This window comes from Lytechinus pictus, chromosome 3 (assembly GCF_037042905.1).
Source record: "Lytechinus pictus isolate F3 Inbred chromosome 3, Lp3.0, whole genome shotgun sequence".
NCBI classification, from domain to species: domain Eukaryota; kingdom Metazoa; phylum Echinodermata; class Echinoidea; order Temnopleuroida; family Toxopneustidae; genus Lytechinus; species Lytechinus pictus.
Window position 1 is genome coordinate 43,285,008 of NC_087247.1, and position 256,465 is coordinate 43,541,472.

At 35.0% G+C, this 256,465-nt stretch overlaps 9 protein-coding genes across 14 annotated transcripts; 5 read left to right on the forward strand and 4 right to left on the reverse strand.

The window, feature by feature from the left end:
- Positions 1 to 765: 765 nt before the first annotated feature.
- LOC129257184 (cysteine-rich protein 2-binding protein-like) lies at positions 766 to 17,754 on the forward strand. Its single transcript, XM_054895458.2, has 15 exons — positions 766 to 1,158; positions 2,985 to 3,276; positions 3,467 to 3,581; positions 4,081 to 4,209; positions 5,417 to 5,577; positions 7,142 to 7,275; positions 7,911 to 8,024; positions 9,359 to 9,479; positions 9,936 to 10,251; positions 10,750 to 10,870; positions 12,463 to 12,675; positions 13,257 to 13,372; positions 13,996 to 14,201; positions 14,963 to 15,144; positions 15,637 to 17,754. Exons 1-15 carry the CDS (start codon positions 1,126 to 1,128, stop codon positions 15,808 to 15,810), a joined length of 2,427 nt encoding a protein of 808 aa, XP_054751433.2. The 5' UTR covers positions 766 to 1,125; the 3' UTR covers positions 15,811 to 17,754.
- Positions 17,755 to 24,153: 6,399 nt separating this feature from the next.
- Positions 24,154 to 48,277, forward strand: LOC129255588 (eukaryotic translation initiation factor 4B-like). Of its 2 annotated transcripts, none has more exons than XM_054893933.2 (14): positions 24,154 to 24,260; positions 33,373 to 33,522; positions 34,293 to 34,498; positions 35,135 to 35,248; positions 35,534 to 35,585; positions 36,522 to 36,611; positions 38,078 to 38,593; positions 39,530 to 39,604; positions 40,170 to 40,395; positions 41,419 to 41,528; positions 42,512 to 42,672; positions 43,038 to 43,203; positions 43,882 to 44,003; positions 44,906 to 48,277. In XM_054893933.2, exons 1-14 carry the CDS (start codon positions 24,248 to 24,250, stop codon positions 44,969 to 44,971), a joined length of 2,067 nt encoding a protein of 688 aa, XP_054749908.2. In that variant the 5' UTR covers positions 24,154 to 24,247; the 3' UTR covers positions 44,972 to 48,277. The 2 variants fall into 2 exon arrangements, with proteins under 2 accessions (XP_054749908.2, XP_063953195.1); XM_064097125.1 differs by having other exon boundaries at positions 24,170 to 24,260; positions 43,885 to 44,003.
- A 5,781-nt stretch (positions 48,278 to 54,058) lies between these two features.
- On the forward strand, positions 54,059 to 54,764 carry LOC129257183 (protein BTG1-like). The gene has a single exon (XM_064097126.1). It carries the CDS (start codon positions 54,142 to 54,144, stop codon positions 54,670 to 54,672), a length of 531 nt encoding a protein of 176 aa, XP_063953196.1. The 5' UTR covers positions 54,059 to 54,141; the 3' UTR covers positions 54,673 to 54,764.
- An 8,522-nt stretch (positions 54,765 to 63,286) lies between these two features.
- LOC129257182 (non-structural maintenance of chromosomes element 3 homolog) lies at positions 63,287 to 106,286 on the reverse strand. Of its 4 annotated transcripts, none has more exons than XM_064097128.1 (11): positions 105,978 to 106,285; positions 105,782 to 105,886; positions 98,240 to 98,423; positions 97,764 to 97,827; positions 93,654 to 93,733; positions 85,226 to 85,332; positions 84,338 to 84,417; positions 83,786 to 83,831; positions 79,438 to 79,497; positions 71,512 to 71,626; positions 63,287 to 67,524 (listed from the first exon to the last, which is right to left on the reverse strand). In XM_064097128.1, exons 3-11 carry the CDS (start codon positions 98,393 to 98,395, stop codon positions 67,387 to 67,389), a joined length of 846 nt encoding a protein of 281 aa, XP_063953198.1. In that variant the 5' UTR covers positions 98,396 to 98,423; positions 105,782 to 105,886; positions 105,978 to 106,285; the 3' UTR covers positions 63,287 to 67,386. The 4 variants fall into 4 exon arrangements, with proteins under 4 accessions (XP_063953198.1, XP_063953199.1, XP_063953197.1 ...); XM_064097129.1 differs by having other exon boundaries at positions 106,211 to 106,281; XM_064097127.1 differs by lacking the exon at positions 105,782 to 105,886 and having other exon boundaries at positions 105,914 to 106,286.
- Positions 106,287 to 108,401: 2,115 nt separating this feature from the next.
- On the forward strand, positions 108,402 to 121,150 carry LOC129257181 (NADH dehydrogenase [ubiquinone] 1 alpha subcomplex assembly factor 3-like). Its single transcript, XM_054895454.2, has 5 exons — positions 108,402 to 108,616; positions 117,038 to 117,242; positions 117,471 to 117,537; positions 118,191 to 118,291; positions 119,164 to 121,150. The coding sequence occupies exons 1-5, from the start codon at positions 108,525 to 108,527 to the stop codon at positions 119,251 to 119,253; spliced, it is 555 nt and encodes a 184-aa protein (XP_054751429.1). The 5' UTR covers positions 108,402 to 108,524; the 3' UTR covers positions 119,254 to 121,150.
- A 3,076-nt stretch (positions 121,151 to 124,226) lies between these two features.
- Positions 124,227 to 138,707, reverse strand: LOC129257180 (store-operated calcium entry regulator STIMATE-like). Its single transcript, XM_054895453.2, has 5 exons — positions 138,655 to 138,707; positions 130,656 to 130,754; positions 129,661 to 129,895; positions 128,969 to 129,052; positions 124,227 to 128,229 (listed from the first exon to the last, which is right to left on the reverse strand). The coding sequence occupies exons 2-5, from the start codon at positions 130,685 to 130,687 to the stop codon at positions 127,954 to 127,956; spliced, it is 627 nt and encodes a 208-aa protein (XP_054751428.2). The 5' UTR covers positions 130,688 to 130,754; positions 138,655 to 138,707; the 3' UTR covers positions 124,227 to 127,953.
- Positions 138,708 to 157,871: 19,164 nt separating this feature from the next.
- On the forward strand, positions 157,872 to 173,272 carry LOC129257179 (dnaJ homolog subfamily C member 2-like). The gene is made up of 17 exons (XM_064097133.1): positions 157,872 to 158,058; positions 158,815 to 159,011; positions 159,628 to 159,703; positions 160,387 to 160,488; positions 161,380 to 161,524; positions 161,890 to 161,970; positions 163,101 to 163,258; positions 163,674 to 163,795; positions 164,184 to 164,252; positions 164,923 to 165,003; positions 165,364 to 165,449; positions 165,890 to 165,959; positions 166,902 to 167,086; positions 168,155 to 168,255; positions 168,699 to 168,809; positions 169,223 to 169,395; positions 170,796 to 173,272. Exons 1-17 carry the CDS (start codon positions 157,989 to 157,991, stop codon positions 170,862 to 170,864), a joined length of 1,896 nt encoding a protein of 631 aa, XP_063953203.1. The 5' UTR covers positions 157,872 to 157,988; the 3' UTR covers positions 170,865 to 173,272.
- Positions 170,946 to 188,896, reverse strand: LOC129256296 (uncharacterized). Of its 2 annotated transcripts, none has more exons than XM_054894540.2 (8): positions 188,763 to 188,896; positions 179,054 to 179,141; positions 177,855 to 178,492; positions 177,168 to 177,357; positions 176,416 to 176,631; positions 175,669 to 175,841; positions 175,106 to 175,305; positions 170,946 to 174,691 (listed from the first exon to the last, which is right to left on the reverse strand). In XM_054894540.2, exons 1-8 carry the CDS (start codon positions 188,890 to 188,892, stop codon positions 173,876 to 173,878), a joined length of 2,451 nt encoding a protein of 816 aa, XP_054750515.2. In that variant the 5' UTR covers positions 188,893 to 188,896; the 3' UTR covers positions 170,946 to 173,875. The 2 variants fall into 2 exon arrangements, with proteins under 2 accessions (XP_054750515.2, XP_063953202.1); XM_064097132.1 differs by lacking the exon at positions 188,763 to 188,896 and adding an exon at positions 181,049 to 181,127.
- Positions 188,897 to 211,908: 23,012 nt separating this feature from the next.
- LOC129257178 (protein RFT1 homolog) lies at positions 211,909 to 236,001 on the reverse strand. The gene is made up of 14 exons (XM_054895450.2): positions 235,930 to 236,001; positions 232,129 to 232,256; positions 228,626 to 228,717; positions 227,954 to 228,070; positions 227,254 to 227,443; positions 220,982 to 221,083; positions 220,082 to 220,216; positions 219,580 to 219,658; positions 219,004 to 219,185; positions 218,079 to 218,223; positions 217,500 to 217,605; positions 216,993 to 217,121; positions 215,830 to 215,950; positions 211,909 to 215,373 (listed from the first exon to the last, which is right to left on the reverse strand). The coding sequence occupies exons 2-14, from the start codon at positions 232,198 to 232,200 to the stop codon at positions 215,128 to 215,130; spliced, it is 1,716 nt and encodes a 571-aa protein (XP_054751425.2). The 5' UTR covers positions 232,201 to 232,256; positions 235,930 to 236,001; the 3' UTR covers positions 211,909 to 215,127.
- Between the last annotated feature and the right edge of the window lie 20,464 nt (positions 236,002 to 256,465).

Sequence of the window (256,465 nt, forward strand, 5' to 3'; positions counted from 1 at the left end):
GGGGCATTGAAGGTCTTAAAGCTCGCCGGGGGGGGGGGGCAAAAAAGGTTTTTCAAGCCCGTCAGGGGGGGCAAAGATACGTTTTTGCATGGGTTGTGACTCGTCAGGGGGGGCAGAGTGCCCCCCCTGCCCCCCCCCCCGTAGGTACGCTAGTGCTTCGGCCTATCTAAGTTCATGCCCGACGCATAAGCCCTTTTATATACTTGCTGGCAATAAATACACACTATACTCTAATAGTAGAGGCAGGGAAATCGGGGGGGGGGGGGGAGACTACCGGGTTAGCGCAAGGGCATCGGACGCGATTTCCCCGGCCCGGCCCGCTAAAAGGGAAGAAAATTTACATATGAAAGAGAGAGACGACGTCTCGTTTTGGTTTTGATTCTTCTCAGAAAAATATAAACCGGAAACCCACAAAGCTACCCTTTTCCCCTTTTCTTCTCTTTTCCTTTTTTTTATTTTATTTAAGCCCTTTTATATACTTGCTGGCAATAAATACACACTATACTCTAATAGTAGAGGCAGGGAAATCGGGGGGGGGGGGGGGGAGACTACCGGGTTAGCGCAAGGGCATCGGACGCGATTTCCCCGGCCCGGCCCGCTAAAAGGGAAGAAAATTTACATATGAAAGAGAGAGACGACGTCTCGTTTTGGTTTTGATTCTTCTCAGAAAAATATAAACCGGAAACCCACAAAGCTACCCTTTTCCCCTTTTCTTCTCTTTTCCTTTTTTTTATTTTGGGGCGCCTCCCCCCCCCCCCCTCCCCCCATACACCCCTGCATGCAGATATGCATTCAAGAGTCTTTTGTTAAAATTTAGGTCTTGCTGTCTGACATGTCCAACACGGGGTCCAACCACTAACAATAATAATATTGATGAAAATCTATACTAGCCAACATTTTTCTAAATCTTACTTGTATTAAACTTCCAATTTTATTTGGGATTTTTTTTTCTTATATAGGAATTACTAATTAGGATCTAACTTTACAGCTGGCCGAACGGCGGCAGCGCATACCGCGGCGGCGCGGGCGGGCAGCGCAGCGGTCCAATCTGCCACCAGTACAGTACAGTAGTTACCACTGATCTGACAGCTGACCGATCGACCTGAAATAAAATTTGAACAAGCGATGTCAGGTGTAACTTCAAGTGAAGCTGATCAGGTAGTAATGATATTCATGAAGTTGTTAGGAGTGGGGGCTACGGGTCAGGAAATCAAAATTTAAATGAATGTAGACTAGTCTGATCGTATTTTATCATGCTTATAATTTTCAACACCAAGCAACAGCCAACAGGAACATGAATTGCAATATGTGGGACTGGACTTGGCATTGACTCTTAGTCTTAAGTTGAGCCTGAGGACTCCATGATGATATTTTTTAATATTTTGACATAGATCTAAACTTCTTCATCATTCATGGAGCCCTGAACCGTCTCCCATATATGCATATATGCATAAGTGAGACCTGGATAGATTTCCCTACTGCCCTATATTTTAGCCTATAAATAATGCTATATTTTAATATAATACACTATACAGGGTGAAATCGGTTTATAATTAATAAGTGAATTTTATTGAAACCTTCAAACGCCTAAAATTTAGATTTTTTATGAAGGTATAAAAATTATTTCACTATGAATGGCAAAAATGAGAGGTTTCTTACCAGAATGATCTCGTGTAGATCCCTCAATCCATTTGCCAACAAAGCAAATACAATAGGTCTGACCCTTGAACCGCTTCGTTATGCCATACCTTCGATTAGCGATGTTCCAAAATGCTGTTTTGAAGAACAATTTATAGATAAAAATTATTATTTAACAAATACTAAAATTTATTACGTGATTATGAATTTTTTTTCTTTAATTCCCTTCTTTTTCTATCTTGGTTGTAGAACATTCGGGGGCCACTGGGCCTAACCCTTCCATCCTGTACCCCAGTGCTAAACTGCTATATCAGCAGGTGGGTCTCGATACCTCTGGATATTTAGCCATTTTAAACCTCATAGATGGCTGCTATTGTTAATCAAATTGTGAGTGTAGACCTAATTATAGAAGAACATTTCGTTAAGGTTTTTATTCTTTTGACAAAAAAAACCAAGAAGGAAAAACAAATCAGTTCTACACCCTCCCTTTTTTCATTTTCCTTTTTCTCTTTTCGCCCCCCTACTTTTTTTTTTGGGGGGGGGGGCACCACCCCCTGGCTAGTACGCGCCTGCCAGATGAAGAGGCGAGCGAGCAAAAATTTTGTCATTACAAATATAAATTTTTTGATAGATTTTGACATAACATTCGGGATGATTGTCGCAATGGTCATTTTGTCTCGCTTAAAATTTGACAAGTAAAAAAAAAGATTGTCACTCAAAATGAAAGCCATTTTGTCTGCGTAATATTTGGCAACCCCCCCCCCCAAAGGTTATTAAAAAAAAGGAAGGTCATTTTGTCCTGCGTGAAATTTTATTTGGCCAGCCCCCCCCCCCAACGGTTTTAACTAAAAATGATCGAAGGGCATTTTGTTTCTAGTAAAATTCGTCATATAAAAGTTAACTATATTCTTCATCATCAATCTCTTCTTCAAAATCATAAATTTTGAAATTTAAATCTAGATGAACTTCTGGGTTTCTTCCATTTCGTGATCGATGTTTTCAGTAACTTTGTGGAGAAAACATACCCTCCCTACAGGTTTTGGATGCAAGTGGAGCTTGATGTGGGATAACCAATCGTGTTTCGCACCAGCATACACGTCATTAAAAATCACCAATTTTGAGGCCGTTATTTACGTGTTCGAAGCACTCAGAGAGGGAACTTTAAAACTATCAATTAACTGAATTTCATCTGTCTCCATGATAAATGAGGGACACCACTATGTTCTTTGATTTTCTGCTTTGATTTGATATATAATTCTCCATTTTGGGGATTGGCAATATATTTCTACTTTATAAAGATTTCAAAATTGAAGTGAATAAACATATTTTCTATCATCCTTGTGCAGGGGGAAAATGATGAAATTGATGTGGTTTCCATGGATACGAAATCCCCAGGAGTTAATAGGGAGGAAGCTAAGTCACAGGATGAAGACATTATCATGGAGACAGTGGATGACCATGATGCAGAAGATGAAGAAGAAGAGTCCTCTAATGTGACCATCATCCACGAGGAGGAAGAAATGAGGGAAAATGTAGATGTAACAGAGGACGAGTCCTTGGGGGATCAGTGTTACTGTGAAGGCAAAGGGGATGGTCCGATGATCTCCTGTGAAAAATGCAAGAAGTCTTTTCATTTAGGTAGGTCAATGAGGAAGTTTTAAATTCTAATTGTTTGATTATTTGTATTTTCATGACACAGACATACTGAACAACATCTTCAATTTTATTTTATTATGGAAAGGAACACAATTTTGTGTCTGGCCTTTTGAAGAGCATAATACATAATACTGAGATTTATTTCTGTCATGTGTGTTATTGTTTTTCATAGCTTGCTTCAAAACTGGCAATCCTACAACTCTAGAAGGGGACATTTTCTTCAAACTGAATTGCAGTACATGTAAGGCGCCTGAAGATGAGACAGTGGAAAGAATGAGATTGACTTGGTAATTTTAATAAGAGTGCTAACAGGATAATAATATGATTTTCTAGTTTTATTGATGATATTTCATTTTCTTGAATTCCATATCTGATGCTAACATGAATACTGTACTTGCAATCTGAGATATAGGCCTAATGCGTGTACTTGTTATCAAGTGGAAATGAGACTAGATAAAGATCAAATCTAAAACAATCAACATGAAATTGAAACTATTCTGGTTTGTCTTCCTAATTTTTGTTCTAGTAGGTTTTGCTAATTATCTGATGTAGTCAGAAAATGGAAAATATGACACTTCTCTTTTATGTTGTAATTTCAAGCATCATTTATTGTTTATTAATAATAATTGTTTATTAATACTTCAATGAAATGAGGATGGGAATCCTTAGTGTATATTTTTTTTTGTGTGTTTAGTATAGAAAATGTATACCGTAATTAATGGTATAACTTGCATTCTATAACTACTGTCTATACAATCAAATACATTTGCTTGTCCTTGTTCCCAGGCAACAAGTTGTGATGCTGTCTCTGTACAATTTAGCTCTAAGAAGGAGTGGGAGGAGAGGATTTTTTCGCTGGAAGGAAGACATCTGTGAGTTTATCTCTCTACACTGGAACCTCATCTTTGGAGCACAGTAAGATGGATTTTTGTCCTCCTTTATTGTTCAAGAGGCTGTTATATTTAACATTTCTTTTCACATATTCTAGTTTATATGTTATATATGCTTTTAATGCTGGTTAATATTTGATTTTAATGTTAAAGGAGAATGAAACTCTTGGAGCAAGTTAGCTTTTGTGAAAGCAGAAAAATCAAAGAATAAGATCAACAAACGTTTGAGTAAAATAGGACTAGCAATAGAAGAGTTATGAGCATTTGAATGTCGAGATCACTAATGCTATGGAGATCCTCCCATTGGCAATGCGACCAAGATCTATGATGTCACAGATGAACAACTCTCCCCTTTTGGACACTGAAAATATACCCCAAAACATCTCTTTTTGCTCATTCTAATCATATGACAAACGATTCATCAATGATATAATGTTGTGAAACCTCTGTACTTGTCCTCTCATAAAGAGAACACCTCACCTTGTGATAGACTCTATAAAAGTGAGAATATAAGTGAAATAAGTACTAAAGTAATGAGGGAGTTGTACGTGTGTGACATCACAAATCTTGGTTGCATTGCCAATGGGAGGATCTACATGGCATTAGTGATCTTAATATTCAAATGCTCATAACTTTTTTATTATTCATTCAATCTTCCTCAAACTTTCAACAATATGTTTCTTTGATTTTTCTCTTTGATATGGATTCAGCTGGTTTCAAGGGTTTCATTCTCCTTTAATTGATTATTGCCTGGAAAATATATTTGATAACACAATATATCGCCAAGCCTGAAAATTCGTTATATACGTTCATTGTGAACTGAATTCTGTGAAAAGAGGGAAGGGGTTAATGAAAGTAAGGCGTTCATCGGTGCCTGTTCATGAAAAGTGGGCATTTTAGTACGAACTTACCAAGTTCTGAGTTGGTTTCAAACAATACAGAGAACCATTTAAAGTCAATAAACAGTGATTAAAATTTCATTATTGACAGTATTTTGGTTCTATCATGTTTTTGTGATATATCAATATAATCATAAACCACTATCAAATATTCAATATTTTTTCAATATCGCATAATTTCAATAAAATCAAAGTATCCTCAGCAGTATTTGGCTTTCTTCAGGATCAGTATGTGTGATTCAATGAATTTAATTTATAAATACTTAATTTTACCCAAGATGAATATTGTACATAATCACTTTGTCTTTATTCCCCCCCCCCCCCCCCATGAAGTAAAATCAAGACAACCACTTGGCATGGTACAGTTGCTGGTGTATTATCCGTAGGTAACAAACAGCTTTTCAGATCTGGCGCTGCAGAGTTCAATGAGACAGGATGGTGGACATTGATTGAAAACAAACCTCCAACCCTTAAACAAGAACCTTCATTAAAAGGTAAGATTACTCACACAAATTCCCTAATTTTTTTAATGTCCTTCCCCAGTGGGAAAATTCAGGGAATTTGATATAAAAAATACCTCAAATCAGAAAAAACTGCTTCCAAGGAGGGAAAAATCAGGGAATTTTGATCGGCCTAAATGTTGAAAGCGCACATGGTAGTCAGTCAGACTGTTATTGTTGCATTTCAAAACAACATCCATTAAATGACGGGTTATGGTGGTTATGGGGTATGGTGGATGGCTGTATGGGGAGAAGGGAGGCCATTACATGCGTGTGTAATAGTTTTGCATTATTGTTTTTATACTGAAAAGACATGTTATTCACTGCAACAACTTAGAAAACATGCAAAACTTGAGTGGATTTGAATAATTATCGGGGAATTTTCAAACTTAATCAGGGAAAAATCTGGGAATTTTGTTTTCTTGAAAAGCTTGGAACCCTGTTCCTGCGAAATGAACACCTTTTGTGGAAAATTGAAAACAATAATTGTGTTTTCAAGTTCTTTTTGTGTTATTGAGAAGAATAACATGTTATATACAGTGCATCCCACAAAAAAGGAAACCTGTTTCAAATATAAATTTAAGAATTATATGAATTATGTTTTTACTATGAATTTTATACTTATGGTAAGAAGGGATCTTATCTTTAATTTGAGACCAACAGCTTAGCAAATCGTTCATGGCAGATTACAAACAATGCATATTGAGGCATATCAGAAATGATTTGCGCAGAATTTCTCATGCGAATCTGAATCCACTCTCATTTCAGGGATCAGTGAGAAAAAGTTAACAAAGAATACAAAGAAATGCTAATGAGCCAATCGTTAAATAAGCGTGGTCTTCGTATCATGAACCAATCTTGTCCAGGTTTTCTGCGTATTAAAAACCTGATTTTGACAAACTCGTCTTGCTTATTAATTCATGAAGTGTTTGTCTCATATTAGGTATCAAAATATAGAGGAATATATGAATTATATGATGATGTAAATGCAATACCATAATTTGCCTTTAAAGGAAAAAAGACATGGGAATTTTTTTTCCTCAGATGTACTAAGAGTCTTTAGATGCCCTATCATTCGAAGTATGAAAAAAAATACTGAAATAATCAGGCCAAACAATTGTGTGTAGTCCTATACATGCATTTCTATGTCCAATGCATATAGACTCACAACAAACGCATCTAATTTCTGATTACTATGGTGAATTCAAAATTTTACAGCATTCACTCATTCTTTGGTCCATTATAATGAACATTCCCAACTACGCAGTTTCCTCTACAATTCAATCTAGGGTCCAGTAACGACTTGGGTCCGATATTTTTGCTTTATTAAATGATCATTACTTGCAATCAAGAGTAGTAATCAATCATACAAATCAATTGTTAAATCGCTAATGCTACATGTACAGTACAGTATAAAAGTTCTGAGGAAGATTTTGTTCACAATAGCTACTCTCTGTTACCTTTTATTGGCCTTTATGTACAAGTTCTCGATATGTTTGGTAATTCAAAAAAAATTCAAAAGGATAACCAGCCAATCTCATTGTCAATTCTTTTCTAGCAAAACAAATTGGTGGGAGAAAAGTGCGAACGGTGTTCGAGCCTACCATCAAAGTCGAAGGTTTACGGAATCGAAAGAGGGGCACTTCAGCTGAGTCAGCAATAGAACTCAAGGAAAAGCGATCAAGAACACAGGTTTGTTTGTGTGAAAATCCTATTTGTATTTGATAAATGGAATTAGAATGATAATTCCCATGCATGTTTAGTTTAAAGAGATGTACTGCATTGCTCAGGGTTGGGCTCAATTATAAGGTAACTGATCAATTACGTAATAAAGTACATTTTTTGAGTAATTGTAATTGTATTTCTTCTTTCTTTATCTATTGATTTAATGCTTTGCAATTTCTACTCCTCTTTAGATTTAATTTCTAATTTCTCTTCATCCCACAATCAAAACCATCCTGTTCAGGATGATCCACATAATGAACCATAAACCTCTATGCTTAAATTTTCACAACAAGAATGCTTATTTCATTTGTCTATTTCTGTTCTGTTTATGGTAACTCCCATAGGAACAGCGTTTTGCTGGTAAACGCCAAGCTGGTATATAGCCAATTACCTAGGAAACAGGTTACATCTAGGTTAATCAGTCATAGTGGCTGACCTTATAGACGACAGATATTACTCTCGGGCCTTTTTATCAAAGTGGATACAATGGCAGAGTGGAGATTCGAACTCACAACCTTGCGATTATGAGTCCAATGCTCTAACCACTGTACCGCACGACCATTGTCTTATAAGTATTAAAAATATATTCTTTTTTATAATAGGAAGCTAAGGATATACGACGAGCAAAGCAAGCTTCAGAAGAGGAATATAAGAAGAAACATCAGAAAGACAGCAAGGACGATGAGAGTAGTCTAGATAGCTTTACTGGGAGTGAGGTAAATTGTTGTAAATTTATTTTTATTTTTATTTTATTTTATTTCATTTCCAGGTACACATACTCATAACAATAGTCAAATTCATTACAATGAAAATAATCATCATACAACATCCAATATACAATATCAATCAAAAAAAAAAAAAAAACTAAAAAAAGAGAGGAAAGAACACCAGCTAATGCCTGGGGATTATCAAAAGAAATCAAGTTTCTGTTAAAAGACTCTCCTCATTAGCTGGTGCTAAAAAAAGAACACTAACATTAAAATACAGTTAAACAAATAACAAATAAAAATGACATTTGAAGACATAATTTGCTAATGCAAAATTTGTTTTTATTCAATCATGTTTTCAATTCAATCATGATTTATTTTGTATAAAAACAATACATGATACACAGCCAAAAGGCTGGAATTAGCATGTTTAAAATAAAATGTTGACAAGTCATACATGGGTAAAAACAACATTACAATTTGAACAGGTACATGTAAGGATTTGTGATGTACATAGATAATAAATATTTTTTAAAGAGGAAGTGTACATAAAAATTCATTAAATATATTATAAAACAGAATGGAAAAACTATGTAAATATAATATTAATCAATGATGAATATTAGACAATTAAAAATTCAAATAGTAATTGGATTGAAATGGAGACTAAAACAATGGCAAAATTTGAGTTGATTTCAAGGCTATGAAAGTAAAATTTATTCAGAATTTAGTAAATCAATGAAATATGGTATTGCATTTTTTCTGCAAAGATCTGTTTTGCAATTTATCTGAGCAAAGTTTGGAACACTTCTTAATTACATAGAATAGACTAAAGACAAAGTATTTTTACCCCACCGAAATCTCTTTTTAATTGATATTCTAATGTAAAATTGCTTTTCATTCACTGTGAATGATTAATTGATACAGCCATTTTCTTAACATTATTTGAAGTATAATGGGAGTACTTGAAAAATAATACACACGAATGCCTTTTCAGGCTTTAAAAGATAGTTTCTGCAATAAAAGTGCTCCTTCTAGATGATTTTCAGGTCTTTGATAATGCACCATATTCAGACATTCACTGTGCTGGATAAAGAAATGCTACATCAATGACAATCATGAAATAGACATTTGTTATCTGAACATCTAGTTTGAACAGTTTCTGACAGGATCTATAATCTGATAGTTATATGCCTGCAAATAGTTTATATTGACAAGTTATCATAATTGCAGTGATGTTTGTTTTGCTGATCAAACTCATTACAAAGAAATTGTGATAATAAAATAGCATTGCCGTTGTTTAAAATTAAACTTGATATAATTTGTTTTGTTCTGATGTGTAGAATCTGGGTCAGCCGACTGCGGTACCTGATTCCCCATCAATTCTCAGCCTTCTTGGAGGAGATAATAGTTCAGATTCATTCACATCTAACCTGCTCAACGAGAGTGATCTTACACCAGAAGGTAACAACATTATGCATTTCCAGTTCTGCAGACTTTCCAATCCTGACAGGATGCACTCAATATTTATTTAAAGGGTATATTCACCCTGATGTCAACTTGATTTTGATAACAGGAGAAAAATAAAAGAAACATATTGTTTGGATTGGCAAAATTCTATCAATAAATGATAATATATTGGATATCTTAACTCTATTTTAGTTTGTGGCAACACACATGAGGAGCTATGAAATTTCACAAGCTCACAGAGTTCATTATTTGAAAATTTTAGAAGAAAGTTGTAATTTATTTATGATCTTGCGATAACAGAGATATTATAATGCATATTTATATGGACTTTCCCCCTGTGAGGGGAAGAAATGCCTTTTTTTAAGTTTAAGACTGAAAAAAAAAATACTGTTACAAAATTTACAATGAAACTTACCAATTCAGCCTTAACACCTTTTCTTTTTACAACAGTTAACCTTCCCATCATGCTGATGGCTGGTGATGAGGAAGATGCACTATGTCATGGTGGGAGCAAAGGCCTATCTGACTTATCAACACCACCCCCACCCATCATTGTGAGTCGGCAAATTAGCAACGAGTCCTCTCAAGATTCTCTGATGGAAGGTTTTAGTGAAGCCCCATCTTTTGCAGGATCTCTCAGATCTCTGGATAGTTCGGCAAACAGTGGCAAGGAGAACAAGTCAAGAAAACATAGGGTCAAAGGTCAAACTGAGATTAAGGGCAAGGATGCAGCAGAGGAGGGGGAAGAAGACTCATTTAAACCAAAGTAAGCATGAAATTGAGACATTGTGCAAAATATTTCATCATTGCTCGACAGGTTAACATTATGGAGACTTAGTATTCAATTTAATATGGATCCAGTAATTTGTTCTTCTATTTTCTACTTCATTTGATATTTGTTATGGAGAAACAATTTTGCTTTTGAAAATACCACATGATTATAAACAACCACACTCACTGTCTTGCAATTGAATTATTAGATTATTATTTAGGAGCCTAAGTTTTGCTCAATCAAATATATTAACTCCTTCAATCCAAGACATATCATCTGCATGGTTGTGTTGAAACATTGTTCTTACTAGTAATCTTGATTTCCTGTATAACCCGTACAGATATTATTGGTAAACAAAAAGTAAATATCATTTCTGCCTTAAATACCTTCTTAAGTTATTATACACACAGTGTTGTCCATCTTAAAATTGCTTATTAAGTGATCAAAGAGTGTTGAGTATGAAGATATTAATGTATACATCTTCTTTGTCAGGTTTCTTCCAATGAGTGTGTATGAGGAAAGACAGCTTCTGAAACTCTTAGAATCATGTTCTGATGCAGTAGATGCAGATCCAGTTGCTAGGAGACTGAGGAGAAAGCTTCTTATTAGACAGGTAAGTCATCAATGTCACCTGTGCTTTCATCTGCTTGTCTAATCCAGGAGCTAACTGCTTCAATACTATTATAATGATGAATTTACCATAATAAATTATACCATTAAGTTATTTAATTACTACTGGCTGCTGATCCATGTCACCATGGAGGTAACCATGATGACAAAGTTGGTTTTATGCATTTGGACCCTGGTAAAAGCATTGAATATTGTAACTTTATCTTCCTGTGGCTCGTTTTTATCAGCTTTTTTTTACGGACAAATTTTCTATAAGGGATTTTAGCTTGCACTTTGACTTGCTGTAGATTTTAGGTAAAACATGGTTTAATGTCAACTTTGGAAATATGCATGATCATTTGACTTTGGACAAGTTTCTTTGATGAAGGATGCATTTATTACTTAAAACTTTTATTGGTATTTTATTTTAGCTTAAAATTCTGGATCAAGCCTGTACTGATTAAAGGACAAGTCCACCCCAACAAAAAGTTGATTTGAAAAAAAGGAGAAAAATCCAACAAGCAAAACACTTAAAATTTTATCAAAATCAGATGTAAAATAAGAAAGTTATGACATTTTAAAGTTTGGCTTAATTTTACAAAACAGTTATATGCACATTCTGGTCAGTATGCAAATTGGCAGACTGATGACGTCACCCACTCACTATTTCTTTTGTATTTTATGATATGAAATATTCTAATTTCCTCCTTGTCAAGTGAAACAAAGTTTTATTTCTCCCTGAACATGTGGAATTACCATAAGTTGGTCCTTATTGTCAAATTTGTAAAAATTGAAATATTGTATTATTCAAACAATAAAAAACAAAAGAAATAGTGAGTGATGGACATCATCGACTCATTTGCATATCGCTGAGTTGTGCATTTAACTGTTTTGTGAAAAATAAGCAAAACTTTAAAATGTCATAACTTTCTTATTTTACATCCAATTTCGATGAAATTTGCAGCGTTATGTTTGTTTGATTTTTCTCTATCGATTCGATTCAACAATTTTCTGGGTTGGACTTGACCTTTAAGTTATCAATTTTTTTTTTTAGTCTGTTATACACTGTATGTGTTAAAGGGACTGTCCTTCAAGGAGATAAATTACACAGTGGGGTCATCTAATAGGCTCATGTACTGTAGATAAGTCTTGATATATATCTATGATGTATACATCTATGTTGAATTTTTTAAAAATCCTTCTCAAAACTTTTCTTTTTAGCTCATTACTCTGTATGTGCCTTGAGCAATCTACAGAGTGGATTTAGCGCTTTATAAGTTGCATTATTCTTATTATTATTTTCATAAATCAATTGAAAATTTATTGTGAAGTATGGTATCACTTTTCAGCCATTTCAAAATGGGAATATGTGGACATTGAACATTGATCACTTTGTGAAGGAGTGAAGGTGAAAAATTTGTTATCATTCTAGTGGGTAAATTATAATACTATGTGAACAAATTGTTGCATTCTGGGTAATATCGATGAACTTCATGAGCAGTAATCAAGGTGATAATACTGAATGTGGCTGTGACACTAAAGCTTTGAGTTTATATCCTCTATAGCATGTACATCTTGTTCAACTTTTTTTTCCAGGAGAAACGAGCAAGGGGTCAGCCACTTTTTGACCTTGATGCCTCCTTGCAGCAGATGTTACAACATCGGTGTCACATGACACCGTCCAAGATGGCACGGTCCGTCTTTACCCAGAGTCCTCGTAGGGGAGGGGTCAATCCCCAGGGTGTGGGGATGCAGTATGTGTCATCGGGTCAACAAGAAGGAGATTACAGGATTCTAGATCGCTTTCAAGTAGGAAACTAAACTTTGTCTTCTGAATTTGTATATTTAGTATTGCTTTCAGTTTCTATTCTGTGAGCTTCTAGTTAATATGAGTAATGTATACTAACCAGTATCTCAAAAGGAATGGTTGTGACTCAAACTTGTCTTTTTATTCTATAAAGTATGATTACATAAATGACATTGTTCAGAACAGTGATAGGTCCCTCTATAACAAAGGTTGTGATCAATTGCAAATCGGAAAAGACAATTGTGTGTCACTAGTCAGTGTTTTGAATAAAAAAGTTTATACAACAAGCATCTTGGTCAGTCTCTGTCATTTTGTTTTTGATTGCAAATAATTATGTCATGATGCCAATACTTTCACCTGCAGATATGCAGTTATCAGGGTTCACTGCATGGAGGTTAGACAACCTGAAACCAAACGTCAACAGATTTAAGTAATTGTATCATGCGGTTGCAGGATTAAACTTTTCTTTGGTGATTGATTTTAAAATCTTAGGATATGGACAAAAATGGGTTTTTTTCAACTACCTTTGGCATTTTTAGCTCTTTTTTCATTTGGCAAATTTGTCTTTTTATGATTTCTTTAGATGTCTCACTACTCTGCTCCAACTGTCCATCAGCCTCAGACTTCATTCAAAGCTCGTCTTGTTGGTTGCAATGAGTCTGCTATGATGCAGAGTATCGTCAGTCCATATACAGCTAGGTAAGATAACAATCCAACTAATATTCTCATGAGTATGTCTGTTATTCAATCCCAATATGTAATTCATCTGTCAATGAACAAACATTCACTTATCTCATTTCTTGCAGCTTAAAGAGTGGATATGATTTTGTTATCATATTTCAACATAGTGGGAGTGAATATCATATAATCGTGATCATATATTGACAAATTATAAACTTGGCATTCAGGTGCGTCTTAAAACAAGGATGTTCATCTACAAAGATTGCATTTCATCTTGAGTTTATTGGAATGATAATTACTGAGAATCTGATTTGGCACTGATAATGCAGTCATTTATAAACTCATGCATGATAACAAGCAGTTAGATAAAATACCACCTTGCTAAGGCACAGTATTTTTTATGGTCCAAACTCTACACACCTTTTTTCTTTTAAACCCGATGAGTGTCCCATGTCCATGAAACTGTAAAGTTACTCAGGACTTCCTGTGCTTTTTTTTAATCGTTCTTCAGTTATTTTTAACTTGAAAAATTATTATTTGTGATATAACCTCAAGGTACTTAGGACAGTTTTGAGGCTTTTAATTGTACCTTTAAGAATGTGTGATATGTGATATAACAATGGAGTGATTACAATTGACAGGGTTCTGAAGCCTTTCATACGGCGTGATGCAGAGTCCAAACCTCTCAAGCTTTGTCTACTCCAGGAGATTGTGGAGCACCATCGCAGAGTAGATCCATCATTTCAGGCACCTCCTGTTGCACCGATCGACTACTGCTATGTTCGCCCTCAGCACATCCCCTCCATCAATGCTCTCTGCCGAGAGTTCTTCTGGCCAGGCATTGACTGTAAGTCTACACAGCTTAATAAGGGGCAACTTCACAACAACAAAAAGTTGATTTCAACAGAAAATCAATCATTTTGTGAAAAAGAAATGAAATGAGATAATTTGTGAACTTTCTTATATCATATTTGATTTGGAAGAAAATTTATCATTTTGGCTGGTTAGGTTTTTCTATTTGATTTAAATAAACTTTTTTTTGCATGGACTTCCCATTTAATATAGAATAATCTTTATGAAAAAGTCAAGAGAATATGGCCTTAATTCACCCTCTTCATGCATGCTTCTTGTACAGAATGATGATTGTTTTAGCAAATTTGACTGTGTAGGAAAGTTGAGGTTTGTAATAATGATCTTTTCAAGATATTTACAATTTAATGTCCATTGATTTATTAATACATTAGAAATGTAAAAAAGATAGCAAAATGCAAGTTGAATGTGATATTAACCAATTTCAAGCATTTGGAAGTGGAAATGATATTATCATCATAACTGCTAGCTAAATTTTGTTTTTCAGTTTCACCATAATAACCTTTCATTTGTTTATCACATGTCTGTATCTAGCTACCACTTCTTAATATATTCCACATTTTTATCTTTACAGTCAATTTTTATGTATATCTGAAAAACACAAAAAATGATTGGAGGTTATGAAGTTATTAACAACATCAATGAGAAGGTTTTTAGCTTATGAAAAATTTGAATTACAACTGAGTAAATTCATTCATCCATGTACATTTATGTTAATTTTGTTAATTGATTTTCCAGTATCGGAATGCCTTCATTATCCGGACTTCAGTGTGGTAGTTCTCTATCGTAAGGTTGTGATTGGTTTTGGATTCATGGTTCCTGATGTCAAATACAACGAAGCCTATATATCATTTCTCTTTGTCCATCCGGAATGGAGAAATGCAGGCATTGGTACTTTCATGGTCTACCATCTTATTCAAGTAAGTGTTGTTGGAGGGGAGGCTGATTTTATGAAGCTTTTTATCAGACGTTTTTCCTTACAAACTCCATAAGTTAATGTAGTCCTTGAATCCTATTGGCAAAGATCAAATTTTCAATGACAATACACTACAATCTATCCTTAGGTCTGTTGTCAGGTAATTGCTTTTACAATGACTTTATCACCAGTAAATGTAATACCACATAATAGAGGAAATATTCCTTCCTCAAAAGCAATGCTTATTCAAGGTATCCTCCACAATTCAGCAGTTAAGATACTTGTTTGTTGGTTTGTTTGTTTTTTAATCTACATTCTCTTAATATTTGTGCTGAAATGATTCGTTTGGAAGAGGTAAATTTTATTGTTTGTTGTAATGTATGATTTTGAAATGTCAAACCCAATTGTTGCTGTTATTGTGGAAATAAATCAAAACTTAAAAATTATTCTCTGTATTGACACCATTTTTTTTCTTTATACTAATTCTGTTGTATAGACGTGTATGGGCAAAGATGTGACACTGCATGTATCGGCCAGTAACCACGCCATGTTGCTCTATCAGAAGTTTGGATTCAAGCAGGAAGAACTCTTTTTGGACTTTTATGATAAATATTACCCTGAGGATAGTCAGGAATGTAGACATGCTTTCTTCTTAAGGCTGAGGAGATAGCACCAAGGTGAATCATGGAGCCGGTTAACCCATTGGATTTTTTTGATAAGGACTACATGTGTATTCTGTGAAGTGTTGCAAATGGAGAGGTTCAAAAAAAGAGACAACAGACAGACAGTAAACAACTCTGACTTTGGTATATAAAAGCCAAGTTCACCCCAACAAGAAATAGAGTGGATTGAGTTTACCCATCTACGTGCAGCCTAGACAAGCCAATTTGTTTGTAGATTGTGAATGCCCAGATTATCACATGAATGAATCATTATGTTTTGGCTGAAATAGAAGCAGATTCCATCATGGCATTCCTATCACGGTAATAAAAATGCTTTATAGTCTGAGAGTGCCAGCGCATGAATTTATGATTGAGTAAATTATCATGTAATCTATGTATAATTTAGAGAGGTACTCCAAGCTGATTTGAAAACAAACCTGTGGTTAATTTAATTCAGGCCAAAAAATTAAAGATTTCATTAAATATGATGAAAATAACTTAGCAAGGTTATGCATTACTTTGATGAAACATTTATTTATGTCTATTACTAATGTGCAATGAGTGAGCTGACAGTGTCTCATCCCACCTTTCCTTTTTCTTTTGTTTCCCCTCATTTTCATCAGTTGATGCGCATTTCTCCTCTGATATCACTTTCATGTAATGAAATACTAAACAAAAGGTAGATATATACCATCATTGGCTCTCTCATTACATATGGTAATTGTGTTGAAAGTCACATGTAACTTACAAACAGTTTATGAAATATCAACCTGTTCTTGGGTGTTAAATCAGATTCTCAATCATCTTGATTTTTCTCAGTTAAAGTTGGAATCCCAGTTTTGAAGTATAACACCCTGATATTTATATATTTTTCCTTTAATCATGGTGGCCTACTTGTTATTTTGACTACCAACTTTAACTGATTGTGTATTTTTTTTTCTTGTCAATTTGTTCAATTTTTGTGTATTTATTAATTTTATTTCTGTTTTATATAAGTAGTTAATTGTGCGCCTTGAGTGTCATCGACAGATATGTGCGCTATACAAATCTTTAAGTATTAGTTTATTATTATTATTATTATGGTCTCTTCAGCACAGGAAAGCTGTTTTTCAAGAGAGCCCTGTAAAGCATATGAATGGAAAGTTCATATTTTGTCAATATTTGATAAGGGTTATATGAAATTAATTCCCACTATACATTTGGCAAAAACTGGTCTACCCCATTTAGCAAAAGAATATGTATCAGTCATGTATTAATTTGGGTATAACTTTTCACCCAGAAGGAAAACGAAAAAGGGATAGACCTAAAAGAACATGGCAGAGAACTGTAGAGAAGGAGAGAGATACCAATGGATTGAAGAGTTGGAATGAGGCCAGGGGTTGTGCTATAGACCGCCAAAAATGGAAAAAAAAATCTTTTGTATTTCATTATATGAAATTAGGTTTATTCAAAAAATTTCTACCAAGAACTATAACAGGTGGATTGACAACTGATTAAGTGCACCAACGAACGTAGAGGGCAGCAACACACACTGCCCTCTACGTTCGTTAGTGCATAAGTTATGCATTGCTGCAACTTATTTCATCATAAAGGAGACACATCATTTGCACATGTATGAAAAAATAAAACAATCAAGGTTTCATGTAATAACATAAGAAAAGGGAAAGTGGAGATGTGACACCATCAGCTCATCTAATGAATATTCATGACGACGTGCATAACTGTTTTCACAAAATGTTGCTTAACTTTGAAATTCAATAACTTCGTTATTTGTTATCTGGTTTTGATGAAATATTCAGAATTTTGCTGTGTGAATTTTACTTTATTTATTTAGATATTTAAATATCTTCAGCCCGGAGCATCCCTTTAGGCCTTATTTTTTCACTATTTAGGAAATTTTGAGCTAAGTTTTGAGCAGTCTGATAAAAATGCTAATAAAGATGTAAAGGCTATATTTCCTGATTTTTTCATCATCATTTTTCCCCCTTATCCTACTTCTTTTTTTTATTCATTATAATTGTATTATTACTAATATTTTTATAACGATTATGATTATAATCTACATTTATCATCATTTTACTATTATTAGTAGTACAGCATATAGCTTCCCTGTTACATATGTACATATCCTACTTCTACATGTACATCGACTACTGATATGCAATCAGTAGTAGATGTAGAAGTAAGATATGTATGTAGCAGGGAAGCTAGATGCTGTACTAATAATTTTTTTTTTTGCCTGATAAAAAAAATCTTTAAATTTATCTTCCCTCCAAAAGAGATTATATCTTGTTTACTAAATTGTTCATATATGTACAATTTAGTGAACAAAAAATTATCTTGTTTTGGAGAACAATTTAGTGAAAACAAATTTAACTTGATGTGGAAGAGGTTCATCGTGGTAAAGGATTGAGTAGAAGAAACAACCAGTTGTCACATGATGTATCAAACGCAGTAGGAGAGCAACTCCTACTGCGTTTGATACATTGTGAGACAACTGGTTATTTCTTCTACTCAAATTTAACTTGTTTTGGAGGTCATAATTTCTATGAACAATTGACTGAACACAAAATAATCTGGTTTTGGGGATGTTAATTTCATGTTTCATTAGCTAGGGTGTAGCTACAAATGATTTGCTGTACACTCAGTCAGCAAGTCCCCATGTTAATGAGCAAATGAGCAAGATTTATCCAAGTCCTCACATGGCTGAATTCATGTCCCTGCAAAATCTCGTGAATTGTGAGACTTTCTTTAAAGAATTTAACCACTTCTTGATTAATATTGATTATTTTGTACCATAGGAAAGAGTAAATGTTATTCTTTTATATTGGTTATTTCTTTTGAATAAAACATTTTGATGAATAAGTGATTTTTTTTTACCTGAAAAGATGCCTCAAACAGAATTTTCTTCCTCTGTTTTCACACAAACATTCTTTATATCATCAGAAAACTAAAACTTTGTACTTTTTTACAATGTCACTCTTGATATGTGGCATCTTTTATATGGGTCATTAGCCAGCTTTTTCCGTCAAGATGCAAGATGAGATTTCTGAAATATCTGAGAAACATAAAATCCAGAGTTCTGATTGGCTGAATAAGGTTTTCAAAACAACAGGCATGGGTAATTTGAAGAGATTACCACATGGTGAATGTGACCTTGCAGAGGCCCAGTGTGGGGAACATTGGAATTTGCGTGGGTGTGTGGTCTCTATGACCAATCAGAGTGCAGTATTTCTGTTTTTGAGGTGATAAAGGTACTTGGCCTATGCAGAGCTGGCTGCTGACCCATCTAAAATATCTCCTGTTATAAGAATTATATCATATTAAAGCTTAGATCTTCAGCTTTATCATAATCTAAAAATCATTTGGGCTCAAACAGAAATTAAGTATAAAAACAACAACTTTTGTTGCATGAAAATAATTATTTTGTTTCATGTTTTAGATAAAAAATTTCCCCTATTATTACAACATTTAAAAAAAATCTAAACACATGACCAGAAAGAATGATTTTTCTTCTTTATAAAGATACCCAAAACATAGAAATTTGGTCAATATTTTGAGCAGCAATGGCAGAATAAAAAGAGGTGTTTTTGGTCCGCACCAAGCTCATTAACAATGCAAAAACACTAGTCATGAATATCACTTGGATAAAAGAAGCTACTTTTTCAGGGCTTGCCGACTGACTGATGAAAAGCTGGCTGCTGACCCATCTAAAATACCTCTTATAAAATTATATCATATTAAAGCTTAGATCTTCAGCTTAATTTTATACCAATCTAAAAATCATTTGGGCTCAAACCGAAATTAAGTGGAAAAATAACTTTTGTTGCATGAAAATAATTATTTTCTTTTATGTTTTTGATCAAAAAATTTACCTATATTACACAATCTTTTTAAAATCCAAACACATGACCTGAAAGAATGACTCTTCTTCTTTATTAAGTTATCAAAAACATTAAATTTGGTCAATATTTAGAGCAGCAATGGCCGAATAAAAAATGTTTTAGACTGCACCAAGCTCATTAACAATGCAAAAACCCTCTAGTCACGAATATCACTTGGATAAAAGAAGCTACTTTTTCAGGGCTTGCCGACTGCCTGTGTAGTTAGTATGAGGAAGAGATGACCCTTTTCCTGATCCTTATGATCTTACCTTCCTTACATCTGAGGATCATCTGTAACTTGGAAAAACTGAAATTTAAGATCCGTTCCGACGTGAAACTTTTACATGCTGAATCTTTATTTATTGAAATTGAAAACACAGAATTTAAAATGTCGTCATATAGGTTTAATTTATAGACCACCAGGTTTTAATTTTGATTCATTTTATGAGGAAACAGAGCAATATCTCCATATAATAAGTAATGAAAATAGAAACTGTTTTATTATTGGTGATTTTAATATCAATTTCTTACCCTCAATCGACAATAATAAATCAAACAATTACATGAAACTAATGTACTCATTCGGCTTCAATTCATTCATAAATAATCCCACTAGAATCAACCAAAATTCATCAACTCAAATCGACAACATTTTTTCCAACGTACATAACATGAACAACAAAATGATAGGAGGAATTCTATATGCTCTGAAGTTTCAGACCACTGACCAATATTTCTAACTTGTGATTTAAAACTACCACACCTCAAAACATTTAACCAACATACATATAGAAGAGAATCTAAACGTAATATTGAATTATTGAAACAAGACTTAGCAATTGAGGAATGGGAGGATGTCTATAATGAAGTTGGAGCAAACACATCTTATAATCGCTTTAATGATAAATTACAACATTATTACGATAAGAATATCCCCATAGATAGAATGAAAAATAATCGAAAAAAGACCCCCAAACATACCTGGATAACAAAAGGTATATTGAAATCAATACATACACGTAATCGCCTTTACAAGTCACATTTACACAAACCGTCCGAAGCTAACTTAAAAACATATAAAGTATATCGAAACAAATTGACAAAATTAATTCGTATATCACGCAAAATGTATTACGCTAATAGAATAAAGAATGCCAGTTCAAACACTAATGCAACTTGGAAAATCATTAAAGAGGTAATGGGAACAAAGACAGATTCCCCTCTTACTGATGATATGACTCTTAACGGTTTTAAAATTGACTCTTCCCTTCATGCAAATTCATTTAATTCATTTTTCACAAATATCGGACCCGAACTTTCAAGCAAAATTAATAGCCCTATAGGCGCGTTTTACCTACTATCTCCCCGAACCTAATCCACACTCTATATTTTTTAACCCTACGGACCCAACTGAAATTATCAATATTACACGGTCTCTTAACAGTTCAAAATCGCATGGACATGATAGAATTAGTATGTCTCTTTTAAAAGAAATAATTCACCCACTTGCTAATCCTCTTATAGTAACATTTTTAATAAATCATTATCACAAGGAGTTTTTCCTGACTTATTCAAAATCGCCAAAGTCAATCCAATTTTCGAAAAAGACAATCCTCATGAAATTAATAATTATCGCCCCATTTCTCTTCTCCCAATTAACTATATCAAAAATCTTCGAAAAAATAGTATATAACAGACTTTATAAATTCATCAGCAAACACAATCTGCTAAATTCTAATCAATATGGCTTTAGGAAAAATTACTCAACAAACTTGGCTTTAATCCAAATCTATGATAAAATTACAAACGCCATTGCTAACAAAGAACATGTCATAACTTCTGAAGGTTTCCATGGCGAAGAAGAATAGTGTAGTAGGTTACACGGTACACCATTTATCTTTCTTGGGCAGATGTTGGTCCTGAAAAGGACCACCCAATCTCGACGTTTCGACAAGAGTGTTCTTGTCGTCCTCAGGAGAATGAGCAAGAACATGTCATTGGCATATTTTGTGACCTTAGTAAGGCATTTGATACACTTAATCACGATATTCTACTCTCAAAACTTAATTATTATGGCGTACGAGGTCAATCCCTCCTTTGGTTTAAAGATTACTTAAGAAATCGAAAACAATACGTCGCATTTAATGGTTATGACTCTGACTCACTTTTAGTTCGTTGTGGTGTCCCTCAAGGCTCCATATTAGGCCCACTTTTATTTTTACTATATATCAATGACATTATTAATACATCATCCATTTTATCTTTTGTATTATTCGCTGACGACACAAATTTTTTTTTTCTCATAAAAATCCCACTTCCTTATACAATATTTTAAATCATGAAATAAACAAAGTATCAGGGTGGTTCAAAGCTAACAAATTATCTTTGAACACACAAAAAACTCATTACATATATTTTAAACATCACTCTCATATTTCTAACACTCAATTTCACCTACAGATTGATGGCAAGTCATTAGAACGGAAAACTCACTCTAAATTTTTAGGGGTTATCATAGATGAAGCTTTATCTTGGAATGAGCATCTGCACCATATTACAATGTGTATTTCGAGAAGCATTGGAATTATTTCTAAGTTAAAATTTATTTTACCTCTTAAAACTTTATTCCTATTGTACAATTCCTTAGTACTCCCGTATATTACTTATTGTACGGTTGTTTGGGCTATTTGTGGCTCAACAAAGCTGACTTCTATTTTCAAATTACAAAAGAGAGTTATTCGCATTTGTACAGGATCTCATTACTTGGCTCACACTGATCCATTATTTTTCAAGCAGAAAACACTAAAAGTTGCCGACTTGTATACTCTTCAAGTAGCTATCATTATGTTTAAGTATATTAATAACCTACTCCCTTCGTATTTTGATGATATTTTTAAGTTCAATAGTTCTGTCCATACCTACCCAACTCGTACATCTGGAAACTTTCATCTCACAAACCCCAGACTGTTAATTACCTCTAAATCAATTCGACATCATGGTCCAGACATTTGGAATAATCTTGCAGAAAATATTAAATCTTGTTCCACTTTATACTCTTTAAAATCAACTGTAAAAGAAATATCATTCGATCTTATTCATCCCAACCTTCAAATTAATCCTCATTTACCACTATAAATTAAAGGACAAGTCCATCCCAACAAAAAATTGATTTGAATAAAAAGAGAAAAATCCAACAAGCGTAACACTGAAAATTTCATCAAAATCGGATGTAAAATAAGAAAGTTATGACATTTTAAAGTTTCGCTTAATTTCTCAAAACAATATGCACATCCTGGTCGGTATGCAAATGAGGACACTGATGACGTCATCCACTCACTATTTCTTTTGTATTTCATTATATGAAATATGAAATATTCTAATTTTCTCCTCATTGTCAAGTGAAACGGTGATCAATTCCTCTCTGAACATGTGGAATTAGCATTGGTTAATACTATATGATTCAGTCAATTCGGTCCCTATGGTCAATTAATCTCTAAAAAATGAAATATTGTATAATTCAAACAATAAAAAATAAAAGAAATAGTGAGTGATGGACATCATCGACTGAATCATTTTCATGTCACGGAATTGTGCATATCACTGTTTTGTGAAAAATAAGCGAAACTTTAAAATGCCATAACTTTCTTATTTTACATCCGATTTTGATGAAATTTTTAGTGTTATGCTAGTTAGATTTTTCTCTATTTATTCAAATCAATAGTTAACTGGGGTGGACTTGACCTTTAAATAAAAAATATAAAATCTACAGCTATCTTCTGCACCCGCACCTGCACCTGCATTGCACCCATTTGTTTAGTAATTACCAATCATAGTCACGAACCCTTTTTATGAGGCCGCCACCAATTACAAGCTTAACCGCTCACGATGGCGGTCTCCTGCGTTCATTAAATTTTGTTAATGTTCCTTTTTTATTATCAAAATGTGAAGTATATGCCCACACCATTTTTTCCTTCAAATTATGTATAATGTTTATATTGTATGCATTATGTTTATATTGTATGCATTATGAATCATTTTGTATATTACAAACAATGTAAATATTTGTGATAATGTATTGTGAACGCAGAAATAAAATAAAACAAACAAACAAACAAACTCTAATTTCTCTCCTTGATTCTAAGGAGACTAGTAGCATGGAGATATAGTTAGAAGAATATTACTATATTTGGTGTATCATGTCAGAGGATGCATTTAATAAAGAAGAATATGGTACTAGTATTCAAAATGATAATAATTACATCAATAAATACCAAAAAAAATGTATGAATAAATGTTTTTCTACAGTATATTGCAATTATTGCTTATAGGGAAAATCTTTAATGACACTCATTTCTGTCATAGCGGATATGATTTTGATAACTTGGGAGGGTGAGTAAATGCTCACTGCTATTAAAAGAAAATACTAGTATCCCGATTCCATTTCATCAAATAAAAATACTGAAGCTAGACATAAAATTCACCAACGTCGACCGTACCGTCATCAAATTGGCAATATAAATTCTAGGCTTCTAACTTCTTTTTCCTGCGCACTTCTATCAACATGGCGGCCTCTGGTAAGCGATTGAAGTACTTCTTACAAGCTTCTATTTGTGAATTTATGAATCTGCATCGTTGATATAATGTTAGAAGTATATTGTGGTGTTTGAATCATTTATTCAATTAATACCTGTTTATATGAATGCTACTCTGTGGCTGTAGGTAGAGTAAATTTGTGTGAAGTTGTGTCGGAATTCCTAGCGCGCGCTTGATTTCTGTGGTGGCCAAAGGAAGAAACGTGGGCATGTGATGTGTACATTTCCGTATGCGTGTGAAGCCTTGAAGGGCGGCATATCGCGATTTCGTCTGAGCTAGCTAGCTGGAGCCTCGCGATCGTACTTGACCATATGGAATTTGAGACTTGAGTGTGTGCAAACAGACCATGCATGACAAGTGGATTAATTTGCTGTTTTCTGCAATCAGTATTGCCACACCAGATGTTATGTTCAGCTCTGCCTCTCTGGCCGAGCTGTAAGTGTAACTAAAATGAGGCTGGACTCTTATTTACAACTTTACAAGAAAAAGAAAGTAAAACAAAGCCAGTTCCATCGTATAACTTTACAATTACATGTAATGTTTGAGAAGCACGGCCAATGGTAATATGGGAGACTTTCTCCAATATGGGAAACAATCTCCCATATCGGAGACTTGCTTTGCAAATAAGGACAAAAGAAACAACAGGGGCGGATCCAGCCTTCGCCAATGGGGGAGGGGCCAGAACAGGGTGACCAAATTTCACAAAATGAAATAGGGACAATCCACAAAGTACGCTGCATGAGCGAATCGACTGAGTCAGGTCTTAATAAAAAAAGAAGGCTACATAGTGTTAGACTTGTGAAAAAAATAAAGAATTGGAAGGGAGGGTGAACGAAAGAAAGAATGAAAAGAAAAGAAAAGAGATGAATTGAGAAGAAAGAAAGAAAAAATGAAGGAAAAATAGAAAAAAATTAGAATGTAAGAATAAAAAGAGGATAAAAGAAAGAATAAAGGTTTCCGTCATTCTTTGAAATGAATAAAGAAGGAAAGAAAAAGAAAGGAAGGGGGGAAAAAGGTGAAAAAAGATGAATAAATGTGTGAAAGAAAAAATAAGGGAGAGGAAGGAAGAAAAAAGAAGAGGAAAGAAAGAAAGAAACGGACGAAATCAGGAAGGAAGGGAAAAAATATAAGAACAAAAAAAATAAAATATAGAATTAAAGAAAGGATGGAAGAGAGGGAGGAAAGAATGAAGGGAGGAGAGAATGAAAAAAAATGATGGAAGGAGAGAAAGAACAAAAAGAAAAAGGAGAGGAAGGGAGAAGGAAGCAAAGAAAAGTTTAAGGAAAGAAAGAATGAAGGAAATAAAAAAGAAATTAAAAAAAGAAGGAAAGAAAGAAAAATGAACAGAGAGAGAGAGAAAGGATCAGGAAAGAAAGATAGGAAAAATAGATGGAACAATAAAGGGGCAAACAGGAAGGATATACAGATGAAAAATGAAGGATAGAAAAGAAAGTAAGAAGAAAAAAATTCAAACAAAAAAATCCAATCAGCTAACAAAATCATAATGATATTTGGTGTTTTTTAATACATTTATAAATAAATATTGATTTTTTTAAATGAATAAAATTTAACAGTGAAACATTGTCAAACTTAAAAATTGGCAAAAAGAAGCTGCTGAAAACTGCTTATCTAATAAAAGAGAGCCAATGGAGTAAATTATAAAGTCAAAAAGGGGCCTAAGCTTTCGATCCTAACAGAATCTTCGTCGGAGGCAAAACTTAAAAATTAGAAGAAACATCGCGGCATAATACACGCATCTCTCCCATCCCATTACAAGTTCGCACCGATCACAACAATACTCTAAAGGAAAGCTGCAACAACTAGATCTAGTTATGAAAACAAACTTGTTCCTCCAATTACATCACCAAATCAGTTATCTGAGAATCCATAATATAATTATAAAAATTTCCTGCTGATTTTCTGATTATTTTGGTGGAAAAACTGTTTATCATGTGAGATTGTTTGCACCACTGAGAATCTGCTCCGAACCTACATGCCTAGCTAGTAGCCTGCCACACACAGGAAGGAGGCCAGTTCATTTGCATTGTATTGGGCTAGCAAGAAAATCACTGCAGAACTTGCAAAAGTTTACAGATGTCGATTTCATTGTTGTCTCTGCTTCATCATCTGTTGGTTATTTGATGAAAATTCATCACTTTCTAGGTCTATATTTTTTTCAATCATCTGAAATACGAGACAAATAGGCGTCCCGGGAAGGGTTTGTCGGGACACCGGGATAAAGGAGCAAAATACGAGACGATTCTGGGAAATACGGGACGTCTGGTAACCCTGGGCCAGATTTTTTTTTCAACCACATTTTCCCCAATCGGTGACTCAAAGTTGATTTTCGTTTGTTTGAAGGGTTAGACCTCGTCCTAATAGTCACTTCTTGGCTTTATTCTTATAAATCAATATGAATATATAATAATCTCATGAGCCTCATTAACATAGTGCGAGCGCGAGCTTTTTTTTTCATGTGTTTTGTCATAAAATTTTAACATTCTGGGTAATGTTTGTGATCCTAAACAAGATGTGTAGCCAACTAAATAATTACTGCAATTCGCGCGTGCAGAAATTTTTAATATACGTTTTGATCTGATAAAAAAAGATCTGTTAACGACTGCTTGCAGTTAGCAATGAAGACGTTACATATTTCAACAATCAAATAATGCGAGCGCGAAACGCGAGCTGACATTTCTACCTGAAGAATGGAAAGCACTTTTTGTAATCATGAAAAAGATAAGGATATAAATAAACAATTTTCGCTCGCAGAAAAATTCGAGATTTACACCTAAAAATTGGATACTGTTCATGTTTTGTATGATGGGGTGACCATATTTTGCACACATTTTGGTTTTCTTGACAATTCCAAGACACCTAAATTATTACGCATATACGTCCAATACCTCAAAAGAACGAGAATATCTTACATAATCACATTTCATGGCTTGGAATATAAATTTCAGATTAAAATTAATGTAATTTCAAGAAATTTGTAACCCTTACCGACTCTGTCGTCTGCTCACATGTGTGACCTAATTTTGCACAGTAAGTTTGCTGCCCCCTTGTGGTCGACAACTATTGTCATGAAACAGTCGAAACCAGCCATTTGAGTAAATACTTCAAAATTGGTAATATTTATTGATTTTTTTTAGGTTAAGAATAGTCTTTTGCAATATAATGGATTTTCCCATCTATATACACATCAATGACTGTCTTATCAATACTCGTAATACATTGCTGAAACTTTAAGGAATTCTGGCATGATTGGGAGGAGGTAGGTGCCTGGTGGGGGCCAAATTATTGATTTTAAAATTTGAGAAATTTTTCTCAAAATTATGCCAAAAATTTACTTATCATTTTCATCATTATATTCAATTTCACCATACAAATCATTTCATTATTATTTTTTTACTTGCTTCTAAGATTATATATTTAGGCCTCTATAAGTAAAAGCTATTTTTTTTCACAAAAGGCGTGCCCCCACAATTATCACCACTATCACTAGATTTATCATCATAACCACGATTTCCATTGTATAATATGTCTACAGGATCTATTCATTATATCATTATCAACATTTCTCACAAAAATTAACATCATTTTTACCATCTTTCAGGGCAAAATCATTAGACCCCCATTCTTATTGTTTTGTTTATTGGGGAATGAAATTTAAGGGAAAATGAAAATTTTCTCTCATCAGCACACTTAATTCATCGCCACATGAACACAGTTTTAGCAAAAGGAGAATGAAGAAAAGATACTAATTTATGATTTGTATATTCAACTAAATTTCTTGTTTTCATTTTCCATTTACAAATCTCATATTTTTCAGAAATAAAAATTGTTTACATATTCATATATTCACATATTTACATATCTACATATTTATACATTCATATATTTACATAGTTACATATTCACATAATTACTTATTCATATATGTATACATATTAACATATCAACATATACTCACTGTTCCTTCTCACAGCAAGGGTACTTGAAAAAATCATTGTCGCCAACTTGAACTTGTCCGGCGCAACCAAGATGGACCCAGTGTTTGCAGGAGTCACATGCCACCCAGTTAATGACTGCCCATGTCAGAGGCTGATGGTGGTTCGTCCAAATGGTACTGGCAACAACGTTCTTCATCATCTGATCTATCCTTAGAAATATGAGTCTGGGTCGTCTGCTCTGTGGTAGAAGAACGGTAGATCTTCAGGAAGATTCCGTTTTCTGTGATGGCTACCCCTCCTGCTCTAAATGCCTTCACAGAGCTTGTTAATGGGGGATGAACCAGATGAGGGGTTTTGGCATTGGTGACTGTACTTGGTCTTGTCGTCCTCTCGATCTCTACTGCTTCGGGGTCAAATGGGCAGATTCCAGACTTCCTAAATGCCGCCTTGAGGTTGTCCTCTCTCATCGCCTGTAGGTATGCCTGACTGATTAGGCTTGTCATGTCAAATCTGGAGATTGACCTCCCAGAATGCTTGGAGAGGAAATCTGTTCACTGCCTGTTGATATGTGCCTTCATCGGAACGAAGCAGCCGACGTCGAGAGGCTGGAGAATGTGGCTTGTGTGAGGGATAAGGAGGAAGAGTATCACGTTGTGCTGCCGTTCTTCTTCTATGAGGGGAACAGTTATGTGGCTTTTGTGTCCATCATACAGTAGGAGAACTCGTTGCTCAGCTTCCCGGTCTGGCAAGGATGGGATGAAATTCTTGCTCAGGAACTGTCTGAAGACATCACCATTACTCCACCCACTGTCCGTCATCTCGAGCCTGCTGCCTGGTAATGATCCCAGAGTCAGCTCTGCCATCCAATTCTTGCCTTTAAATACAATATAGGGTGGCAATGAGGATCTCTCAGCTTATCCGCAGGCAAGGAGTGTTGTGGTTGCTGAGCGGTAGGAAACAATCGACAGCGATCTACTACCACTCGCCACCCTCAATGGTGAATGCTCCTGGTTAAAACCTGTTTCATCAACATTGTATATGAACCTAGGTTTGTTCTTAAGATCATACTTTATCAAGATCTTGTCCAGTTCTTGGTAGTATCGGGCAATCCTCTGACAGTGTTCCTCAAGGTAGCCTCTGGAACCCCACATCTGACCGCAGCCTTTCGGATGGAGCATCTCTTTGTCACCAACCGCATCACTTCTTCAATGCTTTCTGGTCCATAATTCACATAGCTAGAAAGGTGTTTTTTTAGGATTTTTCTGTAAGAGTAATATATATATATATATATTCAAAATAACAATATCTGATATTTTCGTCAATTTGTTTGTGATCGCACTATCTATCACAGCAAAGCCTATCAATTGACATCCATTTTCCTCTATAACTCTCTTTTTTACATCATCAAAAATATATTAAAACATTTATTTCGTTCTTCAAATATGCTATCTCAATTCCATGGATCCACCCTTCAAAGCTGTCAAAATCTCATGCCTCCCCCCCATGCCCTGCCCCTTTCTTTCACATGATATTGTGATCTGAAACTGGATAATGATAGAATAATTTGCATATTTGAATAAACATGCGCGTGCGTTTTTCAGATTTCGACCTAGAATCTCGGCATTATAAATGCCCTTTTTTATCATGAAAAACGATAAAGCAAGCGAAGTGCGAGCTTAAAATATTTAATATTCCGATCTGAAAAGGGTCAATCTAAGCTCTGTATTCAAGCAGCACTTCGTAGGAAAATTGTGAGGTGGATATGGATCACCGTTAAAAAGAGCTTATATGTTTCATTATTATTACTTTGAGTTTTGACATGGGACCAGGACATTCTAAGAACATTATGTCATATGAAAATGATGACTATCTTCTTTTTCTAAGTGCGAGATGAAACTTGTCGATATTCCATTCTAAAAAAGGGACAATTTTAAATTAATTTATTAATCTAATAAGCCTAATGAGAGCACGAAATCTGTTAATATTATGGCCTGAAAACTAGGCCCGTTTTGAGTACACGCACGGATCCCATACGCTGTGCAAATTTTAATCACTAAAATTTGACTGTCATACCCACCCTTGAAGTTATGTTTTTGTCAGAGCGAGACTATAGGCGCCGCTTTTCCGACGGCGGCGGCGTCAACATCAAATCTTAACCTAAGGTTAAGTTTTTGAAATTACATCATAACTTAGAAAGTATATGGACCTAGTTCATGAAACTTTATCATAAGGTTAATCAAGTAGTACTGAACATCCTGCCTGAGTTTCAGGTCACATGACTAAGGTCAAAGGTCATTTAGGGTCAATGAACTTAGACCATGTTGGGGGAATTATTTTCAAAATCTTAACCGAAGGTTAAGTTTTTGAAATGACATCTTAACTTAGAAAGTATATGGACCTAGTTCATGAAACTTTAGGCATAAGGTTAATCAAGTATTAGTGAACATGCTGCCCGAGTTTCAGGTCACATGACCAAGGTCAAAGGTCATTTAGGGTCAATGAACTTTGGTCAAGTTGGGGGTATTTGTTGAATTACTATCATAACTCTGAAGGGTTATGGATCTAGTTCATAAAACTTGGACATAAGAGTAATCGAGTATCACTGAACATCCTGTACGAGTTTCAGGTCACATGACCATGGTCAAAGGTCATTTAAGGTCAATAATAATAATAGGCATTTATATAGCGCCATCTATCTAGAAATATTCTATTCCGAGGTGCACAAGAAAAGAAAGAAAGAAAGTTTGGATGAGTGTCAAAGTGCCAATAACCAATACTGTTAGAAAAGATAAGACTTCAGTTTAGATTTGAAGGTCTCCAGTGATGGTATCATTCTTAAATATATGGGCAAATTATTCCAGAGAGAAGGTGCTGAGGCAGAGAAAGCTCGCGCACCATATGCAACTTTGGCCATGTTGGGGTAATTGTTAAATTGCCATCATAACTTTGAAAGTTTATGGATAGAGTGAATGAAATGTGGACATGGGTGTAGTTGACAAGTTTTAAGTCACCGTTCAAATGTCATCTATGGTCAATGAACGTGGTGTTATGTCATTATATGAATGATGTTTTTGTAAATGATTATTTTATAGTAGTTTTCAAAGTTAGCACTGCTGCTATATTAAATCGCGTAATGCAGGCGAGACTGCCAGAGGCATTCCACTTGTTGTTTAAGAAGCCACAGTGATGGTTGAGCGTGTAAGAAAGGTTCACCAGTGGTTCTTAAAGTCGCTCTTATCTTTCGAACAGCTTTATGAAACGGCCCCCAAGTTGTTTTTCTTTCCACCCTCTGACTGTGTCTCTATATATTGTCTGTCAGTACCCCCTCTCTCTCCCCATTTCTCTTTCACTCTCTCACCCTCCTGATGAACTGGCCCAGAAAGCACAAGGTACGGTCTGTAGAACCGCATTTTGTTCGGAGTGGGTTTAGTAAGAGGTCAACTCCTGTGGATTGTGCAATCAAAGACATGCATGTTTCCTATGTTATAACTCGAAGCATAGAGGTAGAAAGAAAAGTGGCTGTTGGTTTACTATCCCATATGCGTAGTTACTGCAAAATAATGTGGGCAAATAATGCAGTATGGATGATTAAAATGAAATTATTCTGGTTGTGAACATATACATTACATGAATGAATATAAATGAAAGAATAAAATGAAAGGATTGAAATAATTGAGTTGGCCTGATTTTCTCGAACTCTTTCAATCTAGCCCACCCCCCTCCCCTATACTTGTCTCTTTCCGTCTCTCCCGTTTCTCGATCAACTGTCTTCCCTCTCTCTCTCCATTGTTGCCCCCCTCCCTTTATTATCAACATTCCAGAAAACGGTTCAATTAGGGGCCAATGATCGAAGTGCATGTCATTCAACTCCAGTTGTGGATTGCGCAATAAATTCATGGTACAATCAAATTGAGCTTCTGTAATAGGAGTGTACACTGTTTGCAGTGTCCATGCCTTGAAAGCGATCGAGTGGCGGTAATGTCAATGTCAACGATCTCCTGCACAAACTTTCGAGTGAGATTGTCGATTTTATAAAAACAAAGCAATCTACAGTCATTTTTCAACACTTTATATTTGCTTATAAGAAAGAAAAATCAATGGAAAAAAAATATGAGTATTGTAATCATCAGTTCATGAAGTATTGGTGTAAATTTAGACAATGCAAGTTATCATACCTAACATAGCTGGCTGTTTGCACACTGAACATTAATAAATCATCCAACATAAATAAGTAGACAAAAATATTGGGAAGTAATTTTTTCGGTAGGTGTTGTGTTAACATTTCCATTTTTAAATTTCCATCCTTGATGAAAAAAAATATGAAAAGTTTTTTTTTGTTCTTTATCAGAATAGAAATAAAAAAATAAAACTGTAGAGGTATCTCACTAGACACTGTACATCATTTTATTTGAACATAGTTTAAATCCATACATTTTATCCATATCATAAACTCAATCAAAAATGATCACGGACGGACAAGTGAGCAATGTAGCAAGATGATACCCCCTGCTAATACCGTGGAATGATCCAAATATGAAAATGAGAAACTTTGCTGGGCAGACATTTACAGTGAGGCATCATTGAGGATCATTTCAACTCAATTATAGTCACTAAATAGGAGCCAGAATACACAAGAAAATGTACAGGTTAAAGGCCTGACCAGAGCTAAAAGTGAACAAATGGGAATGTGCATAGGACAACATAGTATGTACATGTAAAGCTAAAATATGCATACAAACCGCTTGACAACAGATTTTTTATTTCAAAGAAAAACTTAAGGTAATGGTTTTTTATAGAAAGCTGATTTAGTCTGTCCAGGATACAAATTCATAGCAGAGGTCACTAATCTTACATGTATATGCACAATTTTTTTTCTTTTTGACAAATATGCATGTATGCCTTCAGGTTTGACAATTATTTAAATTGATCTTGGAGGGCCAATGCTAGGTTTACTACAGCCCAATTATTTCCCATTGCAATATTATTTGCTTAATAGTAACTCCCTCCTCTCCAACAACAAAATGCAAGGTATTGTATGTAATCATCAAATGAATTATTTATGGATTACATAGTGGAAAATTCTTGTGCCTCCTCCATAGCTGTTTCACTAAACATTGATTTTTGTTTGTTATTGCAGGACAGAAGAAAGGCAAGAAGAAGAAAGGGAAGACTCTGAATCTAAATGAGTTCCTGTCAACAGGTGATAATACTCCTGCTCCTGGTACCAGCTTTGTTTATTCTTCAAAATCATCATGGGCAGATGAAGCAGCAGATGCAGATGGGGATTGTAAGTATCTTATGCATCCTTTACAAAAGGATTTCATAGTTTACAAAAAGTGGTTCTAAAAAGGAGGAATTAAGTAAATGATATCACTCAAATAGAATTACTGTAGTGTTCCTGCTGGAAATAATGAGCTATGCCAACAGCTTGTTAGAATGTATACATCAATTGCACATCAAAGGAGACTGAGTAAAATGTTTAATAATTTATTTCACCATTTTCTGTATCAGTCTCCTGCTTTTTTTTAGATATTAAATCGCATTCCTTGAAATAATTAATGCAACAAGTGGCATGAAAAAGCTACCAATATTACCCATAAAGACTTATTATTACATGGTGCAATAAAGTTCAACATTTTTGCTCACACAAGACAGTAATTTCCATCAGCAATGAATTGATGCAAATTGTGCTGCACTGAACCCAGGTGAGGTGAATGGGTATCTGTCAGGAATTTATCCCTTGAAATGCATCCATGCTGTAAAAAGGCTGCTGGGCTAAAGCCAGGGTAATAATATCCAAGGCCTTTGGAAGCGCATAGGGGCGTTATGTCATAATGTGATATGCGCTATACAAGAACTGTGTTATTGTTATTATTAACATAACATAGTGGGTTTCATTAATGATGTATCCTTGAACAGGATTAATTTACTATGCTGAAATAAATGTGCTGAATTGAGTCTAATTGATTTAAACAGATTCAAAATTACCTTTGTGGATTTAAACCGTACTTCAGTATTAGACATTGTTTTACTAAGAATGGTTTGACTTTTTGACAGATTCCTCTTCAACACCATGGGGAAATTCCAGCGCATCTCTCCCTGAGCGTATATCCCTGCCCACTGCACCGAAGAGTGCCCAGCAAGTGGAGATAGACAAGAGCAAGCTTCCACCAAATCCTCCTTACACTATCTACCTTGGCAACCTACCTTTTGACTGTGCAACAGAAGATATCATGAAGTTTCTCAATGGAGCTAACTGTAATGTAAGTCTTAATTATCAATATTAGTCATCAATAAAATGCAAAGCAACTTTTCCCCATCAATAGCACCTTCATAGAATATAGAATGATAAGTAGCCTATAGTATGTTTGAAAAATATTACATGGGCTGAGTATTGTCATTCAAATGACCTTTAAAAGCATGAACAATTTGCCAATCTTTAACCATATACTGTAGATCTAGGGCGGGGGGGGGGGTTCCCAAAAAGTTGCTGAAATTTCACAATTTCTTTTTATATTCATGAAATGGCCCTCTATTTTCTAATTTTTCCTGGAAATTCTTCTGATTTAGTTTGAAACTACAAAAAAAAAGGAATAATATTTGCCTCTGAAAGATTGTTTATGATGTTACACTTGGTAAATATTAAAGTCCCACACGTAGACTTTCATGGTGTTGCAACATTAAATGAAACAATTGTTTGATCCTCGATTTGTGGGTAGTTCTAGGGGTCTTGCTGGTAATTTGCCTTTATTGTTCATGCTCGGGCTGCTTGAGTAAAATCTCAGGTAATATATGACATAATGATATTCCTATCTTATGTAAAAAAGAATGACTGACTGTTGTACACTTTCAAAAAATGAGCTGTTATAATTTTTTTATTGTTTGTCTTTTTGCTGTAGGTGAGTGATGTTAGGTTACCAACAGAGGGGGACACCCAGCGGCTTAAAGGCTTTGGATATGCAGAGGTTGATGATATGGAATCATTGTACAAGGCACTATCCCTCAACAATGCAGTGAGTAATTTTTGCATCTAATTTCATCATCAATATTTCAACATTTACATAGATCAAAAGAGTTCCTTTCAAAACTAGTGGAAGTAAAAGGCTGAGCACCTAAAATACATAATACTGAATTGTAATTCCCGCATCATCAGGTTAGATCTGAATATTGTTTCTGTTGAGTTGATAGATGAATTTTTGAATATTTATTTTCCAGAGTTCCGCAAAAATGTTTTCTTGCACTCCTGCTTTTCTATTTTTTTGAGGATTTCAGAGAATTTATCTCTATTTCCCTTGCAGCAATTAAAAAGCAGACGGATTCGTGTTGATCTGGCGAGTCAGGCTCAAACAGGTTAGTATGATGACTGGTAATCCTAAGAGGAGATAAATTGAATAAGATTGACAGGTCTGTATCTCTAGTTCTTTGGGTGGGTATAGTAAAGATGGAAAAAAATATTGAGCAACAATGACAATATTAAAAGGGGGGGGGGGGGGGTCTGAACCCCCATTGGTGAAATGCAGGCAAAACAATACCTATATTCCTTAATATGCATAATTTGAAAATGTATTAAGAGGTAAACATGATTCATGTTTTAAATGAAAGATTTTGCAGCATAAAATTCATAATTGAATGTGGCCAGACTTTTTCTTCTGCCAGGTTACGGTCTTAATAGATTAATTTGAGAACTGTTACATCAGACAGGGGGTCACATTACATCCTGGACCTGATATCAACACTGTTTTTCATCTTCACTCAATTAATTATATTATTGGTTTTGGATATTGTGGAAGTGGTTTATGATACACCATGGACCTGTTGCATAAAACTTTTGCCATAAAAAAACTAGTAAATAAACCAAAAATCTGGCAAACAAAATAATGCCATTGAAAATTACACATTAAAAAACTCTGGCAAAAAAATTATCCAGAGTTTTTTTAAGGCAAAAGTTGTTTGCAATGGGCCCAGAAGGAAGATTGAAATGGAGAATTTAGAAAGTGATAGGTTAGAAAGTAGAGTATCTTTAGGAAATGAGTGTATTTATTTAAACTTAAGAATGACTTTAAACCAGAAAGAAGTTAAGAGGATTGAGTAGTTGGAGAGTTGAGAGAAGGGTTATCTTTAGTCGGCGAGTGGAGTTGTAGAACAGGAGAGAAGACTTGACGCTTCAGGGAGGTTGACTGTCCATCTTCAGGAGAGGGACAGTCGTCTGAAATTGAATCAAGGTATCATATTTTGTTCTATATCATTGTTATTATGTCCCTTTTCTCTGCTTTTGCATATTCTCAGATGGCAAAGGTGGTGACAGAGGCTTCTTTGACAAAACCCCTGGTGATTGGAGGAGATCTGATAACTCAAATAGAAGTGAATGGAATCAGGGTATGGTCTTACTATTGTACATGCCCCCCCCCCCCCCCCCCCACTGATAACTTGAATAGAAGTGAATGGAATCAAGGCCAATTAATCAACCTGATTACTTATGAGTTTCATATACAGCTTGTATTTTTTAAGGCAGATCCAATTCTATAAAATGATGAATATATAAAATGTAGACAAATTTTAGTGATAGATTCGAAGAACAAGGGGGAAGTAGTTAAGTTTATAATGTGCTAGATTATTGAAGCTCTACAGTCAGCAGGCAAAAAAGAAAATGACCTTAAAGAAAGGTTTGGTTATATTTATGTCATTTCATTTCTGTAAGTATAATCTTTGCTTATGTTCCGGGGGGGGGGGGGGGGGGGGATTCCTCCATTAGCTATCTTTTAAAACGCTTTTCAATTGTTAATTTGTTCATAAAGGTAGAATTCTCTTGTTAGAGGTCCAGTTAACCTATTGGAGACTGAATGATTTTGCTATAATACATTTTGCATAGACTCCAACCCGCATCAATGCAGGCTCAGTCTCTTTTGGGTTAACACTAGTTAACTTAAACCACACTTTCTTTGAGTACCAGTTTGTTGATTCTTTAAACAGGTAAAGATTATTTTTGTCCTTCTGTAGAAAATATTTTATAAAATGATATTGCTATGACAGAAAAAATAATGAGTATATCTCCTAGTAGGCTATATTTCTCATGGATTCTGTAATCTGATTGGTTGATTTTTATTGTGAGACAAACCTGTATTTACCTCTTTTACTGGGTCACAAAGATCAAACAGGTAATATGAGCCTGTATTATCTGTTTTGTGTGTGGCTGTTGGTTTAATTTTGTTTTCATTGTTACGTGCATGCCTAGTGCTGATTTCAACCAAGCACTACTATTTATGCATCAATTTCAATGGCAAAATGTTCATTCTTTTTAATGTGATCATTGTGATGTCATGAATGACTTTCTTTCCAAAATCACTCTCAAAATGCAGGGTTTTGCGCTGTGTTTAGTTCTATTCATTTCCCCTATTCTGCAATAATATAAGGATACACTTAAAGAGATAAAATCGTTACGCCCTGCTTGTTCTTACGAAATACGGGAAATATCTACTTTCTGGTTCCATATTCCATTCGGCCTCTGGCCTCATGGAATATGGAACCAGAACGTAGATATTTCCTGTATTACGTGAATGTGTAACTAATAGCATCCTGAATTCATTGTTCATATTATTTAGTCATAGATATTGAACAAGGAATGCAAAATCTAGCATTCAGTAGAAGTGTGAATTTGAATTTCTATTTACTCCAGATTTACATTTGGATTGACTTTGATAACAGTATCACACATGCTTGATAATTCATGTGAATGATTTATAGGTTTTATAAGAAGGGATTGACATTTTATTTGTTATTCATTGCATGGGTAATTGATGTGAAACTGAATGAAGTTTAATTGGCTTTCGATCTGGTTTTCACAGGTGGAGATAGATATGGTAGCTCTAACAGACCTAGTGGACCTAGCGAGAGTGATAGAGATAGATGGCGGGATAGAGGAAGTTCTGATAATGCTGGCAGCAGGGGATATGAAGGGGATAGAAGTTATAACAGAGACCGTGGAGGTGGATATGAAAGGAACTATGATCGTGGAGGAGGAGGAGGAGGATTCGAAAGGAACCTTGACAGAGACAGGGGAGGTGGCTTTGGTAGGGAATGGGATCGTGGGGGTGGTAGTGGCGGCTACTCTCGTGGTGGTGGATCCCAGCAAGATTATGGTTCTGATAGACGGAACGATAGAGGTCCCGATAGGGGCTATAATCGTGGTGGTGGCCCTGATAGGGGTTATGACAGAGGTGGTCCTGATAGCAGCTATGGTAGAGGCGGCGGCCCTGATAGGGGCCCTGACAGGGGATATGAACGGGGAGGACCAGATAGAGGTGGAATGGACAGGGGCTATGAGAGAGGTGGATTTGGCCCAGGCAGAGATGAAGAAAGAGGTAAATGAAGTCATATTGTCTGAAAAAATATTACCAATGAGCAAAAATACTGTGCAAAGTCAGAAATTATTGTATAAAATCAGTCATGTAATATTATTCTGAAGTGTGAAATGAATAATTGCTTAATTATACTCTATAGATAAGGGTACAAAAATCTGTTTTTTTTTTTTTAATTGGATAGATTCATAGATTTATTCCTTTTCAATTTTCCCTAGTAGAAATGAGAAAAGGGGTGTTGTAGTTAAATATAGCTTCAGTGAAGTGTTTAAAGGGGAATCCAACCCAAATAAAAACTTGTTTTTATAAGAAAAGGAAAAATCAGACAAGTTGATAGGTGAAAATTTGAACAATATTGGACAAACAACAAGAAAGTTATGAATTTTTAAAAGTTGTAAATATTGGTAATCACCATACTCATGGAGACTTCAAATTGGCTGCATATGGGATGTCATAGTGATGTAAGGCAAGGACTACTCTTCCATGTACTCCAATACATATTATGCCTAAAATATCATTTTTCCCAAAAGTTTGATTTCAAATTATATTTTTCTTTCATGAGGACATTAAACAATATACTACCTGGGTTATATTTAGATTACTGCCCAGGGGAATGGGTACTTAGGAGAAAACCACATATCCCTGATAATAAAGTACATGGCCTATGGGAAAGTTGTCCTTGCCCCTTGTCATAATTTACTTACCCAGTTGCCAATTTGAAATCTACATGCTATTAGTGATCTCAATTTTAAAGCAGCTATAACTTTCTTATTGCTTGTCCGATTTCTTTCAATCTTTCACCATTCTGTTTAATTATTTTTCTCCTTCCCAACACAACATTTTATGGCCAAGGCTGGATTCCCCTTTAATTTCTTTTTGAAAATCATGTTTATCAGTTCCATTGTTGAGTTTGTAACGTGTACAGAAATTTATTTGCAGATCAGTGGAGGAGAAACGATAGCAGTGGGCCTGCAAGGAGAGGAGATGAAGATGACTATGGACCTCCTGAAAGAGGTAATGTAACGAATGAGAATAGAGTCCTCTTTGTAACAAAACTATTAGAAGGCTTGGATATCAAAATAATTCCATTGCAATGAAGACTCAATTATTCAAAAGATGTTTTTGTGTCTATGTCGAAACAAAACAAAGACGACTTCCAGTCAATTGGCCTGGTAAGGATAGTACAAGTGATGAGAAATAGTTGGCTGACATGGTATGGTCATTCCTGTGGCTAGGAGACCCACAGGCTCCAGAGAATACTAAATTTCACAGTTGTTAGGAGGAATCTGCATGGGAGACCTCACAAGATGTAGGGAACAATCAAGGAAGACAGAAAAGTCTTAAACATTACCCACTTTTGGCCCAAATATCAGGACGGTTTTGAGGAGAGCTATCAAGGAATTGAACTGTCCATCCCCACAAAGTAAGAAAAATATATAGTAAATAAAGGGGCTTTAGTAGGAGAAATTATAATTTGTAAACAAATACTTTAAATGCTGATGATGAATGTCATGCTCAGTGTAGTTACATTACAAATAACAGAAGTCTTGGAAGTAATTTTTTTTTGGTCATAATACAGAAGCACCTCGTGAGAGGAAGAAGCTGGTTCTACAGAAAAGAACTCAACCCATTGAAGAGAATCCTACCAAAGCAGCAAGTGCTGCTTCCATCTTTGGAGGGGCTAAACCTGTAGACACTGCTGCTAGAGAAAGGGAGATAGCAGAGAGACTTGAGAGGGAAAAGAGACAGTTTGAACAACAGAAACACACGCAGAATTTGGATAAAGAAGTCCCTAGGAAAGACGGGTAAGATCACAAGATAACATACACAGGAAACTAAACATACCATTCTTGGACCATTAAAGGGCAAGTCCACCCCAACAGAAATTTGATTTTGATAAAGAGAGAAATGTCAAATAAATCCATTCTGAAAATTTCATCTAATTTCTATGTGCAATAAAAGAGACGTGGCATTTTAAAAGGTACATTTGAGTTCAGTTAATTTCCGTAAAAAACGCCTATAATTTGCACTGACACAGCAGTGATATAATGTCTGTGTGCACCCACTACAATAGATAATATGTAGCTACCATTGGGGAGGCAGCAACGTGTATATATAATATTGGGTCTCCTAGTTCCGGATAAATCCCTAATCCAGATTGGTGCTGGTCCCAATGTGTCCAGATAAGAGAGGTCAAAGGGTATTTTATTATTCATACAATAAAATCAATCTGCATTTATCATATTGCTTTATTATTATTCTCGGAATGCTTGCTGTAGCTCTGATCCAATTTTTTTTTTAGATACAACTAACATATACCCATAAAACTTGGCTGTGGATGGTTGTAATCATACTCCAATCTTTGAGATATGGTATCCAAAATGCAAAAATTCTTTTTTGCAATGCAGCTTTATAACTAGTGTTAGGGGGTATTGCAAGAAATATTTGCAATCAATTGCAAATTTCAGTTGCAGATTGATTTTAACCCTAAAAGAGCCGGGTTATTTGGACCACTCTCACGGGGTTATTAGGGTTAAATAAATTTATTCTTGTTGATGTAAGAAGCAGAATAGTGATCAATAGTAAATTTGCAATTAATTGTTAGACTTATGATTGGTTTCAGGACCTAAAATTGACTTGAAATCGATTGCAAAGTTCTTGCAACACCCAAGTAGACTACTTTGTTGAATTAGACAGTTTATTGGGAGATATGTTCCTTTAGGAATTTATATAGCATGGTCTATCTAGGAATGATCTATTCTATGGTTTATTATTTTTAATAGACAATATGATAAAAGGTTTTTTATTTGTGTATTTGTTGGTGATAGCCCAGAGCATACCACTGCCCGTGTAAGGAGAGACAGTGAAAGATCAGAAGGAAGGGAAGGAAGAACACGTCACAGTAGCTCAGGCTCAGGAAGGGGAGGTCCAAGACCAGGTTAGATGAAATTTGTACTCTTGTCTGATCAATAAAACGGGGAGGGAAATCTGCAATCTTGAGTGATAATTTGATTTTAAATTGAATTACATCTGAAATCATTTGTTAGGGTTTTGGTGTGATATGCAAGACAACATGTTTTACCGCCTTATTGCAGGTCGTCAGTAATACGGTCTTATATTATAGGTTCATGAGATTTTAAAGAAACTAAAAGAATTTATGGTGAATACTTTTCATGGATTATGCCTACATCCACAGTTTTTTTGTTTTTTTTTAGTTCATGGCTAAATTGTTTTAACAAAGTACATAGTTTATAAGATGGTTTAGACATTGATGCCACCAGTTTGAATTTTTTTTTTCCAATATGAAGGGATGGATAGCAGGACTGACATGAAGAATTCAAATAAATTGAATCCAAACTATTACAAATAGCTTAACATGATAACGGTACAGTGAGGATGCATTCAAAACTTATATAGGACTAGTTGTCCAAAGACTAAGTATGGTTTACCTTGAATAGTATTTGGTAATGAAACATGTATTCTATGAACCACAGGAGTGTTGCATCAAAATTTGTCAACCCACAAGTTGTCAGATGGGACAACTTCATTTTGATTAACTGAGAAATATTGTTACTATGGTAGCTGTCAGATAAAACAGGATGTGTTGGATGAAACATCCAAGTCCTTTCATAATGCACTCCCCTGTTTACAATAAAGACCATCTGATTATAGAGATTGCTTTTGTCTCTTTTGGGTGCTCTTTATACAGGTTTCACTGTAATTATTATCTATATATTGGAATTGGCACAGTGTAATCATGATGTAAACTTTGTAAAGGTATTTGCAGTTTATTTGTTTCAAAGACACATATACTGTGGTGATAATGAGAAGAGAATGTGAGAAATACAATGACAAAGAAATAGGCATGAGTGAAAAAAGAAATCATCTATCAATCCGATTTTCTTTTGGTTCATAATGTAGTAATAATGAGAAGAGAAAGTGAAAGGTCTAATGATGAAGAGGTATTTCATAAAGACGATCAAGCACCAGTCTCGCCTACTCCTACTTCTCCGCCTCCACCCAAGACTCCTACCTCACCTAGGCAAGAAGATGTTAAGTTAATACCAGCCCCGCCTCCAAAGGTTAGTCCAAAATCAGTTAACTATGATTTCATCACCATATAAAAAATTTTTTTATTTAAATTAAATCCAATTATTCTTATGACATAGATGGGAAAAATGATGCTGTCATTAAAATCACAGTTAATCTTCGATGCCTCAACTAGCAAGCATTTGGCAAGCTCAAGCCAATGATGTTTTGAACATCTATAAATGTAACCAAAATGCATCGCCCTATTTAGTAGACTGCAGTTTGCTTGTTGAGGTATCTGTTGACTTGACTGGTAATGATTGGTCTGTGTTGTGCCAAATATATCTTCTGTAGAAGAATTTTTCACATGTAAGCAATTTTCTCAATTTGAAATGCTGAATATTTTTTGATGTGACAGGAGAATGCATGGGCAAAGCGCAGTGAGACAGTAGCATCACCTCCAGCCAGCTCTACAGTAGGCAAATCTTCACATGCCCCACCATCAGACCGATCATATAGTGACTCTGGTGCATGGAGGGACGGTGATAAACCAAGGGGAGGAGGGCCATCTGCGAGAGGGAGAGGTAATAGTTTTAGCTCATTATTGTAGTCTTTCAATGAGCAGACATTTTGGGGGATTTCACAGTCTCATCAGTGCATTTCATTACATAACTGGATACTGGTGCTCTGCTCTACAAATCCCTGTAGTGGATTGGATAAGGTATTTGTTTGAATTGAATGATGAAGTAGAGTTTATATCTTGTTCATTGAGTGTTTGCATTAGAAGATAATGTGTTTCTTTTCCTTAAGCTGGAATCAGTTATAATTTTCTTTTGAGATGTCCTCAGAAAGTAAATATGTCACAATTCAGCTTTTAAAGCTGTGTCCTTTGTTCATGGGATTTTATGTACGTTGATCTTTTCTTGGATGCAAAATTATTGGTGTTTGGGGGAAAAAACCTTTTCTTCAATAACTGAAGAAAAGAAAATGAAATGAATAGAAATCAAAAGTGATTTTTTTTTTTACTTTTTTTTTTTTTTTGGGGGGGGGGGGGTAGTGTGTGTTCAGCTCATTGAGAATCAAACTATATGTTTTGGTGGGGGAGAGCATTCAGTTTCTAAAACTTGAAAATGGCTTTGAAATATATTTCTAATGAATTAAAAATGAATAAAAATAAGATATCTTGTCATGGCTCCATATACTAATGTACTTCTATATTCAAATCTTGCTGCTATTATATATTTTGCTTTATTTTATGTCAGAAGGTGGTGGACGAGGAGGAGGAGGAGGAAGAGGACAGCCTGATGGTGAGAGAAAATCAAGAGATGATGGACGAAATAAACCCCCCGGTCCTATGCCCAAGTATGAGGAACCAAAAGCTAGGGTAAGTCAAACTTCATGATTATAATAGCATCAATAGGGAAATGGGAATAGAAAATACCATCAAAATGTTTTACATAATTTTTAGTACAGTGCATGTCAGACCCAAAATTACTTCATTTACAAATCAAAATTTTCATTTTCAAATTCTGCTTCTGTCCAATTCTTAAATATATCATAATTTTGTTTTTAAAGCAAATTGACATTTATTTTCTGAATAGTATTGTAGAGGATTTCCATTTAAAAAATGATAACAAACGTTCAAAACAAATACATGTAGTTCAATGAAGTTATAAGTTACATATAAGCAAAGGCTTTTAATACTCTTTGAACAATAGTTGTTCATGACAAATTGAAAGCTTTGTAGAGACTTGACAGACACAGCAACATGCAGCATATTCACAGTGATTAAAGTATTGTAGTGTATAGACTGTTAAATGAAATATTAACATTGGGCAATGTTACGCTAACAGCATTTCTGTGCGGCCGATACTGGATACTGGTCGTTTGCCGGAAGCTTGACGGGCATAGTAACAGCATGCAAAGTGGATTCCAAATATAAAAGTCAAATTCAAATCTTATGCACACCTTTTAAAGAATTATGTGTGGAACAGAAATGTAATCAGTGATCAGACTTAGTCAATGTGCATTCTTATTTTTTCACACAGAAAAATACTGACTTTTTGTAAATATGTATTTTGGATGCTACTGAAAACTGAAAATGCAAAATTCAATTGGTAGCCCTGAAAATACTGCTTCGAAATGGAGTAGTGCAATGCAGCAAAGACTGCTAGGGTATTTACCGTATTGCAAATATTACTTCAGTTTATACCCAAGCTGATTCTGAGATTTGAGGGGGGAAAATGATGGATGTGAAATGATTTATTCATGTTCATTTTTATGCAGGACTGGTCAGATGCCAATAAGTTTTCATCCCTCTTAGAAGATGAGCTTGGGAATGCATCAGATTAACACCTTTCTATGAGATCAAGTTATTTCAAAAATCTTTTGCGAGAGCATGGAGTATCCAAAGGTGTAGCATTTTATATTTTCACTTTGCTTTTCACTATGATATGAGTATCTATGTTTTTTCCATGCTTTCTTGAGATTTTGAGTCTCAAAATTTTTTATTATCCTTTCATTTTAAAGTCTGTTTATAAAGTTTTGGTAAAATATATTCATTTTCAAAGTTTGAATTCAGCTTCAAATAAAATGAATTGGAATGGATACCATAAAACACATGTGTGAAAGATTCAGACTAAAAATATGACATTTTAGGAGAAAATACAATATTGTCTAGATTTATTTTGTCGGGATCCCCCAAAACATGAAAAATCTGTTGTATTTTTTTTTTAGCTTAAAACCATTTCCCAATCATGGAACATGGTGAAAATGTGAGTATTCAATATTTGTATAAAGCTTCCTGATCATATGCAATTACCAAAGTTGTAAGGAAAGTGTTTGAATTGCCTTTATTCAGACACATAAAAATATTTCCGAGAGAGATGGCACTAAATCAGAGAAATTGAAAAACTCAAATTTTTACAAATTGGTATTTGAAGAGTTAGATAAAATGGTCCTTACTAACTTCGAAAGATTGGAATGAAAGAATTATATTTTTATGTAATTCATATTATTTTACTAAGATTTAGACAAGCATTTAGTTGACTGTATTAATACTGTTGTTGAAGTTTCTTTGAAATGCTCCCTCTGTATGTAATGTTATCACTATGGCATAGCCAAGTAACTGCACATTAAATTCATCTTCAAACAGACTCATTTTGAATACAATGAACCATGTTGATAAAATCCTTGTAGTAAAAATTAAGATATTGTGAATTTTATTGATTGTAATCTGTCTTATAAAGAGAATATAAATGAGTGGTATCTATTTTATGGGTTTTTTTTAAGGTCATGTGGTTTTTAATTTCCATTAGAGAAGTAAAGTTAGTTTTATATAAAAATATCAAATTGGATCCAGGTTAGATTTGATGAGATGTACCCATTAAAATCTTAGGCATAGCTTTACTTAGAATTTTGACATCATTCAAACTTCATAATGAGGATTTGCAAAAAAAAAATTGAAATGAAAAGTTATCTCAATATATTAGACAGGTACGTCATCTGAATCATATGCAATGCATTTTCATTTACACTTCACGACATGATGTATGCAAGTAAGACATTAGATTCACGGAATATATTAGACTAGATTAACCTTCCCTTCCATAGTATCTGTTAATCTCTTCTATTAGAAATTTTGAATTTGAATTATTCAAAGGAATGCCCTCCAAAATCTTATTTGTTTTAATAGAAGCAGATATGGAGAGAACAGTTTATTAAAATTTAGGAAACTTCTAAAGTTACAGAGTTTATTGAAGATGATCTTTTATAAAGTTGTAAGTTTATGACATTTCATGCAACCTCACTCATCCTCATTTAATCTTCATTATATTCAATATTATATTGTAATTGATCAAATACCTCTCCATGCAAAAATTAAATGGTAAAAACAAAGTATTTTTAATTTATATATTGAGGATACATGGAAAAATGAGATTTTATTTTAACATAAATATCTGAGATGATGTGACAGCACAATCTGTATTTGATTTCTTACAAACCTAAAGAAATAATATGATTCTCATTTATTTTCTTAGACTAAGCGCTCTTCAATAATATAACATGATTGCCTAGGTTTTACCAGTGTAGTTGTTTATTTGCTCTTCATTTCAAAGAATAGAATATATAAAGCCCCATTTGCCTCACCTTGGTTCAGTGTAGCACAATGTTGATTAATTTCTAATATAGGTTAAACAAAAATAATATTCCTATTTTGTATATCAAAAAACATTTGAAAAACTTGCAGCCTTGTTCCCCCGATTTCCCTGCACATTCTCAAACTTTGCTTTACTGATTCCAAGAAAAATTATAATCTTGTGTATTTTTAGCTTTGATAAATGGCTTTACGATAAATCCCTTTTTTTTAATATATAGCATATATCATATTTGATGCCTGTAGACCATTTTTTTTAATTGTCATATTTTCTTTAAATGCAACCATTAACAATGTATGACAATACTTGCAATAATATTTAAAAATAATACTAATAGTCAGTTCTTGTATAGCGCATAACACATTATGAATAACGTCTCTATGCGCTGTGAAATGTGAGATTCTTGATTTTTTTAATAACATAATACATGTAGTTAATTTAGCTGAAACTTGGTATACAGTGATCCAGGCCCACCTGTGATTGGTTGATTGATTTTCTGAGTTTTGTTTTTAAGCTCAACTCTTTTTGTAACAGTCCCCTGGAACTATTGTTGTGAATGGATATTTTCTATTTAAAAAAATCATTCCTAAGTAAAGACATTGGAGCAAAGTTCATAAAAATAATGTTTATGCTTTCAGGCTGTAAGAATCCAGTTCTTCATCTGTCTGATTCCATATGAAAAAAACTATTCCAATCTTGCTTTTTGATGGTCTTAGTGTTTCTCAATACAAATCTCAAATCAGGTAAAGAGTTAAAACGTGTTACTTAATCATGATGATGTTCTATTTTTCTGCATTTTTTTTTACATTTTCTTCCTTCAAGGATGATTGTGCTTTGAAAATATTAGTTATCTAGTATATTTGCATTTTAGTGAGGAATATTCAAGATGAAAATGAGTTTTCATGGCATTGTTTACAGTATTTAGGTTATGAATACATCTGTCCTTTAGGAAAAACACTGGTCCTTGCATAGAATGATTTCTATCTCTTCAGGATTTTATTATCTAGGAATAAGGCGCTAAATGATATGATCCACTTTGAATATTTTTTTTGTAACATGCTTTACTGTGTGGTTATTTTTATCTTGTCAATATCCTCCATTTTGCTGCTGTATTTTTTTCCTTCCTCTCATGATAACTTCATACTTTTCGAAAGAGTATTATCTTTGCTTCAGAAAAGTTTGTTGGTTAAAAATTATGAATGTGTATATAAACTTGAGATTTCAATAATTGTTGTGAATGGAAACATATCTGAATTGTTTTATTTAGAAGGCGAGTATCACATTACCACTTGATTGGAGAGAGGATACTCATACATCAAATGCCTGATTTTAGAATTCAAATGTGGCAAAGCCCAATACTGTATTTCTGTACTACATTTTAAAGATCTATCTTGGTTATTTTTGGAGTATTTCTCAACAGCGTTCATATATGTTTCTTGAATTATGAACTTGAACGTATGAAATTTTGAATGAATGTGAATAAAGTACAAAAAGATGGAGACTACTTTGTCTATTTTTTATCATAATTTGAGAGAAGGAACAGATGTGAGTGTATGTGAATGAGTTTGAGGGTTGAAGACAAATCTCCCTGAGATTTGCAAGGTATGAATGGGTGAAATTGTTAAGTTCTTCCATATCCAGCAAATCACAAAAAGTAATTGGTGTTTTCTGATCAGAAATTCTACCCAAATTATTGGAGAAAAAAATTACCCGTATTTTGCCAGTGAGAATGCAAATTACTTTTAATATCCAGAAAGAAATTAATCACAAACTGTAGTATGTACTTACCTAAAAGCACATTGGTAGATTGTTCATGTGGGAGTTGTGTGTGGTCTATTGGGGGTGGGGTTTCGCAGAGATGTTTGCGATCATTTGGTCACAATATGCGTTGCATTCAATCGCAACGGTTGTAAGCAGTCACACCACTAACCGGTTTGCCATTCCTGAATGATTTTGACTGCAAAGAGTAGTCTTCAGGGGGACATTTTATTTGAAAATAATTCCTGCAACTTAGGGGAATTTGAAAAGTGGCCCATTTTCCCCCAAAATAAGTGTATTAGTATTATATAATCTGGGAGGGATGGGATGAAAACTCTTTGTTACCCATATAAAACCAATGCAGTGCTATATTGATAACGCTTAGGAATAAAACTCTTTCAAGCTCGGTATTTTGGTTTGATTGTGAGCATAATTGTCTTTTTACCTTTTATATAAGCGATGGGTGTAGTGACTATTGAGTTTATTGTAAAGATCTGGCATTGATGAACGTCTATTGTTTGTCAGTTAAGTGCTTGTAGGCTATTAAACATTCACATTCGGTTACTCCATCGGAGTCATTGCATTGTAGGAGGGGGGGGGGTGCGCTCAACTGTATCAAGTTTTAGGCGATTTCTCTCTGTGAAAATTGGCACAAAGAGGAGGGGGTGTGAATGGTGGATAAAAGGATAATTGTATCCGTGGGCAGTCCCAGGGCTCCCCCTATCAACAAGGTTCTGATTGGTTCTTTCATCAGCATCATGTATTCCAGTACCAAAACGATAGTACTGAATAGCGATGAACTCTAGATAACAATAGGCAGAGATATATTTTCCCAGGTTTCATCGCTTCCTTTTACCTCGAAAAATCTATTTCATTTGCTCTCCCAGGTGTATTGGCACAAAATGTAGATAAGTTCGTTAAGATCTAATACTGAAATCAGTACTGTGATCATGATTTAATTAGTGATAATTGTGAAGAAGGCAACAAAGAGAAATAATTAAAGGCAGTCTTCGATCTCCTAGAACAGGTTAACTTGAACTAGTGGAGAAAAAATCAAACGAGAATAACGCTGAAAATTTCATCAAAAATTGAATGAATATGCGAATGTGGAAATCGTCGGCGTCACATACTATTTTTTTTTAAATATAACGTTTTATATACTCTGAAAAGTTTTGTCTGAGCGTTTTTAATAGCCCTTGATTTTTATAGTGTAAACAAAATTATTGGGAAAAAAAAACAGGGTTTCACTTTGATATCCTTTTTTGAGGGGGAGAGGGGCAGTAAAACATGAAAGAAAAAATGAAGTACATGTCATTCTCCCATTCTTTAGAAGAAAAAATAAACTGTACAAAGTATTGCAAAACATTCCAGGTTGTCATCTTCACTATACCAGTAAGTACGCTTGTATGTCCAAAGTCCGCCTTATTTACAAAGTTCGGTGATGTTACTTGTTGTATCAAGTATTCTGAGAAGGGATGGCTGTGATTTCTCGCTAAATTGGCGGGGGAGTAATACCTTGGTCACATTTGTTCTACGGCGGCCGTACGGCGAGTCGAAAACAGCCGTTTTAACATTTGTTTGTACCAGCTACATAATAGGTGGTATTAGTAAAAATTGATAAAACGGCTGTTTTCGACTCGCCGTACGGCCGCCGTAGAGCAAATGTGACCGTGGTATTAACGGGAAACTAGGGAAGAACCCTGGTTTGTTAATTTATGTTGATGGGCAAAATGACTGCACTATGTAATATCCGTGTTGAAACCTTAATTATGTTCGGGGCGGGGGTACTAAAGATTTCTCAGAGCAGTCTCGATTTAAGTTCTACCCAACTGGTTTATATTTGCAAATGAAATTACACAACCATAGCTAGGCTTGTAGATAGAGCCAACTGAGAATTACCGATTTGAACTTTTTTGTTTGTTATTATTTACAAGACCAGAAAATGGAACGTAAACTGAATTTAGCTTTATACAACCGCGTAGCCAGGATTTAATTTTGGAGGGGGCGGTAAGTGCACGCAAAGCGTGTCAACACTCTCTAGGGGGAGGGGGAGTTTCCCCCCTCCCGCGTTTTTTTGATATCTCATCAAATTCAAATCAAAAGAAGGCGTCTCTTGCATCTCTAGTACCCTTATCAACTCGAATAGACTTGCTGTGATAAAAAAGCTATGTTTTTTGTGTGTGCTTTTCTGTTTTGTTTGTTTGTTTCGATTTTTTTTTGTACAAGACACAAGTATAATAGGATAAACAGTCATTCCGGGTCACGTACTTCGACGTCATAGTCCCATTTCGGCTGATAAATTTTGGCCCATAGCCAAGGCTTCATACAGGTCACCACTTCGTCGGCATGGCAACTATTATGCCTCCTCGGTGTAATTTTTTGCGGGTGTCGTACGGGACATTTTGACAACAATTTCTAGTTTCCTAGCCGAATGCTTGAGCAATAACGTATTCTTTTTTGTAAATGATAAAGCTAGTGTGGTAGGTAGTCATGTGAAAAACTAATAACAAACACACAAAAAAAAATGATTATGGGTAAATTATAGGTGAAAATGTTGTGTGTCGTACGGGACGCAACATTTTAAGCTCTAATTCACCTATGGACAACATATTTTTGTTGGTTGTCAGTTTTTTTGCATGTCTACCCAGTAGTACTGTAATATTACCACAAAGCAAAGTGAAGTTCTTCGTTCGTTTGGACAGCATGTTGAAAAATGTGAAAATGGCTGATTTTTCTTGCATGGAATCGCCCACAAGGGAATTGCAAAAGAGCATTTTAATTGTTGGGATTTTGTTTGAACAGCTAGCAAACAACATAAAAGGAATCTGTAACTTTAAAAAAATAAGCAAATATTCTACGCAATTCAACTAACAAAATCAAGGTTAATATGGAGATGGAAATGTTCCCTTTAATTGGTTACAATCCACAAACCCCTAATCCCGGGCCCCTCATCATGACTTCATTAAATTATAAAATTTGTCGAAATGTTCATTTAATAACTGAACGTGTGACCCAGCTGTGTTTTTTTTAGTTTCGTTTGGTTTCTTGGACCAGGGGGACCAGTAGTCCTCCATAATTGTGTGCGTGTTTAAAAATATTATTTTAACAAAATTGTATACTCTTATTTTTTTTTAAGCAAAAAAAGTTGGAGTTGGCGTCAGGGCATTGATTTTTTAGAGAGAGTAGGGGATAATCTCACAATCTTTAGAGGGAGATATTCTCAAATGTAAACGAACCAAAATGCCAGCAAAAATGCGTGTATACTCACAACCATGCAGGCTCAGGCATGTTAAATTAAAACAACAAACCAAAAACACAATTTATCTTGTTTTGATTTAGGTGTATTTTTTCTTCTTTGAAATATCTTCAAATCTGGCTGGTAGTCATTACGAGTCAGACATATGATATTATCGAGTCTACTATTTTATCAGGATATATGTTTCGTGCAGATCGACAAAGCCTCCAATATCCTATTACAGGTCGATAGGAGGCGTAAATAAGTGTCGTTTATGTGGAATATGATTATGTCTGCTCTATGCTGCCTCGTTTGCGTCATGGGGGTGGGCGTAGGGTGAAGATCAATCGAGGGGAACTTTTGTTGTTATCATGCACAGCGTTCCTCCAGACCTCTCATTTACCCTTGTCGTAAAGTTTTATAGTGGTTTTATATCCCACTTGTTGTTTACCACTGGGTTAGGGGCTGATTACCCACAAAATTGTGTCGAAGAGGAAAATTAGCAAATGAACACAAACCAAGGAAGTGCAGTAGACCAAACGTACGTCCAACCCGGACGTCCAGTCTCTGTACTTGTTTAGTAAATCCGAAGTCATATTGACTGGATATACCGTGGTAGGCCTATACATTTAGCACATAACTAGGTGGATATAATTTGCGCTATACAAAATTATTATCAATTTTATCTTCCTCCTCCTCATCATTTGTTATTATTGTTGTTGTTGTTGTTAATATTTTTGTTATCATTATTATTTAATTATTATCATCATCATCACGATCATCGATCATCATTATTCTTCTTGACGGATATGCGTATCCATCGTCGCAAAACAATTATCTATCATTGATCAGCCGATTGCTCAAAGAAATATGACAGGTGTTCTACCATTCCCAAACTCTTTTTTTTTTTCGTGTGACGGAATGTGTTTATTCTAACAAACACATCGTTATAATTGATCATTTGATTTAGCCCGTATGCACCTTGTGTCCTTGTACTTTTCAGACTATATCAGGGTGCTACATAACTTTTAAGAAGCACTTGCCCGGTCGGGCAAGTATATTTTTAAATAGTTGGAATATACTTGCCAAAAAAATCTTGAAAAAAGCTATCTCTTCAAAAGAAGTTTTGCGGTTTTATAAACCATTGACCCTTTTCTCTCTTTTGCCTGCCATGACCAAAATTAGGGTCAATATATCATATCGACCCTAATTTTGGTCATTCTACTGTGAAAATTTTGCTTATAGTCTTTACTTCAAAACACTTGCCCGACTCTTACTTTTACTTGCCCGGACAATCGGGCAAGTGCTTATGTACGTAGCACCCTGTATATACAAATTCTACAACAGGTTTTTTAACATGGCCATATCGGCCTTTGTATGGATCAGACATCGGTTCATCCACACATGCAGCCCGAATGTAAACAATCCAAAATGCAGATCAAGGAAGGGAACAAAAAACTTTTTTCCTTGAAATAACTTCAGACCTGTCCAACCTCGAAAAACGAGAATCCATCGCGTCTCCAAACTCGGGATGCTTTTTTCCAAGCACTACAAGCATACAAAGGCTACATGAATAAATTGCATACACCGTGTATACAGTGATGATGTCTGCTTCATTGGGCCTATCAGCTGACGTTCGCGTTTGCCATGAATGAGTGGCCTTTGCTTTGGTATCAACCTTGCGTGACGTCGTCGCTTTCTATAGGCTCAAGTAAATATGCCTATTTATGGGGTGTGAGTACCGAGAAGGAGACCTGCACAACAGACTTCTGATTGGCTACAAGAATCCGACGCGGGTGACGTCACTTAAGTACCCCTATTATTTAGCATACAATCCTGCATAGACGAGAGCAAAAAATAACTCGCTGGGGGACCTTGCGCTAGTATAGTCAATCATAATAAAGCCCGTTTCGCTTCCTACGCTGTCGCCATTTTCCAGCAACATAGCGACGGGAGGCACCAAGATCTCCTGTTTTCCAGATTTATACATTATTTTACACAACTTTATTGACTGGCATGACTGATGGTCTTCCAAAATTGTCTATCCTGAGAAATCAACATCCTCAGTATTAATAAAAAGAAATATATTCCAAAAGAGAGACATATTTTGCAACATATATGACTCCGCTTGTTTATCGCGCTCAGGAGAAAACGGTCGTATCGTCTATTGATCGGGGAATTTGTGAGTTGGTTATGTCGCAATAAAATTACTCTTCTGTTCTGAATCATACTTCCAAGTTCCATTTAACTTTATCGGGAACAATCCAGCAACTCGAATCAACGCCCCCTGAGGAGCAATCGAGGAAATATTTGTTCTTTAGACGGTACTTTTCCTCTGCAATCTCGACACAAATCCTAAGTGGCGGACTATTATGTATCTCGGCTTAGGGCTTCCACCTACAATGAAAAGAGAAGTATACAGTGCAGTTAACTTTGTGGCGAAACTACTACAGACCACCAACAGAAATGTCGACCCTGGTCTAGTGGACAATTTCAGCCGTGTTCTTGTGAACTGTCTCTGTGAGAGGTTCGACACTCACTGGTTTCCAGAAAAGCCCTTCAAAGGCAGTGCTTACAGGTGTGTGAGGATCACCCAACTTGGTATGGACCCTGTCCTAGTAAAAGCTGGTGAAGCAGTAGGCATGTCCACTGAAGTACTCTACAACCTTCTCCCCCATGAACTCACCGTGTGGATTGATCCTGCGGAGGTCTCGTACCGGATTGGTGAGGAAGGTTCCATCTGCGTACTGTATGATGGCAGCGACGATGAGGATTCGTCGTCGTCTTCATCCAACATGAGTGACTTATCTTCGTCTCCTCCACAGTACTCTCAGGAACTCTTCAGCACAAGTGCAACTGATTTTGATTTCAATTTCAATAGCCCGATACCTGCCTTCCATTGACATCTCGACCTCAAGAACTTCCGAACAGACTTTCGGCGATAGCAGTTAGCAACCACCTTGAATACGATGAAGGAAATTGCAAAACTCATTTAACCTACAGCAACATAGACATGCCTTCTATAGTTCTAAACCATTGGCTTTTAGTTGTCTTTTCTTCAGTCTTTAAAAGTTCCTTTTAAGATTGTGTTTTGAGCCACATTCCTTGATTTATTTCATATTCCAAACAAGATCAAACATGTGTGATGAAACAAACTACTGTGCATTAGTAACATATTCTGTGTCAACTCGTTAATGAATTTCAATTTAGTGTGTGTCGTGTTTTAAGTACATAATGTACTCCGTCCACTTCTGTTTACACATGGTTTCTGTTTTGGGGGAAGGGAGATGGAATTAAAGGAAAGTGCTGAAATAATGCTTGATCTAATTTTGTGCCTTGTTAGAATTTCCACATTGGTGTAATGCTGGTACTTTTTAGATTGAATGTCAGTGAATTTTCAGAATTGGAAGAGATATTTAGGATGTCGATGTCAGCAAAACATCTTTTAAGGTCTTGTTTTGATTTTGAGTACAATTCACATGGAACTGCACAGTTTTGAGCTTCCATCAAATTCAATGCCCATCAAATGAAGTCCTGTATTTTGGAAACTTCATGCCAACAACATTGATGTATACAGTCTAACTGTATTTTAAAATTGCCATTCTCATTCATGATATATACAAAAAGAAGTAAAAATAGAAAGAAAAAAAATTGTCATTTGCAAGCTGGTCTTGCATTTGTACGGATTATCTGAAAAATATATATTGAATGTAGATGGTTATTTATCAATGTGTTGCTGAAGTGAAGGAAAGACAATACTGTGTCTTCATACAAGCTTATCTTGATCCAGATGGCAATTTGAACTATGTGCAAGAACTCTGAACTTTCATGTCACTACGTGCCTGTCAAGTGGTTTTATGAACAAGATCAGTATTAAAGCATAAATATGAGCAAGTTTTGGCTCTGGGTACAATATTTTTAATAGCTTAGGTTGTCCAATAAGTGGAATGTTATTTTTAATGTCTTATTTGACACTCACTGACTTCACAATTTTTGTTTGGTATAATAATATATCCATATACCTGTAGAAGGAAAATGTGCCATTTGTCATACATTTTTAAATACCAGTAGGTAATGTGCAATGCACTGGATGTCATTTTATGAATGCCCTCTTGATTGACAATTGTATCGATCAATAATTGATCAGATTATATTTTTATCCAATTGATTGTAACTGTAAGACAATTGCCCTTCTACGAATTTGTTTGCTTTTATTTTGCCAAAGTGGAACAATTGTACATGGTACATTGTATTGGATTGGCCATTTAAGCAGCTGGACATAAATTGTTTTTAGTTTCTTAGGTTATGACATATTTGTTCTGAAATTAGTTTGACAAGTTATCACTTATCAGTACTTCTTGACCATCAATATCTTGTTAATTTTATAATGTATTCAATGATTTTATTAATCTTTAAGGAACAGGACTACATTACAATGTGTACAAACAAGGAAATACAGAAAGTACAACATATATTCATGTATATGTACTTAATCTGTTCTAAGGACTGATCTCCTAAATTATGCTAATTTTCAATGTGTAATTTTTGTTCAAGGATTTAATTTAAAAATATGAAATCTGATTGCAAGACCTGTATAATTCAGTGTTAGAAAAGCCAACCATACATGACATGTATTTGTTAAAGTTTTCAATGAGGGTTGTTTTAACTAGTAAAACCAAAGGGTGTTTCCTCTTCAATCATATCCTGGTTTTAATTGTTCCTGCCTGTTGGAAAACGGAATCTATAGTGTCTCAAGTGCTACATATTACATTTTCCATGGTACCAAAGGAAATGTGGACACAAACCCATTGGTCGAACTTTTGGGGCTTATTTTAATTTAGTGTTGAAATCTAACTCCTGTCTAATTGTGAATTCTGAGCAAGTTAGTACATGTACAAAATACATAATCTTGAGGACTATTGTATTCTACATACCCTTTGTACCCCATTATCTCTCTCTCTACACACAATTGATATGTGTGTGCCCTCACTCCTAACCCAAAACAGGTATTGCACCATACACACTAAGTATGCAGATCTTTTTTTTTTGCTGCCCCCACCCCTTTCTATAAAGAATAGGTGTGTTCTCACCATGATACCCCAAACATCTTACTGTAGTATAGAGTGTGGTATTATTGGCTATTGAACCATACTGAGCATACATGTACCTTGTTTTGTTGTGCCCCCCCCCCCCCCCCATCTATTCAGAGCCATCACATTGGATTTTAGCTTCAATATACACTTGTCTTATTTGTGCTCAATCTTTGACTGCATTTACATCTACATGTATATTGAAATATGTTCATTTTATTTTAACATGCACAATCGTTTTTTTTATATCAAAACAGTAAAAGACATCTGAAAAAAAAATCACGCATGTACCTTACGTTGTATTCAAGTTGCTATGGTGCTGTAAATTGAGCGAGACTGAGGCATTTTGACCTGCATTTTTTCCTTGACTATGACATGAAGCAGTAATATGTAATGTTTAACTGGACATGTACTGTATATTTTGTAGATCTTTAAGATTTTTATCCACCCTATGGTTGGAGGATCATGAAAGGTCACATGTATTGTGCAATGACGTGTTACTATTAAAGTGAGATTAATGCGTGACCTATATTTTTTACAGTTCTGTAATAAAAATAGTTGGATTTGTATATTGAAAATGACCTTGTACAGCTTTGTGAAAAGATGACTTTGTTTTTTGAATGAAAAACTTCAAATAAAAAAGACTATTTTGTTCATGCATCAGAATTTTACAGAGTTATTGTGGATTTTTAAAGTAATTTAAGTCTGTTAAAATCTGCTTCATAGAAATTTGATTTCAAATGGGTAAATGGATTTGAATGGTGATGATCATTTGGGCACATTTTTTCTTGAATATTCTTATTGGGAGTGTGACTGTGTGAAAGACCATGACATTTTTCCCCTCACATTTTCGATTAAATTAGAACATTTATATGTTTTAATTTGCTACATTGAATCTTGATTCCCCCCCCCCCCCCCTGAAGGCTGAAACTCCTTCCATGTCCTACTGAAAAAGATAAGTTATGATTGTGTGACAAGAGTAAGAGTTTGGTCATCTGGTATCATTTAAGATTAATGCAATTATAATGTTTTTTTCTAATAACAGATGAAAAGTAATGAAGAAATTTAAAAGCTATGTATTATTCGTAAGTGTATACATATCTTCCTTTATTAATATGCAATGATTGAGCTGATGCTGACTTGTATCCCATTTTCTCAGTGTTTTCACAGTGAAACTTTCAAACTTTTTATCTATTTTATTAATGAAATGTAAATTTCATTAATTTGAATACATTTATGAAAATATAAGCTGCAGTAAAGATGATCTTACTTATTAACTTGGCAGTCAATCCAGTTTTGAGCGGAAAATTGAAAGAATTTGAATATCATAAAACTGATAAGAAATTTAAAAGAATTGTTAATTCATAATCTGACTGAAATGGAGATAAAGCATCATGAACTTCTTATTCCACATTCATTATGAAGTTGTACAGTCAGAATTGCCCTACTATTCAAAGCTGCTAGAACTGGGGTGGGTTTGGACTGAACAAAAAAAAATTCTACAGGAATGATATAAAAGTAAAGATTTGGCCTTACATTTATTTTGCAAAATTCAGTGGACATGATAGGCAAACTTGTATAGAGCCCTAATAGGAGGCTGTTCTCACTACGTTCCTTAAACTAGTTTACTGGAAACTAGTTTAGTGGAAACTAGTTTAACACGTAGTGAGAACGATCAAAGCGGTCTTGGAAGCGATCTTCCAAACCAGTTTGGAAAACCACCTCGCGATGTAGTTTTCAAGATCGCTTCGCCTCGTTAAACTGGTTTTAGCGTAAGTGAGGACACAACCGTTCTTCGGGAAGCGATCTTCGCACATTTTGAGCGTGCTACTCCACACGACAGGTGTAGAATGCCTATGCTGCGGTTTTGAATTTCGTGCGAAACGTGTCACCCCACTGAGAGCGTTTCCATAGCAACAAGAGCGCTTCACGTGAAGTGATTTTGAAAACCACTTTCGTGTGATCAAGTTGGAACGCTAGCAAAGCGATCTTCCAAAGTGGTTTCCTGAATCGGTTTCCAGTAAACTAGTTTAAGGAACGTAGTGAGAACAGCCTCCTATATGAATGATTTTATGAAATTTGGCCATGATACAGGGGTGAATACTACATCAAGGTTGATTTTAACCAGGGACCAGACTAAAGGGAGGGTTCACCCTGATGTGGAGTTAATTATATTACAAGCAGAAAATAAATTTTTAGATTTGATGATATCCATCAAAAATTGAAGTGTTAAATAATTTCAAGCTCTGATTTTATGACATCACACACAAGCAGCTCCCCCATGTATCATGTGATGTAAATTCTCGGGAAATTGAAAATGATTTAATTTGGGAAATCATTACCGGTATTCACAAGACAAATCATTTCATATCCGCTTCTGCAAGTAAAATATTTTCTGTCAGTACAAACCATTGAAAACATGGGAATTTATGGAATTCATAATACATGAGCTGCTGACCTGAGATGTCACTATTTCAAAACTAATCACAACCTTCTTATTCCTTAATGGATTTCATCAAACCTCCTTCAATTTATTTCTTAATTTTTTTGAAGGGTGAACATGCCCTTTAAACAAGACTTTAGATTGGGCCTTAGGTTGAAATGTGTTTTTCAGTGATATGACTAGAAATAAGAGCTGAATTGCAAAAGCTATACTTATGTAGAGGGAAATCTTACACAAATTAGGCTTGAAAAGTTGAAATCAGTATTACAGTTTTCTTACAACAATGCTTAATCTCATGAGCAAAGGAACAAAGTCAACCCCAAACCAAACAAGAACAAGAAAGGCCAATTAACATATATCCTGCTATTGATTCTTACTTAGCTCTTTAGTTACATGTAGTTGAGGTTTCTGTGTGCTTTGTATTTGGGAAGTTCTGGTGTAACGAAGTATACAAAGCAGGATTTCCTCTGCAATTTATGCTGGTAATGGCCTTGGTATATATTCAGGATATTCTTCCTGGTATAGGAATTGGCTTGTTTACATCAATGATGAAAGGTTAAACCTTACAGACTGTGTCCTCCAATACAGAGCAAAAGAGGGTACTACACCCCAGAGGTATAGCTAACCAATGATTGGGCGATAGGGTTATCAAATTACAGGTTCCTAATTTTTAGCAGGAATCAAGTCTATATCTGCTTTCAAAACAAGAACATGAAGTACCTGGACCTAGGAACATCATGAACCTATTACTCAGACTTGAGGGTCTACAGTTCTGATATCTTGTCAATTTTTGGTGAATGCCAAAACTCTACTCCATAACATAAACATACAATATGCCATAATTATCTTGGGATAAAAAAGTGCCAGAAATATCAATTTGTTATATCAGTGATACTGTTACAGATCAGACCTCTTCCACCTATATTTCCAGTGCACGACACACCAAGAGCATTTTCATCATATAACAGAGATGTATGTAGGTCATAATTATCTTAGAATACAAAAAAAAATCAATAACGGAAATTAATTGTTTTTGCAAGGCCATCATCACATCACACATATAACAATCCTTCCGTTGGTAGGTGTCCTAACTTTAGTGTGAAACTGCACACATTTGCATCTAATTGTGCTGACAGGGAAAGGGAAAAAATCTGTAAACTAATTGGAAACAATGTATGGCCAGATATAAAATATTTTGTGACGTAATGAGACACAGTATTCCTAAATCCTGAAAAAGATATCCTATTTCTTAACATTTATTCAATCTGATGTATGATAATCCTCACTATATAACAAACAAGGTAACTTTGAGGATCCTATTACCCTTGTTATCATGAGTAGATTTAGGGCAGCTGATGCAATGAACTACAGATTGCAAAGAAATTCCTGTTATCTATGACATGTTTAAAAACCTAGTTAGAAACTCCTCGAACGGTGCTGCTTGTTAATTGGGAATCTATTCTTGGTAATAAAAAGAATTGTGTGAAATGATAATACAATAATAAACAGATTGGTAAAAGTTTGCAAAAAGTTGGAAAGGAAATAAAGCTATGCATGGCAGTTTGAAAAATAAGATCACTACAATTACATGTATGTAAATCTCAAGTTGAAACCTTGGTGAGGTGGTTGTGATTCGGGGGTTAGACCTAAGACAACTCTCCCACTAGTTGCGTTATTATTGCAGTGACATAATATGTACATGTGAAGTATAGAGAAACCTTACAATATAAGATTCTACACTGTGATTGGATGAAATATATCAATGGTTATCTGTTATTGTTGTATCTCTGCATATTTGCTTGCATAAAGGCAGAGTCTGTCTGTGATCCCCCCCCCCTCTTCTCCTTCATAGACCTGCCATAGATACAAGTTCATATAATTTCCCCACGGGCTTTCTGAAATAGAAGAAATTTATCTAAGATGGCCTTATAGAATTGTGAACTGAGGATAATCGGTATATAAGGTATCCCCATGCCAGCTGTTGTAACACAGGGCATTTACTCTATAATAGCATGCCCTATATTGACTATGCACACCTTGATCAAAGTCCATATTTGCTTGCTCAGCCATGATGGAGTACCATTAGCTGTGTAAGACCTTATACATTGACCTTTCACTTGCGTACATTCTGGGGTGTGGTGTGCAATGCTTTTCATCTTGTATATTGTCAAACTTTTTAATTTTTATTTCAAAGAGTAACTCGATCAGAATTCATGTTCACATCTAAAAAAAAAATTAAAGTAATTGCATGTACATTACCACCCCGGGGGGGGGCACTCAGTATATAATGCATAGTGGGTATGTGCCGCGGAGGGGACCCCCATTTTTACACTCAAATTTCCGTTCCAAGGCATAGCATTTTTGTCTTTTTGAGAAAAAGAACAAAGAAAGCCGCTCCAAGGCATAGCATTTCCTTCTTATCGAGAAAAAAGAAGAAAGAAATCCGTTCCAAAGCTTCGCATATTTTTCGTTACGCCGTTCCGGTCGCATTGATTTGCTACAAGGAGCTGCAATTTGGTGAAAAGCGGCCGTAGAGCGCTTTTCGACCATCGCCTAAGCGAGAGCGCAGCCGGCGGAGGCCGCGCTAGCTGCGTCATGCACGATTGCCCGTTCCATAGGGATGCATATGCACTCACAGAGATACGGAGATCCGTTCCGAGGACCCCCGTTTTCACAAACATTTGTAGTTCCGAAGCCCGTTCCGAGGACCCTCCTTTTTACAATAAGCCCGCTCCAAGGCCCCCGTTTTTTGCCTCGCCCGCGGCACACCCCTACCACTTTTTTGGTCGAGTGCCCCCCCCCGGGATTACCACATATGCCAGAGGAAAATCCTCCATGATCTAGGAATACATACTTCATTCATCAGTCTATAATGTAACTTGATAAACAATCAAAATTATAGCCAACTGGTTAAAAAAAGTTATTTAGAAAGAAAATCTGCAAAAGATTGTGTGTGTTTTTTCAATACAATGGGTCAACTTTTTGTTTGTTACTCTGCACATTGTGCAAATTTTGAAAGCTAATCCAAACTACTTTGGAATCTGTATGAAAACTATTGCAGAGCTAGGTAGGTCCCTGTAGAATTCAAAAGGTAATAATTCTACACCATTCAATGTAAAACAATTGATTGTTTTAGAACCAAGAATGATGAAAAGTTGAAATATACCAAAGCAATAACAAGATAGTCTGGTATTTTTTTTCTAATTCCAACTATGATATTTCTATCAACAGATACACATCTCAAATTGAATTGTTTTCCCATGCAGTAAAATGCATGCAAAGACTAGTCTCCCATTTTAGAATAAATACAAATGTCACTTTATGTTTACCTTTTGTTGGTATATATTGTCATCTTTGCACACAACTCAAACCCATTTTTAATATTTTTCCAGCCTTCCCCTCAAACCTTCTGAGTTGGACATCTAATATGCTTTTCATACTGCACTTTTTTTCCTTAACCCGGGAAATTGGTGGGGCTAAGGGGGGTCTTAGCCCCACCAATTTCCCGGGGTTAAGCTTAGCCCACTTCGTTTTCACACTACGTTTTAGCAAAGTGGGCTAGCACGGTAAATAGTACGGTACTATCTGGCCCTGCAAAAAAGCAGGGTTAGCCGGCTTATTGTGGTGCTAGCACCACAATTGCAGTGCTAAGAGAATGCAGTGTGAAAAGGAACAGGGCTAAGGAAAGTGGGGCTAAGTCGAATTGCACGTTAATCACGCTCTGTATGGTAAAATCATCAATATTCATGAGCTGAGGGATAGTCCGGGGGTTAATGCATTATCCCCGGCTGAGCAGATAGTATGGGGTTAAGAAAGACAGTGTGAATCGAAAAAAAGATAGTATGGGGTTAAGGATAGTCCAGGGTTAAGGATAGTATGGGGTTGAGGAAATGCAGTGTGAAAAGCATATCATTCACTATCAAAATTTAGAAAGAGGCCATATTTCTTGACATTTCAACAACAAAAAACACAGACAATACAGCATTAACTCTATAAAAGTTGATCTTGTTTAATATAAATATCTTTTAACATATTTACAAACAGTAAAACAAGAGACATGTTACATTGTACCACTGACAAAGACTTAGCTGATCAGTCAGATAGATAGAACAATGGAATGGGAAAGGCACATGTCACCCCCCCCCCAAAAAAAAAAAAGGGGGAGCACGGTAGATTTCATGACTTAATGGAAAGGTAAAGTATGTGAACAATCTTGTATTGGGATTTTGTGAAAAGCAAGGTGGCAATAAATTTTCTTAATTTTCCATAAATTGGAAAACACTAAACAAAAGAAGAGATCACAGGATAACAAAACATGATACATCAATATCATTATCATATCACCATTCCAGAATTTAGCACCGATGAAAAGCAAAGATACTACAAGGGAAAGATCGGACAGTACATAGAGCACGCAATGAAATGCTCGGGAAGAGCGGCCTACAACATTGAGTAAGTAACAACTTTTTTTACCTTTGCGTATTACGAGATGGTTGTGTACAAAACATATGAGAGAAATGGTGAAAGGGTGAAGGAATAGATGATTTCTACATTTTAAGATTTTTTTAATTTATTTAAAGATTTTTTAAATCTTAAATTAGAGGTTTCTGGGTAATAAAAGGTGGAATTATCTACATGCGTGGCCCTTGTGCCCTCTCCCAAATTCCTTCTCTCATTTTCCCCATATGTTTTATACACAGCAGCGTGCCGATGTTTACTTACTCAACGCTAGTGGGCGTCCTTCCCCACGCGCATTTATCAAGCGTTTCAAAAAATCACCAAAGTGTCTGATCTTCCCCTTGTATCTTTGAGAAAAGAAATATCATACTGAACTGAAGATTTTTTGTATCCCACTCTCATTAAACACCCCCCCCCCCCCATAAAAAAAAATGAACAGAAATCCCAAAGACCCAAACCAAACAATTCAGACTGAATCTAAATTGCATGAATTCACAAATGTGGTTTTGAACACATGCTTTGATACCATTGGTTATGCAGATTACATGTATTAATTCAACTTCATTCAGGGTGTATAAATTGAGAAAGCATCCTATGATAATTGTGGTTTTTTGCGCTGGGTGCGAAATTCACAATTGCTCCAGGGTTACAGCATAATAATGAGCCTATCGTTTTGAATTAATAAGCTCACTGTACGTATAAACAATGCTGATGCAGTATTAAACCTTAGTAACAAGCACTAATTTTGCACTCTGTTATGAAAGCATGCATTAAAGATTAAATATTGGACTCTATCACTCTATCTCAATACACTCACCAAATTCAGCATAAAGTTAAGGCATGGAATCTGCATTAAAAAATGATTTCAGACCACAAATTTAAACAAAAAATCAATGTGACTTTTAGCCATTAATTTTACTAAGTACTGCAAACATCTGATTTGGTCCATCTTTACATTTTTGTGGATGTCTGAAAAAAAAAAATTCCATGATGAGTGTTTTGGGGCATTTTTTCATTGCTATTCTCAAATTTTTTACTAGTACTGAACAATTTCACATCATGTGTATGATATAGGTGTATTGGGAGTCATACTTGTTCCTTCTTTCTTTTGCAAATTTCTCTTTAGAGATTAAAATAGATTCTCACCTGACTAAACATCGAACTCAATATTCATATTCATCCATGTTCTGGGATATTATACAGCTGAATGAGTCATTATCAAAGTCAAGACTTAAATTCATAGCATATATTTGCACAGTACAGTACCTTATCATACCAAGGCAAAGGCTACATGCATGTGCACACATTCACACAGATAATGACTACTGGCACATGCTACGTAAGCAGGAATCTCATGAACAAAATCCTCATTTTCAAGAAACCATGTCTGAAAAAGGATCATGATAGTGTGACCATATCTTCAGCCTGAAAACAGGACCCCCTGCACCCCCTCCACATGCATCAAAAAAATATATATCGTTTTCAACAAGTGATATAAATGAACAATCTATAATGTTTTGTACAAGGCACTACTGGCACATACTAGTAGATGTATGTTCATGCCAAACATGTAACTTAACCATACAATATCAACTGCACAGGGCTTCTCATTATTTCACATAGGGGTTACACCCTTCAAGATATATACAAAAAGTCACTATGACATAAATGCTAGAAATAGCAATTCATGTAGGCAATTCTCTCTGGTTTCAACACTAGATGGGGTACTTGCTGAAACCGTAAAAAGACAGGAAATTCAACAAATGTTTCATAATAGCATATTTGCAATAAGTTTTAAGCTCCTGAAACCATTCAATCTGATTGAAAGATGGTAGGCTTGTTAAAGGAACTGGGTGTTAATTATGGCAAATCTTTATGAACCTGGACCCACTTCCTAAATGCCGTTTTTCTATCAGAAATAAAATGCATGGCAACAACCAATTTCCAGTATTAAAGGTCAAGTCCATCCCAGAAGAATGTTGATTTGAATAAATAGAGAAAAATCAAACTAGCATAATGCTGAAAATTTGATCAAAATCGGATGTAAAATAAGAAAGTTATGGCATTTTAAAGTTTCGCTTATTTTTCATAAAACAGTTTTATGCACAACTTATTTACATGAAAATGAGGGGGTCGATGATGTCACTCACTATTTCTTTTGTTTTTTATTGTCTGAATTATACAATTTTTTATTTTTTTACAGATTTGACAACAAGAGCCAACTTGACTGACCCATGTAGTATTAAATTAATGTTAATTCCACATGTTCAGGGAGGAATTAATCGTTGTTTCACTTGACAATGAGGTGAACATTAGAATATTCAGTATTTCATATAATAAAATAAAAAAGAAATAGTGAGTGGATGATGTCATCAGTCTCCTCATTTGCATACCAGCCAGGATGTGCATATAACTGTTTTGTGAAATGAAGCGAAACTTTAAAATATCATAACTTTCTTATTTTACATCCGATTTTGACAAAATTTTCAGTGCTATGCTCGTTGGATTTTTCTCTTGTTATTCAAATTGACTTTTTGTTAGGGTGGACTTGTCCTTTAAAGAACAATTCAAAACAGATGCATAATTAGATGACTGCATATCATAAATGTTTCTAAATAGCACTTCACTTTGAACCAAGAATTTGAGCCAAAGGTAATTTATCAACCAATGAAAAGGGTATTAAATGCATTTCATAGTTCATACAGAATTCATTTGTTCGATTCCAATATGAAAATATAGGCAAGTCCTGTCAAAATGATCACACAATACAAATAAGAAGCCTATTTAAACTTAATTGAAAGAATAAAATTTCTTGGTTATCTCAAGAGGTCTACATCATTTCTCACTGAGATATGATTCAGGGAACTTATGCCTTGGTCACATTTCTCCTACGGCGGCCATACGGGAAGTCAAGAACAGTAATTTTTAACATTTTTTGTACCAGCTACATATGCATGGTTTAAAAAAAGATGAATAAGATGAATAAAACTGCTGTTTTCGAATTGCCATACAGCCGCTGAAGGGGAAGTGTGACTGAGGTATTAGGCACTGTGTTTCACAAAACAAATAGTGACTTTCACTGCCAACTTTACTCTGAGCAAATCAGATGCAAGGATTTGGGAAACTTATAACCACATCAATTTTCACTGATTATTTTTTTGTTCATGAAATGCTCCAAGGTCTTTTGTCTTTTGTATATATAGATCTCATCAAATCAACAGTGAGAGCATGAATCTCTGCTCCTCTATTCTATTTTGCCAAATTTCAGTAAAGTTGTGAAGATCAAATTTACAAAGCTCTTCGGAAATGATTGCACAAGAGTGAAGTTTTTTTCTCTGCTTCTGTCTGCACTTCTCCTTAAATAATGTAAGATCTGAAGAGCCAATGGGCAAAGTTTGTTGCAAATCATACATTTTTTTTCCAGTATGGTTAATGATTTGTTTAGCTATAAAGCTTTTTAAAACTATAAATGGTAAATAAGTGACTGGATGGCTGGTGTTTTATGTCATCCAAGAGATCATTTGCATTCATTGTCTTACCAAAAGGCACAAGCCCATCAACTTCATTCTGAGCCATGGTCACAACATAAGGCTACACTGATAGCTATCCTATTATTGTCTGCCTTTCTAGTCATCATCCATGTCTTCATCATCCTCCTCGTTGTCCTCTCCATTCTCGGCTGCTTCGTCTGGATTGATACCCTTGGCGATGAGGACCTCTCTGTACTGTGTCTTCCAAATGCTGGGGTTCTGTTCACCCATGATCTGATTACATGAATAGATCAATAAATCACTACTTACAATTGTACATCTAAGAATAAAACGACAGGAATCAATTGTGTGAAAAGGTGGGAGGGGTTTGGTATCCTCTTGAATGTGAAAATACAGGTGGACTAGCTTGTTAAAACTTTCAAGTTTTTAAGCAACTGCAAAGCGTATCTCAGCCACTGAGGGGTCTTGTTAAAACTTTCAAGTTTTTAAGCAACTGCAAAGCGTATCTCAGCCACTGAGGGGTCTGGGTTTGGGGTCGACTAGTTAACCTGACATAGTAGGTGGTTTCAGACCGCCTCGAAGTTCGCCAGTTCCAGGTATTCTCTGATCGGGAAATTTACCCCGATCAGAAAATACCAGGTATTTTGGCGGTGTGAAAGCAAACTACGCATGATATCCCCGAAAGAAAATACCCGATAAATAGTAGGTACTTGGCGAAATTACGAGAACTTTCGCGGGGATTTTTCCAAGGTCGTGGGTATTTTGGCGGTCTGAAAGCAAATTACGGGAACTTTTAGCCCAGCGTGTCGTTGGGTGCGGCGCCGTGCATGGGTTGCTGCTGGGCTAGTGATTTTGAATTTCGCGCCTTGCTGCTTATCAGACCATACTGCGCATGCTCGTAACTTCAGGAACTTATCCCGAAGGGTATGTTTCAGGGCGGTGTGAATGCAGGAATAATTAATGGGTATTTTTCAGCCTAAAAAAGTTCTCGTAATTTAACGGGGATTCTTGTGATCGAGGCGGTTTGAAACCACCTACTGACATATCACTTAATAATCAGAGTATGATTCCAAAACAAAAGCAGACATAAAGAGAAAAAGAGAGGACAAAAAGGAGAGGGGGGGGGGGGTTATTGAGAAGGCGGCATACTGGATGAAAATTTGAAAGCTGGCGAGGTGTTGAGAAAGTGATTGATGAACGAGATGAAAATAAAGAGTGAAAACTCGTGAAAGACTGGGATAGGAAGTGAGCAACAGAGGAGGAAATCGAAAAGAAAAGCGGAAATACAGAGAGGTAAGAGAATAAGTCAGTGGGAGGGAGAGTAAAAGAGAGAGATAAACAGAAAGAAAGGAACAAAAAGGACGAGGTAAGTAACAATGAAGTTAAAAGTTAAAAGAAATAAAGTAGGATAAAAAAGAAACATAGTAGCACAGAAAAGAAAATGTTGAAGGGAGTAAGAAGTAAAGAGGCAACAAATATGTAAGTAAATAAGACACCATGCTAGTTCAGCAGAAAGTTGTACAAACTAAGGCAAATTTTCAGAAATTACACCTGTAATCATCATATTGATGAAGACTGAAGGGAAGAGGCATACATTTGAGGTTTCTTTACCTTAAAACCCCTCAACATGTGGTTTAGCTTACATCAAATGTGGTTAGAAACAGTCATTCTGCTAACCACAATTTATTCTATACCAGAAGAGATACATATAAAGGGGTACTCAAGGCTGAAAAAAAAAATGATTTAAACAGATAAAGAAAAATCAGAGAAAAAATTACTAAAAAATTTAAACAAAATCAGACAAGGAATAACAGAGTTATGGGCCTTTATTTAATATTTCCATAATTCCAGTGAAATAGTTCTAGGCATGTCTACATGAATATTCAATGAGCAAAACTGATCATGTCATATCCCCACTTGTTCTTTTGTATTTTATTATATGAAATTAGTTTCATTCACATTTTTTTTCTTCAAGAATAAGAAAAATGGATTGACAACTGATTTAGTGCATTAGATATTCATTGCTGCAACTTATTTCATTACAAGGGAGACATATTGTTCACACATGTATGAAAAAATGAAGCAATCATGATTCCATGTAATAATATGTGGATGTGACATAGTCAGCCCACCGAATGAAAATTCATGACGACGTGCATATATAACTGTTTTCACAATATATTGCTAAACTTCAAAATTCAATAACTTTGCTATTTGTTATAGGATTTTGATGAAAATTTCAGCATTTTGCTCTGTGAATTTTACTCTTTTTATGTAGATATAAATATTTCCAGCCCGGAGTACCCCTTTAAAGGAAAATCTTATATAAATTTTGTCAGGTAGGGTTTTTTCTCTCTCTCTCTCTCTTTTTTTCAAGAACATTCTGTAAAAAGAAGTACTGTGAAAATATATGTAATATGACTTACACTTTTTAATAGAGTATATCTTTCTATAGTTTGGAAATCAAAATGAAAAAAAATAAAATAAAATGACCACACACTACACAGATTGTGACTGTACATAAGCATGAGTGGGCAGAAGGAAAAGAGGCTGGTCATCTTTAATCTGTTTTAAAGGTTACAATTTTCATATTTGGATAATGCCCAAAACCTCCTGCAGCCTGTTGCATAAATCTTTTTACCTGAGAAAACTCAGGTAAAAACTGAAAACTAAGGTTAGTCTGATTTCTGCCATTGACTTTAACACAGGGCAAAAACTCAGGTAAAAAATACCTGAGTTTTCTCAGGTAATAAGTTTTATGCAACAGGCCCCAGCTCTCTTTTACTAAAGTGTCTGTATGAAGAGAGACTAAATATTTAGATCAAAGTCCAATAAAGCCATATGAGGATCAAAAGGTCATATACCCCGGTATATCTAGGCCACACCAAAGTCGCCAACCCCTTTCCTTTGTTCCTTGGTCAGTTTCCTCTACTTTGTATGTTATTCCATGTAGGAGATAATATATCCTATAGTTTATATCTTTGATATAAGAATAGTTAAATGAAAAGTCCACCCCAACAAATAGTTCTTTTGAATAAAAAGAGAAAAATCCAACAAGCATAACACTGAAAATTTCATGAAAATCGGATGTAAAATAAGAAAGTTATGACATTTTAAAGTTTTGCTTAATTTCACAAAACAGTAATATGCATGTCATCCTGGTCTGTAAGCAAATGAGGGGACCAATGACATTACCCATTCACTATTCTTTTGTATTTTATCATATGAAATATTCTAATTTTTCCCTCATTGTCATGTGAAAGAAAGTTATATTCCTTTCTGAACATGTGGAACTACAATCTTTAAAACATTTTATGGTTTAGTCAAATTGGTTCACATTGTCAAATTTGTAAAAATTCAAATATTGTATATTTCAAACAATTAAAAAAACAAAAAAATAGAGAGGGACATCATCGACTCTCTCATTTGCATGTCACTGACTTGGTCATATAACTATTTTGTGAATTATAAGCGAAACTTTAAAATGTCACAACTTTCTCATTTTATATCTGATTTTAATGAAATTATCAGCATTATACTTGTTGGATTTTTCTCTATTGATTCAAATCAACATTTCATGGGGTGGACTTGACCTTTAAAATTCGTGTATTATTCATTAAACTACTTATGTAAACAGTAGTGGGTGATCAGGCCTAAAATAAATATATCAATCTTAAAAGGTGACATATTTCTTTAATATACAAACCAATATTTTAGCACAGATATTCTTAAAATTCTCCCTATTCAGGATAAGTCATCATTTTATAATTTTGGTACTATATGCTGCAATGCAGATGCCAAAGTGAAATTTTAATGAGTTTGGACTTTGCAAAATTCGCAAGCACTAGAGACATAATTAAAATTGATTTATTCCCTGACAGATCACAATAGTCTTATTTTAGGATGATATCATTTTTCCCTGATTTATTGCCATGTCTTGTTACCAATAAAAAAACATGCCTTGCATGTCTTCTCTCAAACACCAATGCATTGGTAAAAAGTTCAGACAAATGTGTAAATTGATCATTACTAATATCAACTGATGAAAAGTTTTTATTGTTCAATTACATTTTCAAAGACAATGATTAATACAGGCATATTAATACATAACTTGTAGCTGACCACTTGGCCGTTTAATTCTTGGAAATTAACGCAGACCAGATGAAAATCATATCTTGCAATAGGGAATATGTGACTGAAAATCAACTGAATTTGAGGTAGGGAAACTAATATTTTAATAATCAAAGATGACTAGCTTACCTGAGCTACAAGGTTAAGTATTTGTTCTTTATCCATCTCCTTCTCAGCTCTCAGACCCCACTTGAACTCAGATTCTACAGGATCAGTATTTGGGATCTTCTGACAATCCAAGTACCTAAAAAACAAATGCTTTATCAATAATTAATTGAATAACAATACTGTCCACAATATAACACTTTTTGTCAATTGTATAGTTTGGTTTGGATTATGTAGTATCACGGGTCCCAAGCAAAGAACAATGGGGGATGAAACGGTACTTATCACTTATTTTTTCTCAATAGCATGAAGGAAAAATTAAGAATATTCACACAACGAAAATATAACCCTATTGAATCAATCCTCACGGAATGCATGACAGTGCTTTTTCTGGATCATCTAATATGCGACTCTGTTGTTCTCATCATTTGCAAACTGAAAGGTATTCCAGTCTTAACAAGTAAACTAAACCACTGAAAAATTCTTCAAACTCAAAAGAGTTTTTTTAAGTGACAAGTGTTATGGTAAGTTTTGCAATGTTTTGGTGAAACACATCTATGCAGTGAGTGAGCTTGTTAAGAAAAAAAATTCTTTTTTTCTTTCTTAAGTGTGCCCAAAAATATTTCCCTTATAATAAACAAGGTGTAGCAAAAATGATCCACATTAGCACTGAGTCAATCAATCCTGTTTCCATATTGACAAGAGGACCATTTGAAAAAAAAAATGTTTCTCATAATCAAATAACAAAGAGGGGCGCTAACAACCTCAGGTTTAATCATTTCCTATTTCTGACATGCATGTGCAACCATTTCACAGAAATAATATCATTATTTTTAATGTCATGAGTCATGACTCTGTTATTTTTCTCTTTAACTCTGATAAAATTGAAGTGTTTTGTTTAAACATATAAAGATTCCCCACTTTCCCCAATATCCTTTTGTATTCCCCTTTGCATGACATATGAGATGTAAAGTTATGTAACATTAAAACAATAAAGATTCCCTTCCGGTTTCACTTTCAAAAGAGATGTACAGTTCCTTGTGTTCATGACAGTTGAAAAAAACTGGAATTGCCCTATCATTCAATGATATGATTACCGGTATGCTACAACATTGACCATAGCAAATAGAGCATGTTTACAGATAGCATGATGAAACCAAAACCAATTAAATTCTAATGCGAAGAGATGAAGAATGATGATAATTAATAAACTGAAGTGCCCTGTAAGGATTATAGAAGCTTTTACTTGATGAGTTTTGAAAAGGTTAAAACAAATGGAGGGCTCTCATAAACCACATGACAATGGGGAATAGGTGATCTCATTTTCCCATGAACTGCTTAATACGTCATTGCAATTAATAATTCAATCACCCCTTTATTCCCCAGTGGCATATTCACAAATCAATTCACAGACTTCAATTGTATACTTTCAGATTATTACGATAATACAACAATGAGATAAAAAATGCTTCAACTTGAAAATGAACACTGCAGATAATGTGCATATAACTTTGTGCAGCAACTGTTGCTGCTATTAATAAAAATACTATTTTTTCATGAATTCTTATTCATATAAAATCAAAAGAACAAATTTCTTTATGTGGCAAATTAGTAACTGATAATTGATGTGCAAACAAGAGATGACATGAGGAATAATAGATTAATCTTGTGTTTGTGAACGGGCCTCATGTTAAATCATTGGCATTTCCCTAGGATTAAGATGATACATGTAAATCTGAGCAATAATCTTTATTCTGTATTTTTGTACTTCTTTGGACAGAAGATAACAGGTCAGATTTTACAGTAATTCCTGAATAATTCTCAGCAATCTTTCCTTTAACATGGGGAAATGTACTACATGTATGAACTGAAAACACATAGGTAATGCTACTGTGATAACCACAGACTTTCAAAACCATTTTCCTTTCTCTAGAAAAGAGGGCACATGACAAGGTTTAAATTTTTCATTTAAAATATTATTAACTGAAATCTAAACTTTTAAGAACAGCAAGACACTGCACTATGCAATAACACATTTTATGGTTGATTTGAAGAGCCTCTTTCATGGGTTAAATAATCTGCATGTGACAGGAGACGAGATGAAAGTAATTACTGAAAGGAAATGGTCATGGGCTTTTCTCCCCTTCATATTTCATCTCTGATTCTTTGCCATCATGACAGGGTGACTTCCCCCTTTCCTGCTTTGATGTACAAATAAGAGTAAAGTAGAGTAATGGTTTAGTGAAAATTAATTCGCAGCCAAAGGCTGAATTGCAGAATATTTTACAAAACAAGTACAAGAATATATAATCAATTGCATGATGACACAGTGCTTATTAAAGAAATTGAAATATTTAAAAAGAAACTTGCCTAAATAGATGGATACAGGATTTTTTATCCATGCATAATCAAAATTAATATAAACGGTATAACCTGTATACAATGAGAATATTCATAACAAATACATTCGTCAAATTTATCATGATCAAATTATTTTCAACAGGACACTGATACTGCGTTAATTGACATCTTATAAATCATACCCTCTTCATGAATCTAATGGAGCTGCTATTTTCCTTGTTTGTTACAATATTAGAGGGGAAGTTCATCTTGACAACTAGTTAATTTTTAATAATAAAAGAAAAACAAATGAGAGAAAAACACTTGAGGGTTTGATGAAAGTTCAGAATGGAGAAATTAATTTTCAAAGTATTGATTTGTAATGTCACATGCATTCAGCTGCTCATTACATGCATGTCATGTAATATTATATAGATTTTATAAATCCTACATTCAGGTAATAAAGCCACCTCCATATAGGATTTACCTGGACATGGACACTGCTTCTCAGAATTTATGGTTTCCATTGACATTTCCTGCAGAAAGGGCTTTAGGCATCTTCTTTATTACGATTCACATAAAGCATCATTACTTTAATACTGGCTGCTTCCGATGAATGCTTAACTGTAACCTAGCTAGAAGGCTCAAGCCTCGGATGGGGGTCTACGGGACTGACTACAAGGGTAAAATACGGGGTCTTGGGAACTAAATATATACTGGGCAGTGTGAAAAACAGGGTCTACGAAACAGGATCGTGGTACTGTAATTACAGTGCACGCTATTGCTTAGTCTAGTTCTAGACGATTTTAACTGAATTCTATTCTCCGTCATATCGTACTATCCCATGCATACACCCAAGCTGAGTTCGAACCTGTCCGCCCGACAGACAGGACAGGTTCTCGGATTTGCACTCTGGCACTGCAATCTTGAAAGCAAAACAATTTATTCATCATAAATAATTGTTAGGATATATATTTGTGCTAAGATTTGTTTCAAGACCAACTTGTTGATTGAATTCTAATTAGAGTCTGATCTGACAGACAAGCTTTAACCATACAGTCTTCTGTATTCACCTACAAACTATCATGTTAAAGTCTATCTAAAGCTTCGGTAAAGAGTCAATAATGTGAATCATACTTGAACTGTAATAATTACTGAAAATTAGTACTACTTTGTAACTTTTGAAAAAACACTTTATAAAAAGTAATTATCATTATTATTTAATTGGCAGTTCTGCTGAGAGGCTGGTGCGGAATCTTAAACATGCAATTCGCATAAAATCAGTTTGCACATACATGTATTGTTAGTTGGCAACCATTTACATAGGACAAGATAATGAACTAGTACATGCTATCTTCAATATCATTGATATAAGGTTTAATTTTAAATTTCAATATTGTGAGGAAGCTGGTACAAGAATGACAAGCGTTTGTCATACTTTGAGATACAGTTGGGACAACATAACCGGAATCTGATCACATCCGATGAATTCCTGTGTTCTGACTTGGGAGTCTCAGGTCTGATTCTTAAGATGAGGCTAGTTTCAATTCTGTAAGGATTCCCTAATGACAGAAGTCTTACAAAACAAGTTTGTTTCAATGCTCATGAGCTAAAAAAAAGAGGAGATAATACTTCTATTTTAAGGAAGAAAACTTCCAACAGCAAATAAGAGAAATGATCATGTTTGAAAGATCATCATTTCAATCTCTCATAAACAAGGAAAAACTTTTTTGGTGAAAAAGAATATGGTAAAAACAATTATGAATTTTCGAGTTCTTTTCATGTTATTCATGTAGAATGATCATTGCAAAACTGATCCACTTTACAACGATTGCTTTTCATGAGACCCGACGACTGAAATATACAAAACAAAAAAGGATCAAATGTTGGATGTGAGTATTAGCATATAGTCCCATACATACACCTCTGGGTACAGTGTATGTGAGTCACAGTAAAGGAAATGATCTCGTATCACATTGGTGATTCAAAAAATCTCTACACTGATTCTTACTGTGCATCAACATTTCTCAATCAGTTTGAAAAAAAAATCTCTTCCACAATTCCATTTCATCACCCAAAAATCATCTGTATCTCTGAAGAGTTTTACATTGAAAATTTCTAATTTGATTTCACAAGTAATTTTAAGCTAGTGCTGATTGGTCCTCTTTTCAAAGAATTGATTTGAACAACTCCAGCATATATACAGCATGCAGCATGATGAGTACGGGTATATATATCACTCATTCTAATCCATATCTGCTGGAAGCACTGCTTTTCTTCTCTCAAATTTTCTTCGTGATATTTACTCTTCTCTTCCCAGACCTTTTTAACCTTTGCAACTGTAAGAGTAAGAGAAAAAACCAAGAAAGCCTTTTCCTTTCAATTCCTTGTTTCCATTAAATCAACTCCTCAGTACTATTTTTTTGACCTCCGATCTCTTCCTCTTCACTTCACCACCCTACTGGCCAGGAAACCTTTTCATCTACAGGTTACTGCTTAGGAAATTGCAATTAATTAGCAAGGCGGGGTTACATTTAGAGTATGAAGAGCGTTTTCTAATTAGTTGTTATGAACCATGAAAAAGAAAAGACATTTTCAAAAATCATGAGAAATACCCTATTCATACTTGAAGCTTGCTCTGAGTATGATCCAGTTCTGATATGAAAGTTCTGCCCTCAGCCAATCAGATGCAGGTATTTCAGTCGATAAAACAATTGAAACTCAAGATAAAAACACCTGTGGCTGAATATCAGGCTAGAATCTCCAGACTGAGCAAACTCAGACTGACTGAAAACTGTTTACTGTATTATGAAGAGGTCACAAAACAGGAATTAGCAGGGTTATAATCACAGGGGCAACAGATGTGCACACCGTCATTTAATCACCTAGATGTACCCTTTCCACTCGGTGCCATTTCCACAACAGAAAACTAGGGGACTTGTGATTGTTAAGGCATTGAAATGTGTTTTGGGCCTCATCTTACAAAGACTTATGATCGATCCAAATTAAACGCAACTATGGCCAGTGACATCATCAAATATTCATATTCAAATTGTATTTGTGCATGCATCATTGTTTTGATCTATCATTACTTTCTTTTTTTGTTTTATATGGGAACATGAATTATCTTCTAAATTAATATAAATATACATGTATGTATCTCATATGTGAGATTGATTAGATCAATGACTTATATCCAAATATAAACATAACTGAACAAAGAAATTTCAAAATTTACATAATTTATTATACCAGAAATCAAGATCTCTGAAATAATCAGAAATCAACTCGCTATCCCCCCCCCCCAAAAAAAGTAGTTACACTACACATACATGACTAGCACATCAATGATATGGAGCTCAGTTGATACTGTAGTGAATTATATTGGTGACATAAATCAGTCAGACTGCAGGTCCCTATGCTAATGAGCAAAAAGGCCAGATTCATCCAAATCATCTCGTGGCTGAATCCTCCTCCTTGCAAAATCTCGTGATTCGTGAGATTTTCTTTCTCTAAGAATTTACCTGTTTTAACCTCAAGTTAAATAAAATAGTATTGCACCATCAGATAGAGTAAATGTTACTCTTTCATATTGGTCATTTATTTTGTGTGCAATATTTTGTTAAATGAGTAAATTTCTGGCCTGAAAATGTGCCTCAAAACTGAATTTTCTTCCTCTGTTTTCTTTTGCAAATTGTGCAAAACTGTTTATTTTGAGCCTCAATGATATCTATATCACCATAAAGCTGAACTTCTGTACTTTCTCACAATGCCACTCTTGATATGCGGCACCTTTTAATCGGGTCAAGATCACACTTTTCCCATAAAGGTACAAGACGAGATTTCTGAAATTTTGTACTTGCATGAAATCCAGAGTTCTGATTGGCTGGATAAGGTTCACAGAACAACAGGCGCGGGGTATTTGAGGAGATTACCACATGGGAAGTGTGACCTTCCCATGAACCCAGGCACTGGAACCGTTGAATTTGCCAGTGTGTGGTCTCTTTGACCAATCAGAGTGCAGTATTCTTGTTTTCAAGCTGCTTTATGTACTTGGCAAATGAAAAGTGTGATCTTGACCCGATTAAACCAATTCTTATTTTGAAACCTATATCATTTTAAAGCATACATATTCAGCATTATCATGATCTAAAAATCAATTGGGCTCAAACAAAAATAAAGTGTGAAAATAGCAGCTTTTGTCAGGTGAAAATAATTATTTTGTAGCATATTTTAGATCAAAATTTTAACCTATATTACAAAATCTTTGAATAAATTCAAACACATGAACTGAAAGAATGATTCTTCTTCTTTACAATGATACCAAATTCATGAAATTCGATGCACAATTAGAGCAGCAATGACCGAATGAAAAGAGGTGTTTTGGTCCGCATCAAGCTCATTAAATATGCAAAACATCTCAAGTCATGAATATCACTTGGATGAAAGAAGCCACTTTCTTGGGACCTGCCGTCTGACTGTAAATTGAGGAAACAAAATTGGAATTGGTGAACCTCATGAGGCTATCAGATGGACCAAAAATAAATAAAAATCAGCCAACAAATAAATCAGCATTTTTTGTGAGTTTTGAAAAATATGCATAAATTATCATAATATATGTATTGAGTTTCAAAGTTTTGTGTAGAAATTTAGTATTCCCACCTAGAGCTATAATTAAAGCAAACAAAATTGAAATTGATCAACAAATAAAGAAGAGGCATTTTCTGTAATTTATGGATAAATTTTGCATAAATTAGCATAAATAATTTTCTACTCAAAATTTCTAAATTCTGTGAAGTTTGGTGAACCTCATGAAGCTCTACCAGAAGCAAAAAAATCCCCCCAAAAAATCGGTCAACAAATAAAGAAGCATTTTATGTGAATTTTTAAAAATACACAAATTAATTTCGCATAAATTAGCGTACAAATTTTTCTCGTCAAAATTTTGAAACTCTGTGTAGAAGTTTGGTGAACCTCATGAAGCTCTACCAGAAGGAAGCAAAAAAAAATCAAAATCGGTCAATAAATAAAGAAGCATTTTTTGTGAAATGTGCATAAATTAGCATATTTAATGAGTTTTAAAATGCTGTGTAGAAGTTTTCAGTCCCCCACCTAGTGCTATCATATAAAGCAAACAGAATTGAAATCGGATTTAAAATGACGAAGAAGTATTTTGAAATTCGGTCCACAAATAAAGAAAAAGAGGCATTTTCTCATTTCATGAGCTTCATTAGAGGTTGACAATTTTACAATACTCTGTTTATAAAATGATATGAAAAGAACATGAACGCTAACAAATAACATTCCTAATATCCAGAAAAGTTTCCCTTTTAGGACGGTAATGAGGCCGCTCATTACTTGTACATCCACAGGCCGGGTGTCTTTCATTGCCATTGGTTGGATAATGCGTTCAATCCTGAGCATGGCCAATTTAATTTAATCACCCCCACCTAGAACGTTCAGTGTGCAAAGGGGTAAAAACATGAAATCAACGAAAAACACTGACAAAACAACACCTGCTCGGCAATCAATCCATCATTGACGCAAGACTTACATACATCACACATACATCACAACATGCGCACAACACTTGACATAATATAGACTTACAGTTGTTTGGTAAAGTCCTGAGTGACCAGTTTTCGCACGTCTCCATAGACCGGATGCTTCCTATGTTACAAGTTACAAGTTCAAATAAAGCAAGTTCAAATAAATATTGTTTCCCTTCCACAATTTAACTTACTGAACATCGAATGGGTAAAATGAGAATAGGGAAGAATCCCGGGAATAATGATATTTACAATCATTTCATACAGGTAAGAAGCCATAAGCCTATACACTGAAAGACAAAATAGCGTGTAATGGGGACACCTTTGTGCATATATACAGTATAAACACAACATTCATAAGGGACCAGGTCAACGAAAAAGGAAAGCAGAAGAAAAGGGGGAAGAAGGAGAAGGCGACAAGGTTGCGACACAGAGACTATAAGGGATCGTGATAATATCAAGCAATCGACAGGATAATAGCAAAAGTTTATACGATATGCAAATGATATTAAAAACATAAATATAGAATTGAAAAAGAAACAATAATAGCAATTATTTGTTGTTTATTTTTAATTAATGCAACTCATGTTACTGCAAACTGTTTGGTAAATGCCCTAAGTGGCATATGTCATTGAAAAGAAAGAAAATAAAGCACTTTCTTCAGGATTCAAATAGTTTTCTTGGAATTTCTTTCTAAATTAATGCTAGCAATCATTTGTTTTCCATTGAAATTCAAAATCCTGATTAGAGCCTCTCACATTTCCTTTCCCTTATTTTGTCCAATTTTGGTCATAATCAGGACAAAAATAGACTTTAAATTGGTAATTAGCACGTCCTTAAAAGCTAAACCAAATCAAACTGTGGGTAGTTTTACGGTGGAAAATATCGTTTAAAACTCCTTCTCACATGATCAATTTTGCCCATATACACAGATTGGCCTTATTCATTCAGTTTATAGGTAATCTTTCATTTCCTTAATAAAGCTGTTGCATTTATAGATGGGGAATATTTCCCCTTAACTGGCAATGGACAGCAATATATATTAGCCTGTAGTGTATTGTAACATAAACAAGTGGAATGCCTCTGGCGGTCTCACCTGCATCACGCAATTCAATATAGCAGCAGCGCTGACTTTGAAAAACAACCTTTTAATAATTATTCACCAAAAAAAACCATTCATATGATACAATACTACGTTCATTGACATTAGACCTTGATAATGTGACCTAAAACTTGTCAGTGATACTTGATTACTCCTATATCCACATTTTATACACTATATCTATAAACTTTGAAAGTTATGACAGCAATCTAATAATTACCTCTAAAATGGCCAAAGTTCAATGACTTTAAATGACCTTTGACTTTGGTCATGTGACCTGAAACTCGCATGAGATGTTCAGTGAAACTTGACGACTCTTATGTCCACGTTTTATGATCTAGACCAATACACTTACAGAGATATGATGGTAATTCAACAAACACTCCCAATTTGGCCAAAGTTCATTGACCCTACATGACCTTTGACCTTCATCATGTGACCTGAAACTCGCACAGGATGTTCAGTGATACTTGATTACTATTATGTCCAAGTTTCATTAGTCAGATCCATAAACTTTCCAAGTTATGATGGTAATTCAACAGATACCCCCATTATGGACAAGGTTCATTGACCTTTGACCTTGGTCATGTGACCTGAAATGCGCACAAGATGTTCAGTGATACTTGGTTACTCTTATGTCCACGTTTTATGATCTAGACCAATACACTTACAGAGATATGATGGTAATTCAACAAACACTCCCAATTTGGCCAAAGTTCATTGACCCTACATGACCTTTGACCTTCATCATGTGACCTGAAACTCGCACAGGATGTTCAGTGATACTTGATTACTATTATGTCCAAGTTTCATTAGTCAGATCCATAAACTTTCAAAGTTATGATGGTAATTCAACAGATACCCCCATTATGGACAAGGTTCATTGACCTTTGACCTTGGTCATGTGACCTGAAATGCGCACAGGATGTTAAGTGATACTTGATTACTATTATGTCCTAGTTTCATGAATCAGATCCATAAACTTTCAAAGTTATGATGGTAATTCAACAGATACCCCCAATTTAGCCAAAGTTAATTGACCCTAAATGACCTTTTACCTTGGTCATGTGACGTGAAACTCATGCAGGATGTTCAGTAATACTTGATTAACCTTATGTCCAAGTTTCATGAACTAGGTCCATATATTTTCTAAAACCCCCGTCACACTAGAGGCGGAATGAGCCGGAATGCCGTCGGAATGAAAATTCTTGGTACATTCCTGGATATTCGAAGCGCATTCTAAAAATTCTGACTGCATTCTGAGTGCATTCGAGACAGTCGGGTCTATTCTTGTGACCGGCCCGAATGTTTTGCTCATGTTCAAAACTTTCGAAGTGCATTCGAAGTGGAGAAATATCGAACAACATTCGAAGTGCATTCTGACTGCTCTCTGACTGCATTCTAAATATTCTTGCTGCATTCTAACAGCATTCTTAATATTCTTCCTGTGTTCCGACTGTATTCGAGCTGCATTCGACAGTCAATACACCCGGAATGTGCAATAATCATTAGAGGCGGGATCAAAGGACGTTCTAAGTATTCGAACAACATTTTTGCAAAAGTAGTGAAAATTTCAAATTCCCTCCCGAATGTGGCACGAATTGTGAAAGTTCTTCATTCCGGCTGGTTCTGGTCGATTCCTGCTGATTCCGAATAAGTGTGACGGGGGTATAAGTTATGATGACATTTCAAAAACTTAACCTTAGGTTAAGATTTTGATGTTGATTCTCCCAACATGGTCTAAGTTCATTGACCCTAAATGACCTTTGACCTTGGTCATGTGACATGAAACTCAGGCAGGATGTTCAGTAATACTTGATTAACCTTATGGCCAAGTTTCATGAACTAGGTCCATATACTTTCTAAGTTATGCTGTCATTTCAAAAACTTAACCTTCGGTTAAGATTTGGTGTTGACGCCGCCGCCGCCGTCGGAAAAGCGGCGCCTATAGTCTCACTCTGCTATGCAGGTGAGACAAAAAACCATCTACAAACATATAAATCTATGTCAAACCATAAATATAGAGGATCCAATTCATATAAATAAATGTATAAATTGATAGACACTATCAATGGTAACACCATCAGTAGAATCACCCAATTATAGCCCCAAATTTGTAAAATGTCACAACCTAGCCAGTATTATATCTGGTGTGTGTTTCATAAAGCTGTTTGTATAAAGTTAAGAGCTACTTTAAGAACGGCTTGTGATCCTTTCTTGTAAATTGTATACCTACACCATAAGGTTCATTGGCGATGGTATAGTGAGTAAGAAAGGTTCACCAATCGTTCTTAAAGTCACTCTTAACTTACGAACAGCTTTATGAAACGGCCCCCTGGTCCACACAATGCCACATTAGGTAAATGCCACTATAAAGGCATTGGTTGGGTAAACTTTCAAAAATAACAAGAATTATAAGATGCAATGGATGCTCTGAATTCTTCTTGAAACCTGAATTCTTCTTGAAACCAAAACAGTGAATTAACTTCAAAGATAATATTTATGAAGTATATCGGTTTATAAACAAAAAAATACATGTGATATGCTACACTGGATTTGCTAGTGGTAGGACCGAAAAAAAAGGGGTTACCAAAAATGCATTGCATGCTGGGTAATCCAGGCTATTGGCTATTATACAAATAATGAATGTTTATGAGTGCAATGGACAGAATACTGCATGAGGTGAAAGATGACATGATCCATTCAGCGAGGCGTAGCCGAGTTGAATGGATCATTCATTTCATCTTTTACCAAATGAAGTATTTTGTCCATTGCACAAATGAAAAGGACATTCATTATTTGGTTTATAAATATATGACACCTAAAAATCAATTTTTTTTTTTTCTTCTTTTTTTTTTTTCATATGAAATTTGTGAATTTCGAGGCAAAATATGATCATGCAGTGCGAGCTCGGTCTGTTGATTATCGCATACATACAACATGCGCAATGCAAACACGAGTGCCTGCGATCTGGGTGTGCGCGTGCAATGGACAAAATCGTATGGATCCAAAATTGCACGATGAATGGATCTAAAATTGCATGGTTGATGACGTCATTGTAAAATGGGCTGAATGATTGATATCAACCAACCAATCAAATGACAAGGATCTATCTAGGTGTCATATAAATGCAAATAAGTCGTGAGATTGATCCAACAGGGCACAGACACAAACTCGCATGTAATTCAATAAAATTCAGAGCATCTTCAAATTTCTTGCAACAATCGTTTGTTCAGTCAAATGAAAAATATGCTTATTAAAAACTTGTTAATACTTGAAAAAAAAATCTTTGCTAAACAGTACTTACTCTTCTGGATTAAGCTCAAGCTTTTGGAGTAGAAGCCACATTTGAACTGAAACATGAAGAAAAATATAAATGAAACAATAAAAAATGTATAGCGCAGGTACCTTAGTACTACATGTATAAAACAAGAAATGGGTGTTTTCTTAATACTCATTGATCACTATCTATGTAGATTAGTATACATGTAGTTGCACTGCAATCCTAATTATCTCTTACACAATACAACAGAGAAACTACCTATTATCTATATCTATAATTCCAAGTCTCAATACTTTATTGAGGAAAGATTCTTAGGAAAACATACAAAAAATATTGTCAACATTTTAAACAAATTCATATTTTCATGTAATTCTTTCTTACTCAAATTTAATACTAGTATCCAACTCATAGTAAATTCAATGACATCTGATAAAGCAGTAGAGAAATATCATTATGTTGATGATTGTACATACATGTAAATTAATAGCTATCATAAAATATCATAATCTATATGACTGAAATCTTGTCACTGTGTTTATCACTAAATGCACAAAATAAAGAATGCTTTCAGCCTACCATCAGACATTTGTCCTTCATTCATGAAGATTAAGGCAAGGATGATGTAGAGCAGTCCAAACTTCACTTCATCATTATTCCTAAAGAAACATGTTCACATTCAGAAATTACTTTTTTTATATTTTTTTATTTTCTACCTAAATAGAAGTACAGTGTAATCATAATTGCATAGGACGACAAACTGCACAGGTATTGCTTACATCTCTTTACATAGAGTAACAAGGTGAGAAAAATTCAGCATTTCAGCTTTTTGATACCATATTTCTGAAGAGTGTGATAAAATGGCTCCACAACCAAAATTTGGTGGAAATTGGTCCATGGGGGCTCCCAAGATATGACCTCATCATTAGTTCCATTGATGTCAATATTTTATTCACCTGGTCCATAACATTTAGAACCAGGCCAATAATACATACTTCAATAAAACTATTATTTACATTTATTAATGAGGACTTATCTTGGGCCCCCATAGACCAATTCCCATCATATTTGAGTTGTGGAGGTATTTCATATTTTCATCATGCTCTACAAGAATGATATAAAAAAAGCTGAAATGCGAAGTTGGAAAATTGATGATGTCACTCTTCTGAAAACTATTATCTTGGTGGGGGTGTCATGGTGTTGTAGACTCTCGTCTTTCAATCTGACGAACGTGGCTTCCATTCCTAACCATGGTGCGTTTTCCTTCACCAAAAAATTTACCCACATTGTGCTGCACTCAACCCAGGTGAGGAAAATGAGTACTGGCAGGAAGTAATTGCTCAAAAAGCAGTGAGCACCAAAATACTTTCATGAACTGATTAAATCAAATTGAAAAAAAATATAAATAAGATTTTAGAATTAAATAAGTTATACCAGTAACTCCTTGATTATATCATAGACTCATACCTCACAAGATCTTGTGTGAGATCACTGCTCAGTGAATTGAGTAAGAAATAACACTTTGTCTTTGTCTTTCCACCTTGTTCTGCCTCCACTAGTTCATATCCAAATATCTGCAAAGACAATAATGATCATCAAATCTACAAATGGTACTGTACACTCTTGTTTGATCAATAAACACTTATAATAGTCAGACTCCACAGGAACGAACTCTATTTTGTGTATAATAACTCTGTCTAATTTTCAATTTTAATAATAAGGTAACCAGTTTGTCTAATATCCAGTTTGGCTATATTCCATAGTCTAATGTACTTTAGCAATTTTCATTTCGGCACTGAAGGAACAGACATAAGACCAAATGATATTTAGCCCAAGTGGTTATTACACCTCCTGGCAATTCTAAAGACAAAGTGCAAGTTAAACAAAATTGAATATGGACCGAAATGAAATATAGCCCAATTGAAAATAGCTCATCTAGAGGTTAGACTCAGTGGGTTTAGACCAAGTCTGCATACGCCCTAAGAACTTGGTGAATAGGCTAACAAAGAAGTAGACAAATTATATAAAGCTCCTTGAACCTCCCACCATTGAACTGGTAGACAAAAGGAACATCCTTTGTTACCAGAACAGGTGATCAAGTAGCACCTGTCCTACTTATTTTACATGAAAGTATTAAAGGGATGGTATATAGTCTATTGGGACAAGTTTGAAGGGTACAATTAGCCATATATTTGTCAAAGTTTGTTTACATTGTGTTCATATTAAAAGTGAGGTACACTAATATGAAATTCGATCAGGTCTCAAAGAGATACTCAAAAGGGCTGTAACTGTAGTAAGTAGAAGTTTTCAAAGGGGTGACTGAAATAATAATTAAAAAAAAAGAACATGCAGAATTATCATATTGTATGCTATTCAGCTTTCCTAAGTCATATCACTTTCCAATAGAAAATCACTGGATGGAGGAGCATTGCCTGGGAAATATATTGATACTCTTTAATATTTTAAGTTGTTGGGGCTTTTTCAATTAACAAGTCATCCTAATGAAAAAAACAGAGTCAATTCTTTCATGCAGGGACCCTAACATTAATCATAAACAAAATAAGGAATATGAGAAAGGGCTGTGAAATACCGAAAGCACCTAAAGTTATAGCTGGATTCAAATGCATTATGTATCTAGCTTTGAGTAAGGTGCCTCCTACTAGGCACAGTTCCAGTCCAACAATAAAGATTGTCTACTCTAAATTTCCTAACATTACCTTGTTTTATCTACATGTATTATCCAGAATTTCATCTTCGCAGAATACATTAAGAAATTCACATTACTATGAGTGAAATGCAAACAATTTCACTTTTCATCTTATCATCCCCTCCCCTTTAATATGAACATATTGCATCCTAAAGACTCCAGTCCGATAGTAGGATAGAAAATCTATTACTTTTATTAGATAAGCAGTTTTCAGTAGCTTCTTTTTGCCACTTTTAGAAATGCACAGAATTTCCTGCACAGAAAACACTTTACATTAAAAGTACACCCAATTTTCGCTAACATTTGTCTTTTTTCAACCTCACTTTTGGAATTACCTCAGATGTGAATGTGACCATGAATGGGGAGCTTATCAAATTAACGAGGAATATAAACTTGATATTCATAAGCTTTCTATGACCAGAGCAAAGAAATGTTGAGTTCTTGTTTGTTATAATGGCTAGAGAAAGAAAGTGTATTTTAATCTGGTGACTAATATGCAACAAAGAGAACCCTAATCCACTCACAATACTAACCACAAGGACAAACTCTTCTAACCTCTATTAAATCTTCTTCCTCCTTTTAAATCCAAGTCACAAGACATGGGGAAGGAGAACAAAAAGGGGGTAACAAAACTTGAAGATAGATCATACAGGGAAGTCAACCCAAGCAGATCACAAATTAAATTGACGATAATAAGGCTTCAGAAAATCATTTGATGATAAGATTTTGAATTTGAGGAGTTTCAAATAATTTCAAAAGAATATGCTACATACATGTATATTCAAATATAGCAAATTAATTCAGGTAATGATAAAAGTACGATAAAATTCTTTTTAAAAAGAACGTGGTCCCAAAACACAAAGCTTAACAAATAATCATAGGATATAGTTGTAAAATTGGTTGCATTTGTGCAATTGATCATAAAAACCAGACAATGGTACAATCATTGTTGTATGAGACTCATGAAACCAAGAGGAAGGGGGAAAATCATGTCAGTGACTGATCTTGCTACAAGAAAGAGAGATAAGAAAAAGGACTAGAAATTACTTGAAACAAAACAAATTCTAGAGGTCAGTATTTCAACACATTATTTATTTTGTTACGTTTTTTTTTTTTTTTGCAGAGGGTTGATTAACTTTGTATGTATGTTACAAGGTAAAAAGGAGTGGAATACTAAAATTGCCCAGTACATTATGCAGGTTAAATAACCAGTTTTCGAATAACATGACGAAAACCTTTCATTTGAAAACACTATACCCCAGTTTCCCTCAATCAATTCTCTTCTCCAAGTACGACAAACCATAACTGCCCCAAGCAAGCAATTTAAGTATCAAAACACCTGTTTCTTGACCTCGGTCCGAAGATAACACAACAGCCCGAGCAAAGCATGCCGTCATTTTAATTCACTTACTTTCCTTATTTCGAGGTCGATTTTCTTCGTTCGAACTTGAAAATGGACTAACATTGAATTTCTGAATACAATATGCATTTGAAAACGTGATTAAGTATCGAATACAATAATTTCATTCCGAAGGTCCTACTACAGGCAGAGAAGTCTTACGTAATAGCACAGCTGTTGTTTATCATTTCGTCCTTGGCTCAACGCTCATAATCTGGCCTGTGGAGGTAAAATTGAGACAGCGGGGATTACCTGGCCTAGCGGGATTGATCAGGCGGGTGTTTCATAAAGCTGTTCGTAAATAAAGAGCGACTGGTGATCCTGTCTTGCGGTAAATGGTACACACCATTGGCGAAGATCTAGCGCGCGAGAAAGGATCACCAGTCGTTCTTAAAGTCGCTCTTAACTTACGAGCAGCTTTATGAAACGGCCCCCTGGGCTTGGAAATGATTTTGGGATTTACAAACGCAAAATGGGGTATAGAACCGCAGTTTGCAATCTGAACTGCGGTCTTTCTCCAAACGGGGGTTTGACGTAATGTATATTTTTTTTCCAAACAAAGTGTACTTTTCATTCAGTATTTTTGTAATCCAAAATAACTTGTTCCATTACTCTGAACAAAAAAATGGTTTACATACTGTTAAAAGCTTCCTGAATAGAGAGGAAGAGCCCAGATATTTGATTAAATTTTGTAAATTCAAAATGTGTCAATTAGGCCTGGGACTTTGTATTTTTTGTCTTCAGGTACCCGCTGTAATTTTCAGGCGGGTACCCGGGGCGCGAAAATCATGTCGCATGAAATATGATTGGTGGAACAACTTCATAATTGGCTAGAAATACTAAGAAGATAATGCTAATCTAACACTATTAAAAACACAATACTTTTGTTCATTGAAAAGATCATTTAGATCTAGATAATATAAAGTGAAGAAACTTGTCGTGAACATTTTTTATAGTATAAACGAGCCAAAAAACAGTCACATTTTCGTAAAACCGAGAAAATTTCCTTTTTTGTTTTATTTGATAATTTGTTCCTTCATTGGCACTGTAACATCTCAAACTCTCAACCACTGACAGGCTAATTGTCTTTGCCATTGCAAAGGATTGCTGCACAAATTTGATGCTTCTGTCTTTTATAAACTGGTATTTGATCAAATATCGGGGATATTTGTCAAATACAGGGATATTCAAGTCACATTTTTGAATTATGCAATTGCCTTATTTCGATGTCGCTAAGAGTAACGTCCATGTCCAGACAGAAGGGGTATCATGTCTTGCACTATGCAATACAAATCAAATACATGTACATTATACCTTCCCGGGTACCCGGGTTTTAGTCCCTGGCCTAGTGTCAATACCATTTCCAATGATTATGTTGTTCGAGTCTTGACCGCTGGATGGACAAGTTGCAACAAGCTTTTTTTTATTAAAGACAAATTGCAACATAAAGAACAAAAAAATTCCATACAATAACAGTTTTTATTCCCTTTTTTAGTCAAGGAATACAGAAGAAAAATAATATCAATGGGTTGATAGCAAAAGATAAGGCATGGATAAATGAGCTACAAGCCCTAACCATTACAGGATTTCCATGCTGTCTTAGGAGAAACATTTAATTCTCTGCAACAGTCTTCCACGCATACATGTACAGGCAAATAGAACAAAATCCTAAAACAACTCAATTGTAACAAAGTTCTAAGAACTCTTTTAAAAACATGGACAAAAGGATGGCATTGGGCAAGAGTAATCCTGATTGATCAACTTTATAAGGAAACTGATGAGATTTGCTTAATTCTTTTCCAATCCACCATAATCCTGTCCCATGATATATCTACTTCAATTGTATTTGTGCAGGGTTCACATCTGGGATGAATTCAGTCCTGAGGTAGCTGTATCTAAGTAACAATAACAAATTCCTTCAGCACATCAATGCACTTGGACTTGATTTTAAGGTTTAGTAAGAGAGGACTTACATGTAAAGGAATTGATTCTCTATCTCTCTCTTTCTTTCTCTTTCCACGAAACATTAATTAAAAATTCAGTGTCATTTTATATCCATTAGACACAGGTTCACAACAAATATCCACCTCCATAGGGGCAAGGATAATTTTTTTTTTAATGATAAACTTAAAACTTCATATAAGTGGGTAAGAATGATCATGATTTACAACATATTGATGAAAAATATATTGTTTATTCACAATAAATGAGTTAGTATTTAATTCATTCTTATTCATAAATGAAGAACATAAGAGATTAAAATAGATTATCTAAAGACTGAGTGGATTAGAACCAAGGATAACCATTTCTTGACAGAACTAAAATATATAAGCACTTGCATGTAAAATACAGCAATACTGAACACCCCCTTATCATTGTGGTCTTAAGAAATAAAACTTATACATGATATACATTTATTCCACCATTTATTGCCATAATGTTTAGTTAAAATGGCGACGCAGTATCCAACAAATTAAAAAATATTGTCTTGCTGGTCTTTATTTCAAAACCAATGAGTGTATCGTGTCCCGTACTCCCGTGGGCATCGGAACTCCCTTCAAACTTTACTTGGCAGCTGGGTATAATTACAAACAAATTTTGCAAAAAAAAATGTTGGGGTGGCTAACTTAAAAAAAAGAGAAAACAACAACATGTACATACAATATACGGCCCTTGAACTTATTCTTAACCTTTTAAGGGGGAAAAGTAGAAATTCATTTCACAAATATTAAAAACCAAGAATGGCATCTAGATCTCTTGTTTGACTTATTGGTGGTTTTATGTAGCTTTTACATCCAAAGAGATAAATGTCAAATATGTGATTTCTCTAATATTAATTTTTTTCATTGTCAGACTTTTTTACCTGAATTTGTGAGAAAAATAACACTTAAGCATGTATGCTGCAAACTGTTACAATTTATCATATCCCTAAAAATAACCAACCCTACATCCAAAAGTGAAAAAAACATTCAACTAAGGTTTCCCCTATTTCATAAACCAGGGCTCGACACTAGCGCTGGTCCGACGGTCCCAGACCGGTAAAAATCGCTGTCGGGCCAGTAGATTTTCAGAAATAGGAAGATATACTGGTCCGACATGACCAGTAAAAAATATCATTGTCGGGACAGTAATTTTTCCAAAAATAGCAAGATTTAAGGGTTCGACATGACCAGTAATAAAAACCATTGTTGGGCCAATAACTTTTCTAGAAATGGTCAAATTCACTGCAAACCATTTCCCCCAGTTAAATTCTGTCATTCACACACAGAATACACACAGAATGAATCGCACGCAAGTGTTACTAAAGTAGCATACAGTGTACATGTAGCCAGCCACACAACCCACGTGGTAAATTCTCTACTGGCTGCGCGAACGAAGCTTGGCTAAACTCTGGCAGAAATCTCTCACAGAACTGTCATAATTCACGATTCATACTCATGAAAGGCTCTTATAATGTCCATATTTCCTAAAATTTGGAGTAACTCTGTCATTTGTAAGCAGTAAAAGGAGAAATTTTCACTTCTGTTTTGGTTCAAACAGATCGGGTTTCGGGTGATATCGTCTGAATACATAATAGCCCCACATATGCATTTATGTGTGTGTGTTGATACACTTGGTTTCTTTCTTTCTTTCGTAGCTATTTTAATTGAGCCAAAAGAAACTGATAAATTATTTGATAGTTTTAGCTTTCTTCTTGTTTTCTTCCTATCTTTCTTTCCTTATTTCTTTTAAATCTTTCTTTGTTTCTTCCCTCTCTTCTTTCAATTTTTTGTTACTGTCTTTCTTTTTTTTCTTTAATTTGTTCTTTCATTCTTTCTATCCTTTTTAAAAATATTTTTCTCTATTTCTTTTTTCTCTCTCTCTTTCTTTCTTTCTTTTTTTTGGGTGATATTTTCCTTTCTTTAATTCTTGAGTCCATCCATCCTATATTCATCTCTTCTCTTCTTCCTTTCTTTCCTTCCTTCTTTTTACTCTTTTCTTTCCTTCATTCTTTGTTACTTTCTTTGTTTCTTTCTTTCTTCCTTCCATCCATCCATCATTTATTTACCCTTTGTTTTTTTTTTTTTTTTTTTCTTCCTTCTTTCAGCCCTCTCTCTCTTAAATTCATTCCTTCCTTTCATCTATCGGTCTTGTTCTTTCCTTTTTCCCTTTGTTAAATCTATCCTTTTACCTTTCCTTTTTTTTGACTGCTTGCTTCCTTTCTCTCCTTTATTCTTTCATTCCTTCCTTTCTTTGTCTCTCAGTCCTTCTTTTTTCTCCCTTTCATCTTTTCTTTTTTATATTGCTTGCTTCTTTCCTTCCCTTCCTTCCTTTCCTTCCTTTATTTCTTTCCTTCTGTCTATCATTTTACCTTTCCTTTATTTCTTCCTTAATTCCTTTCTTCCTTCTTTCAATCCTTCCTTCCTCTCTTTCTTTCTTTTGTCCTTCTTTCCATCTCTCCTTTTACCCTTTCTTTTTTATTGCTTCTTTCTTTCCTTTACTACTTTCTGGATTTGTTCTTTCTTTCTGTATTGCTTGCTTCATTTCTTTCCTTCATTTCTTTTTTCTTTTCTTTCTTTCTTATTTTTGTTCCTTCTTTGCTCCTTCCTTCCTTTCCTTCTTTAGTTCTTTCTTTTTTCCCTTCCTTCACATCTATCCTTTCTTTACCTTTTCTTTTTTCTTCTTCCTTCCTTCCTTCCTTCCTTTCTTTTATTCTTTCTTTCCTTTCTTTCTTCGTTTCTGTCTTGCTTTCTTTTTGTCCTTCATTCCTTCATTTTATTTGGGGGGGGGGGTAACAAAACGCTAGAAAAATAAAATTGCGCCTTTTTTAATGTTTTCTTTATTTTTTGGGACCAGTAGATTTTAGGTTCGGAACAGTAATAATTTGAAAACCTGGGTATCTACTGGTCCGACATGAATAGGTTGGACCAGTAGAAAAAATGGGTTAGTGTGGAGCCCTGCATAAACATGAAGAGCGTCTAGGAAATTGTGCCTCAACAGTATGAACAAAGATAACAATAGTTCCATAGACTGACAAGAGAGGGCGACATTCCATTCCTTTACTCTAAGTGTTCAAGCTGTACATTACTTTGGTGATGAAATAAGAAAAAACAGGGGAGCCATCACTTACACCAGGTTGATACCGGGGAGGTACTTATTATGAATGTATGACACGTATGTGCCATGGTTGAGACCCCAATTTCAGCCTATATTTTTGTTCCAGAGCATCACCAATTCACAAAGCCATAGATATTCCTATATTTACCTGTTCCAAACACCCTCAAATTTGTGATTTTTCGTTCCAATGCACGCCCATCATGAACTACTGAACCTGTCGGAGCAGCGAGCTTGATCGGCGCAGAGCCATAGCGGCGGACCCTGCAGCTAGCTACTAGAATTTTTTTACATAGCCACTATCAATTACACCTACGATCTAATGAGTTCCGGAGACCCCCTTTTTTATGAGGTCAGTTCCAGAGCATTGAATTTTTAGCAATCGTTGATCCAAAAGCCGTTCCGTAGGCCCGTTTTAAGTCCAAGATATAGTTTCAGAGCCCCCTAATCTCGACTTTGGCGCGGCACATAGGTATTATGTTATAATTCGAGTACCCCCACCCCCGGGGGTTGATATTAATTAGTTGAAGGAAATTACAGATATAGAATTCACAATATACTTAAAATAAGCTGTGATAAAGCAGTTAAACAATCTATCAATCTGCAAGAAATGGTTCCAGCAACACAGTACTTATGAGCTATAATTTGCATCTGTTTCCTATGAATCGTTATATTTTTCACTTGTCTAATCTTACCTCATTTAATTTGACCTTAGCCCTTCGTAGTACTTCTGGTAGAATATTCTTGTGCTCCTTGAATACATTCTTATACAAATCTGAAAAAAAAAAAAAACTCACTTAATGTGACCAACAAACCAACCAAAAAGTTTATCACTTTTGCTGAATTGAAATCCATAAACTTGCTTGAAGATCTTGGAAGTCTCCAATTCTTAAAAAAAATACTCCATTCAAATAACAAGTGCTTTGCAAACCACAATCTTGCCTGATTTCGCATTCAATAAAATATGCAATACGATCTTTTGAACTCATAATTGATGCATAAATGAGGAAATAGAGCAATTTGAACAAACAAGTGGAACGCCTCTGGCAGTCTCACCTGCATTACGCGATTCAATATAGCAGTGCCAGTGCCGACTTTGAAAACTTCTAAAAAATAATTATAAATTAATTGACGTAACTGACCTTTGGCCTTGGTCATGTGACCTGAAACTCGCACAGGATGCTCAGTGATAATTGATTACTCTTATGTCTAAGTTTTATGAACTAGACCAATACATTTCAGAGTTATGATGGTAATTCAACAAATACCCCCAAAATGGCCAAAGTTCATTGACCTTAAATGACATTTGACCTTGGTCATGTAACCTAAAACTCGCACAGGATGTTCAGTGATAATTGATTAATCTTATGTCCAAGTTTAATGAATCAGATCCATAAACTTTTACAGTTATCATGGTAATTCAACAAATACCCGCAACTTGGCCAAAGTTTATTGACCCTAAATGACCTTTAACCTTGGTCATGTGACTTGAAACTCTGGCAGGATGTTCAGTAATATTTCATTACCCTTATGGCCAAGTTTCATGAACTAGGTCCATATACTGTCTAAGTTATGATGACATTTCAAAAACTTAGCCTTAGGTTAAGATTTTAATATTGACTCCCCCAACATGGTCAAGTTCATTTACCCTAAATGACCTTTGACCTTACTCATGTGACCTGAAACTCAGGCAGGATGTAAAGTAATATTTGATTGACCTTATATCCAAGTTTCATATACTAGGTCCATATACTTTCTAAGTTATGCTGTCATTTCATCAAATGCTGTCATTTTATAAAATCTTAACCTTCGGTTGATGTTGACGCTGCCGCCACTACTGTCGGAAAAGCGGCGCCTATAGTCTCACTCTGCTATGCAGGTGAGAAAAAAATTGACCTTTTGACACTTATATGACCTTTGACCCCTAGATGAACTCTGTCCCCATCATCCTCATGGGCAAACATGTGGTATCATATGTACCAAGTATAAACATAATTGATGGATAAATAAAGAAATGAGAGGAAATTGAACAAAAACTTGATCTTTTGACCCCTAGATGACCTTTGACACATCATCCTCAACAACACACATGTGGTATTACCCAAGGATCCTTTGAACCATGTGTGATAAAAATGATGCAGAAATAAAGAAATGAGCGGTAGTTGAACAAAAACTTCAAAAAAGAATGAACATGACCTCTTATTGTTTGATCTTTGACCCCATCATTCTCTTGGGCTTACATGTGGTATTACCCAAGGATCATGTGTACAAGTACAGGTGTATGAACATAATTTGTCAGTGTTCATCCGAACCATCGTATATCTGTCAATATTGGTCAAAAAATCTGTTTTGAGAATTTTGCAGAAAATAAAAATACAATTCCTACTCTGTCCATAAGTAAATTTCTAGGCAGCAATTTATTTTGGTTTTTGAGATATAAGGGGTTTTTAAGGTGATGCCATACAAATGTTTAATAAAATAGGCAAATCCCATTGCAGTCAGTAGGCAGGTCCTCAAAAGATAGCTTCTTTCATCCAAGTGATATTCATGACCTGAGAGGTTTTGCATATTTAATGAGCTTGATGCGGACCAAAACACCTCTTTTAAATCTGTCATTGCTGCTCTACATATACATGTATATCAAATTTCATAATTTTGGTGTCATTGTAAAGAAGAATCATTCTTTCAGTTCATGCATTTTGAATTTATTTAAAGCTTTGGTAATGTAGGTGAAATTTTTATCTAAAATATGCTACAAAATGATTTTTTTCACCTGACAAAAGTTATAATTATTATACTTTATTTTTATTTGAGCCCAAATGTTTGTTTTATATCATGATAAAGCTGAAAATGTATGGTAAAGGTTTCTAAATAAGAGTTGGTTTAATCGGGTCAAGATCACACTTTTCATTTCTCATGTAAAATAAGCAGCTTGAAAACAAGAATACTGCACTCTGATTGGTAAAAGAGAAAGGAGACCACACACTTCCTAAATTCCAACCGTTCCCACACTGGGGCCCCTCCAATGTCACACCCCATGTGGTAATCTCTTCAAAATACCCACGTCTGTTGTTTCGTGAACCTTATCCAGCCAATCAGAACTCTGGATTTCATGCTACTCCTAAATTTTAGAAAATCTTGTCTTGTCCCTTGGTGTGAAAAGTGTGATCTTGACCTGATTAAAAGGTGTCACATACCAAGAGTGACATTGTAAGAAAATACAGTTCCAGCTTTGTGGTGATGGATATCATCGTAAACTAAAAAGTTTTGCATAATTTGGAAAAGAAAACAGAAGGAGGAAACTCAGTTTTGAGGCACATTTTCAGGCCTGAAATTCAGTTTATTTTTACACATAACCAAATAAAAAAATCAATACAAATAGTCATTACAAAATAAATGACCAATATAAAAGAGAAACATTTACTGTCAAATGGTGCAATGATATTTAATTTTACTTGATCCGTTAGAACAATCTTATCAATGCAACATTTCCTATTATTCCGAATAACCGTCCCCATCTGACTAACTTAAAGGGATGGTCCGGGCTGAAAATATTTATATCTTAATACATAGAGTAGAATTCACTGAGCAAAATGCCAAAAGTTTCATCAAAATCGGATAACAAATAATAAAGTTATTGAAGTTTAAGTTTGGCAATATTTTGTGAAAACAGTCGTCATGAATATTCAGTAGGTGGGCTGATGATGTCACATCTCCACTTTCCGTTTTCTTATGTTATTACATAAAATCATGTGTTTTTTATTATTTCATACTTGTGTGAATAATATGTCTCCCTCATAATGAAATAAGTTGCAGCAATAAATATCCAATGCACTAAATCAGTTGTCAATCCAATTTTTCTAGTTCTTGGAGGAAAAAATTTGAATAAACCTAATTTCATATAATAAAATACAAAAGAACAAGTGGAGATGTGACATCATCAGCCCACCTAATGAATATTCATGACGACTGTTTTCACAAAATATTGCTCATCTTTAAAATTCAATAACTTTGTTATTTGTTATCCGATTTTGATGAAATTTTCGACATTTTGCTCAGTGAATTCTACTCTATTTATTAAGCTATAAATAAAAAGCCCGGACCATCCCTTTAAGTATCAGTATTACCGATCACAGGCAAGCCCAATAGAACATAAGGATACAAGACAAAGGTCAATGGGACATAAACTATCATTTTTTCTAGGGAATTCTTGTTCTTTGAGCAAGTCTGTTCATGGTGACAATTTAACAAAGAAGAGGAACTGGACGATCACTCAATTATTATTAGTATTTTTGGACGTTTCAAGACGACACATCGGTCACAATTTCACCTCGCAAATCACCCAAATGTCAAAGGAAAGGATCAGAAAGTAAGTTGCATTAAATCTTTTGAAATTATTCAAGGTTACTTTAATGATGAGGTCATCATTAGTTGTAATTAAATTGAAATTACACCGCCAAAATCATGAAGGGGATGATTAGATTTTTTTTCTTCAATATTTTCCATATTTTTTTCAATTGGTTTAAACCATTTCTTAAAATTTCTTAAAATATATCACCAATATTTTTGTTAATTTTGCAAGAACATTCAATGTTTTTTTACTCAGCCACAAAGTCCACTTCATTTTCATTTCGTAGTGTGTATTTGCCTGTTTATTTATTTTTTAAAGTTTTGGTACCCCCCCCCCAACGGATCCTACGTCAAGTCTGATGCAATCATTACAAATGAAAATAATAGATGTACCAGTATTTCAAAACGATGACTTCCTAATACAAAGTAACATTTTAAATGGGAATATGGCATACCTGATCTTTTTACTGGGTTTTTCTTCGCTTCCATGATCAGCATGTACTGCACAAGATTGCTCACCTGTTATCAAAGACACAAATAAAATCTGCAGAAACTGGGATAAATATTTATAATCTATAATTTTCCTTAAAATATTTAGTACTCTGTGATAGGATTAGGTCTGTATAAACTGAATCATCCCACAATAAGCTTCTTTAATGATGTCCAATTCAATGTTGGTTCCAAAATTCAAAATATATCTAAATGGAAAAGACAAGAAAAATCCAATACCACACAAAAACAAGGAATATCTGACTTCCCTCTCGTCAGTTAATTACAAAAAAAAAAAAAATTGTATTGAATCAAATAGCAATATACAGGGAATGATTTTGATCTTAAATGACTAATATGAAGACTTATAAAAGACAAAATTTTAACTTTTTGGACGAAATTGCCTTATCTTATACTCCTGGCACACACATATCCTTTATACCTTTTGATCAATTACTTCCTTTGGTAAACTATCTGCTGCTCTCTGTGCTTGTGTAAGTGATTGTGTCTGTTGAGTTGCCTGAGACATGGTGTAATCCATTTCTTCCTCTTCCTCATCATGCCTTCTACTACTTGGTCCTGGTCCACCACGGGGCATCTTGGAATAATTCTTGATTATTCAAGTCCTGATATTGAAAGATATGAAAATGGCTGATGTATGTGAAGTCATTCCCTACAGCTTCAGACAAACTTTAATTTATCATGTAGACTGATTAAGTGGTCTCACTGCACATCATGACTTGGACAGCCAGATCAGGGATGATGATGATGATTAGATCATTTTGGAAAAGTAAAGTCCACATATAAAAAATGTACATGTAACAATCATGATATGAAAATAACACTCATGTTTGTTTGATTCTTCTGTTGGACTATGTCTTGCTTCATTACACCTCCCCCATAGACTGAAGTCTATCTTCCACTCTGATTTAAACGTAAAGCAACAATTTTTCATACAATATAGGTCTTTGTATGCATTTAGGTTTATTTCTTACGCTGAAAAAGACCTGGGTTGATATTCTGAGATTCATTTTTATCTCAGATGCAAATGCAATAAAATATTTCATCTCCATTAAAACACCCTTAAAATCTCTCCGAATTGGTATTTTGAGAATAATTTTATCTTCATTTCATCTATGTAAGACACCTATTTTTGAAGCAATATCTGATGAGAAATAGTTTTATAGCTCTCTCATCTCCTTCAATCAATGAAAATCAATTTGCCAGGAGGTGTGGCAAAGGAGTGAGATTGCGTCAATTCATTGACTTCAAATACGCTTGCACTATACGCTAGTGCATCTTTACAGAGATTTCTATTTGAAAATGATGAAACTCTCATCTTTTTGTTGATGTCAATATCGCATCGTTACAACTTACAAGAATCATTTCGAAGAAAATATTAGTCAAAAGTCTTATGAAATAATTTTTTACTCTACATGAATAATGTTAAGTCTGAGGTATTACTCTAAATAACTATATAATTTTTATTCACATTTATTTCAACATTTAGATCTAAGAAATAAATTGCTTAAATGAACGTTGCGGGGATAAAATAGCTCCCATCCTATTTTAAGGTTATTTCATTTTTTCCGCAAAGTGACATGGGCGCAAGCACATCATTTGCATGGCAGTAGTTATACCCAATGGACATATCCACGCAGGCACTACTCTGTCACGTATCATTTTTAGATACACAGGATAAATTTTATTGCAGAACAAATTTCAAATTTCATCTAAGAGATAAAATGTCATCTCAGTTATGAGATAAACTAAAATATGGTACTTTAAAGATAAAATTGGCTCAGAATACCAAGCAAATATTTTAATGAAAAAAGCTGTCCATGACAGCATCCAAGAAGGATTCTTTGAGGTGGTTATGCCCTGAAAATCATTTCCAGTTTATACCAGGCATATTGAAATCGCCCATCAATAAGATATGTGAATATGATAAAGTAGATAGTGATCTAAACATATCAAATAACTTCTGATCATTATCCAGTCCATCGCTACTACTTCTATAAACAACTCCTATCGGAAGTCTATCATTATTTTGAAGGTCAACTTCAGCCCAAATACTTTCTTCGCAACAACCAAATATATAACCCAGATGAGCGCCGCCCACTAACTTCTGTCCATATCAAAATTACGAATCTTGGTATGGACAGAAGTTATGACTAAAAATCATGCAAACAAATGGATAAGCTGCAGAGGGCTGATCTTTTGATCGCTAACTTGCGTAAGAATTTGCACATGCACCCTCGGTATTGGTTGGCCTTTTGTGTGCATTTTTTAAAGGGAGAGAACAGATGCCGGTGAATTTTTTTTTTTCAGGGCCTAGCTACTGCAACCATCTAGGAGTCTCAAACTTATTAGACAAACATCAATAGAATTGAGGTGGGTGCATGACTTCTTTTTTCCCCTTAATTTTGGGGGTGTTTTTGTTACCTCTTCTTCGAGAAAATCCTCTTAGAATGGTGAAGCTCTGCTTGGAAAGGAAATTTGAGTGTAACTAGCACATCAATGATGTGGAGCTCATCCCGCATCTCGCAACAGAATTTAACACAATATTTAATTTCAGCCCAGTTGAAGAAATGAAGATGAAGAAATGACCTAGAATGTTCAAGCATTTTTGTGATTTCTGAATAAATTTTGTATAAATTAGCATAAATAATTTTCTGGTCAAAATTTCTAAATTCTGTGTAGAACCTTGGTGAACCTCATGTAGCTCTCAAATGGAACAAAAAACAATCAAAATCAGTCAACAAATAAGTATTTTTGTGAGTTTGATTTCAAATATATGCATAAATTAGCATATTTAATGAGTTTCAAAATTCTGTGTTGAAATTTTGTATCCCTACCATGAACTTTCATATAAAGGAATCAAAATTGAAATTGATCAACAAATGAAGGAGAAAAAGCATTTTTTGTGATTTATGAATAAATTTTGCATAAATTAGCATAAATAATTTTCTACTCAAAATTTCAAAACTCTATGTAGAATTTTGGTAAAACTCATGAAGCTCTACCAGATGGAAGAAAAAAAATCAAAATCGGTCAACAAATAAAGAAGCATTTTTAAGAATTTTGAAAAAATGTGCATGAATTAGCATATTTAATGAGTTTCAAAATTAGGTGTAGAAGTTTTGAATCCCCTGCCTAATGCTATCATATAAAGCAAACAGATTTGAAATCAGAATTTGAATTACGAAGAAGGAGCATTTTGAAATTCGGTCAACAAATAAAGAAGATGAGGCATTTATGAATTTCGCATGAATTATCATAATTTTCTACACAAAATTTCAAAATTCCGTGTACAAGTTTGGTGAACCTCACAAAGCTCTAACAGATGGAAGAAAAAAAATCAAAATCGGTCAACAAATAAAGAAAAAGAAGCATTTTATGTCAATGTTTAAAAATATGCATAAATTAGCATAAAAATTGTTCTAGACAAAATTTCAGAATTCTGTGTAGAAGTTTGGTGAACCTTATGAAGCTCTACCAGATGGAAGAAAAAAAATCAAAATTGGTCAATAAATAAAGCATTTTTTTTCAATTTTGAAAAATGCGCATAAATAAGCATATTTAATGAGTTTCAAAATTATGTGTAGAAGTTTTGAATCCCCCACCTAGTGCTATCATAAAAAGCAAACAGAATTGAAATCGAACCAGATGAGCTAAAAATGAAGGTCCTCTCCGCGGCACATACCCACCATGCATTATAACCTGAGTGCCCCCCCCCCCCCGGCTTTAGTCTAGATTAGGTTTTTGTGATCTTTGGTTTTGGCACAACTTCTAGAACTCAAGGCGCTGTTAGCCGGGGGGGGGGGGGGCACTTCCATTGACGAGTGGATACCATCCACAACCAAAGAAACACGTAAAAAGGGTATCTTTTTCAAGATTGGGCACGTTACGTATGTAATGAAATAAGGGTGTCATAAACACTAAAATACTGAAAGGGTATATATTTCGCGAGGAAAGCTACGTGTTTACGGTCCAATTTGCGAGGGTATAAAGGCACTGAAATGGTATATAAAGGATGTACTTTTTGCTCTAAAACTACGTTTAGGGTCCGATTTGAGCGAGGTTATGGAGGTGGGCGGTACTAAACCCCAATGTATAAAGGTAAAGCCGACGTACATCCGGTCGCGCCCGCCTGCGACGCAACGTACGCGATTTGAATTTTACCTGCAAGTCAGTCATGAAATTTTTGTAAGAGATTAATTTGATATTTTCATCTCATCTTCATGGAATCAAATCATATACAAAGTTAAAGGCCAAGTCCACCCCATAAAAATGTTGATTTGAATAAATAGAGAAAAATCAAACTAACAGAACGCTGAAAATTTCGTCAAAATCGGATGAAGAATAAGAAAGTTATGGCATTTTCAAGTTTCCCTTATTTTTCACAAAACAGTGATATGCAGAACTCAGTGACATGCAGATGATTTAGTTGATGTCCATCACTCACTATTTCTTTTGTTTTTTATTGTTTGAATTATACAATATTTCATTTTTTACAGATTTGACAAGGACCAACTTGACTTAACCATATAGTATTAAACAATGCTGATTCCACATGTTCAGGGAGGAATTAATCGTTGTTTCACTTGACAATGAGGGGAAAATTTGAATATTTCATATAATAAAATACAAAAGAAATAGTGAGTGGATGACGTCATCAGTCTCCTCGTTTGCATACCGAACAGGATGTGCATATAACTGTTTTGTGAAATTAAAGGGGAATCCAACCCAAATAAAAACTTGTTTTCATAAGAAAAAGAAAAATCAGACAAATTGATAGGTGAAAGTTTGAACAATATTGGACAAACAACAAAAAAGTTATGAATTTTTAAAAGTTGTAAATATTGGTAATCACTATACTCATGGAGACTTCAAATTGGCCGCATATGGGATGTCATAGTGATGTCAGGCAAGGACTACTCTTCCATGTACTCCAATACATATTATGGCTAAAATGTCATTTTTCCCAAAAGTTTTATTTCAAATTATATTTCCTTTCATGAGGACATTAAACAATATTCTACCTGGGTTATATTTAGATTACTGCCCCAGGGGAATGGGTACTTAGGAGAAAACCACAAATCCCTGATAATAAAGTACATGGCCAATGGGAAAGTTGTCCTCGCCCCTTGTCATAATTTACTTACCCAGTTGCCAATTTGAAATCTACATACTATTAGTGATCTTAATTTTAAAGCAGCTATAACTTTCTTATCGCTTGTCCGATTTCTTTCAAACTTTCACCATTTAGTTTAATTTATTTTTCTCCTTCCCAACACACCATTTTACGGCCAAGGCTGGATTCCCCTTTAAGCGAAACTTTAAAATGTCATAACTTTCTTATTTTACATCCGATTTTTATGAAATTGTCAGTGTTATGCTTGTTGGATTTTTCTCTTTTTATTCAAATCAACTTTTTGTTGGGGTGGACTTGTCCTTTAATTGCAAACTTTCTCATCACTCCATTAGTTGTTTGTTTGTTGATTTGCTTCTCTGATGTAATTGTAACTCAAATGTGTATACACATGCTAAAAGAGGAATGCTGGGCTGTTTAACTATCACTGTATGATGGTGGTACCCAAGTCTGCGAACCTAACAATTTGAGTTAAGATTTACCATAATTATTTTTTATTACACAAAATCTTTCAGATGTTTCTTATATTATTATGAGTAAGTGTACAAAATATCTCATAAAAATTTGGAAGAAATCTTGGATTTTCTTGGAAAAGACCTTGGGCACTCATTTTCAGATTGAAAAAGAAAATGGTACCCATATCTGCGCACCAATTCACTTTGCACACAATATGAGGATTTTGATGGGAAAGGCTGCATTTCAAGGCCGTCACATGGAATGCCCCAAATTCATTATTTTTCCACCATTTTGAGTTGGATTCTTTAATGAATATCTTTCTATGTATTGCATGTGTAAAGTTTGTGTTCGTTGCGTATCTTCTTTTACTAGAATCGCGCAGATACGCGTGTGCGCAGACTTGGGGGAACTTGCCATACATGTATGATGGTGGGCCCCAAGTCTGCGCACCTAACAATTTGAGTTAAGATTTAACATGAATTTCTTCTTATTTCACAAAATCTTTCAATTAATAATGTTCCTTACATTATTAAGAGTAAATGTACCAAATTTCTCATTAAAAAATGAAAGAAAATATAGGATTTTCTTGAAAAAACCTTGGGCAGTCATTTTCAGATTGAAAAAAAATGATACCCCATGTCTGCGCACGCATTCACTTTGCACACGATTCGGGGATTTTGATGAGAAAGGCTGCATTTTGAGGCCGTCACATGAAATGCCCTAAATTCATAAAGTTCGTGCTCGTTGCGTATCTTTTATTAGAATCGCGCAGATACGAATGCTTGTCAAGGGTTTTGTTTTTAAGACTTCTCCTTCCTCTTCTCTTTTTCCCTTCTTCTCCTTCCCCCTCTTATTCTCCTTCCTCTTCTTTCTTCTTCTCCTTCTTTTTCATCTTCTTCTTTCTCTTCTTGTTTCCTCTTCTACTTTTTCTTCCCTTCTTCTTTTATTCTTCTTCCTCCTATCTTTATTCTTCTTCTCCTTTCTCTTCTTCTTTTATCCTCTTCTTCTCCTTCCCCCTCTTATTCTCCTTCTTCCTCTTCTTCTTTTTCTCTTCTTCTTTCTCATCTTGTTTCCCCTTCTACTTTTTCTTCCCTTCTTCTTTTATTCTTCTTCCTCCTATCTTTATTCTTCTTCTTCTCCTTTCTCTTCTTCTTTTATCCTCTTCTTCTCCTTCCCCCTCTTATTCTCCTTCTTCCCTTGTTCTTTTTTCTTCTTCTTTCTCCTCTTGTTACTATCTTTTTTCTAATTCTTCTTCTGCCCTTCTTCCTCTTCTCCTTTCTCTTCTTTTTTCCTCTCTTTCTCCTTTTTTCTTCTTTGTGTCCTTCTTCATCTTCTTCTTCTCTTCCTTATTTCTCTTCTTCTTCCTTTTCTTCTCCCCCTCCTGCTTTCTCTTTAATTTCTTTTTTTTTCTTCTTCTTGCTTGTCACACTTTTCCTCTCTTTTGAACCTGGAAATTTTTGCGCTTTGACGTAATTTGCGACAGCTGGCAAATGGACTGAGACAGGTTCGAGGTAGATTTGTGTTTACCATCTACAAATCGGTGGACCAGGGCAGGCCCAGGGCCGGGCCTGGCCGTGACTAGACCTACCTCTCAAGGTGGCCCGAGGTTGTTAGGGATGTTTACATCTAATTAATTTCTTTCCTACCCGAGGGCGAGACAGGCCCCGGGCCGGGGCCACCAATTTTCTAGATATCGTCTTAAGTCAGACTAACCCAGAGAGCTCCCGCCCGCGTAGCGGGCGGGAGCCCAGAAGCTTACCGTGTATTTTACCATTGTCACCGGACTAGGGTGATTTATGGTCTAAATATTTCTCCAAATGAATTGTGAAAACGGAAAGTATACAATTACCACGATTATATGGATGAAGGTCTAACGAGTGGCAGATTCCTGACATCTGGGCACAGTCTGGAACCTCAAAAAAACGAAAAGTTCTCTCCTTCTACCCAGTCTCGATCGGCCATTTTGTTACGATTTTTAACAAAAATGGCCGATCGAGACGGGGTAGAAGGAGAGAACTTTTCGTTTTTTTGAGGTTCCAGACTGTGCCCAGATGTCAGGAATCTGCCACTCGTTAGACCTTCATCCATATAATCATGGTAATTGTATACTTTCTGTTTTCACAATTCATTTGGAGAAATATTTAGACCATAAATCACCCTAGTCCGGTGACAATGGTAAAATACACGGTAAGCTTCTGGGCTCCTGCCCGCTGTGCGGGCGGGAGCTCTCTGGGTTAAAGTCAGACAAGCAAGGGCAAACGAATTGCGCCTTGGCTTTATTTATAATTTAATTTATTTTTAAGTATCCGAACATCCTGAACATCGGAACCTCATATCCATTAAAACTAAGTAAACATTTCATTGTCCACTCACCCATGCACTGAAATCATTAACGTAAAGTCGTAGGGGCGCCCGATTTCCCGGCCAGTCCAAAGCCAGGCCCAAGCCAAAGGCCAAAGCAAAGTCAAGACAAAGTTGCTGTTAAAAAAATAGAAGAAAACTTACAAATTCAATGAGCGAAAAGTAAGGCCAAGTGTAAGATCAGCACAAACTAATTACGGTACCGTACCGGTACTGTTAGAGATGGTTTCATGAAGACTTGCGCCTTGGTGGTTTCAGGTCAGAGTCAGAGTACTTTGATTGAATAGAACAGTTGAGATGCTAGTGGAGATCGAGACTAGAGAGAAGTGTCTTGGTTGTGGCACTTGCGCATGCAGTCACGGACACGGTGCACGGTGCGGGCTAGCTGCCAGCCTGCGTCCCCGGCCGGCCCGGCGTGTGCCGGAGAAAAACCCCCCTTACCTGGCGCTGGCGCGGTGGATAGTTGGAGAAAAATTCGAGGTAGCGCGCGAGATCGAGAGAAGCTCGAGTATGGAAAGCCGATTACAACGGGAATTTATTGTCATACAAAACGTGTGTTATTTTCCATAGACAGCACCCCCTGGAAATCTGATAGGTATGATAAATGACAGAAATTTAATAAAAATGAACGTTTTGTATGAACACTCCCCCTTCAGAATTTCCCTATACAGTGCTTGAAATAGTGCTTAAATTAACCCTTTTTCAGATCAGAATATCAAATATTTTCAGCTCGTGCTTCGCGCTCGCATTATATTAGTTTTCATTATGAAAAAAATGTACTTTCTAGAATGCCCAGATTACAGTCGGGTAGATATGATCAAAATTATTGCAAAACCGTCAAGTTGGGTATGGTCATAGAGATATATCTCTATGGGTACGGTATATATACAATTTTTTGCTGAAAGTTGTAGTGTATGGTGTCTAATTCAAGAATCCGACGGGTGCCACTTGGGCATTTTTTTTTAAATTGACGTCATATAGCTAGGCCTCGCCCAATTTTTGTCTCACCTGCATGCACCGGGCACCTGCATAGCAGAGTGAGACTATAGGCGCCGCTTTAGGCGGCGGCGTCAACACCAAATCTTAATCTATAATTTTTAGTTTTTGAAATGACAGCATAACTTAGAAAGTATATGGACCTAGTTCATGAAACTTGGCCATAAGGTTAATCAAGTATTACTGAACATTTTGCCTGAGTTTCAGGTCACATGACTAAGGTCAAAGGTAATTTAGGGTCAATGAACTTAGACCATGTTGGGGGAATCAACATCAAAATCTTAAACTAAGGTTAAGTTTTTGAAATGTCATCATAATCTTAACCTAAGGTTAATTTTTTTAAACGTCATGATAACTTAGAAAATATATGGACCTATAGTTCATGAAACTTGGACATAAGTTAATCAAGTATTACTGAACATCGATCCTGATCATTGAGTGTCACGTCACATGACCAAGGTCAAAGGTCATTAAGGGTCAATGAACTTTGGCCAAATTGGGGGTAGGCCTATATATAGGCCTATCTGTTGAATTTCCATCCGTAACTTTGAAAGTTTATGGATCTGATTCATGAAACTTGGACATAATAGTATATAATCAAGTATCACTGAACATCCATGTGCAAGTTTCAGGTCACATGATTAAGGTCAAAGGTCATTTAGGGTCAATGAACTTTGGCCATAATGGGGGAATTTGTTGAATTACCATCATAACTTTGAAAGTTTATTGGTCTAGTTCATAAAACTTGGACATAAGAGTAATCAAGTATCACTGAACATCCTGTGCGAATTTCAGGTCACATGACCAACGTCAAAGGTCAATGAATTTTGGCTAGTATCTGTTGAATTACCATCATAATAAAGTTTATATGGATCTGATTCATGAAACTTGGCCATGAGAGTAATCAGGTATCTTTGAACATCCCGTCCGAGTTTCAGGTCACATGACCAAGGTCAAAGGTCATTTAAGGTCAATGAACTTTGGCCATGTTGGACGTATTTGTTGAATTCTCTGTAAGTGTAGGCCTGTTGGTCTAGTTCAAAACGTGGATATAAGAGTATAACCATGTATCACTGAACATCTTGTGCGAGTTTCAGGTCACATGACCGCAAAGTCAAAGGTCATTTAAGGTCATTGAACTTTGGCTATTTTAGAGGTAACTTACTATATTTGCTGTCATATAATGTATAAAATGTGGATATAGGGGTAATCAAGTGCACTGACAAGTTTTAGGTCACATGATCAAGTTCAAATGTCAATGATCGTATATAGTATTGTATCATTATATATGAATGGTGTTTTTTGTGAATAATTATATTAGTTTTCAAAGTCAGCACTGCTACTATATCGCGTGATGCAGGTGAGACAGCAGATAGTCATTCCACTTGATTGTTTACCTCTTAAATATGACTTTCATATTTTACGACATAAACATGTCATGTTTTTATTAATAAATCATCAACATACAAACTATGCATCGCATAAACAACTTAATTGACTAATATTTACAAATTAAGATTATGAAGTGATCAGGAGAACAAAGAAAAAAATCATCGGCGACTTGTTTATCTAACTTTGTTAGTGGATACATTTTCAAGGCACATGAAAGAAAGAAAGAAAATGAATACCGGTAATTGACATGAGAACGCAGAGCAGCACACCTATGCGCGGCCCGCGCGCGCGCCTGATCGACGTTGCATAACAATCTCCGAGTATGGGTATAGTATTGTGGTGTATACTCGACAGCTAAACATTAAACATGGCATCTAGTTTTGTCTCTGGGTTCAGAAGTCTCGAAAAGACTGCGCTCTTCCACTGGAAGTTTCTTTCCAGCTTGTCGTCTGGCAAAAGGTGATTTGCAATTTCGTATTGAAGTTTGATATTGGGCCCCATCATTTGCTTGTTTGCTGGTAGAAAAGTCGGGAGCGGGAGGAAAGAGTAAATACATTTATTTCCACATTTTTGTTCATTGACCATGACGTTAGTTAGCCCATGTACAATTCGAACACATTTATCACAGAAAGATGATATCACCCGCTCACTTGCGTAGATCAGAAATTGCATACCGCGATAATATAATTGGCGTGGCCACCTAACTGAAGGAAGACATGTGTGCTTGATTGAGGCGCTGATGTTGCTGATGTCTTTTGTTGTCTTTTTAAATCATTTATTGGTATATTTATTTGCAAATACATTTTTTTCATCCTCAGTCTTATTTATAAAATCATCCTGATTCCTGTGTCTGTGACTCGTTACAAAAAGTCTTAACTTGATGTTTGTGCAGGTTCCATTCTAGACAGCTGTCAGCCGTCTGTTTCGAGGAGTTTTTTAACATTTTTATTATTTTTTATTTCTCCTCATACACAGATGGCTCGCTATCGTGCAGCCACCATTAGGGGATTAACAATGCAAAATCCCCCCGACGGGGCTCATCGATTTTTGCCTTTATTTCATAAAAATATATAAAAAGAACTGTACCAAAATAAAGTCAAGATTATTATTCCGTTTTGGCCTGAAATGCACCAAACGGGGAAAATAAACTTAAAAGGGGAAAAAACAGTGACTTACTTCGGCTGTCGCGCAACTTCACTTCCCTGTTTTATCCAAACTAAATACATAAACATATGGCCATTGTCATGAGTCCCCTGTACAGATTGAGCTAGAACTTCGGTCTCTGTATTTGGTGAGTGGAGCCAACGGAGTTCAGCGGAACAACCAACATAACAGAGACCGAAGCTTTTGGTCTAGTTCCATTCCAGAAATCAGAAGCTTAATTTCTTACTTTCCATCCTGATTTCACTCCATAAGACCATATCCATCCTTCAGTTAGCCTCAAAATTGGTGATTTAGAGCCAGCATCGAGTTCCTCACACATATAAATCATTCTTTTGGAACCCAGTTCAGATCTAGATATAAATCTTGCATGTAGCCTTTTGTAGGTGTTTACTTATGAAATTATTTATTCATGTTTAGATATTTCCTCGTTTATCCATTCATTCATTCGTTTATTTATCTTGCATTAATTGATCTATTCTTTAGAATTTGTCCTCAGGGTGCAACAAACCTGCTTGCCTGAGGCAACTAGAAATGATGTGTGGGCAAGCATTTCTCAAATTCAATTGCCCGGGTTTAAGAAAATTAATATCAAAATGACGGTAAATTTCAATATCTTTTGGATAAAATAAGAACTATCATATGTCGAACCGGCAACTACAGTGCGTATAAAAAAAAGGGACCATTTTGTAAAGTTTGTCAAAATTTTGTTTCAAATTGTGGGCCAGGGACAGTCTTATACATTCCCGGCTATGTCCCGGGACCCCCAGGGCCAGGAATATAATTGAAAAGTGCATTATACCTCCGCCAAACAAAGTTTGAAGGGGGTATATAGGAATCAGTGTGTGGTCGGTCCATTGCAAATCTTGCGCATCAAACTCATTCAGAAAGTGAATGTAACCCTAATATTTTATGGGACTCTTAAGTGCACAATTACTGGTACTTGTATAGATTATTGTACACGCAACAAGAAAGAAAAAAAATGTAAAGAAACAGCTATTAAAAGATATTCAAAATTTAGATAATAAATTAAGTACTGATACAGATAATAATCTTGACACTTCTTGAGGAAAGGGAACTGTTATTAAAAGTCATTAAATGACATCTTAAATGATGAAACCCAAGGTTTGATTATTCGCTCTCGAATTCAATGGACTGAAGAAGGCGAAAAGAGTTCCAGATACTTCTGTAACTTAGAAAAAAAGGGTTGGAGAGAAGAAGAATATTTGTAGATTAGAGGATGATAGTAATGACACCATCGTAAATCAGCAAATCATATTGGAAAAAAATTCACTTTTTTTATCAAGCCCTATATAAGAGGTGTTGTAATGATGATACATGTAATTTGGACAATTTGAATCATTTTTTAAAGTTCTATTGAAACTTCTCGATTAAATAAAGTTGACAAATGACAAAGCGTTTCTTGAAAACTGCAGTACTATTAAAGCAAGAATTGTTTGAGACACTTACTTTAATGAGTCATAACTCATCACCAGGCTACGATGGCTTACCTGTGGAATTTTATATTGTATTTTGGAAGGATCTTTCTGATATGCTTTTGAAATCATTTAATTTTTCTCTGCAAAATGGGCTAATGTCTACTTCTTAATGGAATGGGGTTATTACTCTGATACCTAAAAAAGACAAGGATAACTTATATCTAAAATTTTTTAGACCTATTTCTTTACTAACAGTAGACTATAAGATTTTAGCCAAAACTTTAGCAAATCGTTTGAAAAAATGTCTTTCAAACCTGATTCACCCTGACAATATTCGATTGATCACAGATATTATTGAATATACAGACTTGAAGAAAATTCCTGTTGCAATTCTTCTGCTAGATATTCAGAAAGCTTTTGATAGAGTTTTTCACAAATTTCTTATTAGTGTGTTACATCATTCTAATTTTAGTAATAAGTTTGTTAATTGGATAAAGATGTTTTATTCCAGTCAAAAAAGTTATGTATATAATTATGGAAATTTGACAAAACCTATTAATATGGAAAGAGGAATTTTTCAAGGGTGTCCAATTTCCCAAAAATATCTTTGCTAGCAGATGATTCCACATGTTTTATTTATGGCTCAGAATCCTCTTTAAAATATTTTTTCGAGACTGTAAGTAATTTTTCTAATTGCTCTGGTTGTATTCTCAATATATCCAAATCAGAAGCAATATGGATTGGCTCCAAGAAAGGTTCTCTATTCCTTTTTTCTGATAATGGTTTAAGGACGTTCCACAGTTAAAGTGAAATCCATGTCATTTTCACCAAACTTTGCACATATATACTTTAGAACCTTAATATTCGAAATATGCAAAAATTAACATAGGTCCATGTGCTTGATTTTTTGCTATAGAGCTTCAAAGTTCACCCAATTTGATGTTCTTAAGAATTGCGCATTCAAAAGAATTTGGCATTTTTAGACCGCCCAAGATTACTACAATGAGTTTAAACCTCCATTACTCAGTCAAAATACATGAAAAAGTCATCAAATTTCGCAAGAGAGTTAATAATTGTATCGTTAGAATGGAGAATCTATTAATAGTGCTATTTGTTTGCAATTTTAAGTTTAACAGCACTGTCAGTTCTTAAAAATGGCGTAAAAGATAACAAAATCCCAATCTAAAAAATGTAAAATTTCAGTAACAAACTACAAACGTACAATAAATGCTGCACTTTATTCAAAATCCATGTCATTTTCACCAAAATTTGCAGAGTTGTAGAGGAAGGTATACCTAAGAGGTACAAACATTAAAAAATAGGGGTTCATGTGCTTGTTTTTAAACTATCAGCATTTTTATTAGAGCAAATGTGCTTTTTAAAACACCAAAAATGGGCCGAATGCTTAGTATCTATGTGAAGAAAAAATCAAAACCACTCTACCATTTATTCAAACTCGGGGTAATATTCGTGATTCTTGGCAGCACTGCAGAGTAAAGTATTTTGAAATTGTAGAGAATATTTTTTTGAATGGTCCATGGAATAATTCAATTTTTTTGCTTCATGAAATAACGCATCGGATCTGCAGTTAAAGTGCAGAAGATGAGAAAAATCAGCTCATACCCCCAGCTAATTAATCACCTGTTCATCCATTGTGACGTCAGCGCGCAGAGTGTAAACTATGCGCAGATCATAATGCGCACAAATATAACTGTGGAACGTCCTTAAAGTGGAATAATTTTACTTTCAAAACTTTTAGAGTCCATTTTTCTTTGAATACAAGTCAGCTTTATGAACTCAATCATAAGACCAAACTCAAATCCATTGAAAAGACTTAAAATCGCTGGCTTCCAAAAAAACTTGTCCCTGGTAGGCAAGATCTGTGTCGTTAAGACCCTGTTGTTGCCGCATCTCCTTTATTTTTTCGGTCTTATGTGTTAAAATACCACAAAGTTTTTTTCAAACAACTGAATACTAAGTTGTTTAAATTCATATGGAGTGGTGGCAATGACAGCATCAAAAGACTACTCATGTGTAACGATTTCTCTATGTGTGGTTTAAGAATAGTTGATCCCTACACTTTTTCTCTTGCACAAAAAAATGTAATGGGTTAAATGCTTTTTGATGATGATTATAAAGGCATGTGGAAATCTATTGAAACTTTTATATTGGATGATTTTAGTATTATACAGGATATTTTATGGAAAATGTGTGCTCCGGAAAGTATTCTGAATAAATTAACCTCAAGTCAATTGGCTGAGTCTATCCGAACATGGTATATATTTAGGGAAAAATTCTCTAAAGCTGAATATGATACACACTTTTCCTCAATTGGTTCTTGTCAGTGTAATTGGTTTATAGAAAGTTAGAAACATTTGTTCAAAGTAAAAAAATTTCACATACCAGGATTGGCCAGACAAAGGTATTATTGTATCCCCCGAACAGAGTTCGGAGGATACTATGGATTTGGCCTCGTCGCGCGTCCGCCGCAGAGATTTTCTTGTGAGCGCTCTATCAGCTGCTTTTCTTCTCCGATCATCTTCAAATTTGGCATGAAGGTTGAGTATGGTATAGCGAAGAAGCCTATTGATTTTGGTGTGGGCGGAGACATCATTGCCATGGTAACCAGAGTTTTTGTGGAAATATAGCAGAGATGTCCTTGTGAGCGCTCTACCAGCTGCATTTCTTCTCCGATCATCTTTTTATGTGGCATGAAGGTCCATTATAGTAAAGCAAAGCCGCCTATTGATTTTGGTGTGGGCGGAGACATTTTTGCCATGGTAACAAGAGTTTGTCTAGCCCACCAGAGGTGAAGGCGAGACTGAGGGATCCAAACGTCCGTCACAAACCTTATGATACATAACTCCACAACCGTAAGTCACTTTTCAACCAAACTTGGATGGTAGATGGACTTGGGGGACCTGCATGTTATGCTGCAGTCGGAGGTCACATGGTAAGGTCATTTTCAGGTCAACATTATAGTTTACATGCAAGACTCTCTTATGACACCTAACTCCGCAACCGTAAGTCACTTTTCAACCAAACTTGGTTGGTAGATGGACTTGGGGGACCTGCATGTTATGCTGCAGTTGGAGGTCACATGGTAAGGTCATTTTCAGGTCAACATTATAGTTTACATGCAAGACTCTCTTATGACACCTAACTCCGCAACCGTAAGTCACTTTTCAACCAAACTTGGTTGGTAGATGGACTTGGGGGACCTGCATGTTATGCTGCAGTTGGAGGTCACATGGTAAGGTCATTTTCAGGTCAACATTATAGTTTACATGCAAGACTCTCTTATGACACCTAACTCCGCAACCGTAAGTCACTTTTCAACCAAACTTGGTTGGTAGATGGACTTGGGGGACCTGCATGTTATGCTGCAGTCGGAGGTCACATGGTAAGGTCATTTTCAGGTCAACATTATAGTTTACATGCAAGACTCTCTTATGACACCTAACTCCGCAACCGTAAGTCACTTTTCAACCAAACTTGGTTGGTAGATGGACTTGGGGGACCTGCATGTTATGCTGCAGTTGGAGGTCACATGGTAAGGTCATTTTCAGGTCAACATTATAGTTTACATGCAAGACTCTCTTATGACATCTAACTCCGCAACCGTAAGTCACTTTTCAACCAAACTTGGATGGTTGATGGATTTGTGGTACCTGCATGTTATGTTGCAGTCGGAGGTCACATGGTAAGTTCAAAGGTCATTTTCAGGTCAACATTAAAGTTTACATGCAAGACTTTCTTATGACACCTAACTCCGCAACCGTAAGTCACTTTTCAACCAAACTTGGATGGTAGATGGGCTTGGGGGACCTGCATGCTAGGGTCATTGTCGCCATGATAATTGTATTTATTTGTCAAATTTCTGTGTGAGCTCTATATATCGCAATGACGGATGACGCGGTGGGTTCGGGGGATACATGTGCTCAGCTGCGCGACCCGCCGAGCATCTCTAGTTTATAATGGTGATCTACTAAATTATCCTCACCCTGGTATTTAACTATTTGAAGACATTATTCTAGACTTTGGTATAAATGTTCAGGACAGGAGGAAAATACTATTTTTTGATAAATATTCTAGCTGATTGATTAGTTACATTGTACCTCTGACTTAACCCCACATGAAATTCTTGATGAAATCAGAGCCACACTCTTGACAATATGCATATAGTATTCTAATTAAACCATGTGTTCCAGAAAAACGTATAGCTTTTTGGAATGTTCTCCATAACAAGGATGGGGTCAATTGGGAGAAAGTTCTTGTAAAAAACTGTAAGTGCACTATAATGACACGTGTGCGCCCTTTTTATTTCCAGTTCATGAAGCAATAGGTTTCTTGTATAAAATTAAAAGGAAGGACTCTCCTAATTGTTCTTCTTATTGAATGTCCTGTTGTAAAACCCATTTGGGATGAAATTATGAAAGCTATTAGTAAGGAAACCAAAAAGCCTGATCTACAAAATGTTTCAAAATTTGAAAAAGATGTTCGGATATATTAATGATAATCCCTTATTTGTTTATTTTGCTTTAAAAATGTTATAAAGCATATTTGACCTCTAACAAGGATATTGAATATCGTATTGCCAAGAAAAATAATAAACTTACAAGTCATTTTCGGAAATGGAGATTTAAGTTGTAAGATATTCTATCATTATTAATTTTGTAACTGAAGAATATCTTAATATGCCTTTTGAGGATGGAATTTCGTTAATCTTTAATAATAGCTAAATCAGCTGATGTTTATCCCTCTCTTACATTTTTACCTGTACTATACTATAAGGGATGAGGAATACTGGTACTTAGAAGAGACCAAGGGCCCGTTTCTCAACACCGTCATAAGTCTAACTTCTTGACTAAATCGGAGATAGTGAGCTACTTGTCCGCTAACCGTTTCACGAAGCCCTCTTTACCAAGATCGGGTACAACAACCTCACTAAATATTTATGACACCTCCGAACCTGTCTTAACTTCTTTCTTAATGACGTAGTGGCATCACGTGGGTAGACTATGACATGCGAAAGTGCCTAGAAATTTTAAAATTATAAACTTACGTAATCAATCATATAGGTTGAAATTACATCACAAAACAAGTGGGTTAATGCATTCAATGATAATTGTAATACAAAGAAACTATAAAAACTGTTGGTAAACGCCACAAAACCATTAATTTTGAAATAGTAAAATGATTTAATCGATAAAGATTCTACCACGTCAGGCCATCCATAACTGAACTCGTATTTGTTGTTTTCAGACCCCTATTAACAGTTGGATGAATTCTATCTCTAATTTATGCATATAATTTGTCCAATATCGTATCTTTCGGTATCAATGATTAAAAATGTTTTGTTAAACTATATTTTGATGACGTTTGGAATCGTAAAAGTCCGTATAATTATCATCATTTTACAAAGAAAACCGTTATGGTTTACTTTCGTAAACTATTAAAATTGGGTCTCCCGGGGGTACCCATCTCAACGTCCACAAGTGATTTTTTAGTCATGAAATGAATTATTCATAATCTAATTTTCTCTGCAATTGAATGCTCCAGTCTTCATGGTCTAAGTATGTATGATGCATAATTCACCTGTGCTATTATTTTGAAAAGATTTATTTCCCAATTCATCGTAATATTTGCAATTTTGTAATGATTTTTCTTTTTGAAAATTATGCTATTTTGTGACTAAGGCTACGTCTCGTCTGCTCTTTTTACCGATAGTATCGATATCAAGGTATTCTAGTTAGGAAGCCTTTCGAGAAACAGGTTTAGTAAGATTGGAACTAACTCCGTGGTTGGTGGATAAAGATATGACTAACTTGTCCATGTGTTGAGAAACGGGCCCCAGGTGACTGCTTTTTACTACTTTTACTACTTAATCACTTATTATTTGTTGATATGCTGTACTTTTATTTTTTTCTTATTTTTTTTAATTTCTAATATAAACTAATAATGTGTATGCTGCTCTTTTATTTTTTTTCTTATTTCTTTTTAAGTACTTGTATTGGTTATTTGTGATTTGTTACACAAAATCATATAAAACTCAATAAAACTTTTTTTTTTTAATTATCCTTCGAAACGGACAAAAAAAGTTCTGGATTCTGGAAACTGTTAATTTAAACTTGACGTGATTTGTACCAAGATTTTGCAATTACATATACTTAAACATGTTTAAATCACCAGTCTCCATCCGTTGTGACCTATAGTACTTTATTCATGAAAACACATTGATGACCCTTTGTCAACATCCTGGTTTTTACTGTATGTACAGGTTACTGAGTACAGCTTCAAGATGCACAGGCAAGCTCCAACCTACAGACGATGAAATTTACACGAGAACAACCATCAGTCTCCTCTCAAAAGAATCTTCAGATGTTCCTTTTATCTCAAACTACAGCATCCAAGGTTTTACCATCAGTGGAGATAAGGTCTATGGGCCAGTAGCCATCTTGCCCCGCAGTTTGGTGTCATGGAATGTAAGTTTTGTGTAATTTGGTTGAATTTTCTTCTTTGTTTTTGAAAGAGAGGGGAAAGATAATCAGGGCATGTCAACAGCAACAAAAATATTATTATGTATCAGTAATTACAAGATTTTGTTTGACTAAAATGCAATCTATCAGATACACTTGTATTTTTAATAGAAAAGAGAGCTTTAGAAATAAAATTTAATTTCAACTTCCACCATGTTTTTTCTTTTCTTTTAGATTGCTGGATTGCATGATATTCATGAAGATAGTTTGTCTTTGTTTCATCTGATAGAACCTAGTATTGGTAAGTGCATGTGTCTTTTTTTCTTCTATTTCTTAAACATTTTTGTTTCTCATGTTTATTTTATGTCCTTTTTTGTAGTAGATAATTTCTTCTTTTCTGTTTCCCTTTTCTTTTTTCCCTTTTGATAACCTTGCCAACCTGCAAATGAAGTTTGATTAGGGGCATATAGGAGTAAGCACATCATGGTTTGGTAGTTGGTCTGTCTATTGCAAATCGTACTACTTCTTCACTTTTTGCCAAGTACACACAAGACTTGGCAGGTACTGTGTTGCTGTGGTAAAGACATGACAGTAAATAGGGGGGGGGGGTCTTGCAGAGATATTTTTTAATGTGTTGGGTACTGTAATGCCATGGTAACATCATCTTGGTATAATTCAGGTAACTTTTGAATGCAACAAGCACAGGTCAATGAAAAATTGAGCAAATATTTCTATTATGGACAATTATGTAGTTTTGAGATAGTGACCAGTGAAACATAATTTTTTTTTTTTTTGAAAAAAATATAATTTTACAATAACCACTATTATACAATACAGTTAGACTGAAATTTTTGTAGGTAAATCTAATATTTCTGATTTTGTTTTTAAAATTGACATCAGATGGCCTTGTATTTGAAAACTTGTCAATATTTTTGTTCCTCTTTTTCCCCATAGAAATCTTGGTGATAGGTACAGGAGAAGCATATCACAAGCTAACTCCAGAATTACACAAATTCATGAGGTTAAAAGGAATAGCACTTGAAGTTCAAGATACGGTGAGGAAACTCCTCACATTTTTGTTGACAGGGTCACAGGCTGTTGAAAATCAGGCATCTTGTCTGAGGAGACAATAAGTGTTATTCAATTTATAAAGATGTATCAAGTTGTAAGCTGTTTTGTGTATGAAAAAAAATCAATGATTGAGCTCAAGTCACTGATAGCAACTTCAAAAATTTTCTGGAAATAACTGGATTGGATTTGGTTATTGTGGGTGAAAACCCTCTTCTGCAATTCATGTTAGAGTTCATTCAAACCATCTGCTTATAAGTCGACAGAGCCATGAAAAAAAAGAGTTGATGACAATTTCAATAAATGTCTGTGGAACAATTATTTTATCAAATATACTGTTCCAAATTATGTATACTCTACATACATTTGCAATCCGTCAGAAATTCTATGAATATAACCATTACAATAGGAAAGTATTGATAAAAGCATAAAACACCAGTGACCGCCTGACCTGGATTTCATTGAAAATATATTAACTTTAATATTTTTCTTTGTGAAATACTGACATACCTTTTCTTTGGCGACCACCTGTATAATTATACCTGTTGTCGACAAAAACATATGTTCATAAAGACCTTGAGTGGTCTTTAAAGACAGGATTCAATGTATGTGCATCTCACTCTGCACCACAAAGGAACATCATAAACATTTATTACATTAGTTTGTCAGAATATAATAGGTTTCTAATTTTAACTATAATAGGCCTAATACAGGGACTTCATTTAAAAAATCAGCAATTAGTTTCTGGATTAGGGTTATTGTGTGGATTACATTTGTAATGGGCATTTATGTATCTCATAGCGATGTTTGTTAGAAGAATGTCTTACTGTAAACCATTTCCTTTGTTCTGTCCCTACAGTCTCATGCTTGTGCAACATTCAATTACCTTGCCAGGGAAAGTAGAGTGGTAGCCGCAGGACTTTTACCTCCAGAAAAGGTGACCCGGTGATAAATCTCCAGAACATTTCTCAGTGATATTTATTGACTTTCTCAAAGTTCAGCATTGGTCATTTTGATGCAACCTACACAATGGCTTAAGAAGAGGTAGAAAACGTCACCCTGGAACAGACCTGTGTGCTTATATAGCCCACTCATGGATGTATCTTCCTGAAGAACCAGATCATGTCATGATTTATTGTTAAGTATACAATAAATCCATTATCTACTTAAAGCCATTTCCAGCAAGCTTCAAAGATACATAAACCAATTTTGTATTGCAGGCAAATTGGAAAATGTTGCCTTGAATTGGATGGTCAGTTGAGCTATGCTTTGTCATCTTTCTGATCAGTGAATGTTGTTTAAATATGAATTATAAAAAGATTGGACGTTATTAATTTCAAATGTATTTCAGATATTAACTTGGCATTTGCCCTGTGTGTGATTTTGAGTTTTAAATATACCACATGAATTGGGTTGCTAAATTTGCTGGAGTACTATTTTTGTTGATTCTATTCATCCCATATTTTTAGCAAAATACATATCCTACTCAAGAATTGAAGCAGGGATAAATAATGCATTTTGAAAAGTAAAGATGTTATAAATTTTCTGCTTTAGACAATGGAAGATTGACTTGTACTGACTCAATGGTACCATATGTATAATTTACTGTAGACTTCACAGGAACAAAATCATCATCAGTGCCCTTAGAGTCAGGGATGAATTTTACCATATTGTTTTGTTTTCTCCTTTAAGGTTAAGTCCACCTCAGAAAAATGTTGATTTGAATCAATAGAGAAAAATCAGACAAATCGGATGTAAAATAAGAAAGTTATGATATTTTAGAAATTTTGCTTATTTTTCACAATACAGTTATATGCACAATTTAGTTACATGCAAATGAGAAAATCAATGATGTCCCTCACTATTTCTTTTGTTTTTTATTGTTTGAATTATACAATATTTCAATTTTTACAGATTTGACAATAAGGACCAACTTGACTGAACCATATAATGTTAAACAATGGTAATTACACATGTTCCAGGCAAAATAAAACTTTGTTTCACAGGACAATGAGGAAAAAATGTGAATATTTCATATAATAAAATACAAAAGAAATAATGAGTGAGTGATGTCATCAGTTCCCTCATTTGCATACTGACCGGGATGTGCATATGAAACTATTTTGTGAAATTAAGCAAAATTTAAAAATTTCATAACTTTCTTATTTTACATCCAATTTTGATGAAATTTTCAGTGTTGTGCTTGTTTGATTTTTCTCTTTTTATTCAAATCAACTTTTTGTTGGGCTGGACTTGTCCTTTAAGATACAGAATGTTGGTATAAAAATAGGGACTCATAGGCCCATGACTTCATTATTACCAATTGATACAGTGTAAAATAAAAAATGACAACAGAAGATAACAACTTTTCCCTGTCATTTATCTTATAGACTCACAAGTCACAACCATACTGACTTGAGTTTTCATGGGCTCGTGAACCAGATCTACACATATCTGAATGAGGTTTCCTCTTAATTCTTTGAGAATTGGACTTTGTCATTGATTATATTAGATACATGTAGTATCATAATCCATTTTGGTTTAGAATGATTCATTTAAAAAAATTAATTATGTACTATAAGATATACATGGAGAGGGGGATTTTCAAACAATAAAATGAAGAAAATAATATCCATGTTCCTGCTGTAATCACAGTAATATCATAAATTTGAGAGACAGTGGCTCTTCATAATATATTGTCATATTTGTATTCACGTTTTATTAAGTATTTTGGATATAGAATTTTCCAATAACGTGTTTAAATTACATATTCTTGATTTGAAAGAATTAAAGAAAAGATATGCATATTTCACCCAAACTATTAAATCATGGATATGAAACTGAAAGATATGTTCTACTCTTGTCTCTTTTTTTTTATAATAGTTTATTCCACCAGTACAATTTTTAAGAAGTAAAGGAGATCTTCTTCAGTCTTAAAGGTATTTTTTTTTTAAACCTGATGTTTATTGTGTGTTGTACTTTATAGAAGTCCATATGGAGAAAAAAACGCCCAGGAGAAAAAAAATAATAAGTCCGTGCAAGCATTCATTTTCAAGATATCTGTGACTGAAAATTAATTTATCTCCTGGGGGGTCTAATAGTAACACATGTCGTGTATGGAATAAAATTGGGATATGTTTCTGGTCACTTCAGTTTTTCACCTTTTTGAAAAACCAGATATTAATTTTCTGGTACAATTTTTGAGGGCTTCATATTTTTTTGCAACCTGTCACACACACAGGTGACAAATGGAACCTTGCAGCTCAGATTTTTTGAAAAATCAAATCAATGTTAACCAATGCCTTTAAAAGAAAAGAAATCAGTGACAAGTAAAAGAAATAAGAGCTCATGATTTGTTGATACTGGCATCTGATTCTACAAGGGAGGGGGGAATAATTTCATTTCAAGCAACTTCCAAAATGCTTCTGAACACGTGTTTGTAAACTGTTTGACTGAAATGATGTACATATTAAATGGTCCTAAAATGAAAAAATAGAAAAAAAAACAAATAATAAAATACTGTTTTTTCTGCAAGAGAAATACAGAGCGTGGTTTTCACTAGCCGCAAAATCAGGTTTATTGGCAGGATTTTTGTTGTAATGTTTGCTTTGGGAATATTGTATAATGATCTTTAAAATATTTGAATTAAATATGTAAACAATCTGGCCAAATAGTAAATAGCTTTGATCATTTGGAAGTAGGAAGAATATAGCTTTTGGTCCCCCTCAAACTTTAAAAAAAAAAAACTTTCCTATTACTTTCATGGCTCTTAAACTTTATATTTGGGTTTCTAATTCTTTGGAGACTGGCAATGTAAAATTACATATAACTTTATAAAAGACTGGGACTTGGACTTTTCATCATTTCACCTTTGAAATATTGACTGACTTTATTAAAACATTAGGAAAGATTCTGCTATCAATGAACCACTTCAAATTCCCATCAAGCCAATAGAGTGTTGGAAAATACTTTTCAACTGGACAGCAGGCCTACTTCAATTCCTACCTCCAGTGGAAAACTGAAAGAAAAATCTAATACAACTTTTCTGTTCCAAAAATATGTTTTATTGGTTTTAACCATACTATGAACATAATAATGACTTAATCATCAGGTTACAAGATAATAATTTTATATAAAGACTAGTAGTGGTTGAAAACTTGTTGAGAAAGCAATATTTCTCACAGTATATTATTGTATGATTATCATGGACACAATGGGCCATTTCTCATTTGTGCCGATGGATCAATTTATGTTAACCATATTACTGTTGTAAACATTGAGTATGAGGGAATACAAGCAATTAGTCCTGCAATTTGCTTTATAATTCCTAAAATTAAACTGCAGACATGTTAAAAAGATACATTTTTATCTAGTAGATAATATACAGCTGTTCTTAAGTTACGAATTACTTCATGCACGACTGGTGACCCTATCTTGAGCTAATGATATTTCCCTATGTAGCTGACTTAGCACATAAAAACATGCTCCAGTTGTTCTTAAGGTCATGCGTAATGGCTTTATGAAACACCCACAAAGTATATAATATAATTAACACATTTCAATGACACAATCACACTCCACAAAAAAAATTGATAAATTAACCTTGTTCCTGCAAGTGAAAGTTTTGCCAAAAAAAAGGTTTTCCACATTGCCATCATCAAAGCATAACAAAATATATATACCACCTTTTTAGAATTATTAGTATAGGATATATTTTGTAACGAAATATTATTTTCCAAACACAATTATGAAGGCCAAGTATTAAGATCAAACCTAGTGAACCATCTTAAATGATCATTTACGTACTTAAAGACATTCAAATAGAAATTTCACTAATAAGGCAAGAACTAAAATTGAGTTGCAGAAATGTAGCTGACTGAGTAAACTAGAATATTGGTTAAATACATTGACCATTCCTGAGATTAAAATAGATGAAGCTTTTGACCATTATTATCATGCTGAAACAAAACTTTAAAGGATTCATTTTAGAAACTTAGTTGGCACTTAAAAATTTCAATTCTCTGACAATGTTAGTGAAATTAATGGTTTTGATTTGTTGAAAAGCACTAATCACTGATAGTTGCTATGGTGGTAAATGGTATTAAAGAGAATGAGAATAAGAGAGAATTTAGAGTGTAGAAAACCTTAAATAACCTTTTAAAAAGGCCAATGTTTCTATTTTCGTATATTATTCTTAATCATCAATATTCCATTAAGTGAAATGTGATAATGGCTTAAGAAAGCCACCCAATTATTAGTAAAGCAACAATACTAGTTGTGAATGTTGTTACGATTTTTTTTTCAGACCAGAAACACATACGTAACCAGCTCCCTAAATGCAATGGTGCTAAGTTTTCTCTCCTTTTTTGCAGGTTATGTACTGTTTTATGTTTTAGAATACTGTTGGCTTCATAAAATACAACACATCAGGAATACTACTTTTCAGAGAAAAGAATGTCTACTTCTCAAATCACATTTCCTTTAGAAAATGTTTTGTATACAAGCCACCGAGACCCTTGTGTTCTCAACATACTAGTTGTTTTATTGTCTCCAAATGTCATACAGGGGGGTCTAGGGGACTGGGGATAAGGAGCTTTCGCTCATACAGGGTCCTGGACAAGAAACTCTTAATAGTTAATTTCTGTTAATTTAGTTGGAATTTCCAAAACCAAATTTTAAAAAAAATAAATTTCTTCAAATATTTGTATCAATTGATCTTCCTTTTGCCTTTTTATTGTTGGTTGTTGCCCCCCCCCCCTCGACCTATGTGCACTTTAAGGATTTAATTTCATATGTATACAGTGCCCATCAAATAACATTATTATCATTGTTATCACCACCATTATTATCATCATTTATTATAATCATTATCTTTATCAATATTACCATAACAGAGTCCATTTAAGATCACACTTATTCATTGCTTATAATGGCATCCAATTGTATTTACTGCAGAATAGACCCCAAATTCTTGTTTGCCCTGAGAATCATCCAAATGTTCTAATATTCCCCATATGTACCTAAAATAAAATCTACAGCCTTCAACTTGCACTTCAATGTATCATACTTGTTAAAAATATAAATCATTCATGAATCACAATATGTTCTTTGGTACAAAACGTTATAATACAGAACATTTGGGATAGCATACATATTACAACAACAAAAATAGGTAAAGAAAATGGTAATAAAAAGGTCACTAGTATGTCAGAGAACTCAGACAAGACACACTTTTCAAAGGTGAATGAAACCTTAAAAGGAAGTTTAAAAGGAATCGGGTAAGGAATAGGAAAGTTGGGGAGGGGATGGGTGTTTGAAAATGAGATCACAAAAACTGTGTAACTGTAAATCTTGAATTGTCAATTTTTTAGTAGATAAAACAAAAAGAAATTATCTGGGAAACTCCCATTTCCAGAAATGTGTGGTCTTCTTTCGTGCCTCTTTACACTAAGGGTGATAACACAAAGATTAAAACATAGATAGCATAATTATATATGCCTGCCTACATAAAAGAAAAAGATCACTCTGAGTAGAAATTTTAAAGGAGATTCCATTAAATGTTTTGGATTGTAACAAATGGAGAAATTGACCCTATCCTACCTCATGGTGATATCACCCATAGAGTCTATTCAAAATCTCCATTGGTATAGAGAATACAACTTCACACCACTTTTAAACTTTGTATCTTCCTTATTTTTTGTCAGATTTTGTTCAAATTTCACGTATCTGCTTCTCTGACTTTGCTCTTTTCTATCAAATCATCTTTCCATTTGGGTTGGATTATCCTTTAATTAATAATATACTATACACATATCATTGAAATAATGGTCCACCACAATGAGTTTGTCATTATGTCATGCCATTTCTTGATATTTATATGGTTAACATATTTCTGAAATAGACCAGCTTTATTCATTTTTCACCATGTATTAATAGTAAAACATACTGTCTGTCATTATATTTCAGGAGTGCAGACAAAGAGAAATACTGGGAGTAATCTGAAATTGTCAATTATTTTCACTAACCAATTTGTACTTTGCCAATCAGATGGAAGGTTTGCAGAAGCTTATAACAATTATCAGAGAAAATCAATCAGTTTGTTTCATAAAATGCTCCCCAGAATAAAATAATCTAGATTCATATAGTAAACAAACAAATAGTAAATTTGTGAATTATGAAGGTATACGTATATACATGTACATACCCCGGTACACATAAGTAAATGTGTGTATAAATATGGAACTGTATGAGGAAAATAAGATTCTCATTCGCAATGTACGGAATTAATGCCATCAAATTACTAAAGAAATCTATGAAAAGTAAGAAATGGCATTACATAGCTTTACTTTTTATAGTGAGATCATCAATTAATTTCATTACTTAGAGATCACTTTGATAAAACATCACTGATATGAAGAGAGAAAAAAAGTGTCAAATATACAACTCTTATTTTATTCTTAATTGTTTGAGATGTTTTTCATTTCTTGTAGGAGTAATTTTTTTTTATTAAAGCACTTTTAGTATAAATTCCAAGGTATATATACAAATGAATATGAAAGGCATTTTACAAAAATATCCCGACCATCAAGGAATACGTATATTCAATAAATAAAATCATCCTAATATCTATATATTGAAAGATAAAATGAGTTAAATGGCACATAATATATAAACAAGAAATATGAAAGCATGGATTGATAGAATGTCATCATTTGCTGATGCTGAAGCATTAAAATTTTCAGTGCACCATTGCACAAAACATTGAAAAAGAAAATACAATATTGCTAGTACTGCAATTAAATATTGTATCCCCTCTCCATTCATACACTGATACAATACAATCTACTCATTAAATACACACAGTATAATTCATTGACTTGTGGACAGGAGAGGTCATTTTATCTCCCCCCCCCCCCCCCCCTATAAGCTACATCTTAATTAAATTCTATATTTTTAGCTTGCTCCATATACAGAATGATCACCAACAAAACATGTATTGCTTCACACAAATTGGCAAAATATCAATTATATTTATAATTGTGCTTGGAGATGTATACTGCAGCACCAAATTCCAAACATCAAACATCCATATTTGGCAAGCAAACAAAACAGGCTAATTACTACTCAAAAATTGAGAGCCAATTTCATATATAAATACACAGATGTCTTATGAGTGCTATACTCTATAGCTTTCAATAAAAGGGGAGTGGTTATCGCCACACATTTGAAAATATTTGAAGTATGTTTACAAACCAGGCTGCCCATTAATTGCTAACTCCCATAGATATGAAATGGGAAAGTCTACACCAAAAATCAGGACTGACTGCACAGAAACATTGTTTGCGCTAGCAATACACTAACAAAGGCCCTGTTACAACCGGTTATATGGCAGCGATGCTTACAACAATGAATTACTAACACATTGGAACAAATGTTTTCACTTCACAATCCGAAAGATGTGACTGGGCTTACTGTTAGCTTTCTGTTAGGCTAACAACGTTTCTGTGTGGCTGGCACTGGTTGTTACACAGAAGCAGAAGATCAAAACTAAAAATGGATCTTTATGGATGCTTCAAGTTGACATAAAAAGGAAATAAATATCCATAACTTTGGTATCTAAGCAAAGCCTGCATCCTTGATAACATGTTCATTAACATATTAAATCACTAAAATCTTCTGGCTTTTTAAAATCCTCAATTGAAATGCTCCCAAATAGCCTCTTCCATGAACGCGAAATCTCTGCATCCTAAATGGGCCAGTTCGTGTGACGTCACATCATGCCTTTAGTCACCGGCTGTGCACAGAAAACTATGCAAGAGCTGTGGAGAAACTTTTTAATGTGTTTTTAAAAAGGTTGAAAGTTATATAACCCGAAATGCTATGTACAATTATTCATACCATGTATGTAGTTCACACTATGAATAACATTTTGCTGACTTAGATTTGTGAGATATGCCAGCATAATAAGCTGGCTGAAACGTTCAGATGTGACAGCCACGTTCTGGTGTAATAAGTCCCTTAACTATCAAAGTAACTATCTTTGCCAGCCAATCATAACCAAGCTAGGATTCCGTGGATGGCAAAGTTACCAAGATAGTGATATTTATGTAATAGCCAAGATCAGAATACAAATGATTTCATATGTATATGAATCAAATTTTGGACATCTTGTTTTCTTAAATAAAGCTACTGTCTGCTGGGACAATAAATCTCTTAATCCCAAAGAGCCAGATGCTGAGGAGAGTGAGAAAACATTGCCAATGTATTAAGTAACATGATATCCAATGATACAGACTACCCTTTGCTACTGATCCTAAATACATTTACCTCTTAAATATCAGGATTACCATTATTAATAAGTCATATACTAGTACCAACTTCCTGCTAGTACTCTTAGCAGTTTTGTAATACTCAGTTGCTTATCTTCATAGTACAAAATAGAAAAAGCATACTCCTTTTTTGCATATCCAGCACTTTTTGGATATTTGCTTGTCACGCAGGAAAAAACGCGCCTCAAAATAGAATTCTAGTTAAATGGCGCTATATAAATGCCTATTATTATTAATGACATTTTACATGTTTTCTTAACACTTTTCTGAGTAATGCAATGCAATATATAAAAAATCATTGAAGTCAGTATCCTAAATCCCTATAAATAATTTTCTTTTATTCTCTTCATACTCGATCTCTCTTCTTCTGAATCTCTGACTAATAATGATCCGTTTGACGACCTTGTGTCATCATCGTCACATGACACAAGTACCTCTGACTCGGATCCATCTGATGACTTTGCTGGCACACTCCGGTAGTAATGCACTCTTGGCCTTCTGTCTTTCCCATTTGAACCATGACCCTCCTTGCCGTAACCTTTCAACTTTGACCTCTTTCCCATTAAGAAGTTATCTACCACCCAGAACATTATCGTCTGTGAAGAAAACAAATAATCATCATTAAACATTGTCTTGTCAATCCTACAATCCTTCATCATGTAAGTTGTCACATATATTTAAAAATTTCATGAAAAAAATCAAGGTAATTATGAGGGAAGCTTTGAATTGATCTTCTGTGGGATAATGGTAATATTTTAAAGAAATGAAAACAGACCATTTTTTAACTCACAGAATGAGCCACTTTACTCTCCCTTTCCTCCTTGGCAGCTGGGGACACCTTGAGGCTTGTAGCAAATACTAAGGCCAAATTTATCACCCTAATCCTCATTAAGATTCATTTCTAATTTATTTATTTTTTCATTCATTCTATAATTAGCCCAGTAGAGAACATTAAATTTTGTTTAGCTTGACATCATAACTGCACTCTCTGGTAGAAACAAGGAATGATTCATAAAGCTACATGTATTTGTAACTTATGCATAACTTCAAGCATGATCGGAGCATGTCTTTGGGTACTAAATCAGATTCTAAATAATATTTATTCCCTTCGGATAAAGCTGAAATCTGATGGGGTTTTGTGTGTGTGTTAAGCGGCATCTGAATTCTCCTTATAAATCATTAGTCAAAAGTTTGATTAGGGTAATACGACTTTTACTCCATATTTATTGAAACATAAGAAAAAATTTTGCTAATCTCATTAGCACAAGAACATGTCACCAATTCTTCATATTACAGTCATAAGTGACTTATAAACAACCTAAGAGGTTTACTTACATTGACTATGAATGGTATGACAAGCATCACCAATGTTAATTCTACTTTAGGACTATGTATAGGACTCAACAACACATCAGCAACCTGTAAGCAAAGCAAATTAAAAAATAACAAATAACAAACACTATGGCTTCTTCAAAGATACAACACACATTTGATATACCAGTGCCTGCTGGAAGATAGCAGATTGCTGGTTTGCTTGAAATTTTGCAAGAAATTTTGTATTGCTTTACTCTTCCGTATCCCAATGTATGCACCTTATGCCAATGATTTAGTATCTGTTTATCTGAAGAAATAAAATGTCTTACTTTTTTCAATCCTCAAAAACAAAAAAGGTGCACATTGCTCGCTTTGGAATACATGGGCGTAAATACATGACGTCATCCTATTCAAGTGGGGTAGATGGAACAATAGTTCATCCCCCCTAACAATAAGTTTACTGCTTAGATTTACACCAGTGTTGGAATACAACATCAATCTACTGGAATAAAAAATGTAACATTTTGTTTCATATATGAAACGGTGAATGACAATGTAACAACTATACCTATGGAAACTTCCAGCTTTTATTCTCAAAGGTACTGGAATTTATAAACTTCTTACTGACTGCTACAAGAGTTAATTCTTAAAATACTTAATAATTTATTTTCTACTGAAAACTACAAAACAAATATGATATCATAATGCATCACCTTTGTCCAGAATGGAATAGTTGTAAGTAGAGTAATGCCAATTTTTTCGATGATAACAATGATTATGAAGACACCGCATTGTCCAATCCAAGCATCGTATTTGGGAGGATCTCCATACTCTCCGAACATCAACGATTTACATGCACACCTTATCACTATCTTTTGGACAATTCTAACTTGTAAGTAGATGAACAAGAGCCCAGCCGTTGAGTCCAATAAAAAGTATATCACATACCTGTGTTAAAGTACAAAAGGGAAAGGAGGGGAACAGGAGGGGTGACATGAGCAGAGGAACAAGAAAACAGATATATAAATGATGAAATAATCATAAGCTTAAGATTGCAAAGTATAATTACAAGATAAACATATCGCAATTATCCTTTTTTTCTAATAGCAATGTAAGGTATTATTTTGTAGAAATAAGTGATCACAAAAATAAATAATTTGAGCCTTTTTAAAGTTTAACAATTTGCTTTTGCTAGGAACTGACTGTGTCCTACAAAGTAGCTGGTATACAGGAAGTACATGTAAATAGCATTGCCAAGTCAGATCTTATATTCTTTCATTCAAACATTTGCAAATTTTTTTTCTTCATCACTCTGTTAGTGTTACTTTTAATTGGGAACTGCAATTAAACACATTGGCTGATTTTATTCCAATTTACTTTCCAAACCAATGACTAGATAAGTTCCATCAAATGTGTTGTGCAGTACATCAAGAAAAGATGATACAAAAGTGTTGGAAAACAGACGATGAGCAGATACAGTGGTGCCCAAATGTTGGTGAACCACATCACTTTCTGCCATGTTTTAGATATTTAATTGCGAAGTCAGGTGATAAAATATAACAAACTTAAATAGTTTGTTTCTCTGGACTCGCTGAACATTGTAGTGATGTTGTCTACATTCAACATAAAGGAGTGCATTTTGTGGTGAGGTTCACTAACTTTGAGGCACAACTATACATGATTTAATTTCTGTATTTTATTATCTTACCAAGTACAGGCATCACCTCTTAAGGAAATCATTGACAAAAGAATGTTGATAACATGAATCAAGCCAGCACCAAGAGCTTGCTTTGAGGTATCAAAGAACCTGCATGAATATAAAGAAATACAAGTTAAGTCAAATTAAACACATTTCAAGGTTTAATGAACATTTTATATGACTTCTGGGATAACATATTGTAAACAGAGTATCTATCTCATGACAAGTTTGTAGTGAAAATGCACTCCATGATTTTGGTGACAACAGCTTCATGTAGCCTAACAAAAATTTATAGTAACATAGACCTGACATGTACAAATCTACAGTAACTGAATTGATACAAGAAAATGGAAATCACAAGTATGCATAAAGCACCAAGCATACTGGAAGGCACACATGAAATGTATGTGTGTTTTATATTAAACCTTTCATTTGAAATGAAGAAAAACACAAATATGAAACTGATTCAGGGTACTGAAATCTTATTTCTACAAGAACTTAGATACGTGGTCATATTCTCAAAAAAATGTCAATGTAATAAGTGCATTTATCATTTTGTGTGATGCATACAGCTGTAAAAATATAGTTGATATAAATACACACAATTGATACTTTGGATGCAAATACATGTAGTTCCGAGCAAGTACATATATATACATCAGAATTTTAAATATGTTATATGCACAGCTGTGTAATGTTAATTAGTAATGTGAGTTGTAAAATTATGAACATTATGGACACTTGAAATATGAATAGAATATTTGCAATAAAGTTTTTATGAATTATATTAAAGCTTTTCTGCGTGAATATAAATGCATATCATAATTATACTGCTCTGTGAGAGCCTCATTAATCACATCAAGTTGACAAAAATTCAATATACATGTACATGTATGCCAAGAGATTATGTACGTATGTAGACTTTTCTTAATTCAGACAGACAGTGTCCCAACAGTGTAACCAATCCATATACAGCTCAATAACTTCAACAGTATGCAGTGACAGCCTCAAGTTTCAATTAAGATGTTTGTGAGATACAGCAGTTAATTGGATTGTCAGTTCAATAATCCTATCATGGTAGACAGTCTGCTGACATTTGGAATCCAATTTTAGGCAATGCAATAAATAGTGGTAAGCTACAGGCATACAATGATTGCAATCAATTCATCCATGTATACAGCGTGCATGAACTAACTATACAAATAGCGAATAGACATGAGTGCGATGGAGCGAGATTTCGCATGAGTTGAATAGAGTGTCTATTTCTTTCACCAAATGTGAAATATCGCATCATTGCGCGAATAAGAATATTTGCTACAGTATTTGTTTTGTAAAACGCCACGGAAGTTTGCGAGAATACAAATAATAATCAAGTTTATCCTCTGCTAATCTATAACAAGTGGAATGCCTCTGGCGGTCTCACCTGCATCACGCGATTCATTATAGCAGCAGTGCTGAATTTGAAATCTACTACAAAATAATTATTCACAAAATAACACCATTCATGTAATGATAAAATACTACGTTCATTGACATTTGACCTTGATCATGTGACCTAAAACTTGTCAGTGATACTTGATCACCCCTATATCCACATTTTATACACTATATCTATAAACTTTGAAAGTTATGACAGCAGTCTAATAATTACCTCTAAAATGGCCAAAGTTCAATGACCTTTGACTCTGGTCATGTGACCTGAAACTTGCATGAGATGTTCAGTGATACTTGATGACTCTTATGTCCAAGTTTTATGAACAAGACCAATATACTTACAGAGTTATAATGGTAATTCAACAAATACCCTCAATACGGCCAAAGTCCATTGACCTTTGACCTTGGTCATGTGACCTGAAACTCGCACAAGATGTTCAGTGATACTTGGTTACTCTTATGACCTTAATAAATGACCTTTGACCTTGGTCATGTGACCTGAAACTCGGACGGGATGTTCAAAGATACTTGATTACTCTTATGTCTAAGTTTCATGAATCAGATCCATAAACTTTCAAAGTTATGATAGTAATTCAATGGCCAAAGTTCATTGACCTTTGACGTTGGTCGTGTGACCTGAAATTTGCACAGGATATTCAGTGATACTTGATTAAAGGGCACGTCCACCCCAGAAAAATTTTGATTTTTAATCAATATAGATAAATTAAACAAGCATAACACTGAAAATTTCATCAAAATCGGATGTAAAATAAAAAAGTTATGACATTTTAAAGTTTTCACAAAACAGTGATATGCACAACTCAGTGATATGCAAATGAGAGAGTTGATGATGTCACTCACTCACTGTTTCTTTTGTTTTTTTTTTTATTATTTGAATTATACAATATTTCAATTTTCTTAGATTTGACAATAAGGTCCCTCTTGGTTGGACCACAATATGTTCAAACAATGGTAATTCCACGTTTTCATGGAGAAATGAAACCTTGTTTCTCATGACAATAAGGAGAAAATGGAAATATTTCATATTTCATATAATAAAATACAAAAGAAATAGTGAGTGGGTGATGTCATCAGTCCCCTCATTTGCATACCGACCTGGATGTGCGTATAACTGTTATGTGAAATTAAGCGAAACTTTAAAATGTCATAACTTTCTTATTTTACATCCGATTTTGATGAAATTTTCAGTGCTATGCTTGATGGATTTTTCTCTTCTTATTCAAATCAACTTTTTGTTGGGGTGGACTTGTCCTTTAACCTTATGTCCAAGTTTTATGAACTAGACCAATAAACTTTCAAAGTTATGATAGTAATTCAACAAATACCCCCAATTTGGCCAAAGTTCATTGACCCTAAATGACCTTTGACCTTGGTCATGTGACCTGAAACTCAGGCAGAATGTTCAGTAATACTTGATTAACCTTATGGCCAAGTTTCATGAACTAGGTCCATATACTTTCTAAGTTATACCGTCATCTCAAAAACTTAACCTTCGGTTAAGATTTGGTGTTGACGCCGCCGCCACCGCCGTCGGAAAAGCGGCGCCTATAGTCTCACTCTGCAATGCAGGTGAGACAAAAATAAAGAGAGAATTTTTTTAAAGCAAAAGTAAAGTCCCTCAAACGCGCATCTGATTTGCAATGACAATGCGAATTTAGCCAGTAAACCCTGCGCGTCTGCAATTAAGCGCATGCAATGCGTTGAATCTCAATTTTGTATAGTGATGTCACCTTTTCTTGACCCGTGCAATGGTACATTATGGACGGTACATTTTGGATAATACGTCATGTGTGCAACGGTATGAATGTTTGACAATCACCCTCCCATTTTCTCATGTACAACAAGCTAAGTTAGCGTTGTACAATATAAACTATTTGTCTATTTTTGTCTTACACTATTGTGTACAGTACATGTGCATAGAGAAATCTTTCAGGACTACAGAAATCCATTTGAATTAGTTGAAATTTGACTTTTAGAAGTAAAAAAACAAAAACATGCTTTGCACAACCTAGTCTAAAAAGTTTATTTTGACTTGGGCAATTACTCAATTTCAAGAAGCTCTAATTAAGCAGACTGTAGCTGTAACTTGTCACATTAGTCAGGCAATTTAGAAAGAAGTTTTCAACTACGCCAAACATCCAAAGGGTTGCGTAAACTGGACCCGACCTTTTCTCAATGGTAACGTTATGCGATTGCCCGATCAGAAACAATAACCCAATGTGATGGCCCTGGTGATGGCACAAGCCTTATTTTGGGGAAGGGCTAATAAACTTAACCAAGTAAAGGTATCCTGTTGAAATGTATATAAAGTCTATTATAAATTCTATTATCATTGCAAGAAAAAAGTACAGAAAGAAAAACAAAGCAGTGTCTGAAATACGATTCATTGTATACACTTGTATGAGGCGCCGAATGTACCAATATTATATAGAACAATTATTTGTTATATATTCATTATTTATTAAATAATAACTATTATTTATATATAATTTACATTTTATTTGTAAATAACTACTATTATATAAAATATCATTTCTAATTATTTATATATAATTCCAAGTAATACTTCATTATTTGTAAATAATAATAGTTCGACATTCCATTATTTATAAATAATGATTATTTGTTTTTCATTATCTATAAATAATGATTATTTGTTTTTCATTATTTATAAATAATGATTATTTGTTTTTCATTATTTACAAATAATGATTATTTGTTTTTCATTATTTATAAATAATGATTATTTGTTTTTCATTATTTATAAATAATGATTATTTGTTTTTCATTATTTACAAATAATGATTATTTGTTTTTCATTATTTATAAATAATGATTATTTGTTTTTCATTATTTACAAATAATGATTATTTGTTTTTCATTATTTATAAATAATGATTATTTGTTTTTCATTATTTATAAATAATTTGTTGAGTTTTCCATTATTTATAAATAATGATTATTTGTTAAATAATGAAAACGTCTACTTCATTATTTATAAATAATTTTTTCGAGTGCACCATTATTCTCATTATTTATAAATAATCATTATTTAATGTTCGAGTTTTCCATTATTTATAAATAAAGATTATTTGTTAAATAATGAAATATCTACTTCATTATTTATAAATAATAATTTTGTTTCAATATCCCATTAATCATTATTTATAAACAATTTTTACAGTTTGCCATTATATACAAATAATCATTATTTATATACAAATAACCATTATTTATTAAATAATGCCATTATTTATTAAATAATGCCATTATTTATTAAATAATGCCATTATTTATTAAATAATGGAAAACTCGCTATAACATGCAAATGTGGGACCGCCCATGATATGAATATTCATGATGCGATTTCCTTTTTCGTGATTTTTCTTCACAAATTTTTGTCCATTTCCTCTTCATAATGACATTTCTTGAAGCAATTTTCTAGGGATATGGTCTGATTGTAATATTCTTCATTTTCTATATAACTTCGTCTTCGTAGAAATATCAAAAAGTGTAATTTTATACGATTTTTCCTACAGTTCACAATCCCCATAGGCGCGCGTGTACGGTAGGGACAACCGGTGAATCGACGGAGTGCTCTTCATCGAAATACTACGTTGGTTGGTCCCCGGAAGTGGCGGGCGGAATTTAGCCCGAATCCTCGATGGAAGTCGATCAAGTGCATATGAGCTGAGAGAGTGAAATATCAGTGTACTTGTACAGGCCCTTCTACTTTTTATAAATATTTCTTGTTGCTTTTTTTGTTTAGTTAATTTTTCCTGGTGTAGAGATAAGTTTCAGTTCTAATAATGCACTTCAAATACATTTTGGAGTGTCTGTTTGAGGCGTTTGGGGTGATTTCACCCTGGCCCCAAAATGCTCGCAACGACAATACGGGGGCATGATGACCCCTAAATTTTTAAAAACTTATTTTTCTATTGAAAATTATCACAAAATTCACCAAAAGTGTGCACGAAAGCCTTCGTATTTCACTTTTAAAACTCCAAAAAGTGCCCAAATGACAAGCTTGGTCGCTTCGCTGTGTCGCTTTCAACTTGAAAACGTTTACGCGTCTGCTTCCCCCCCCCCCCTCCTCCGAAAGAAATTATGTATACGGCCATGCTCTAAAGAGCCTGGCACATTGATTTATGTATACTTCATTTTCATTATTTTTATCTCATTATCATCATGGCCTTACGCAGAATTTTTTCCGGGGGGGGGGTGGGGGGAGCAGGACGCGCGTAAACTTTCTCATAAAAATCTTGAAAAAGCGAAGCGACCAAGCTTGTCATTTGAGCTTGGTCGCGTCGCTGTCTCGCTTTCAAGATTTTTTTGAGAAACTTTACGCGCGTCCTAGCTGCTCCCCCCCCCCCCCCGGTAAAAATTCTGTGTAAGGCCATGATGATAATGTGATAAAAATAATGAAAATGAAAAGTACATATAAATCAATGTGCCATATGCTCTTTTGAGCATGGCCGTTCACAGAATTTCTTTCGGGGGGTGCGGGCAGACGCGCGTAAACGTTCTCAAGTTGAAAGCGAGACAGCGAAGCGACCAAGCTTGTCATTTGGGCTTGGTCCCGTGGCTGTCTCGCTTTCAAGATTTTTTTGAGAAAGTTTACGCGCGTCATGCTCCGGCCCCGGCCCCCCTGGAAAAAATTCTGCGTAAGGCCATGTTGATAATGAGATAAAAATAATGAAAATGAAAGTATACATAAATCAATGTGCCAGGCTCTTTAGAGCATGGCCGTATACAGAATTTCTTTCGGAGGAGGGGGGGGGGGGGGGGGGAAGCAGACGCGTAAACGTTCTCAAGTTGAAAGCGACACAGCGAAGCGACCAAGCTTGTCATTTGGGCACTTTTTGGAGTTTTAAAAGTGAAATACGAAGGCTTTCGTGCACACTTTTGGTGAATTTTGAGATAATTTTCAATAGAAAAATAAGTTTTTAAAAATTTAGGGGTCATCATGCCCCCGTATTGTCGTTGCGAGCATTTTGGGGCCAGGGTGAAATCGCCCCAAACGCCTCAAACAGACACTCCAAAATGTATTTGAAGTGCATTATTAGAACTGAAACTTATCTCTACACCAGGAAAAATTAACTTAACAAAAAAAGCAACAAGAAATATTTATAAAAAGTAGAAGGGCCTGTACAAGTACACTGATATTTCACTCTCTCAGCTCATATGCACTTGATCGACTTCCATCGAGGATTCGGGCTAAATTCCGCCCGCCACTTCCGGGGACCAACCAACGTAGTATTTCGATGAAGAGCACTCCGTCGATTCACCGGTTGTCCCTACCGTACACGCGCGCCTATGGGGATTGTGAACTGTAGGAAAAATCGTATAAAATTACACTTTTTGATATTTCTACGAAGACGAAGTTATATAGAAAATGAAGAATATTACAATCAGACCATATCCCTAGAAAATTGCTTCAAGAAATGTCATTATGAAGAGGAAATGGACAAAAATTTGTGAAGAAAAATCACGAAAAAGGAAATCGCATCATGAATATTCATATCATGGGCGGTCCCACATTTGCATGTTATAGCGAATTTTCCATTATTTAATAAATAATGGCATTATTTAATAAATAATGGCATTATTTAATAAATAATGGCATTATTTAATAAATAATGGCATTATTTAATAAATAATGGTTATTTGAAATAATGATTATTTGTATATAATGGCAAACTGTAAAAATTGTTTATAAATAATGATTAATGGGATATTGAAACAAAATTATTATTTATAAATAATGAAGTAGATATTTCATTATTTAACAAATAATCTTTATTTATAAATAATGGAAAACTCGAACATTAAATAATGATTATTTATAAATAATGAGAATAATGGTGCACTCGAAAAAATTATTTATAAATAATGAAGTAGACGTTTTCATTATTTAACAAATAATCATTATTTATAAATAATGGAAAACTCAACAAATTATTTATAAATAATGAAAAACAAATAATCATTATTTGTAAATAATGAAAAACAAATAATCATTATTTATAAATAATGAAAAACAAATAATCATTATTTATAAATAATGAAAAACAAATAATCATTATTTATAAATAATGAAAAACAAATAATCATTATTTGTAAATAATGAAAAACAAATTATCATTATTTATAAATAATGACAAACAAATAATCATTATTTATAAATAATGAAAAACAAATAATCATTATTTGTAAATAATGAAAAACAAATAATCATTATTTATAAATAATGAAAAACAAATAATCATTATTTATAAATAATGGAATGTCGAACTATTATTATTTACAAATAATGAAGTATTACTTGGAATTATATATAAATAATTAGAAATGATATTTTATATAATAGTAGTTATTTACAAATAAAATGTAAATTATATATAAATAATAGTTATTATTTAATAAATAATGATTATATAACAAATAATTGTTCTATATAATATTGGTACATTCGGCGCCTCATACACTTGTGCCAACGATTCAGGTACCCACAATAACAACAGTCAATATTTTTAATTTTTATCATACTTACCATATCTTCCATGGCCTTCTCTCGCCCTTGGGTTCTCTGAGTCTTTTAACTGTAAACAAAAATTGGTAAATTCAAGGTAAATTAATACTTCATTCATGAATTCACCCTTAAATAAATTGAAATGTAATTTGTTGTATTTATAGTTTTGTCTACGAACTGTTTTCAGCAATTTTCTTGTCTGTTGTACAGCCAGCTACAAAATTATTAATTTCATAACTACATTTTTGACACGCAAATATGGTCTCAAAATACGATGAGCAAGATTAAAGAAAAATAATTCATGAAACATGGTGTTTACAAGTTTAGAGCATATCCCATTACAAATTTGTCAGAAAAAAAAGGGCACTGATCTGTGACATTTGATAGAGTATATATGAATTTTGAGAAATTGAAATTGAAGAAGTTACATTAAGTATGAAAAAATTGTGTATCCAGCAGAAGTGAGTACATCTCCTCATAGAGCTGAGGTACACAGCTTTCATAAGGTCAAGATAAATTAACTTAAAATTGGCAATTTGATTTTCACATCTGAAAAAAGAAGGGCTTCAATATGCAATGACAACTATATTTTTGTAGGCAATCATAAAGTGATTTGCAAGCAATGCCCAACAAAGAAAAGACATATGGGCTATTCCACGGTTACTCACGTTACATTTGGAGACACCTTGACTCATACTTGGAGCTGTAACTCCATTATTATTAAAAGGAACTAAACATCTCTTTATCACAACAAAGTACACAGTCTGACTATCCTTTGTATAAAACAAAACTTGGGAAATTTTATTATGCTCCTGGAAAATCTTTGAAATGTGTCAGTTACTCACGTTACATGATTTGGACATGCATAAAATGAAAAGTCGACATAAGTGAAAAGTGTCCTCATACAAGGCTTTTATGAAAGTTGATTATATCCATTTCAAAGAAGTATATTAGGGAGACAAACTTTGTATATAATTAAAAAAATAAAGAACACATGGTTTTTAATAGGGGTTCAGATAAAGTGGTTACTCACGTTACGGTTACTCACGTTACATTTTGTCCATGTATGTTCAACAACATAAATGTCACTAAAAATTCAATAATGTGTGTAAAATTCATGTTTCTGTTTCTGTAATAATATGAGTAGGATTTCAGACACCAGTTTATGTTTAAAGTTAACATTCTGAATAAGTTTCCTTCTCTCTTTTACTTATTGGTCAGTATATTGGTAATGTATTCACTAAACTGTACGAGATCTGGCTTGGGCTGTGTAAATCCAAAAATGGAAAACCCTCAACATCAATTAAAGAACCAGCTATGAGTATAGGCAAACACAATTAAAATGTACAGTTCAGATGGGCTATACAGTACAAAGATACATTGAGCTTCCATTTCTCTCTGTGTCATTTTAACCTGCATAATTTTGACTGTACTATACAGCTGATTAAAAAAAAGTGTCTGTGAATTTAGAGTGTCCGCTATTATTAGCAATAGACGGTGGATCTAGTTTCTTTGACATGAAGAATGTCAGTATTATTGATCCTTGCAGAATGATTGTCCAAAAAAAATTAGATCCCGATACATGTACATCAACACTGGTAAATGAAAAAAAAGCTAGAAACTGAACCAATCACACCGTCATATCAGGTTTAGAAAAGGAGCAGGTTCTTCAAAGTCAATGCAAATTCTGTTTTCAACCAAAAATCATAAATGTATGATTATTTTTAGTTCTGCTGGTCTAAATGTATTTATTTTATGCCATTTATGATCTCAGAAGAGTACCCAACAAATTTCATTGAAAAAACGATGAAAAACAAAAGGTCCCCAAAAACATGGAAATACATAAGAAATTGTAAAAAACAATAAAATAAATAAGAAATTGATCTGATATCGCAATTTTTTTTCAAGTACATTTGCTAGGAACACCAAAAAGAGTTTTTATACCAAAAATTGGAACAATTGGAGCTTTATTTAGGGAGTAAGAGGGAAAAGTATGATTTCGCTTACTAATTACGCATAAATTAGCAAAATCGCTTAATACCGATTTGCATGAAATAAATTACTGTACAGTTTTGTAGATTATGTCCAAGACAACCTGGGTGCCAATTTTCGGCGCGATCGCGTGGCCAATGGCCGAGATCTCAAGGGGGGGGGGGGCTTGGGAGCCCCCCCCCCCCCCAGTCATATGAACTCCCAAAATACCCCTGCCTAGATAGGGTTAAGGGCATTCAATGTATTGTTCAAAGACTCTTTAAAGTTTGGTTAAGCTAAGCTTTGAGTCTTACTAATGCACTCTCGCATTGAGAATACTTCTACTATAGTATTCAATTTTTTGTGTGATTGTATGACCACTGATATTTTGATGAAAAAAGAGTCACATCAAAGAGGTGTACCCTCATTTTGCTTTTAATTAATCAAAAGTAACTTCACAACTAACCATGAGACTTAAAACTTAATATCCCACAGAAAATGTTACCTAACTTCGTAATTTTTACTGGTTACTCACGTTACATGATGGTTACTCACGTTACACAGTTACTCACGTTACAGTTTTTCTTCATCATTTTTATAAAAATTTGTATTTTTTAATGATTTTGATAGTCATCACCATGTCAAAGATTGTTTGAAGGAAGAGAATTTAAAATCCCACCAATTAACTGAAGAATTTTTCTCTCAGAAAACAAAGTCATTTTTTTTGGTTACTCACGTTACATCACCTAAGCAGGTTGCAATATTTATTTTTGAACGAGTACTACAAATTTAATTGAAAATCTGTTGTGTATTTTAAGTAATTTTACTCTTCTAAACTTCAGAAATATATAAAGTGGTATGATGTTGCAATAAAAAAATGGTAATAAGGCATATTTAATTTTTCACTATATTTCTTGTATTTTGGTACAGAATGGAAGACACAACTTTTGACCATTTTTATCCAAAGTATACATATGAAAATAATCTTTTTATTTCTTGTTCCTGAAACTATCAAGTATGAAGGACTTAAAGTATTTAAAAATTCAAGAAAATATTGAATTTGAATTTTTAAGCTCATGTCCACCAACCTATGGAATTGCCCATATGAAAATTCTTTATTAATGCTTCACAACTCACAAGAACTTAAAAAAACTTGTATCATCGCCTCCATGTTGAATTTATTAATTACATTGATACATAAAGGGCTAAAATAAACCCAAGGTCATCCAACATGGCCTAAATGCCCACTTGAACAGCCTTTAAGTTTTCTTATTTTAAATTCTACCCATTAGTGTTGTATAAAACATTGCCCTTTTGAAAAGTGGTATTGTTGTAACAAAAATGATATTTAGTAACAATGAGATATTTTAAGAAGGCTGTTCAGTTCACTCAAAACAACTTTCTGAATAAACAACGATAAACCCAAACTACAACAAATTTCCTATATAAAAAAATTCATGTACATGTAAACATTTTAACCCATACTTCACACTAAACGGCACAATAATGCATGGATTTATTATCAGGATAGAAGCTTCATGCATGGTGTAGGCCTGATGAAAAGGTTGTGGAACATGAACATTTACATACATGTAAATTTACTGACTTAAGCAGATTGAATCTCTTGACAGTTAATTCTCTGTGACAATTTGAATATTAATCATAAACCTCCAGCGTTGTCTCTCTGCAGTCTGCAATGTTTGCATTTTTCCTTATTAAAAATGGTATTTTCTTTAATACTGTAAGTAATTTGAGCACTTATCTTACAAATTTAGTTATTGGATATCAGACAACTGGTTATATCTCCTAACATTTTCAGCTCAAGCTCTGCTTGAGTAACAGTTTTATATGAAAAAAGCGATATATTTTATTTTTGATTGGGTGCCGATCAAACACCAAATTTGTTCAACAAAACATATTTTTAATTTATACCCTCCACACAGTACATAAATATTCATACGACCCAATCATAAACTTGAATAAATCCATGCACTTTTAGCATATATACCAAAACTTAAAATGTTGGCTTTGATACTTAACAACTGTACACTAATATTTACACATACTATGCACTCAGTGCATAGACTGCAGGCATAGTCTGCAGGCACAGACCCTGATTGAAACTTTGATCATGGACCTACTACATAGTGTAGTACATGTAGGTCCATGCTTTGATCAAAAAGTGTGTCTCCATGCAAAGACTAGCACATAAAAAACTTGCGAGAGGTCCTTCAGAACACATGGCATGAGTAGGCTGCAATTCAGACCCTTTACTCGAGTGAAGGGTTTGCCCAGCAGACTACTCAGTGCAGGCTAGTATAAATTTATTAACTGGAGTTCCCCATAATCAGGATACAGGTACATGTATGTACACAGACATATTTCATGTATTTATAGACATTTGCAAACCACAAACCACAAACTGCATCTGTGCATTGTGCTGTCACAGATAAAAAGTGTCATACAGGGTGTATGAGCAAAGCCATAGGCCTATAGGTTTAATGCTGGAGAAGTCTGTTAAATCCTCATGAATGTTATCATTATTTATGTGAATGTTGTATGTAGATGTGTGGATTCATGTAGTAGGTCAATGGCGCAATTAACATTCAGTGGATTTCCAGTAGAAAACAGTGGAGGGCAAACAAAGGAACAAAAAGAAAATTACTGATGAATTCTACAATTCCACAATGATGATATTAACTCATTGGTAAAGACTTCAATCAAGAGTTTGTAGATATTATAGCCTATCCAAACCACCAAGACATTGGACGCCCTATCGATTGGCCTTCACGCCCCTCTTACTGGTCATGTGTACACTTATGCCATTTTTAATGTTTCACATTTTAAAGGGATGGTCCAGGCTGGAGATATTTATATCTCAATAAAAAGAGTAAAATTCAAAGAGCATATTGCTGAAAATTTGATCAAAATCGGATAACAAATAACAAAGTTATTGAATTTAAGATTTGCATAATTCCGGTGAAACAGTTCTAGGGATGTGTTCATGAATATTCATTAGGTGGGCTGATGAAGTCATCATTTTTTTATATGAAATTAGGTTTATTCAAAAAATTTCTACCAAGAACTATAACAATTGAATTGACAACTGATTAAATGCATTAGTTATTTATTGCCGCAACATATTTCATCATAATGGAGACATATCATTAACACATGTATGAAAAAATGAAGCAGTTATGATTTCATGTAATAACATTTAAGAAAAAGGAAAAGTGGGGATGTGACATCATCAGCCCACTTAATGAATATTCATGACGATGTGCATATAACTGTTTTCACAAAATATTGATGAAGTTAAAAATTCAATAACTTCGTTATTTGTTATCAAAATTTAAGAAATTTTCAACATATTGCTCTGTGAAGTTTACTCTATTTATTCAGATATAAATATTTTCAGCCCGGACCACCCCTTTTTCTGAAAGATTGTACATGTAGCTAGGCCCTATGTAGCTAGAGCAGTGTGTCCTATAGAAACTGGCCTTGCCTACAGAATATAGATCCAAAATAGTATCAAAATATCAAGAAATGTTACTCATTACATTGTACATGTACAATATTGTCCCCATGCACATTTTCTTGGATCATCATTGCTCAGATTTATTGCTCATATACAGTCATAATTTGCCATGTGAAAAAAATTGTAACAGAAACAGTATTTGGGTATAATTTCCCAGAGCTGTGTCATCATCATGCCTAAATTTATTTACATGAAGGCAATTCCTTAAATTAAACTAAATGTTATGATACATATTTTTTTAAAATAGAACTACATGTACTGTATTAAATATTTTTATTTCAAACTAAGATGAAGTTGGACATCATGTTCTTGTAAATTATAGTACATTTACATCAATCATTTTGATCATCAGAAACCACTTAATTCAACAATTGAAACTATATGTAAAAGTTTTTAAAAGAAGTATAATTTATAAAACAACCACACAAAATATGTATGAATCAAACAAAGCAAACACAAACTGTATACACATGTATAGTACTAGTTTTTGCTTACACATGTAGATGTACATGTAAGTTAACTCCCTGTAATATGTAATCCAGGGGGGTGGGGGGGCACTAACAATGACAAGTGGATACCATGTGCGACCAAAAAAACAAGTAAAAAGACATCTTTTTCAAGAAAGGGCATGGTACGTACATAGCGTAATATAATAAGGGTGTCAAAAACACTAAAATAATGAAAAAATTGTATCTATTTCGCTAGGAAAGCTATGTTTTTAGGGTCAAATTTGCGAGGGAATAAAGGATGTACTTTATGCCCCAACAGTCAACACTACGTGTTTAGAGTACGATTTGCGCGAGGTGTGGGAGGTGGGGCTATACTAAACCCAATGATGTAGGTTAAGGTAAAACCGACGACCGACATCCGTAACATAACAATTAAAATATCGCTGTACTTGTTTAGGGGTTCAATTCAGGGAATACTTGCCAAGAGTATCGTTTTGTTTCCAATACTTGTTAAGGGGTGCATTTTCAGAATATGGAAAATACTTGTTTAGGGTACTTTTTGAAACCCCATGGTCGCGCATGGTATCCACTCGTCAATGGAAGTGCCCCCCCCCCCCCCCGGTATGTAATAATGAATCATAAACTGCAATGATCAATTACCTTCCCCCCCTCTCTCTCCCTCCCTCTCTAAGACCTTCTATGACACAATGAGAGGAACTGATTCAGTTTTGAATTTCAAATCAAACTTTTTGGTCTCCTTTGCAATTTTTGAGGTACAGTACAATGAGTAGGGGAAGGCGGGTAAGTTGTGACACTTTTTGCATTTTGCATGTTAGAATTGATATGACTAGTAATATTGTAGAAATAAGTACCTTGCCTTTAAATTTGATTCTTGGGAAATATTTTTCACCTATACATACATGTAACTTTCTACCCCCACAATGAAAATCGTTGTGACCTTTGAAAAAACTGATGTCAAATGGCTCAACTTGCCCCATCTGTGGGGTAAGTTGTGCCACCGTCTGGGGTAAGTTGATCCACAAAAACTATGTACAAAATGTATGCGGGAGAACCAGGATGTCAATTTTTCTTTTAATTTTTTTTCACTTGCTAATTCTCTATAAATACTAACATCTTCTAAAAGTAAAAGAAATGTCATGTGAATTTGCTCCTTTCTGCCTGCATACCAATGGCTTTTACATTTTTTTAAATTTTTTTAATTATATATTACCATAAGAGTTACCATGGCTCAACTTGCCCCATGTTGGTTGGCTTAAATTAGCCCCGTCCGAACTTTTTGCAATGATTTCACATCCACACATTTCTTATGCATCCATCATGTAAAAGACTATGACAAGAGTGAGAATCCATACCTGGACTAACAATATTGTTCTTATTTCTATAATATATTTAAAGACGTGTGTGGGTAAAAAGCACTTATCTATTTCACACCCTTTTTTACTTTTTTGGCTGAAATTTGTATTTTTCCCTCTAAAAAAGTACTTTTTGTTTCAAAGTTGAAAACAATGTGGTGGGGTTGAGGGTTATGCGATGGGTCATCAATAAATGACACCACCACAATGTCCGACTCATTTATTATTAGCCTGGGGGTGGTGGCTCCACTTGCCCCTATGCTCAACTTACCCCACCTTCCCCTACATACCTAAATGCCAAGTCATCCAAAATTATAAATGGACTTTAATGAATTAGTATGAAAAGGTCATGGCATGGCGAAAAAGAAAACCAATGCTTTCTCGCTTCCTTCATGTACAAATGTACGTGATTTTTCATGTCTCCAGATTTACAGTATATAACGTTATGTGATTTCACCCTGAAGCAGAAACTATATAGGTTTACATTCACATTAACATACCATGTAGGCCAACATGAAAATTTGAGAAAATGGTTGTATTGTGCCTAATACTTGTATACACAAAGTTTAACAACAGCTACTACATACATGTCAAGCTATGCAATCTGAAGATTTAGCTTAGATATTTAATGTATGAATTGTCTTTTCCTCTTTTAATTTTATGACAATAACTTAGGCCAATATTTTTTTTTCCCATTTTAACTCTACAAGGTCATTCATGAACCACAGGACAGTCTTGCCTGATTTCTTGATCAATTAAAAAAGCAATATGATCTTTTGACCCCAAGATGACCTTTGACCCTATCATCCTCATGAACTTGCATGTAGTATTACCCAAGGATAATTTGTATCAAGTGTAAACACAAGTGATGTAGAAATAAAGAAATGAGAGCAAGTTAAAAGACAAGTCCACCCCTGATAAAAGTTTATTTGAATAAAATTTAAAAGAGAAAAATCCAACAAACATAACAGTGAACATTTTATCAAAATCAGATGTAAAATAAGAAAGTTACAATGTATGGCATCTCAAAGTTTCGCTTAATTTCACAAAACAGTTATATGTACATCCTGGTCGGTATGCAAATGAGGGGACTGATAACGTCATCCACTCACTATTTTTTTTTTCTATTTTATTATATGAAATATTCTTATTTTTCCTCATTGTTGTATGAAACAAAGTTTTATTTTTCCCTGAACATGTGGTATTTCCATTGCTTTAAAATGGTATGGTTCAGTAAAGTTGCTCCTTAATGTCAAATCTGTAAAAATTGAAATATTGTATAATTCAAAACAATAAAAAACGAAAGAAATAGTGAGTGATGGACATCATCGACTCTCTTATTTGCATAACACTGAGTTGTGCATACAACTGTTTTGTGAAAAATAAGCGAAACTTTAGAATGTCATAACTTTCTTATTTTACATCCGATTTTGATGAAATTTTCAGTGTTATGTTAGTTTAATTTTTCTCTATTTATTTAAATCAACAATTTTCTGGGGTGGACTTGACCTTTAAACAAAAACCTCAAAAATGATGTCCAGACATGACCTCATATCATTTGACCTGACCCCATTATCCTCATGGACACACATGTGGTATTACCCAAGGGTCATGCAGTATCAACCAAGTCTAAAACTTAATTGATGCCGAAAATTAGAAATAAAGAAATGGTAGCAAGTTGAACAAAAAACTTCAACATTTTTCCAACAGACTAACAGACCAACAGGAGAAGTGTTTACTAGGTCTCTGCCGAACTTTGTTCAGGCGAGACAACTTAGGCCTATTTTGTTAATGTACATGTATTTACAAGGTCCTTGTTCTAAGAGTAAGAACAAGATAATTCATGAAAAGTAGTCTACATCTCCCTACACTATAAGAATAACAATTTTGATGAAATTAAATTTGCCAGTATATCTATTGTAAGAGAAGGCATGTTGCCTGACATGAGAGAAAACTGTTTTTTTAAATCATTAGTAAGATATTATTTAAGAGTTTAGACCATCTTTGAAAACAGTGGTACATGTACTTACATGTACATGTAGAAATATAAAGACATCCCCACTGACACTGACCAAGACCATGTAAAATATTCAACTGGGTCAAAAATTAAAGCATTTACAAACTTTTAGTAAATCCAATGTATTAAATTTCATACAGTTTAAGTAATTTGGTCATACATGACAGATACTGTAAATCTGTAATCATAAAATATAGCATCAAAAATGTTATTTTACGAGGACAATAAATACAGGCTACATGTAACTACTTATTTTAACTGAAAAAAATAGGCCTGAAATGTTGAACACTTTGTTTTTCTTTTCTATCTTATTTGTACAAAATGCTTTTCCCCACATGGAATCGAATGAGGTGATTTGTGTAATCATGTCAGAATGCACTTTGTAGATGTACATGTAGATATACATACAATAGTTATCTCTATATAAAAAAGGGCACTTAATCAGTCGATACCCAAAGTCATCAAGTCAGTTAATAAAAAAATAATAATAATGGTGAATAATGAGATTACTGCACTTTTATGAGATTTGCAAATATGCAATGTAGAGCCCTGCACTATGTCGAATCTGGCTTTACATCTACCACAAAACAAATTACCTGTTTGGGAACAATTGCACAAAAGGATCTTTGCAAGCCAAATGCATGCACCTGTGAAACACTGGAAAAATCCCTGCAAAAACCTACATGTAGGTCTACTTAATTCTTTCGCCAAAGTGAATGAAAACCTTTTTTAGATTATGCAAACTAATAACATTGTAAATATTGATTTAAAAGTGAGGTAAATAATTTGAATTCATAATATTGAAATGCATCTCATACACTAAGTTACAGCAGCACATCAAAATAAAAGGGCGTCACAAAAAAGGTACGGTACGGTACTATCAAAGACTCTCTTGTAAGCCCTTTGGCCCTGACTGTAACTAGCCTGTTGTTAGTATTAACAAGGAGCTTCCAATGGTATTAACCTCGCATGTGTGAGTGAGCCTGCCCTAATGAAATCAATATTTTCAGAGAAGTCATTTGCACTTACTTATCAAAAAGCTAAAGGCAAGAAATGCAAGAATCCCTTGCTCAAGCATTCCAAACCGATCTGTGAAATTTTCTGGTTTGCAGTGGTCACTGGACGATTCATTTGCGAGTGTTGACATCTCAGGCCCAGATGTTGCCATGATTGATTTGATGATCACGTTCACAAACTGGAGTGACAGTCATTAGTCAAGATTTTTTTTTCTTTAATCAGCTTAACTAGACTTTAGTTTAGTTTAGTCATGTCATGTCAGTCTAAATTAATCTGTCTCAGCAGTGCACTGCCTGCAGTAATCCAGATCTACAGCCAGGTACTGTACCGCATATTAATAATAAAGTAAAATCAAAACATGTTGATAATGTTCAAAAAGTACTAGATCTCACATCATCCTACGTACATCTCCAGAGCAACGGAACGGGTAAGTTCTGGCGGAAATGCTTTTGGTCGGCCGATGCTAACAGTAACATGGAGCGAGCTGCTTCCAACTCCAAGTTCTCTCCAAAAATTCGGGGTGTCGATAAATTGATCGCGTATAATAATTCTAAACAATTCACCAGCTGATAAGTCAAATTCTATTCAAATAGACACATTTAGTCCAATCATTTCAACAAATTCATTTAGAATTACTTTTGCCTGTACTGGATCCACGAATCAAGAAAATAGAACAATTTTAGCCGGCATTCCTGTATTCGTGTTCTTGATGTTGAAATTTTTATTGTCTATGGCAAGCCAGATGTAGATACCAATTGTTTTATTACTTTAAAAAAAATATATAAAAGAAATATATATACAGCGAAGAAACAACTACAAAAATTTCTGACAAACAACCAGTCCGGACTATTCAATATAACAAAAATTATTGATTTATTTTCACACCCCTTCATTGTTAAAATACTCTGGCATTGCCTCTCCCTTAGCTCTGGACAACCCGGCCGGATGGGAGCTGGATGGGCAGTGATCAACTGCAATCTTTCGCCTTCCTGTTATCTTGTTCTTATTGTTGAAGATGACAATTTTAGGAATTGAGATAAAATTTTCACAAGTTGTTTAAACAACCAGTTCGGACTATTCAATATAACAAAAATTATTGATTTCTTTTCCCACCCCTTCATTGTTAAAATACTCTGGCATTGCCTCTCCCTTAGCTCTGGACAACCCGGCCGGATGGGAGCTGGATGGGCAGTGATCAACTGCAATCTTCCGCTCATGTGCAGTTGCATGCACCGTACCTCTCTCAAAACAGAGAATTTAGCTTTAGGGTGCATTTCTGAGGTTGTCGGACACGGGTCACGGTAGCAGTCCATGTGGAGAGTGACCCCCCGGGACTCCAACTCTGGGCTCCCACTATCCAGCTTTCGGCGGGAGATCCCGGGGAGCTCCCGCCGAAAGCGAAAGCCCATAGTTTTCACAAAATCTCCCGTTCTCCCGCTCGAGTTTTATCTCCCGCCCAGGCCCTGTGTCTCCCGCTTATTAAGATGTATTTTCTCCTGCTTGAAATTATCTTTCTCCAACCCAAACACCTTTTTAAACTAACTGGAATCAAATTTTCATATCCAAGCCGATATTCAAGGCGTCATCAACGCCCCCGGGGGGGGGGGGGAGGGCGGGGCACTTCCATTGACGAGTGCATACCATGCGCGACGATGCACATGTGGGCCAGAATGAGTTGAAAGTGCGCCAAAATTATATTCCGAGTTATATTTTTACTTTAACATGTTATTAAAGGGTAATTTTGGGCGTAGAATCGACTGAACATAATTTAAAGTCGATGTGACGTCACCTTGATACCAAATTTTGATAAGCTACTTAAAACCTATCTGTGAAAAGACAAATTACGCTAAACAATGTGTAGTATATAAACTTTGTGTTATGTGCTATACTTTCAGATTGACCAGAGTGAATGTTGGTTTATGCTTCTCACATGCCTAACAAGTTTGTATGAGATGCCGAAAATAATTTCATGGCATCAAAATGATCATTAATTAGATTTATTTAAAAAAAACTTTAAAATCTGAAAAATATTAACCGTGCTTTATCAAGCTGTGTTGACTTGTGTAAAACGCAGAGTATATAACACCACGAATGTATCACTATGAGGAGGGTTTTTGGCTGAAATTATTCTACAAGTAATTAAGTTTTATCTCTAGAAGAGTTGTGGGTATAGCCCTTATTTGCGTTCGCAACCTTTATTTTGTTTACATTAGGCCCGGAATTCATGTCATTTTCATGAAATGGAAGGGGAATCGCCCGGGGGGGGGGGGGGCACTCGACCAAAAAAGTGGGAGGGGTGTGCTGCGGGCGAGACAAAAAACGGGGGCCTTGGAGCGGGCTCATTGTAAAACGGGGGGAATCGTCCTCACTGTACAAAAGCGAACGGCAATGTACACCCATTATACGGTGCGCTAGCATGACTGCGCGGTATAAAAATGACCGTTTTTTAACAGGTTTTTGGGGTGTTGTGTCAAGTAAAATCGGCTCTAACATCAAAACGGGCAAAAACGGGCAGCTAAATTTGGTATCGACTTAAAGCTTAGACATCGGGAAGAATGATGCTTATAGAATTTAGACGGAAATCCACGGAAATCCAAACGTTTCTACAGGGACCTGGGAACGATTTTTTCAGTGGGGGTGCTGAAATCTCTCCTCAAAGGTGAGGGGGACAGACACAATTGAGTTTTCCATAATTACACACACACACACCCTCACACACACACACACACACATATATAAATATACATATATATGACAGTCACTTCTTAGCTTTCTTCTTATAAAAGAACATAAATATATAATTTGATAATTTGAGCGCGAAGCGCGAGCTATTTTTTGTGGAAATTTCATGTATTTTGTCCTGAAAATTGAACATTTTGAGCAATGTTTGTGGTCCAATTAAGATACGTATGTAACAAATAATAATTGTGAGCGCGATCAGCGTGAGCAGATATTTTTTATATACGCTCTGGCCTGATCGAAAGGGACGTGTATATAAGGACTGTTCTGCAGTTACCCATGAAGACGATACATATATCAACAATCAAATAATGCGAGCGCGAGCTTAAAAATTTGACATTCCGACCTAAATACTGGACATTCTAAGCACGTTTTGTAAATATGAACAGGATGGGTATATAACTATACAATTGATGCGAGCGCGAAGCGCGAGCGGAAACAAAATTGAGATTTCATACAGACCAAAAAAACGAGAGATTCTCAGCACTTTTCTAATCATAATAAGGATAGGTATAAAACTATACAATTGATGCGAGCGCGAAGTGCGAGCGGAAATAAAAATGAGATTTCAAACCTTAAAACGAGACATCTAATGCACTTTTCTAATCATGAACAGGATAGGTATATAACTATACAATTGATGCGAGTGCAAAGCGCGAGCGGAAACAAAATTGAGATTTCAGATCTGAAAACGGGACATTCTATTCATGTTTTGTAAATCAAGAAAATGATGGGTAATTGGATATATTCTTAAATCAATGTGAGCGCGAAGCGCGAGCAGAAATTTTTTGATATTCTGATCTGAAACTCCACATTGAATGTAAAATGGTTTGAACAGATAAAGAAAACTCAGACGAACATAAGAATAAAGATTTGATCAAAATCAGACAAGGAATATTACAGTTATTGCATTTTAAAGATTAGCATTATTCCAGTGAAACAGTTTTAGGCATGTCTTCATTAAAATTCAATGAGCAAACTGGTGATGTCATATCCCCACTTGTTCTTTTGTATTTTATTATATAAATTGAGGTTTATTCAATCACCATTTTCATAAAATATTACTAAACTTTAGAATTGAATAATTTAACTAATCGTTATCAGATTTTGATAAAATGTATTTATTTTTGATAAAATGTATTTGATATAAATATTTTCAGCCCGGAGTACCCCCCCCCCTATCAAGCTGCGTATCTGAATAAACATGCCTGCGCGTGTTTAGAGTTAGACCTAGTATCTGGGCATTCTAAATACATTTTTTTTTTTAATAAAAATAAATAATGCGAGCGCGAAGCGCGAGCAGAAAATATTTGATATTTCGATCTGAAAGAGGGTGAATTTAAACACTATTTCAAGTAATGTGTCGGAAAATTCTGAAGGGGGTGGTTCTACAAAACGTCGTTCATTTTCATTACATTTCTGTCATTTTATCATACCTACCACTAGATTTCCAGGAGGTGCGCTGCCTATGGAAAATAACACACGCAGCACCCCCAAATTTTGGGGGTGCTTCACCCCCAGCACCCCCGCTTCCCAGGGCCATGGGGCAGGGCGAAAAAGACTGAAATTTGATTTCTATTGTCTGACTTGTAATTTTGTATACAATACACGGGCGGTCGGGCGCGCGCTCACTTGATTCGACAAAAAACCTGGAAGTTTCAAGTCCAACCACCCCCATGTCCCTCCCTGCTATCGAAGAGTGTGTATGGTTATCACCAATTTATCACGTATTGCGCGCGACCACGTCTGTATCGGAGTGCTGCCCCGTTGGAGCTTGATTGAGTCGCGTTATAGGAGGGATGTTATTGGAATATGTGAAAGACTATGTAAATGATTTGCGATTGTCGGATGTGATAATTATGTACATTATAACATATTTTAAAAAATACAGGGGGAACCCGATTTCGTGGGGGTGCTGCCTATGGAAAATAATACACGCAGCACCCCCAGGATAATTTCTGAGGGTGCTTCAGCACCCCCAGCACCCCCGCTTCCCAGGTCCCTGCGTTTCTAATGTAAATGCAAAAAACATGGATTTTCAGCCTATTTCGAGGAATAATCATCCTATAAACCTCCTGAAAGGTGTCTTTTATCTACTTTGAACCCTTTCACACGAAAAAAGAATATATCAGGATTATGTGGGAGCCATTTCAGATTCCTACATGAAAAACCTCCCGTGAAATGGCCTGTTTTTCAACTAGGTTGTCATATACGCGAGATTTCGCCAAATGTCACATTTTACGATTTGAGGTAGGAAATTAACAACCTTTATGCAAATTCCGGAATGAAATATTTTGCTGAAGTTTTCTTCAAAGTGTTGTCTTTCAGCTGGGCATGACAAAAATTAAAAATCTGAAATTGCCAAAAATGACTTTTGGCGCACTTTTGTTTCGCCCCGGCCCACTGTGCGATGGGGTCTCGAAAAGCACCCTAAACACGTATTTTCCATATTCTGAAAATGCACCCCTTAACAAGTATTGGCGTGTGAAACCCTACCCTTAACAAGTATTGAAAACAAAACGATACTCTTGGCAAGTATTCCCTGAATTGAACTCCTAAACAAGTACAGCGATATTATTTCAATTGTTAGGCCTATGTCACGAACTTAGATCGTCGGTCTTTATACCTTTACCTATCAATGGGTTTAGTACAGCCCACCTCCCACACCTCGCGCAAATCGCACTCTAAACACGTATAGTGTTGACTCTTGGGGCAAACAGTACATCCTTTATAAAACATTTTGTTCTTAATTTTTTTATACCCTCGCAAATTTGACCCTAAACACGTAGCTTTCCTAGCAAAAATAGATACTCTTTTTTCATTATTTTAGTGTTTTTGACACCCTTATTACGTTACGTTTGTAACGTGCCCTATCTTGAAAAAGACCATCATTTTTACGTGGTTTTTTTTTGGTCGCGCATGGTATCCAATCGTCAATGTAAGTGGCCCCCCCCCCCTCGTTGACCCTCCCCCCGGGGGGGGGGGTCAACGCTCCGCGCGATCTCGTAGGCCTACTCATAAATTTTACTTTTAGGGGACGCGAGCTAGCTAGCTAGCATCATCCCTCCTTATATAGGTCCTCCTATATGGTCTAGCGCCTACGTGTGTGATTTGATTCATTTAATTGTACCATCCTAAGGCACACCCCCCCAAAAAAAAAATCACGACCAAGAACAAAAGAGAAAAGGAAAGAGAGAAGGGTGAAATATGATATCATTTTTTTTTATGATGTCAAAATCTATCACAAAGTTGGATTTCAAAAGTAAAACTGTCGAATTTTTGCTTGCACGCTTAGCTCACTCGCAACTTTTTATTAATTTTACACGATACGCCATATCGAACCCCCTCAAAATTGTTGGCTCATTACGCCTCTGGTGCCATCATAATTGAAAAATTAGCATGAGAGAGCATCCAGAAGACTAGAACCCTAGAGCTTCCTGGGCCCTTTTATAGCGAGACCTGCATGGATCAAGCCCTGCCGCAAGGGACTTCGCGCTCGTGAGATGTGCGCTTCGCTCACGTCAAGTTGGAGTCTCCAGTTTGCTAGGGGATCCAGGCGGGAGAATCTCCAGGTCAGAAGTTTCTTGGGGTTGGAGTCTCTGTCAAAATGACATTTTTTTTTCTAAATATCCAGCCCCCTTCACTACTTGAAAATCATTAGAGGCAGTCGCCCAGGGGCATATGCCCCCATATACATGCCACTCCGACTATATTCGATCCTCCACACACACTACTGCACATGAAAAGGGGGAAAGGGGAAAGTTCCATGGCATTTTCTCCAGCCGGCACTAATTGCTCCGATGGAAAATCTGCACGTTATGGCAAACAAAATTAAATAAACCCTAATCCTTATCTTTACATTATTCTGAATCAAAAACTCTATTACAATAATTTTATAACTATAACGCTATGCCTTCTGAGATATCAAGACCGGAGCAATTGTCACATGAGCATTTATGATGATAAAATATGTCGCGTTACCAGGGGGGGGGGGGCAAAATGTGAAACTTCAGATGTAGGCTATCAGGGGATAGGTACCATAATAAGAAGATTATTTTAACTACCACATGATCATCTCATAAGCGCTGAACAATATTCACAGTGACATTAATTAATTTTCTAAGCATCTTTATACCGCACTTTTAAGGGGATGCTCCAGGCTGAAAATACTGTGATATAAACAGATAAAGACAAATCAGACAAACAAAACACTGAAAATTCCATTAAAATCGGACAAGGAATAACAAAGTTATGGCATTTTAAAGATTTGCACTTTTCCGGTCAAACAGTTCTTGGCATGTCTTCATGAATATTCAATGAGAAAATTGATGATTTCATATCCCCATTTGTTCTTTTGTACTTTATTACATGAAATTAGGTTTATTTCAATTTTTACTACCAAGAAATGAAAAAAATTAGATTGACAACTGATTTAGTGGCATTAGATATTCATTGCTGCAACTTATTTCATTATAAGGGAGACACATTATTCATATCTGTATGAAAAATGAAACAATTATGATTTCATATACTAAGAAAAAGGAAAGTGGGGATATGACATCACCAGTCCACCTATATAATGAATATTCATGATGACGTGCATATATCTATTTTCACAAATATTGCTGAACTTTAAAATTCAATAACTTCGTTATTTGTAATGCAATTTTGATGGAACTTTCAGCATTTTGCTTTGTGAATTTTACTCTATTTATTTAGATATAAATATTTTCAGACCGGAGTACCCCTTTAAGGATAGGATAGCTGCAGGGGCTATTGATTCGGGGGGGGGGGGGTAAATTGAGCCCCAAGACTTTTCCCAAAACTGTTTACAGAAACGTATCAATTACCATCTGATTGTGATTTTCTTGTTTACATGGTCAGCCGGTCCCCTCCCCCACTTTCAAAACTGTTCCGTGGTACCTGAGCTGAAAAAATATGTTTCATCCTGATCAAGAATAAGAATAAATTAGGCAAGAATACAGGGCATTTCTGATGTGATTTTGGTTAGCATTTATTTTTTTTCGTTTTCAAGATTTTTTATTAAACTCATTCGATACATAAGTAGCACATTCATAAAGAGATTGTAATTGGAAGTAAAAATAATATTTTATACCTATTTATACCGCATCTACTGGAAAAATACAGTTGTTCCTGCAGTCAAGTTTCCAGGTCTGTCTTGTTGTCTTCCTAGCTTGGATAATAAACAAACATATATATATACTTCATTTTTATACAAAATATTCTCTCTTTTTTTAATGTGAGTTCAGCTCATCAGCGCTGAACTTTTTGACATAATTCATTTTGAGCATATCTATACCGCACGTGTAATTTAAAAAGGAATGATAAGATAGCTGCAGGGGCCATGGAATCGGGGGGGGGGGGGGGGATTGAGCCCCAACACTAACCTTTTCCCAATACCCAAAACTGTTTACATAAACGTAGGTTATAAATTAATTACCATCTGATTGTGATTTTCTTGTTTGCCTGGTCAGCCGCTACCCCTTTCAAAACTGTTCCGCGGTACTTGAGCTGAAAATATGTTTCATCCTGGTCAAGAATAACAATAAATTAGGCAAGAATACAGGGGGAATACAGAGCATTTCTGATATGATAACTTAACATTTTTTGGTTTAAGGGTCTAGCTGAAATGACGTGCAGCCGGTACTAGTCATTGCGTGGGGACCCACTTGTTGATGAAAGTTTCTGCCGCGAGTCCGGACTCATATTTGACACCGACACTTCAACCCGGGCTTCAACCAATAACAGCTCTAGAGTGAAGACTAGACTACAAAGAGTCTGTCATTTCAAAAAAATTCATTTGGTTGCCAGCGCAGCCAAAACAAAGAAGGAAATAATGTCTGTGAGAGCTGGCCACAGTACAGTACATAATGAATCTAGTCTCACTAATTCACACTCTGTATTATGCACATTCGAATTGCGAAAACCAATGGTCTGACAACTGCAACAGTGACACATAATCTTTACGTGGTTATAACTATTCAAAATTAGAAAAAAAGAATAAAATAGAAATAAATTCATTTAGTAGGCAGACAAAAACAATACATTTTTTTCTATTGTATCTGACTCTACGAGAATTCAATCACAAATTTTAGTTTGCGATTTGGCTTGCCATACATAACGGAAGGCATGTGCACCGCTGCTCTGCTGCACTGGTAAAGGCAAAAAGGTATTAAAATTCTTTATCTTTCCTGAAATTCCTGAGCAGTTTTCGAACTCCGGATTTAGCCATGGTTTTATTGTTGCTCCCACCAGCAATATCGGATGCAGATGAAACAGAAATACATGGCACCTTGACCGGTAAGACAATTTTCGTCGACTATACTATTCCAATAAAATGTATCCGGCACACTCAAAATCAAGTTGCTCAATCATGCATCTATATGGGTGCGAGTTTCTTATCTACGCTAAATCCCATAGGACTCACACGTTTCGGTGAAATCGGTATTCAAATAGTACATGAACTTATTAGCGAAAATTGCCATAGGTCGGCATCAAAGAAATCGTGACTTGTCCATTTTCCAATTCTCTACTGTTTTTGTCTTTGTTGGTGACAGATTTTCCACTTTTGTCTCAGGTCCACAACCAATAGGCAATAATTGTCCATGTGTCCGAGTCTGACTTTAATGTGTTAGGATGGTACTGTCTAAACTATGCAAAATAGTAATTTAAAGTGATAGGGCCTAACCTCATCGTCATAAAAAGTAGGGGTCTAACTCTAACGACGTTAACTCTAGTAAAGGTAAGCAAGCATTTCACTTTTTTGCATTTTTGACAACAATAATATTTCAGTAATTCAGATGTATCCAAAAATTAATTTGCATCAAATTTAGACATTCCATCAAACTAGATCCTGTCAAAGTTTGTTTTTATTAATTGTTTTACCTTTTTTGCCCCATTTTTCAAAGAAAATTGTCAATGGATATGGACCCTCTACAGAAATTGTGTTTTATTTGGCTCTTAAATTTGTCAATTTTCACTTTCAGGTTTGGATTTTTTGTTGTTTTATTCTCCTGTTCATATGATTATCACACCCTTTGGCATTTTTTTCATTAGCTCCAACTTCGGTCCAAATTGAACCTGTTGGACGATGGTTTGAAGTAAGGCTCCACCGACAACGCAATCATCTGTCAGCATCATACACAGAATCATTGCCAAGTGATGATGATGAGGAAGACTCAGGAGAGGAAGATATTTTTGATGAAGATGAAGATGATTCTATGCTTCAAACGTTGGATCCCAAGGAGTGGAAGGTACTATAGTAATATTTGGAATTTAATGAAATCTTGAACTTTTGTCCTTGATGAACAAGAATGTATTTATTTAACATAAGGGTAAACTGCAAGACCTTTAAGAATATATATTTATAAAATCATTACTCCCAATACATAATTGATTGTGATTTATTTCTCTATTTTTTTTAGAGATATGAGATTTTGTGTTTATTTGTAATAAATTTCTGATACTTTTATTTGATTTTATTCCTTTTTACAGAGAACGAAAATTGTTTTAAAAATGAATAATACCATTAAAAGAACTAAGAATTGTATAAAATGAAAACATCATCTCATTTCTAAGAAAAAGAAAAGAAATAAGTCATGATCATTGAAGCATTGCGAGCTACTTTTTAATGATCACAGCTAGGTCTAAAAATATGCCTGATCTACAGAAAAATTCATGATAATCATTCATGCATCACTGATCAAGATTTGCAACTAGAATGGAAGACCATACTTTACTCTTATACAGTATGATATACTATTCATGAGATGCTATGTTAGTTCACATTTTCCTTTTACAGTGTAGTTAATGTATAGTGAATATAATTCCTGTAGAAAATGTAAAATATCATTTCTTATTTTCTAACAGGATCATGACCACTATAAAATCCTAGGGCTTTCTAAACTGAGATACAAGGCATCACAGCATGACATCAGACGAGCTCGTAAGTTGACCAATTGGAAGTGTCTTCCATGCTTTTTGAATACTTTGTCCTCTAGTAAAGTTAACAAATATACAAAAGGTAACAAATATACAGGATAAAGTTGACCTTGAAGGCCATGTCCATCCCAAGAAGAAGTTATTTCAATTAATGGAGAAAATTCAAATAAGCATATTGCTGAAAATTTCTTTTAAATTGGATGTAATATGATAAAGTATGGCATAATTTACAAGTTTTTGCAAAATTTTACAAAACAGTAATCCATAATTTGCCAGACTGACTGGGGTGTTCCTCTTAATAGTCATGTGGACATATTATTGCATCATATAGTCAAGTTATCTTCTCACTTTTCCTAACTAACAATATCTGAAGCTTAGTTTAAAGAATGTCCGTGATAGGACAGTTAGCTTTGCTCCAAGTTTAGAAATTATGATAGTGATTTCTGTTCTTTTCATGATTTATGGTCACAGAATTACAATAAGTCCTGTCCACTCCTTGAAAGCTAAATATATTTGACTTTATCTACATAGGTGGGAACATATTGAAAACCCAATCTTATTTGGTTTGTGTTTTGTTTGAAATTGTTTTTGTTGTTGTTTTTTGTGGGGGGCTTCTTATACTGGTCTTCTGGGAATATTTTTTTTGGGGGAAAATTCTTTATTTTGTTGCCTTTTCTTCTTTGTTAGACAAACAAAAGGTTCTGAAGCATCATCCTGACAAAAGAGAAGACAGAAAAACCAGAATAAGGAAATCTGGTGATGATGATTACTTCTCATGTATTACAAAAGGTGAGATTTTTCCTTGTTTTGTAGTTAAGTAGCTTACTTAAAAATTCTCTAACAGATTCTGATTTTTTTTTTTGACTTAATACATGATTCTAGAAGGGGCTTCAGGATCAGGGCCTTGTTTCATTAAACCTTGATATTGATGGCAAATTACAAGTTACTATTATTGGCATATAAAGTCTGGTGTAATTTTATTGGTGAAACCAAATTGATATATTTAGCATTTGATGTTGATGTTAAGTTTTGTGCTACGAGCTTTTGTTCTTCCTATATGGAATAGGTTAAAATTTGTTGTTTCATTTTTAGTGAAGAAGAAATATAGACTCAAGCTATCAATTAAAAGTATTAAGAAATTGAGCTCTTATTATGCATACGAGACTGGACGGTGGACCCTTTATACTTCACATCAGAAATATATATATATCAATCAGATTGATTGCCGCCTACTAGAATTTTTTTACTGGAAAATTTATAAGTATGTTTTCAGCTAGTCTCTGTCTTTGTGATAATAATATGCAGGTTGAAATGCTTTATTGTTGAAGATCTTTTCATGATACCCATATATGCCTTTTTTTGTCTTTATATTTTGCTTGTCTTTCAAGCAAAGTGGGCGCGTCGTGGGTTCTGACTCTTGCCTTGCAAACAGAGGGTCGTGGGTTTGAATCCTAGCCATGGCGTGTTTTCCTTCAGCAAGAAATTTATCCACACTGTGCTGCACTCGACCCAGGTGAAGGTAAATGGGTACCGACAGGAAGTAATTCCTAAAAAAGCTGTGCGCACCAGAATCGGTCGACTAGCTTAGCCGTGGTAATATAGGAGCGCCTTGAGCACCTAGCAAGGTGGATACGTGCGCTATACAAATCCTATATTATATTATTTTATTATTTATTTCAGCGTATGAGGTTCTTGGTAACCCAGTGAAAAGAAGAGCTTTTGACAGTGTTGATCCTGAGTTTGATAATGATGTCCCATCAAATAACCAGCAATCAAAGGACAAGTTCTTTGCAGCATTCTCTGATGTTTTCAAGAGAAATGCAAGGTGAGATATATTCAGATTGATTGTTGCCAATTGTAAGTGTTCTTCATTCTCTGTTAAAATTGGTAAAACAAAGATAAACAGAAGGAATTTGTTATATTTGCACATTCTCACCAATCCATACAATAAAAGGAAAAACTAGCAATGAAATAATGAATTATATTAAAGGTATAATACCAGTTTTACCCTTTTTAAAGAAAATTAAGCGTTTGATGCTTTGAGAAACTCCTGTCCGGGATTGTGGACTAAAAGTACACAAATTTTGTTTGGTTTCTTTTCGTCTCTTCAAATGATAGTAATGTATGTTTTATTTCAGTTCACCCTAATAGATACAGGTATTAATTATTTTTTTATTTTATTGTATTCAGATGGTCTATCAAGAAACCTGTTCCCGATCTAGGCAATGACAAATCAACTTTTAAGGAAGTGAATAATTTCTACAACTTCTGGTAAGGAATTATTCTGCATGAGAGATGTACACGTCCATGGCATCTCTATCAGCAATAGCTGTCATGAAGTTGTCAAATATGAAATTTAAGCTGAAATCTAATGTTATCCCCCGATTCTCATCCTTGATTGAATATGTTTTATTGCTAGATCCAATATCACAGCTCCATGGGTGAATTGAATTGATTATTCAAGTGATTGAAAATACATTGTCATAGAAAAACACAACAAACTGTAAAAATATAATACAACAAAATTTAAAAGTTTAACTTCAGGCACAGATGACAGTGACCATTTATGTGCACAGCATAAGGGATCATTAGTGCATCATTGTAAACCAAAACCTATCACAAGTGCACCTTTTGGTCTTCAATGAAAACTGGAACTATCATCACATTTTGAAAGTCACCACAATATTTTATTCAACATCAGAGGAAGTCTCCATGGCAGTGCAGTTACCTTCCAGTTGTTTGCTTTTATTTTCAGTAATTCTTCAGATCAATATTCCTTCTTTCTTTTCCTGACCTCGAAAGTTGTGTTATAATCCCTAACTATTCATAGACTTTTGCGATTTCGGTTTAGGTTCACTCATCAAAGTGGATAACTGTATACAGAGCTCAAGTATATTTGACAAAAAGAACATTCCTTGATGACATAAAGAGCATTAAATTTACTACTAACCACCCATCTGGGTAACAGAGTGTTTGTAAAGAGATTTGTTTGTAACTTTCTTTACAGCTTTATAGTATAGGTTACTGAAATCCATGCATCCTGAATAGCTGAGTGAAAAACCTTTGACAAACTACTTTACAAAATACTCTTTGGATTTGAAAAAAAAATGTTTTTGTGTAAGCTAATATAGGAGCTAACTTATTTTCTTGGTGAAGCACAGATAGAGCTAACCTGTTTTCTTGGTGAAGTACAGATAGCGTCAGTTTGTATACTTTACAATAGATATATGGCCATTATGAGTGTCATCAAAAGAGCTTGATCTTAGGCCTGTTGCTAAAAGAGTTCCAATCAAACACAATATACAGAAGGAAACAAATGCAACCTTGCATCTATTTGTATCTCTGTAGACAAAGGAAAGCTGGTATGTCATGAATGCCATATTAACAATATATATTTTCAGGTATGACTTCCAGTCATGGAGGGAGTTTTCCTACCTTGATGAAGAGGAGAAGGAGAAAGGAGAATGTAGAGAAGAGAGGCGATGGATAGATAAACAGAACAGAGCTGAGAGACAGAGGAGGAAGAAAGAAGAAAATGCAAGAATGAGAACGCTTATTGGTAAGTTTCATCTTTCGATTTATGGAGTAATTGCTTGCCCAATTGCCAAATAATTGGTTGATTGATTAATTACTGATCAATCTAGAAATTAAAATGAGTTTCCACATGGTCATCTTGACCATGTGATAATGAGTATGTTTCTTTTTTTTTATAGTGAATGTTTCTTTCAACAATTATTAGCTTTCAGATCTTTAAGTCTTTCAAGTATTACCTAGATTGCATTTCGACTAAAGAATTCATTATTGTCTTTTGATGGTTTCAGCTACTTAAAAAGGGGCCCATTTAATATCTTCTGAACTAGTGATAAAAAACCTGATGCAAGCTCTCACTCTAAAATATTTTACCTTTAATGTTGATATTCACATACACATGTGAACAGGCAATAATCTTAAATAAATCTCGTTTATATATATAGATAATGCTTATGCCTGTGATCCCCGCATCAAACGATTCAAGGATGAGGAAAAGGAACGCAAAGCAAGAGAGAAACGAGCCAAACAAGAGGCAGTTAAAGCAGCAGCCTTAGAGAAAGAAAAGGTAGGTTGATTTCTTTTCAATTCAATGAATCCTTGGATTCTTTCTTTCACAAAGAATATTATAAGTGAAATAGAACTTGATCTATGATGAGCATTTTGAACATTAACTCCCTTGTTTTATTCTTTGGTGAAACTTACCCTTCCTCAGTACATGTTTTCAAACTTATAATTTTTTCTCCAGAATTATGGTTCTTATGAAAGTTAAAAAAAAAAAATTGTTGTATGAGTTACATGTATGTATTTGGATGGAATAATATCTTTTTTCTAGACCCATAAGTGAGTACAACTAATGGCATTTGATGAATTCACATTGAAATAATACATGCTCTAGATAAATCCGGGCATATGTGATAAAAGACGATGTTAACAATTTCTAATTTTATTTCCAGGAGCGTCTGGCAGTTCTTGAAGCAGAAAGGTTAGCAAAAGAAAAAGAAGAGGAAGAAGCAAAAGCAAAGGTAAGATGATATGTATGAATGGATTTTCTTTTTCTCCAGTATGTTGCACGGAAGCGGCTCGATGAGATACCACTGTTCCATTGGTTAGTCTCTATATTATTCCTTTTGATTAAGATGGCATTTGATCTTTATAGTAGAAGAGGAGTATTTGGAGCTACTTGTATTTTATGATCCTTTGTTCATTAGCTACATGTTTTGCAGTGTGCATGTTAAATTGAGTAAAATTAATGCATATAGTGGTTGTATATTGTAAGTTGCATTCAGAGTAAAGAACTAGTGACAGTTTCAGCATCTCAGGGCTTGCGTTGCTGCTGTTCAGTATGGCTGCAGCACTTTGACTTCAACAATTCTGAAAATGTATGATCCTTTGTTGTATTACCTGTTTTAGAATCAAGTTTTGACAGATGAATTTTGTTTCATAGACTTACCCAGAGGTCTTTTTCAAGAAAACAATTTTTTATTATTTTTTTTTATTAAAAAGGGAATTGATGATACAAATACATATCTCAAGCAGGCTTTTTCCTAACAACTTTCAACATTGTGTGCCCAATGGTCAGTTGGAAAGATTAAGAGTCAGAAGGAGTAACAAAGGAAACACTTTTAGACGAGTTTGAAACGTATATGATCCTGTAGAACTCATTGTTGTATGTTAATTTGATTACTATATTAGGCACAAGCAGCCAAGAAGGAGAAAGAAGCACTCAAGAAAGCAATGAGGAAAGAAAGAAAAGCATTGAGAGAGACCTGCAAGGTGAGTATTATAATGAAAGATTTACCCTGTCAAATAATGGTAGTTCGGATTTCATCATGGTATAATACAAAAAAAATTATTGATGCAGATGTACTCTCAAGAACACATTTTGCACATACACCCAGTGGCCAGTTGTAAGTCTTTCAAATGAAATATATGCTAGACACTTGCAGGACCACGATTTCGAAATAGAGGGGGCGCAGATGATAATTCTCTTATTATGTAGATGTATGTTCAATGTATGTTCTCAAATAAAGAGATGACGCACGTCCCTTGTGCCCTTGCCTGGATATGCCACTGCTAGATGAAGTAAAAATTAATTGATACCTTTTGACCCCCTCCACCCTCTCTCTGTCACAGAAACATGGGTACTTCACGGATGAGGATGGTCTTGTGAAAGCAATGGAAGACATGGAAAAGTTATGTGAAAGATTATCCTTAGTCAGGTATGTGAAGTTTCCAGAGCTTGGAATATTATGCTGCATTATTTTGTACTTTTCCTTGCTCAAGTTTGATGACATTAACAATTAAAATGCTGCAATTTCCAGATTTCCAGTGATATTTCCAATTTCAAACTGATAATATTCTTCAAGCCAAGACTAAGCATATGCATAACTCTATATCCCCAAACTTCCCTGTAATCTATGCTACCCACTTTATCAAAATTGATTGATATTAGTGCATATTTGGATGAGTCAAATGTCAAAACCTTGGCAATATCATTTCTGCTAAAAAAAAACAACAACAATCACGAGAAACATCATCCTGTCCAATCAGGCTCTAATTCAAGCATTAGTCTTTTGTGATGTAAGTAATTTCAAATTAAGTTTTTTTTTTCTCAAAAGCATATGGTTTCATCACATCCATTTATTCTATTTCACTCTAGGTTACAAGAGGTTAATGCGAGATTCAGTGGAGCAGACCAAGACAAATCAAAGGATATCTTTCAAGAAGAGGTATGCAATTACAACAATACTTTCAATGCTTTTCAAGTATAACCATTCTCAAGCAACCATGATTTCATGCATAGGATTAGGTTTAGATAAGGACCTATTAAGTTAAAGCAAACTGGTGGTCGCGATTAGCAATCATTTCAAGAGGATTGCTTTAAAGTCCAGGTGAATTATTACCTTAACAGTAATAGATTGATAAGTACTAAGTTGTAGTATCCACCAACTGACAGAATGATGTGCTTAATTTTTTTATTATAGACCAGTTCGTAGTTACTCATGGACAATTTTCGGTCAAATGACCTTTCATTTCTTTCATTATGATAGGCAGATTTCAAAGCAAAATATTACGTAAGCTTGCCTTACATAGCAGGATGAAGAAATTGAATAGACCAAGTGACTAGAATAGCACACCAATGAACACTTTATGAAGGTATTTGTTGCATTCCTACTTTGAATGCATATCATAGCATGTTGCACAATGTACTTGGCAAACTGTGAAAATCAGTCGTTCGTGGACGCGTTGTTGTTTTTTGTTGATGTAAATGAAAACCACAATTCAAAAGAATATATGAATAATCAAGACATCAAAGTTGGTGCTTATCTCATTAGATTTTAAACCACCATGTCACTTTAGTACAAATGACCTTCCTCTGATCATGCATAGAATCTTTTGATCATGCGCAGAAAGGAACTACGAACTGACTTATTGAACAATTACTCATTATTCCCCATAGTCATTTGGCAAAAATTTTAATTTTATACATGAACTTACAAACATTTTGGTGTTAATTTTGTTGGATTATTTTAGGATTCATTATCATCAGAATTTATCTTGCCCTCTCTAGCATGTTTACAAAGTGATGAAATTGCACTGATTAAGTTAGGGAAAAGTTGAAAAATGCATGAATTACTTTGGGATACTGACACTTTCTTCTCTCTGTTCAGGTAGCTTCATTGACAGCTGAGATTGAAAGGGAGCACCAAGAGGAGCTACGTAAACAGCAGGATCTCCTCTCCAGCTCAAAAGGAGGGGATGGAGGTGGAGCTAAGGGAGGTAAAGCCTGGAGCGAAGCAGATACTGCGCTCCTCATCAAAGCAGCTAATATCTTTCCTCCAGGCACAAGCTCTCGGTAGGTATCAGTTAGTGCCCCATGAACTCTGGCTTTCCATGTTAGTTACAGCTGTAGATATTTTAGATAAGAATTTTTTTTTTGGTGGGGGGGGGGTATTGCAGATATTTTATGCATTTGTCTGAAAATATTGTCTGCAATCTAAAGTTCATGAATATCATACCGCATGAAGTTAAAACATACTATAAATTGAGAAACCTGCTAATGAAAGTCCAGTGGTATATGAGACAACTCCTGCTTCCTATTGCTATCTAAATTTCTTAATATGCAGGTTTCACAACAATTTAAAGGTAAATGCTAGTTTTGGTAACGATACCAAAATGAGTTCGTACAGAATCCAATGAAATGACTACCAAAGTGTCTGTTTGCATAAATAAAACCCATGTGCCAAAGGATTCTGGAAGAAATTGTGTGATTGCTGAGAAATCAGCAAATAAGCACAGGATTCGGGTAGAGCGTCGGGCCCGACGCTCAAAGCAATAATTATACACAGTCCCACGTGCGCTTATCTGTGTTGGGGAAGTTCAGTCTGAACATTTTTCAGCATAGATTTCAAGATTTCACAAAGTTCAGTTTATGTAACTGTACCAGATCTAGATCCTCGATGATATACTGACAATTAAGCCTGGTTTTACAGACTTTCTCATGAAATCAGTGTTTACTGCAACTACTGGAATTTATCTTTAATTTCACAAATCACCTCATTGCGGCTTAAACTCATAGCGACAGCACATTTGCTATCAATTTTTTTCTTACATTGAAACTTGATTTTCATTGGCTGTGGAGCGTGATGACCATGGTTGTTGCCATTGATGATAGTGTTACCATTAAAATAAGAATTTTAAGCCATTTCAACTCTTCCCTTTTACATTATTTATACTTCTCTTTTATACCAAAATTGCAGGCTTCATGAAAAAATGCCTTAAAAAATTGTATTCTACACATACATGTCTGTTGAAGAATTGTTGAAAATAGTGGTTTTTCCACTAAAATTACTATTTGATTTACAAGGTTGACATCCATGAATTATCAATTGATTCTATCTGGTGAATGTGTTTTTCTTGATAGATATGAAGTGATTGCAAACTACATCAACAATCATTCGACATCGGGTATCAACAGAGTAGCCAAGGATATCATCAGTAAGACTAAGAATCTACAGAGATTAGGTCAGTACTTCACCTTCCCCCTTCCCACTTCCAGTTTGTGTTTACAAATTCATAACTGTAGATTTATTTGTGATTTTACTTACAAAATTTGGATGAAGGACCCCTACTCCAATGTTGTTAACTGAAGGGACCTGGTTGGCACAGTGGTTCTATGGTTCCAAATCCTAATACAGAATTCCATAAAGTATGCACAGCTTATCCACTTCAGGTGGGATCTTCCTGAAATGATTTGTCTATTTTTTATTTCATATGAAAAGTTGTAATGCTCTTAAATTATCCTGGCTTGGGCAGGTTGTAAAGTGGAGAACAACATTGAGAAAAATAGGGGTTGGGTGTACAAAAAATGAATGTTTTTTTGAGCTGCCCAGTATCAGATATTATCAGTCAAGGTCATCACAACTTTTTCACCAGTTAATTGTCATGTGATTGTGTTTATTCATTAGATGGAGGCATGAAACAAGCAGCAAATGAGAAAGCATTTGAGAAGTTTCAGCAGGCTACTGGAAACAAGATGAAGAAATCTGATGAAGCTCAACCTTCAGAAAAATTTGAAGGTAAAGAAATATTTCAGCTATCATGTAAGCAAGCTGGTAAATATCAAAATTATAGAATTCTAAGGTTCTAATGAAAAAAGACACTTGATTTCTGTAAAATGATTTGAAATTTTTAACTGATAGATTTTATTTTAACTGATAGATAATGTTTGTTTCATTGAACATTGATTCATTGATGGTCATAGTCATAAGAACAATTACAACAACAACAACAATAATGCTTAAATATTATAGTTTCATTTTTATTCACATTTATTTATTGAGGTGAATTGAAATTGGAGAGGAAAGTAAGTTTCGCAGTAATTCAGTATCCTAGTAGTTGTACAAATTTTCTATTCAAATTACATATGGCAATATTGAGTTCACTTGGCTGTGTAGGTGCATGATGTTGTGTCTTTGTCATGTCATTTCAGGTGGAGATGGTGCTGGTGCCGCTGCAGAAGGTCCTAAACCATGGACAACGGATGAACAGAAGAGATTAGAACAAGCCTTGAAGACATTCCCTGCCAGTGCTACAGATAGATGGGATAAGATTGCAGAAGCTGTACCCACAAGGACTAAGAAAGAATGTATGAAGAGATATAAGGTATGAATAAATTCTTCCTTTCCCCCCCCCCCCCCACCTTCCCTTTTCTTCCACTTATTTTTCTTCTTTTCTTCCTCTTTCCTTTCTCCCATTGCTCCCTTCAATTTTCTCCACAAGGTCTTCTGCTTCAACTTTTGTAAAGAGCAGGGAGTTATTCTGATGAAAAATGAATATTTTATATTATTAGCCTTATCAGACATCTGAGTAGGGCAACTTTAATACATTATTGCCTGCTGAGGACTGTGATCAAATGGTTGGTCAATAAGTTTCCGATTGTTTATTCACAGACCAAAATTATTGCCCGCTAAGGAAAGTCAATGAGAAAATGCGTGGAAATGTAGCGTGCAATAAAGCAGAGCTAACATCTGCATATTCTATGCATCCTATTAAACCATGCAGTGCTAAACATCATAATGTTAATCAAGATAAGACAACGCTTGATACTGCGTCCCCAGGCCAGGGACACGTTATCTCAATTACGTCACAGTGGTAAAGTTCAGAGGCCCAGTCTGCTCAACATGACAAAATAGATTCCCATTCTTAAAGGGTAAAATATCTAAATTTTCATGATTTTTGCTCTAGATGTCTGATTTGGATAATAATAAAAATATCAACTGGCTTTTCTTTTAGGGAACATAGAATATATTGCCCTTAAAAGAACCATATTGCCCTCATCTTATGACTCAGGCCAATATGATTTTATTGTGGGCAATATATTTGATGTTCCCCTCAGGCCAGTCATTATTATATACTCTAAAACCAAAGCAACTCTTGGAGACTGTGCATTTAGCTACGCAGCTCCGAAACTGTGGAACCAACTCCCCCTTAGAATTAGAACGGCCCAATCTGTACCTGTTTTCAAAACATTGAAGACACATTTGTGTAGAGAAGCGTTTAAAGTATGTCATCATTTTAAGTAAGTAGTATAAGCAATAGCGCAGTAGAGCATATCTATATAGTGGCTGCACTATACAAATTTATCATATTGTTATTATTATTATCATCATCATCATTATTTATTTAGTTATTGTAATTGTAAACAATCTTGTGATAAGTAAAAGGAAACGTTTAGAGTTGAATCTCTTTAGAACTGACATTTGACCCTCATATGACACAGTGTTGATAGTGTCATTAAAAACTTAACAATCAATCAAACATTTTCCTTCTCCCATCTTCCTTCTCTGTCTTTATCCCTCTTCTCCTTGCTACTCTTCTTCCTCCTCCCTTTTCTTCTTTCTACATTGTTTTTTGTTTACTTCTCATCCTCTCCCTCTCCCTCATCTCCTTCCTTCACTCTTTCTTTTCTCACTCTCCTCTCCTCTTTCTGCAAGCCTTTCTTCTCTCTTGGTGTGTATTATCATCATTTTGTTTGAATGTTTCTCTTCTTCTGTCATTCATAGGAACTTGTTGAGATGGTAAAAGCCAAGAAAGCAGCCCAAGCTCAGGTTGCAAAGTCCAAGAAACCATGATACGCTGCACCCTTCAATCCAACCTACTCACACCAATTGGTCAAAGATCTACTTGCCTATGTAATGTAACACATTGAGCCGTACATTTCAGCTGTATTTGTGACTCTGGACATTAATTGTTATTTGCATATGCAAATTATTGACAAACATGGGCATCCCTCTTTATTTTCAGCTTTCACATCCCATTTTATAATAAAAAACTTTATAGCTCAAAGGCCTTTTCATTACTGGTAAATAAAAGCAAATTTATTGGTAACACATACCAATGAGATATTGATCTAATTTTCAATATATTTCATACTCCCTGCTGAAGATATTTTGCTATTACCTTATGTTTGGTAACTTACATTTCATGTATCACCCAATATTCAAAAGCGATCAAGGTCCATGCTTTTATTGCAATTTGTATGCAAAATTAGGGTTGGAGACTTTTGAAAACCCTAAAACTGTGATTGATCTGAATTGGAAGTCCACTGATTGATCACAAATCGCTATGGGGTTTATAGAAATGATTTTTTTGGACAGGATTTTAATTGTTATACAATGAGCAACTATTTCATGACAATTACAAATAAAATAATTTTGTAAAGAAAACTGCCAGCTTTGTATCTATCTTTAATTATATCCTGACATTTTATACATGTATTGGGGAGAAAATTGGGGTTTTACATTTGTTAGTGTCTATTACCACTGACATTTTTCATAATGAAAGACATTTTTAGGGGGGGGGGGCTTTCTTTATATGATGATAAAATTACAATTCAAATTTTATTCTAGATGAGCTTTAAATCTGCAGTGAAGACAAGTTATAGAGAAAATTAAAAGAAATCATGACTTGGAGAAAAAAACAGAAACAATTAGTAAAACTGATATGGCAGTACTTTTTCATTTTTCTCATTAACTTTTTTCATTACTGAATTTACAATTTGCATTGTACATGGTGCATCCAAAGAATATATTTCATCTCATTGACTACCAATTCGATTACTGCAAATACCCTCTTTTGTTTATACACATACATATACATATTGAATATATACACTCCATATTCATCAAATTGAATTTCAAGACAATATACATGGTACATGATATATTTGTCTCTCTAGAAGTCAATCACTGGACAGTAATGTGAGGAAGGAGAGGATATGAAGGACAGATTGATGAATTGATGAATTGATAGTATGAACAAAGACCTACAAGGGGAAGATCAGACACTTCGGCAATTTTTTTTAAACACTCGATCAGTGCTCATGGGGAAGGGCGCCCACTAGCGTTGAGTAAGTAAACCATCGCACATGAAACATGGGGAAAATGAGAGAGGGGATTTGGAAAGGGTACAAGGGCGGCGCAAGGGAATAATTCCACATTTTACTCAGAAACCTCTGAAATATATTCATCTTTGATTACAGAAAACAAAATTTGAAGTAAATTGTTTTTTTAATGTAAAAAATCGTCTATTTCTTCACCCACTCACCATTTCTCTCCTATGTTTTGTACGCAACCTTATCGCGATACTCAAAGGTAAAAAAAGGTTGTTACTCAAAGCTGTGGGGTGCTCTTCCTGAGCGTTTCATTGCACGCTCTATGTACTGTCCGATGTTCCCCTTGTAGTATCTTTGGTATGAATGAGTGGGACGTGAAGATTGATGAATTGATTGACTGAATAGGTGGTTGGATGGATTGATTGATGTTGATCGATCAACTGTAATAATGATTGACTTATTGATGCGGCAAGAGCAATCATATATGTGGAGCGTTGTGGCCCAGTGGATTAGTCTTCTGACATTGAAACAGAGGGTCATGGGTTCGAATCCCAGCCATGGCATGATTTTCTTCGGCAAGAAATTTATCCACATTGTGCCGCCTTTGACCCAGGTAAGGTAAATGGGTACCTGGCAGGAATGTATGCCTTGAAATGCCACCGCACTGTAAAAGGCCGCAGGGCTAAAAGCCAGGGTAATAGTATCCAATTGAGCGCACAATAGTATCCAATTGAGCGCATTTGGCAGTGATATACCCATGTTGGTATTATTATTATATTTTATTATGAGAGGATCATATTTCAATATTCACATGATCTGAAAAGACAGTACAATAATTTTCAAAGTCCGTGTAGACTGTTATGCCCTTCCATGTTCAGATACATATTTACAAATTCAATATAATCAAGTGTCTCAAATCAGAAGCATTTGATCAATATAAATTCCTGAGTATGCTCTCCTGAGCTGCTTAGAAAAAAAAAGATACTGAACATATGTATTATTAGGCATTACTTCAGTTAAAGTGTCAGGATTCCCAAGGGTCACATGTGCATGGTATTTCATAAAGAGGGTGCACAACTTTCATGTATTTTATAAGAAAAATATTTTATCAATGATGTTATTAAATGATGCCTTGGAGCAATATTATTAGAGCAGGCTCGCACTCCTAATTTGCCGCATCATGTGCAGTGAAAGTGATCTATTTTGCCCTTTAGAAGATTGGTGGTATGTGATCCATTATAGAAAACCAATCAAGCTGTCATTCCAAAACTGTAAATTTGTAGAAAAAACACCTTTTTTATGGTCAAAATATTGTATTATGTAAATACAATCAGTAGATCATGAACAACTAATGGGATATCTTGGAAAAGTGATTTGTGACTGTTACAGGCAAGAAAATAGTTTTCATTTATTTTGGGTTTTGTTTTGACAGATGCACTTCTATAGCCATTGTCTTATTGTCTTCCTTTCATCATTGTGCATGCTTTTATCTATATTTATAATAATTATTAGTATTTCAGAATGTATTTCAGTTTTAATTGTTATTTTTGGCAAGCTGAATATATACATGCTGAGAGATATTTTTTCACTAATGAATATAATACTTAGGCAGATGACCACCTGCACAAGCATCAAAGAACCTACTCAGTCTATATTGATTCAATACCAAGGCTTCACATACAAGATCAAGAGTGAATACTGATGGAAATTTGTACCATGAGGGGATGTGATAGGACCACCTCTCCTTTCTCAAAAGGAAGATGAGTGTGTCCTTTGAGATCCTGCTGATCTAGACTTGGGACGATGCACATGAGAAAGTCCCTGCTGTGAGTTAGAGCTTTTGCCTGAGAAAGGTCTCCCAGATGACTTTGATGGTCCATTTAAACTGGTGAGTGATGAAGATGTTGTTTTTAGGTGTGCAGACTGGTAAATCCCTGGACTAAATGTTTGACTTCTAATCCGTCGATCCTTCAACGATCCATTCTTGCTTTCATCTCTTGTAACATCTAAATTTGCTTTGTCCTTGTTTTCCAACGCATTGAGGAGTTGCCGTTTCGACCGTGGAACCACAACTTGCCCGTTGGTGTTCATGACACCTGATTGGCTCCCCTTGCTCTGATAAACCATGTTCCGCGGAACGCGAATTTCAGTTGCACGAATTAGTCCAGTGATGGGATCCACCCTGAGTTTAACATTTGAAGGGACATCTGGGAAGATATCTGATGCCTTGCGCTCAATTGTAGACATCTCAATATCAGGAATACCATCATAATTAACCATATTGGTCATGTTCTGCATCTGCAACTGAAGCCCAAGACTAGCAGCGTGTGCCATCTGAATGTTCCGCTTCTCCTCCAGGCGCTTCTCTCGCTGTCTGCGTCGCAAGAATTGCCGCTGTTTTTCACGGTATTCCCCAATGATTTCATCTCCACAACCAATTGTGATACTACCAATGGATGACGTAGATGCAACATCAAGTTTTGATTTGGTTTTGCTCTTCCAGCCGTTTGGCTTGTTTAGCATCTGCAGCCTATTCAGCATGGCCTCCAAGACTGGCATATAGATCTGGGGATTGAGAAAATTCATCTGGAAATTAGTTTTCATGGGTATGAAGGTTCTGTCAGTAATCACTTAATTTCTATCTCTTAACACATAAAGCATTTTTTCAGTGGCCATATCAATTTCTGATGCAGTCTTACATCACAAATTAATGCCCATTCCATAATGAATAATAATCCTAAGAATTGTTTTAGGCAGTTCAGGGCCCTGTTGCATGAAAATTTATGTCATCATGACATTTTTATGCAACAGGGCCAAGGTCCTTTAATGATCAGCTGTGAATTAATGAATCTGGCAAAATATGAAAGCTTTAAATGGATCTTGTGCAAACTCAAACGAGTGTGAAAGATTTGGTTAACTACTTTAGCCTGTAGCTAGTTCTTTACAAAGTAAAATAAATGTTACATTATATCAGAATACCTGTTGGTCCCTGACAAGTCGCTTGACCCTTGCTCGCAGCTTGGTTTCGGCTGTTTCTTTGAGTAATGCGTATGTAGTTGGACTCTTCTTGACGATCTGTCGCTCAAAGTTATTGAGGTCCAACTCAAAGGTGTCTACACCCTGAAGACACTTCACAGAGAAGCTGTAGGTAGGTAGCCTCAACAAAACCTCAAAGTCACCTGTACCAAGTCAAGAGATTTTTTGATGTGATATCAGTACATTGAAAGATGATATGTCTATGAAGTTGTGATGAAGTAATCAGATTCAGAGTTTTCTGCAGAATTCATCTTCATCTTCCGCCCAGTCATCATCATTCTCTTCTGATGCACTCGCTGCTGATTATATTGAAATGATCTTCACATCATGCCAGTTAGCTAATTGGAACAATTTTGTCGACTGTGAATGCTTATGTAGTACCGGTATTCTTCTGCTCAGACTAAAACATACAACCTTGAATTAAATCTTTGTTTATCCTTCATTCCTTTTTAAAAGTGCATGTAGGACAAAAGTATTACTTGATAAAATAGTGTTAATTCATTTACCTATGTAGTCCCCAGCCCCGATGACACACATATCAGTGTTCTTGTAATTCATATCTTTTTCTGCCTCAGCATAAGTCTCCTTGCGTCTGACGCAGTGTTGGACTCCTCGCCGAGTGCTACCAGACTCCCAAGAACTAGATCCAGGATGGGTTGTCCGTGTTCCTCTCCCAGTTCTGTGATAAAAAAAAATGCACCACCACAAACTTTGAGTTTTGCTTTTAATTTTCTTTTTTCTTTGGCTTTTTATTGAACAGAAAGTCATCTTTGTCCTCAAATATGGTTCAAAACTGATGAATACCGACACCCTGTTTAAGATGGATAAAATTTTAGAAAGATGCGCTGCAAAAAAGCCTGGTATCTATATCAGTTCACACCAGAGAAGCGTTGAAACAACACCAGTTAAGAATCAAACTGATATTGGTTTAACGCTAATTGGTGTTGCTTAAATGCCAAATTGGTGTTAGCCTAACGCCAAACCAGTGTTGTTTCAAAACCTATCTGATGTGGACCGATATAGATACCAGGCTTGTGTTAAATTAACACTGGCGTTTTTGCAGTGTGATAATACAGAAAACACTCAAAACTTTGGTTTGAATTTGTTTTGTATGGCTATGGATGAGAAAGCCTTGTAAAATTACTCTCATAACTAGTGCCAGGTCCGTGTGAGTCTCAGCTTTCTTACATCAAATAACCTAGTGCACATCAAATTATACCTTTTTGATAGTTATTCATGTATCCCCAACTTACTTTACATCTTTTGCAAACTGGACATCTGTCTCAGTGCAGAAGTTTGGATACTGTGTTATGTGTTGTACAGTGTCGGTTGAAACCTTAGCACTTCCCTGAAGGATGAAATGAAGTCCTTTTACAGGAGAGCCTTGCCTAGCCATAGTGTTGCCATACTGGTATTGGTATCGGGTCAAGCTCATTGTCATTACACTACGCTGTCTTGGGGTCCAGTTCCTAGACCAAAGAGGAAATTCAATTCTATCAAAGGTAAAGTAGCTTTCTCCCCCACTGTTGTTTAAATTTGATTTAAATTTTGACATATTTTGAAATACCAAGTAAATGAACAAAGTGTGGCATTTTTTGCATACCATGTACTAATCTTTAAATCTGAATTGTGTTGTTGTTTTTCATCACGAGAGGCATGGGTCACTTATATTGACTGTATCACAAATACAAAGAATTTGAGGTTCATGTATTTAGTGGGCCTAGAAATAAAAGAAACAAGTGTGAGATTTGCTATTCATACAGGCATACTGAGAATGTCATCCTCCCATCCATCTTATACTATGATGATCCGGCTACCACAGGCCTGGTGAAAGAGACAACCCTTGAGTAGACACACTTCTGGCTGAACTTTCCAGGACGTTCAGAATCTAAATTTGAACCTATCTATGATAGAAGAGGTTGTCAATGACCAAAATAGAAGGCATCTGCTTGCTTCCCGATGCATCAACCAAGAACACCAATAAATCTAAGTAAGAGAGACCTACCTGAAAAGCGGGAAGGTATTGACAAAGTTCTTCTTGAGGTTGAACTCATGTTGCTGAGCTGCCTTGAGGCACCTGTTGTAGAGTTCTCTGTTGATGACAATAAGGTTTGTCTGTTGGTTAGCTATGATAGATGCAGTCCGGATAGGGTTGTTCTGGACAAGGGCCAGTTCTCCAAAGCACTTCCCAGCCTCTATATGAAAAAAAAAGATGAAGAGGAATATATTCATATCCTTTACAAAATGTAATGCCTTTAATTGTTCAACCTGGCAAGCATACAGATATCTTCATTGATGTTAAATATCCAGTGTGTTTCATCATAGGTGCATACCGTTTCTTTCTCTCTCTCTTCCGCCCCCCCCCCCCAAAAAAAAAAAAAGAGCTCTTTTTTTCTTGACCTTTTCTCAATTCTCTCCATACATCTAAGAATGCATCTTTTTCCTCAAACTCTCCCTTTCTCTGTCTCTTCTTCTTTATGCCTTTCTGCTTTGACAATGGTTCTTTCTTCCCCTTTCACCATTTATCTCTCTCTCTTGCCTTTATCCATCTACTTTCAATGCCCTTTTTATATGTTTTATTACTCTTGATTGTGGGAATCAAATGATCCAAAGGATATTGTATAAGAGTCAAAGAAAAGGTATAGCCTACTGTTTGATAAATAGAGAAATGGGTTTTTCCTAATGGACCTACCCAGTTCGCGGATGTGCACTCCAAAGAGCGATCTTTCTAATTTGGTTGTATTTGGTTTTAAAATACCATTGGTGTCGTCATCAGAAGAATAATCAAAGTCGCTATCAAAGTCGTCATAGTCATCTTCATCATCATCATCTTCCACTTCACCATTGCTTTCATTTCCTTTATTATAGATGTCATTATCATTTTCATCCAAGAGCATTCTCTCTGATGACAACCCGCTATCCGCTTGGCTTACATCGTCAATGATGATTTCAATTTGATTCGCCGTTCCCGCGTCTGCTTTCCCGCCAATTTCGTCACTAGAAATTTGATCGCTCCCGTCTGCCAGATTTTCATTGTGTTCGGCTTGACTTTTTCTGGTATTCTCATCAAATCTCCCAGCCTCCTTTGCACTCAGTGATGAATGGTCATTTTTGGCTGACAGTCTAATCTTTGAATTTGACGAATGTTCTTGTGACTGATGTGTCTTTTCTGGTGATCTTACTCGAGAACTTGGTCTGGTACTTAATCTTGTATTGGGTCTAGATTTCCTCGTCCTGTCTCGGGGTGGTGGAGATTTAGCCACATTGTCCTGGTCCTCCAGCGCTTGGTTGATGTACACTGACACAGAGCCTGACAGGATGATGTAAAAGCTGTAAATAAGTAGAAGAAGGATACCAACGCTAAAGTTTCGTTTAAACATTAAATTGCAATGTAAGAATTTGGCAGTTTTAAATTAAAGAAAAAAGCGAGGTATATCAAAACAAAAATTCATCAGATGTTCCATGAAGAGATATACCAAGGGTGGCACCTCAGTATTTTGATCATTTTGAAAGAGAGAGAACATAAAGGTAACATATTTTTCTTCTCAATAGGGAAGTAGGGGTCACTTCTACTATAATGTACCCAGTCCCCCTCTATCAATATTCTCTGCTTTCCCTTAGTTCATCCCCTTTCTTCCTTCTTTGTTTGCTTTGATCACTTGAAAAAATTAGGGGCAGGCGTACTCCTGCCCCCGCATCTGAGATAGAGCCATAGTCAATATTACAGATTTAGAATAACAGGCTACAAGTTTGTTCATATTTTTCTTGGAGAATGCAAGAATGTTACAATTAGCACTGATATTCTGCTGCAAAGACCCAGTGACATTTTGCTATTTTAGACAGTGGGTATCAGTAATGGCCACATCTCAGTAGAATCAACAACAAACTTACCAATCACCCTTTCCGCCTTGCTTGATAATGACCGTATCTGTGGTCACTGGTAAAAAGTCACAATTTCTCACAATATCTTTTACTACATCTGCAAAAATAAAATGTAAAGATATAAGAAAAGTATTATGATTTGTGGAATCATTCTGATGTTTGATATTTCAGTCTATTCAAATGTTGATTTCGTTGAGATTATTCTGCTATAACAGATACACATAGAATATCAATAGCTATCAAATATATTATGGGATGGCATTTGAAAGTGGTTTCATGAGTTTAATGAAAATGTTGAGGGGCAGAACATCGCTTATGTAGAAACATTTTTGATAAGTCGCAAGAGAGCAACACAATTGACCTTTTCAAAATGAAAATCAAGACTTGTGACAGATTTTAACATACATGTGATATCCATAAGAGGATTTCATATTTTGTCCTCTCCCCTCAGATTTTCTTTTCTTTTTCTTCTCAGTCGTAGAACTGTTGGGGGCAGCAAACTATATTTGTTTGATCTGAAATGTGATTCAGTTAAAGGACAAGTCCACCCCAACAAAAAATTGATTTGAATAAAAAGAGAAAAATCCAACAAGCATAACATTGAAAATTTCATCAAAATCTGATGTAAAATAAGAAAGTTATGACATTTTAAAGTTTCGCTTAATTTCACAAAACAGTTATATGCACGTCCTGGTTGGTATGCAAATGAGGAGACTGATGGCATCATCCACTCACTATTTCTTTTGTTATATGAAATATTTTAATTGTCAAGTGGAACAACAGTTAATTCCTTCCTGAACATGTGGAATTAGCATTGTTTAATACTATATGATTCAGTCAAGTCGGTCCCTATGGTCAAATCTGTAAAAAATGAAATATTGTATAATTCAAACAATAAAAAACAAAACAAATAGTGAGTGATGGACATCATCGACTGACTCATTTGCATGTAACTGAGTTGTGCGTAACTGAGTTGTGCATATCACTGTTTTGTGAAAAATAAGCGAAACTTTAAAATGCCATAACTTTCTTATTTTACATCCGATTTTGATGAAATTTTCAGTGTTATGCTAGTTTGATTTTTCTCTATTTATTCAAATCAACATTTTGCTGGGGTGGACTTGACCTTTAAGAGCACGTATATTAATCAAAATTGGCGAGCGTAAAAGTGGCCCGGAAAAGTGGTCCAGTTTATATGTTTATTATGGTTGATGATAATACAGACGTGCATGGGTTAAAGTGGGACATTTTGGTGTGTGACCGAAGTGAGTGAGTGGAAAATTAAGTCTACAAATAAATAATGGTATCCTAGTAAATAAACGAGATCATAATGACAAACAAATTTATTGAAAAGTAGCATAGATGTTGATTGAAATGGGGCGCGTGTACCCCGTCTCTCAATCGAGTGGTAAAAGCCAGAGAATATGAATTAGAATCATAAGTATATTTCAGATTTCATGTTATTTATTCTCTAAGTAAAACCTCTGTCTCTCCCTCTGTTCAATTGCCCCTCAATCATTTGAAGTGCAAACTTACAGACTATATTATGGCCATCAGGGGCTGCCCCGGGGGGGGGGTACTCAAATCTATTGCTGTATACATGCGTGACCACTTTTATTTCCAAACACCCCCTAAACAGGTTTTTCTCTGAGTGCAAAATAATCCCCTAAACAAGTTTTTCGCGGGCTTCATTTACACATTTTGGCCCCTAAACAAGTTGTCGCCAGAATATGACCCCTAACCAAGTTTTGACAGTTTCCCAGGCCCGTTCCCTGGATCGTTGAGCAATCGGAAGAACCCGAAAACTTTTAAGAAATGAGGGGGGGGGGGAAAGCCACGGGAAAAAAGCTTGGGGGAAAAACATACCACGTTTGGCTCGATCGTCTTAAAAAAAAGCTTTGGAAAAAAACATGCCTTAAATACGTTTGACCCCGCGATTGACCATTGGCCAGTGACCAGTCTTTCAAAATCACTTTTTTTTTGGAAAATCTGTGTTTTTGATACCCTTAACGAGTGCACGCGCGGCCCGCGTCCAAAACTGAAAACGCCCCCTTTTTTGGCCACGCATGTGTACAGCAATACATTGACTGCCCCCCCCCCCCCGGGTCACCGGGTGGGGGGCTGCTAATGCTTGACCATTAATAAGCACAGTCAACAAGTGAGAGGAAGATCTCTTTCATACGATAAATGGTTGTGCAAATATCCAAATCCAAGGCAGTTGTGTCTGGTAAATACCAAACATGGATACCATCCATCGTAAGCTGCTATAATTCGCGTCTACTGTGGAATCACACTTAAAATTGTTCGGCCTATTATGTTTCATGTTTGATCTATTAGTTCAGTTGAACTTGGAATCTACACGAAGTGTAAATATTTATCGATTGTGCCTATGGAGATGGGAGAAGTTTTGTGGACGTGTTGGGTAGGAATTGGAAGGGCTTATACAAATTGGGCTAATGGGTGAAAAATATTTGTTTGAGTACGCAATTAATGTACAAGTAAATAACATCACTGCAAAACAAAAGCAAATAACATTATCATGTTTTGCTTTGAAATCCAAATAAGAATGTGCGATGCGGTCGTTTGCAACTTGACTTGATTACAGATACAACTCCTCATAGCCCCTACTCATTCAATATATTAAACGTTACAATGGGTGAAATCTATATATAATAAGAGACTTTCCCTTAGCCACACATCTAAATGTTAATGACTCAGTTGTTCATTTATGATGTATCTATTGAATGCCTTTGCCTATCACGAATATTTTCATCTAAACTTATTTCTTCAACTCCCCGTATCCTATCAGCTTCCTACTTTCTTGCTTTCTTTCATTTTCTTAACTGACTTTCTTTCATGACAATACAGTGTACTCGTCATGCTTGTGTTCAATTCCTCTCTCTCCATCTCCTTAAAAGCTTTGTTATTATTCTATCAGAGCCTCAACTGGAGTCGCCAAATATTGTCAGTAGGGATTGGACTTCATGTTGGTCTGCAACTTGACCTGATTCATCAACAAACATTCGTGCTGATGGGGGTAGAATCGACAAGTACACACTTCACATTCCACCCTCTCGATCCCATCATCGAACAACTCACTTTTCCGTGAAGTAGGGCATAACCAGGTTATTAATTCAAATTGGGCAGGGTTCCAGATCACTTTATAGAATACATTTTAAGTAGACCTAGACAGCTGGGAGGCGACCAGTTTTCGACTGTATGAGAGAGCGGTGTTTCACTTGCATTGATCGTTTTGTAGGTATGACCGGAGTATATTATCATAAGTCAAGAACAATACGATTATTCACTTTTTTATTGTCATAGTAATTGCAAATCAATATTACTTTTCCTTCGAGATTATGTAACGCATGTTTAATTAATCATTGTTTTCTGACCAATAAAAGCTACGAAGATAAAATTAAAAATAAAATTGACACGCACTGAGGTTGTGGGGAAATTTCGAATCATGATCAAATTTCTAGCTGGATTGGGGATACATTAAAATGTAGTAAAGCCCCCCATTGTTTTGAGAAATTCGCTTATTTACTGTAAAGATAGAAAGAATTTTAAAATAAAAAAGACAGATATGATATCTATGACGTTTGATGAGCAAAGATACATAGAAAGGTGATCGTGAAGGTGAACCATAGGGACTAAAACATGGGCGGATCCAGGATTTTCTAAAGGGTGGCATTTTTGCACAGAGAAAAAATGACCCCAAAAAAGGTTATCAGTATAAAGTTGAGATCGTTTGTTCCAGGAAAAATTTGACAAGCAAAAACCTTGCGTATGCATGACATGTGCCACTCAAAATGTATTTTTTGTGGCTCTCAAGGGGGGGGGGGGGCATGGGCTGGATGTGCCCCTACCTGGATCGGCCAGTGTCCCATCCTCATTTCATTTATAGATTAACCATGAGTCGCTTTAACTTTCTGCAGAAATCGATTAGAATGGGGAACATGGTTTTTACTCATCACACATCACCTGACACAACAACATGCGAACATTTTTACAGGAGTCGCTAGCATATTTCAATAACTCCTGCAAAAATGTTCCTGTGTTATTATTTTTTGTAGCTCTTTTTTTTCCATTTTGGGGGGAAGTGCAATGGGGGCGGTCGGTACATCAACAGCTAGTTGGGTTAATGTTAATCCCATTTTGATCCCTGCACTCTTTTTCATCTTTCAACGAAACACATGGGAGAAATCGTGCCGGTATACGTAATCTAGTCTTCAAGAAACAGACGCTTTTATCATCTCATGAGGTTACGCACCGTGGTGCTCAATCCGCCGCAACTGATCTACAAATCGACGTTTCAGTCAAAGTGACGGACGTTATTATTTTTAGCAAATTTGGTTGTCGGTTTTTAAACCCTCATGCTTAATGACAAAGAGTCGTTTCCTACTGAACTCGTCAGATAGCCGGTTGAAAATCCTAATGTTCACCAACAAATTCGTCAGCCATTATGATCTAAGGAAAAGTCGTCAATTTGGCGACCAATCATGCCAGTGGTCGCGACATTTTACAGGTATAAAGTATAGATTAAACACAACCTATATCTAGAAGTTACCAATTGAATTTCTCAAGTTTACCACCAAAATCATATTTTTCTCTTCTCAGATACAAACCTCCCCCAAGTAAGCGTCTCTCCAGTTAGGCAACTTAAACGAAGACAGATTATAAGTTACAGTGAGAGTTGTCATATACATGCATAGAATTCCAGTTTAATAAAACCCTTGAAGACAACAGCATTCATACCTTTAATCCCCACACCAAGTAGGTTATGATGCTCTGCAAAAGACACCCATAACCAATGATCGAAATTATAATCACAAACATTTTGATTACTATCACGCCATGCACATTCGGTCGGACAGATACAAGTAGGATATGTTTTCACAAGGAGTGACCTTATCATCATAAATTTGTAGATAATAGCGTGTCGTCTCCACCCTCACCCTCTTCCTTGCTTGTAACAAATCCTAACAAATTGTACACTGATATAGCTCATGTTCTACACCTGCTCACTATAATATTGTGTCCTTATTATGACCATGGGTTGCTTCATAAGGCGTCGTGTATACGTATAATTATGCCATTACTCAAGAATGATGATGACGGGTTCCTGTTCTATATGTACATCTTTTCTAATTTCCTAAAATCCCTTTTCAGTTGTGCTAATTGTAAACTTTGCATTCAGATGTTTGTTAACAACAAGAATTTAAATCAAAACATTTATCGAATTTACCCCCGACTGAATTCACAACCTATTCCAGTTGTTCGTAAAGTCTTATGCGAACGTTATTCATTTTCTTAACACCGCCATGTCGCCAAGGGCCCCGTGACACAATAACGACTGATCGTAGGGATGATTTTTATGATTGATTTGATTATTATTACATTTTGGTAAAAAAAATCTTTCGTCAAAAACCCTTCATGACAGTGCAGTCTTTGTCGAAAATCGATGAATCAAAATAGCAATGTCGTCCAGGACAAACGACATATTTGCAATTGTTCGTAAGCTCAGAATCTCACGAAGATCAGCTGTCCAGGTTCACCAATTTTCAACAAAGGCCGCTCACTTGTTCATTGTAATTTGAAAACTCACAAATGGCATCCAAAGCATGCAAATGTAAAAGTCGAATGTAATCTCTTTTTGTTGCATCTCAAGCGATTTAGTGGAGTAATGTTTTCAGAAACAAAAGTCGTTCCAATACATTGATCCTGATAGTTAACAAGTAACATGTCAATCATTAGCTATCCCCGTGACAGGCTTTAACCATTTCACTATACTAAAAAAATATTGTTTTAAATGCATACCTCTTAAAATTTGAATACAATAGGTCGGGTTGAATAGCAAAGTAAGTACCGAAACTCGAGTGTAATGAGTTTGCATCAATCTTTTATTGTTACACGCCAATCAAATAAAACAAGGAAAATATATCAATTTCTGGCGTCACGTTGCGACACCTTTGATGACGATGGTGATGATATAGTGGACATGATATTTATCCCATAATCCTGCTTGCGGTATCTTTTTCGATTGATTATATCCCAAATGAGTTAGCGAGTTCTCTTTGGTATTCGTTTTCAGTTGTCGCTTAAAGACAAGCAATATTTTATTTCCAGTCTGAATTGGCACATATATGTCATCATGCCGACATCATGCATGTGACAGATTGTGTCCAATAAAATGCGATATATCGAGATGCTTCGCGGATAATTGCTATGGGAAATGCGACAAATGCTCCGCTAATTATTTCTCCACCGACAATCGCTCCTCCGACATTTTGCTCTCACATGAATTTGTTCCGCCGGTCAAAGTGCTTCAAAATTGTGACCACTTTGAATAAATAAGTACTCAGATTATACCAATATAAGTTCTGAATTAAATATAGGCTGCAAATTTTCCTAAGCCGTGTACCAGATGCAAATTTGCAGTGATGTAGCAAATATTGAGAATGACAATTATGATGTCGATGGGGAAGAAGATGACGATGGAGATAATAATGGTGATTACGGAAACGACGACGATGATGATGAGGAAAATAATTACAATAGTGTTGTCGTTGTTGATGATGATGATAATGATATCATTATGACGATGACAGTGAGTCTCGTGGTTTTCAAGAAGCTTGTCGGCACCGACAAGATGTCACTGTCTGTCAGACAATTTTTTGACAAGTTGACAATGACAAGTTGTCGGAGGAAAAGGTGATTGTCAGACAAAAATGTTTTTAAAAAAAACCCGTCTCCTTGATTGTGTCAATGTTTGTACGAAAAAAAGGCAATGATGGTTAATATGTTGCAGATGATATCCCCACTCTGATTGTGACGAAGACATTTGGTAAAAATGTCTGAATAAAAAATTGACAAAACAGTACTAAAATGAATAAGCTATACTTTTAATAAATCAGTGGATTTTAGTCCGATGTGAGTAAACACACAACTCCAAACTATATCAAGACGATGATAATACTAGTTGGTGTCAGTGCCTTGGTGTAGTTTCGAATTCGAGACATCAAGACATATACAAGTCGATTCCAGACCACTCAGCCTCAGCACCTACAAAGAACTTGTTTCCAGACCTCACTGTAACTACCCCACCCCTTCCTCTAGAAAATATTAAAAGAAAAAAATCTCGAATGTTGACGTGAATTTTGTTCATGCATGTCGTCGATTCTAAATCATGGTTTGAGACGGCATGTCTGTGGGATTAAATAGGATTAGATGAGATTAGGTAAACCAGTCTGTGATCCAAACCTAACCAGGCTCGACACCCGAGAGACCTCGATCAGCTTACAATCCTTGCAATTCGAGACTCTTCGTCAACTCACCTGCGGGACATCGAAAAATTTCCAATATTCTGTCCACTCAAATCTGTCTCCCTTTTTTCTTTCTTTGCAGCAAATAAAATGAATTCTACTTTTTTTTATTTCATGATACAATGGAACACTCAAAAACATCATATTTTTGGTGAAATATTCAGGTCACTAATCCGCGATACTTTAATTTCTTTTTCTAGTAAAAGAGAGCTGAGACGTGGCCAAAGTCACGACTGCGAGCAAAGACGGAATCTTTCATACCTCATCTCATCTGCTCTGTATGATGCCAAATTTATAAGTTTTTTTTTTATTTCAAAAGAATTACTAGTTAAAGCTTGATAAATGCTTTCATTTTACCATGGCAAACTGAAATTGGAAGGATTTCAGTGGCACAAAAAAAAAGTTTGAATGGCAATTATCCACAAAGTTAAGACAAATCGCCGTACTTCCCACTACAAGCAGGAAATCTTAGCTATACACACAAGTCTCATCTGAACCTTATAGAGGTTATTAAATATGTAAAAAGTATGCAATATAATATATAGATTAAATTCACGAATTTATGTAACAATAAACTTGAAGAACTAGGATTGATATTTTGATATTTTACAAATTGCGAAGTAAGTGTTCTTTCTAGTATATCCGAATATTATAACCATGTATAGGGTTATGGTTACATAACTGTTCATGCATAGTAATTTAACGTTACCATTTGGGGTGATTCATATCCACATCAAAACATTTTTTGGGGGGAGAGGGGAACACAGTCTTGTATATAAACGAGAGTACGAGACTCATCTGTAAGCTTGTGATCATGATGATGTTGAAATCACACCCCCGTGAATTTGCCACAGATGTTACCGTTCATGGAGAAAATGATATTTCTCTTCTTTTTTTCCACTTCCCAAATCCCTCGATGAATCTGACTATATCTGGACGAGGATTAGTATGAGTGAAGATAATATTCCTCAAGGTCAGAACAAAATATGATCTCATGACATAGGGCGACAAAGGACTGTAAAATCGTGAGTGATGGCATAAAGCCTAGATACCTCGCAGCAAACAAAATAAAAAGATATATATGTATTTTAGTTTCAGTTCGTTTTAGAGACCGAATGAAATACTTGTAAATAGAGGGTGCATGGTAGAAGGGAAATATCAGTTATCCCCCCACCCCTTCCCTCGTCTTATAATCTATCGGTGCAATAACTGCCAAGTAGGAGATCATGTTCTCATCTCCAACTTGGTCTATATCGCTTGCGGCGTTGGTAAATATAGTGTCTTCATTATGAAACAAGATATAAATTGAAACAGTACAGAATATAATGATAGGAAAAACATCTATTTTGCGCGTGTACTTTCCAAGCAATGCCAACGCCTATTAACCTCTTACTATGCTTTCGGAAATTCTTAAAAATACATATCACATCACATTCTCACCAGTAGCCTATAGATATAGAATTGGTAGGTAATGCTTAGGTCACACGGCCACTTACGGTAGCTGTGGATGCTAATAGCTAGTTCCCACTGTCACCATTTGCGCCACGATTAAAACGGCGGTCTTGATCGTGGAGTAATCGTAGTGATCTTATCAGATCTATTCATATCGTATCAGATCAGTCGTGGCAGTCGTATTCATCGTAGAAAACTATTGAATGGGTTAAATTCATGTTTAAGTCACACGGCCACTGACAGTATAGCATCCGCTAGGATCCTTATTATACGTATCAATCCGTAATTCAATCCGCAGGATACGCAGGCATACGCCGATCCACAGCGGGAATTTTGAAATTCTCAAAATCTTGCTGCGGATGAAATGGCATCCACAGAATTTACGTTATCCCTACGTTAAATGCGTAAATCATACGCAACATCCGTAATTCATACGTAATATCCGTAAATATTACGCAGATAATAGGTAACTTTTGCTAAATTTTCCGTTATTTGGGTAGCAATTATGTATTTTTATAATCGAAGTATACGCAGGCATCCGCAGGTCTGTAACATGGCCGTGTGACCTAACTAAGCATAATCATTAGCATCAGTTACGAAATGCAAATCATGGCGTAAATCGTGACAGTTTGAACGAGCTATCAGTATCCGCAGCTACCGTAAGTGGTCATGTGACCTAAGCATAAAATAATATTCCATGATAAGTAATAAGGAGATGTGAATATGTGACACCCCTCCCCTCCATCACCTCAGTTAAAACTTTAAATGTATGTGCTAGTTCACAATAAAGACGGCGAGGTCCGGGGCCGAGGTGCCCGAATAAAACAGTCGTATTGATGTCGAAATAAAATCAAATGAAATGACTAACGTGATTAGACATGTTGGACCCAAAACTTATGGGCTATACATAACACTCACTTAAAATGAATAAAAAAACCAACCTGTTTTCTGTGCTTTGAAGAGTGCACTCATGTTTTGAAACCATGGAATAAGGAGATCAACCTTTCTATCATCCCTTTCATGAGGATCCTTCGAGATGAGAGCAACAACCTTCTCATAATTATGCGCCATCACATCTACCTATACAAAACAAAAACAAAACATTTATAGATTTATGCGATTAAAACGTAAGCTCAATTAAAAGGCAAGCCCAAAGTTAACTGGTTTTCCGTAGCCTGTTGCCTGTGTATCACAAAGAAGTTATTTGCTTATTAATAATCAAGATCATCTTTTCCTCTTTCCCCTCCTTTTCTTGTACTGGTCCCTGTTATTTATTTATTCTCGTCATACTACTCATTTTTTGGAATGTCTCTTTTATTGCACCAACTAACTTTTTATATTTTTTTTCTTCGAGTCCTCGTTTATTTTAAGATGCATTTTATTTGTTTTGTTTGCATTGACAAAATAAACATTATTAAATAAGATTAGTGGCGTAATGAACAAAAATTTTTGAGGTGGCCAGTTATGGCGTATCGGGCAAAATTTATTTTTCAAAAATGTGCGAGCGAGCGAAGCGAACGATCAAAATTTCGACATTTTTATTTAAAAAATCAAATTCTGTGACAGATTTCTACATAATTTTCAGAAAATGATATATCTCACCCTTTTCTCTTTCTGTTTCTCTTTTTTTTTGTCGTAATTTTTGTGTACGCCACTGAATGCAATGCTGTAAATGAACTTAATAGAAATGAACTACATAAACGGAACCCCCTCATTCTTTCTCCTTCCTCTTCCTCTTCTTCTTCTTCTTTTTTCTTTTCTTCTCTTCTTCTTTTTCCTTTTCTTCTTCTTCTCCTCCCTTTTCTTCTTATTCTTCTTCTTCTTGAGAAATGAGAAAAATGAGCGAGCATTTTTGTCAAAAATCTGGATCAAACGACGAACTGTCCCACATATTATTTATTTTACCACACATTGAGAACAAATAATCATATTGAAGATTATAGATCAGTTGTGTTTTTATAGAAAATCAGAGGTAGTATGTTTGCTAATCATTTGGCTTTTGACTGAAGTCCAATGACAATTTGTTTTACATGTGATCTGTATGACAGAAGTTAGCGCGCGCAAAGTAATGGTTCATTTAATGATAATTTATAGATTACATTCGATTTCGATATATTTCATATTTGTTGATTGTTTTATTTCATATTCATTTGTGTCTGAAAACTATGTTACACTATGGAGGGATATACACCTAACCCATCTTTGTGACCTGGCACTTATTCTCTGTCCTCAACTCTATACACCTCAGTTCTGATTTGTACTTTGTTGCACTCATTCATTAATAAAAGCATGTAATTTTTGTTTTCATTATAAACGTTTCAATTGCTCCATTTTTACCCACCACGATCAAGCAAATCAGCAATACTTGCAAGATATATCTAAATGGGACAAAAATATATTTTTAAGAAGATTTCCGATAGATGAAGTGAAAACAAGAAATGATTCTCATGTAGTCATATGCAGTTTTAAGGAGAAATTTTGAGCATTTTTTTAAAGAAGACCGACACAGTTCATTTTCGTACGTACCTTTAAGCCCTGACGCATTAAACTTGATTTATCAAGCAAAGAATATCGTAAACGAGTTTAACGAGCTGTTAAACTGCATTTTTCACACCTTACGATTTGAACGACATTACGGCAGTATTGTATGAAAATATTGTTAAACGACAATATATCCTCTCTTTCTTTGGTAAAACCTGGTTAGAGTGGCAGCTAGAAGCAATTATTTGTGAGAATCTTGATCAACTCATAATCGGGTTCTATTGACTCAAAACGCAAAAGTCATTATATTGAGTATTATGTTAGTATCTTACATGGACGGATTCTTTTTCACAAGTATGTTTTTTTCTTCGAAAGAGGATCAGCAAAACAATATAGACGAATTTGGACATCTGATATATCACTTTGTTTCTATTTACATACTTTTCATTCGGGAGAAAACAATGAATAATTGATATGAATAATCATAATTTATATTTTGTATTGGTATTGAATACTATTGATATTTAGGAGGACTATACTATATAGTTTGAATGTAAGATATATTTGTCGTGCCGTTGGTAAGGGGACAATATCAATCCCACGATATCGGTCAAGCAGAGTTTGCTGATCAATCATCTACTCGGTCAACAAACTGTCAAAGTCATTGTCATTGACTACAAAAAGGAAATGTCCTCATTGGTTGTCTGTCATGAACATGATGAGTGAAAATTACTTATTAGCCTACATTTAGGGGGTGGGGTCCCTAAAAAGGATGAGGGGTATAAAAACGCATGCAATATAACTAAATTCAGACTGCACTAGTTTTTAGCGTTAAACAAATTGGTTTCTATACGGCTATATAGTCAAAATGATCCTTTACAAAGAGCAAGAATCACAATAAAGATATGTTATGGCGTAAATTATGAATGAACGCCTGATATCAAGCAACAACAACTGAGTTCTTTATACAGAATGATTCTAATCACGTGGACATTTTTTTAAACCGAATACCTTTATTATTCTCAGTCAGGTATAACGTCTTTATTTCGTTTTCGAAATCAATTTTAATTTTATTATGAATTATTTTACAGAAAACAGGAGACAAAAAAGAAGAAAAAAAGAAAGTATGCCTAAGAAATAAACAATATGACAACAAATACAAAATTACAACAACAAAAAATTCTCGAAATTTGAACATCTCCTGATTTCGAACATGTAGGAAAACATGGCATGGACTTCTATTGATTGTGAGCAAAATGTACACGTACGGAATGGAGGAAAAAGAAACAAGACCTATTTTTCTTCCATCTTGCCGCACATAATGGCTAAGCAATAACAAATTCGGATTGATGAAATAACATTTACCATTTTCGTGAAATAGTTTATAGTGGCCTAAACTTGATTGTCAAATGTGACAACTTGTCATTTTAAATGATTGTCGTAACCTGAATGAATCGGACGTTTCAAAATTTACCGGCGAATTTGATCGTATTATTGATATCGTATGGGAACACCTTTTTAGTTTTCTACATCTTTGTCGGGTTCAAACCTCACGCATACCAACCTTCCTAACCATAAGCCTTTCCTGACAAATATTACAATGCTCATACATTCATGATTTACATCACACCTTATAACCTGTCAATAATATGATATGTTTCAGAGGTAAAGCAAGGGGGAGCCGCCCGACACCTGATAACTATCGGAATCATAACCTAAATGAAAGGCTAAAATGAAAGAAATACATGCTGGTTATACATGGTTATAACCTGCGCGTGCGTTTACAAGCGTCCAAAGTATGATGAGCTCCAAATGAATTATAATATATTGGTATATGATTGGAGGTACCCAACTTCCGTTGGCATGGTTATCTATAATTCGGAAGCTTCGCTAGGGATCATATGGCGCAACCAAATTGGGATTTATCTACATCTGTTGGCTGTCATCGCTCTAGGACTCGAAACCAAGTTTGATTTGCAGTTAGATCCATCAGAGTTATTCTAGTCCCTCCGTTGTAAGCAAATCGAATTGTTGAAAGAATTCTGTCTCAGAAGATAGACAAACTCCGAGTTGTTATACTCGCTGACGGACGGAATGGTCCACCTTTAAACAAGACCCTGGGGAGAGGTCGGATACAACATTAAAGGGACAAGACCTCCAAACTTTCTTTCAAACTTTTTTTGTTGTTGCAAGATCTGAGGATCTTATAACATGAACATATTATGAATTAAGACAGGAGGATTTTAAATAGATGTGTTCACGACCATTAGCAGCACCTCTTTTCGTTAAGAGGTTGCGAGAGTACAAAATAATGTCGAATATTATTTCGGGTCTACGATAGTGGGAGCGAAGCAACTGAACCGATGTCGACATAGTCTCATGCACACTTGGCGACGTGAACCTTAATAAAACTCTGAAAACATATTGGAAAATTGCATGCACCCTCCCCCTTCTCGTGACCATGGGTGTAAGCTAACATCTTAATAATTGTGAGCCTACTCTGGGCAACATATAATAAAGAGTATCCCTTTATGAAATTATTCAACGGTGTAGTCTTAAAGAGGGGTATTTTTTAATTATCTTTGTGGATTCAAACAAGAGGGCTTTAAAACGAAAGCTGGTAAGAATCATAGAGAACATTAAAGGAACAAATTTCATGATTTCAATAATGAACTTTCGTCATCTGATAGCCTGTAACTTCTCCATAGATCTTAAACATGTGGAAGATTCGAAAACGGAATAAAATGAGAGATTTTATACAGCGGAAAGAGACAGAGGTTTGGCACTATAAAATATGAAATAATAATGTTTAAATTTTTTTTCTTTAAAAGGAGAACTAAATCTCCTAATCGACCTTCACTTTCATCACGTTATAAAATTTGATGCTAAATAAGCCAACTGATCAAATTAAACAAGACTCCAAAGATTATTTTAAGAAATAAATCACTCATTTGTCTGCAATGATTGCGTGCTTAATATTAAAAATCATCATAATCACTGCAAATTCTGAAAGGATAAACTTGAAGCGGGTGCTTTGATTGGCCAATGTTGAAAGCGAAATTGGAGTTGGACAAGCCTCCTCTGGTTGTGTAAAATTAAAGTCACCCGTGGATCTCTAGTTTCTCAAACGCTCCGATAATAGCACGATATGCATATCCATTTCGTTCTTTTTATTCCTTTTTGCTTATTCTTTATTATTTCGTTTTTCTAAATATTTTTTTCTTCTTCACGCTAAAAATTGAAATTTAAAATGAGTAATAAAGTTATTTATCTTCTTCTTCTCCTCCTCCTCCTCCTTCTTCTTCTTCTTCTTCTTCTCTTCTTCCTCTTCTTTTTCTTCTTATTCTTATTTTCCTCCTCCTCCTCCTTCTTTGTCATGTTTGTCCTCTTCTTCCTTTTCTTAATAGCACGATATGCATATCAATTTCGTTCTTTTTATTTCTTTTTGCTTATTCTTATTCTTTATTATTTCGTTTTTTTTAATATTTTTTTCTTCTTAACGCTAAAAATTGAAATTTAAAATGAGTAATAAAGTTCTTTCTCTTCTTCTTCTTCTTCTTCTTCTTCTTCTTCTTCTCCTCCTCCTCCTCCTCCTCCGCCTTCTTCTTCTTCTTCTTCTTCTCTTCTTCCTCTTATCCTTTTTCTTCTTATTCTTCTTATTCTTATTTTCCTCCTCCTCCTCCTTCTTTGTCGTGTTTGTCCTTTTCTTCATTTTCTTATTCTCATTTTTCTTCCTCTACACCCTATGAAAATAGATAATATTTTCAAAAATGCGTATATACGGCCTTCTAAATTCACGATGATTCTATATCTTAACATTGCTTTCCAGCCTTTGCCATGAGCACCTTTGTTATTATAAGCTCTTGATTCTAAGGGAAATCTCAGATCTGAGAATTTCAAGGAACATAATCTTTTTCTGAAAATGTTTTCCCGCGTGGGGGTCTATCAGATATAGAAAACATATTTGAACATTAATGTGATCCAAGGAGATGAAATTAGAAACAGGGGGTTTTAGAAGAACAGAGAAGTAAACTGGAACACCATACAAAGTCAAAATGAACAAATAAATACAGAAATGGTTTTAAATACAAGTTGATGTTAGACATTACCTCATGGCCAAGTTCAGAAACTTTCATAATGACCTCGTTTTTCTATACTCTTTTGGCCTCAATCTCTTGCCTCATATGATTGTAGATAGCTCTTGGGTCTAATTAGAACAAGTTTGTGATAAAATCCCTTTTTTCAATGTCTACCACAAGAACTCTTGACTGAAATGTGAAATGCACGTAACCCTGCTCATTAATCCAACTCACTGAAATGCCTATATAGAAACCTTCCAATTAAAATGAAGGTCATATATGAAAATGATTTTTGTCAGCGTGAATGCACACATTTATATATATTTTTTTCATCTCGTAGCTTTATCTTTAAATCAGTAAGTCCGGTCTATAATCATATTCATGATAGGAAAATAGAATAGTTCACCTCTTTTGTTTGAACAAGACGAAATACGCTTAAAATGATAGGAATTGGTGCGTTGCAAAATGAGAGTCACGCACGACATGTAACTTTTATATTTTCCTTTTAAGGAATATATACGAAAACCTTACAATGGTATGAAATTCTATTTCAAAAATATCGTGACATTGAATGTGTTCATCTCAGTTATGCATGCCCAAACAAAATTCATGCAAAATCGCTATACAGTGCGTATCAAAAAAGTTTACACGTAGAAAAAAATCCTGTAAAATTATACATTTGTAATATCCTGAAGATTTTTCCACATTAATTCTAACATTGGTACAGATCCATTTAAGCAAATGACGATATAACTGTCGAAAAATATTTCCGCTTGAGTGAGCACCATGCGCTTACTTTTGAAAAAATTAGTGAAAAATGATTTGCGCAGAACTTTGAAATAGTTATGCGAATAAAAGTAGACCTTAATCATGAAGAACACGTGGAATTTAGCTAGAAAATTTGATTTGAAGATATCTTTTACATTTTTTTAACTTGTTTCCTTGCCCAAAACACTTTGAAGAGTGCATTGCGCCCCACCCCACTCCCCACACACGGAGGCCATTGTGACGATATTTGCTGTACACTGAGCTGTGATTTACATGAAATGGCTTAGGCTTGATTTTCATTTTGTTAATCATTGTCAAGCTTGGGAAAGGTGTAGAGAAACAAGTATTAAATGAAAAATTAAATGTAAACCCACTTTTAAATTATATAAAGTTAGTGAAAAAATGCTGGAGATGTCTGATATAAACCTTAGTTCAGATTCAGTTATGTCCTCAGATCCAGCTATCACGGCAAAAAGGGTAAAGGTTGTGCTACTAAGTGTTGAAATTTCAATTTGGGTGGCAAAATTGTTACCAAATGCTTGAATGTATCCGTCTTATTTCTATTGACTAAAAGTGCAAGGGAAATGTATTAGAAATGTTTCGCAGGGTAAGTTTGATTTCACCCTTTCCCCTTGACACAGCGTGAAAACTAGCATTTCTGCGCAAACAGATTTCTGCGAGCTTTACAAAAATGGACAGTGCTCACTCAAGTGTAACACTCTGTCAAAACGTTTACTTTCATTGGGTAGATGAGACCCAAATTCAAGATTATAAGTGAAAAAATTACTCACATGTTGTATATTTTTTAATTCCCAGGGCTTTTTCTAAGTGTAATTTTTTTTGATACGCACTGTATAGAACGCGATTCAATTTTTATCAACCAAGCCATGCAGGGGCCCGTTTCATTGAGGTCTTATACAAGTGTTGAACTTTTCCATTATATCAAATACCATGGTAACTGGCCTCTGTAGCCAATCACAATCAAGATATCCATGGTAGTTGCCTTCATGACAAAGTTACCATAGTTATAACTCTTTATGAAACGGGTCTCAGAAAAAGGCTCAGAATAATCTATAATGAACCACACAGGCCATAACAATCTGGTTCGATATCCTTCAGGCTCGCTCAAGTGTTTGCTAAGGATAGAGGAAAGATAGGAAGTTAATAAATTAATTATGAACAATGAGATGGAAGCTTGATTTATAGATTGGCAAACCTTTTAAAAAGATCTTGATAGATGGTGAGGGTCAATATTGACCAACTGAGGGAAGATGGGAAACGATGAAGGCATTTATGATCCGACCATTAAGAGCGACGTTGTTATAGGCCGTAATCTATTACAGAGGGATTTGTTGAAGTCTCCGAGATTTCCTTACTTGTAAATCTGCATTATTTTGAGCTGATTTAAAGCAATCACAAACTGAGCTAAAATAGTTCACACTGGAACCATACACACTTTAGTTTGTGTAATGATATTAATATAATTTCATGATCGATATTGTGATATGAAAGTCACTATCTCGTCTATCTCGATGAATTCAAATTTTCAGGTTTTATCTCAAATTTTAATTCTAACATAACAAGGGACATCACTTTTTTCCAATATTAATAAATATATAACTTAAATTAACATACATCACACTCTCTCCATCACAATTGATAATGGCGACTGCTAGTTAGTTCCGCTAAGCGCTAATTGTTGAGGGATTGTTGATAATTGATATTCCCGCTTAGAACTTTCAATGCGATTCAATTTCAATTCATTTCATTCATAATCAAAAACAATGTCAAGGTAAAAATATATATACAATAAAATAGAATGTGGAGACAGCTTGAAAGAACATTGAAGTCTTATGAAATGCTGCCACCAATGATACAAACAATTAAAACCAAGTAATATACAATAACATGAAAAAGATAATAAAAATGAATTAATTCGTCAAAAACTTACATCATTGAATAAAATTAATATACTCATTCTAATCAATATTCTTAGAAAAACCTCAATCGACACTTAAATGAACAAAATTGATATTTTTCCTTCTAAATTGTAGAATATTTTTTTGTGTATGATTACTGTTGGGTTAATAGTATAGCTTTAGGACGAGAAAATGGCTCATCATCTGTTGACGAAAACTCTTTTTTTTTATTTGTCCCATCTCGCTTAGTTTTTCATTATTTAACACCAACATAATAATTTGAAGTTATTATAAAATAGAAAACCTATGCGTAGCTAACTGCTCATCATGAGCATTGGTTGATTTTCAAAAGTAGCTCAGGTTTGTTATCATAATGAATTGTGCTTCTTGCTTGAAATACATGGTTGTAGTTGAAATTGTATTATTAGAACAAAGTTTATTTTGACATTCATGTTTGTTTGGAAAGAAAGACACGAACGTCAAACAGATAGACCTTTGAAATTCGGCTGCTGATAGCTCTGTAGTGAATCCAGGGTATAGGGGGCTTCCCATGTATTCCCCTTCTCATGTCAGTATTTAAAGTTGGTAAGACATTATTAAACCTGATTGTTAATTGTTTTTGTTTTCATCTCAAATGACAGCACTTACAAAAATACACAAGAGAGTGCAACATTTTAATTCCAATGTAAAATGCAAAACGTTCTTTGGTATATTTGCTGTAAATATTTATAATCTAACCCACGTCTTAATACATGAAACATAATAATTAGAAAAAACGGTCATTCTTCCATCTTGTGTTTTAACACCATCCACCTGGGAGTGAGAAATTCACTGAGCATAGTATATACGTAACCATGGCAATGAGTGACCTTTGCAATATACACCTTGTTTGCAATTCTCGACCTTGTTTTCAACCTCCGATGGCAAAACTAATAATCAATAACTAGATTCGGATTTCTCCATCCAATCCCAACTTCTTAAGAAGTTGGTGAATTTGGTTTGAAATCATTTGCCCCAATCCGGTTCATTTTCAATGCAAGGTTCCTCACAAAAGTCAAAATCACTTGCTAATATCTTAATGTGTAATATAAAATCGTATTATTGTGTATTTTGTAAACCAGTCTGAGTTCATTACCATAAGAATTTTGTACAACCTTTACAAAACGAATTGAAATTAAGATCAACACTCGATTTCAGATTAAATCCTAATTCTGAATGAAATAATTCACTCGATCATTATCTTGAGAAGTTAAACTTGAGCATTTCGAAACAATATATTGTACATCGTTCATTTTAATAATAAATGCCAACCCCTCGCGTACATTCATTCCACTTCTTCAGAAAATAAAAAGACTTAATACGATCCAAGATGTGCCTATTATTACTATAATTCATAACTCGAAAGTGTTTTTTTTCGGAAGGATTTAATGAAAATAACACACACAAAAAAGACAAATACTTATCCATTAGATTACAAGGGCATATCAACACTATATAAGTTTTCGCTGCAGTTGGCCCTATAACATGTATAAATATGAAAATCATTTTGAACGAGAATGAATGTAAAATTCATTCAGTTTAGTTGTTAGTGTTTTTAATGCTCAAAAACATGTTACAGTTAACTTTCAAATACAATAGTTGCATGAATATACTTACAAATATGAATAATTTGCTGTTTAGGACAATAATTTCAGTATTCCCTCAAGACTAAAGGACATTAACCATATAGATTACGATATCATCACAGATATCTCCACGATTTAACGCAGACGCAACTTGCATCTTTACGTGCAATTAGAATGATGGCTATGACAACCAATGCCTTTGACTTTCTGAGCAGCTTTACTCGTTCATAATCATCTTATACTGAACTAAAAAGTGAAATGTTAAATCAACAATTAAAAGGTTGTGGAGGAGTGGCAACCTTTTCTAAATGTTGCATTTACTACTTTAAATGGTTCAACACAACACTGGATTCAGCTTAATGCAAGGTTGGATGTAACATTAATTTTGGAAAAGGTCATCACTCCGCCAAAATTTCAATTGTTGATATTTTCGGAGGGTTTTTTTTTAGAGAGAAAACAACTTTATACGCATACACATTATACTCCTTTTATATATTCATTAGATCTATGATGACATGATATGGTGATGTTGTTATTCGTGAAACGTTCAAATAAAAAACAAATCAAATACAAAATTGATTACATATAAATTGGCCATACTGCAAACATAAATTAAATCTCGTAAAAGATGGTCTGTTCAATGCTCTTTTATCATTTCAAAATACTGAACCAAGTGAATGACCATCTGTGTGTCTATTTCTGGAACGAATATATATATATGTTTTTTTATTTCTGATTATTGAATCACTTCAAAGTATATACATGTACATACTACAACCAGAAATCTAATGCTCCCGAAAAAACCCCGAGTCCACTTACCCCGTTTTCTTCCTAATACTTGATTAAGATCTCAACTCCATCAAAAAGACGTTACGTTAATGTTCCAAAGCGTCTAATAACCTTCTATGGAGTAATGACGCCTCGACCTGTATATAAAAATATTCCAACAACTATTTAGTGTGTTGTTAATTGGTATATGTCTCTTGGCAAACAGGACCAATAATATCTCGAGCAATAGATAGTGGTGCCTACCCCCGGTGTCTACCAGGAGTACTTGAGAATGAGCTTGGGCCACCTCGAAAAATCACCTTTTACCTCGTCAACTGATTATAACTTGTTTGCCAGGTGAGCGAGCGTGAACGTGAACACCAAATGAGGCGTGCGGAGAGAGGATTATGAATGAAATAGCGAATGCGTGTCGACTCGGTCGGCCGATTGGTGGTTAGTCGGGCCAACATCAGTGCCATTCTTGGGGAGGCATGGTGGTTGCTCCGTAACAAGAGGCGCAGAAGTGCGACTCAGAGGTACTAGACAGACATAACAGAGGAAAGTCTCCCAAAAACGTAGTCTTGAACTTTGCTTTTCTCACCTACATAATTCAGAGGAGATGAACGGTCCAGAAACAGCATGGGAATCGGGAACATTTTCCCAAACCTCGGATACACCCCCTTTGTAAAAAAATAAAGAGGTAAAATGAGGAAGAAAATAGACAGAATGGAGAGGAGATGTGGAAATGCTTCCCGACCCCGGCATTTTAAACAAATCCACCACGTATCACTCATTTTAATTTAAAGAGGACCACCACCACTCACCCATCTATTTCAATCGTATATGACATATACCAGAGACTCCAAGCCCAAACACCTTCTGATCTGGATATTCTCCTGCCTGGATCCCCTAGCAAACTGGAGACTCCAACTTAATGTGCGCTTCGCGCACATCACGAGCGCGTAGCGCGAAGTCCCGTGTGGCCGGGGTCCAGGCGGGAGAATCTCCAGATAAGAAGCTCTGGGTTCTAGATGCTCTCTCGTGTTATCCCAGGTTAATTTTTAATTTCTTATGATGTCACTAGGTAATAACAATTCAATAAATCAAATCATATATTTTGGGTTAATAGAATTTCTTTTCATATATCATTATTCAATGCGTGCATGTGAAAATGATAGGCATCTACAAAACCATACATTTTTGCGATACCTTTATTCGTATCAACCAGTGAAGACATATTGAATACTACCTATAACCTTAAAAATTTACATTTCCATATCCATCGATCTTGTCTCATCCGTTATTTGATGATGATCTCTGGGGTAAGATTGCTCCCCAAGTTGGTTATCAGCAATTTAACTGCTTTCTCCAATTATTTTACATAGTATTCCCAGAAACCAAAATGAAGAAAAGTCTTCATTTAAAAAAAATATAATGATGTATAGTAGTTATCAATTAAAGTAACAGTAGGAGGGCCTAGGAGGGATGGTGCTATCTAACCAGCTCGCGCCCGCTAAATTTACGAGATCGCGCGCAGTGTTGACGCATTACTTAACATATTAACTTGACCGGGCCTGGGCAGGAGATCAAACAGGAGAACGGGAGATTTTGCGAAAATGGGCTTTTGGCGGGAGATCTCCCGTCGAAAGCGGGAGAGTTGGAGTCTCTGCTATATACCTTGTGTATTATTTTCTAAGTACTAGTTTTCAGGAAAGTTTGCTGCTGTTTTTTATTTTGTGGGAAAGTATGTTTTCTCCTTAGGATTTAACAAAAACAAAATAAAATCGATAAAAGAATGATTGAGCAGGAGCTATCCGAAATGTCCGGTCGTATGTTTCGTGTTAGTTGATATCACCTCAACTCAGTCTTCCAAATTAAGTCTACACTTCACCTAATTCATCACCGATTAGTGATGACTTTATCAATTAGACCAGTCATGGACAATGAAGGCAAATCCAGAAATTCGAATCAAGAGTTGTTCAGCGAAATGTATGTGACTGTGTCAAACGGTTGGAAATCCTTTCACAAATATTGAAATAGGTTCTTTTCTCATCGTCGATCCTCTGAAGTGTTCTTTAGAGCGATTCGATGAATCTTTGTAAATACCTTGAAAAGAAAACTTTTGGTACACTGCCCTTACCATGTTTACGTTGGTCCACAAAGCATGACGCACAAAGAATCTTGGCTCTCCCCTTTTCTCTGTTTCCTAACAAGGGAATACACGTACAGATAATAATCGTAGCATAGGCCTATTTATTACAAAATCTTCCATAATCTATTATTATTTCACAATAATCCAACTTTGTTCACAGTCAAGGTTGCTTATAAATTTGTACTTTTGTGGGAAAGTTTGCCCCACTTACACGGCGAGCAACTTTCCATATAGGAATGTCATGTAAATATTCCATAACAATCACTCCAAGATATCCCAAACGAACAATTGAGATGAAAATGTAGAACAAAATAATGCTCAAATTTTGATGTTTTTCTTCGAATCTAACAAGCTATATTTCCCTCCTTTGAGAACAATATTATGTCTCAGGAGAATGATTGTGAATTAAGCAAATAGTTGTTTTGTTGGAAGAGATCAAAAGTACTTTTAATAATCACATTCAAGACATTAAATGACATTCGCTTGTTTGTTTTGCTTATCTTTTCTCCTAATCTTCGTATTTCGTTACAGTCAAAAGCGATGGCCTGGGTATCATTTTGTGCACATGACGTACTCTACAGAGAATACTCTATAATTATGCTCTTGTGGGATGAAAATACTTGAAAACATACGTTAACGAGGGAGAGGGGCTACCGAGCTTACCACGACGACGGTTTGTGAATCAAAGTTGAAGAAGGATCTGATGCACACTTAAATGTATATTTGAAAACTGCAATCCAAATATTAAAAAAAAGCTTTTGACAATTTTTATGGGGGCAACTTTTACCCTCTGCGTATGGCCATGTTTGTGCAAAATATGAAATCACATTTGAAACCATTAGTTTTTATCTTTAAAATCTTACAGGATGTGAAAATGCACAACTTGCTTTATTAGACATATTTGGAGTATCATCTCATTTGGTCGTCATTTACTACACAACACAGAATAAAAGAATGATTGTATTTACAGTCTACAGATCTATAAAATTAAGAATAAAAAAGACATCTTCCAGAAATATGTGACAATGAAGTATCATTTGAAGGGGAATCCAGCCTTGGTTATAAAATTTATATTGCGTTGGAAATGAGAAAAGTAAATAAAACAGAATGGTGAAAGTTTGAAGAAATCGGAAAGTTATGGCTGCTTTAGAATTGAGATCCCTTAAGGCGACCGCACACCTTACGATTGGTCTGCGACTCAATTTTGGAATAAAACGTAGTAGAATTTGATGCTAATATTGAGACTTGGAATATCTTACTGTGTAATGTTCGAAATCATCTTACGAATACCTATGTTCAAATCTGTGACTATGCTAACCTCCTTCTTAGAATAAAAGCAAATTTAATATCTAGTCGTAATGGAGTCATAGCAGTCGTACGATTGGCTACGATATGAAACTAATTTGGCCTTTACTCCAAAATAAAGGCTTGCAATCTTTCAAAATGGTTGTATTACTATTCTTTCAATTAATTTTAACCTCAATAAAATTTTACGTTCCATTCACATTTCCAGAAAATGAGAAAAATGCGATTTGTTCCAAAATCGGATCGCAAACAGTCGTAAGGTGTGCGGTGGCCTTAAGACTATGTATATTTCAAATTGGCAACTGTGTAAGAAAATTATGACAATAATGCAAGGACAACTTTCCCATGTACTTAAAGGGATGGTCCGGGCTGAAAATATTTATATATTAATACTTAGAGTAGAATTTACTGAGCAAAATGCCGAAAATTTCATCAAAATCGGATAACAAATAACAAAGTTATTGAAGTTTAAAGTTTAGCAATATTTTGTGAAAACAGTCGTCATGAATATTCATTAGGTGGGCTGATGATGTCAAATCTCCACTTTCCGTTTTCTTATGTTATTACATAAAATCATATTTTTTCCATTATTTCATAATTGTGTGAATAATATGTCTCCCTTATAATGAAATAAGTTGCAGCAATAAATATTTTCATATAAGAAAATACAAAAGAACAAGTGGGGATGTGACATCATCAGCCCATCTAATGAATATTCATGACGACTGTTTTCACAAAATATTGCTAAACTTTAAACTTCAATAACTTTGTTATTTGTTATCCGATTTTGATGAAACTTGTCTCGGCATTTTGCTCAGTGAATTATACTCTATTTATTAAGCTATGAATACTTCCAGCCCGGACCATCCCTTTAATTATCAGAGATTTGTGATTTTGTCCTATAGGTATCCATTCCCTTGGGGAGTTATCCAAATATAATCCAAGTAATTTCAAACAGCGTTTTTACAGTGTTGTAGTATATTGTTTTATATCCTCATGAAAAGAAAAATATAATTTGAAGTAAAAGTTATGAAAAAAGACATTATAGCCATTTAATGTATTGGAGTACATGGAAGGGTAGTCTTTGCCTTACATCACTATGGCATCACAAGTCATGTGCAGTCAAATCGAAGTCTCCAGGTATAGTGATTACCACTTTTAAAATTTCATAACTTTCTTATTGTTTGTCCGATACTGTTCAAATTTTCACCTATCAACTTGTCAAATTTGTCTTCTTCCTCTTAAAAGAAGTTTTTATTTGGGTTCGATTCCCTTTAAGGGTATAATGTTCACGTTAACACTTTTTTAATCATGGATCTTATACCTATTGAAAATTCAATTTTAATTAACACCTTAATATCGAGAGTATATTATATTGATGAACACCAGCAAATTTTTCCCTCAATTCAATCGCAAATTGATGCTCAAAAGACACATTTTATACAAACAGTCCCAGACTTCAACTTTTCCCGATTGAGGGAGGCCAAAACGAATTCATAAATCAAAGCATTCGTGTGAGTAAAGATCATTTTAAAGAGAATGTTTCATCTACTGAATACAGGTAGTTGAATTTGTGAAAAGCGCAAGTCCATGCTGCCATAATTATGATAATGATGTAAAAGGCGATAGAAAAGAGGTTTTTTGTGTGAAATTGCTGCTCTAATTTTCATTCGTATAATATTTGACAAATTATATAGGCCCTAATATATTGTCTTCCTGAGAGTTGATAAAATCTAACCTTCCAGGTGTTAACTAAAAAAAAATCGTTTTCTAAGTTCATAATTTTTCACACATTTATTTTCCATGATTAAACCTTTACAATTTTTAAAAAATTATACTCAACCAACTATTATTGTAAATTGCACTCCTATTATATCATGCGCCTTTAAACAATCCAAGCGCAGTAACTCATGACAATGATGTTACACGGCCATAAAACTTGATTCTAACATTCTACTCAAGAGACTTTTTGACTGCCTGGTGTCATACCCGATTCTCAAAACGGAAGATATAAAAGACACTCGGCAAACCAATAATTCTATTTTGTCGAACAAGTCGTATCTGCACGTATTCCTCGGTTGATATTCGTCGTAAATTATGCTAAGAAAATGTTCTTTTGTTTTATCTTCCTAATAGAACGTTCACGTAACAAGATTATTTGGCAAAGAAGATAAAGGGTGTAAAAGTGCAATATTTCTCGCTTTGGACCATACGACTTGTTAGTCGTTACCTAGTGCAATGATTGAATAGGTGTGAATGATGAATTTATTTAAGAAAGGAGCAAATAGGGGCAAATCCAGGCGCTGTTCTACAGGGGTCCTTGGGAGCTGAATCACCCAATTCCCGAAAAAGCTTTAAGCACCCTTCCCATCCAACTTCGCTCAAAACGAACATCAATAGATGAATAGATAATTGAATAAAAAACTAATAAACAAATAAATACTAAATTAATGAATAAATTAATAATTATCTTAATTGATTGATTAAATAAATAAATGAATAATAAATAAATAGGTAAATAAATAAATGAATAAATAAATAAATAAATAGAATAATAAATAAATACAAAAACAATATGCTAATCCTGCGTCGGTTGCAGTGCATTGAAATAATTAAAAGACGAAGTAAATAAATATCTTCATTATCCACTAGCTTATAAGCCCCATGTGCACACTCAGGAACGCCTCCGAGGTTGATAGAGGGTGGACAAGACGACCCATATGTGACGCAATATTCCTCAATTGATGATAGACATGTTATGCTGATTCCCTTTCTTCCCCTTTTCCCTTTTTATTCTTTTTGTCCAATACTTGAAAATCCATAGGAGTGATCGCCCCCTGCCCTTCCCCTGACGCCGTCTCTGCTCACAAACATACATAAAAATATCTCCACGCACACATTTTTAATGTCCATGGTTGTCCTGCACGTTCAGACAAATAAAGATGTAGCTGTATAGGCCTATAGTATAAAGATTCGACACCCTGTGCTGACTTGCATGTTCAGACTAAATCAAACATTACACTCTTCTAATATAGAGAAAAGAGATAAATTGAACATTCTTTTTGGAACAGCCGAAGAACACAACCTTTACAACTCGAACTAGTTCAACATGTCTTTTTTTAACTTTACTTCACGAGGCCCACACAAGGGTTCTCGAAATCCGTTCAATCAATGATTCTATTACTGGTAGGTAAATTCCAATATATAGAACGGATAGGGATTTTGGTGTCCAATTTCTCGTAATACCCCTCCATTCCAAGCCCCTCCTAGAATGTTGCTTTAACCTTTATCAAATGTGAAGGAACCTCATCACCCTCTTTTCTGGGTCAGTAGGGATAGAGAGGGCATGGGAGGGGGGTTATGTCACCCCTTAAGAAATATTTTAATTTGCCTTATCCCGGGGCCTTATCTATTTTTTTCAATTGACATTCAATAACGACAATAACGCATTTTAAAATATATGAGAACCTGAGACTATTAATTGAACATGTATTAATTAATAGCGAAGAGATAATGATTTGAGTTTTGAAAAGATGTAAACGAGCACATCGTATCGGGTAGAGGATTGAGTGTGCAAAGGAACCACGTGCCCCGGCTGCCACTTTAGGGAAAGTGTATATACGGGAAAAGGGGAAGAAAGTGGAGGAAAGAATATAAAGTTTAATCAAAGGATGAGATATTGATACGAAAAAATATATTTTCAAAGACGAAGTAATAGGTGAGGGAAAGTTTTTTTTTCCATGCATGGAAAAGGAAAGATTTCTTCTATACGTGGAGCTATTACTATGTTCTATACGTGTATTTTTTTTAATTGCAATAAGAATAACTATTTCAGAGGGCAACTGTGCAACACAACCGCGTAGCCAGGATTTGATTTTGGAGGGGGCGGTAAATGCACGCGAAGCGCGCTCCCTAGGGGGGAGTGTGCAGGGAGGGGGGGGGTTTTATATCTCATCAAATTCAAATCAAAAGAAGACGTCTCTTGCGTCTCTATTACCCTTATCAACTGGAATTAAATTGATTTACTGTGATTAAAAAATCTTGTTTTCGAAAGAAATTATGAGCGCCCCAAAAATGGGAAAAGATTGAGGAATTTGAAATAATTTCTCTTACCGCGCAAAGCGCGGACGCTAAAACGTTTGATAAAAAATGAGAACAGAATTAGTATAAAATGTCTACTTTGGTCACATCAGATTTGTTTGCAAAAACAAACATTAAATTCTTTAACTCGCAAAACAGAGTAGAAGACGAGTATATTCCTTTCCGCGAATGACGTTGAAGCTCTGAATTTTTGAAATTTCTCTGAAACCTTAACCTGCTCTAATTTTGATATTTCTTAGATCATAGAATTCTTTTACAAAAAAGGGGCTCATATTGTGAAAGGAATGATGCTGGAAGAGGAACTTTTCCATTCCTATGCACGCAAATCGCGGAAACCTCTGTGATTTATTTTGTAAGAAAAAGAATTGTATAATTTCGCTCATATTGTGAGCTTCCTTTTGTATTATTAAGAAATGTCAGTGACATTCAAAATTTAAAATTAATGGTGCAAAACGAAACGGGAGGTGGATATGCAGCAATATAGAATAAACTTAAGTTTTATCGTGAATACTTTTTCATATAGCACGGGAATGCCACCCCCTTTGAGCAGATACTTCGCCAAAAATTGCTTGCTGAAAAGTGGAAGAAATAGCATTGGGGACTCGGAGAGTGACGGTAGTGTAAACCCGCTCCGAACAGATCGAAGAGCCGAAATTTTGTGTCAATGCGATTGAAAAAAAAAAGTTCATATTCTTTTCACCCATGTATACTTTATGATTCCTGACAAGAATATACGAGTCCTTTGGTCGGGGGGGGAGGGGGAACGTGTGGGAAACAAAGAGGAAAGGCATCTTAGATATTGCGGAAGCAAAATTTGTTTGAAGAGAGAAAACAACGCCTCGTTTATAGCTTCTTATTCTTTCGGGAAAAAAAAGAAAAAAACAATAAAGCTATACCCTTCTTCCCCTTTCTCTCTCCGCTTTTTCTTGTTCTCCTTTTCCCCTTTCTTTTTATTTCTTTTCGGGGGCGTTTTGGGGGGCGACCGCCCCCACCGCCCCCCCCCCCTGGCCCCCTGCAACTGTGCCACCTCCCGCGTTTATGAATCTTACAATAATCCCCCTTTTTTTTGCTTCAATAGCCCAATAATTCAATAATTACTCAGACGCTGTTCACTGTCTTGTTTTATTGAATATGCAAGTTTGCATATGTTGTGCCCTGGAAACCATACGCCTGCTTGATTATCTCTAACTTTTCATTTGCCGGTGCTCGACTGCTCAAGAATGAAGGGAAATCACACATAGGAAATATGTCAATACACGGAGAGAATCAACTCTTGATATTAAGATATTAGCTCGTTATATAAATGGTAGATAATAAAGTAGTTTTAAGACGTAATTAAGTAACTTATTTGGAGAATTATCAAATAATGGGTGACATTCCTAAATACATTGAAAAGCGATTCGTCGAGCAGATATATATTTGGCAAGAGTTCACAATCAACCATTCTTTACATTTAGAAAGTGGCTTGTCTATTTTGGCAGTATAGGCCTACACAACTGATTACCTTGTCAATTTTGCTTAAAATCACCCAATAATCATAATCACCGTGGAATACTTTCCCCAAAAAATGTTCTTGATGAAACATACCATGTGGAACTTTAGAGATTTCATCAGTTATACGCCAAGGGTTAGAGGAGGCGGTAAGGCCCAGTTGAAAGACGTCATATATGTATCGAAAACGATGGACCATAAAGGACCATAATCCAGGCTCTAAATTAGGTCTGCGGGCATTTGAAAGTTAATGGAAAGCAGTCATTATTTTTTGACAAAATATCCTATGGGTTGTTACAATCTAGATTTATTTCATTACAAGTTTGCGAAGTTTCTTATGGTTATTCCAGTACAGACAGACGAACGTTTATCTAAAATTGGTTCTGCATGCTACATCACATTCTTCCTCATCCCTTGAACATTCGGTATGAACTTTACCCGATATACCATCATTACATGAGCATTACATTCATCTTCGTGGGAGACACTTCCACGTTTATAAATATCATATCTACCCAGAAGACTACTATGTTGACCAGAGATATATAGAGAGATAGAGAGAGAAATGGAGAGAGAGGGGAAGAGAGGGGGAGATGGATGAGAGAGGGGGAGAGAGAGAGTACAAGATAATTGCTCCCAAAATTAGAACATAACATGAGCATATTTCTCCTCCCACTTATCAACCCTCCTACTGTAATCGAATCATGTTGCCTCTGAAATCCCAAACCATGAGTGGATTCAAGAGAGTCTATGTAGACAAATAAAATGTAATAACCAATTCATCCTCAACTCCCCCTACATGAGCATCAAAAGGATGTTTTTTTAATTTGAAAATTTGAGTGATATGACAAGTCTCTGAAAAAGCTCATCAACTTTCTGTCTTCTTAATACAAACACTTTTGATATGTTTTTTTTAATTCAAATATATCTCTTTTATTTGGAGGGGCGGGGGGGGGGTACTCGGAGGAAAATTCCTCAATGCAGCAAAGTGTCCCCTGAAAACAAGTTGCTTTACAATGGTTAAGCAAGACTCCTGGATAAGGTAACCGCGAGCGCGGAGAAGTAGGTTATAATTTGAAACATTTTCATGTTCCCTTAAGTGGGCTCCCCGGTGGCAGTAAGGGGAACGAAAATAAACAATTGCAATGGGAGAATACACGACCATACCATGGCTGATGAAATCGGAGTGCCTTTCAGAATATCGGAAAGCCGGGTCGCCCCCTTCCCACTGGACGAGAACACAATGACATTATGAACTTGATATGTCCCGAGAGATCTATTTGTGCAACATAGAGCATGAATGTGATTTTACTGGTACAACTCGACTTAGGAGGGAACGTTATTTGAAATGTAAGCTCATTTTCTCAAGATTTACTATTTCCACCTGAGGCCCAAAGACGCAAGTTAAGAATTTGGCTCAAATAAAAAAAACTCATCAAAAAGAAGGGAATTGGAATGATTTCTATCAAACGTGAAACTCTTTTTTTATACATTCTCAGTAAAGTTTGGAAAGAGAGATTAAAATGTTTATAGGGCCGGAAATTGAAATGGAATAGAAGATAACTTTCTTTTCATATTTTCTACATATCTATTTCTGTGAAGTAATCCCACCCCCTCTCTCTTTCTCCCTTCTTTTATCTATTCATTCAATCAGTTTTTTTTTAATGCAAGTGAGCTTGAAAATCATTCGGGGAATTAGTCCTTATTCTTTTCAAAAATAGATAAAAAATAACTCTGCTCTTTATCTAAATATTGTGTTCCTTTTGATATAAATTAAGAAAACTTGAGGGGAAAACTGAAATAATTTTCTTTTCAAATAATTTCTATTGTGCAGATTCACAATATAAATATGATTTTTGAGAAATTGGTTGACTTTTGATAATTAAAAGAAAGAAAGACAGACAGACAGATAGATGGAATAGAAAGATAGATACATCAAAAGATGGATAGAAAGATAGATAGATCGCAAGATAGATAAATAGATGGATGGATAGATAGATGGAATAGATAGATAGACAGACGGACGGATAGATAGATACATCGAAAGATAGATAGATCGAAGGATAGATAGATCAAAGGATAACTAGATCAAAAGATAGATCGAAAGACGGATAGATAGATGCAAAGATAGATAAATAAATGGATGGATAGATACATCAAAAGATAGATAGATCAAAAGATAAATAGATCAAAAGATGAATAGATCAAAAGATAGATAGATCGAAAGATAGATAAAAAGATAGATAAATAAATGGATGGATAGATCAAAAAATAGATAGATCGAAAGATAGATAGCTAAAAAGATAGATAAATAAATGGATGGATAGATTGAAAGATAGATAATCAAAAGATAGATAGATCGAAAGACAGATAGATCGAAAGATAGATAGCTAAAAAGATAGATAAATAAATGGATGGAATGAAAGATAGATGATCAAAAGATAAAAAGATAGATAGATAAATAAATGGATGGATGGATAGATACATCAAAAGATAGATAGATCGAAGGATAGATAGAGTGAAAGATAGATAGATCAAAAGATAAATAGATCAAAAGATAGATAGATAAATAAATGGATAGATAGATACATCAAAAGATAAATAGATCAAAAGATAAATAGATCGAAAGACAGATAAAAAGATAGATACATAAATGGATAGATAGATACATCAAAAGATAAATAGATCAAAAGATAGATAAACAAATGGATGGATGGATAGATACATCGAAAGATAGATAGATCAAAGGATAGATAAAGTGAAAGATAGATAGATCAAAAGATAAATAGATCAAAAGATAGATAGATCGCAAGATAGATAAATAGATGGATGGATAGATAGATGGAATAGATAGATAGACAGACGGACGGATAGATAGATACATCGAAAGATAGATAGATCGAAGGATAGATAGATCAAAGGATAACTAGATCAAAAGATAGATCGAAAGACGGATAGATAGATGCAAAGATAGATAAATAAATGGATGGATAGATACATCAAAAGATAGATAGATCGAAGGATAGATAGAGTGAAAGATAGATAGATCAAAAGATAGATAGATCAAAAGATAAATAGATCAAAAGATAGATAGATAAATAAATGGATAGATACATCAAAAGATAAATAGATCGAAAGACAGATAAAAAGTTAGATAAATAAATGGATAGATAGATACATCAAAAGATAAATAGATCAAAAGATAGATAAACAAATGGATGGATGGATAGATACATCGAAAGATAGATAGATCAAAGGATAGATAAAGTGAAAGATAGATAGATCAAAAGATAGATAGATCAAAAGATAAATAGATCGAAAGATAGATAAAAAGATAGATAAATAAATGGATGGATAGATAAATAAATAAATAGGCAGGTGGAGAGATATACACACTGCTTATTCAACACTGTGAAATCGTGAAGTTTGTTCAAAATCCTTGGGTTATTGTCTCAAAGGACAATTGTACAATTCCTTACACTTGAAAAAAAACCCACAAATACACACACAAAAAAAAAACAGACCACCCAGCCAAACACTCCCCCACTGGAATTAAAGCTAGTTATCGTCTTTGCTTCTTTTTTTTTTTGGGGGGGGGGGTGGGGGCTGATAGGGTGAGAGAAAGAGAAAGGCACTTGCACAATAACATTTATCTGGTGCAATATTTTAATCAGCACATTTTGGATGTAGAAAAATAGAAGTCCATTTCTAGCCACCACTCCTTGGTGACTAAATAAAGAAAAAAAAAGCAAGCTTTCAAAGCTTTACAAAGTCAAATCTAAACATTTCAGACAAACTATTTTTTAACAATGCAAGACAGGAATTCTGAGTTTTTCATCGATTTAAAAACATCCTCTTCAAAGAGTAACATAACAAAATATGACATTCATCCTTTAATTTTCATCACATTTTAAGCCAAACAATAAGAGGAATAGAAGAACAAATCACCAAAATAATTGCTGACAATAAATAAAACATTTGTATTTTTTGCTGTCTGTATACACTTCCAATTTTGAATCCCTTTTCATTCTTTGTTTGGATGTGTAAAGTAAATATTGATATAAACAGCCAACATTAATTGAAATGAGATGAAAAATCTTTGACACATACATAAACATGAACACCTGAACTTTTCATCATGGCATTAATAATAGTCATCATGTCTTTCATAGAAATGCTCTATTCTGAACTACATTGGTTTCATTTTGAAATGTTATTCATATTACACTGATTTAGCAAAACATCACAGAACACATTGCAACCCAAGTTAGTAGCTGAACTTAAAAGATGCCTTTAGTTTACATTAACAAATATTTTTTGCATAAAATAAACATTAAGGCAAAAGAGTATAAAGAGTCAAATTTGAAGCTTTCAAAATAATACAGGTAAAATCGAATAAATGCAAACACTCATGGTCTTTGATAACAAAAACTTAGTGAGAGAAAATAATAAATAATGAACGTACATGGGAATAAACTCTGTAATGTTTTATCTGATGTAGAATCTATGAGTTGAAATGCTTTTATATATTCTACTACAAGAATTTACTTCATCATCTAGAATAATTTATGTAAAGAAGGCACATTGGTAATATTTTAAAAGTTTCCACACAAAAGATTAATATGTTAATGTAAGTACTTTGAGAATTAACAAACTTTGATAATGCATTAAATGCATGTTAATAAAGTTAGAATAAAAATACAAAGAATAAAAACAACCTTTGCACAGAGCATTGAGCTCCAAACACTCTTAATGATAAAAAAACAAACAAAATAAACTTGAGCATGTCTCTGCTCATGTACTTTGTTCTTTCAGAGAATATAAGGCTGTGGCAAGCATTAGGAAGTTAATATAAACCTACCATAATTTATTTGCATAACTATGATTCAATAGGAACAAGTAGCAACATTTTGGTGGTATGTGTAAGATTTGGATAGATGCCAGTATTCAGATAGTTCAACATAGTATCTGGAACAATGAACTTCTGCAAAATATTTCTAGAACAAAAAATACAAAGTTGTTATCTGTAAATCTTAACTTCAAGAATAGTATCTCACTATCTGATTGTAAAGTTTATATTTACATAACGACTAAATGCTTAGTTAGACAGGGCTTGGCAGCAGAATTGAACAACAATAATTAGCTGGGACATTAAATCATTAAACAAAAAAGGTTTGGGTTAACAACTTCTTTAAAAATTGGCACAATGTAATTTTCATTTCTCAAAAATGCTTACCCCTGGATTTGGTTTTAAAGTCTGAATAAATATTGACTGCAGAACTATAAAAACTTGTAACAAAAATCTGACAGATATCTGATATAACAAAAAAATTAGAAACCCATGAACACCCTGAACAGAAAGTATTACAAAAGCAATAGAAATAGATATTTGACAAAATTGATTAAATACTGAGGCCCGTATTCTGAACTCTAAGTTTAAATTAAACCCTGGTTTAAAGTTGTGGATTGACTATGGAGAGCCAATTGGGGCACAAATCCCTAACAGTACACATCCAATTTATAACTCATATGACACCCAATGGTCTGGGAATGATAACTGAAGTATTTTGGAGTATTTTTCTACATTATGAAAGCAAAAGGAAACAAAATAGCAAACATAAGAAATATACAGTATAAAAAGAATGTTAGAAATTTTGTCTCCCATAATTTCAGCACAGACTTAGACCATGGTCTAAGTTAACCCTGACTTCAGAACACGGGCCTGAATATCTAACAACTACAAATCATCAGAAAGAAGATTGAATCAGTCCATAGAAGACTCAACAAATACCCAAACACAAAGTACAGGGCTCATATCGATTAAAATGAGCAAGTTATATAAGTTAGAAATATGAAGCCGAAAGCCAAATATCTACAAGTCATGAGGTCATTGTCTTTATTTTAGATTTGTTTTCTCTTCTGTATTATAAATATTGTGTGTATCAAAATGGAATGCAGATGAGAACAAGTCATTCCAGAAGAGAAGATTATGATTATCAAAATATGAAACACGCCGTATCAATAATACTCTTGATCATCATGATTACATTATTTCACAATTTCTTTTAAGAATTATTCCAGTAAGAAAGGACAATTACACAAACTGTAATGCAATTTAAAAAAATTCCTAAAAACTTGTTCTTTCACCCAAAATTGTCATCCCATCACCACAAGCAATATCCTTGCAATTCTTAAAAAGTGAGGAAAAACATACAAATTACTAGGTTTATATGTGTTGTATTTAACAAAATTTGATTATAGATTAGGCAGGTGATCCAGTGGATTTCAATTTTGTTTTGGTTCTTAGATTTCTCATATTAGTTGCTTCATTCATTATACCTTCCTCTCATCAGAGTCTATCTTCACCTTTTCTTTCTTCACTCTTTTCTTCCACAGTGGAATTGTGTTGAGCATTCCTTTCACATGCTTCCATTTTCATAAATTCCAGACTTCTCAACCACGCTTATTGTACCTTCCACTTATAATTTATAGTCAATCATGTTGTTTGTCCTCTCTTCTTTTTCCTATGTCATTCTGTCAGTTTCTTTGGTCTCTCTCTGAGCATTCCATCTCTATTCTCTGACCAATTTCACAACTTTAAAGAGTCCTAGCTGCACTCACTGTACCTTCTCCTTTCCAGGTATAGTTTCATCTTCATATCTATCTTGCTCCTTCGCCTCCTCTTCTTTAGGTCTTGATCTCCTCACTTCTATAGCTTTCCTTCTCTCTTTCCATTGCTCCCTGATGAAGGAGATAAGTTGGGTTTCTGTGAAGATGATGACTATCAAGACACCTAGGAGGCAGGCACCACCAATGCCTATATGGGTGAATCGATGCGACCATGTCGTCTGCTTATACTTCAGCTGGGAATATACAAATCGATTAACAAATTATTCACTTGATATATCTTCAACAGGAAAAGAAATAATAAATCTTTCACACAATAACAAATTCTTAATACCCTTCACAAAATATTCTTTCTCTATTGGTTTCATGATCTATAAAAAGATGCCATGAAAACCAAATTCTTCTATAATTAGTAAAACATGTCAGAAACCATTTATTTATTTCTGAAATGAATTACAGAGAGAGAGAGGGTGGGGGAGGGGAGGAAGAGAAAGAGAGGCAGAGACAGAGAAAAAAAATGGTAGATGAACTTACTAATCTAAATTTTTACATATTACTTATGAAACCCACAAGAGAGAGTATTTTGAGGTGATGCAGGGTGTGTTTTGCATAACTTTGTAAATCATAAAAGAGAATAATTGTTCAACAAAAAAAGTACAAACAATTTTGTAGATGATGTGATATGGACTTACTTCTGACATGGTTGTGATTAGCCAGGAAAATGCTAGCGTGATTAGAACATACACTGATGGTATCAAGCCTTTCAGGGGCTTGAATGGACTCCCAGAGTAGAATTTAGCAATGAAATATATACTGCACAGAAAAAAAAGAAGAACATGGAACTTTAAAAGAATGAATGAACATACTACTGATTATTGATTTGATAAACATTCAAATACAGATTAAATTGTCATTATTTTGGGACAATTCTAAGAATATCAGGGATGATTGTATGACTGGCTGTAGAAAAAAAAATGTGAAAGAAAATATTCAGAAATTGAACAATTTTAGTAGGAGTCAAGGAATCAAACAAACTCGAACATTTTGAGACCCTAGTTGATTTATATAATTTGAAGCACAACATTCAACATTTGAAGAACAAATATATTGATGGATGACGTCGATAATGACAAAATCATTCTAAAACTTTGTACTAGTCCCATGCACTGATACTCAATTTGTACAGCAGCACATTTCTGAGTCATCCTTTAGAACAAGCTACCTTTTCATGTACGGTAATGCCTCAACAAAATTTTAAGAATTATTTTTTAAACATCTATGTTAGCCTCACATTCTTTCTTTACTCGTTTATGTCTAGTAATGTAATTTTTCATTCATAATGTATCTTCTAACAAAGATGTTTATGATTTTGTTCAAAAAATTGAAATCATTTTATATTTTTGTAACTCCATTCAATCTTCTTCCCTAACTTATGCAATACAATGTATATTTCATGTTACAAAAGGAAACTGACTGCTGAACTATTAAAGAAGTGTTAACATGCATATAATATTTATATATTTTGCACTTACTTTCATAACCTTTACATTAATTAGATAGGATACAGTCTTGTTGTACAGTGTATTGGGAAATAATTTAGAATGCAAACATGAAATCAGCTAATTATCAATATCATCATCATCCAATTAACAGTAATAAGTCTGTGATGATTTTTCAATTTATATTCAGAAAAAAACAATGTCCAACACCAATTTTACCAGGTATCTAACCATAAACAACAACATGACAAATTTTAAAGACCTTGATATTGTGCAAGTTTAAGGCTTAAATTGTTGTAAAATATTTCAAACTAAAGAACTTTCATGGGTTGATGCACTACAGGACTAGGACTTACCTGTGTATAATTCTTGCCAACATGTTGAGACAGTTAGCTAAGATGAAGCCTACACTACCAATAGTTTTGGTAAGGTACCATGAAGATGAAAGAAAGACGAGTGAAAACCCAAGCATCTTGGTATTATATCTGTAAGTATACAAAATTCACAGGTAGGATGAATATTTGAACAAACAATCACATAGGATGCATCCAAAGGGGCATTACAAGAAGATTGCAATCAATCATAATTCTTGTAATGAATTTCTAATTTACAATCGATCATTGGCCTGATTCAAGCAACAGGAAAAAATGTAAATATTAACTTTGTAATTGATATTTGCAATTATATGCAAAAAAGTATCTTGCAACACTCCCAATTACAAATACAGGTGACCTGAGCCCTATTACATAAAAAGATACAATCAGTTTTACAATTAAGTCTATGGCAAACCATGCACACAAAGTTACAATTAATTGTACACATTAAGTGTATCTTTTTGTGTAACACCCAAAAACATTATTTACCTGTCTACATCATGTTGACTCATAGCAGCAAACACAAAACACTCGGTGGTCCCATTAATAGCAATCAGTAGAACATAGACGCAGAACCAACGTAGGAGCTTGGGACCTTAAAAGATTATGTGAATAAACATTTAGTCATACTAAAATCAAAATTATCTTTGGATATAAAAATTATTTTGAGCAGTGATGACTAACTTTTATAGCCAGCCATTCATAATCAAACTTCCACTCTATTTCTATTTGGGTCTATCTTGCAAGGAACTTGGAATGGGGACAGATGTGAAGTCTACAAAATGCATTAGCATGTATGTAAGTAAAGAGAGTTCACTATGACCATATATCTGGGCAATTCCTAAAAAGTAAAAATATGTTAAGTCTGGCCCCCTATACATGGGACCTTCCTAAATTATTTGTCTGTTTTTTTAAGTATATATGAGAAAATGAAATGCTCTCAATTTATCATGGCCAGTGAAGTAAGAATGGAATAAATATTGTTGGCCTCATTGTTCTGAGTCAAGAATTAGCACAGGTCTGCTACCCCCCCCCCCCCTGTTGTTCCTAACATGAATTTAGACCTACCTGGTGGGGAACTTAAAACAGGACCAGCATATAGGTCTAGAAGGAGGTAGGAATAGGCATAACCAAAGATGAGGACGATGGATCCAATAAGAACAACAAACTTTAGCAGACTCTGTAACACTTTGGAGGCTAACTGAATAGAATCCTGAAGAGAAAGAGAATATCAAAGAACTGCATCAGTCCATGATGATCACTAGATCTATACTGTATACCAAAAAACTACATAATCAAGAACACAAATACAATCAAACCTGTGTATAGTGGCCACAATGGGAATCAACAAAAGAGGCCACTATAGACAGGTCAGCCGCCATCTTTGATTGTATTGTAGATACTGTGCAATGTAATGACATACATGTACATGTAGAGTATGTATTTTTAATGAGTTAATTTTTTTGTATAGACCTGTATATAATATTGCATACGTGTATCTATTTCAATCCACCAAATAATTATGTAGATTGTATAATTGTTATTTCTAAGAGTAACATTTGTGTTAAGATGAAGCTGCAAGTGCAAGGTATAAGTTTCGGTGAAGCTGATTTTTAGTGGCCACTATAGAGGGTGGGATATAGACCGAGGGATGCAAAATGAGTGGCCACTAGCCACGTTAGACAGGTGGCCATTATAGACAGGGTCTACAACACATGAATTTCCTGCAGGGGAATTTGAATTGGCCACTATACGCAGGTGGCCACTATAGACAGGTGGCTGCTAAGACAGGTTTGACTGTAATTTCATTGAAAGCACTTACTGAAAAACGAACATGTGATTTGTTTTGTTGTTTAACAAGTGAATAAGGGACTATAATTCATCATAAATAGGGTTTATGCAAAGATATAGCGATTACTCCTGAATTTAGGAAAGGAGATGAACACAACATCCTAAATCTATGAATACCTAAACAAACTCTAGATATTTGTACCTTATCTTGTTGCTTGAAGCCCTGGCCCCTCTTCAGTGTTTGTGCAAAGAAGAGGTAACCACTCTCTTCTATGGGCAAGAAGATGAACCTAGCAGCTAATGCACCCAGATTGTTTACTGCATCATAGATTCCTTGATCACTGAAACTCAGCACATTCAATAGGGTCATCACATAGCGTTCACCTACAAATTACCAATGCATACAGAAAAATATGGGGTAAATGAAACAGTCCAAAGTCATTGTCCTTTAAAAATATTTTTATTACTAATCTCTATGCAATAAACAAAGATATAAATCATAGTTTCTGATATTTCTTCTCTGTTAAAGACATTACTAAATCACCGATTCCATTATTCAGCACAATTTTCACTTTATCATTATTTTTACGGGGAAGGGGTTGCTGTTGTTTGCTTGGTTTTAAGGATTCTCTTGAAGTGTGAAGAAAAAAAATGTACTTGGAATTACCTACTGCAAACCATTTCATAAATTAACAAATGTGTTGTCTGGTACCATTTAGAATTCCAAATGAACTGTCTAGAACAGGTCACATACATATGAATCATCAAAAATACTTGCCTTCAGTTAAAAGCTGCTTTAGGAATCCTTGCTTGAAGAAACTCCAAGTCAATCTGGCCAACTCTGGACTCGTCCAAGGCTGCCATCAACAACAAGAACAACAATAGAAAAATTCATCATTTATCAACATTAAGTGCTTGAAAAAAGAGAGGTGCAGTATTTGATTGAAATGTACAGCAGGTTTAGTGCTGCATAATTTCATAATTAGTTAATGACTAGTATTGATAAATTGCAGTGATGTTCTAATGTATGTTATTTGAACAAAATAGATATTGTATTTTACAGAAATATTTTCTTCTGTGATGCAGTGCATATTATTGTATATAATACAATACAATATTGTTATAACAAAAGCTCAATTTCCCCTTCCCCTCCCCTCTGGTGTAGATTTCGCACCTTATTTAAAACTTTAGTCTTAGTATTCAAAGAGTATAGCAGTAATAACTCATCTTACACACAAGCTAAAATGTTTTAACCTACCCCATCTTTTTATCTTATTTACCTTGTCTGGAAGATGGCGGGGAAAGAAATCTCTGGCTTCTTTCATTGGAAATGTATCATCTTTCTTGGAAAGGAATGTGGCATAGTTGGAGAAGTACAGGAAGTATAGGAATACACAGACATAGCTGTACACAATCTGAAATATGATAAAATAGGAGCAGTATATGAACTGAGACCAGTGCAATAGATGTACACATAGAAATAAAGACGACAAAATTTGCCAAATTTTTTCTTTCTGGACTTGATTCCAGTTGGGCCCTACCACACACAAATGTGTGAAAAGTGTAAATTTGAAACATCATTTCTGATTGGTAACTGATCAGACATTTGAACAAATGAAGATGCAACAGTAATCCTTATTGGCCATTGCAAATTTGCAGAAGATTGCACATCTCTGTGTAATGAGTTACTGGACTTACAATCATTTACATGTAAATACAAATATCCATGTTCTGTTTCAGGAAAGTTCACACAAATAACAAATTTCAAACATGTGATTTTTATTTACTGTATGCCTACTTCTTTTTTCCGAAAGAAAACTTCAGAGATTTAATAAATGATATAATGTATGGACATGCCTTATTTTGGTTTTCATTTGATAATATATTTGATGAGTAAAACTGAATAATACTGAATAATAATTCAAAAAGTGTTGATAAGGTTTTAGAGACACAGATTTCCAATTTAATTCCATGTGTGTAATGTTGATTTTACTGATGTCCAGAAGTCAAGCTTCATGATATATCGATTTCAATACGAGCGGGCTAAGTTGATTGACTCTTTGTATTTCATGATTCTGAAAAAAAGATAAATAAATAGTACAAAGTGTACTTAAGAATCAATTAATTTGTCTTTATACATAGTGCAAAATGAGTACCAAACAGCTTTGCTTTTAACTTACCTGAGCAACACAAAAAGCAGTGACACCAATATGAGGGTTAATAAGAAGTAGAAAGACAGTCAATGAACATCGGAAAGCTATAGCAATCCCTTCAATCACAACCTGTTATATAAAACATAAACAACAATAACATACTATTTGTGGAATTAATCACAAATAAGAGTTAAGACAAAATCTAACAACATGACCAACTAAGTGTTTGTAAAGATGTAAATACTAGAATTTGCCAAATCATTCTGATAGAAATTAGAAATTACTCAGTAATAAGCAAAAATAAGCAAAGCATTTGTCAATCAATGGGTCATTTTCCAAGCTATAGTGAATAACCAAGCTAACATGCCCTTCTCTGCATTGGCAATTTCTAACATTTTCTGTTTTCAGCAAATTCTCATTATTTCACAATGTTTGGCTTGCTTAACTATACCATAACTTACTAGATCAACATCTGTGATAATATGATAACAATTTACTTTGATTTTGAAGTGTTTGTAAAAAAAAAGATCTCATTGCAAATACTCGATTGGCATCTAATTTGCTATTCAGATTACTTTTTCTTGATGGGAGAGTGAAAATACAGCATGGTGGTTATGTTGTAGACAAGTGATATCAGGAAAGTGTCCTTTATGCTACAGTCACACAACTGAATCCAAACCAACCAATGGTATGTCATAACGCAATAGCTTTGGTCAGCCTGGAGTCGGTTTTGTCAAAGATACTACAAGGGGAAGATTGGACACTTCGGCGATTTTCTTCATGGGGAAGCGCGCCCAACAGCTTTGAGTAAGCAAAGTTGAGTTTATTTTGGCGCGGCGCAGTGTGCAGCAAGTTAAAAAACAATAGCGAGCACGTCGAAAGGGGGGCCCGGAGCAGCTTGCTCTACTGTAAATTGCTCAAACAACTGTCAGAAAAGGCCGGTTCTTTAGATTTCCAACAGACAAGCAAAGGTATGCTGACATTTTTGTTAATAATTGGATTGTTCTGGATTTGAATTTGAATGTTTATCTGGGACTGACGATTATCAATATTTGTCGATGACTTATACAACTGCAAAACATAATGTGGAATTCATTGCAAGAATTTAATCGGTCCATATCTAAGGTAGATATCTAACGTTAGTCAGGGTCTACATACGTAGGCCTACCAGAGATTTGGTGTGTGTTAATTGTCTGTTGTCGTGTGTATGGTGTAGTGTATTGCAACTGTACAGTTTTTTGGCGTTAGGCCTAACTAGATAGATCTTTTGTTTTGGTTTTAAGTGTAACGTACTTATGTAGATCTATGTAGAACTAGTGTTGGACATTTTAGTTAGAGTCGGATTAGGGCCTAGCCTACATGTAGGCCTATAACCTTGAGTTGAGATTTAAGTCTAACGTTACGTTAGATCTAGAAATTTATCTAGATCTAACTTACGTTAGATGTGCCATGGATGTTTTGGTGAAACATCCCCCCCCCCCAAAAAAAAAAAAAGAAATGAAGGAAAGGGAGTCGCATTAGATCAGACTAGAGCCTACTCGAGTCAAGACAAGCAGGACAAGGACTGAAGGAGGGACTAAAATGTTAGATCTAACTTGACATAGATCTAGGTCTAGGTCTAGTCAATGACAATTGACTCTAGTCTCTACTTCAGACCTAACTGTTAGATCTAGACTTCTACATGTACTTAAGTTTAGTTTATTTAGGACTTTAGAATGAATGTGGCATCACCAGCAGATCCAGGTAGGGGCACATCGAGCCTATGCCTACCCCCCCCCCCCCCCATAAACCAAGTAATCTTGAGGGGCATAAGCCTATATGTCATATGTAAGTGAGGAACATTTTTTTCCTGGAACAAAATGATCTCCATTTTGTACTGAGAACCCTTTTTTTTTCTCGTCAATTTTTTTCCTATACCAAAATGCCCCCCCTCCCTTGTAAAATCCTGGATCTGCCCGTGTTGTAATTTCTCTGAATAATTGGGATATGCATGATTCCTTTCAGCAATTTTTCCTTTTTAAAGTTTAATTCAATTTGCATCAATGTCTTAATATTCTTTGTTTTATGAGGTTTATATTTTGGTCTGTGATATAAATCCTTTTTATGGCACCTTTATTACTGATAATAATTATGATTACATGTTCCAATCTCATCTAGCCTGTAACCGCTTCACCTGTAAGACTTACAGTATAAGGCTGAAAATATAGCAATTGTCATGATTTTCATTGATCAATTTAATGTTCAAGTTTTTGGCAAACTGTCCCAGGTGGCATTTTTTTTATATTGAATTATACAGACTACTATCATTATCATTGTCATTGCTGTCATTTCATCATTATTATCATTGTTGGCATCATCAATGCTTGTTAATACTCTGATGATGATAGTGGTGACTACCACTATCATCATCATCAATGAAATTCTTTTCGAAATTGGATTGTTTTGAAACAGTTTCTTAAATTTTTTTTTTATAACTTTCATACTTTTTTTTAAGACTGAGTGGTTTCCAAAACTGGGGGGGGGGGGGGGGTACACCAAAGTGAGAAAATTGATATTAAACTGTCAAAATGTATTGAATGAAAATTATTTACCCAGGCCTAGCCTCCAACAATATGAACAAATTCAATTATCTCAAAGTCAACTTGACAAATAAAAATAAGCAGGAAACCTGTTATACCTTTTGACTATTTTTTAAAGTTTTTTTAACAATCTTTTCTAGTATGTGCACCATCCTGTAGCTGATGTGGGAAATGTCAGAATCAATCATGTTTGATTTATTTTATGCATTATTTACAGGTGTTCTCAATAGATTCAATTTTGCAGAAGAGATGATTTACGCGATAAGTCATCAGATTACTTAAGCAAGAATTGCAGATTCTGTTCTGTTCTTTTTGAGCCTTCAATGATATTGACTTCTGGAAGATTGGTTTGGAATGCAGTGCCTACACTTTTTGACATTCCTAATCCTCCAATATAACAATCATTCCTTGAATTTCATAACATTGACCTTGTAACTGCATGTTCATGCCTCTGTCATTTTGATACTAAGGGTTCTGGTTATTTGATTAGCTATGCATGCTACATGTATATGTCACTACTCCTGAAATGTAATTAATTGCAGTGTATGTACGTCAGCAACAAAGTTAATCTAACAAAGAAAGTGAACAAGTACCTCTAATTGTTTACTACTGTTCTCTTTTTTTTAGAAACGGTTCCAGAGTCAAGCAAGAAGAGTACAAAGCGAGTCAAGATTCACCATCTCAAAGCCAAAATGAACTCATTGAAGGTATCACTTGAAAAATCATCAAAGTTCAAATCAGTCAAAGATATTATCTCAAATGCTTCAAAATATATTTTTATGCTTTTTTGTAAAACATTTTGCCAATTCAGCAGTAACAAACTGCGATCATATGTTTAATAAATCTTGAATCTTGAATAAAAATATCTAGATAACACAGCATTAGATTTTTTGCGAGCCAGTTATGAATGGGGAAGCGACGTCTGAAGGGGAGAAGGTATACAGAGAAGGATAAACTGATGGCATTTTCTCTTCATTATCAAAGTCCCAGTGCATACAGGTTTGCCGAAAGATTTTTGCTCTACCCCATGAACGGTCCCTCAGGAGGTGGTTAGAGCAGGTAAGAGTTCAACCTGGGTTTAAACAAACCACATTTGACATACTAAATAGGTTCATTATTGCGGACTGAAATAATCGCTAGAGGGTATTCATTTGTCTCGCAATCTACTATGGTCAACATTTGACGTGTTGGCCAAAAAAGCAAAAACAATGAATGCAAGGGACAAGATCTGTGTAATTACTATTAATGAGATGAGTCTGAAAGCAGGACTTTACTATGACCTTCACAAGTATATCATTGAAGGTATGGAGGACTTTGGTTCTTTAGAGCAAACAAAAAATATTGCCACACAGGCACTTGTTTTCATGGTGAGAGGGATAGCAAGTAAATGGAAGCAACCAGTGGGGTATTTATTATCTAATGCAACTACACCTGCCAGTACACAGAAGGTGCTATTACTTGAATGTGTAAAAAAGGGCAGGTTTTACAGTTAAGATTGTTCTCTGTGATCAGGGGTCAAATAATCAAAAGATGTTTGCAGAGTTGGGTGTAAATCCAAACAAGCCCTATTTTGAGTCGAAGACAGATGCAGGCAATATTCAGAAAATATATATTTGTTGAAGAGTGTTCGAAACAATCTAATGAGACATATATTTGTTGTAGATGGACATGAAATTAAGCTCCCAACATAGAGCTCCCAACTTTTTCAGCTATGAGGGTATGTCTTGTTTCCCAAGTCTTGATTCACAGTGTAGCAGCAGGTATATTAACATATTCTGCACTTGGCAAGTTGCCATCAGAGGCAGTATACACTGCTGAATTTTTGGAACAAATGGATAAGTTATTTGATTCATTCAACTCTAGAAGCTTGAAGGATACCAACATTCACAGAAGAGGTGTCAAACTATGTTCAGTGCATGTTAATTTTTGGAAAGATTGTATAGAGTGGAGAAAGAAATGGCAACTTAAAGAAGGTTCTAAAGAAAGAATAGCCTGCTTGAATGGATGGGTGTTGACTATGTGTGCACTATTCAACCATTTGAGGAGTTAACCAGCATTGACAACTTTAAATTTTTGTTAACAGGCTCAAACAAGATTGCCTGGGGGCCGTTTCATAAAGCTGTTCGTAAGTTAAGAACGACTGGTGATCCTTTCTTACGCGCTATGTCGTCGCCAATGAATATACCATTTACCACAAGAAATGATCACCAGTCGTTCTTAACGTCGCTCTTAACTTACGAACAGCTTTATGAAACACCCACCCGGAGAATCTGTTCTCTATCATTAGAAACAGAGGAGAGCACAGAGACGACCCAACTGCAAACGAGTTCAGAGCAGCTCTGAAGCAGGTAATGTGCACCAAAATGATGGCACCTATGGGTGACCAGAATTGTGAAGTGGATGAGGACGATTTTTTTTAATCGGCCACACACAAGAAAACACAATCAAATCCAGTATATTGAGAGGTTTTTCCTGATGACGACCAGAACACGCTGGTCTAAACGTCGATAACAGTTCTTTTCAGAGCTAATATATATTCAAGAAAGAATAACAAACAGTCCTTTTCAGGACTACATACATGGTGTTTACCGTAAAACCTCTCAATATTCTCTCCACCATGGAAACCTTCAAAGATCATCTCAAATCCAGTATGTTTAGATGATGGTACAGAACCAAATGAAGATGAGTTTGTTAATTTCTGTAATGATGTAGGTATCATTGAAGATCAATGTGAGAAGAATGTGATAGTTTATGTCACTGGGTACATTGCAAAAAAAGTACTTGCAAAACACAGTTGCGTGACTTGTAAGCAGGCCTTGCAAAAACATACCACATTTATGGATGATCCATCACAACTAATGTTGCATAACAAGGCATTCAGATCATTCAGATTTTGGTGGTTTGACTGTACCGTGTGACAATTTTTTTATAGTAATTCATAGAAGTCTGTGATCAAGTTTTGTTCGATATTTCAATGATTTTTTCACATTAAGTCATTAGCGAAGAGAGTATCTGAAAAGAGCAGACAACCAACATCAAGAATCTTCACGTTGGACTATGCAGCATGGAAAGGGAGCATGATCTTGTTTTTTTTTTTTTAGGTTTCGACTACATGCAGCTGTCAGTTTCTATAATAAGAGTTTGCTGAATGTGAAGAATGATCAGGGACAAAAAAAAAGAGAAATAGGAAGTTAATCAAAATTTCCCACATTTAAGGACATTCCACAGTTTGTGCAGTTAATGATCTGCGCATATTTTATGCTATGCGCTTTAACGACACAGAGGATGATTAATCAGCTATATGTATCAGTGGATATTTCCCTTGATCTGCATTGTAATAGTAAAAAATGTTTTATTTTATGAAGCTACATACGTGCGCAAGTTTACTTACTCAACACTGTGGGGCGCCCTTCCCCACGTACGAAATTCAGCGTTTCATTACGCGGTCTATGTACTGTGCGATCTTCCCCTTGTAGTATCTTTGGTTTTGTCAGCGTGATTAGCATTAGCGGGGGCATTCATTCACATTCCCAAGTATTCTGGACAGGGCAATCAGGTTTCCCTCAAACTGTTCAATAACATTTTGGAAATTTACTAAATGTGTCTGATATATTCAGTAATAACTGTTTGACTACTGTAAATTTTAAAGTATGATGCTTTGAAGCTCTCTGAAGTGTCATGTCTGTTGAATTGCGCAACACAAAAATAATCTTAATTTACCTTGAGACGAACAAAAAGCATGGCCTGGCCAACCACCCAGAAAGGTTCAGCTACAAGTTCAATCACAGCTGAGAAGGCAAAGACCAGGACAGAAGTATTGTAATGTGGAACAATCTCAGGGTCTGGGTGAGACAATAAGGCTATCCAGACATAACTTAACACGGTGGCACATACTACACCAAGTGGAAACCTGAAGGACAAACGTAAAAAGAAGCACAGGAAAATATAGTTCCAATAATGAATAGGATAAACCGATAATCATGTCACCTACAGAGTTTTTATACTGAAGATGCAGAATTGATGTCAAAAGAATTATGTTATTTGATTATTAATAAGGGGTACCTAAATGAAACTTTCAGATTCGCCAAAAATGATGCATCATATTAACTATAAATCAGGCAACTGTAACACAAACACAAACACAACTGGGCGTTGTGGCGTGCGCCTGTTAACTAAGCTATGCGGGGAAGTTACAAATTGATGCAGAGGTTCGAGCCCTGGTCACGTCTTTCGGATGGTGACGTTAAAGGTCGGTCCCAGACGTAAATAATCATATCTGATTGATACACGTCTGACAAAACTCAAATACACACACACAAACACAAGCGAAAGATCATCAGTCCATTTTTACAATTTAAACGTTTTGAAGTTGCATTTTACATAATACTCATTTCCCTTGTTGAGAAATAAAAATACTCACGAGCACCAAAGAAGGTTGATAACTTGTGGCCAGTAGTGTTTACTACTCTGACTAAGACAAGCTCTGCGGAATGCCTCTCTAGCTATAAAAAGTATGGTGGAGTATAGAAGCATCAATCTGAATTTTAAAAAGAAAAGAAAAAAGTTCCAGTTACTATCACACAGCTTTATGTAATAATAGGTAGCAGAATAAAGAAATATGTTAAAATATTAGTTGTTGCGATAAAGAGGGAAATAGTTACAAACAGGTTTTTTAGTACTGAATTGCATAGCCTTTAACAAGTATTTTTTGCCATCTGTTTAATCATTTTAGTATTGTTACCATGTACATCAATGTACTAGAAGGGGTCAAGAGAAAAAAGTTCAATGATCTTATTCAAAATATTGGAAAAACACAAATATCTCTACCATATTGTATAGAAATGCAATGTTTTCAAGTTGACCAATTCTTCTTAAAATTTACCCACAGACTGATAAAATTAGAACAGATATATTGATTTCTATATTCGTTGCCAACCATTAGTTCATTTATTTTAATTTTTACCAAATTGAAAATAATCCGGGCAACATTCCCATATTCAGAAGAATTTATTCATATGGTTTCAATGTGTCAATCCAAATTGCTAAGTAAAAACACATTAAATCAATAACAGTAGAGTGCAGCGTTACTCACCTAACATTGACGACTCCTAACATATCCTCATGCACATAGCCATACTTGATGATGAAGGCATTCAGCATGAATGTGACAACACGGAACATCACCTAACATAGAATACAAACATTCAGATAGAAAAATGCTGCAACTCTCTATTATAAAGCTTCACATACTTTATTTAAAGCTGTGATAAACAAGAGAGTTTAATGTATCAGAGTAACTTATTACTTCTTACATAATTTTACATGTTGCTTATTGAGTTAAACCATACATGTATTCACATTATTGGAGTAAAGAGTTAAAATATTTTTTTTTAATTTTATGCAATGCGTAAAAAATAGTTTGTGTCTGAAATCATCAGCTCATACATTTTCAAACTGCAATGGACCCGTATGAAAAACAGCATATTTGCTGATAGGATGTTCCATCCCACGAGTGGTCAATAAATAAATAATAAAATAAATTTCTTATTCAATATAGAACCAACATGATCGTTTTTGCAAAGAGTAAGAAGGTTACTAATACATTGACATTAATGGGACACGGGGAGAAATGGGACACTCATGTAACTTGACAAATAATCAGCCAATCAGCAAGCCGGTTACATCAGAAAAAAATGTGTGCCTAGGCATAGCTCAAATGAGATATATCAGCTACTCTACAGGTCATAAATGAGTTTCTTTTTATACCCCTTTTTAGATACTTTTTCGTTTCTTGTGAGTAAAATATCAAGTATATATAGATCTGGTAGGTCCTATATTATGCTATTTAGTAACTTAATAATTGGGCAAACTTCTGAAGATAAAATTGTTTGATAAAAGACAGGTTAGAAACAGTGACTGCCAATTTTATTTATTTTTGTTACTAAGGAGGAGAAATGGGACACACTGTCCCATTTCTCCCTACTGTCCCATTACTCCCCAGCACGTGTAAGTTTTACTTGTGCAATTAAAATTCCATTACTGTGAAATAGACATCCTTATCTTAACAACTTTATTGCACACTAAATGACTTTCTCAAGCTATAGTGCTTCGAGATGACCTTATTTTTCTCCCAGAACTAATTTAAGAGCAAACCAATAAATTATTTCCACACTTTATTTTGTTTTGTTTTTCCTAAAATAATAGACAAGTATCTTCCGCAATTCATTAATTATCCCAATATACTTCTTTTTGTTTTTGGAGTAAAAGCCTATAAAATGATAAAAACAATCGAAATGGTTATTGTCATGGATGTAGACCTGGTTCCCATTACTCTAGACTTTCTCTATTTACATTTTTTAGGTGGACGAAATGCCTAGAACATACCAATGAAAAACAAATAAAGGACTAACCTTTTTACAAACAAATGCTTGACGCAGTTATGGTAGTAATTGAGGAGGGAAAATCATTTCGCCATGCTGCGGATGGCATTGGAGTAAAAAATCAACATTGGCAAGATATATGAAAAAGTGCACATTGAATCATGAAGCTCATCTAGTACCTGGCTACCAACATCCATGCATGTTACCCAAACATTTGGAGGATGCACTGTAAACTATCAAGCAAAATCTTTGAAGATGTTCTACGGTTTGACACTGGCAAGTGTAAAGAATATGGCCTATGAAATGGCACAGGCAAACAAAGTAGACATGCCAAATTCAGAAGTTTTTTTTTCCATTGTTTTACAAATAATCATGTTTTTTCAAGGAGGGAAAATGTCAGTCTGATTTGCAGCTTTGTGTCAACTAGACTGAAAGCTTACAACATTTTGTAATTGTAATACTAACAGATTTTTAAATAAAACTTATCGCTTAAAGGTTTGTATAATTGTTAATACAATCCAGGCACATCTCATAGCAAATTTACATTCAGGTTTTATATTCAAGGAAAACAATGATTTTATGAGAGAATTGGTATGAAATAGTTAAATTGTTATATTTTGACTTGTTCTTATTGTTGAGTGTTTTTGCATGCAACAGTTGTTTAAGTGTTGTTTGTGTTCTTCAAAAGACAGTGTTAAATTACAAAGTTACGACCCAGAGTTACGACGTTAAGAATACATGTAGATCATCTATAATATGATATCTTTAATTTGAAGTCCAGAATAATGTGTAGGCCTACCTGTTACTAGTAAAAAGGAACTTTCAGGAAGAAAAGGCGAAAATGGTGTATGCACTTTGTAAAGAGGGGAAATTTCAAAATATTCTGCGATTATGTTTTTTTTCCTCAACCGAGTGACTGTTAATAGAGCTTGTAAAGGGCCTTCTGTACACAAATTCATCTCATTTTGCCTAATATCTTCATTAAAAATAGTTTGCTTTATCATCAATCTCCTAAGTGAGGATTTACTGATTCTTTTGTGATCGTCCCATTTCACCCCATATATATGTCTAATTTTGTCCAATATGTTCATATGTCCCTCTTGATGTCCCATTGCACCTTGGGGTGTCCCATGTTACCCCAAAATTAAGGGTTTACAAAATCATTAATCACACAAAATAGAATAATGTAGGGGTGGCAATACCGTACATACTTCATTATATACTTCAGTATGTATGATAATGGCCTAGCTTGAAAAAAAAAATCAAAAAGTTGCAAGGAATCTTTCCCATTAATACAAAAAAGTTCCATTTCTCCCTGGTCTCCCCTATATGAGCCTAGTAGTACCTGTAACTCTATTTGAAGGAAGAATTTGGTAGTCACCAAGATAATTCAGAAAATTCTTAAATATGTCACATCCTTAAATCTGATAATTTTCTGACCCCGAAATGGTGTCATTTGGTCTCATTGGTGTGAATATGCTTTGTCTAGTTTCAACTTACAGAATGGCAAAGACTAAGAGACTTTGAGAATATACTTCATTCTACATGAATATACTTCATTGTACTTCATTCTACATGTATAGAGGATTTGTTTACTCAATCTCTTATTACTGTAACATATCCAGAAACTAGAAAGTCAAAGACACATGTAGTACTGTTAATATCGATCAATAATTCTGAGGTGTGCTCACTGATTAAATTGGCAACATGATGATGTGGCATAGGACACTTAACAAAACACACACACAAAAAACCCCATTAAATTTATCTTTGTCCCTGTAATACATAGGAGTGCTTGAAATTAAGTGATTAAATTGATATTGCCCAGAGACTTTCTTTCCTGAAATTACAACCCAAAATCAAATTAAGCATCGAAAATTAGATTATTCTCATACTTTTCATAACTGTATCTTATCCTGAAATGTTTTTCTCTTTTAAACAGCTTTGACATAATTTTTTGTAATTATGCTTGTAGTATTACTGGACTTTTTACCCATATAAAGCAAAAGTGTTTCACCAAAGTAAAACAATCAACAAACAATGCAGTCACTTCTCTTTCATCTTTTATGATGCCGCATACATACATCTAACCATTTCAATATGCTGCAATCTGCATTTATTCATACTTGGTGTAAAATTTGATTTGTCAAACATTTTCTGATGTATTCTTGAAGAGGTGTTTCAATTGAAATATATAAACAGGCCAGTGAATTACCTGAAGTACCATGTTGTAAGATGCTGACCGAGCACTGCTTGCCAGCACAGACTGGTCTCTTTCTGCTGTCATCTTGGAGAATATCAAGACTCAACACACAAAAAGAAGTCTGATGAAGGACAAGTGTGCTGAAAGAAAAAAAAATGAATAGAGTTAGAGGCATCAGAGCTCCACAAGTCCCCTGATAAAAAAATGCTTGGTAAAACGTGATTAAAAACTTTTATTTACAAATAGTTAAATTACTAAATTGATAAGAATTCTGACAAGTCAGGCCATCTATAACCACACTCGCATTCTTTGTTTCAGATCCTTATCAATATTTTGATAGAATTAATCACTACTGTACAATTTGTTAAATCATGTTTTGGTGTCTACAGATTCAAATCTTCTTTGTTGCATATTTTGAAGTTTTAAATCATAAACAAAATTGATTATTTCATTAAGAAAAAATTCCATGGTTTTATACTTACATAAATTACATAATTAAATTTAATATCCCAATTCCCGAAGGTACATGTACCCATCACAACGTCCACATGTGATTTCTAAGTTATGAAATTACGTACCCATAATTTCATTTTCTATTCAAGTGAATGCTCTGCCTTTGGTCTTCATGGTTTACATATATGATGCATATTTCGCCTCTGCTATCATTTTTATTAGATGTATTTCCGAATATATCACAATAACTGCAGTTTTATCAAATTTGCTTTTTAAAACTAGGCAATTTTATGATTAATATACAATAGCAAAAGCTATATCTTGTCAGCTTTTTCTCCTGATATGTCATCAAATTTAAGAAGCTCTCATGTATAATAAGAAGCGGTTCATGAAATTCATAAAAGGTTTCTAAGTAGCCAAGTAGCCCTGGGGGGGGGGGGGGCACTTCCATTGACGAGTGGATACCATGCGCGACCATGGGGTCTCGAAAAGCACCCTAAACACATATTTTCCATATTCTGAAAATGCACCCTTTAACAAGTATTGGCGTGTGATGAAACCCTACCCTTAACAAGTATTGGAAATAAAACGATACTCTTGGCAAGTATTCCCTGAATAGAACCCCTAAACAAGTACAGCAATATTTTAATTGTTATGTCACGAACGTAAGTCGTCAGTTTTACCTCCACCAACATCGTTGGGTTTAGTACAGCTACACCTCGTGCAAATCGTAATCTAAACATGTAGTGTTGACTCTTGGGGCAAAAAGTACATTCTTTATAAAACAATTTAGTCTTAATTTTTTTATACCATCGCAAATATGACCCTATACACGTAGCTTCCTAGCGAAAAAGGATACACTTTTTTCATTATTTTAGTGTTTTTGACAACCTTATTACATTACGTACGTAACATGCCCTATTTTGAAAAAGACATCCTTTTTACGTGTTTTTTGGTCGCGCATGGTATCCACTCGTCAATGTAAGATCACATTTACCCAGGGTTGGCACGTTTAAAATGGTATGTTTTAAAACATGTTTTAAAACGGGTTTTAAAAAACACGCGCATGGATGTGATTTTAGATGAATTTTTTAAAAATACTTTTATTTCTTATGAGGTGTCTTATTTACTTCTAACTACTGTAACTAAAACTCTAGAACAGTCAACACCACTCCTTTTCTCTTCTTTCTCTTTCCCCTTTATTCTCCCTTTCTCCATTGCTTTGTCATGTTCCTTTCCTCCCTGTTCAATTGTGCACATCAATCCATATTAATCCGTATTTTCGATTTAAAGAATAAGCAGTCCAAGGGCTTTAAAATGTTTTAAACAATAAAAACGTTTTATTTGTTTAAAAAAAAAGTTTTTTATTACAACCCTGCATTTACCCATTATAACCTCGTTCGTAGGATGAGTGCATTTACCCAAGGCTCAACATATGATCCCAAGAGTACGAGCAGCTTTGGAGGATATCTTCTGTGATGGTCACCCCAAGGTATTTATAGGAAGTTGACTTAGGAACAGATCCCAGTTTTGCCCAATTTGATAATGCTGCAAGATCTTGCTGAAGGATTGCATGGTCATTGTATTATGCATCTTTTTGTAGCTTGGCGAAAAACAAAGAGAACAAGATGGTGAGGTAAAAATCGCGGCAAGGTTTCCCCGTCTTTTCATAATATTTTTCTTGTTTTTTTTATTAATTCTTGTTTTAAAATGAAATAAATATCGTAGAAATTTGGGAAATGATGTTGTATCCGATTTGATTTACATTATTAGGGCTAAAAGTTAGATCATAGATTTAGATCTTTTTTGTTTAGAAGTACGGTATAATTCTCGATCTCGGGGCGTAACTAAGTTTCAGTTTTTTTTCGCGGTACACGCACATGAATGGGACGCAATCCCTGGCTCCATGGAGAGTAAGCACACGTTCGTTAGTGAATGATTTTTGCTCTCTGCCTCCTGTCTACTCTTCCCTTGATGGCTGATGCTGGCCTTCTGCTCTAAATGCGGCCCTTACTGCGGCAGCCCGAACACAGTCTAAAGACGTGTCGACGTCCCCGGGGCAAATGCGGCCCTAGACCAAAAGCTTCATTTCAGTCTCTGTAGTTTGGTTGTTCCACTGAACTGCGTTGGCTCCACTCACCCATACATAATTAAAAAAATAAGGAATAAATCATCGGTAACGTATATTTTTGTTATTTTCTTAGAACTTATAAAGTATCCAAAAAAAAATTAGAGTCTAACAAAAATAGTGGGCCTTCGTTCAAGATAATACCGTATGGGCACTAGTATTCAACCCGGCATAATTCAAAGATTTTGACAAATTCCCCCAAATATTTAGAAATAGGAAATTTATCTTATTTTTCATACCTTTGTTATTTCCAGTGTAATCTGTTGTCGGTATTTTCTTTATCAATCTGTCAACTGTATGCGCGGAGGATCGAATTATGCGGCGATGACCTTTTGCACTGAAATGCACTAGTAATAGTATTCAACCTAGTGATGATAGATGGCTAATTTCAAAATGGTTTAGATTGCTAAATTATATCTAGATTTATGTAAGTCTCTGGCTTTGATTAATTCCCTGTTTGGTCTCATCTCAATTGGTCTAGTCCATAGTCGGATGGGACAAGGGCAGATTGAAAGACAGGGCCGACGGATTGAATACTAGTGCCAAAAACCATCGCCGTATAATTCGATCGCCTGCCCATGCACACAGTCGACGGGTTGAAGAAAAAAATAACGGAAAAAGAATAACCAGCATTTGCTCTTGGAAATAAGACGGGTCTGAAATTCAGGTAAATTCTATATTTCTATACATTTGAGGAAACTCTCCAAACGGGTTGAATACTAGTGCCCTTACGGTATGTCATTTAGATTTCAAAAAAATAAAAATCTGGACAAAACCCGTCCTCCGAATTGCTGACCTCATTACACATGCAGGCTCGCATTAACCACTCACACTAATACGAGGTTCGTATATATACGAACACACTACCGTCGGTGAATGGGGATGATATAGTAAAATGTCAGAAATCGTTGAATAAATCCCCAGAAACGACGGTTATTCCTGTCTAATGCGGCCCATGCCCCGATTATATATGCAGCAATGCAATGACAGATCGACGATCGACAGCGGTATCAAACACAAAACTAAATGAACGGGACCACACAACACGAGCAGAGGCATCTAACATTAATTCTAACGCTATTCTCAAATGGGTATCACACTTTAGATCACATTACATAAAATGCTATACCCCAAAACGTGCCCCAAAACGTTTATCTTGCATGTAGAACTTATTTTACAAAATTTGAAATGATTCGTCAAATTGTATACACTGATTTCCACACTCAAATTACCTTTACTATCCGGACTCCATCCAATCCAAAGCAATCGATATTTGTATTATAATAATCCGGATCGAGTTAGTCGAGCGGATAATTTTCGAACAGAGCGGTTAATTGAATTTCAGGTATAAATTTCTTTGAAGAAAAAAGTAATATTCGTGCCAAATATATATTCTAGTGTCTGTTATTTTCACACATCGTTTCATAGAAATATATGAATGTCAAATCTATGATTCATATTATATTTTCTATCATGATATGTCACCACTGAATAAAAAATTGTAATCTGAAATGTCTGTGTTGAGAAGTAACTAGCAGTTTAGCACAGATCGATATAAGTTTTTATTTCTTATTTATCTAAAATATGAAGATTTTGGGGAAAATGACACCTAACTATTTTTCAACTCCTGATGATAAAGCAATGTTATGCATAGGCGGATCCAGTGGAGCCCCCTATTAATTGGCGGAGCAAAAAAAAAGGGGGAAAGATCGAAAGAAAAAAAAGCGGGGAAAAGAGAGGAGAAAAAAAGAAGGGGAAAATAAGAGGAAGGCGAGTGAATAAAATAAGATGAGGGGAATTAAGACTTGGAAAAGAATTTTGTCATTGTTCAAAACCCACCTACACCCGACATAGGAAATATTGGTATATATAGTGTCGAAAATCTGTCTATCTGACGGTCAACCGGATCGGGGTCGCCCTAGCCACTAACCCGTCTCTGTGGTCTAGTGGTTAAGGCATCAGCGTTCAAAGTTGGGGGCCCGGGTTCGATTCCCGGCAGAGACATTTTTTCGGCATCGCCAATTTTTCCAAGAGGGCAGATAGCTCTAGGGAACCTTGATTTAAGCTACGCCTACCATTGTTAATTCTCTTCATCCATTTCTTTCACAAACTATTTATATAAAAGAGTTGCCAAAGCTGTACGTTGTACATGTATAATCTCACACACACACACACACATATATATATATATATAATGAGATGAGGCGAGGCCAACTCAACAGATGACGCAGCTAGGACACCATTATTTGCTTCATCTGCGTCATCTGTTGAGTTGGCCTCGCCTCATCTCATTATGTTTAATATTCACAACTCAACAGCGATTGGTAGAAGTAAACTTATCATCATACTATATATATATATATATATATATATATATATATATATATATATATATATATATATATATATATATATATATATAAAGCTTAGAAGTGACTATATTAGGACTACCCTTTCAAAGAAACAAACAAAAATTAACTTCGAAAGACCGATCGGGGAAAATGTAACTGAAAAAAAAAAATTCTGGGCCCCCCTCCCCTATTGGCGAAGTGTGCATCCGCCCCTGAATGCCGTGCAGCATGTTCAGAGTATATTGCCTTGGTCTCATAAAAATGTGTTCAATCTTTTCATAAGAAAAACTATATTTGTTTTTTAACTTTTCGAAAACATCATGTATTGCGAAGTTGCATTTCATAAAATTTGCATAAATATTTTTAGATACTAACTCCTTTATTGACAACATTCTTTTTCCAGATATAAACGACATTTCTTCCCTAAGAGAATCTTTTTTGTTATCTATTTTCATATTTCGTTTTCAGCTGACTGGAATAGTTTCATAAATGACTCTATCAAATGAAAATCATTTATGTTTAATCCCTGTCTTTGGAAGTATGAAAATGACCTTAAGTTTCCATCATAATCCATAATGTTTCAATCTATGAATATTTTTTCCATATAATTTTTGGTCAAATATGCATTTCCCTTCAATTCGTACAAATTCATTACTAAAAATTATCTCATTTGTTTCAGATTTAAATCGAAAGTCCTTCGTATCTATCCATACTTCTAACAAGTCTATATAAAATTGCGGCAATGATAACTCCAACAATCCAAGCAAGTAATCGCAAGAAAATATAAACATTTCCTCACAGGTGTTTTGTGGCATAATTGAAATATTGTTTCCATTTCATTGCATTATTTTGTTTTAGTCTTTTAATCCACGTAACTCTCTGTGCCTTTATTAACCATTTAAAATTCATTTCAAGCCGCCTTGGTGATAATCTAAATACATCGTACTTTTGTTAATCTTATTTCTGCCACCCCACAAAAAAGTAAAAGCCAACTGATCAAATTCATCATAAACTCATCCTTGGATTATAAGTGTGAGAGATGCCACATATACAGTGCGTATCAAAAAAAAGTTTACACTTTGAAAAAGCTCTGGGAATTCAAAAATATACATGTGGGTATTTTTTTCACATATAATCTTGGGTTTGTGTCTCATCTATCCAATGAAAGTAAAAGTTTTGACAGAATGTTACACGTGAGTGAGCACTGTCCATTTTTGTAAAGCTCGCAGAAATCTGTTTGCGCAGAAGTGCTCGTTTTCACGCTGTGTCAAGAGGAAAGCAAACTTACCCTGCGAAACATTTCTCACACATTTCCCTTGCACTTTTAGTCAATTGAAATAAGACGGATACATTCAAGAATTTTGTAACAATGTTGCCACCCAAATTGAAATTTCAACATTTAGTAAGCACAACCTTTATCCTTTTTGTGCCAGCTGGATCTGAGGACATAACTGAATCTGAACAAAAGTTTATATCAGATATCTCCAGCATTTTTTCACTGAGTTTTTATCATTTAAAATGGGTTTACATTTCATTTTTAATTTAATACTTGTTTCTCCACACTTTTCCCAAGCTTTACAATGATTAACAAACTTAAAATCAAGCCTAAGCCATTTCATGTAAATCACAGCTCAGTGTAAATCAAATATCGTCTCGATGGCCTCGGTGTGTGCATGGGGGAGTGGGGTGGGGCGCAATGCACTCTTCGAAGTGTTTTGGGCAAGGAAACAAGTTTAAAAAGGTAAAAGATATCTTCAAATCAATTTTACTAGCTAAATTCCACGTTTTCTTCATGATTAAGGTCTACTTTTATTTGCATAACTATTTCAAAGTTCTGCGCAAATCATTTTCACTAACTTTTCAAAAAGTGGTGCTCACTCTGAAAGCGGAAATATTTTTCGACAGTTAAATCGTCATTTGCTTAAATGGATCTGTACCAATGTTAAAATGTGGAAAAATATTCAGGATATTACAAATGTATAATTTACAGGATTTTGTCAAAGTGTAAACTTTTTTTTGATACGCACTGTATAAATTTTGAAAAGATAAACTGCTTTAATAATGATTGTATTTTGCCCATCAAGGTTAAATCTCTTTGCTTCCACCAGTTTAACAACTTCTTTATTTTATTTAACATTTCTTTGTAATTTAATCTTTCTTTTACTTCTACGTCTAAAGAAAAAAATAAACCGAGAATCTTTACGAAATCCACTTTTTGGTCAAAAGATAAATCATATGATTTCCTTGAGAGGAACCTAATAATAAAACCTTCGTCTGTGGCAAAAGCTGTGGCAAAAATAGTCAATCCTGACTGGTTGCCAACCAAGGAAAGAAGAAGAAGAAGAAGAAGTCTTATCGCTATTGACTTTAAGTCCTGATACTTTTCTGAATTTTTCTAAAATTTGTATTACTTTTTTAACTGAATCTAGATCTCGGACAAAAATAGACATATCATCTGCATATATAACCTGTTTTACTTCTTCCTTTCAAAAGGATATCCCTTTGACATCATTATTATATCTTATATTATGTGTTGAGTACATTCGCCCGTCGATTACCGGAATGCAGACTACACTGGCGTAAATCCGTGTTGAGGGGTGGGGGGGATGACTGAAATATTTTGGCTTTTTTTTTTGTTATCATGTTTTTAGATATGCAAGGAATTGTAATTGATATGTCCACAGTGGCATACCGTGGGTCACGGCATTGTGGGGGCACCAGCAAAATTTTCGAATCACTGAGTGAGCGCGCGAAGCGCGCTCGGTTGCTAGTTATTCTGACCTAATAGAGACATTTTAAGGACAATATCATTGAACGGATATGTATCTCACCCGGGGGGGCCACTTCCATTGACGAGTGGATACCATGCGCGACCATGGGGTCTCGAAAAGCACCCTAAACACGTATTTTCCATATTCTGAAACTGATCAAATAATGCGAGCGCGAAGCGCGAGCTGAATTTTTTATATTCACACCTAAGAAGGGACATTATAATCAAATTTGTGTAATCATGATAGGTACCTGTCTCGCTAAACAATGCGAGCGCGAAGCGCGAGCTGAAATTTTCGTATATTTTGACCCCAAACAGCGAGATTTTAAGGAATATATTTTAGGAATCCATTAAGAGTATGCATATCTCACCATAGTCATCTAATGCAAGTGCCAAGCGCTTGCTGATTTTATTAGAATTACATCTGAACACATGAAACACTTTTTGTACTCATTGCAATCATGATTATCATACGCATCTCACTAATCAGATATTGCGAGCGTGAAGCGCGAGCTGAAAATTTAGATAATTTAGATAATTAAGACCTGAAGTGGGGCATTCTAAGGTTTCTTTGTAGGAATTAACTAGGACCATACGTATTTCATTAACCAAATGATGCGAGCGCGAAGCGCGAGCTGAAAATTTTTGATATTCAGATCAGAAGAAGGGACATTTCAAGGACTGATTTTAGGAATTCATGAAGAGCAGACATATCTCACCAATCCACTAATGCGAACGTAATCACGGAAGGAAATGTTTTTATATATACGAAGACCTTAACATTGGGCAATCACCTTTTTAATCATGTAAAAGAAGCTCATGTCACTACATAAAACAATGATAACTCAAGTGCTAGGAAATATATTTAGTTTATATTGACTTGAAAACGGGATGTTTTAGTACAACAGGATTATATATCTCGTTGAACAGACAATGCGAGCACCAGGAACTATGAAGACGTAGGCCCTGGGCAAATTATGTTTCATGAAGTTATGATAAAAATATTTCTTATGTAATGTAACATAACATAATTATAATACAACATTATAATGAATAATATTTTCTTCTTTCCCACTACGTTTCTCTTCCTTTCTCCCTCTTTTCTATTTTTCCCCATTTCCCCGTTTTTGTTTTGGTCAGCCGATGGGGGGGGGGGGGAGCATGTGCCCCCCATGCCCCCCCCCCCCCCGTAGTTACGCCACTGTATGTCCATATGGCAAATACCCCTCCAATATTATTATCTTTTTACCCCATGATGGTTTAATTATTTATTAGAGATTACATTGAAAAAAAATTGACATTCCATCTTAATCCCCTCCCAAAGACCCCAACATTGATGAATTGGAAGAAACAGGGATTTCTCTTCAATGTTATAATAAGGACATAAGTATTTCGTTTGGAAATGGTGAACTGGCTCTTTATTTGCATTTTATGATTCAATAATATTGTTTTATTTGTTAAGCGGTATTTTAGGAAGAATTTTCACCAATAAAACAATTATCTCTTGTGATTTTTTTTTTATTTCTTTCGTAAAAAGTGGGGGGGATGTTTGTACAGGCCATCCCCCCCTCCTCGAAAAGTGGGGGGGGGGGATATATCCCCCCCATCCCCCCCGGGATTTACGCCAGTGGCAGACTAAATGGTCTTACCGGGGGACTAAGGGATCGACCATTTCTGTAGTGGAATTTTTATAATTTGCTGACTTTTTGCCGTAATATGGCCTATGAGCAGAGGCGTCGATCATGGGGGGCAGGGGGGGCAACCGCCCCACCAATGAAAATATTGGGGGGGGCAAACATATCGTTTTGCCCCCCCCAATAATTCCGCATGTGCAAAAAATAAAATAAGATTGTAACGTTACACAGAAATCAGCAAGCGAGATTGAGATACACAACTCGTTCTTCATCTATAATCGTGTTCAAAATGTCCGTTTTCAGATTAGAATATAAAAAATTTCAGCTCGCGCTTCGCGCTCGCATCATTTCTGTAGCAAAAACCCATACTTTTCATGATTGAATAGGTGAATAGAATGTCCCGTTTTCAGTTCTATACACCTCAAAAGAACTCCCACTTCGATTTGCAATAATCTTTTGTTGGATATATTTCTTGTTCTTTATTAAAAACGTCAATTAAACTCTTTTTTTTTAAGATCAAAATATCAACATTTTCAGCTCGCGCTTCGCGCTCGCATCTATTATTTTTTATTTTTTTTTAATTTAATTTGTTGGTGAGATGTGTGTGTGTGTGTGTGTGTATATATATATATATATATATACATATATATATATATATACATATATATATATAATCTATATATATATATACATATAGGCATATGTGTGTGTGTGTGTGTGTTTGAGTCTGTTTGTTTTGTGTGATCGAGCGCCTTTGGAAAGTTGATTCATGATTTTGCCCCCCCAATCTGAAAAATGGATCGACGCCCCTGCCTATGAGTTTTCAGAAGGGGCAAAGTCGGAGACCACAGGGAGAAAAGGAAGCAACAGAAAACATAAGATGAATAAAAGAAATTAATAAGTAATGGAACGGAACTGAGACTTGGCCATAATTGGTGATTTCAAGTCCGGTGCAAGTTGGCCTTGGTGGTGGCCGGTGTTGGTATTAATGAAATTTGGATTGCTTCCCCTAACTTATTCAGAGTTATTGTAAAACTGCCCAGATCACATCATTGACATCCAACAACCAGTGAGTGACTTCTCGGGACCATCTTCATTTTATGCTTGGTGTTATGATCGTGTAAAAAACACCAAAGGGTCAACACTGAACTTGAAATCATTTTGATATCTCTATTTCTTTCGTTATTCCAAAAACGTCTAAATCCCTTACACTATAACGCTTAGACAGGATTTAATTTTTGAGGGGGAGGGGTACATGTGCATGCAACATGCCAACATTTGGGTGGTGTAGGGGCCGGGGAGAGCAGTATGAGGCAAAATTTCATGTAATATGAATCATTTGTCAGTGACGTATAGGGGGCAGGCGGGGGCCCCGCGCAGGTGCTACTTTCTAGGGGTTTCTAGGGCCGGGGCGTTACTTTCAATTAATCAATTTTATTTTCTGCTTCCGATCAAACCCTATGGGTGTATTTGTAGCCCTACACCACCATTAAAAAAATTTTTTTTTTCTTTTTTCAAATCAATAAGTTTATTCAATTCATATAAATCAAAGTTTTGTACCGTGTCGGACATGACTTTTGTATGAAACAAAGATAAAGCGCGTGTGCGCCCTCTTGTAGCGTGTACAGCACATTCGATCGTGAACATGGCAGATGCTGGAGATTTTGACAGAAGTGACGCGGAAAGCGATGGTGAAATTCGGGGTAGGTCATTGAGGTTTACTCTATGTTTGTTTATCGAGAGCAATGGCAAAAGGTTGTTCTAGATTTTCATGGAATATATATTTATTGTATATATGATAAGTATTTGTTCATTGTGATTTTCCCAGCATTGATTAAGAGGTAGAGGCAAGCTAAATTTTAGTCCCACATGATTATTTCCGTGTCACCTGTCAGTTCAAGAAATTCAAAATATACACAACAAAAAAAGTAAGTCCCCCCTTAAACAAACATCAATAATTTTTGAACCAATGCGAGTTTTTAATATATTTTAACATGAGCATGTAGGTAATTTTATAAGCTACCCTCCGATTAAATGTTATGGACGTATTTTTTTACGTGATGCTGCTTCACACGAAGAAGAATTGTACAGGAAACCCGCGCATGCGCGATACGCTCGTTCGATCGCCAGCGTAGTGCGTGACGTCATGTTTCATTCACAAATCTTGAGCTGTGATCTCATTGGGTGTTTTGGCTCTCATTTGCATATTTTCCCATAATACAAAACCTATGTAGTGCGAGAAGTTTCTCTGCGAACCACCGATCAACCTCATACTAAACACGACGTATTTCCTTCAAGATTTCGAGTTGAAAATCTCATTTTCTTCATACGGTGTAGCTACATTACCTCGGAAAATCTGATGATATTTTGCGGACTTCTCGTCATTTGGTAAGTCATATTTTTGAAGATATTTACCGTCGAGTAGTGAAAATCGCATGACTGTGTTCGTTGTTTACTGTGTATCAATGTGTGCAAAGTGTATGTTAGCGACATGTATGGGTACAAAGCGACATACGGAAAACCGTCTACACCGATGTTGATTTTGTGGACTGTTTTGCGGTGGTGTTTGTGCTAGCCCGCATTGGTGTATTTCAAGCATGGCCAGCGTTGCGTTGTGATCGGGCTTCGCTCGGGTGTTCGTGAAGGGCCGTGGAATGCGTGTGGAGCTCGGCCTTGGGGCGTGAATGTAATGAATGGCAGCTGCACCTGTTGTTTGTATGCCTCTGAAATTGAAGCTCTCTTTCTATTTATGGCATGGCGAATATCCTAGTGTTTTAGGAATATAAGTTTGGGCATTTTATTTGTTGGAACTTTCGTGATACTGATTTTACTTCTAAAACTGGACACTGATTGTTTTTTTTTTCGGTAAAGCCAGGGACAATCAATGGAATTGTTGAGACATGATAATACCATAGAGCTATAGCTCTATGATAATATCAATAATTATAGACCCTATAGAAATACAGGAAATTAAATTGAAAAATAATGCAAATTATAATCACTGAAGTGCGGATGTGTACCAAATTTATATGGATGGAGATTGATTTTGATTTTGTTTCCTTCAGTATTTTTTTGTTTGCAAAAATCAAATATTTTCCTGCCCTGTTCTTTTTCTTATCTATTTTTTTTATCTTTGAATTACCAATTATGACAGCAATAAATCAAACTCAAAAGTTCAAACTATGGTCTATTTTCATTGTATAATCTACAGCATAATCCGAAGATGACTGACACTGATTGAAAGACTGTATTTCACAAGAAGGACAAAGGTCGAGAGCTACAAGTTCATATCGCATTTTACAACTGCTCAAGAAGGTGAAGGATTTGGGGATCACTAAATCAAGACGATATTCGGATATAAAAACAATTTTATTGTTTTATGAGATAATCTTTCAACTTTATTTTTACTTAAAATTGAAGAAGTGAATAATCTTTAAAAATTATGAATATGATGCTGAGAAGGATCGAAAACCATTATCTGTCAACAATGATGCACTGTAAAAATGCTATTATGTATATGGTCATAATATTCTTGTGATTTATTTGTAATTAATTTATGTATTATGTTGTTTCACTGTTGAAAATAATTCAAACAATGTTTAATATGTGAATTGCATAGTAGTTTAAACTTTTTAAACAAGTGTTTAAGAACTTTATAAACAACAAAGTTTAAACTCTAATATTTAATCATCAATAAATAAAGCATGGTTGTTAAAGATTTTGAACACTTGTTTAAAATGTTTAAACTACTATGGGATTCACACAGTAAACACCATTGTTTGAATTATTCTTAACATATATATATATAAATTATACAGTGCGTCCCAAAAAAAACTATACACTTTTGAAATGGCTGCCAAATAAAAAGTATATCACTTTTGGGGGAAAGACTTATACATATGGAAAGCCGATAAAGTCATCTTTCAAATGACACCAAAATGTTGGAAAACTATTCATGCTTGAGTGAGCACTACCCGCTTAAACAAAGGGTATGAAAATTAGGGTGGGCAGGAATTAGCCTTTCGGTTTCTTTCAGTTTTTGAGAGGCGAGTCCCTTGGAACTTGCAAACTTGAGGGTGTTCTGATGAATTGATGGTCATTCATTATCAGTTTAAATTGTTAGAGCAAATTTCATGAATTATCAAATTGAAATTCCATGCATGACTGAGCATGAATTGCAATCTTTAGTGAAGCATTTTAACTTACAATGTGGGTCTCAGCAGTGTGTTTATTGGAGTCAGGAGAATAGGGGTAAGAAATGACTTCAGTGTGTGAAGTAAGCTGATGGGAAAAGGGTCAACAGAACGTTTAGCCTCCCTCCTACAGGTCTGTCCCTCCCCCCTCCTGTTGAGATTGAGACTGATTGCTATTACATGTACGCATTAAGTGCAAAGCGGACTGTCAATTTGATAATAAATTCTGAAAATTAGATCATCAACTTTTATCTATCAATCATTCAATCAACAATCTGTTAGTAAATAAACTCAATCAATGTCATCAATCAAATATTCACCTTTTTCAATAAATTATCAATCAAACATTCAGCTTTTTCAATAAATGATTTCATAAATTATCATAATTAGTCAAGTTCTTAATAAATCATTCGATGGAAAAGAAAGACCCATCAACCATCAGTCACTTGGCATTTTAAGTTTTAAATACCAACCAAGAGAAAGAAAGGGGTGGAGGGCGGGGTGAGTACATGACATGTAATTTGTAAGAGAACACAAAGAAGAATGCCCCTTTAACCCAGTCTTACCCTATCTCATCCCCTTGCATGTAACAGGTACCATCACATTACTCTGACTCTCACAAGCACACTTGCTAAGATCCACATAATAAACGAAAAATGCTACACTAAAATTACAATTCCTGTTTACTCATGCATTACATTTCAATTTAGTAACTCGTGAAATTTGCTTAAGAAACCAAAACGGATCTCCATTTATCAGTAATTTAGCATAACACCCTTAACTTTGCAAGTTCCAAAGGACTCACCTAAAAAAAAAAAAAGGAATTAAGGCTAATTCCTGCTCACCCTAGCAAAGGCTAGTCTCTCAGGAGGGGTGAAAGGGGTAGAGAGAGAGAGGGGGGGGGGTTAAGTGTTCTGTTGACCCATATCCCGTCAACCTACTTCCCCCACCTAAGTCCTATCCCTATTCTGACTTCCATGAACACATTGCTGAGATCCACTTAAAAAGTGAAAAATTGTATTTCATGTTCACTCATACATTAAATTTCAATTTAATAATTCTTAAAATTTGCTCTAAAAACCTAAATTGATAATGCTTGATCATTGATTTATCAAAACATCCTCAACTTTGCAAGTTCCAAGGGACTCGCATCTCAAAAACTGAAAGAAATTGGAAGGCTAATTCCTGCCCACCCTAATTTTCATACCCTTTGTTTTAGTGGGCAGTGCTCGCTCAAGCATGAATAGTTTTCCAACTTTTTGGTGTCATTTGAAAGTTGACTTTATTGGCTTCCATATATGTAAGTGTTTTCCCCCAAAGTGATATATTTTTTATTTGGCAGCCATTTCAAAAGTGTATAGTTTTTTTTGGGACGCACTGTATATATATATATATATATGCTCAATAAATTCTTATGCATTAAATTTGCCTTCAATAAGAGTTTCCAGTTCAGTATTAATTATACAAAAAACATGGAATTCTGGAATGACATTCACTTTCACGGAATACATGTAAAACACTGTTCATGAAAAGTATAATGAAAATCATCAAAAATAAATTAAAGCCAAACTGTAAAGAGTAAGCCAACCCCTATATCATGATTTCTTTTAATAAAGATTTAACAATTTGCAACTGCATCAACTTTATTATTTTTATATGTCACTATAATACCCCAGTCACATTTCCCCTACGGCGGCCGTACGGCAAGTCGAAAACAGCAGTTTAACATTATTTTGTACCAGTGTACATATACATGGTTTGAATAAAAATGAATAAAACGGCTGTTTTCGACTCGCCGTACGACCGCCGTAGAGCAAATGTGACTACTGTACTAAGGACGTCAAAATTTAAAGAACATCTTTTAATGGAAAACTGGAAAGGATTGATATAAAGTCCAACGAAGTTACTTAAAGCCAGATTTATTCACATATTGATCAATAAATTTACCCCATACTTTCTACATCTTTTGAAATTGTGATTTAATTTCTGAATGGTGTTTTGGTTCTGTCAACCATTGTTTTTCATGTCTATGACAGACTCGTACCTCGGTCACATTTGCCGCACGGCGAGTCGAAAACAGCATTTTTATACATGGACAAACCACCAATATGTAGCTGGTACAAAAAAATATTAAAACGACTGTTTTCGACTCGCCGTACGGCCGCCGTAGAGCAAAATAATGTGACCGAGGTATAAGGACATAGCCCCTCGGTCCGTGAAATCCCAAGATCAATTGTTCCGAGGCTTCCAAATAATTAATGGACTTCTGCATTCATTAGACGGGGTCCCAAACTTCTCTTTATAAATTGAATGTTTTTCATTTTCGGATAAAATTAATATAACTTTCATAATTAATAGCTTTCTGTTAAAGTTTATAATTCGTATCCAATTGTTTCGTTTTTAATATGAATTATAAGTATTTTCATTTGTTTCAGGGGCGGATCCAGGATTTTTTTAAAAGGGTTTCAACCAAAAATAATTAAGGGGATCTGGTCTTCACTTTCTAAGGGGGGGGGGCACGCTTCTGTTTTAACACCATTTTTAAATTACAAATTTTACTTGTGCCTCTCAATGGTGGGGGGGGGGGGCACGGGCCGGCTGTGCCCCCCCCCCCCCCGGATCCGCCAGTGATTTTTATTGTTCTTTCATTTGTTCACCCATGATCACGAATGTTTTCATAATGCATACATGTACCTCACGATTTTTTTTAAAATACGATTCTAAATGTTATGAAAATAGTTCGACAGGCCTAATTCTTTTTGCATACCACACTCATGGAGCTACTGTTGCTACTCTGCATCAGCGTGTAGTGTGCGAGAGGGGGGGGGGTAGGATGGTCGCAAAGAGCGATCGAGCAAAAGAGAAAGTGGTCCATAAATGAAGAGGGGATGTTGAGAATTGAGATCATGTGTGTGTGTTGGGGGGGGGGATGTTCGAAGCGAATGTTGTCACTGCTGATTACGATGATGGTTGATTAATCTTTACATCTTAATTTTGGCGATTTTGGAAATGTTTTCTTGTACCATGGGTGGGGAGAGGTGAGTGATTCAGTAAGTTTCCATAGAAGTGCAGTTTTAAAGTTACAGAAGAGGATTTCACCCAATGACGCTGACGGGAATTCGGGAAACACCATTTTCAAGCAATACTACACGATCACGTGCCATCGGCTTTAGGGCCGAGTGTTCTCGTTCACATTCCAACTATCATTTCATAAATAGGCACTCTTACAAATTAGGCCGATGCCGTTGTAAAGATAACTATTTTTGAAGCGTTATTCAGATATAAAATATATAAAGACAATTGAAATTGAACAATTCATCGAAATTTCCAACGATATTCAAATACAAATAGTATCAACTCGTGTAGATCTATAGGGGTGAACAGACGAAATACATGCTCCTAAACGTTCAGACAAATCAATTAACTTGATATCTATATCTTTCGATGAATTGTTCAATTCCATCAGAAATATGCTTCTTGAAGTCAGATTGTTGAATGTGAACTTCTATTGGAATCTGTTGAATCACGTACCCCTCCCGATCCAAGGTATAGATTTCCCAATCACCATAGATAACATACGGTTACATAAACGGTATCTTATTTACATTGTTAGGTACTGACGATATCTTCATAAATACATTCACAATTATTTCATGAAATGTCACCATTGCCGTGGCTGTGACAGCTATTAAAGCCTGAAAGCTATTACATAAGATATTGTTTGCACTTTGATATAATAGAGGTCAGATATATTCTTGTCATCTAATATAAACATTCCATTATTATGCACAATGTTTCAAAATGGGTAAGAAAATTACATTACCATCGGCATCCAGATAATTAGTCCATGATTAGACCAGGGAGATCGGAGTCTACCCCTTTTTTTTGGAATTTCTATTTTCTCAGCACATCGAAGTGAGGAAAAACCACCAAAAACCCTATATTGGTATTAAATGATAACCATTTATTGTAAACAACGTTTAGGACTGAGGGAATTGGGGGAGAGGGTATGGGGAGGGAGAGTATTTCATTTTCCAATAAAATGCAAAAGTATAATATTTTCGTGAACATGAACGAAATAAACAAAAAGTTAATAGCTCAATATCTTTATTGAATTGTTCAGTAGAACAATAATACTAGCTCTAATATTGTTAAAAACATTTCAGTCATTGTAATTACATGTGTTTCATCAATCTCAATATATTGACAATGAAAATAATTTTTTAATATAGAAAATATATTTTATATGACTATTGTGAATTTTAAATAATCCCATTTTAGATCGTTGATTAAACCACCTTTCTGAAAACAATCACTTTGATATCTCCTGTAAAATCAATTTTAGATAAAAAAATATTTTCTGTTAAAATTGATTTCTAAGATTCCTGTCTGAAAGTTGATGAAACACCTTAGCTCGAGTAAAAATGCATAATACAAAGATATTGAATACTCAAACTCTAGTCTTATAATGATATTGTCCAGCAAAACAGAAAATTGTCAAATAGTTAATGAAAAATAATTGAATTATAAACCAACAATTAAGTCAAATAGAATATGAAAATTATAACACACAATCACGTCACATTCGTTCTCACTCTCGTAGCTGTAGGATGGGGGGGGGGGGTCGGGCGTCCAGACACTATATTTTTGAAGCCTTCTTTTTTGTCTTTGCATTACACTAAAAGTATGAATTCAATGGTTGTAATCATCTTGTTCTCCATAATATTTCCTAATATCTTGTATTAAAAATTGATGAAACTTCGCTTGTAAATTTTTCCAAATGACTTTCTAAAATTGATCGTCCGGACACACAACCTGTCCATACAACTGGGTAGACTCATGCTAGTCTAGAAGCACTCCCACACTCCAGACAAAGTGTCACAAGTACATGAATTCTCGTAAGCACACAGAAAATACAACTTATAATATGCTCTAATAAAATGTACTGCCTTTCAGGGTTCAAACATCCTACAAATACACTCTTTTAGAACATCAAATGATTCTATTAAAAAACAAAGTTAATTTACAGGACATTAATATACATGTATGAAGTCTGCGCCAAGCATCTAATCATAAGGCAGTCTACCAGGAAATTCATCTATCGCGGGGGCAACGCAGAATTCAGTACAGACAAGTATACATGTACATTATAAATACGCTGTGCACTGTACTCTATGCAAATACAATTTATGCAAGCGGCCTTCGGCCTTGCGTAACCCGATGAAAACCACATGTTTTGCTTAGACTTCGGACACTGCCTGCCGAAGTGCCGATATCATCCGAACATGCGCCCGAAATCTACACGCTGGCATCTTTACAAGACAGAGTGTTGTGCTCCGTGAGTCAGCCGATCGCGCGGTGTAAAGATTCTCACACACAGCGCTGGGCGAGGAAGGGAAGAGGGTCGCGCGATCAGCCAATCAGCGTGCAGGGAATCCGTCTACTGTGTGCCTATGGGGAAAGTTCTATGTGCTTCATTCAGATTTCAGAAGGCAAAAATGTCACTTTTCAAAAGTCACAAGCGAAATATCATGACTTTGATTCCATTTTATTGGAACTAATTCCACCTTCTCATCATGAAAAATAGTCAGAAGGCTTGTAAAAGGTCACTCACACGTATTGCGAGGTTAGTCAAGGCTCCAGGCCACATTAACTTTTTTTTGGTGGTGGCCCGTTCGGGCCACCAAAACCTTCAAATAATTTATTTTGGTGGCCCGATATTAAAGTTTGGTGGCCCGAAAAATATAAAGAAAAACATTAATTAAAAATGAATAAAACAAACTTCTGAAATATTAATTCTGCAGCCGCTACCACTAAGTTACTTTCACTTTGTACATCTTGTATGTAAATCTTGTTTGCTGTTATTTTACTTTGCTAATTGATTTGTGGTAATATATAAATTGTTCTATCATTGTAAATATGGAATGATTGAAAGAGAATAAAATAATTGTATTGTTCCCAGGTTGTGTGGACTTTTTATTAAATCTCCATATAGACACACACTCATAATAAATAGTGCATAGCAAACTCAGATAGATGTACAAAACAATGATTTTCCCCTTTTTCTTTTTTGAATCCTAAAACCTACATGTAGACTATGCAGGCCCCAAATCCAGTTTATTGTCTCTTTTCCAGCATATTATAGCAGGAGAAAATCACAGAAAAATATGCTGCAAAATTAGATCAATGCATAAAAGGGGGAAACAAACAAAAATAATTTTTAGAACAGAGGAAAAAAAAGAAAAGAAAAAATGTAGAGAAAAACAAAAACAAAAGAAAATGAAAGAAAAATTAATAAAACAAAATTAATAAAAATGGGGAAAATTATTATTATTATTACTATTATTTTTCAGTAGAAATATATTCTTTAATCAGGCATATTCAATGGGAAGGGGTATAAATGGTTTAACCACTATAAAAAAAAAGTGAAAGAAAAAAATAAGAAAACGGCAAAAGTTATATCGGGAAAAAACAGTGTGAGAAAAGTCCTTCCCTATATTTGCCAAAATGCTGGAAAATTCACATTTCATATCAATGAAATGCCTTCCCAAAGTATTTACTTCCTCAAGAGTGGTTTAAGAAGTCATTTATAAACATGAAAGAAAGAAACTGTCTGTTTATTTTTGGCTAGATAAGACACAGCTTCGAAAGAAACCAAGTATCAACATACATACAAATGCACACCAACCAAAAAATTACACGGGGGCGGCGGGCGAATTGGCCCTGGGAAGTCCAAAAAGAGCCCCGGAAAAGGGCTAAAAACATTCACACGAGGGCGACTGCAAAACTCATAATCGCCCCCGTCAACACTGTATATTTATGTAGCATTTCATGCATACGTACGTGATTGCATTTAAATTATACATTATATTGCATTTAAATGTGTACTTGTTTGCATTTGCGTGTGACCGCTTATAATACAATCTTGAACTGTTTCCTACGCGCACACCAATTGTGCTACAAAATCCCAAACTCATTGCCCGACTGCAGTTGCGAACATCACGTATATATGTACGTAAATCACCGCGGAGCTGCCCGCAGAGTCACACAAGCAAATACAAGATACAGTGGCACAATAACATTGCTCATTTCAGCGCACGCGAGTCCATCATAGGATCGTGTCAGCTAAGAGAACTTACCTGTGAATCTCTGTTTACGGGCGTGAATAGTGCATGTGGTACATGTGCCAATGAATTCGAGATGGTACCGGTACGTACTTCTCGATAGCTCGCGCCGCGCTGCTTCGAAGCTTCGTCGCGATCGCATGTACAGTACACGCGTATGATTACACCGTATATGCTAGCTACCGTGTATATATATACACACACACACATACACACACACAGACACACACAAACGCAAAAAAGCCGCGAAATAGCTCCAGAAATTGTAGCCCTGGAAAGTGGAAAAAGAGCCCTGGAAAATGAAAAAGTAGCCCTGGAAAATTTTTAAGTTTCTCAAAAAAGAGCCCTGGAAAGAAAAAAAGTAATTTTTTGGTTGATGCACACGTGGGACTGTGATGTACTCACCTATGTGTTTTATGTGTATTAATGCATTTGGAAATCGGTCTTTTTGAGTCAAAAGAGAGGTCATAATTCTTCTTTTTAATGCTTGCAAATAAACAGGTTACACCAGATTGTAGTAATATGGACTGTAGAAGGGCATTTCATTGGTGTAAAATGTGACTTTGACGTAGATTTTCAAAGTTCTGTGGATGATTTCTTAGCAGCAACATTTCGTATCTCAGCTCCCTAAGTCTGAATAGTCTGCTAGCGCACAGCTAGCTAGCTGCAGTGGTTTCATGCATGCAAAGCTCACGCCAGACGGCCAGTACGGCCGGCTGGATAATAGTTACTGTATGCTATAGTGGTAGGTGACTATGCAATCTTTGTGTGTGTGTATTTGTGTGTAGATTAACAAAAAGGGCGCATGACGAATTGGCTTTCAATTTGAACTGTAGAAAGTTGATAAATGCGTGCAAAATCGGGAGAAAAGTTGCGCTACTTTGAAAATTATTGGTTGCCCGATTCGGGCCACCAAAACTTAACATTTTTTCAATAATGGTTGCCCGAGGTGAATTTCTGGTGGCCCCGGGCCACCGGGCCACCGCTAATGTCGAGCCTTGGGTTAGTATTAGTATACTAACCTCGCACCACGAACCGCATTTGGCAGTGGATTTCTAACTAGTGGGTCGCGCGTGCTGGGATCTCACTTCTTGGGTCCACAACACACGACTTCTATGGCTTGAATTTTCTGTGCGCGGCGGCATGTAATGAACCCTTGGGTGGTAAAAGGTACTTTCTAAAAGACGATACAACTTTTTTGGCTAAATTCATGGTTGAATAAACACAAGTCCAAATTTGCTATAATTTATAATTAGATTTTTTACACATTTCTATCAATAAAAATGATAGAATATGATGACAGATATTTTTGGGAAGAGTATCTTCAACAACATTCATCGTTTCACGGTTCATTGAACATTTATTGAAAACAAAAATAAGATTTTCAAATATCATAGGCAAGTATTGTTTCATTTTGGTAACTGATAATGTCATGATATTTTCTCAACTTTTTCGTTATGTTCATGACCAATTAACATGCTTTAATGATTCAAAGGCATTTACTTAACATTCACGCTTTAATGATCACATGGAATGTGATTAGCTCTTTTTTTACGATATTGGAAAAAATGCAATTTGTAACTATGGATATCTGTCACAAACCTCCTTGCATAGTTCATTTGATTTGATTTTTATGAAAATCCTGATGTTTAATGCATCAGTGAGCACACAATATTAGAAAATTATGCAAATGAGAAGAAAGTTCAAGGCCTTGGCCCCACTCTGTGCCGTATTGAATTGTTATTTTGGTGTGCACGCCTTTTGGATAGTGTTTAATACTCTGAAGCCATGTGCGAAGTTTCATGAAATAACTGTTGGCAGAATTAACTAAAACCGTCCTTGAAACAAACCCTCATTTCATATTTGTTGAAATTTTGACTTCCTCTCTCATAGACTTGTATACATTATGGGTGCATATGTTTAAGAATAAGTAACCCCTTATTCAATATGGTGGAACTTTTTTTTCAAGGCTGTCTTTAGCAATGTCATTTGGCAGTAATGTTTATCAACCTATGGGCAGAATTCTGTACAAAAATGAAATCGATTTGTTTATTTATGGATGAGTGAGCACGCATCAAAGTGGGAAAATTGGTATTTGCAATGTCACATACTCATTTTAAAGGGTAATAAAGTGAATATTGGGGGCAAATTCGGTTTCAAATGTGACTTTAATTGCTGTTGTTTTTATCATCCATCATTTCTATCACCACACACTTTCCGAACTTTAAACATTTTCATTGTTGAGCGAGCACATTCGATAACTTAGGAATTAATACTCTTTATACTACATAAATGTATTCTTTTCCTAACAATTTCTCATGATCAGTTTAATTTATGGACAAATCAGTGGTGGATCCAGAATTTTGAAATGGGGGAGGGGCCTATAATCAGGGGAGCCACCAACATTTTCAAATTTTAACATGATCTAACAAGTTGTAGAGGATACTACCATAAACCCTATGATGATACGTCACAATACAGGGGCCGCGGAACGGTTTTCAAAGGGGAGGCAGGGTGCTACAAAACTTTTTTGAAGCACTTGCCCAGTCGGGCAAGTAAATTTTCAAATAGTTGGAAAATACTTGCCCGAATATAGATTTCACTTGCCCGAAAAAATCCTTCAAAACAAAGTTTTATTGCTTTAAAACAAGTTATAGGCTTACTGTTTTACATACCATACCATTGACGGCTTTAATATATTTTTCAACATGACTACTGATGTACATGTACCTTGTATTTCTTTTTTTAAAGTGATTTTTATCTTGTACATCATGACAAAATATATGGTCAATGTGCTCTTTAATCTATTTCCTAATCTCATATATTTTCCATATATTTTGGAGGGGACTAAAAAAAGGGGAATTCACTGAAAATAACCAGAGAAAAAAAAAGAAATTAAGAGAGGGGGAGAGAATGAAAGAAAGAAAATAAGAAGAAAGACAGAAAGGAGGAAGAAATAAAGGAAGGAAGAAAGAAAAAAAAAGAAAGAAAAAGAGAGAATGGCTGCTGGGAAGAGAAAGAAAGAAAGAAAGAAAAAAAGGAAGGAAGAAAGAAAGAAAGAAGGGAAATAAGGAAGGAAAGAAAAAAGAAAGAAAGAAAACAAAACTGAGAGAAAAAAATTGAGGGGAAGAGAAAGAAAGGAAAGAAGGAAAGAAAGGAACGAATAAAGAAAGATAAAGGTGAAAGGAAAGAAAGGAAAAGGTAAAGGATGGATGGAAGGAAGAGAAAGGGAAAGAAAGAAAACAAGAGAAAGGAAAGAAAAGGTAAAAGGATAGATGGAAGGAAGGAAAATAAAAAGATAGAATGAAAGACAGAAAGAAATGAAGGAAGGCAGAAAGAAAAAAATAAGGAAGAAAGAAAAGGATTGATGGAAAATAAAAGAAAGATCAAAAGACAGAAATAAAGAAAATCAGAAAGAAACTGAAAGAAAGGAAGGAAGGAGAAAGAAAGAACAAAAGACAAAAAGAAAGGAAGGAATGAAGGAAAGAAAGGAAAGAAAGAATGAAAAGGATGAAGAAAGTAAGGAAGAAAAAAAAGAAAGGAAGAAAAGGTAAAGAATGGATGGATGGAAGAAAGAATGAAAGGAAGGGGAAAAAGAAGGAAGGATTAAACAAAGAGGTAAACAAAGGTTGGATGGAAGGAAGAAAGAAAAAAGATATAGAAAGAAAAGAATGACAAAAAGAAAGACAGCTATAG

Coding starts and splice junctions, on each gene's coding strand:
- LOC129257178 (XM_054895450.2), bottom strand. CDS start 232,200: ATGACAGCAGAAAGAGACCAGTCTGTGCTGGCAAGCAGTGCTCGGTCA. Junction 219,659..220,081: donor CCCGCCATCTTCCAGACAAG/GTAAATAAGATA, acceptor TGTTGATGGCAG/CCTTGGACGAGTCCAGAGTT. Junction 217,122..217,499: donor AGTCAACATGATGTAGACAG/GTAAATAATGTT, acceptor GTATACTTACAG/ATATAATACCAAGATGCTTG.
- LOC129257183 (XM_064097126.1), top strand. CDS start 54,142: ATGTATCTCGGCTTAGGGCTTCCACCTACAATGAAAAGAGAAGTATAC.
- LOC129257184 (XM_054895458.2), top strand. CDS start 1,126: ATGTCAGGTGTAACTTCAAGTGAAGCTGATCAG. Junction 5,578..7,141: donor ACAAGAACCTTCATTAAAAG/GTAAGATTACTC, acceptor ATTCTTTTCTAG/CAAAACAAATTGGTGGGAGA. Junction 12,676..13,256: donor GGATTCTAGATCGCTTTCAA/GTAGGAAACTAA, acceptor TGATTTCTTTAG/ATGTCTCACTACTCTGCTCC.
- LOC129257180 (XM_054895453.2), bottom strand. CDS start 130,687: ATGATTTCCTTAAGAGGTGATGCCTGTACTTG. Junction 129,053..129,660: donor CTATTCCATTCTGGACAAAG/GTGATGCATTAT, acceptor CTTTGCTTACAG/GTTGCTGATGTGTTGTTGAG. Junction 128,230..128,968: donor TCATACCATTCATAGTCAAT/GTAAGTAAACCT, acceptor TTTTCTTCACAG/ACGATAATGTTCTGGGTGGT.
- LOC129257179 (XM_064097133.1), top strand. CDS start 157,989: ATGGTTTTATTGTTGCTCCCACCAGCAATATCGGATGCAGATGAAACA. Junction 159,704..160,386: donor GCATGACATCAGACGAGCTC/GTAAGTTGACCA, acceptor CTTCTTTGTTAG/ACAAACAAAAGGTTCTGAAG. Junction 167,087..168,154: donor CCTCCAGGCACAAGCTCTCG/GTAGGTATCAGT, acceptor TTTTCTTGATAG/ATATGAAGTGATTGCAAACT.
- LOC129257181 (XM_054895454.2), top strand. CDS start 108,525: ATGGCATCTAGTTTTGTCTCTGGGTTCAGAAGTCTCGAAAAGACTGCG. Junction 117,243..117,470: donor GCAGTTTGGTGTCATGGAAT/GTAAGTTTTGTG, acceptor CTTTTCTTTTAG/ATTGCTGGATTGCATGATAT. Junction 118,292..119,163: donor CACTTGAAGTTCAAGATACG/GTGAGGAAACTC, acceptor CTGTCCCTACAG/TCTCATGCTTGTGCAACATT.
- LOC129255588 (XM_054893933.2), top strand. Junction 34,499..35,134: donor TCAATGGAGCTAACTGTAAT/GTAAGTCTTAAT, acceptor TTTTTGCTGTAG/GTGAGTGATGTTAGGTTACC. Junction 38,594..39,529: donor AGGCAGAGATGAAGAAAGAG/GTAAATGAAGTC, acceptor ATTTATTTGCAG/ATCAGTGGAGGAGAAACGAT.
- LOC129256296 (XM_054894540.2), bottom strand. CDS start 188,892: ATGGCGCATAATTATGAGAAGGTTGTTGCTCTCATCTCGAAGGATCCT. Junction 177,358..177,854: donor AGTGCACATCCGCGAACTGG/GTAGGTCCATTA, acceptor TTTTTCATATAG/AGGCTGGGAAGTGCTTTGGA. Junction 175,306..175,668: donor CGGGGCTGGGGACTACATAG/GTAAATGAATTA, acceptor GACTTGGTACAG/GTGACTTTGAGGTTTTGTTG.
- LOC129257182 (XM_064097127.1), bottom strand. CDS start 98,395: ATGCCCCGTGGTGGACCAGGACCAAGTAGTAGAAGGCATGATGAGGAA. Junction 93,734..97,763: donor AAACCCAGTAAAAAGATCAG/GTATGCCATATT, acceptor TTTTTTTTTCAG/ATTTGTATAAGAATGTATTC. Junction 67,525..71,511: donor TACTTAACCTTGTAGCTCAG/GTAAGCTAGTCA, acceptor TCATGTAATCAG/ATCATGGGTGAACAGAACCC.